At 33.7% G+C, this 288358-nt stretch overlaps 1 pseudogene; it reads left to right on the top strand.

Moving 5' to 3' along the window:
- The first annotated feature begins 139318 nt into the window (after window positions 1-139318).
- Window positions 139319-140523, top strand: LOC149541276 (receptor-like protein 4; annotated as a pseudogene).
- The last annotated feature ends 147835 nt before the right edge of the window (window positions 140524-288358 follow it).

The following is a 288358-nucleotide window of genomic DNA, read 5'->3' as shown; positions in this document are numbered from 1 at the left end:
CTGCCTTAGCAAAGTTTATTATTTTTAATTATTTGAAAAGGGGACATGGCAAGTCCTCCCCTCCCAAATATTGCTTGTACTCAAGAAATTAAGCTTGGAATTCTCAAGAATATGTGCTCCTTCCCAAGTTGCATCCTCTAGTGGTAATCCTTTCCATTTGACCAAATGCTCTATGACGCTCCTGTTTCTCAATCTTTTCTCTCTTGTATCCAAAATCTCTTCTGGTATCAAAACTAATTTCCCCTCATCATCAAGAGGTGATAATTCTATAGATACTATGGTTTTCTGGCCTAGAACCTTATTTAGGCAAGATACATGGAAAACATTATGTATTTTTTTGTCTGGTGGGAGCTCCAATTCATAAGCTACCTCTCCTACCTTCTTGATGATCTTATAAGGCCCATAGAACCTTGGCTTGAGTTTTTTTGCCCCACTCCTCTTCAAGGTTCTTTTCTTATATGGTTGCAACCTAAAAAATACCAAATCTCCCACCTCAAAAGATCTTTCAATCCTTTTTGTATCAGCATATAACTTTTGTTGGTTCTGTGCATGTTGTAGATTATCTTTGAGGGACCTTATTATGTCTTGGCTTTGCTTGATGAAATCACTTGCTGCAGGTGCTCTACTATCGGAAAGTATTAGATCAACAAAAGAAAGGGCATCATAACCATAAAGAGCACAAAAAGGAGGCATACCAATAGGCATGTGATGAGATGTATTGTAACAATACTCCCCTAGGTGTAACCATTTCACCCAAGCATGTTGTTGATTTGAAACATAGTTCCTCAAATATCTCTCTATCCATTTATTAACTATCTCTGTTTGTCCATCTGTTTGAGGGTGATAGCTAGTACTGGGAGTGAGTTCAGTTCCTGCCAAATGAAAGAGCTCCTTCCAAAAAGAGCTGAGGAATCTACTATCCCAGTCACTAACAATGTTTCTATGCAAGCTATGTAATCTAAAAATTTCCTTGAAGAACAATTCGGCCACTTGTGATGCCTTGAAATCAAATGTGATAGGAAAGAAATGTGCATACTTATTTAGTCTATCTACCACCACATATATGCAATCCTTACCTTGAACCTTGGGCAACCCAGTGATGAAGTCCATGGAAATACTTTTCCATTTTTGTTCAGGAATAGGAAGTGGCTGCAACAACCCTGCAGGAAAATTTTGCTCACTCTTGCTTTGTTGGCATACCATACATTCCTTAATGTGTTTAAGGATATCCTCCTTCATACCCTTCCATGAAAATTTCTCTCAAATTTTCCTGTATGTCTTGAAGTATCCCTGATGACCAGCCAAAGGTGTGTCATGAAAGGACCTCAATATCCTCTTGTTAGTTTTTGATCCTAGCACTAAGAAGATACTATTCTTGTAATAAATCAATTCATCAACAACCTTTTACTTATTATCATCCACTAACTTATCCAAAATCTTGGTGGCAAATGAATCTTTGGCATACTCTAAAATTATGGAGACTTTCCAATCAGCAAAGATAGATGTTGAGCAACACAAAGTGGGCTTTCTTGAGAGAGCATCAACAACCACATTATTCTTTCCTTTCATGTATTCAATATCAAAATCATAAGCTTGCAATTTGCTTACCCATTTTTGTTGATGATCATTCAAATCCCTTTGGTTCAAGAATAACTTGAGGCTATTATGGTCTGTCTTTACAATGAATCTCCCACATACCAAATATTGTCTAAACTTATGAAGTGCATGCATGATTGCTAATATTTCCTTATCATAGATGGAGTAACCTTTCTCTAATTGATTTAATTTTCTACTCTCAAATGCTATTGGATGTCCCCTTTGAGTTAGGATAGCCCCTATACCTTCTTCAGAAGCATCACATTCAACAACAAAAGGTAAAGAGAAATCTGGAATTGCAAGCATAGGGCATGAACTCATATCCTTCTTAAGCTTATCAAATGTTTTTTGTGCCTCTTCTGTCCAAAAAAAAGCTCCTTTCTTTGTCAAATCAGTCAAGGGGGCAGCAAGCTGAAAAAATCCCTTGGCAAATCTCCTATAGTAGCTACACAACCCGAAGAAACCTCTCAATTGTGTAAGATTAGTGGGTGGAGGCCAATCCAAAATTGCCTGGATTTTTTGTTGATCAACCTATACTCCTTTGGAACTTATAATATGTCCCAAATATAGGATCTCTGTCAAACCAAACTCACATTTAGATAGCTTAGCATAGAAGGATTGCTGCTCCAAGATTCCCAAAACATTGTCTATGTGCTTTAGATGCTCTTCCCATGTTTTACTGTAAATCAAGATATCATCAAAAAATACCAAAACAAATTTTTGAAGATGCTGGCTGAATAACCTATTCATACAAGATTGGAATGTTGCAGGTGCATCAGTGAGGCCAAATGGCATAACAAGAAATTCATAGTGCCCATAGTGACATCTGAAAGCAGTCTTTTCCACATCTTCACTCCTCATTCGGATTTGATGGTACCCTGATCTTAAGTCAATTTTTGAGAAGTATACAACACCATGTAACTCATCAATGAGTTCATCTATGTGTGGTATGAGATACCTATTTTTTATGGTCTTCTTGTTTAGAGCCCTGTAGTCTATACACATTCTCATTGTACCATCTTTTCTCTTGACAAGTACCATAGATGATGCAAATGGACTAGAGCTAGGCCTTATGAATCCCATGTCCAGGAGTTCTTTAATAGTTTTTTCAATTTCTTCCTTATAACCTCTTAGATGGTGGTATGGGGTTGTTATAATTAGTTTGGCACCCTATTCTAACTCTATAACATGCTCAAAACCTCTATCTGGTGGTAATCCTGGAGGCAAGTCATTGAAAACTATACTATGCTTATGAAGAATATTTTGAATTTCAAAATGGAAATTACCTTGATTCTTTGGAGAGTTTGTTGGATGTATTATGACTCTTGCTGCCCATGCTACTTGTCCTCTTCGAAAAGTCCTCTCCATCCTCTTTGCAGAGACCACCTTAGGTGCTCCATTCGATAAGCCTCTCAATATGACTTCTGTCTCATTGGAATAAAATTTAAACTCCATAGTTTGATGGTTCATGTAATAGCTTCCAATAGAGTGCAACTATTGAACACCCAATCCAAGATCTGTCTCCCCAATACCAACCACATAGAAGTCATCACATAACTCATAATCTCCTAAGGTCATCTTGAGTTGTTTCACCACCTATGTGCAAGGCATAGTGAATCCATCAGCTACAATAACATTGAATCCCTCAAAATCTTTTGCTTTAAGCCCTCTTTTCATGAAAAATCCCTCATCAATAAAATTCTGAGCTGCCCCACTATCAAGAAGAACTATCAACCTTTTCCCTGCTAGTACCCCTCAAATTCAAAAGGGATGGTATCTTGGGAATCCTGATAATGCTGCTAAAGTGCCATCCTTGCTGATTTCTTTTTCTTTCTCTTCTTCTACCTCCTCCTTAGTGTCATGAAATTCCTCATGCTCATCTGAATAAAATTCTGAAGAAAATTCAATATAGTGCACTTGACCTTTCTCTAAACATCTGTGTCCTAGAACCCATGGTTCTTTACAAGTAAAACAAAGCTTTTTCCTTCGTAATTCACTCCTAGTCTCTTCATCTACCTTCTTTTTTGCCACATTTATCACATCTTTTGGTGGTAGTGTTAGGAAAGTCTTTTTCTGAAAATTTCCCTTATGTTGCCAAAGATTTGGGGGTTTTTGATTAGTGACTGATTTCATAGGCACACAAGTTTCAAGTTGCAAGCTTCTTTTGATAGCTTCCTGTAAGGTTGAGGGTGAGAAAGCCTTAACCAAACCCTTAACAGAATCTTCTAAACCATCAAGAAAAAGATAAACAATCCTCTTTTCACTCATATCAGGTACCATAACAACCACTTTTTGAAACTCTTCTATATAATCATTAACTGATTTGGTTTGCTTCAACTTTGACAATTCTTTAAAGTACTCTTCATCATCCTTGAGGTCAAATCTATCTATCACTCTTTGACTAAAATCATCAAATGTAGTTACCTGATCATGACCTTGAGTAGTCATTCCATGATACCACCAATCATAGGCTGCATCTTCCAAGTGTAGACTTGCAAATTGAACAGCATCACTCTCCTTCATGGGGTTAAGTGTGAAGAAAGTCTGTAGTTTTTGTAGCCATGCTCTAGCTGAAATTTTATTTGTTCCATCAAAAGTAGGTGTTGTAAACTTGCTTATTTTATTTTTGAGCTCTCTTCCACTTATGTCATGCTACCTCCTATTCTCTTTCTTGGGCATCAAAGTGTTCACCATATCCACATATTTTTTAAAAGGAACCGAACTATGAAAGTCATCATCTAAGCCATTGTAAGTAGCTCTTAATGCAATCAAGTTACCTGTAACCTCTTCCATGAAATTAATGGCTGGATTTGGTACTGGTGGCTCATCTGAAGGCAAAAAAATATTTTTGGTTTATTTAGATGGTGTGGATTTCATATTTCTTGGATCCTCTGAAGTGCTCCCTTTCTCATTAATAGATGCAACTCCTTGTAGTTTTTCTGTCAATATTCACAAAGCCTCTCTAGTTTCTACCAAACTATCCACTATTTGCTTCTAAGTATTTTGGATATCTTGGAAGAATTTCTTTGCCATCTGATCTGGATCAGTCATACTTTTTCCTTCCTTGGATTTTGTACTTTTACTTTCAACTGGAGGTTTGATCAAAATTTCTTTATTCTTTTCTCACTGCAAATATCTTTTTTCTCTTTCACTTAGTTGCATGTGACCATAAATTTTGACATGCAACTAATTAGAAGCAGCATGCAACCATAAATTATGACATGCAAGATCTAGGTAGTTGTCAAAACTGACATGCAAACTTCTACAAACCCTCAGGCTGGTAAGATAATTGCTCTGATACCACTCAAATGTCCCTTTTCTGATTTTATATGTTATTTCAAGCCCATAATCAGATCTTTAAGATCAAACAACCAATCTTTCAAAGATCCACCAATTTCTCAATAAATCCTAAATCGGGTATGCCAGAAATAGTGCCAAAAACTTCACAGCTTCACATATTATTAGTAAATCTGAAAGTGGGCATTTTTATAGAAATTTCAGCATAATAAAAGCCTACAAAATGACATTTTAAGATCTGTATAACATTTACACAACAACTCCCAAACGAAGGATAAAAACAATGCTCATCGAGCTCCCAAAAATAACATAGAATAGCTCAGAAACACCACAAAAATACTAATAATCTATCATAGAAGTATAATCATAAAAAAATACATATATTCAGCTCTATTTTAACATCTAAAGTCTAAAATACAGCAGCAACCCAAACTGATATGAAATACTCAACCGGAAACACCAAACTCTTACAAAAAATACACCCGAAAAACCACAAATCTGCACTGTTCAACACAAAGGCAAACTCTACATGAGCATGCACATGGAATGGCTTCAAACTACCATACTTAGCCTTCCTAGAAACCTACAAACTCCCATTCTTGGGTCTCCTTCTCCACAGGTTTGGCAGCCTCTGAAGAATAACAAAGAAATGAGCAAAAATTAAGTTTTGGAATCAGCCCAAAATGCCTCCAAACCCCTTAAAAGAGGGCATAACCCTAACTCACGTCCAAGAGGGGTTAATAAAATATAATTTAATAATAATTTTTATTTATTAGTCCATTGATTTCCAAAGATTAGCCCCTTTTTCCAAAACTTCACCTTTTTGGAGCCTACCTACCTTAGCAAAGTTTATTATTTTTAATTATTTGAAAAGGGGACATGACAAATATGCAAGTCTTACAAATCTCACTATTATGCTATGTGATTTAAACTATTGTAGATAAACTACATTAACATGCAACTATGAAAAAATGCTATATGCTAAAATGCCATGGATGAAAGAATGTAGACAAGAAATAGAAGTTTTCCACAAAGAGCTCTCAAGAATTCAAATGGTAAACTTGTAGCATAACAATACTCAAGAGTGTGGATCCTTGAGGGGGAATGCTCTCTCCCTTTTAAAGTCATACAAATGGTAGAGATCAAGGTGAAGATGATGGATGATGAACGCTAAAGTTTGAAAAGAGGAGTAATCCATGTGCACACACAAGTCAACCAATAGAATATAAGTTGACTTCCCATATGAGACAAAAGTCACAAAGCCCTTTCTTTTAATTTGAAAATTACAAAAAGGACTTTATGTGTGCAATTTAAGTGGGTTAGAAGAATGGGGTATTTTATTTACTTAAAAGGGGAAATGTTATTTTAATTAAATTGATGTAGGAGCATCTAGTGGTATAAGAGAAATTTGGTATCACCCAAAAATATGCTTAGAGATACTTTCTACTTAATATGTTTTCATTTTTGGATATCCATTTGGGTCAAATAAAGGTTCCAACTCTCATAGTTCCACTATTAATTTTTTGGGTGAGAGTTTTAAGCACCTTGGGATATGTGTAAATGCAAAAAATTAGTTATTTTGTAATTGAGCCAAAATTATGATGAATTAGAGGGTGTAAGTTGGAGGGATGATTTGTAATTTAAAACACTCTAGAAAAAGAATTAGGTCAAAAGGCTCTACAATTAGAAAGTTATCACCATTTTAAATTTCTTGGAGACCTCCTAAGAGTGCTTGAAAGTCAGATTTGAGGCACTAAACAGCCTTGTATGGGGCTGAAAAATGGGGGATAAGAAGAGCTTGTCCATAGGGCTATAGAGTGCTTTAAGAGCTTTCTAGAAATGTAAATGATTCATCAATCAAAGTCTCAGTTCAAAAGTTATGCCTCACAGAAGTTGGACTACTATTTCTAGATTGTTCTAATTGTACACTGGCTTCTAATGTGACTTTTGGAACCTTCTATTTTGGCAATGGATGCCAACTAGCATATTCTAGAATGTATTCCTAACCCAAAACCATTTGTGTCTTATTTAAGAACACTTCTAGCATTGTAAAGGTAGTTCTTAGTGGAGTTAGAGAGAAGGTATTGTGCAGAGGACTTCTTTCTCCAAAATCATACTAATGTAAGCCCATAGGGAACTTTTCATTGATAATAATAATTCCATTTTTCTGTGTGTTCATTCTAGTCTTTGTTTGTGTCTCCGTCAAGTGGTGTCAGAGTAGGTTTTCCTAAGTGTGTAGACAGAGCACCGACTATGAGGCAGTTTGCACCAGGACTGTGCGGTTGTGGGTTTGAGACAAGAAGATGCCTCTATGAAGGAAACATGGTGGAAGGGCCAAAGTTGTTACTCCTAGGGTTAGAGCCCTCTAGAGACAAGTTCAAGCATTGTAGGAGGAGATCCACAGAGGAATTAATGTTTTTGTAGGCAACAAAAGTGAGGAAGAAAATGAAGAAGAAGAAAATATTGGACAGGAAGGGGAAGGTGATGGAAAAGTCCTAAATTAGCTAGATGAGAGGCTTTTTAGGGCCATTTCTAAGCTTGGTAAAAGACCTAAAATTAATGTGGATATGTTTTTAGGAAATCTAAACTTGGATGAGTTGATCAATTGGATCAATGAACTAGAGTATTATTTTGAGTATGAGGATATTAGGGACCTAGATAGGGTTAAGTTTGTAAAGGCCAAAATGAAAGGCCATGAAAAAATCTAGTGGAAAGAGATTCAACTGGAAAGAAATAGAAGAGGAAATGAAAAAATCACAAGATGGGATCGATGGTGGACAAACTAAAGAACCAGTTCATTCCTATTGATTATGAGCTTGATTTGTTCAAGAAAATGCAAGGATTAAAGCAAGTAGGAAAATCTATCTAGGAATATATGGAGGAATTTTATCAACTTCTTATTAGGGTTGGGCATGCAGAAGCAAATAAGGAGAAGGTTTCCTGTTACCTCAGTGGGTTATGACCTAGCATTTAGGAGGAGTTAAGTCTAGTTAGAATGACTAGCATTGAAGAGGCATACCAATTTTTCCTATAAGTGGAAGAGAAGGTAAATAAAAGGTTTAAAGGAAGGCAAAGAGTGCATAGTCAAGGAGGCCAAAATGAGACTGAAAAGAAAAATGAAGATGTGGGTACTAGCAGAAACTAGAGAAATGAGGGTTTCAACCACTCCTGTGATCAAAACTTTAGAGATTAGAGAGAAAGAGGTAAAGGATGTGGAAAAGGATCAGGAAGAGGAGGCTTCCATGGTACCTTTTATCATTGCAATGAAGAAGGTCATCATGCCTTTGAATGCCCTCAACAACAAGGAAGGATAGATAGGAGAGCTGATGGTCAAGAAAGGGTTGCTCATATGGATGAGGATGCACAATCATCACATTTAAAGGATGAAAAAAGAGGAGAGGTTCTAGTAAATGAAAGGGTCTTATTAAGTGGTGAGACTAAACCTGGACAAAGGAGAAATTTGTTTCATACCAAGTGCAAGTGTGAGGATAAGTGTTGTGATGTGATTGTTAATGGTGGAAGAATTGACAAATTGGTGTCTAAGGAGATGATCTCTAAGCTAACACTCAAGAGGGAGAAAAAACCCCCAACCCTATCAGATTGCTTGGGTGAAGGATGATCATAAGGTCTTAATTAGTGAACAATGTTTGGTGAAGTTAAATATTGGGAGTTACCATGATGAAGTTCTCTATGACATTATTCCAATGGATGTCTTCCATTTATTGTTGGGAAGACTGGCAATTCGATAGGTATGCTATACATGATGGTCATGCAAATGCATACTCTCTAACAAAGGATGGAGTTCACCACAAACTGAAGCCCTTGATAAAGGAAGGTGAAAAGGTATGTAGTAGTGCTAGGATATGTCTTGTTGATGGATGAAATTTTTTGGATGGTATGAAACATCAATGTATGTGTTATGCTTTGATTCCTAGGAAAGATAAGGAAGGTAGTAGTGAAATTTCACCTAAAGTTTCAGGCCTATTAAGTGAGTATGAAGATGTCATCTCTAATAATGTTCCAAAAGAGTTACCACCAATAAGAAAAATTAGTCATCAGATAGATTTAATCCTTGGAGCTAGTTTGCCTAACAAGGTTGCTCATAGGATGACTCCTACTAAAATTGAGGAACTAAACAGACAAGTTCAAGAGCTATTGAGGAAGGGGTTGATTTGAGAGAGCCTGAGTCCATGTGTAGTGCCTACAGTACTAGTACCAAAGAATGATGGAGAGTGGAGAATGTGCATAGACTCTCAAGCTATAAATAGAATAACCATCAAGTATCAGTTCCCTTTGCCAAGAATGGATGATCTTATGGACTACTTGAGTGTAGCTCAGTACTTCACAAAGAGAGATCTTAAGAGTGGCTATCACCAGATACAGATACAAAAGGGGGATGAGTGGAAGACTACATTCAAGACCAAGGAGGGTCCATATGAGTGGTCAGTTATGCCCTTTGGACTAACCAACACGCCAAGCACCTTCATGTGGCTTATGAATGAGGTACTAAAGAAATTTTTGATAAAATTTGTTACTGTCTCTTTGGATGATATTTTAATTTTCAGAAAGACTTTGGATGAACATTTATTGCACATTTGTAAAGTCCTTGAAAGGTTGAGGGAAGAGAAAATTTTGATTAATTTGAAGAAGTGTAGCTTTGTAAAAAAAGAGTTAGTCTACTTGGGGTTTGTTGTATCATCTGAGGGTCTAAAAATGGATCCAGAGAAGGTAAAATCCATCTTGGAATGACCTACTCCAAGGTCCACTATTGAGGTAAGATTATTTCATGGTCTGGTTAGTTTTTATAGGAAGTTCATTAAGAATTTTAGTGGCATATGTGCACCACTAACTGAAACAATGAGGGGGGTAGGAAAGAGTTCAAGTGGACTACAATAACTACAAGGAGTTTTGAATTGTTGAAGAAGAGGGTGACAAAACAACATATGTTGGCACTTCTTGATTTCAATAAAATGTTCTAGGTAGATTATGATGCTAGTGGCAGTGCTATAGGGGCTATATTGAGCCAAGAAGGTAAGCCTATTGCATATTTTAGTGAAAAATTGAATGATGCAAAGAAGAATTATTTTGTTCATGATCAAGAGTTCTATGCAATCATTCAAGCCTTAAAGAAATGGAGGCATTATTTCTTGCCAAAATAATTTGTCTTGTATATTTATCACCAGGCATTGCAATATCTAAATAGCCAAGGTAAATTGAACCAGAGACATTTGAAGTGGGTAGATTTTATACAGAGCTATACATTTATGTTGAAACATAGAAGTGGAAGGTCTAATAGGGTTGTAGATGCGTTGAGTAGGAGACAGTTGTTGTTGGTAGTAATGCAGGTTGAAGTGGTTGGGTTTGCTAAACTCAAGAATCTGTACCCTTAGGATCCTAATTTTTCTGAAGCATGGAAGGCTTGTAAACAACTTGTTACTATAGAAAGAACCAGGTGGCTAGATTATTTGATTCAAGATGGTATGTTGTTCAAGGGTAGTCAATTGTGCATTCTAAGGAGTTCCATTAGGGAAAACTTGATCAAAGAGAAGCATAGTGGGGGGATGGCAAGACACTTTGGTCGAGGTAAGACCATTTCCATTCTTAGAGAACATTATTTTTGGCCTCAAATGTTATAGGATGTGAGGAAGTTTTTGTAGAGTTGTCAAGTATGTCAAGTAGCCAAAGGATTTAGTCACAATACTAGACTCTATCAGCCATTGCCCATTCCATTCAAGTCATCGGAGGACATAAGTATGGATTTTTTTCTTGGATTTTTGAGGACACAAAGGGGTAATGACTCAGTATTTGTGGTGGTTGATAGGTTCTCCAAGATGGCACATTTCATTCCATGCCACAAGACTCATGATGTTGTACACATTACAGATTTGTTTTTCAAAGAGGTGGTGAGACTACATGGTCTCCCAAAGAGTATTGTTTCTGACAAAGAAACTAAATTTATGGGGTATTTTTGGAGGACTTTGTGGAAGAAGTTGAAGATAGAATTGAAGTTTTGTTTTGCACATCATCCATAGACTGATGGATAGACAGAAGTGGTAAATAGAAGTCTAGGCAATTTTCTAAGGTGTTTAATGGGAGATAAGCACAAGGGATGGGGTTTGATTCTACCACAAGCGGAATTTACTTAGAATAATTCTGTAAATAAGAGTACTTGTAGATCACCATTCCAAATTTTGTATGGCAGTAGCCCAAGGATTGCACCAGAATTAAGGAAGATGGAGCAAGGGGAGAGGACAAGTGTTGAGGTAGAAGAATTTGCTGAACATGTTAAAAGCCTACATGAGGAGGTCCATACACACATTACCAAGATGAATCAATAGTATAAAGCTAGGGAAAACCAAAGGAGGAGACATAAGGAATTCCATTTAGGGGATCTGGTTATGGTACACTTAAAAAAGGAACAATTTCTAGTGGGTACTTACAACAAGCTGAGGATGAAGAAATTTGGCCCCTACAAATTTTTGAAGAAACATGACTCAGGAAATGCATATGAGGTGGACTTTCTAGATGGGATTCACATTTCTCCTATCTTCAACATTGTAGACTTAATAGAATATCATGATGATGGTGTAGGTGAGAGGTTAATGCTAGAGCCATGTCCAATTCCTACTATTAAAAAGGAGGAGATAGAAAAGATTCTGGATAGTTGTGTGGGCAAGAGTACCAAAAATAGGTAGTATGAGGAGTACTTGGTGAAGTGGAAAGGATGACCAATAGAAGATTCAACTTGGATATTAGTAGGGGAATTTTTCTATTTGGGTTTTCCTCTACTAGCCATGAAGTGACAGGGTCACTTCTCAATCTACCCTGGGTGTCTGATGTAGGAGCATCTAATGGTGTAAGGGAAATCCTGTATCACCCAAAAATATGCTTAGAGATAGTTTTTCTTAATGTGTTTTCATTTTAGGATACCCATTTGGGTCAAATAAAGGTTCCAACTCTCACAATTTCACTATTAGTTTTTTAGGTTAGAGTTTTTAAGCACCTTGGGATATGTGTAAATGTAAAAAATGAGTTATTTTGTAATTGAGCCAAAATTATGATGAGTTAGAGGGTGTAAGTTGGAGGGATGATTATAATTATAATTTAAAATGCTCCAGAAAAAGAATTAGGTCAAAAGGCTCTACGGTTAGAAAGTTATCATAGTTTTAAATTTTTGAGAGACCTTCTAAGAGCACTTCAAAGTTAGATTTGAGGCACTAAACATCCTTGTACAGGGCTGAAAAATGGGGTACAAGAAAAGATATTCCATAGGGCTATAGAGTGCTTTAAGAGCTTTCCAAAAATTTAAATGGTTTTTTAATCAGACTCCCGGTTCAAAAGTTATGCCTCCCGAAAGTTGGACAAATGTTTCTAGATTCTTCTAATTTTACACTGGCTTCTAAGGTGACTTTTGGAACCTTCTATTTTGGTGGTGGATGCCAAATGGAATATTCTATAATATATTCCTAACCCTAAACCATTTGGGGCTTATTTAAGAACACTTCTAGCATTGTAAAGGTAGTTCTTAGTGGAGTTAGAGAGAAGGTACTGTGAGAAGGATTTCTTTCTCTAGAATCATACTATTGTAAGCCCATAGGGAATTTTTCATTGATAATAATATTTTCCTTTTCATGTGTTTTCATTCTGGTCTTTGGTTTTGTCTCCATCACAAATAATAAACTTAGGATAGCATAGTCAAACTATAGGTTATAATCAAATTAATTAATTATTAGCAATTTGGGCTAGGTAAATAATTAATTAAATTAGCCAAAATGCTGAGAAGGGGACTAATAGCCTAGATGACCGTTTTTAGTTGATTATAGTATTGATTAATATTATAATTTTCTATATATTCTTTTTAGCTAACCTTAGGCTGAGAAAGGTATTCAAAGTGAACAATGGTTAGGTTTGGGTACAATGCTTTTGTTTCAATGAACAATATGATACTCCTGATTATATTAAAAAAATACTTTTATAAACAATAGTCATGCCATAAAAAACCCAATGCCCAATTCTACATGAGGAAGAATGCAATTTTCTAAGAGAGAAGACCATAACTGATGAGAGATACATCTTAATACAACACAACAATTGCACAAGAACTGGCTAGTCTATTCATCGATCGTCCTTCATATTGCATGCATAATGCCTAGTAAAGATAATGAACTGATGGAAAATAAGGTATCAACATGAGCACTCAACAATTAATCAATGCCATGCCATCATAAATTCATGGTGAAGAATGAAAGAACCAACATGATTGAAGATGTGGTGTATCAGGCGAGCTCAAAAGTTAAGAACAACTATAGGTCAAATATAATTGAGATTCTATACTAAAGATAGTTGTACAAGTATTATGTTGACACAACCTAAGATTCCTTTAGTATAGAATCCATAACCCAGGGCTTCTCTTGTAAAAAATACACAACCTAAGGTTCCTCTTGTACAAAATACACAACTTGAGGTTTTTCTTCCAAATAATCCAGATCTAGTTGAAGATGTGTGGATGTATAAATTTAGCCTCATAAACATCCTATTCATGCTACCATTCCTTATCCTAGAGCCCAAAAAGATTTGAGATAGCCATGCACTTTTGTTAGTCTTCATTATGTATTTTTGAGCATGCATATTATGTTTATACTTGAGGATTCTCTTGGAAATACCTACTAGAATCATATTCCATTCTAGCTTATAAATTTCATTTACACAACTACCTATAATTGCATGCCTATCTTTCTTGCCATTATCTTTCCATTTTTACATAGTTGCACCTTTTGTCATTATTGGTTTTGTTTTTGGCATCATCTTATAAGTATTGCGAAAGAAATAATGAGATTATGTTTTTCCCCAAGCTAAATGTGAATAATGTTTCTAGCATCAATCTATGTGTATTTATGTATTGTGGAAGAAAGAATGAGATTATATTTACCCAAGCTAAATGCAAATAAGACTGGGAAACATCAAACTTATATTATCCTCTCTCTCTCTCTCTCTCTCTCTCTCTCTCTCTCTCTCTCTCTTTGTGTGTGTGTGTGTGTGTGTGTGTGTGTGTGTGTACACAAACTATGTGAACAATTGGCATAATTTTTCTCCAATTTAATTAGATTAGTATTTGATCAACTAAATATTTGAATCTTAAAATAATGTAAAATATCTTCTTTAAAAAAATAAAAAAATCTATAAACTAGAATAGCTTTTCTAATTGCTAAGTCTAAAATATAATATGGAGAACTAATTAGTTTTAAAAAACTAAAATCTTATGGAATAAAGATTTCATTTTATTAAGCTCTTTTATTAGTTTGGTTTCTTTTGAAATGTCTTTAAATTTGAATGCATCTAATAATATTGTTAAGATACAATTAGAATGTATTTATTTTAATAACACAAGATTAGTAATCTAGGCATTTAAGTTATAAGTAAATTTTAAGGGATTAAACCTAAAAGTTAAATTGTAATTTTGTTTTATATTAAAAGTATTACTTAAGATGTTTGAAAAATTTTGTATGCTACTGGTAGGCATTTAATATAATAGTTTTGTAGAATTAATGGGTATTTATTTTGCTGAGATATGTAATGTGTCTCCTCTTTATTCACATGTTACTTGTACATCACTAATTTATCTTCCAAGAAATATACTTCATCATAAAATATCTCCCACATCACTCATATTTCTGTGAAACATAAAAGAATTTTTTCATTGTTGAGTCTAAAATATAATCTATAGAACTTATTAGTTGAAAAAACCTAAAATATTATGTGTTGGTGTTTTGAAATGTCAAGGTTTCAAATTACCTTGATAAGAACAAAATACATCTAGGAGTAGCTACTTCCCATCCTCAACATATCCTTTTAGAAATTGTGCCAACTATAAGGCTAGATCCTTCTACTTTAGCCCTTTCAAAACCTAGGTAGGTTGACCTCATATTCACTTATATGGTACCAGTGTTAAAACATACACTTGAATCTAACAAAGAAAATTACAAACTTTTGTATCTTTTGTACTTATGCAAAGATCATACACATGAAATAGCTAATGATATGACCTAACAAATTGATAAGCTAAGTGAGGGCACCCTTTCATCTTTAAAAAAAAAAGGGAAATGGATGATTATAATGTTGATTTTAGCAAATTCCCAAACATGTAATAGTAAGAACAAGTTGATCCTATAGTTGATTAGTGCCTTATATATTGGGAAATTCCATGAATCACACAAATACATCTATGATACCATTGACATATTCCATACATTAATATATTAGATCTATATTATCAATTTGTGAATTGGACATTGGTGTTCATAAAAACCTCATTCTCATGAAGTATCCTTCTCAAATAACCAACAACCCTATCAAAAACATCAAGCATTTACTTGGCCCTTTGTTCTAACAACAAAACATATCAGGCATACAACCTTAAAGGGATGCAAAAGTACCTAATTTATTTGTTCCTAAACCTCAAAACATTGTAGATTATAGTGATGGGATATGAGAATCAAAATGAAACTAAGAATATTCTTGCTCATTTGTACTCATTTCTTTAAAACTATACATTTAGATGCATGTAAACAACCCATAAAACCACTAAATAGATTAGGACTATCTATATTATCTTAACTACTACTATTCATACAAGAGAAATATGCTAAAGAATGGTATCATAGTCATGAAAACATATTAAAAGCTAGAACCCTTGTCTCACAATGCTAAGAAAACTCAAGATTTGAATCCCCATGGTATTACAACAAAAACATTTTTTTCTAGAACTGGAACTCATAGTAGAAAACTAGAACCCTTATAATTAATCAGAAAGACAAAGATATAGGAAAGGAATGAAAATCCTAGATTTGATATGGAAATGACATGTGTCTACTTGAATCTTCATTCCCTATTGTTGTAAAACATCTCTCATCTTTCTATAACTGAAACCTAATATGATTTTCATCATTGTTTTGTAACAAACTTGAAATTCTCTTCTTTAATGATGAAAATCCTTGTGTTTCCAAAATATCTAAAATGCATCTAAAATGTTGATAACCCATCTATTGAACTAAATTGTAGATGACAAAATCTACTCCTAACTACATTTTTACTGCGTCTAGCATTCACCCAGTTCACCATTTCACTGGAAATCAAATCTAAACTACCCTAACTGATGGAAATTAAAAAATGGATACCTAAGACAAATTCTTGAATAACTTGAACCAATGACTTCTTGAGTAGAAAAAAAACTCTAAAAATGGAAATTTCATTCTCTCTCAATTTTGGTGACATATAATAGTGCTATACTTTCTTAGAGAAAATGCCCAAAATCACATTTTGAAAATTAAGCTCCTGAAATGGCTTTCTAGTTTGCATTTACATTTTAAATTTGATCCAAAATTTGATTAATCCTAAAGTCAAAACTTTCGATTAAATCAAAATTTAATTAAAAAATTTTCACGTTCAAAATAAGAAAATAATAAAAACTATTATTGCAGTTAGGAGATTTTGATAATCCATGAATTATGCAACTATTTTTTTGGGCCAAGATTGTGTAGAAAGTTTTTTAATCATCAATGTTTTAGATCATACTCTATGATCCATCATTAGGATGAAAGAGTGTACCAAAATATCTAAAATGTTGATGATTAAAAAACTTTGTATGCAATCTTGGCCCAGAAAAATAGTTGCATAAAAAATATTATTTTATGAAGTTGGTTTTTCTCTCTAGAATTTCCATCTGGGTCAATTAGGTTTGACCATCTTGTGACATATGTCACCACTATATTGGACCATCTGTACACAATCATCTAACACCTTCCACCAGGGTGCCATGTGTCACTATCCAATTGGTCCCTATTTTGCCACATAGTAGTCATCATGTTGCCATCCTACATAGTATAGTGCCGCATCATCTTGACATAGCAATGTTGCAACATGTGTCACCTCCTGCCACATCATCCTATCACATGACCACCTTGTCATCATTCCACATCATCCTGCCACATCACTAGTTGCCATGTTGTTGTCCACCTCAACATGGTGCCATGTCATTGTAACATAGCAACATCATGACATGTGGTACTATTTTCCATGTCAACACCTCAGGATGTGTTCCTTATCCAAAGTCCTCTACCACATGCCCATTTACAATTCATTTGGCAGATCCAATTAACTACTACGTCAACTATCCATGTTAGTGTTGTTCAAAATTTCTTAATGTCACCATCCAACTAGCTGGCAATGGGGCCCACATGAGCAATTGCTCTGCCTTCAGAGTCTTTATGCCTATAAGACACTATATGATAGTGAATAAATGTAATTAAAAAAAAGAAGAACATGGAATCTACCCAATGTAGGATTAATCACTTGAAGCCCTACTCCAAAAATCTTCCAATGTCTCCTCCTTTTTGTGTGATCTCTTCTTGTGCTAGTGATGTATGAAGGAATATGAGTTTTCTACAACCAAAAATTATTTGCAAGTGACTTATCTTATGGCACCTATGCTTTGGAATGGTGTTTAGTGTCTATGCTCTGGAATGGTGTTTGGCATATATGTTCTAGACCTCTACAATAGTGTAGTGCTACTCTCCATTGCTAGTAATTTTCCCCACTATTTAGGCTTCAATATTTGTGACTCATTTAGGATTGTAGAAGGAAATTAAATTTCACATATATGATGAAGTATGCTACCAAAGATGGGAACACTACAAGTGCCACTGGTGAAAACCCCAATATCTTCATTATGAATCATTTCTTTCAGGTTATGAGAAAACATCAATTGCCATTTTACCAACCACTCCTTCACATTAAATTTTTTAATTTTACCCAAGCTTATAGTGGTGTGAGAGTCAATCTGTTACTTCATCATTAGAAATCTATATAATAACTCAAGCTTCACTCACAAATGACTCCTTTCCTCGAACTATATCCCTATATACTCCATTTGTAAATGGCACCGAAGATTGAGAGATCAACTTGATCGAAGAGAGGGTAGAGAGACTTGAAATTAAGGAAGTTTCACCACACTTCTACCCTATTCTCTCATAGCTTCAATGAAACACTCCTGTGATCTCCCCCTTTTTTAGAATTTCCCCTAACTTTGGGGTGACACATCTGTGGGTATACACATTCTCCTCAATCTATGAGTTCCTTAGATGTGGTTGCATATTTTGAAATGTTTATTCTAAAACCTTCTTTGAATTCACTCACATTTGTATGAATTAGAAAGTCAATCTTTCAATAATCATCAATCCCCTTTTCTATAGTTTCTTGGATAGAAACATTGACCTCATTTTGGGAGGCAAGGACATGACTGTTGAAACATGTTGATATTAACTACTTCCCAACCATTCGTGAATGATTCCTTTTATTCATCTCTATTGTTCCTTTTGTAAATGAAAATGCTTTTCTATATTTCTGATCCACATTTCACAATCTTTGTATGGATGGACTGTATGATCAATATATTTATTTGAAGTTTGGTAATAAAGTTTTGATATATCTAAATAAGTGTGTCACCATCTTGTTGACCATAGACAATTTCCAAAAAAATGATGGGCGACAATAATCAAAAAGAAAACTTTATTTTTTCCTAGATTAGGGTTCCATCATGTACTACAATCATTTATATCATCTTTGGATTATGATTCTTTCATAAATCAAACTTATTCTAATCCCTTTTGATTATCCTAAAAATCCCACGACACAATTAGTCAGGCCCAAAAGTGGGTCTGACTAAAAAAAATTAGACTAAAACACCTGAATCCTTAATCTAGCCTACTGAACATTTAGCATTGATTAGAAATAAATTTGAACACTGAAATAAAACTTTAAAATCATTTTAACCTCTTTCTACAAACTACCAATTTCATGCCAAGGGGTCATCTAACTAGCCTCAAAAATTGACCAAAACACCTAACTAGGCTCTAAAAAAAAACATACTAATTCTATTCCATATTCTCTCACCCTACCAAATCTTGTGCCATGATAATTTTAGGGTAAAATGATATTGACTATCAAAGTTGCTCTCTCAGAAGTGCCTGCAAGCAAACATGTTAGAAAATCATAAATCACATTTTGTTTTGGCTTTGGAAACATGTCAAACTAACACTTAGGGCAATGAAAACTTGGGCATCAGTTCATTGTCATGAGGGGAGTATAAATCTGTGATTTGGGCTCATGACAAATAACTAGATGCATTTGGAAAGTAGTCAAAGTGGGCTACTCAAATTTGTAGAACTGGGAACAATGATAGAAAAGTGAATTTTGCAAATAGAATGGACTTGGAAAAGTGTGTACATGGATTCATCAAGACTTGTAAATTGGCATACTTAGGGAATTGTTAGAGTAGAATGCTATGGTACAATCTATTGGATCTCACCTATCATGGATTCAGAGTTATGACATCCTAAATAGGAGTATCCATCAATCTACACTTCTTAACACCAGTAAAACTTTACAAATTGCAAATGGAATTGCATTCGAAAACTAATAAAATGAATTCATCATAAGGTCAAATATGAAACATAACAATTCTTTGACCCCTAGAATGCAATGCAAAAGAAATTTTCTTATTTTAGTCAACTAGGTCAAAGTTATAACAACTCAAATAGGGTCTCCCAAAATTTTGGACAATTTACATTAGCATGACAACAATAAAAAACCAACTTTAAGAAATTCAAACCTAGTCAAAAAATGTTGAATGACTCAAAATATAAAATACAGGTTCTCTGATATGCATACTAAACAATCCCAAAGTAGCGAGTCATGAAGCATTATTGGGTGCAAGATACTCAAATGCAAACTAGGTCTCCTATTGTTGTTTGACACTTAGGTAAAAATGTAGATTTGGACATTGCTCAATACAGAGCTTCACAAAATGACTCACAATGATATTTTATCTTCATAGAATTCATGGATATGCTAAATGCAAGGTGTTGGAGACATTAAACACCTCTTAGGCCTCAAACACACAATTGGGTACACATGCATTAAATGCACTTTAAAGGGCTCTAAAGCTTGGAATGTTACTCAAATCGAGAAGGTGATTTCAAGTCACAACACTATGGATGGGAGATTTTATTTTATTAAGATCTTTTACTAGTCTAGTTCTTTTGTAAATATCCTTGAATTTGAATGCATTTAATAATATTCTTAAGATACAATTAGAATATATTTATTTGAGTAACACAAGATTAATGATCTAAGGATTCAAGTTATAAGTAAATTATAATTGATTAAAACTAAAAGAAAAATTATAATTTTCTTTTATATTAAAAAATATTACTTAAGATGTTTGGAATTTTTTTAAACGAAAATATTTTATGATGTTTGGAAAACCTTTAATAAGAAATACATTTCATCATAAAATATCCCCCATGTCACTCGTACTTTCTTGAAATTTTTTTTTGTCACAATTTTTTTTTAAAATTTGTATGTGTAGACTGGTTAAACCCACAATAGTGGGTTACACATTTTTGCCTAAACAAACTTTGAACTATACTTCTTTTTTTAAAAGTTAGTTTTGAACACAAAAATGATTTCAAAAAAGTATGAGTTATGCCAAACATCTTAATTAATACTTTCCAATATAAAATAGAATTATAGTTGATCTTTTAATTTTAATCCCTTAGAGTTTACTTGTAACTTAAATCCTTAAATGACTAATCTTATGTTATTAAAATAAATACATTCTAATCATATCTTAACAATATCATTAGATGCATTCAAATATACAAATATTTCCAAAGGAACCAAATTGATAAAAGAGGTTAATAAAATGAAATCTTTGTTCCATAGCATTTTAGTCTTTTTCGAGTAATGAGTAAGTATTACATTCTAAATAATTAAAACTAAAATATCAATTGTAATTTTGTTTTATATTGGTAAGTATTACATAAGATATTTGGATTTTTTTTGAAAAGAAGAAGAAGATATTTTATGATGTTCAGAAAATGTTTAATAAGAAATGCATTTCATCATAAAATATCCTCACATCACTCATACTTTATTGAAATTCTTTTTGTCACAAAACAACATCAAAAAATTTACATGTAGACTTATTAAACCCACAATAGTGGATTACTCTTTTTTTCCTAAATGGAAAGGTATTTTTTAGTGGCTAATATTCATAAATAGACTAATTAAAAAAAAAAATTGGCTAATCATTTAAGGTTTAACACAATCTAAATCAGCATATTTTTATAAAATTTAGCTTTAAAATATTTTAAATCGCTCAATAATTTATTTTGTTAAAAAAATTACGTTCAAAGATTTGCCATAATATTCGATATATGATTATATTTGATATACCTAAATACTATATAGTATTGGAGAAATTAAAATTAATTCACTAGTAATTATCATAATTATTAGTCACGTAAGGCATATATCACAAATATTTCATTTTCACTATTGATTTAAAATATAATGTAATGATCATCATAATAATCCATGTGTATATGAGCAATGTTAGTATGCTAATAGAAACCAAATTTAAATAAAGCTTCTACAAACTAAACAAAATTCATAAACTTCAAGATAGACTAAGATGAACTCTCAATTGAGAATATGAGCCATTAATGGACTCTCTCAATGAGAAGCTCTCTTGTTGAGTGGCTTTGTCTAAATAGATAGGATGTATGCTCAAGCTTTATGCTTCAAAAAGGGCTTCAAATGGAGTTGGAATTTGGGTGTGAGTGTATGGTTTTGATGTAAAAATGGCTTCTTAAAATGGCATTATGACTTTACTTCATGGATTATGTTCTTTTGCAAAGGGGAAGGATCCAATTTATAGGAAAGAGGCTTGAGGGATTGAGGGCTAAGATGCAAGGATGGGAAAAAGCTCATGGAGGGCTCAGATTGCATGAGAGGAGAGCACATGGATTGTGTTCCTTACAGCCAATCAGGGAGTGACACATGTCACAGGGTGAGAGGATGGAGGAAAGGGGAAGGATGAGTCAACAAAGGAGGCTCAAGGGATAAAATATTCATAAAGACCCTCATAATGGCTTGTAAGAGCAATACAAGGGCTTGGAAGAGTCATTTATGGCCTAGTGGGCTTCATAAAGTTTTATGGTTGAGATATTTTGAAGGAGATGAGAGGAATTTCAACTTGGGCTTGATTAAGAGGGTTTTAAGCTTGCTTAGGATTGTGAAAATAATTAGAGGATGGATTAGTATGGTTTAGGATTAGCCTAGGGATAGGAAAGTGGATGGCATTTAATGAGGGTGGGTGAAGGAGGAGATATTTGTTAACTTTGGCTTGGGTTAGTAAGTCTTAACCCATTTTTAGGGAATGTGACAAGGTGAGGAGGGGATTAGGATTAGGTTTAAAGACATCTTCTAGAAGAGTCTAGACTTTGGATGAGGATAAAGACTTTCTAGAATAGTCTAGAATTTCCTAGGATGAGGATGAAGACTTTCTAGAAGAGTCTAGAACTTCTTAGGATGAGGATAAATTAGATTTTTAGGAAATAAATAAAGTTTTATTTATTTCAAGGGTTTGGGTTGAAGAGATATTTATTAAAACTTTTTTAATAAACATGAGGATTAATATTTAATCTTAATTAAATATTTTGAGTTGGGATTAGGGGTAGGAAATGATGGGATTAGCCTTTAATCAAAATTAAAGAAGGGTTAGAAGATTTTGGAAGAGGTTAGTGGTCTTAAGGAAATTGGCCAAGTTTTGGGCAAAAAAATAATTTATTTATTTATTTTGGGTTTTTTGGTCAATTTATTAATTAAATATTTAATAAATAAGGAAATAATGGTTAAATAAGATTTAAACATTTTTGGGAGGGATTCTTTAATTAAATATTTTTAATTAAGATAAAGGGATTTAATGGCATAAAAATAAATAAATTAATTAAATAAATAATTAATTAATAAATGATGATGTCATCAGTAATTTTTTAAAAAATAAAAATACTTTATTTTCTAAAGTTTTCTAGGTGTCTACATTTTGCCCCTCTTTGATGTGATGCCGCAAGTGGCATGGCATCAAAGATAAGAAAATAAGATGCCCAAGGGTAGAGCAGAAGTGGAGAGAATGGACTACAAGATGCCCCCTCAAGAAGGTGGCGGGGAGAGAAAGTGAGGCTCGACGACTTCTTGAAAAGTACAAGAATTTTAGATGAGCAAGAGGACTCAGATTGGCTTAAGAGAAGAGGTTTAGTTAGCTCAAACTCTCACTACGGGAGAATGATAAAGGGAGAATTAGAGGCACAAGAGAAAGCAAGTTTAAGACTTTAGGGAAGGTGGAGGATGAAGGAGTGGAGCACTATAAAAATGAATCTAGGATAGGGAGATCGATGAGGGGATTATAAAGCTGATGCAATATGATTTCAAAGAGTCAGATTGGCAGAAGATGGGTTTCAGAGATCCCTGGGACTAGGATTATGGATCTCGAAAGATGAGGCTTGGTGGATTGATTTGGATTGGTGGATCCCTAAGACTAGGATTGTGGATCCCTAAAGCTAAAGGTGAGGAGTGATTCAAAGAGATACTGATGCATAAGCTGGGGTAGGAGAGATGGATGTTGTATATGGATGGGGGATAATGGAGATGAAGGAAAACCATTGAAGCTTTTTGAGCGGGGGGATACTTCAAAGAGAAGTACCACCATGTAGTTGAGCACTAGATTTTCTATAGGACTGTTGGTTAATTGCCAAGGTTACCAAGAACATCAAGGCCTTTTCACCAACTATCCAGAGGACTGACGAACTGACTCAAAACAAACACACAAGGATTGCCCCAGCATCACACATGATTCCTAAAGGATTGGATTGAACAAGTGGAATGGTGGGTGGGAGTTTGACAGATAATGGATGCGAAGACATAAGGCTTGTGGGTAAATGGATGAGGAAAATGGAAAGATCATCATTGGCACACACCTTGAGAGGTGATAAAGTAGTGGGAAAGATGGTTTTGAGCGAGGTTGAGGATAAAATGGAGGAAGAGAAAGATAAGAACTAAAAGTAGAGTTGGAAGATGGAGGATGGGAAATTTAGGATAAGAAGTATATGGACTAAAAGTGGATTGGGGGGATGAAGGATGCTTATATGGGGATTTGGATGAAGGATGGATGGATGAGGCTTTTTGAGTAGCATGAATGGATGCCAATTGAGATTTTTCTTTGAGATGCATTTCTTTTATGAGCATCTTAGGTATCCACATGATTTTTGATGTTTTTAGCTTGGGCTTTTGTGGCCTCTTGACTTTTTCTTTGATTGGGATTAAATGTTTCTTGTTTTGAACATCTATTTTAGAAGGGACATGTTGAGACTTGGATTTTTGTGGAGTTTTGGATTTATGCTTTTTTATTTTGGCATCCAATATGCTTCTATTAGCCATGGGATGGGAACAAGAGCATGGAGGAGATGGATGGATAATTGATGGAGTGATAGGGTTTGAAGGGTGGAAGGGATTCAAGGGTGAGTGCCTTTGATGATCTAGCTAGTGGATTTGAGGGGATGGAAGGATAGATTGGAACATAGGCTATGGATGGATATAATTGCCCAAAATGGATGGAGGGAAGGAAGGATATGGGCCCAAAATAGATGGAGATGACGAAGGTTTAGGTCCCAAAATAGATGGAGGGGATAAAGGATTCATATTAGGTATGTAAGAACCCAAAATGGATGGAAAGGATGTGGGATTTAGATAAGGGACATATGGACCCAAAATGGAGGGTTGGAGATAAGGAGTAGGATGAGGGCCCAAAATAGATGCGGAATAAGATGGATGGGAACTTTGGGGTGGAGACGGAAGGACTTGGGACCATGTAAGAATAGTGGGGATACCAACATCTAGAAATACATTTTCATTTCTTTTTTCAATATGATGTTCATTATTTGGAACACAAGATGTGAGTCCATTACTAGCTGAAGGAGTTTGAGCTTCGGATATGATAATTAGTTCTTCTTCGATGGTTCTATCATCATGGATTATGGGAGATGTATGATCATGAAGTAGAGGAGATGGGAGGATAGGATCTTGAGTTGGGTGGGTTGAGGGAAAGGGATCTTGAGATGAAGTAAGTAAGATGGTAGGATTTAGATATGGAGGGGATGGTAAAAGTGGATCATGTAGGGGAATAAGTGGGATGGCGAGATCTGCTATTCTGTCGGAGGATATTTCAACATGCTTTTGGACAAGATCTTGATAGGAATGGATGGGAGTGGATGCATGAGGTTCATTATATGGGATTTGGATAATGCTTGGAGCAGGAGATGTGGATGGGATTTGGAGCGATTCAATGGGTGGTGGGAATTTGATGCTTGCGGGAAGTGGAAGGATTTTAAGCAACTTGATGGATGGTATGGGGATGATAGCTATGGGAGATGGGGGTGATATTATAGATGGGGAAGCTTCATCACTAACTACTTCACATGGTTGGATTAGATGACATGGCTTATCAACTGTTGGACATGGCTTTTCTTGTATTTCCTCTAGGAGATTCCTTGGAGACTCATGTGTCAGAGGTGGAGGTGGTGGATTGATAGGAATAGCTGGTGTGATGAGGGTGGAAGATTGGAAGCTTGGTTGACTGGGTGATGGAGGAGAAGCTAGGATATCAGATGGCATGACTAGATAGTTTGGAATAACTCTTGGATTTTGTGGGATGCTTGGGGGAATGTTTCTAAGGCTTTCAATATACCCATCATAGTCAACAAGATTTTCATCATCATTGGAATAGGATGTGGTGGGAGCAAGGACAATATAACCGAACACATCATGATAGGTTTGGGATTTCATGTTTTGATGATGAGTCAGATGGGGATGGGGTCTTGCATATGGATGAACATGGAAGCTCATGGTTGGATTTGGATTAAGCGCAGATTTTGGATTGGCTGATGAAGGATTTCTTAGGGAGAGTCAAAGATGTATGACAGACCTAAGGAGGATTGGCTAGAGATTTTTGGATTTCCTATGGATGGAAGACTTCAAGGGCATGCTATCAAAAAGTGAGAGTTTTGCTTTCCTATGCGCTGGATTTGGTGGTGGCTATGTCAACTTTGAGGATAGACTAATGATCCTATGTGCATATGAGCAATGTTAGTATGCTAATAGAAACCAAATTTAAATAAAGCTTCTACAAACTAAACAAAATTCATAAACTTCAAGATAGACTAAGATGAGCTCTCAATTGAGAATATGAGCCATTAATGGACTCTCTCAATAAGAAGCTCTCTTGTTGAGTAGCTTTATCTAAATGGATAGGATGTATGCTCAATATTCTTCCAAAAGGCTTCAATGGATGATTGTGGATTTTTGGTGTGGATAGATGGCTTTAGTATGGATTTGGCTCTCAAAATAGCATTATAACTTTACTTTATGGATTGTGTTAAAATGGCTTGGGAGAGGATTCCTTAAATAGGCAAAGGGCTTGAGGGATCAAGGGCTAGGATGCAAGGATGGGAAAAAGCTCATGGAGGGCTTAGATTGCATGAGAGGAGAGCACATGGATTGTGCTTCCTTACAACCAATCAAGGAGTGACACATGTCACATGGTGAGAGGATGGAGGAAAGGGGAAGGATGAGTCAAAAAAGGAGGCTTAAGGGATAAAATCTTCATAAAGACCCTCATAATGACTTGTAAGAGAAATAAAAGGGCTTGTAAGAGTCATTTATGACCTAGTGGACTTCATAAAGTTTTATGGTTGAGATATTTTGAGGGTGATGAGAGCAATTTCGACTTGGACTTGATTAGGAAAGTTTTAAGCTTGTTTAGGCTTGTGCAAATGATTAGAGGATGGATTAGGATGGTTTAGGATTAGCTTAGGGATAGGCAAGTGGATGGCATTTAATGAGGGTGGGTGAAGGAGGAGATATTTGTTAACTTTGGCTTGGGTTAGTAAGTCTTAACCCATGTTTAGGGAATGTGACAAGGTTAGGAGGGGATTAGGATTAGGTTTAAAGACATATTCTAGAAGAGTCTAGATTTTGGATGAGGATAAAGACTTTCTAGAATAGTCTAGAATTTCCTAGGATGAGGATGAAGACTTTCTAGAAGAGTCTAGAACTTCTTAGGATGAGGATAAATTAGATTTTTAGGAAATAAATAAAGTTTTATTTATTTCAAGGGTTTGGGTTGAGGAGATATTTATTAAAACTTTTTTAATAAACATGAGGATTAATATTTAATTTTAATTAAATATTTTGAGTTGGGGTTAGGGGTAGGAAATGATGAGATTAGCCTTTAATCGAAATTAAAGAAGGATTAGAAGATTTTGGAAGAGGTTATTTGTCATAAGGAAATTGGCCAAGTTTGGGCAAAAAATAATTTTTTTATTTATTTTAGGATTTTTGGTCAATTTATTAATTAAATAATTAATAAATAAGGAAATAATGTTTAAATAAGATTTAAACATTTTTGGGAGGGATTCCTTAATTAAATATTTTTAATTAAGATAAAGGGATTTAATGGCATAAAAATTAATTAATTAATTAATTAATTAATTAATTAATAAATGATGATGTCATCAGGACTTTTTCAGAAAATAAAAATACTTTATTTTCTAAAGGTTTTTAGGTGTCTACACTATGGTCATGACACAAGATTGACCACTTGTGGATCCCAACCTTTAGCTCAAGGTGATGAGGGGTAACAAGTGACAAAGCTAGATTACACTAGACAAAGCTCTGTCAAAGGGATAACCTTGGTGAGGCTACTGGATTGGTCGGATTGATTGGATAGAAAATTCTAGCAGAATGACAACAACTCTCTAAAGGCTTGGGTGTGATTTTGGATTGGTTTGCTAGCTGGCTGGGGGGGATGATTTGGATGGACTTTGGATTTGGGATTGTTCTAAAGCAAGGAACTATATAGATTCGATTGCAGCGGGGGAGCTTGGATGATTTTCTGATGAGGCAGTGACTACACTAAGTATGCCTTGAGTTGGGAGATTTTTGCTTTTTTGGGATTTTGACCAAAGTTGGCAAACATTCATTCAAAAGCTATGAACAAACAAGCAGACAAAATTTTGGAGCAAGCACGTCAAAGACACCAACATCCTAGGAAGCTTTCTACAAGGATGAAATTTGTTATAGCTAGGGAGTCCTCGATATACGCAAGGTACATGAGGCCCAAATCTGTAGATGAAACCAAAAAGATGTCACATAGCTGAGAGGAGCGGTAACCCACTTCTTCTCTTTCACTTCTCAAGGGTATAAAGTTCCTTGAGGCTTAGCTCGAGTGACAAAATCTTGATTCCAAGAGAGGTGTCTTTGGATTTATCTCCCAATTTTTATACTCCACTGGAACGTTGGAGTTGAGGTTGTCCCAAGGGGTGATGAAATCCCCAAGCAGGCCTCCTAAAAAGTGTAAAACAAGACCACATACATGATCTTGGGCTTTAAAAGACATGCATTTATTCCAATTGATGATTTAGATTTTGTAAGTTATGATTGAAGACACTTACGATTATGGCATACAATGTTCATTCCAATTTGACAACATCGTCAGCATAATGAAAGTCAAGAGATCGTCAACATAAAAAATGCGAGCGTCATTGAAAATGCGTCCAAACCATGCAATGTTCATTGATTGTTAGGCATTCAAGATTGAGTGTGAGTTTGTTTTAAGCCCAAAACAAAGATGTGTGAAACTCGATTGCCAAGCACACACCCAGAGGCCCTCCATGTCAAGATTTGTCCAATTTTTATGCCCAAATGAAGTGTGAGCAAGATTAATGTGCATTCAAGGAATTTTCTAACTTAGAAAAACCACTACAGACCCAAGTGAGTGGAGTTTGATCTTTGTGGAGCACTTAATACCCTCTTAGGTAGACCCATCCCCATTGATGGCGCTGAGATTGCAACTAATGGTTAAATTGATGGGTGATTAAAGAGGGTGAGTCCAACTACAAACTTACTCAAAGCGTCTTTATTAGTTTTTATAACTTAGAAGATTTCAAAAATGTGGATTCTTTTTATGCCCCAAAAGATGATTATTTGATCTATGGCATTCAAGATTGGATTTGTTGTTTTAATCATGCATTCATAAAAAAAAATAAACTTGATTTTAATCCATGGCATTAAAGAGTCATTTTAGCAACATGCATTCAAAGACAAGTGATTAAACATTCAAGTTTTTTCCTTTGAGCATTCAAGATTGAGATTTTGTGTGTTGTTTTAAGAACTTTTAAGTGCTTTGTTTTAACCTTAGATCATTCAAGATTGTTTTGGACTCAAAAGTGAAAATGACTCTTCGGACTTTGGTTTTCATTCAAGATTTTGGGTTCTAGTTTGCATATTTTAAGCCCTAAAATGACATTCCTAGATTGTTTTGATGCATGAAAAACCTAAGAAACATTCAAGATTTTACAACAAGACATTTGTTTGGAACAAATAACAAAGCTTTTAGGACAATTTTTGGCAACCATTTAGGACTCTTAGTTTTCATGAGATTTTTAAAAGAACTTTAAAATATTTTCAAATGAGGTTCATTTTACCCTTGATTGATGCTTTCAGTTTGATTTAGATTTTAGTGTGCACTTAGTGTTGATTTTGAACCTTTTGAAATGGAAGGGATTCAAGGGTGAGTGCCTTTGATGATCTAGCTGGTGGATTTGTGGGGATGGAAAGATAGATTGGAGCATAGGATATGGATAATGCTTGGAGGAGGAGATGTGGATGGGATTTGGAGCGATTCGATGGGTGGTGGGAATTTGATGGGGATACCGAGGATACCAACATCTAGAAATACATTTTCATTTCTTTTTTCAATATGATGTTCATTATTTGGAACACAAGATGTGAGTCCATTACTAGCTGAAGGAGTTGGAGCTTTGGATATGATAATTAGTTCTTCTTCGATGGATCTATCATCATGGATTATGGGAGATGTATGATCATGAAGCAGAGGAGATGGGAGGATAGGATCTTGAGTTGGGTGGGTTGAGGGAAAGGGATCTTGAGATGGAGTAAGTAAGATGGTAGGATTTAGATATGGAGGGGATGGTAAAAGTGGATCATGTAGGGGAATAAGTGGGATGGCGAGATCTACTATTCTGTCGGAGGATATTTCAACATGCTTTTGGACAAGATCTTGATAGGAATGGATGGGAGTGGATGCATGAGGTTCATTATATGGGATTTGGATAATGCTTGGAGCAGGAGATGTGGATGGGATTTGGAGCGATTCAATGGGTGGTGGGAATTTGATGCTTGCGGGAAGTGGAAGGATTTTAAGCAACTTGATGGATGGTATGAGGATGATAGCTACGGGAGATGGGGGTGATATTATAGATGGGGAAGCTTCATCACTAACTACTTCACATGGTTGGATTAGATGACATGGCTTATCAACTGTTGGACGTGGCTTTTCTTGTATTTCCTCTAGGAGATTCCTTGGAGACTCATGTGTCGGAGGTGGAGGTGGTGGATTGATAGGAATAGCTGGTGTGATGGCGGGATCTGTTGTTTTGTCGGTGGATATTTCAACATGCTTTTGGACACGATCTTGACAAGAATGGATGGGATTGGATGCATGAGGTTCATTATATGGGATTTGGATAATGCTTGGAGGAGGAGATGTGGATGGGATTTGGAGCAATTCGATGGGTGGTGGGAATTTGATGGGTGGAAGGGATTCAAGGGTGTGTGCCTTTGATGATCTAGCTGGTGGATTTGAGGGGATGGAAGGATAGATTGGAACATAGGATATGGATAGATATAATTGCCCAAAATGGATGGAGGGAAGGAAGGATATGGGCCCAAAATAGATGGAAACGGCAAAGGTGTAGGTCCCAAAATGGATGGAAAGGGTGTGGGATTTAGATAAGGGATATATGGACCCAAAATGGAGGGTTGGAGATAAGGAGTAGGGTGATAGCCCAAAATAGATGTGGAATAAGATGGATGGGAACTTTGGGGTGAAGATGGAAGGACTTGGGACCATGCAGGAATAGCGGGGATACCAACATCTAGAAATACATTTTCATTTCTTTTTTCAATATGATGTTCATTATTTGGAACACAAGATGTGAGTCCATTACTAGCTAAAGGAGTTGGAGCTTCGGATATGATAATTAGTTCTTCTTCGATGGATCTATCATCATGAATTATGGGAGATGTATGATTATGGAGCAGAGGAGATGGGAGGATAGGATCTTGAGTTGGGTGGGTTGAGGGAAAGGTATCTTGAGATGGAGTAAGTAAGATGGTAGGATTTAGATATGGAGGGGATGGTAAAAGTGGATCATGTAGGGGAATAAGTGGGATGGCGGGATCTGCTATTCTGTCGGAGGATATTTCAACATGCTTTTGGACAAGATCTTGACAGGAATGGATGGGAGTGGATGCATGAGGTTCATTATATGGGATTTGCATAATTCTTGGAGGAGGAGATGTGGATGGGATTTGGAGCGATTCGATGGGTGGTGGGAATTTTAGTGTCCCACCAGGCATGCCAAAATGTATATGAGCAATGTTAGTATGCTAATAGAAACCAAATTTAAATAAAGCTTCTACAAACTAAACAAAATTCATAAACTTCAAGATAGACTAAGATGAACTCTCAATTGAGAATATGAGCCATTAATGGACTCTCTCAATGAGAAGCTCTCTTGTTGAGTGGCTTTGTCTAAATAGATAGGATGTATGCTCAAGCTTTATGCTTCAAAAAGGGCTTCAAATGGAGTTGGAATTTGGGTGTGAGTGTATGGTTTTGATGTAAAAATGGCTTCTTAAAATGGCATTATGACTTTACTTCATGGATTATTTTCTTTTTCAAATGGGAAGGATCCAATTTATAGGAAAGAGGCTTGAGGGATTGAGGGCTAAGATGCAAGGATGGGAAAAAGCTCATGGAGGGCTCAGATTGCATGAGAGGAGAGCACATGGATTGTGCTTCCTTACAACCAATCAGGGATTGACACATGTCACAGGGTGAGAGGATGGAGGAAAGGGGAAGGATGAGTCAACAAAGGAGGCTCAAGGGATAAAATTTTCATAAAGACCCTCATAATGGCTTGTAAGAGCAATAAAAGGGCTTGGAAGAGTCATTTATGGCCTAGTGGGCTTCATAAAGTTTTATGGTTGAGATATTTTGGAGGAGATGAGAGGAATTTTGACTTGGGCTAGATTAGGAGGGTTTTAAGCTTGATTAGGATTGTGCAAATGATTATAGGATGGATTAGGATGGTTTAGGATTAGGTTAGGGATAGGCAAGTGGATGGCATTTAATGAGGGTGGGTGAAGGAGGAGATATTTGTTAACTTTGGCTTGGGTTAGTAAGTCTTAACCCATTTTTAGGGAATGTGACAAGGTTAGGAGGCGATTAGGATTAGGTTTAAAGACATATTCTAGAAGAGTCTAGACTTTGGATGAGGATAAAGACTTTCTAGAATAGTCTAGAATTTTCTAGGATGAGGATGAAGACTTTTTAGAAGAGTCTAGAACTTCTTAGGATGAGGATAAATTAGATTTTTAGGAAATAAATAAAGTTTTATTTATTTCAAGGGTTTGGGTTGAGGAGATATTTATTAAAACTTTTTTAATAAACATGAGGATTAATATTTAATCTTAATTAAATATTTTGAGTTGGGATTAGGGGTAGGAAATGATGGGATTAGCCTTTAATCAAAATTAAAGAAGGGTTCGAAGATTTTGGGAGAGGTTAGTGGTCTTAAGGAAATTGGCCAAGTTTTGGGCAAAAAATAAATTTTTTATTTATTTTGGGTTTTTTGGTCAATTTATTAATTAAATAATTAATAAATAAGGAAATAATGTTTAAATAAGATTTAAATATTTTTGGGAGGGATTCCTTAATTAAATATTTTTAATTAAGATAAAGGGATTTAATGGCATAAAAATAAATAAATTAATTAAATAATTAATTAATTAATAAATGATGATGTCATCAGAAATTTTTCAGAAAATAAAAATACTTTATTTTCTAAAGGTTTTTAGGTGTCTACACCATGAGTTAAAAAATATTCAATTTTCATTTGTAATATTATATGGTGATTAATGAAATTTCTATTATTATTGAGATTCACCAACATTTTCTATACAAAAATTATGATTACAAAATATTCATTGATATAAATAATATTTAAAATAAAAAATTTGAAAGATTTATGAATAAAAATATTTTTGTTTTTTCAAAATAATGAAAGATTCGTCAATATTTTATATCTTTTTTAGAGGGGGTTTCTCAAGGATTACCCTGCTAAATAGACTTTAAACTATACACTTTAAAAATAAAAATAAAAAAATTCACTTTTGGACAGAAAATTGCTTTCAAAAAAGTATGACTTATACCAAATAGTTTAAATAATACTTTCTATTATGAAACAAAATTATAATTTATTTTTCAATTTTAATCCTTTAGAATTTACTTATAACTTAAATACTTAGATCACTAATCTTGTGTTTTTTATTAGATAAACAAGTTTTACAGGAACCTTGAAACCCAATAGTTAAAACATAAACAAGGTTGATAATAAGCGTTAAAAGACAAGCCAAAAAAAAACAAGTCTAAAGGCTAATGATAAGCACTAGGCCTAGCTAAACAACAAAGGACAAAGGAAAGGCCAAATTGTTAAGCAAAAATGACCAAAATAGGACAAGGCAAGGACAAAAAGCCAAAAAAAAAGGAATAGCAAGAGACAAGGAAAAGAACTGATCCTCATTCTTTCTTTCTGGCTCCTACATGACCTGGGTAGCTTTGTAGGCCATTTGGTTTTCCTTTGCCTCCTACTGACGAGTCCTCTGTGCATCTTGGTCTAGAGAAGTGTGAGTGATACCTATGGTAGTTTCATCATCAAATCTATTTTTATCCCTATCTTTACCATCCTCATCCCCTTACATACCTTTGTCTTTAAGCCAATTAGTTAATGACAGAATGTTGTCATTAATCGAGTTGAGCAGAGAGATCATCTGGCTGAATAGATTGTGATTGTAATTTTCTAGGTTGTGGATCCTCCTTTCTACTAGGCTGATTCTATCAACCTCATTTGTCCCTTTCTCAAGACCCATTAGATTCCTAGCTCCTTCCATTTGGCCCACCTTCTCCTTGATATCCTCCAGCTCATGAAAAAGCCACTTGATTGACCTAAAATTGTCAATCATGCTATTGCGGGCATTGTTCAAAGGTTCATCCTAGTTTCCCTAGTATTATCATAGATTTCCACAATCACAAGGTTAATTAGCTCTTCAAGCCACAACCCCTCCTAGTTGTCCACCAGAATCTAAGGATTCATCACTTCTCTAAAAATGCCCATTTCTTTTATCCTCACACTAAAATTCCTCCAGGCTTTCCTCCTATCTTTGGCCAACACTTCCCCCCCTCATCTCCAATACTATGTTTTATTTGCTCCTCTAGATGGATTTGAGGATGGAAAGGGGAGAGAGGCAAAAAAGAAATATCTAGTTCCTGCTGCAACCTCTCATCCTCCATTCCCACCCACTTACATTTCTTCCCACCCTAGTCTTCCTTTTTTCCCTCCTGCTTCTCCTTTTCTTCATCTTCAATCTCAATGTGTCTTCCTCTTCTTCACTATAGTCCTTCTCCTCATTCCCAAGCATCTTCTAACCATGACCCCTAAGGCTTTTTCCACTAGGGGTAATGGGAGAGAGTGACTTCTTTTCATGAGGCGTAACTTTTTTACCGAAGAAAGTTAACCCCCCTTCCTTAGAGCTAATGTTTTGAATATCATGAGTCAGAGGAGTAGCTTGAGCTTTTGATTTCCCCTTTCCTAGCCTGTGAGGGAATGTTATTTATTGTTTGAGCCTTAAAGTGCTCATAGATAAGCAATAACAACCCCTCATGCAAAGTGGGGTTAGCAGTGGGTTTCTTTTTGAAGCTATATATTGCCTTGCTCATGGAAGTCAACAAATAGAAAGGAAAAGGAACTTGTCTATCATGCCAAAAATGATTCAAAAGAATGAAATGGTGGGTGCAAACATGGTCAAACCTAGGGTCAAGAGTGATGTATTCAATGAGAGCATGTAGAACATACCTCCATAGCTACATAATGGAATCTGGATCATAGAATGTATCACTCTTTTTCAGGGTATTCAGCTCCTTTATGTTGTCAACAAAGTCCTTCACTACATTGGCCAAGAGCTTTTTGTCCCTAAAGAACTTAAATCCCTCCATTGGAATCTCAGTAATAGCCAAAATCACCTCCTTCGTAATTAGAAAAGAAATGCCATTCACCTTGACTTTACCATCCTTCCATGAGCTAACCATGTTGTCTATCACATTTTGATCAAAACCATGCATCTTTGTGATATATCTTGCAATCCTACCCTATTCCAGCTTCTCCCATACTTTGTCCCTACTTCTCCATTTTTCTATCTTTCCCACCAGTTATTTTCTACACCTTTCGCCCACCATTTTAGCACTTTGCACTCCCACAATTCTCATAAGCATAGTCCTCTGTAACTTCACCACCTGATGGGGATCTCTATGTTTAAGAAAAAAGTTGAATAAATTAACCTTACCATTGCACAGGTTGCATATGAAAAAAATGACCCATAAAGCGTGCCAAATAAATTGTAATAAATTCCACTTCTTGCACTTTCCAATACAACCTTTATGAATCATTACCTTTCCCTAAAAGCCTTTCCTAGTCATAATTGCAAATTGATCTCCTTCATACTCCCTTGGATCTTATCCAAATCGATCAAGCTCTTAACATCCACCAAAAAAATCCTTCGCAGTTGCTAGGTCATCTTTTGGTCAGATTCAACTCCTTTATTTGTGAACCAATCTGCCACTGGGTTTGCTTCCTAAAAAATGTAAGTGACATGGACTCTATCAAATTTAGCAAGATTCTCATGTGTCTCTTCAATTAGATTTGCAATCATCCACGAATAATGAGAATTTCCATTTATACATTTAATAATGTTATTTGAGTCCCCTTCAAGCCAGAGATTAGTAACTCCAACTTCAAAAGCCATTTTCACCACATGGAAAGCTACACTTGCTTTCGCAAAGTGATTAGTTTGGAAACCCAGCGGGAAAGAGAAGGCTGCTACTCCCTCCCCAAATTCATTCCTTATTATACCTCCACATCCGGAGGAGTCAGGATTCCCCTTGGAGGCCCCATCAAAATTGGCTTTATGCCATCCTTCTGGGGGGAGAAGCCACTTGGCTTCTTGTCTTTTTAACATTCTTTCTTTTTCCTTCTCAATTTTTCTACCACCCACTTTGATACCTCCCCCCTTCCTTACTAGGTAGTTTTCCTTTATATTTTAATAAATATTCTTCCCGAGTACAATGGTCAGCTCCTCTCTATCTCTAAAGATTCTATTGTTCCTCTCCTTCCATATGCTCCAACAGTAGTGAGGTAAGATCTAGGTACTTAATTCCTACAAAATAGATAGATTGAACAAATTTTTCCATTGGCTAAAAAAGTCCAAGAGATTATCTGGCATGCACTAGCTAATCTCTAAGTCTTAGGTAATGAAATCCCAAACCTCCCTTGAGTAGGAATAGTGAATGAACAAGTGGTTGCCTATTTTGATGGGGACACAACCCAAGCACAGAATGGACACAATAGGAAAGGAAAATTTTATTAACTTTGTAATTAAGCTAATACATCCAGTACAGAGAAAAATAGACTTCCAATCATGCCCTATGGGCTTACAATAGCATAAATCTAGAGATAATTTCTCCTTTTAGTACCTCCTCTCAAACTCCACTCCAAACTGCCTTTTACAATTCTAGAAATGTCCTTAAATAAACCTAGGAGGGTTAAGGACTAGAAATACATTCTACAAAGTGCTAGTTGGCATCCACTGACCAAATAGAAGGCTCCAGAAGCTGCGTTATAAGTCGACACAAATCTAGAAGAATCCAAAAATGATAACCAAACTTTCGGGAGGCATAACTTTTGAATCGTAGCTTCGATTGATGAACCGTTTACATTTCTAGAAAGCTCTCAAAGTGTTCTATAGCCTTATAGACCAGCTTCACTCGTCCCCCATTGTTCAGCCCTTTTCAAGGTCATTTAATGCCCCTAACTTGACTTTGAAGCATTCTTAGGAGGTCTCCAAAACCCAAAAAAATGTGATAACTTTCAAACCGTGGGGCCTTTTGACCTAATTCTTTTTCTGGAATGCTCTAAATTACAATTACATTCATCTAGCCAATTTACACCTCCTAGTTCACCAAAATGATGGCTCAATTACATACTCCTATTTTTTTGGCATTTACACGTATCCCAAGGTGTTCAAATACTCTATCCTAGAACACTGATAGTGGAACTGTGAGAGTTGGAACCTTTATTTGACCCAAATGGGTATCTAGAAATGAAAACACATGAAATAGAAACTAAGTCTAAGTACATTTTTTTGGGTGACACAGGATTGCCCTTATACCTCTGGATGCTCTGCATCATATTTCCAGCTAGCTCTTGCATAAAATACATCTGCTTGTCAAAATATGTCCTCTTTTTATAAGGTTATCCTCAGTGAGGATTTTATTCTATAAGGCCAGCCAATAAAATATATTAATTTTTGGTATGAGGCCAGGGAGCCAAGCTCTTGACCATGGAGGCTTCTCTTTTAACCTCCAAAGAGCCATATAACCTAAAGCAACAGAGTAGTTTCCATTGGATTTCTCCCCCTAGATCATTTCATTCCTCTTGTTGCTGAGAGCCATAGAATTTAACATTAACATGATTGGTTTTAGATCATCGGAGATTATAGATAGATCTATCCAACCCTAGTCATTTCTATAGTTGTTGACTTTCAACCCAAAAAGTTGAATACATTGATTCACCCAAACTTCATAGACAGGATTTTTCATAAGGGTCCCTAAATAAGCCAACTATCAGACTAGAACTGGATATCCTCCCCATTCTCCAATTTCCAAGAAACTTTTTCCTTAGCCAGGTCCCTGGCTTTTAAGAAACCATTCCAAATAACAGATCCTCTAAGGATGTCCTCACTAAAAAGGGTGAACTATATAGACGGCCTCTTAATATTCTTGTTAACCAAAATATCTCTCCATTCCCCTATGCTATTGAAGATATGCCATAATTGCTTTGCCAAAAGAGCCTTATTTAGATGAGTTAGCTTCCTTATGCCAAGACCTCCATATTTCTTAGAGAGATAGACTTTGTCCCAAGTAAGTAGAGGATATCTTTTTTCCTTTCAAATATAGTCCATATGAAATCCCTCTAAATTTTCTCCATCCTCTTAGAAAGTTTCACAGGAATCACAAAAAGGCTCAAAGCGTACACTAGCAAGTTCTGAAGGGTGGATTTAACCAGTTGGCATTTGTCAGCTTGACTAAGAGTAGCTCCTTTCTAGCCAACAAGCTTTTTGCTAAACCTATCCATAATACCATTCTAGAAGGAGTCTAGAGGAATCAAACACAAGGGAAGCTCAAGGTAAGTAGAGGGATACTTTCCCACTCCACAACCCAGAATCCTATGAATTTTCCTCTGTCTATCCTCTAGGTATTAATAAAGTATAAAGAGCTCTTATCCCAGTTAATAAGCTGACCTAACCCTCTAGAGTAGATATCTAGGACATCCTTCATAGCTTTTACCTCCTTCATAGAAGCCTCCCTCACCATGATAGTATTGTCCATGAAATGCTAATGTGATAAAGGATCACTTTTAGAGGAAGGTTTTATCCCTTTAATTCTACCTTCCTTCTTCTTTCTCTCTATAAGCCTTCCTATACATTTAGCTAGGATAATGAAGACAATAGGTGAAAGAGGATCCCCCTGACGAAGACCTCTTGAGGGTTTGAAAAAATTTGAAGGAGCTCCATTAACCAACACAGCAAGAGAGGAAGTAGAGACAAGATAAGATATCAACTTACAAGATTTTAAATCAAACTCGAAAGCCTTGAGCACCTTATCAAGAAAAGACTAGTCTACTCGGTCATAGGCTTTAGAGAGGTCTTGTTTAAGCAACATCTCTTCCTTTCTACTAGATTCCATGGAGTGGATCACTCCATGCATCATCATGATTAAGTCTAAAATCTATCTGCCCGAGACAAAACCCATTTGTTGTTGTGATATGATCAAAGGGAGGAGCTTGAGAAACCTAGAAGTAAGCACCTTCAAGATAATCTTGTAAAAGGAATTGCATAAACTAATAGGTCTAGACTTGTCCAAAGAGTTAGCCCTAGGCACTTAAGGAATGGCAACTAGAAAAGTGGAGTTAATCTCTTTGAGAATGATCTTGGCTCCAAAGAATTCCTAAACAACCTTCACCACATCTTCCATCACCACCTACCAATACATTTGAAAAAAGAAGGTTGGAAACCCATCTAGGCTTGGAGATTTATCTGCTGGTAAGGAAAAGAGAGCTACACAAACTTCAATAGTTGACATAATAGCTTGAAGCATTAAGTTATGGTGAGGTTGGATGATCTAAGGAATGCAAGCAACCATGTCTTCCTGGTCCACCTTAGATAGAAGAGGGTCCCAAGACAAGAGAGAGGAGAAGAAGGAAACAACTTTAGCTGATATTTCATTCTCCTTAGACAATAGATCCTACCCTTTCATGATACGAACAATTTTGTTATTAGCTCTACACTTGAGAGTGGTTATATGGAAGAAATTTGAATTCTAATCTCCATCTTTAAGCCAGTTAACCCTAGATCTTTGTCTCCAAAACTTCTCCTCTTTACTAATGATATTATGTAAGTCTGTAAGAATAGACAACTTAGCCTCCCTATTAAGCTCATCATACCTATCCTACTAAATAGAAGCTTGAATAGGAATAAGTTTTTTAGACAAGTCATCTTTCTCAAGAAAGATATGGCCAAAATTAGACTTGTTCCAAAATTTAACCATCCTCTTAACATTACTCAATTTCCTAGTAACTCTAAACATAGCAGTGCCTTCCACATCTAATCCCCACCAAAATTTAACTTTTCCAAAAGATCAAGATGAGAGGTCCACATTTTTTCAAATCTGAAAGGGGGGTTCCTTCTAGGTCCTATAGGAGCAACCGAGAGGGAGATAAGAGAATGATCAGAACCCACCCTAGGCAGAAGAGCTAACCTACAAGAGGAAGACTTTAGCCAATCAGGAGAGATTAAAGCTCTGTCCAATCTAACCTAGATACAATCCTACCCAATATATTTTTTTGACCAAGTAAAGGCACCTCCCATAAGATCCAGGTCCAAAAAAGCCAAACCATTGATGAAGGTAGAGAGGTCTTGTTTACTTTCCCAATATGAAGATAGACCACCCAACTTCTCCTCATCCACAAGAGGAGTATTGAAATCTCCCATTATGATACCTTTCTTTAAATTACTACTCTGCACCAGCTCTCCTACTTTATTCTAGTAATTTTTTCTTTCTCTTTTATTCTTAGGAGCATATAAATTCAGAAAAAAATAGTTATCATTAGATTGGATATGATTAACTTTATAGAGAAGAATATTACCCTCTTTAAAAATTGATTCAACTCTAAAATGATTGTTATTAAATAGAATTAGCAGACCACCAAAAGAACCCTCTAAATTTGAGGCCTCCCCACTCATCATGTTACTAAACTTAATTTTCCCTAGCAGATCTTTGTTCATCTTTGTTTCTTGGATCATCATAATATTAGGTGTCTAATCTTTGATCAAATTCCTAATAATTTCCTATTTGTGGGCTCCATTTAGGCCCCTCATATTCCATGAAATAATCTTCATTTTCCATTCTTGGAACACTCCTAAAGAGTTCTTTGGTGCCCATTTGCCAAACTTCTTCTAGTCTCCTCCTCTCTGGTTTGCTTCTCTGATCTTCTACCTCTTCTATCCGTTGTTCCCACATCTAGTTTACAACTACTTCTAGTCTCTACTAGAGATGCCAAAGATGGTTCTCTAATATTTTTCTTCCTAGGCTTAGGGGAAAGAGAAACTTCTCTTTCCAATACAAATTCCAATGACCTAGATACAATAAGAGCATTCTTTGGAGTACTTGGAAGATCCTCCCAATCATTGAGAGCCTTCACCAAAACATCATTCTCCACTACTCTTTTAGCTCCTACTCTAGAGGAAACAAGATTTTCCCCTGGACCTTGACAGATTATTATATCCTTCATAACTTTATCCTTTGCTTCTTCCTTGGAGGCCAAAACACACCCCCCTTTAGACTTTTCAAGGATACCTTCTGAATCAGCCTCCATAATAATCTACTAAGAAGCTTCCTTGCATACTACCATAGGATTTACCTATTGCAAATTTTTTGTCCCTTCTATGACCTAAGGTTCCTCTATCTCTTGAATGACTTCTTCATTTTCTTTAGGGACATTTTTCTTTGGCAGTTCCTTTAGTTCTATGGTTCCTTTAGCATTTAAAGATTCCTGGTCTAGCTCTAAAATCTTAGATTGGGAAACATCCTTCTTATCTTTGGTCTAAGTTAATTTAGCAGAAGATGTTTTCTTTTGATTTCCATCCTTCTTTACTTCTCCAACCTTCTGACCAACCATATTAGAGCCAGTCTTGTGGCCTGTGATGGTGGTCTTCTTCTTCAAAACTTTCTTGTCCCTATTGAGATAAGAAGAAGGAAGAATCTTCTTCTTGTCCATAATTGCTTTTGGACATTGAAAAGCTTTATGTCTAGTCTTTAAACAATGAAAGCATCCAAAAGGTACACTCTCATAGTCCAACTATTGAATATGAGTGCTAAGGTTAGACTCAAAACACACCACTTCCAACATATCATCCCCTTCCCTTACTCCTATATAGATCCTTGCATAGGTAAGTTTGCTCTTAGAAGTAGTGATAGGATCAATAGATAGAAGTTCTCCAAAAGAACTGGCCACACCCAAAAAACATCCTCATTCTAGAATTCCAAGGGTAGCTCAGGAGTCTAACCCATACTGGAGCTTACTAAAAAAGGGATTCCTTTAAGTCCAATTTTGAAGACCATTTCTGCAACACCAATGTTTCCTGTCCTATGCTCTAGGGCCCTTCACATAGTATATTAGCCATGTCCTCAGTATGGGTGAAGTCAAAGAAGAGAAACCCGTTTTCTATTGGGGTAACAATGACTTGACCTTTAAGATGCCATTTCTTCAAGGTGAAGGATTGCACCACATCAATGTTTGGTCTCTAACTGATAAAATTCCCAACCAATGTGGAGGCCATTGAAGCTATGCTATGATCAACTAATTAATCTAGAATAGCAGTCATGCATGATCCCTTTTCTAGACTAGAAAAAATCTTAATTGGAGGGGAAGATGACTTACTAGATGGTTTGACACTGAAGAGCAAGGCCCATTTCGCTAGAAGATTCCCTGGCTTTTCCACCTTAGGTTGCACTTCTGGCTTCTCCTAGACTTCACCAACAGCACATGGGTCGCCATCCCCATTATCTGCCTCTCCACACTCTACCTAGTTTCTAATTTCCTCCTCCTTGAGGATTCCTACCCAAGACCATATTTGAAATTTGAACAGTGAATCTCATCTGCTCCCTTGTCCGCTCCCTCTCTCCATCTTGTCTACAGTTTAGAAGTTGGTAAAGAACAATCTAGAAGTTACTAAAGATGTTAGTTGCGACTTATCACTAATCTTGTGTTATTAAAATAGATACATTTTAATTGTATCTTAAAAATATTATTAGATGCATTCAAATTTAAAGACATTTCCAAAATAGCCAAACTAATAAAAGAGCTTAATAAAATGAAATCTATATTCCATAGAATTTTAATTTTTTTCAACTACTAAGTTCTCTAGATGTAAAATATCATCTTTTTAAAAATAAAAATAAATTCTATCAATTAGAAAAGGTTTTCTCATTGTTGAGTCTAAAATAAAATCTAGAGAACTCATTAGTTGAAATAAATAAAAATGCTATGGAGAGATTTCAATTTATTGTAAGATAAATTAGTAGTGTAAAAGTAACACATGAATCAAGAGTAGACACATTACATACCTCAGCAAAATTAATATACATTAATTATATAAAAATATTCTATTAGATGCCTATTAGTAGCATACAAAAATTTCCAAACATCTTAAGTAACACTTTACAATATAAAACAAAATTACAATTCATCTTTTTTTTTATAGATGAATAGTCCTTTTCTAATAAAAAAAATACTAAGATTACAATTCACAAAAAAGGGGCCAGGGGATACAAAATCACCCTATGAGTGAGTTCACATGGCCATAGCTGGACTTAGAAACACGGCCTTAGCCAGAAACAACTATTCATAAAAAAAACCATATAAAGCAACCTCAAGATGCCAAAGCAATGGCAGTCGAGGGAGGAGGATCAACTTTGTCATTAAAACCCCAATCATCTTTGGGATTGGGGGTCAGGCTAGGAACACTCCAGCTATCATCAGTAGTAGCAGCAAGGGGATTAGTGGCAACCTTCACATCTTTGACCTCAAACCATGGAGGAGAAATTTCCAAATCTAGGCGCGGCCATTTCCCAAAATTTTCCCAACGAGCACTAGGAGGAGGAGCTGGGGACTAGCTAGAACCACCATGAGGTGGGGAGGCAGATTATTGCCTCCAGTTGCTAGCACCACCATTGGGAGAGTGGTGGTGGGAAGCCTGGGAGCGTGAGGTGTGCAAGAGGCAACCTAAGGATTGGCACCATTGGCAGCAGCCACGAGGTGTCAAGGTATCTACCGAGGCATCTAGAGGGATTATGGAAATAGTGCAAGGAGCATTGCCATAGTAATTGAGCAACTCCTGCAGGTGAGCAACTTCTAGTGCAACTTTGTTAGCTTGCACTTGTATATGCATAATAACATTGTTACAAATACATGCCTTAGTGTACATAGCAATGTTAACATCCAAAAAGCTATGTGTGAAAAGAATAGCATTTCTATCTTTCCACAGAGAAAAAAAAATTTCCATCCTAAAGGTATGCCAAATTTGGGAATTTCGGGGGAATCACCTAGAAGGATCATGTGCCATGAAAATGGTTTGGGCTAAAAAGGCTTGAAAAAATCATGAATCATGTGCCGGTAATTCTAAGCATGCTTACAAAACTAGAATATATGTAGAAAGGACTTAGGATGACCATAGAAGGGGCATCTGGGATTAGGAACCCTAATGTCTTGAGCCAAGGCCCTAGGGGAAGACCTTGGAAGGCAAGGCACTAAGAAAAATGGGCAATCTTGGGCTTAGTAATAGCACTCCATATGGTATCAAAATGTTTTCTCCATTGAGAGAGCAAAGACTATAAATGCCATCACTTGTTAAGCATGTCCACCATCAGAAGATGGGGCAAAACCATCGATATCCCTTATTGGGCTTGTAGTTGGCAAAAGCCATCGTTATCCCCACTTTGTGTACCAAATGCACAGGGATGGAAGAAAGTAGAAAGTTAAAAGTCTGCCGATCTGAATGGACAAGGAAATACTACACTTACATGTCTTCCCATGTCTTGAAACTCATAGTGACTCAAGAAAAGACACCTTTGGGAGTTCTGATGCCATGTTTGAAAAAATGAAGAGCACTGGCACCTTGAGTCTTGACAAGAGGATTACCCTGAATGGAAAATAGGGGAGACCACCAAATATTCTACTAATTCAAGGAGAGGCCATTGTGAAACTCATATCCAGCCTAATGAAGCCAAGGCTTAATAGCCTCCCAGGCTTTCCAAATTCTCTTGATAACAAATGAGCCTTGTATGACAACTGGCTCATGCATGGTGAGAAGGGTTTGAAAACCAATCCCCTTCCACATAGGTCTATTGATAGGGAAGTCAAAAGAGATGCAAAAAAAAACTAGAATCTTTTAAGCTTCATCTCCATAAATAGCATGAATAATCCATTTGGCACAAAGAGCAAGGCCCTATTTTTGAGTAGAGCAAGCCAAGACCACTAGACTCTTTTGGGAGGCAAAAAAAGTCCCAAGCAACTCTATGGAAACCATGATGATCAAAACTAGAAGCCCAAAGGAAATCTCTGAGCAAGCATTCTAGCTTAAGATAAGAAGCTTTGGAGGGAGCCTAGCAAGAAGAATAGTAAACATGGGTGGCCACTAGAATCTTAGAACAAATATAAAATTTACTAGCAAGAGAGAGTGGCTTGGTGATCTAGTAATCAAGCTTTTTGGTAATCTTAGCGAGCACAACATTATAAAGCTCTAGTGGAGAAGCCTGAAAGGCAAAAGGAATGCCAAGAAAATAAAAAATTTCCCCATGAGTGACCCATTTCCACTCAAACTGGTTGAACCAAGGTGGAGCTAGAAAAAATGATTAGTGGTAATAGAGTGTCTTATGCCATTGAATGGTAGAGCAGAAGGCTTGACAAAAGGTATCTAGGCAAGATAAAGCATTCTTGATGTTTTCCTCCTCTTCAAGAAGAGTAAGGAAGGAATCATTAACAAAATGACCATTGACTAACTAGGAGGAAGATTTAGGCAAGGAAATACCATGAACTAGTCCTAAGGATACATAATGAGCAAGCAAGTAACCAAAACATTTAGTAACAAGCACATAAATCATTGGAGCTAAAGGGTAACCTTGTCTGATTAAGTGAAAGAGTCTAGAAGCCTTATATTGTGAATTATTGATGGTAATGCAAGCATTAGCATCACCAAAAAGCATCTCCATGGATTGAATGAAATTGGGACCAAAACCCAGAGCCTGAAGCATAGTTAAGATGAAGGGCCATTCAATGCGGTCATAGGCTTTGGAAAATCTATCTTCAAAAAGATCGCCTTCTACTTGGACTTGTGAGCCCATTCCATCCCCTCCTAAATAGCAATGATGTTGTCAAAGATATACCTGGACTTGATGAAGCTAGTTTGCTCAGGCTGTACAATTAAAGGCAACATGTACCTAATTTTGAGGGAGAGTGCCTTGGCAATAATCTTATAAGACACATTCAGAAGGGTGATAGGCCTCCAATTTCATATATCCTCTAGATCACCAGCTTAAGGTATGAATTTGATATTTCCTTTATTTATAATGTCTCCTAAGCTTTTAGAATGATATGCTTCAAGATAGACTTTATGTAGATCAAGGCCAATTTGCTTCCAGAGGTGTTTGTAAATTTCATAGGGAAATCCATCACACCCAGGGGACTTGTCATCTGCCATGGAGAAGGCAACCTCTTTAAGGTCTCTAAGGGAAAGAAGTTGCTCATAGAAAGCATGTTGCTCAACTACTAGGCAGTTTGGAGTAACTGAGATACACTTTCAAAGAGCTTCCTCCTGAGCAACCAAATTTCCTTGTGAAGCAAAGATGTTCCCATAATGATGAACGAATGCTTGCAAGATGTCGAGGAGACTGTTAGGTTAAACCACTAATAGAAATAAAAACTATATACAAATATAATCAATAACAGAAAATAATAGATCACATAGAAATGAACACAAGGCACCAAGATTTAATGTGGTTCACCCAATCCTTGGGCTACGTCCACCAAATAGCAAGTTCGATCTTATTACAATTGAGTGATTACAACCTGATTACAATTTGTAATCCCTTATAGCTCAATACCACTGTAAGAACCAATTTTGCATCACAACATAATGAAGAAAAAAACCTAACCCTAAACCCTTTTATACAAGTATTTTATGCTATTTTAGGGTTACAACATGTCGGCCATATGTCAGCCATAACTTTAGTGGCGAATCTATGAATGGCAAATAGTACCAAAAAAATTTCTATGAATGGCGAATTGTACCAAAAAAATTTTCTATGAAGCATGTACAGTACTTTCCTGATCAGTCACCATAATCTAACAATCTCTCACTTGGGTACTGATCAAGCTCCACACTAAACAACAATCTCCCACTTGGAGACTGATACTATAGCAATACCACTACCACATGGGGCTCCCACGGCACTAGATCAAACAACCCTAGACTCTGTTGTTCTTTTATTCATGTTCAGTCGAAAAAGACCAACCGAAACTAAAGAGGAGTTCAAGTTCTCCCTTGTTACAACCTTTGTCAACATCTCTGCCAGATTATCATGTGTATGTATCTTCTCCAGCTTTAACTATCCATCCTCCAAAACTGACCGAATGAAATGGTACTGCAACTGTATGTGTTTGTTCTTAGAATACAGAGCTGAATTCTTTACAAGATGAATGGCACTTTGACTATCTATGAACAAATAATTATCCTTCTGAGGATGTCCCGATTCTTCCAAGAAGAACTAAAGCCATATCATCTCCTTGGCTGCCACTATAGCAGCAACATACTCTGCCTCTGTAGTGGATAAATCATTAATCTTCTATAACCTAGAAACCCAGCTCATGGCTGCCCCACCAACAGTAAAGACATAGCCTATAGTACTCCACCTGGTATCAATATCCCCAGCCAAATCTGAGTCAACATAGCCCTGTAAATTAGTAGTAGAGCCCCCAAAGTGTAAACACTTATTGGATGTTCCTCTCAAATATCTGAGAATCCACTTGACAGCATTCCAATGCTCAAATCTTGGATGACTCATATACCTGCTAACGACTCCCACTGCATGTGCAATATCTAGCCTAGTGCATACCATAGCATACATCAAGCTTCCTACAGCTGAAGCATAGGGTGCCTTGGACATCTTATCCTCCTCTTCCTATGTCTTAGGACACATCTCCTTAGTCAATTTCAAATGACTAGGTAAAGGTGTGCTGATAGCTTTAGCATTCTCCATAGAGAAATGTTGTAACACCTTCTCAACATAATCAGCCTGAGATAGCATCAAGGTTCTGTTCTTCCTATCTCTGCAAATCTTCATACCAAGGATTTTTTTTTCTGCCCCCAAATCCTTCATAGAAAATGCATGTGCTATCTGGCATTTTAGCCCCTTAATATGATCCATGTTAGACCCAGCTACAAGCATATCATCAACATATAAACATAAAATAATGTAGCTATCATCATCAAACCTCTTCAAATAAACACGATAATCTAAATGACACCTATTATATCCATGCTCATGCATAAAACTATCAAATTTTAGATACCATTGCCGATGTGCTTGCTTCAAGCCATATAAACTTTTCTTCAATTTGCACACTAAGTTCTCCTTACCTTTGACCTCAAAACCCTATGGCTGAGCCATATATATTTCTTCATCCAAATCACCATGAAGAAAGGCTGTTTTAACATCCAGCTGCTCTAAATGCAAATCTTCAGTAGCCACAAGACTTAAAACAGTATGAATAGAAATCATTTTAACTATAGGAGAAAATATCTCATCAAAATCAATTCCCTTTTTCTGTGCAAATCCTTTTACAACTAACCTGGCCTTAAATCTTTTCTTACCTCCTTCCTCTTCTTTCAACCTATAAACCCACTTATTTTGTAAAGCCTTTTTACCTGCAGGAAACTTGCACAAATCCCATGTCTTATTTGTCAACAAAGAGTCCATTTCATCTTTCATTGCAGACTCCCACTGAATCTTAGTATCCACCTACATAACTTCATCATAACTTTTAGGTTCACCAGCATCAGTAAGTAAAATACAATACAAAGAGGGAGAAAACCTTTGTGGAGGTCTAATTTGCCTCGTTGACCATCTAACATTCACTGGTGTGTGTGGTATTTGTTTTTGTGTTTGTTGTACATCATGAGGAATGGTTGGAACATCAGCCTTTGGAGTATCATCTAGCACTACATAATCATCTTCTTTCTTCTCATGTTGCTACAACCGATCTTTGTACAACACTTTTTCATTGAATATGACATCCCGACTTCTTATAATTTTATTATTTTCAAAATCCAAAAGCCTATAACCAAATTCATTAATGCCATATCCAACAAGGACACATTTCTTTGACTTAGCTTCTAGCTTGGTTCTATTTTCAGAGTTTATATGAGAAAAAGCTTCACAACCGAAGGTCTTGAGAAAAGAATAACTCACCTTCTTCCCAATCCATGCCTCCTTTGGAATACCGTAGCCCAAAGGAGTAGAGGGACCTCTATTAATCAAATATACTATAGTATTGACAGCCTTCGCCCACATGCGTAAGGGCAACCTAGCATGCAACCTCATGCTCCTCGCATGCTCCATTATAATCTTGTTCATGAGTTCAACCACTCCATTTTCCTGTGGAGTCCTTGGAATAGTTTTTTGTCTATGAATACCATTAGTGGAGAAATAATCTTCAAATTCATGACTACAATACTCACCACCATTATCAGATCTGAGACATTTTAATTTCTTACCAGTCTCATTTTCAACCAAGCATTCCCATTTCTTAAAAGTTTGAAATACATCAGATTTCTGTTTAAGGAAATAAACCCATACTTTTCTAGTTGCATCATCAATAAATGTAACATAATAATGAGAGCCACCAAGGGAAGATACTTGAGCTGGTCCCCATACATATGTATGCACAAGCTCTAATTTCTCCTTTTTGTTTTCCTTCCTAGTCTTTACAAAACTCACTCTCTTTTGTTTTCCATACACAAAAATTTTACAAAAATCCATATTCACACATTTTAGATCTAGTAAGACTTTCTTTGAATGAAGTACTTTCATACCTTTCTCACTCATGTACCCAAGTCTATTGTGCCACAGTGCTGTATCAGAATCTGCAATAGCTATTTGTTCTCCCTACTCAACTGCAGCAATTGTTCTTGAACATTCATTTTTCTCTGAACCAATCAAAGTAGAAGGAACAATATGACCTATACAAAGATATAAGGTGCCTACTTTCACACCTTTTTCTACTACAAGGGAACCTTTTGAAACCTTCCAATTTTTATCATTAAAAGTAACTACACAACCCTCATCACTGAGTTGCCCGGCTGAAATTAAATTTCTACTTAGCCTTGGAACATGTCTTATCTCATGTAGTAGCCAATGATTCCCATTCTGCAACTTAATCTTAATTTTTCCCTTTCCAACAATCTGACAGGGTTCATTATCCCCCAAATAAACAAGCCCAAAATGCCCTTGGACATAATCAATGAAATAACCTCTATGAGGTGTAGCATGAAATGAAGCACCAGAATCTAAAACCCATGAATCATCAACACTCTCTAAAGATAGAAGCAAAGCATCCTCTTTGGATTTGTTACTTACCACATTTGCCTCCTTGTCTCCATCTGATTTATCTCCTTCATTTTTCTTTCGATTCTAGCAATCTTTCTTTTTATGACCTAGTTTGCCATAGTACCAATAGTCGTTTGGTCCTCTCGATTGAGACCTCTTCCCCCTTTGACTTTCTTCTTGACTTCCTATGATTTCCAGAGTTACTTCCTCACTTAGTTGTTCTGCCCCTATTTTGTGCATTCAAAGCACTTCCTGATGTAGATCCACTTGAGGAGTTTCTACGAGTTTCCTCACTTAAAATAACACCAATCACATCATCATATTTTAGGGTACTAGATCTAGGAACATAATTACTCATAGCCATTACCAAGCCATTCCAGCTTTTAGGCAAAGAACACAAAATCAAGAGAGCCCTACTTTCTTCATCAAAATTGATACCCACAGAAGATAACTGACTAGTAATTAAACTCATTTAAATGATCTACAATAGATCCACCTTCTGCCATTTTCATATTAAATAAATGCTTCATGAGAAATACCTTGTTTGAAGTGGAGAGATTTTCATACAGTGTCGCTAGTGTTTTCATCAAATCTTCTATCGTCTTTGCTTTTGTAATATTAAATGCCACCGATGGTGCCAAGCATAACCGAATGCTTTTGAGTGCCTTTCTGTCCAAAAGATCCCATTCAGTCTCTGACATAGTTCCCTGATTCTTGGCTTTGCCTTCTAATGACTTCCATAAATCCTTCTGATATAGATAGTCTTCCATTTGCATCTTCCATAACTAGAAGTTCTGCCCATTAAACCTGTCAACCCTCAGCTTACCCTCATCTGCCATTGCTCCCACTCAACTGTGAGACTCCCACTTAACCGTGAGACTTTCCTGTAGAGGATAACTGAAAGGCAACCTCGCTCTAATACCACTTGTTAGGTTAAACCATGGACAAAAATAAAAACTATATGCAAATATAATCAATAACAAAAAATAATAGATAACACAAAAATGAACACAAGGCACCAAGATTTAACGTGGTTCACCCAATCCCTGGGCTACGTCCACCAAATAGCAAGTCTGGTCTTATTACATTATATTGATTACAACCTGATTACAATTCGTAATCCCTTACAGCTCAATACCACCAGAAGAACCAATTTTGCATCACAACATAATTAAAAAAATACCTAACCCTAAACCCTTTTATACAAGTATTTTATGTTGTTTTAGGGTTATAACATGTCAGCCATATGTCAGCCATAACTTTAGTGGCAAATCTATGAATGGCGAATAGTACCAAAAAAATTCTACGAATGGAAAATCGTACCAAAATTTTTTTTAGGGCAATGCCCCGAACCCCACTAATTATGAAGTATGTATAGTACTTTCTTGATTAGTCACCATAATCTAACAGAGACTAGACATAATAGTCAATTCATCTTTTAGTTTTAATTCTTTTAAATTTTCTTATAACTTAAATCTTTATATCACTAATCTTGTGTTATTAAAATAAATACATTCTGATCGTATCTTAACAATATTATTAGATACATTCAAATTTAAAGACATTTACAAACTAACCAAACTAATAAAAGAACTTATTTTACACACACACACACACGCACACACATACATATATACATACATACATACATATATGTATATATGTATATATGTATATACATATATGTATGTATGTATGTATGTATATATGTATGTGTGTGTATATATATGTCTATATATAATTGTAAATAATTTAGACAATTTGTCTTCAGTTTTATTAAATAAGTATTTGAATCTTAAAATAATGTAACATATATTATTTATAAAAAATTTTATGAAAATTTGTAAACTAAAAATGGTTTTCTCATTGTTGAGTCTGAAATAAAATCAAGAGAAGCTGTTAGTTGACAAAAAAAATGTTGTGTAACAAAGATTTTATTTTATTAAGCTCTTTTATTAGTTTGGTTTCTTTGGGAATTTCTTTAAATTTGAATGCATATAATAATATTTTTAAGATATTATTAGAATTTATTTATTTTAATAACACAATATTAGTGATCTAAGGATTTAAGTTATAACTAGATTTTAATAGATGAAAACTAAAATATCAATTGTAATTTTGTTTTATATTGGAAAGCATTAATTAAAATATTTGAAATTTTATGATGAAATATATTTTTTGGAAGATAAATTAGTGATGTATAGGTAACATGTGAATCAAGAGAAGAGACATTGCATACCTCGGCAAAATCAGCACCCATTAATTATGCCAAAATATTATATTAAATGTCTACTATCAACATACAAAAGTTTCCAAACATCTTAGGTAATACTGCCCAATATAAAATAAAATAACAATTGATTATTAAGTTTTAATCCCTTAGAATTTAGTAGATAAGTATTTAATCAACTAAAATATTTGAATCATAAAATAATGTAAAATATCTTCTTTTTAAAAATTTAAAAAAATTGTAAACTAATAAAGGTTTTCTCATTGTTAAGTTTGAAATAAGATCTTGAGAACTCTTTAGCTAGAAAAACAAAAATGTTATGGAACAAAGCTTTCATTTTATTAAGCTCTTTTATTAGTTTGGTTCCTTTGAAAATGTCTTTAAATTTGAATGTGTCTAATAATATTGTTAAGATACGATTAACATGTATTTATTTTAATAACATAAGATTTAAGGATTTATGTTAAAATAAATTCTAAGAGATTAAAACTAAAAAATCAATTATACTATTATTTTATATTGGAAAGTATTATTTAAGATGTTTGGAAATTTATGATAAAATGTATTTATTGAAAGAAAAATTAGTGATGTACAACTAACATGTGAATTAGGAGAAGACAAATTACATACCTCAGTGAAATCAATACCCATTAATTATAAAAACAATATTGTATTAAATGCCTAGTAGTAGCATACAAAAATTTCCAAACATATTAGGTAATACTTTCCAATAAAATTAAATTACAAATGATATTTTTCTTTTAATCCCTTAAAATTCATTAGATAAGTATTTGATTAGCTAAATATTCAAATCTTAAAATAATATTAAATATCTTCTTTTCCAAAATAAAAAATATTTGCAAACTATAAAATATTTGTCCATTGCTAAGTTTGAAATAAAATTTAAAGAACTCGTCAGTTGGAAAAAACTAAAATGCTATGGAACAGAGATTTCATTTTTTAAGCTCTTATTTTTTTGGCTAATTTAGAAATGTTTTTAAATTTGATGCATCTAATAATATTGTTAATATAAGATTAAAATGTATTTATTTTAATAACACAAGATTATTGATCTAAAGATTTAAGTTAAAAGAAATTTTGAAATCAGATTAATATAAAACATGTTACATGCTTTCAAAGTAATATATGTCAAAATTAGAGTTAGGCTGAATTTAAATATCAATAAAAAATAATATACTAAAGATAACCCAACTCCATGATCTTGGTATGGATGTTAAGATACTAAATTCAAAAGGATCACATTGATATCAATTATAGAAAAAAAAAAATGTGTATATAAAAAAATAGTGTCACTCTTTAAATATTTAATTTTCAACAGCATACCAATTTTTGTATGAGAATAAATAATTGAATCAAATCAATTCAATACATGTATATTCCAATGTATCTATGTGTGTGCACGTATATAGGTATCTACACAAAAAATCTTAAAAGAGTTTAATTTACATCATCTTCAAATTTTTAACCATTTAAAAATAATTTGTGTTCAAAAGTGAAGGTCTTTTAAAAAATGTATAGTTCAAAGTCCATTCAGGTAAAAAAGTGTAACCCACTATTGTGGGTTTAACTAGTGTACACATTATTTTTTTCGATGTTGTTTTGTGACAAAGAAAATTTCAAGAAAGTATGAGTGATGTGGGGATATTTTATGATGAAATGTATTTCTTGAAATATAAATTAGTGATGTACACGTAACATGTGAATCAATAGGAGAAACATTACACGCCTCAGCAAAATTAGTACCCATTAATTCTACAAAAATATCCTATTAGATGTCTACTACCAACATACAAAAATTTCCAAACATCTTAAGTAATATTTTTTAATATAAAACAAAATTAAAATTGATATTTGGTTTTAATCCATTAGAATTTACTTATAACTTAAATCCTTAGATCTCTAATATTGTTTTATTAAATAAATACATTATAATTGTATTTTTAACAATATTATTAAATGCATTCAAATCTAAAGACACTTCCAAAGCAATTAAACTGGTAAAAGAGTTTAATAAAATGAAATTTCTATTAAATAGATTTTTACTTTTTTGAACTAACGAGTTCTCCATATTTTATTTCAAACTTGGCAATGAGAAAACCTTTTCTAGTTTACAGATTTTGTTTATATTTAAAAAGAAGATATTTTTCATTACTTTAAGATTTGAATATTTAGCTGATCAAATACTTATCTAATGAAATTGAAGAGAAATTATCCCAATTGCTCACATAGTTCTCACACACACACACACACACACACACACACACACACACACACACACACACACAGAGAGAGAGAGAGAGAGAGAGAGAGAGAGAGAGAGAGAGAGAGAGAGAGAGAGAGTCCAAGTTTGATGTTTGATAGTCTTATTTGCATTTAGTTTGGCCAAATATAATCTCATTCTTTCTTTTGTAATACATATAGATTGATGCGAACAACATTATTCACATTTAGCTTGGGGCAAAATACAATCTCATTCTTTTGTCCACAAGACATACAAGCTAATGCAAACAAAAAAACCAATAATGCCAAAAGGTGCAACTATGTAAACATGGAAAGATAGTGGCAAGAAGGATATACATGCAATTATAGGAAATTGTATAAATTAAACATATAAGTCATAATTGAAGATGATCATATCAATTTTAGTAGGTATTTTCAAAAGAATCCTCAAGTATAAACATAATATAAATGCTAAAAAATACATACAAAAGATTGACAAAAGTGCACAACTATCTTGAAGCTTGTTGGTCTCTAGGATAAGGAATGTAGCATGAATAGGATGTTTGTGAGATTAAATTTCTGCGTTTACACATCTTGAGCTAGATCGAGATTATTTGCAAGAGGAACCTTAGGTTGTGGATTTTTTACAAGAGGAACCTCAAGTTGTGGATTTGGTACAAGAGGAATCATGGGTTGTGGATTTTGTATATGAGGAACCTTGGGTTGTAGATTTTGTTTGAGAGGAACCATTGGTTGTGGATTTTGTGTAGCAAGAACCCTAGGTTATCAGTTTTTGTGAAAAATAAAGTTTGGGTTGTGGATTTTGTGTTAGAGGAACCATTGGTTGTGAATTTTTTGTAAAAGGAACCTTGGGTTGTGGATTTTATGTAAGACAAACCATTGGTTGTGGAATTTGTGCAAGAGGAACCTTATGTTGTGGATTTTGTACAAGAGGAACACTGGGTTGTGGATTTTTTGCAAGAGGAAACTCCCACCAAAATGCATTTGAGTAAGATTGTTCATCATTCTTAGTGATTTACTATAAATAATAAACAAAACTACAAGTGTTAGTATAATCAATGTCAAGTTTAATAAGAAAAATTATAAATGGTATAAACAATACAAAAGAGTTATTATGGAGATATTAAAGTTTAAGTCAAAGATTTAAACTTGTTCAAAGATGAAGAGTTTATATATATGGAAATATTTAATAGTGGTAAATGATTATAAATCAGCAAATTATGGAGTAGTATATCAAATATGAATCTCTTACATAGGATTATGAAAATTATTCTATAGAATATATACTAATATAGAAATAATATAGCAAAGAAATTGAAATATAAGAGGTTCTTAGAAAGGGAGATTATTATATCAAATGAGTAGTTGCTATCTAAAATTACCATTGAAGATCAATGCATACTAAATTTGATGTTTGATTGAAAAAAGGTTGTAGACCAATACATATATGAGGCATATGTAATATTAATATTATGGAAATGAGTTCATTATACCAAATATTGATGAAGGTTGGTGTTAAAAGATAACTAAACATATCCATAGTGATAAACTGAGAAATTCTAATAATAACATTTCAGAGAATACACATGTTAATACAATCACAATGATAAAGTGAGGACTCCTAATACATATGTTGAGAAAAGAGTGCTATGGAACAAAGATTTAATTTTATTAAGCTCTTTTATTAGTTTAGTTCCTTTAGAAATGTCTTTAAATTTAAATGCATCTAATAATATTGTTAAAATACAAACACAATGTATTTATTTTAATAACACAAGATTACTAATTTAAGGATTTAAGTTATAAGTAGATTATTAATTTATCTTTCAAGAAATACATTTTATCATTAAATATCTCCCACATCACTCATACTTTATTGAATCCCTTTTGTCACAAATGAACATAAAAAAATTTACGTGTAGATTGGTAAAACCCACAATAGTGAGTTACACTTTTTTGCCTAAACAGACTTTGAACTATACATTTTTTTTTTTAAAATCACTTTTGGACACAAATTATCCTTAAATGGTTACAAAATATTTATTAGTTTGGTTCATTTGCAAATGTATTTAAATTTCAATGCATCTAATAATATTGTTAAGATAGGATTAGAATGTATTTATTTTAATAACATTAGATTTTATTTTATTAAACTTTTATAATAGTTTGGTTCCTTTGGAAATGTTTTTAAATTTGATTGCATATAATAATATTATTAAGATACGATTAGAATGTATTTATTTTAATAACACAAAATTAGCAATCCAAGGATTTAAGTTATAAGTAAGTTGTGAGGGAATTTCACATTGCGAAAGAAAGAATGAGATTATATTTTTCCCTAACCACAATAAAATAATCCACAAGCTAGATATGTCTTATTTGCATTTGGCTTAGGCAAATCTCTATAGTTTTTTACAATTGATTAATTTTTAAGAGTCTGAAATAAAATCTAGAGAAATCGTTAGTTGAATAAAACTAAGAGGAAACATTATAAATTTTTTAATGTTGTTTTGTTACAAAAATGATTTCAAGAAAGTATGAATGCTAATTTGTCTAATTTAGAGAGATTTAATTTTATTAAGCTCTTTTATTAGTTTGTTTATTTTCAAAATTTCTTTAAATTTCAAGGCATCTAATAATATTGTTAAGATACAATTCTAATGTATTTATTTTACTAACACAAGATTAGTGATCTACGGATTTAAGTTAGTGGGAATCTTTAAGGAAATTCTCAAGAACTCGTTAGTTGAAAAAAACTAAAACGCTATAGAACAAAGATTTTATTTTATTAAACTCTTTTATTTGTTTCATTATTTTGGAAATGTTTTTAAATTTAATGCATCTAACAATGTTATTATGATACAATTAAAATATATTTATTTTAATAACACAAGAATAGTGACCTAAGGATTTAAGTTATAAGTAAATTCTGAGGGATTAAAACTAAAGATCAATTATAATTTTGTTTTATATTGGGAAGTATTACTTAAGATTTTTGGAATTTTTTGTATGTTGCTAGTAGACATTTAATAGATATTTTTTGCAGAATTAATGGGTATTGATTTTATTAAGGTATGTAATGCGTCTCCTCTTGATTCACATATTACTTGTACATAACTAATTTATCTTCCAAAGAATACATTTCATCATAAAATATCCCCCACATCTCTCATACTTTTTTTGAAATTATTTGTCACAAAACAAAATCAAAACATTTACATGTATACTACTTAAACCCATAATAGTGGGTTACAATTTTTTGTCTAAATGGACTTTGAGATTTACATTTTACAAAAAAAATTCACTTTTGGACACAAATTATTATTAAATGGTTACAAATCTTTTACTAGTTTGATTCGTTTAGAAATGTCTTTAAATTTGAATGCATCTAATAATATTTTAAAGATATCATTAAAATGTATTTATTTTAATAACACAAGATTAGTGATCTAGGATTTAAGTTATAAGTAAATTCTAAGGGATTAAAACTAAAAGATCAATTATAATTTTGACCATAATGAAATAAAATCTTTGTATATTGGACAAATCAATAGTCATACTTTTTTGAAGTCATTTTTCCCACAAAACAACATCAAAAAATTTACAATAGTTACTCTTAGTTTTTTTCAACTAATGAGTTTTCTAGATTTTATTTCAGACTCTTAAAAATAAATCAATTGTTAAAAACTATAGAGATTTTCCCAAGCTAAACGTGAATAAGACTTATCTAGCCTATAAATTGTTTTAGTGTGGTTGGGGAAAAATAAAATCTTATTCTTTCTTCCAAAATACATACATGATGTCAACAACAAAATAAATAATGAAAGAAAGGTGCAATTATGTAAATGTGGAAAGATAATGGCAAAAAGGATAGGCATGCAATTATAGGCAGTTGTGTAAATGAAATGTATTAGCTAGAATTGAAAATTATCATATTAATTTTAGCTAGTATTTCTAAGAGAACTCTCAAGTACAAACATAATATGCATGCTAAAAAATATTAATGAAGATTGACAAAAGCACATGGTTGTCTCAAAGCTTGTTGGGCTCTAGGATAAGGAATGGTTGAATGGATAGGATGCTTATGAGACCAAATTTTTGCATATGCACATCTTCAGCTAAAACTAGATTATTTGTAAGAGGAACTTTGAGTTGTGGATTTTGTACAAGAAGAAGGTCCTCATTTTCTTAAGTTCTTTTATTAGTTTAGTTCCTTTGGAAATGTCTTTAAATCTACATGCATTTTATAATATTGTTAAGATACGATTAGATTGTATTTATTTTAATAACACAAGATTAGTGAACTAAGGATTTAAGTTATAAGTAAATTAATGGGTACTAATTTTGTTGAGGTATGTAATGTGTATCCTCTTGATTCACATATTAATTGTACATCACTGATTTATCTTCCAAGAAATATATTGCATCATAAAATATCCCCCACATCATTCAAACTTTCTTGAAATCCTTTTTGTCATAAAAGAACATCAAAAAATTTACATGTAGACTAGTTAAACCCACAATAGTGGGTTACACTTTTTTGCCTTAACAAAATTTGAACTATACATTTTTTTTTAAAACTTTCATTTTTGGACACAAATTATCATTAAATGGTTATAGATCATTTATTAGTCTAGTTCCTTTGGAAATATCTTTGAATTTAAATGCATCTAATTAATTTGAAAAGATAAGATTAGAATATATTTATTTTAAGAACACAAGATTAGTGATCTAAGGATTTACGTTATAAGTAAATTCTAAGGGATTAAAACTAAAAGATCAATCGTAATTTTAAGCTTAATGAAATGAAATCTTTGTAGATTAGAAAAAATGGTACTCATGCTTTTTTGAATTCCTTTTTGTCATAAAAAACATCAAAATTTTTACAATGGTTCCTCATAGTTTTTTAACTAACAAGTTCTCCAAATTTTATTTTAAGTTCTTAAAAATAAATCAATTGTAAAATACTACGGAGATTTTCCCAAGCTAAATGTGAATAAGACATGTCTACATTTTGGATTATTTTATTGTGCTTGGGAAAAAATATAATCTAATTCTTTCTTCTGTAATACATACATGATGATGTTGACAACAAAACCAATATTGACAAAAGGTGCAACTATGTAAATGTGAAAACATAAAGGCAAAAAGAATAGGCATGCAATTATAAGCAGTTGTGTAAATGAAATGTATAAGTTAGAATGGAACATAATCATTTCAATTTTAGAAGGTATTTCCATAAGAATCCTTATGTGGTTGAATGCACAAAGTTGGGTTGCAATTCTGCAGAAGTCAATTCTGTGGAATGAGACCTCTTCAGAAATGAGTACCCATTTTTTAAGAATCGAGTACCTATTATGCTTTAGGAACTTGATCTATATTCAAAAATTGGGTACCTAAACCATGATTTTAAAATTGGGTTCTTGATTTTAAACAAACCAAGTACCTAATTTTGAAAAAACATATAGGTCATTTTTTGTGAGCTTTATTCATTTTCATTCTCATTGTGAATGAGAGCCTAATTTAAGCTTGGAAACGAGAGCCCATTTTTTTATTTCTACTGACCCTTGGCTATTGCTTTTCACTCTACCTAGTATTTTACTTTTTCTTTTTCTTTTTTCTTTTAGTTGTTTTCTTTATAATTCCATCAATTCATTACTTTTTTTCACATTTAATAGTTTTGAATAGCTAAAATTATACATTTTCATTATTAATAGACTTATATTTAGATTATTGTATTTGATCATTTAAATAGTTTTGTATTTGTTCATTCAAATATTTTTTTGTAGAAGTTCATTTAAAATTATTAAAACTATAAGATCAATTATAATTTTTACCATAATGAAATAAAATCTTTGTACATTGGACAAATCAACAGTCATACCTTTTTGAAGTCATTTTTCTCACAAAACAACATCAAAAAATTTATAATGGTTACTCTTATTTTTTTTCAACTAATGAGTTCTCTAGATTTTATTTCAGATTCTTAAAAATAAATCAATTCTAAAAAAGTATAGAGATTTTCCCAAGCTAAATGTGAATAAGAATTATCTAGCCTATAAATTAGTTTAGTGTGTTTGGGGAAAAATAAAATCTCATTCTTTTTTCCACAATACATACATGATGCTGACAACAAAATAAATAATAAAAGAAAGGTACCATTTATGTAAATGTGGAAAGATAATGGCAGAAAGGATAGGCATGCAATTATAGGTAGTTGTGTAAATGAAATGTATTAGCTAGAATTGAAAATTATCATATCAATTTTAGCATGTATTTCTAAGAGAATCCTCAGGTACAAGCATAATATGCATGTTAAAAAATATTAATGAAGATTGACAAAAGCACATGATTGTCTCAAAGCTTGTTGGGCTCCGGAATAAGGAATGGTAGAATAGATAGGATGATTATGAGACCAAATTTTTGTGTATGCACATCTTAAGCTAAAACTAGATTATTTGTAAGAGGAACTTTGAGTTGTAGATTTTGTACAAGAGGAACCTCATTTTCTTAAGTTCTTTTATTAGTTTAGTTCCTTTGAAATATCTTTAAATTTGAATGCATTTTATAATATCATTAAGATACGATTAGATCGTATTTATTTTAATAACACAAGAATACTGATCTAAGAATTTAACTTATAAGTAAATTAATGAGTACTGATTTTGCTGAGGTATGTAATGTGTATCCCCTTGATTCACTTATTAATTGTACACCACTAATTTATCTTCCAAGAAATACATTGCATCATAAAATATCCCACACATCACTCAAACTTTCTTGAAATCATTTTTGTCATAAAAGAACATTAAAAAATTTACATGTAGACTAGTTAAACCCATAATAGTGGGTTACACTTTTTTTCCTAAACACAATTTGAAGTATACTTTTTTTTTAAAACTTTCAATTTTGGACACAAATTATCATTAAATGGTTATAAATCATTTATTAGTCTAGTTCCTTTGGAAATATCTTTGAATTTAAATACATCTAATCAATTTGTAAAGATAAGATTAGAATGTATTTATTTTAATAACACAAGATTAGTGATCTAAGGATTTAAGTTATAAGTAAATTCTAAGGGATTAAAACTAAAGGTTCAATTGTAATTTTGAGCTTAATGAAATGAAATCTCTATAGGTTAGATGAATTGGTACTCATACTTTTTTGAATTCCTTTTTGTCATAAAATAACATCAATATTGTTACAATGGTTCCTCTTAGTTTTTTTAACTAATGAGTTCTCGAAATTTTATTTTAAGTTCCTAAAAATAAATCAATTGTAAAAGACTATAGAGATTTTCCCAAGCTAAATGTGAATAAGACATTTCTACCTTGTGGATTATTTTATTGTGCTTGGGAAAAAATATAATCTAATTCTTTCTTCTACAATACAGACACGATGATACTGATAACAAAACCAATAATGACAAAAGGTGCAACTATGTAAACATAAAAACATAAAGGCAAAAAGAATAGGCATGCAATTATAGGCAGTTGTGTAAACGAAATGTATAAGTCAGAATGAAACATGATCATATAAATTTTAAAAGGTATTTCCATGAGAATCCTCATGCGGGTGAATGTACAAAGTTGGGTCACAATTTTTTGGAAGTCAATTCTGTAGAATGAGGCCTCTTCAAAAATGGGTACCCAATTTTTTAGAATCAGGTACCTATTATGGCTTAGGAACCCGATATGTATTCAAAAATTGGATACCTGAACCATGATTTTAAAATTGGGTTCCTAATTTTAAACAAATCGGGCACCTAATTTTGAAAAAAACATATAACTCATTTTCTGTGGACTGTATTTATTTTCATTCTCATTGTGAATGAGAGCCTGATTTAAGCTTGGAAATAAGAGCCCATTTTTTTATTTCTACTGACCCTTGGCTATTGTTTTTCACTCTACCTAGTATTTTACATTTTTTTTCTTTTTCTTTTTAGTTTTTTTCTTTATAATTCCATCAATTTATTGCTTTTTTTCATGTTTAATAGTTTTGAATACATGCAATTCTACATTTCCATTATTAATAGTTTTATATTTAAATTATTGTATCTATTCATTTAAATAGTTTTGTATTTGTTCATTCAAATATTTGTTTTGTACATGTTTATTTAAAATTATTAAAACTAAAAGATCAATTATAATTTTGACCATAATGAAATAAAATCTTTGTATATTGGACATGTTGGTGTTTGAAAATGTTACCCATTTCCAATTACCCTGATGAGAACGAAATGCATCTAGGGGCAGCTAACTCCCGTTATCAACACATCCATTCAGACACCAGTCCAACTATAAGGCATGACCCTTCTTCTACTTCAGGCTCTGCAAAACCTAGGCGGGTAGACCTGTAGATTCTTTATATGGTACCAGTTATCAAAGCATACACTGAATCTAATATGAAGCAGATAAAAACCCCTAAATCTTCTATACTCAACCAGGAATCATAAGCATGAAAAAGCTAAGAACATAACTCATGAAACTGGCAAGCTAAGTGCGGGTTAACATTGAATAGCTTTCAACATAAAAGGGAAAATTGATTTAATATGTTGATAACAGCAAGACCCAAGTATGAACAACAGAACTTAATGATCCTATCTCTGACCAATGCCTTATTTATTGGGCAATTAAATGAATCATAACCATACATCTCCTGGAAACCTCAGACGTATCTCTACATCAAGATCCTTGATCTATCTTTCACCTTGTGAATAGACATCTGCTACAGAATGAATCTCATACTCAGAACATCCTATCATGAAATCTGCAAACCCTGTGACAAATATCAAGTAATTACATGGTTCTTTGTTCCATAAGCAAGACATTTTAACCCCATACATTTCAAAATGAAATACAACCTAATTCATGCTCTTTGATCACAAATTAGAAGAATTAACAAAGCCATAATCAGGAGACAAGATTCAGACTAAACTTCAAACCTTTGCTGCTCTTTATTTGCTTTCCTTGAAACCAAATACATGAAATGTACAGGAAACAACTCATAAATCACCTAACAGACCAGAACTATCTGCATAAAACATGAATGCTGCTCAATACAAAAGAAAAATGCTGGGTGTGTGGCTTTCACAGCCTGAGCAGAGCTCAAAGAACTGGAAAAAGAAAACCAACCAACAACCTTTTTTCAGGGAAGAAGACAGAATATGTATGGAGAAGGCAATTCCTGGATTTGATTTGCAATTGACACTTGTCTATCTGAAAAACCTTCTTAACAGGTTAAAACAACTCTTTAATCTTTCCCCTCAACTGGTGAATCAAATCTTTTCATTTTACCTCTCAAGAGCCTCAAATATCTCAGCAACCTAATGATGAAATAATGTAACTGATTTTGATAAAAAAAAAAGAACTCAATGTAAAAAGTGAAAATCAGTTCACAGTGACCTCCAAAATGCAAGAAAATTGCTGAGAGTTGATTTTTCTCCATATTCAGATCCCGACAAGCTTTTAAAATTGCCCTCTAACCAATTTTGATGCTCTAGAATCAAGTTTGCTCATTCTGTCGCTAATGGCCCAAGAAACACAATTTGACCTATAACTCGAACTGGTGAGCACTTGTGCAAGAACCAACCTCAAATTTGGAAAATTCAGATCTTTCCGGTTCCGATGGTATATTGGAGTGCCCAATTTGGTTAAAAATTGCCCCAGATATTGCCTTTTGAAAATCTCAGTCTTGTTCATGACTTCCATGTAGTTTTGCAAAAATTTTAACTTTTATATAGTTTCAAACTATATGATAAGTGAAAATTTATTTAAAAAAATCTACCCCATGTGATCTTTTAAAAAAAAATTTAAATTTTTTTTTTTTTTTTTTTTTTTTGAAAATTCCACCATATGTTTCACTCGGGTCAAACTTGGTTTGACCATATCGCCATGTGTCACGTGCTGATTCGCTGATTTGACTCTTGCCGGATTCTTGAGTTTTTCGGCAACCTCGCTATATAGATTTTTTGAGATTTTCCGGCAAGCGACATAGCGACCTGCCGGATTTTTGACTTTTCCGGTCGGATTTGCTAACGTCATCCTTTTGTCGGCACGTTTTTCTTCAAAATTTTACTTGTCTCCAACCAACCACGGACCCACCTGCACTAGCTTTGGCTTTATAAAAGCCTTTGTCTTGCTGACACTAAGCATTGGTAAAGATTTGTATTTAAATAATCAAAACTTCTTTCCCACAATGAATATGGGATAAAACAGTTTCAATGTTTTTTTTTTTGCTGTAGTGAATAGCTCCCTTGTTCATACATAGATCATGTGCCATCTCTGATGGGCCTCCCCATTGTGTAAATTGTTGCACTTATCCTCACATGGCCCCTCTCAAAAACGTGCATTGCTGCATTATTTGCTGCCATGGACTTGCCTTTTAATTGTGGGGCTCCATTCAGTGTGTGAGATGCATTTTTCATGGTCCCTGTGCCAAAACGTGGAGCCTTTTGTTGTTCCTATTGCCTCGGATAGTGGCATTTCCCTTTGTAATCTTTATTCTACTCTTTGGACGCCCTGCAACATATGGATGCCCCAAAAACGTGGGTTGCTCTGTGATTTGCTCCAACACATGGAGTTCCTTGTTGGTTGTCTTATTTAAAACATGAGACTCTCAGCTGGTGCTTCCCTTCTTCCTTGCCTATGGATGAATGACTCTTTTCCTGGTGATGCCTCTATTATGGCATGAAAGCCCTCTATTTTGCTCAATGCATCTTCTTAGTTTTCTTCTTGTGTTAAAACATTATATTGTCAAAACAAATAGCCCTTCACATTTATTTGATTCTTTTATCATTGAGAAAAAGTCCAATCTCGTACATTTAGTGAACTAAGATAATGGCAATGACTATAGTGAAGCATTGTAATGATTGTATGTAAAACAATCAATTTAAAATTTCATTTTAAATCATTTCCGCACTAGTGTGAAATTTGTGTCTGAAGGCCCGCCAGGTGGCCGTAAAAACTAACTCAATCAGGTAACCAGGCCATGAAAATCGGCATGAGTGTTCAATCCTGCATACTCTATCACACTGCAAATTTTCAACCCATGATGGATTCCCAGTCAAAAGATTTTAATTGCCGAACATCCATACTTCAATTACTCTGCAGGCAAACAATGTTAAAAAACATAAACTGGGCTCGGGTTTGGCATTATAAACTGCGTTATTGATCACTTGGGGTTTTGAAAACTAGGATATAAGTTCTTTGCCATGAAGAGGATATAATTCCATGTTTTGGGCTCATGAAAAATCACAGGGCACATTTGGCGAATTTTCAAAAACAGGCATTTGGAAATTTTAACTGGCAAATGTGTCAAAAAGTGATTTTTGGCAAATGTACGGACATAAGAAAGTATGCAAATGGATTCATCATGACTTAAGAACTGGCATGCTTCAAGAATTTCTAGGACACAACACAATGGTACAATCCATTTAGGCTAGCCAATCACAAGATCAAAGTTATAACATGCCGAACAGGGGTACGGATCAATCTGGATACCTTAGCCGTAACAAAACAATGCAAACTGGGTTTTTGATCATGTTAGCAAAGTGATCAAATGGATTCGACATGATCTCAAAATTGGAACATATGAATTGTCTTACCCCTAGAACACAATGCAAAAAAAAAATTTTCATTTGGTTCAACTGGGTCGAAGATATGATTGGTCGAACAGGGCTTCCCAGAATTGTGAACAACTAGTTAAATGCACAAAACAGTAAATGACCAACTTTGCGGGGTGTAAAACCTAGTCAAACAGATTCGAAATGACTTGAAAATTGAAACATAAGTTCTCTATTATGGACACTAAACATCCCCAAAGTGACTAGTCATGACACAATCCTGGGTAAAAGATATTTAGATGCAAACTGGGCCTCTGATCGCTATTTGACACTTGGTAGAATTGCAAATTTTGACACTAGCTCAAAATGGGACTTCACAGAATGATTTGGGATGGAAAAATAACATTGTGGATCATATGCATATGTCAAATGAAAGGTGTTAAGCCACTCAAACACCATCTAGGCCTCAAGCTACCAATTGACCACATGCATAAAAGGCACTTTAGGACATGATTTTCCAAAATTTTGAAAATGTGACTAAAAAAGAAGCATGCAATTTTTAGTCCCAACAGGACAAATCAATAGTCATACTTTTTTGAAGTTATTTTTCTCACCAAAATAAAAATAAAAATTTACAATGGTTACTCTGAGTTTTTTTCAACTAACGAGTTCTCTAGATTTTATTTTAGACTCTTAAAAATAAATCAATTGTAAAAAACTACAGAGATTTTCCCAAAGCTAAATGTGAATAAGACTTATCTAGCATATAAATTATTTCAGTGTGGTTGGGGAAAAATAAAGTCTCATCCCTTCTTTCACAATACATACATGATGCTCACAACAAAATGAATAATGAAAGAGAGGTGCAATTATTGAAACGTGGAAAGATAATGGAAAAAGGGATAGGCATGAAATTATAGGTAGTTGTGTAAATGACATGTATTAGCTAGAATTGAAAATTATCATATCAATTTTAATGGGTATTTCTAAGAGAATCGTCAAGTACAAACATAATATGCATGCTAAAAAATATTAATGAATATTGACAAAAGCGCGTGGTTGTCTCAAAGCTTGTTGGGCTCCAAGATAAGGAATGGTAGAATGGATAGGATGCTTATGAGACCAATTTTTTGTGTATGCACATCTTTAGCTGAAACTAGACTATTTGTAAGAGGAGCTTTGAGTTGTGGATTTTGTACAAGAGGAACCTCATTTTCTTAAGTTCTTTTATTAGTTTAGTTCCTTTGTAAATGTCTTTAAATCTAAATGCATTTTATAATATTTTAAAGATATGATTAGATTGTATTTATTTTAATAACACAATATTAGTGATCTAAGGATTTAAGTTATAAGTAAATTAAAGGGTACCAATCTTGTTGAGGTATGTAATGTGTATCTGCTTGATTCACATATTAATTGTACATCACTAATTTATCTTCCAAGAAATACATTGCATCATAAAATATCCCCCACATCACTCAAACTTTCTTGAAATCCTTTTTTTCATAAAAGAACATCAAAAAATTTACAAGTAGACTGGTTAAACCCACAAATGTGGGTTACACTTTTTTGCCTAAATGAAATTTGAAGTATACATTTTCTTTTTTGAAACTTTTATTTTTAGACACAAATTATCATTAAATGGTTATAGATCATTTATTAGTCTAATCCCTTTGGAAATATCTTCATCTTATTAATTTGTAAAGATAAGATTAGAATGTATTTATTTTAATAACACAAGATTAGTGATCTAAGGATTTAAGTAATAAGTAAATTCTAAGGGATTAAAACTAAAAGATCAATTATAAATTTGAGCTTAATGAAATGAAATCTTTGTAGATTAGACAAATTGATACTGATACTTTTTTGAAATCCTATTTGTCATAAAACAACATCAAAATTTTTACAATGGTTCCTCTTAGTTCTTTTAACTAACAAGTTCTCCAAATTTTATTTCAAGTTCTTAAAAATAATCTGTTGTAAAAAACTACTGAGATTTTCCCAAGCTAAATGTGAATAAGACATGTCTAGCTTGTAGATTATTCTATTGTGCTTGAGAAAAATATAATATAATTCTTTCTTTTGCAATACAGACACGATGATGTCAACAACAAAACCAATAATGACAAAAGGTGCAACTATGTAAACATGAAAATATAAAGGCGAAAAGAATAGGCATGCAATTATAGACAGTTGTGTAAATGAAATGTATAAGTTAGAATGGAACAGGATCATATCAATTTTAGAAGGTATTTCCATGAGAATCTTGATCATGTAGGTGAATGCACAAAGTTGGGTCGCAATTCTGCAGATGTGAATTTTGTGGAATGAGACCTCTTTAGAAATGGTTACCCATTTTTTTAGAATCGGGTACCTATTATGGATCAGGAACCCAATCTATATTCATAAATCAAGTACCTAAACTACGATTTTAAAATTGGGTTCCTAATTTTAAAAAAATCGGGTACCTAATTTTGAAAAAACATATAACTCATTTTTTGTGGGCTTTATTCATTTTCATTCTCATTGTGAATGAGAACCTGATTTAAGCTTGGAAACAAGAGCCCATTTTTTGATTTCTACTAACCCTTGACTATTACTTTTCACTCTACCTAGTATTTTACTTTTTTTTCTTTTTCATTTTAGTTTTTTGCTTTATAATTCCATCAATTTATTGTTTTTTTCTCACGTTTAATAGTTTTGAATATGTAAAATTCTACATTTCCATTATTAATAGTTTTATATTTAGATTATTGTATATATTCATTTAAATAGTTTTGTATTTTTCCATTCAAATATTTGTTTTGTAAATGTTCATTTAAAATTATTATTTTAGATGTTTTGATGTTTTTAATAAAAGTTAAAGTGACGAATGATTAGATAGATGTTTAGATTGTTTAAACATGTAATTACATTGATTTTTTAGATTTATTTCAACTAAATAGTAATTAATTGTAAATTAGATTGTTGTACATACTAAATACATGTAGATGAAATTTATTTTTCTAACTCTATTATATTAACTTATCACCATATTTGTATCAATAATTCAACTATATAATCCAAATCTTAAGTAATTATAATTCTTAGAATTGAGCTATAATCCTAATTTGAATGCTAACCATGTAGTTCAAGTTTAACTAGAGCCTATTGGAATGTCTTAATGGGAAGAATGCTTCTGAGGGCGGGGGGGTTTGAATTAGAAGTACTGGCCTTTTAACCAGTTTTAAACCCTTAATAACATATAACTGAAATTAACATGCATGCATATAAACATTAAACAATCATGAGAAACAAACATGCATCACCACATAACACTTGAGATTTTGGTAACCTAGAAACCCTCTAGGAATAAGAAGGTAAAACTGGGGTGGGGATGATACCTACAAAATTATTGCAGCAATTGATTTCAACCACTTCTGATGGTTTGCCCTGTTAAAGGCTTGCCCTGTTAAAGGATACAACACACTATTAAATGTGACCCTGTTAAAGGATTTCTACACCCTATTAGGAGTGTGCCTTGTTAGAGACTTAAGAACATTCAACTTAGAATGTCACCCTGTAAAAGGATTTACATAAGGTTTTTAAACCTACCTAACTCAATAGGATTTCCAAATTCCTAATACAATTGTGAGAGAGTATTAGAATAATACACCTGAACTAATGCAATCTCTGATGCTGATCTCAGGTACTTGTTCTGCTCTTACTATTAACTGATCTCTGCTAGATCTGATCTAGTGATTGTATTCCTTGTTCTGTTCTGATCAACTAGATGTGTAAATATTGTCCTTTCCTCTAAATCTTTGACACCAATGTTTTGTGACAACCTTAATAGGCTCTGCTTTTCCTTCTTCAGATGATTCCTCTCTTTTCTCTTACTCTCACATTGTTCAATGGTGTCAAGACTCCCTTATAAAGATTAGTGGTCTGTCATGCATCCTTGTTTACAATGTTCTTGCTCAAACCCTTAAAACTCACCCATTGGCTGCATGCAATTTCCAATTTTCTGATTGGTTGCATGAGGATCGCATAGGTGATTGTGAGGATTTGATCTTATCCTTTTATCCTATCAATGAGTCATGCATAACCATTTTACATCTTGGCCTACGATTGCACAAAATTTTATGCTAATCCTACATTGCTCGGCACATGAAGTAATATTGATGCTCGACACCATCTATTTTGGATTGCTTGGCATCTACTGATTCCTGAATTACTCAGCTTGTATAGGATTACTGTGTCACTTAGAACCTATTGAATTCCTACTTTTCTCAACACCTGTTGGATCTTGAGTCACTCGGCATCTACTGTAATGTGTTGTGCTCGACAACAACTGTAGTTTTCTCGACACTATCTATTACTCGACACATAAGAAAATTTTAGCTCGGCTTCCATTGTATACTCGGCATGTATAGTGAAGATGATTAAGTGTGTTGACACTCATTTGTCAATCTTACTTATAGATCAATAGATTCATAGTAACATTGACCTTAATTTATGTACATCCTAACTAAACCCTATGTAATGCAGATTTGAAACCCTTATTTCAATCATACATCTAACTCTAAACCTTAAATGCCTAGCACTAGATAATAAGTTAAGTTTCAAACCATATATTCCTAACCCTACCATATAGACACTAAATTCTAAATATAAATGTAAACCATGTGCTATTAGCTACCCATATTCATAACCTAACACTAAACCTAACCAAGTTTAATGAACTCATACCCTAAAATATTATTTCTACAACTTAACCATGTAACCCTAATCTTGTAGTTTAAGGTGATGTATGTATGTTTGAATTGAATGTAAGTTTAATATTTTATGTAGATGTATTAAATTTATAAAATTAGCAAGTATTGTAGCCTCTCAATTATTCACATATGTTCACATGCATGAATTTATAGTTCATTATATGAAAAAATCAAGTTAGAATTTATTTCAATTTTTAAATAATAAATAATAAATTTTTATGTATTAAAATAAACTCTAAATTCAATAAATCAAATAATAGACAATTTAAGTAATTTACCTTTGTATCAAATGATCTAGAGTTATCTTCATGTATATATGAATGTAATTGTAATCCTAACCTAAACTCTAATCCTAACATTAACTAAAGCTCTAATTCTAAACAATCATAACCCAATGCTTAATACAACCTTAGCCCTAATTATGACATAAACCCTGAGTAGATCTTAAATTCTATTTGTGATTTTCAATAAGTTTTGTTTCCCTTCCAAATCAAATGTAAAATTAAATATAAATTTGATATTTATATTTGAAAAAAAAGTGATATTGCAATAAATATAATTAATTCAAATTCAAATTTAAATCTAATTTTGATATAAATATCTACTAAATAAAAATAAAAATTTAAAAGCTTTATCATAAATATAAATGAATTAAAATTTAAATTTAACATATTTCATATAAATATTAATTAATATAAAATAAATTCAATATAATTGAAATCATAAAATATTGATTCATTAATGTAAAATTTTAACTCTAAACCCTAGATTCATGAATGTAACTCTAATCCTAAGCCCAACTCTAATCGTAACATTAACTAAAACCCTAATCCTAAATAATCATAACCAAATCCTTAACACAACCTTAGTCCTAATTATAACATAAACCTAGAATCTCTTTTAAATTCAATTTGTTATTTTCAATAAGTCATGTTTCCCTTCCAAATTATATATAAATTTGATATTTATATATATTTTTAAAAGTGATATTGCAATAAATATACTTTTAAATATATAATTAATTTAAATTTAAATTTAAATCTAATTTTGATATAAATATATACTAAATAAAAATAAAAATTTAAAACCTTTATCATAAATCCAAGTTAATTAAAATTTAAAATTTAATATATTTGATATAAATATTAATTAATAAAAAATAAATTCAATACAATTGAAATTGTAAAATATTGATTCATGAATGTAACTCTAATCATTAGTTGATCTCTAATCCTAACATTAACTAAAACCCTTATCCTAAACAATCATAACCAAATCCTTAACACAACCTTAGCCCTAATTATGACATAAACCTAGACTAGATCTTAAATTCTATCTGTACTTTTCAATAAGTTATGTTTCCCTTCCAAATAAAATGTAAAATTAAATATAAATTTGATATTTATACTTCAAAAACAAAAGTGATATTGCAATAAATATAATTTTAAATATGATTAATTCAAATTCGAACTTAAATTTTAATTTTGATATAGATATCTACTATAAATAAATAAAAAATTAAAACCTTTATCATAAATAAAAATTTAATATATTTGATATAAATATTAATTAATAAAAAATAAATTCAATACTATTGAAATTATAAAATATTGATTCATGAATGTAACTCTAATCCTAAGCCCAACTCTAATCATAACATTAACTAAAACCCTAATCCTAAACAATCATAACCAAATCTTTAACACAACCTTGGCCCTAATTATGACATAAACCTAGAATCTCTTTTAAATTCTATTTTTTATTTTCAATAAGCTGTCTTTCCTTTCCAAATGAAATGTAAAATTAAATATAAATTTGATATTTATATTTGAAAAAATGTGATATTGCAATAAATATAATTTTAAATATATAATTAATTAAAATTAAATTTAAAACCTAATTTTGATATAAATATCTATTAAATAAAAATAAAAATTTAAAACCTTTATCACAAATACAAATTAATTGAAATTTAAAATTTAATATATTTTTTATATTAATTAATAAAAAATAAATTCAATACAATTGAAATTGTAAAATATTGATTCATGAATCTAACTCTAATCCTAAGTCCAACTCTAAAATACTGATTCATGAATGTAACTCTAATCCTAAGCCAAACTCTAATCCTAACATTAACTAAAACCTTAATCCTAAACAACCATAACCAAATCCTTAACACAACCTTAGCCCTAATTATGACATAAACCTAGACTAGATCTTAAATTCTATTTATGTTTTTCAATAAGTTATGTTTCCCTTCCAAATCAAATGTAAAATTAAATATAAATTTAATATTGTGAAATCATGGATTAAATGACTCTGCAGGTGGATGCAAGCGAAAATTCGCAGTCACAAGCCACTCATTTGGGGTTTTATCTACCTCTGCTAGTGTCTCAGAAAGCTACTTGTTCGAGTGGATCTTTGCATGGTGGGCGTCAAAATGGTTCGCAACTTGGTGATCATTCTTCTTTTGGTGAGCTGTAGTTTGGTGGTCATTCTTCTTTTGGCAGGAATGCTCATAGGTCTAGATCTTGACATAAAAATCTTAATGGACGGTTGGTATCTCAAGGTAAAATGTGCTTCTTTCAAACTCGCTCTAGTGGTAGGAAATTTTTTCCTGCTACTCCCCTGCCTCCTAGCGTGGCTAATGGAATTTGCCCCAATTCATCCCTTCCACCCTCTTATGTTTCCTGGCCTAATTCACTTCCACTTTTCCCTCTAGCATTCATTTTTGTGCCTAATAATATTCCCATTAGTTCCCATAAGGCCTCCTCTCGTTCAGGCCCTAATTCACAAAAAGGCATTTTGGGTGCTGCTCCGGTTCCATCTTCCTCTAAACTGAACTTGCAGGCTTCTTCTTCCCTTATACTAGATACTCCTGATATGGGCCATACAGAACCCCTGTTGGTCTTGAATGATGGTTTTCTTCACCCTCAAATTTCACTTATGATGGATATCGCGTTGATTGGTAAGATTTGGTCCTTTCTCCCTATCTTGGAATTTTGTTCATGGGCTTCCTCCAATTGGACAAGTTTGTCTGATCTCTTCTACATGGATCATTCATCTAATTTATTTATTGCAATCTTCTATTCTATGTCAGATATGGAAAGGGTTCTTAATAATGCTTACTAGTTTTGTTCTGGTTTGGGTATTTCGGTTGTTAATTGGACTCCTAATTTTCTTATGAATGACCCTTCTTGTGCTTGGATTTCTTTTTGGTTGGATTTTCCCTCCCTTCCGCTTGAATATAGAGACATGGATATTATGGAGGCAATTGCTAATAAGCTAGGGTCTTTTATTCACCATGATCTTCCTCGATTTGAGCAACTGCATCGATCAATTCAATTTTGTCTCTTGTTGGACACCTCTAAGCCACTTCCTAATTTCATTACCCTTCAGTCTAATTAGGGGTCTTGGAAGAAAAACATTTTTATTCAAGATACCCATACTATTTTGCTCTATTCCAAGCTCTTAGGCCACTTTACCAACCAATGTAGGGATCCCAGCTCCTCCACATTGATGGTTTGTTCGGATCACACTTCTTTCCCTACACAATGTTCTTTGGTAGCTCAAACTAGTCATTCTATTCCTCTACAAATGACTCCCCCTTCATCCCCCCCTACTCCTCAGGTTCACAACCTGCCTTTCATTTCTTTGCCATAATGTGATGAGGTATCTCTGATAGTTAGGAACATTCCTTCTAGTATCAACACTCAATTGATCCCTAAGGATTAGAGTCTTCACTTTTCTTTCCTAGCTATTTCCTCTTTTGTTGGTATGCTGAAGTTTTTCTTACCTGCTATTATTTTGATCCTTCAGGGTGTTGAATTTTCTAGTGCCGCTCTCTCTCCATCTTTATCTAAGGATGTTAGGTCTCTTGTAAAAGATTCAATTGTTAAAAAATTAATGTTCTCTAATGATCCATTTCAGTTTGGTTGTATGACTTCTCAGCATATTAATCTTTTGGCTGAAGAAATATCCTCTGCTACTCAATCACTTTTTTCAAATGATTTTTCTCCTCTTGAGAACCCCATGGATGATACAGTTTATTCTCCCAATTCTAGCCCATTGGTTTTTCCTAATGGGCGTTTGGTCTCAACTATTATTTCTGATCATTGTGTCCCCGATTAGACTGATTTCCTATCCCCTACCTTTGATAAGGTAATTCCTTAGGGATCCAAGTCTATGCTAGATTCTTTCCCTAGTTTGATGCCTGCACCTTTGGATCTTGTATCTAGGAAGCTTGATAAAGATGCTATTGTCCAAACTCCTTTATCACCTAAACTCAAAAATCCTGCTCCCAAACCTAGAGGTAGGAAGTCCAAAGCAACTAAGGCCTTAGAGGAAATTGTGGCTAGGGTTCAATCCACTTTGGATGCTAACTTTTCCATTTCCAAGAGATGTTTGTGGAATGTTAGAGGCCTTAATGCCTCTAACAAGTATTCTTGGATCAAGCTTAGGCTTGATTCTTCTCCTTGGGATAATTTCCTCCTCCAAGAAACAAAATTATCCTTTGATAACTTTTCTTCTATGTTGGGTAAGTGGATTGCCTAGCAGCATTCATTTCTTCCTTCCAATGGTGCCTCTGGTGGTCTTGCTACCCTTTGGAAAGACAAATCTGTGTCTATTTTTCCACTCCAATATAGGACTAATTGGCAACTCCTCGATGTGAAGCATTTCTCTTTGAATTTTGTTCTCATTAATTTGTATGGATCTACTTCTTTTCCTACCAAGTTCCAACTTTGGAAATCTTTAACAAATGTTATTCAACAATTCTCGAAATCCAAATTCCTTCTTGCTGGTGACTGTAATGCTACTTTGGGATCAAATGATAAGATTGGAGGTATATCTCCTCCTCTTATTTTTATCTCCAACTTTAGTAACTTCATCCATGATAATGATCTTTATGACATCTTACCCACTAATGGTTCATTCACTTGGACTAACCGTAGATTGAGTTTCTTGCAAATTTTTGTTAGACTTGATAGATTCCTTGCCTCTCATAATTGGAAACTTTTGAATGCCTCGTTGTCCCTATCTATCCTTCCATTTTTTTATTCTAATTATTTTCCTATCTCTTTAGTGATTGATCTGCCTCACTCTTCTACCCCCATTCCCCGTAAATCTTCATTCAAATTTGAATCAGTCTGGTTTAGGCATCTATTGTTCCACTCCCTCCTTAAGCATTGGTGGCTTACTACACCTTCAGTGGATGGCACTAAGATGCTAAATTTCTTTTAAAAACTACAATATATCAAGACTCTGATTAAGGCCTAGAATGTTAATGTTTTTAAAAATATCTTTGAACAAAAGTCTCAACTTGAAAGGGATTTTTCTGTTGTCAGTCAACACATTATTTCTTCTAGGTTAGACCCTCAATCATATGCTTCTAAAAAATGCTTGCAAAATGAATGGGCTGAGCTTTGTGCTCATGAATAGGAATATTGGTGTCATAAATCTTGGGAGTATTGGCTTTAGTTGGGTGATCAGAATACCAAGATTTTCAATGCTTTTGCTATGCATAAAGCAACTATAAAAACAATTTTTCCATTAAGGATTCTTCTAGAAATATTCTCACTAATCCTCAGGATATTAGGAATCAAGGTGTTAAGTTTTCTCATATCTATTGGCCTCTCCTTCTTCTCCTCAACCTTCTGATGCTCTTATGGACCCATTTTTGGTTGTTATTCCCACCTCTATATTGGATCAAGATAATCATAGTTTAATGGCTCCTTTTACCTTGACTGAGGTTCGAAATGTTGTTTTCTCCATGGCTCTTGATAAAGCTCCTGGGCCTAATGGATTTACTCCCCTTTTCTTTCAAAAAGCTTTGGATGTCATTTTCTTTGATCTTTTGAATTTTATTGAAGAGTCAAAATGAAACTCTACCATGCTAAAGTCTTTTAATTCAATGAATATTGTCCTCATTCCCAAATTTGATGATCCCCAATCATTTGCTAATTTTAGACCTATATCTCTCTGTAATACCATTTACAAAATTATCACTAAGGCTATTTATATCCATCTTCAACATATTATCCCTAGAATTGTCTCCATAGAACATGGAGGTTTTGTTCCTCGTAGGGATACTTTGGATGGGGCTATCCTTGCACATGAGACCCTCCACTCCATTCAAACTCATTCGGTTCCATCTTTTATAGTTAAACTTGATGTGATGAAGGCTTATGATAGGTTAAGTTGACCTTTCCTACTAAAGGTCTTATTGAAATTTGATTTCTCCAAAAAAATTGTGCAAGTGGGTTATGGCTTGTGTTACCAGTGCCCATTTCTCTGTCTTAATAAATGGTTTAGCCTTAGGGTATTTCTTTGCAACCCAGGGTGTTAGGCAAGGTGATCCTCTCTCTCCAATTCTTTTCATCATTATAGCTGAAGCTTTGAGTTGTGCTATCACTGCTTCTCATTTGGCCAAGTTATGGATTGGTGTCTCTATTCCAACTACATCAGTTGTGGTTACCCATTCTTTGTTTGCTGATGATACCCTTCTTTTTCATAGGGCTTCTCTTCTTGAGGCTGGTCACATTCACAAACTACTTGATTCTTATTGTTTGGTATCTGGCCAAAAGATCAATCCTTTGAAAGCTAAAATCTACATTTTTGATACTGAATTTTCCCTTACTTCTCAGATTAAGGGGATCCTTGGTTTTTCTTCTGATGAGCTTCCTTTGGCCTATTTGGCTATTCCTCTTTTTGTTGGGTCCAATAAAGCCATTTATTGGTAGTCTGTTGTTAATCAAATTAAGTCTAAGGTTTTGGCTTGGAAGGCTAGATGGCTCTCCCTTTCAAGTCAAATTTTACTTATAAAAACTATCTTATTTGCCATTCCTAAGTATTACTTCTCAGTTTTTCTTGCCCCTAAATCTATTCTAGTTCAAATTGAGAAATTAATTAGGGACTTTCATTGGAATGCTAATATGATAGGTGAAAAGAAGCTTCCTCTTATTTCTCTTTCTGAAATGGCTACTTCCCCATCGATTGGGGGTGTAGGTCTTCATCATTTGCATGCTCATAACTTAGCTTTTGGTGTTAAGCTTGTTTGGAAACTCTTTTCTCAACCTCATATTAAGTGCTGTAGGTTGATGCAAGAAAAATATCTTGATATTTTGGATCCTTCTAGAATTCTATCAGTTTTGGATCCCCCTAAAGGTTCAGCTATTTGGAACTTCATCCTTAAGCCTCATCATATCATCACATCTTCCATTTCTTAGGAAGTTCATGATGGTGAATCAGTTGATTTTTGGTTGGATTTATGAATGGTTTACCTCCACTTTCTTCTATTCATCCCTTCCTCCATATTTGGGAGATTTCTCATTCTCATTGGGGTTCCAAGTTGGTCAACTATGTCTCAATAGTTTCTATGTATTCTGGCTTATTTCTTTGACTTGATTTCTCTCTTCTTCCTACTGACCCTCAATCTACATCTTCTACTAATTCATTCTTAACCCAATAATCTATTTTTTTCTCCCATTCACCTAATTAACTTTTTTGGTGTCCCTCTCCTGATAGTAACTATTCGGTTAAGTTGGGTTATGACTTGGTCAATTCCAACCAACTTGCTAAATCCAAACAATGAGATTATTCTCTTTGTTGGCATAGTTCTGTCCTTCTAAAAGCTTGCTTTTTTTCATGGTTTGTTTTGACGAATCAGGTTCTTACTAGTGATAGATTATCAAGACTTAATATTACTAATGATTTTTTGTGTGTCTTGTGTAACCAGGCTCTTGAAATAGTTGACCACCTTTTCCTTAATTGTCCTTTTGCTCAAGATTGTTGGACATTTGTGCTTGGTAGGCTTGATTACTCCATGCCACTTCCTCTAAAGATCTGGGACCATTTTCAAGCCTGGCCAACTTTGTACCCCAAATCTATGTTTGCATGTATATGGATATGCTCTCCATCTTTAGTTTTATGGGCTATTTGGTGGGAATGGAACAAACGTATTTTTTGGAATTCTCCCTCTTCTCTGGATTTAGTCCTTAATAAACTTCTCCATTCCATTGTTGAAGTGACAAATGCATATACATGCAAATTCAAGGGGGATCATCGATTCTCCTCTTGGGATAATGTTGTTTCTAAAAATTGGGAAGGCTTAAAATTCCCTTCCTTGCTATTTCCTCTCTATCCTAAGGATGGACTTCAGGCTAGGGCCTCTATTAAATGGTCCCTTCCTCAGCATGGATTTGTCAAAATTAATTTTGATGGCTCCTCCAAAGGTAACCTAGGTAATTTGGGGATTGGTTATGTCCTTCGTGATCATCATGGCACTAGCTTATTTTTTGAGGCTCACCCTATTGCTCCTGCTACTAGCAACTTTGCTAAAGCCTTTGCTCTTCTTTAGGGTCTCTCTGCAACAAAAAAGTTTTAGTTCTATCATATTCATGTTGAAGGAGATTCTTATGTTATCATTAATGCCTATGTTAGGCAGTCTTCCTTTGCATGACATATCCACTATGTTCTTCTTCAAATATGGTCTCTTCTTGATTCATTTGATGAGGTTTTTCTTACTCATGTTTTTTGTGAAGGTAACTCTAGTGCTGATTTACTTGCAAATTATAGTTTGGATAGCTGCTCTATTTTCTATCCATCTGATAATGTCACTTTGGACACATACTTATCAATTTTTTGCTTGATTCAATCTAAATCATCTTAATTACATTGGCATCGTACTAGCAACAGTTCTCACTTTTGGCTTTACGACATGTTTCCACTTGGCATTATTCTCATCCTTTCTAACTTTGATTGGATCTTGCCATATCTTTTGCTGCATTTTTTGTACGTCATCTTACTCTCCTTCTGCCCTTGGATAATTTCTTTACTTGGTTCCCTCTTGATGCTGTGGTTTAGCGAAAGGCCTTTGCACATACACATGCTATTCTCAGGATGATTTCTCACTCCAATAATGATTTTGCATGCTCGGATACTGCACTTGGGTCTTTTCTTGCTAGGCCTAGGAGTCCCCCTTCTAATGTTTCCTCCTCATCCTCCTCTGTTATCCCTCCCACTTCCCATACTGCTATTGATCCCGTCTTAGAGTAGGCTGACCAATTATGGAGCTTTCTATTCTTTTCTCCACCATCTTAGTTTAGTCTTGGAGGGTGATCTACTATATCTATTGCTTCTTTTTCTCTATGATGTTTGGGTTTTTGTCTCCTAACATGCAGGTTTTGGTTCACCTTCTACTGCTAGTTCGATATGCAGCTTGGTGTTTCTTAGCTATTTTTGGACATGTTGATTATTAGTTTGTTTATTATTATGATCCCTTTGGGATTTCATGTATCACTTGGCATTTTGTATAATTATCATGTAAATCGGGTTTTTGGTGCTTATTATTTCTCTCATGCCATCCTTGGCACATATATTGCAATTGAGTTTGGCCCTCCAACTCTCTTCTTGGGTAGCTCTAGGTATACTATATTTTTTTGTAATGGGTTATGAACAGAGTTTTCTTTCCTGGTTCTTTCTCTAGGAGCCCCTTTTGAACTAGTTGATTATATTAATATAAATACAAAGTTTTGACAAAATATATGTATATATATTTCAAAATAAAAAGTGATATTGCAATAAATATCATTTTAAATATAAATTAATTAAAATTAAAAATTTAATATATTTGATACAAATATTAATTAATAAAAAATAAATTCAATATGATTGAAATTATAAAACATTAATTCATGAATGTAACTCCAATCCTAAGCCCAACTCTAATCCTAACATTATGTTGAGATTCTAGGATCTACTACAATTGTAATGGCATTGCCTTGTAATAAGGTATATGATTTCCATATGCAACATCCTCTCATTTATATTAGGCATAGGTCAATGAATAGACATGTCTATTCAATAAACATATAATTAATAATACAAACTTAATTATTTTATATATATAAATATATCAAATAATAAGCTTATATCTCACATACTATTATATTTCATATATAATTTTATATGAATAACCATAAAGTTATCCAATAGAAGCTACCAAACATTAACACTCCCTCTTAGCAAGGGAGGATAAATACAATACAAATATTACACCATTGGTAATATTAAAGATGTCTCAGAAGTTTTCAACCATTTAATATAGCATACAATATCAAGAGTACTGATCTCTAGAATATCAACATATGATATTCATCAATTTCTCAAACTAGGGTATGATATCACATTTGATATCAAGAGTCTTGATCTCCTAGAATATCGACATCTAATATTCATCAAGTACTCAAAAAACAAGGTTTGATATCACATTTGATATCAAGAGTATTGGCCTCCCAGAATATTAATGATATTCACCACTTACTCAAAACGTTTTAGATATCACATTTGATATCAAGAGTATTGGCCTCCTAGAATATCAATGATATTCACCACTTACTCAAAACATTTTTAGATACCACATTTGATATCAAGAGTAGTGGCCTCCCATAATATCAATGATATTCACCAAGTACTCTAAGAGTAATGGCCTCCTAGAATGTTGAGATGCAAGATATTCACCATTTACTCAATTTATTTCACCTCATTATACAAGTTCATTGTAAGATCATCACCTTACAAAAACTTCTTCCAAATACAAGTGATGATCATTTAGAATTGTCACTTCCTCATGATTTACATAGGGGTAGGCTCATTGTCACAAATTATGAACCACAGTCCTCATGATTGTCACAATTTATAGATCACTAGGAAATTCATATCAATATGGATTACTCCCTCTCAATATGACCAAGATAATAGAGGTTAACTAAATATCATCCACATTCTTCTCCCTCTCTTTCCAAGGTTGCTTCTAATAAACAATCAGGCTCCCTCTGAATCTTAATCTCACTCTTCCTGCATAAAACATTCTTAGAAGAAAAGATCAAGGTAAATGCTCATAAGAAGGAGACTACTATTATACTCAAGAATAATTTTGCATAATGATATAAGATTATTTCATTGTAATAAAGGTAAAGATCTAATATTAATATATACTTTGAACATATATACATATATATTCAATCTTCTAAGTATATATATTTATTTTAATATCAAATATAATTATATTTTTCATATTTTAAATACCTATCATTAACATATTGATAGTGCAAGGGAGCTACAATATGCAAATATAAAAGGTATAGTATATTACCAACTTACCTTCACTTACCTTAAAGGTGGGTCCCTTCACGTCTCATTTATTTAGATATTTAATAATCACTTTGTTCTTCAAAATGGCATCTCTACCATAATGCAGATATAGATGAAAGTGGTCCCTAGATGCATCCGGACCTGGCACAATTTTCTTATAATTAAGATCTTCTAACATTGTATGAATTTCTCAAGAGATTTATCTTCCTTTGATGTTTCTCCTTCTAATCTTGGTTAATATTCTCAAGAAAAATTATTCCACAATAATTTGCACTTTCTTGGTCTCCAGTGGTATGTAATGAGAACATATTCCTAGGTACCTTGTTGAGTTCCATATGCACCTGAACTAGATGGATGTCCTCCAAGTTTGAATAATCAGCCACCCAATCACATTCACTATTGCACTTGGTAATATTCTTTGTGCGTAGAGTCATTGAGAGCTTCTTTCTATGTGGGGTCTAACAAAAACTTATTGCAAGTCACTACAGTCAATTCAATAACAAGTTCGTGCATAGAAGAAAATAATTCTCCTAAAGTGCTTGGTCAATTGATCACTATCGACTGAAGTTGTATTGTTTTGCATCCCTGTTTATATGAGGCTTCTTCTCCCTTGTATTCTAGATAATCTTCAGACAAAAGTTAGAATCGTGTCTTTTTGCTGAGTCTTGAGAGGCTATCCCTAGAATGATCTTACTTTTCATGGGCTCAAATGGAGTGGAATGCCAATCCTCTTCTTCAAGACTCATATTGCTCCCCAACTTTCCCATTTCCACCATTGAAAAATTTATGAAGGCCTTCTCTCAACTCAAGTTAGAACAAGATGCTTCTGAGAATGCCACTAAAACACTAGCAGCAGAGCCCACCATGTCCTCATCCAACCTCCATCGTGGTGCAAAATGCAGATCCAAGAAAACCAAGATGCCCATCAATTAGAGCCTCAACATAAATGCACAAGTTTTAGGTGGAAATTGTTAAGTTTTAATCATCTGATTCACCATAGGTCTCCTTTCCTAAATGCTGACTGGATACATAAAACACTACCTTCAATAGTGAATTCCAATACATTCCACCCAACTGAAAACTTCCTACCGTTGTGGCTATCTAAAAAAACTAATCTCTCATAACATTTGCAATCTACAAAACCTGGCTCTGATACCATGTTGAGATTCTAGGATCTATTGCAAATGTAATGGCATTGCCTTGTAATAAGGTATATGTTTTCCATATGCAACATCCTCTCATTTATATTAGGCATAGGTCAATGAATAGACATGTCTATTCAATAAACATATAATTAATAATACAAACTTAATTATGTTATATATATAAATATATCAAATAATAAGCTTATATCTCACATACTATTATATTTCATATATAATTTTATATGAATAACCATAAAGTTATCCGACAAAAGCTACCAAACATTAACACATTAACTAAAACTCTAATCCTAAACAATCATAACCAAATCCTTAACACAACCTTAGCCCTAATTATGACATAAACCTAGACTCTCTTTTAAATTCTATTTATTATTTTCAAAAACTTATTTTTCCCTTCAATTGTAAAATTAAATATAAATTTGATTTTTATATTTAAAAAAATTGATATTGCAATAAATATACTTTTAAATATATAATTAAATAAAATTAAAATTAAAATCTAATTTCAATATAAATATCTACTATATAAAAATCAAAATTTAAAACCTTTATCATAAATACAAATTAGTTAAAATTTAAAATTCAATATATTTGATATAAATATTAAATTATTAAAAATAAATTCAATACAATTAAAATTGTAAAATATTGATTCATGAATTCCTCCCTCCCTCCCTCCCCACCTCCCTCCCTCCCCTTCTTGAGATCTATCTCATCTCCCCCCTCCCTATTCTCTGTCTTCATCTCATCTCTTCCCCGCCGCCTCTTATCCCACTTCTCCCTTTCTACCCACTTTCACCTCTTCATTATTATCTATCTTTTTGGATTATTATTTTTTTTTTTTAAAGTTACCATTCATATTGTCTTAGATTTTAGTTTGATTTGTGGTAATGATTCAATTTATTTTATTATTTAGTCATTTTTAGAATTCACATTTAAGTTGATTTATTAATAGTTTTTCGGAGCATTATTTTATGATTAGGCTTAAATTTGGTATAATGTTTAATTAGCCTTTAGATTAAAGTTTACTTAAGTGTTTAAATTTATTTTAGTGTTAGTGTCATGGTTCTATTTGGTGTAGATTAAGACTAAATTAAATTTATTATTAGAGCTTGATTTTACATTAAATTAGATTCTAAGAAAGGACATTTAGCATTCATTTTTATTGAGTCTTCATTTTCATATTATTTAAGATAATATTTAATTTCATTAATTTGTTAAAGTAGGTTTTGTCTACTATACTTTGTACAATATTGTATGTTTATGATGTCCACATTGTTTCTTTAATCCAAATATATCCTCTTGACTTTTTGTTATATTAAAGTAGTGAAAGATGTATTAGATGTAAATTGATATCATTTTAAAATGTACATTTATATAATTGAGATTTTAGATTTATTTTATTAAATATTAATTTTGTGAATTTTTATGTTGTTTACATATATGTAGATTATATTTGATGGACCCACCCCCAACCCCACCCCACCCCCACCCCCTCCATCTCCACCTCCACCTCCACCCCCACCTCCATGACCACCTAGTCCTCCTCCACCACCTACTACAAAGGATCTAAGGGAGAGCATGAGGGGAAACCTTCATTACCTCATGTGAGATATTAAAACCATTAGGCATGAGACCCCCTCCCCCCCCCCCCCCACCTACTTCACCTTGTAGATAGTATACAAGGTGTTGCACACTGTATTAATAATTTAGATAGTGGCATCGATAGCTTTAGACTATGGAGGAAAAACATACATGCCTTCTATTTTGTTGGCCTATCTTATAAAGAAGTCCATCAACTCAAATTAAATAAATAACATTATAAAAGATATTTTGTAAAACCTAAGATGATTCTTGAGATAGGCAAGAAGAGGCCTCACATATCTATTAGATGGTGCATGCATCCTCATATATCAATGCACTTTTGGGAGTGGTGGTGGATGGTATTTGACCATCCACCACACGTAAATAATGAGGTGCCTAGCTACTTTCTTGAGAAACTGTGGGTTGAGTTTGAATTGGGTTTGAAACTCAGTTATTTTAATATTAGAGCATTTCAAGGGCTTGGAGGAGGGATGCCTCAAGATAGGCCTAGGGAAAAACTTAGCGATAATATGAGCAATGCAAACATCCTTGGCCTCTTGTACCACTTCCTACATCCCAATGCCTCTCCATCATCAAGTAGTGCCATCTTCTCTTACTTCAATGAGTGCCCTTTAGGGAAATTTAGCAAAGCAATGGATGTAGGTGGTACATATTTGTCCACTTGGACATGTTTGTACCAGTTGTGAGGGTATATGTAGAGGCTCACAAGGTAATGATGATGCAACACATGATGACCATGATGCTGAGGGCACTAGTTTTGATGATGAGGCATGCATTGCTCATGGTGGTGGTAGTGATGAGATTGATGTTGAGTCATTTGTTGATCTTCTTTGTGGAGAGGGAGAGAGTTGGGAGTAGTACATAAAAAATTAATTTTAAAATTTATAAAGTACATAATTATTTACTTTCTACATATATGCATAATTGTATTAACCACATTAATATATATTGATTTTCACTTAATAGAGGATGGATGATACTATTCCTCCTAGGAGGCAGTATAGTCTTTTTTTGAGACCTTTAGACATTGGCATCCCTCAGATGGTATGGACTTTGAATTACATAGTAAATAATGTGTATTGAAACTCATAATTTATAAGATGTTCTCATATATTCTTTATATCTTGTTTTGTAGGGATCGTCATCTATTACACCATCTGATGCTTGTATAGGTCTTGATCCATCAACCATTGAGGCACAACCTTAAATACCTATGGTATGAACTAAGTTTGAAGAGAAATAATTTGTACTATTTTTATGTACACATTGTTACTAACTTATCTTCAATATTGATTCATGTGGGTGAATGTACGAAGTAGTGTCACCCTCTATGATATCATGTAAGGTCACTCCTCGTATGTACCTATCAAATATGAATTCTCTATTAAAACCATTATAGGAGATTTAAATAGATTTGAAGTAATATTTTATGTTGTGAATGTCCTAATAAAAGTTTAGATTAGTTGATACATCCATATTTTAATACTCAGTGATTTGAGAACTACTACATTATCTCAAGTGTTTAAACATTAAAATTTCACTAACAATGATATGAGGTGTTTTTACCTAATGATGAGGATGTTGATTATTGGTACCATAATGATTAATTTATATGTATTGAGATGGTTCATTATGCCCTATTGGTGATGTTATGATGTTTAGGTATATGCATGCCTAACGATGATTATTCTAGTACTTAATCTGAATTAATGAATAAGTTATATGTTATATTGATTATGTAATTACTGATGATTAAATGTGTTTAGAAATGAGAAAGGATTACTTAAATAAAATATTTATGTTTTAAATTATGTGATTTTTCTAATAAGTTATACATATATGCATGTGATTTTCTTGAGCTATTGATGTGGACAATGAGTGTGTAGGATATATTAGCCAATAAATCTAATGAAGATATAGAACTGAACCCTATGCACCATTTGTGGAAACTAGGTTTAAATCTGATGAAAGATGCAAACCCTGTTGTTCGTGTTTTATTTATATCGTGGTTTGAATGAATGCATCATTTTGTAATCTTTAAAGGTTAATGTTTCATAATAGTGATTTTATAGTGTCACTTGACACTCATGAATTGTATATGCATTCTAGAATGATAGTTAAGGTCAACTGAGTAACCTAAAGATCTAAGTCAGACTAGGTTAGTGACGTTTTTGCTAATCGGTTAGTAATTGAGGTTAATTACCCTAATTAGGATTAGTGTATAATTTGCATGTTGAAGGTTGTTAGAAAGTCCTAAATTTTTTCTAACTTTTGATAGGTCCCTAATTACTCCTAAATGCCTAAAATCATGAAATCTAAGTACCCAAGGGGTATGGGTATGGGTTTGGGGCATTTTCCACCCCCCTAGCCCCTTTTGTTGATTTTTATGGTCACTCAAAAATCCCATTTTTGCTTTATTATGAAAATTCATTGATTTCATCATGGATTGGATAAATTTAACTCCACCTTGAGATTATCCTTAGGTCTATTTGAGTTAGAAGCCTCTAGAAATTTTAGGCAAGTGGGGGAGTTATTTCTTTTAGAGGTGGTTGAGTTTAGGATCTTGTTTAGAGGCAATTTTGAGAGGGTTTTGAGTGTTCACCCAACCTCTAGTTTTAGAGTGTAATTTAGGATTGAAGGAGAAGGAGAAGGAAGGGAATGCTCATCTCAAATTTTTTCATTTGCCATAACCTAATTTTTGAAGGTAAGAATTCTTCACCTCATTTGGTTCATGTTGTGTTTCATGTTTCAGTTTTATTACATTTGTATGTATGTGTGTGTTGCGAGTGTCTTGGGAGGGATGGGAAACTAGTTTTCTTAAATGTCTTTCCTTTGTGTTTGTTTGAATTTTTGAAGGGATTGTATGGGAGTATTGGCATTACTCACCCTCGAATAGGGTAGAAGTGGCCATGTATAGGGGAAGGTCTATAGTTGGACTCCAACAGTGTAGAGTCTCTTCTCAAGACAAGAAGAGGGAGAGAGGGTAGGGTGTTATGGCCCCCTACTCATTAGCACAAACCACTTATGATTTTTGGAATGTAAGAATGGAAGAACAAAAGTTCTTGAGTTTATAGCCCAGAAAGGGCACCTATTTTGGTGTTGTGCCTAATGTCTCTACTTGGAAAAATCTACCTTCTCCCTGATCTATTTCAATGTCGAGCTTGTTGTGCAAACTTAGATGGGAGTGAATGTTTGAACTTGTCTTCTTGTTATGTTTGGTTGTCTCTTGGTCAGTTTTTGTTCTCTCCATGATCATCATGATGTGTTGTAGAAATTGATAAGGGTTTCCCTTGTTGTGGAGCCAAGAAGGAAATTCATAATTGTTATTGAAATTCAGTCATGTTGGGAGTTTTCTCCTTGAGATATTATTCCTATTAAAAAATGTTACATTTAAACTTATTATTGAAATGGAAATGATGTCGGGTTTTCTTCCTGGTTCTTTCCTAGCGAAGCCCTTGAATCAAGTGGTTTAATAAAATGAATGAGAAATGACTGAACCTCATTTGTTCGTAAAAATTGAGTAATATTCCTGCTTATGATATTTCTAGTATTTTAGTTTATGCATATGTTTTCTTGAAATTAGATGTAATGATGTTTTACTTTCCTGTAGTATTTTTATAGTTCAAAATCATATTCATTGAATTGAGGTTAATTAGATAACATGGTAATATATATTAAGTTTTCCAATTTTAGTTTAAAATATGTTAAAAAAATTCACATTTGATTTGTACTTAAATTTCGTAATTATACATGAGTATGAGGAAGTTAAGTAATTCTATTTGAATACGTATGTATCACATTTAATCCTATTTTCACTTTAAAAGAAAAATAAAATAAAAGTTTGTTGGTGTGTTTTTGCCTGTATTTTGGGCATGACATATCAAAGAGGGTTACGATCAAAATAATTGCAGCCATAACAATTTTGGCTGAACATACATGGAAATTCTATGTGCCCATATGGCCTATATAGTTTTGGTCATAACGCTTTTAGCCAAAATTGTTCTGGCTGAAAGCGCATAGTTTTATAAAACCACCGAAAACACTTTGTGGCTACCATTTTCACTGTAGCAGTTTCTAGATTTCTTGGAGATCGATCTAGGTGTTTCAGTCGCGATGGGTTAGTGGCTTTTTCTTCTCTTTTTAAAAATTTTTGAACGTATTTTTTGATGAATAAATGTTAATGGTAGTCAAATTAATTGTTTTTTACATGTTTTATGAGTGCATTATTTAGATTTGTTAATCTTTTAATATATTTAAATTATTTTTTAGATTTTTTAGTAAATTATTTAAAACATAAACAAGAATGTAGGCAATGGTGCGTCCAAAACTTTTGGTTATGCTGAGAGGTACACAGATGGTTGCTATAGACCAAAGTGTTCCTGATGACACAATTAGGACACAAATTTATTCGAGCATCGCCATCATTGCCACACAATTGCAGGAGATTTCTTCTGATTGGTGTGGTAGATATATATTATGGACTTGAGGTATTGGTGCAGCCACATCATCTAGCATAGGTGTTGATGATACATATGGGGTAGTAGTTATACCTTCTCCACTAGATGTTTTTGTAGTCTCAAATTTGGATGCATTGCATCATTTGGGATCCTGTTTAGTATCTGATCTTTTGGACTCATATTGAGAATTATCTACAATCACAAGGATTCCACTTCATGACATCATCTCTTAGATTAGTCATATTCTATCATGTACAACATGATCAGAGGGTTCACAGAGGTAGGAGGACATTCCTGCACCTTCCACTGCTCCTACTACTACACAGGTCCCTACAACACTAGCCCCAGCTACTCAGGACCCTAAAACATCCCCCCTTAGTTAGGATTTCACAGCTAGATAGCTTGGTCTATTTACCTCTATGCTTTTATATGGCACTATCAACCTGGATGCTGATAATGTTTTATCATTACATGATTCAGATATCAATCAGATCAGCAAAGCATTACATAATGATATGATATTTATATGTCTATATGTTTAACTTTATTTTAATTATGGTAAATATGTCTATATGTTTAAATTTATATGTGTGTGTGTGTTTGCGTATGTGTTATAGGGTCTGAGTGATAGTATGTTATGTTTTGGTGATCTCTAGACATTGACAGATCCTACACATCCTGAGTCTCAGGTATGTTACAATTTAAATATATATTTTATTTATATGTATGATATAATTTGTTTACAATTACATAATTTGACACTATCATTTGACACAGGGTTCAGACACAACTAATAGACACTTTTGGGGACATCTAGGATCAAGAGGGGGATGCAGCAGATTAGATCATGGCCTTTTATTTTATACATGTTATTTTGGAGATATTTGATATAGTATTTTGGATTTACATGTTTATATGGACACCTTGATGTTTTATGTGTTATTTCTAGATACATGTTTATATGGAGACTTTGATGTTTTATATATGTTATTTGGAGGCATTTGATACATGATATTTTTATACATTTGATATGGGTACATTATTCTCCAGATATATTTTATTATATATATGTATATGTCTCAGATGTTATTTCATAGATGTATATGTACATATGTTCATGTTGAATGTGCATGCATGGTTTCAGTATTCATATTTTTATTAATGTTTATGTACATGTTATTGATCTTTTAATTTCTTAATCTTTTATGTTTATGTATGTGATATTCATGTTTCTGTATATGTTATTCATCTTAATGCCTTATTCATGTTTTCAATATTCAACTTTACATGTATATGTTATTCATTTTAATTCCTTAATCTAAGTGTAATTAACTATATTTAATGACATGTCTTAAGGGGAGATCCTAAATTATACATAAGAATGTAGATTAATTTAATGTATTTTTTATTTCATAGATGTATGTATATATGTTCATGTTAAAAGTAGACATGTATGTTTTCAATATTCACATTTTTATGTATATGTTATTGATTTTAATGTCTTTATCTAAGTGTAATTGACTATATTTAATGACATGTCTTAAGGAGAGATTCTAAATTATACATAAGAATGTAGATTAATGTATATTTTATTTCATAGATGTATGTAAATATGTTCATGTTAAATGTAGAGTACATGTATGTTATCAATATTCATGTTTATGTATATGTTATTATTTTTAATGCCTTAATCTAAGTATAATTAACTATGTTTAATGACATTTCTTAAGGGGAGATCCTAAATTTAATATGTTATAAGAATATAGATTAGTGCATAGGTAAGAATATAACATATACATGTATATAAGAACATATAAAGAGTATGACCTAAAGAATGCATGTTACAACATTTAATTAATAAAAGTTAATACATATAAGAACATAACTTAGATTATATACAAACATAAAGAATGTATATTTTATTTCATGGATGTATGTAAATATGTTCATGTTAAATGTAACATGTATGTTTTCAATATTCATGTTTATGTACATATGTTATTGTTTTTAATGCCTTAATCTAAGTATAATTAACTATATTTAATGACATGTCTTAAGGGGAGATCCTAAATTAAATATGTTATAAGAATGCAGATTAATGCATAGGTAAGAATATAACATATACATGTACATAAGAACATATAAAGAGTATGACCTAAAGAATGCATGTTACAAAATTTAATTAATAAAAGTTAATACATATAAGAACAAAAAGATTATATACATAAACACATAAGAGCATTAACAATCAATAAGAAAACATAAACAATGTATATAAATACATACAAATTTACTAAAGGGGTTGTCTTAAGGAGAGGTCCTAAAAGGTGGTACTAAGGGGATGTCCTAATAGGTGGTCTTAAGGGGAGGTTAGGTAATAGGTAGTCCTAAGGGGAGGTCTTAAGAGGTTTTCTTAAGGGGAGGTCCTAAGAGGTTGTCTTAAATGAGATATCCATGTCTAATTTAAACAAAAATAACAAAACATGTCTAATTTCACATATCCACTTGATAAATGATCCAATGTATACAAATTTATTTTTAAAAAATCATGTCAACATTAAATGTGAAAGTATTATAGTCTAGCTATATAGACATAGCTAAACTAGAGCTCTAGAATAAGTACATAGGTAAACTAGAGCTCTACAAACATTGTATTGCTAGGATCCTCTCTAGTTTTTATTATCTCTAGAATTTTTTCATGTTCGGGTTAACCTGCTTTCCTAGTTTTGATCGAAACTAGGTGGATAGTTTCGATCAGAACTAGGAAAGCGGTTTGCTAACTGCGTGGTTAAGCTGCCAATAGTTTCGATAGAAACTAAGAAATTTTGTTTCTATAGAAAGTTTGTAAAATAATTTCGATAGAAACTAAGTTTCTATCGAAACTAGCTAGTTAGAAGCCCCCATTAATAGTTTGAAGTTTTTTCAATGATTTCCTTTCTTCGGAGCTGAATTACCAGGTTCAAATGGAGCACTAAAGACCTGAAATTGTACATGATTGAAGTACTCTGAACTAGCTTTCTAATGACTATGAATTTGGTGCTTTTCAAATTTTTTAGGTATATATTTTTTAACATGAACTAAATATAGGTTTATTGTAAAAAATAAACTAAGATATTCAACGCTCATGGAAAAATAGTAAATATAAAAATTAAAAATTTTGAAAAATAAGTACGGTGTCCATATTTGAGTCACCTTTCAATCAAATTTTACTTTTTAAAAATTGGGTAAATATATAATAAGTTACATGTGTCAAAAGCCATGTATGTCTAAATTAGTGTTATGCCAACTTTAAACTACAATAAAATATGAAATACTAATGATAAAGATATAAGACCAACTATGGTTTAGGTATGGATGTTAACAAACTAAATTCAAAAGAATCACATTGATATCTATTGTAGAAAAAAAGTTATGTGTGTCAAAAAGAGTGTCACTCTTTAAAAATCAGGTTTTTGATATCATACCAATTTTCGTAGGAGAAAAAATAATTCAATAAAATAATTTTTTTTTCAAAAAAAAAAAATAGATTTAGAATCTAGACACAAAATCCTAAAAGACTCTAGTTTACTTCATCTTCAAATTCCTAACTGTTAAACATGAATTTGCATTTGAAAGTGAACGTTTTCTTAAAAATTCAGAGTTCAGTGTCAGTTTAGGCAAAAAAGTGTAACCCACTATTGTGGGTTCACTCTTCAATGGATAGTTTCCACTTTTGATTTCCACGACATCCTCTTCTTTGTATTTCTTCAAATTATAACTTTGTTGCTATAACATAGTTGTTGTAATGTAAAACTTTTTTTCCAGGCTTGTATTCAATAAATTCAATACCACTATCAATTACCCTTTTTTTTTGATAATATGTTCCTTCAATAAAAACTAATCCAATTGGATATGATTTTCCATCAACATCTATAGTTCCTTCTAGCAACTTGTGTTTTTCTTTTGTGCATCTTAAAAGATAATAATCCACATTTTTTGCATTATCTAGTAAGGCTTGAACTACAAAAATATCTCCTACATTTATATAAAAATAAAATAAAATTAATTTTAAAATGAATATATACATATATAATAATTTATATATATGTATATATGCACATAAACCTACTATAACTAAATCAGAAATGTGCTCATAATCAGTTGAATATATAGGATCATGAATGTCAATTTCAATGTCAACATCTTCAAAAGAAGGCTTTCTAAATATCTCCTTCAAATTCCAATTTGAAACATATCCATTCACAATATTTTCGCATACACTCACTAGATTGTCCTTAATGCAGTCATCACAAAAACATGTTCTCTCTTACTTTAATTACTAGAGGTTTATGGTTTCCTGTAGTCATCACTTGATGTAAACTTCTAATACCAAGAAAAAACTCAAGAATTTGAAAAATACATTAAAATTAAATATAACTTAGTTCATCTTTCACTTCCCAAAAGTAACACTTATTGTATTCAGTATCTCGAGTAGCAAAATGAACTTTGCACCATTCAACAATTTGATTTGCCCTCTCTATCATATTCCTTGTATGTACATACAACATGCATATATGTAATTAAAAATATATGCTACTAGTATTAAACATGCACATTAAATGCATATTTACTTGCAAGTTCAAGTTGTCAAAGCGCACACTTTATACATGATCCTGCTCCATCATGCTCCCCTTTTCCATGTCCACTTTCAAAGAAATTCTATAAAAACCTAACATTGGGTCTAGCATGTTGCATTGCTAACCAATTAAATGGTTTTGTAGATTTGAATTGTCCTATGAACATGAAACATGATAAGTAGAAACAATTATCTATGTACATTTATCAAATCAAAATAGGCATGTCCAAATAAATATAAGTTAAAATAAAGTTAAATAAATGTGTAAGTTTGTGTATACTAACTTGCACATGCATCAGACCAAATTCAGTGCTCTAAAACATTTATTACATGATTCCTAAGATCTTTAGATAATATTGCAAAAAAATGAGCCACATAACTCATATCATGAACTCTATTATCACTAATATAGAAATGAACCTCTTTGATGATGATGCATTCATTTTCATCCAACCTTTCTATCTCATCCTCCTCAAATTGTGCATGTCTATAGGTCACTTGCAAAAATATTACAACTTATTCAAAATGATAATATTTCCCTTGAAGCTCTATTTGAGGTGCAAATGTCTAATTCTCAGAAAAATCTAAAACTAAAAGTATACAACCATATGGAAAACAATTTTTGGAATCACAAAACTGTTTAGCTTTCCATCGTGCACCATGACAATGTCGGATATGTGGATATATCAATAGACAAAACTTGGTCATAAACTCATCATAATGCAATTCACTCTCCTTCAATACAATTTTTTTGGATTCATCTCCGATCTTATTTTGGTAAGTCTCATATTTATATCTCATCCATGAAACTGGAGTCGATTCATTAATATTCTCAATTTGCATTTCAGAAAATTTGCATAAATCTCCACAATATTTACACTAATTCTTTATGCATTGCACTTTGAACTCATCTAAATCTTCTAATTTATCACATAGTATGGACTTCACAAATTGTGTTGTACTTCTAGGGATGACCAAATTAGGATCAAGTATTGCCATAACTTTTTTATATGATTGCAAGTCTAGACCAAATTCAACATGCTTTCGACAATAAGAAGTTTTATGAATCTTATTTATGCATACAAAAGAAGGATGCAAACTCTCAAACATTCTTTGACATATTTTGACATTTGAAAATTTTTGCTTGAATGTTTGAAATAATTCACTTTGAGTTATATCTATGAAATGTTTTGGATGTTCAATTTTGACCCTTGTCTCTTGATCTTTAATTTGTATAGTATCACATATGTTGGAAGAAACATGAGAATGTGTGGTCCAAAATTCAATAACTTGTCTTTTCACATCTTCATAAATTTTATCTTTTCGAGAAACTCTACAAATATTCACCTAGTTATTCTCAATGTTATCATCTAGTATATTTCTTCTCTTGATGTATCTCTAAACAGTTCTTCTAGATATATGTAGTATATCAAAAATTGCACGTACCTATTTTCTATGTGTCAATTTTCTACCAGATATAGTAGTCATCAATGCTCTACGTGCATTACTCAAATCACCTCCTTGAGTTGTGTTGTCAATTTTGTTATAATCATTTTGCAAGTTTTCAACTATTATTTTATTAATATTATGTGCACAATTTTTCCTATTATCAACACCCAATAACTCCAAAATAGGTCTCATATCTTTTCTCCTAAATAACTTGACAAATAATTGTGCCTATCCAAATATACTTTTATCTTTGAAATATTCATCCCACATGTTCTGATAATGCTTTCTAATAGTGTTATCATTTGTCATATCTTTAGATGGAATTTGGTTAAAAATTAGTTCCTCCTCCAAATCCATCAAATTTGTTATGCCTTCTAATTTATTTCTATCAGTAGAACTGCCAATTTCTTCATCTTCATTACTTTCATTCTCCTCATGAATCTCATCCTATTCAAGAATTTCAGTAGGTTGGTTTTGGTTATGTTTTGTATGACTTTTCATTTTGTCATCTCTTTTCCTGTCATATTTCCTTGATCTTTTCTTTTTACTTCCCATTGAATACTTCAATCTATAGAAACAAAAAAATTAATTTAGATTTTAAACACTAAATACTAGCTAATGCTTTAATTTAGAATACATTAAAATAAAAGTAAGTAGATAGGAAAAAACACCTTAACAATATTCAATCCTTTGTAATTTTGAATAAATTGATGAAATAGTTGCTGAAAATGGCTTCAAAAATTGTTGTCTTCCAAAAACGCTCTTCTATTTTTTTCTATTTTCTATATTTATTAAAAAAAGAAAACAAAAATCTTATTTTATACATGAAATAGTCAAACTAACCGCTAGTGCTTTGTTGGGCCGACAGGTGTTTCAACCGAAACACTTTTAGCTAAAAGCGTTATGATCAAAAGTGTTTCGATCGTAACTATCTATGTGGCATCCTAGGTGGAAACCACATAAGAAAAATTAAGAACTTCTGCAAACATCTTACTTTGAAGGCCAATTTTACCTAATAAATTTTATTTTATTTTAAAATTATAATATACTTTTGTAGGTCTCAAAGTCAAGATTATGACCATATTAATTTTTTATTATTTGATTATGGATAATATGTTATAATTTGAAAATATTACAACTAGGTATTTTAAGATTCAGGAAGACGTCTATTCAAAAATAGGAAAAAAAATAGTAAATCATGTTCAAAAATAATTAATTTTTAATGTTGCACTAGAGGAGAGAGTCTTTTTCAAGAATATGTAATTTGTTTTAAAATATATAGATTTGATGAAAAAGGTTTGACAGGAGAAAAAAACTATCAATTTCTAATAACTTTGACTTTGATTAGTTATAACTTGAATAATATTAGTCGAATTTCAATTTTTATTTTTTGGTGCACTAGATATACGTGTCAACTCTAACATATTCCATAATTAGACCAAAATATAAAAATTTGCATATATTTGTTTGGTGGGAAAATAACTCTATATTTTCAACATTTTAAAAAAATTAAAAAATAGACTTTATAAATTCAAAAATAAATAAATTTTTCACACAATTTTTTTTCAAAAAATTACAAACATAAACTTCATTCAATTTTACACATTTCATTAGTTTACATCATCTTCAAATTCTAAACACAAATGCCACTTTTATGTCATTAAAGTTGAAGAGTTTAAATTCTGATATCACTTTTCCTTTATAAAAGGTGACATAAGTTTGTGCTTTTACCCATGTACAATAATGTTTTTTGGTTTTATGAATAGGAGATAGATTGTAATTATCCATATAGGGCTCAATATAGTCTATTTTTGACTCCATCTTTTGACCATTTCAGACATGTCAATGATCATCATGGTAGCTATCTCTAGACACATCTGTGATACTGGCTACTACTCAGGTATGATATATAGGTTTTAATTTAAAAAAATTGTATTGTAAATTATGTACTTTTTAATTTATGTACTTTGTAATTCATGTATATATAATTTTGTCTCAAGGTTTATGTATCCATGATTTTAGGACTATGTTGCCATGAGTGTTCCTAAGACTACAAGACTAAGCCAGATGGAGATACAAACATCATCCTTTCAGGTCAGTATTGTGATTTATATGTACATAATTCATTATGATCTTTCTAAAATTTTAAAAATTAATGTATTCTAAATTAAATGACCTCACCACTACCACATTTGGTAGCTTTAATAGTGTAACTCCTCCTATTATAGAGGGACACCTATCTCATGTGGTTTTATTTTTAATAAGTTCTAAATATTTAATTTATTTGCAAGCTAGATTTTGAAACCCATTTCAATTAAGCATGTACAAATTGTCTTCTTAGGATGTGACATGCAATGCCCCATAGAATATCCCACATGATGAGACACATCATGTTACATAGCATGATCCATCTTAGTTCTCTTCATGTGGAGTAAAGAGGACTATAGATAAGATAGATTAGGTCTTTTGGCATCTTTAGATTATGTTTTTATGACACATATTGTTTATTCTGATAGACTTTATATTAGGATAGTTTACTATATTATATGTATTTTTGGACTTCATAGATCATGTTATGACAAGTTAGACCATGTTCTATATTTTTATGACTTCTTATCATGCTAGTGTATGCAATATAGATTATTATGTTATCATGTTGTAATTAAGAACCATTTTTTTTATTATGACATATTTTATTCATGTTATGATTCATTTTATTAGTATATGTTACATGAACAATAATTTTAATAATTTTAATTAAATATAGGAATGTTAATTTAAACATATTTGAATGTAAAAGTAAAGGAAAAATATAAGAGGTCATTACTTGAATTGACAAAGAATTTTAATATCAAGTGCACACCTTTAACTTTCAAATAAAAGTGAACTTCTCAATTTTACACAATTAAAATCATATAAATTTTTAAAAATTGAAGTCATATATATGTAACACAATGTGAAGGACATAAATAAATGTGAAGGACATAAATAAAAGTGCACTCCTATTTTAAAATGTTTACAATATGTTTTGATTTTAAAATAAAAAAATCGGTTCAACACATTTCTTCAAATGATGTCCTACAAAATAGATTTTTAAAATAAAAACATGTGTTAATAAAAGAATAAATTAATAAGAGTTATTTGTATTATGTAAATATGTGTAATGTATGGACTCACTATGTGTAATTGCACAAGGTGTTGATGTTTGATCCACCTTAAATATTTAAATTTGCATAAATTGTAATTGAGACCTAAATAAGAGGTATATATAAGTTCTCTAATTTTCTATTGACAATGCATACATACATTTAAATTATATAACTACATATATATAAGAAGAGCAAAATAAAGAAAAAAAAATTACATGTGTTTGATTTAAATGTACTCATCCCACTATACCATTTGCATCCTCTCTCTTTTGCAATGCATCTATACATTGATATGAGATTATGTTGAAGTGAAGAACATGTAATGTTTCAATCATTATTTTGTCACTGATGTCAAACCTACTACTTGCTGGTAACAAAAAAGCTTAGATTATTTAAGTACTATCATTTGATTGATTGATGAGGAAGTTTTGATTAAATAAGATAACAAGAGCACCTAGAGGAAAGTTTGATTTATGATATGTAAAAGAAGTACAAATATCAATTAAGATAGTGATAACATAGTGTATTTATTATCTACTTGAGGCTGCAAAGGATGAATACACTAAATAATTCTAGAAGAACAAGTAAGAAGAATTGAGTCCACCAAGCTTGACCAAGTGGATAGTAGGTTCCAAGAAAAGTTAGTGCAAGTTGAGCTAAAAATTAGTTGGAGCTGAGTAAAGTTAAGTTTTAGTGTATATTGACATACACTTAAACTTCACTTTACTTGAGTGCACTTGTAAACTTTAGTGTTTCTTGAGTTATCTAGTGGATGAGGAGTGGAAGAATGGTATAGAAATCGAGTAACAATATATTGATGTCAAGTGCTAGTATTAATGTTAAATCATAGATTTTATGAATGTGAACTGACTATTTTGTTTTGTTGAATTCTATGAAGCATATGGAAGATAACTATGATGAACTGGTGGCACAGAATTCAAAGTAAACCATTTTGAGGCAAATTCAAAGAGGATTACGAGAGAAGTTTCCAAAGGAACCAAATGAAAAAGTGGGTAGATTCATCGTATCCTACATAATCATACCTAACCATAAAATGGACAATTGGGGCTGAAAAAAAAAAGATATTAAATCTCTATTTATAGAGAGAGTTATTCAAAAGCAAAGATTTTCATGTATGAGAACCAAAGGAAGACAAGGAGTTTAGGGTATTGCTTTATTCAATGGTTGAACATAAGAGACTGCTATTGGAAAGAAAAGCAAGAAGGCTTAATAGTATGAATGCTTAAAGGGTGAGCAAGCTATCAAAGTTGAACTATGTGAATGCCAAGCAGAATAAAGGATTGAAACAAAGATCTATAATCTACAAGTGATTTTTTTATTAAATCAAGCCTTTTTTCTAATCATTGTATTAGTCTAGGGTAAATCCTTTGGATTAAGGTTTTCCTAATAGTAATTTGTAAGTTCTTTAATTGGATTACATTCCAAGTGAATTATTTAAATTCCTCTAACAAAGTTCACTCCTAATAGGGTGATTGAAATCCTATCACTAGGTCACATTTAACAGTGTGTATTGTAACCTTTAAGAAGGTTGGTCTTTCATAGGGAATCACTTCAAAAGAGTGAGAATTAGTAGCATGTTATTGATGGTTTTTTCCAAATTGTATTTCTACATAAAATCCATGTGTCAAATGTGTTATTAAATCTATTATGTTTCATGTTTAAATTTCTACACAGATGTTTTGACCTAGGATAGTAACCTACAAGACTAAGCATTGTATGATGATGAAGAGTCCTTCCCTTAATACCATAAACTCATAACATGAACAAAGAAATAAAAAAAAATGTGAGAACAAAATATGGACTTCTTATTATCACCACAAATGCAAAATTATAGAATTCAAAATTACAATATGCTAATCCAAATAGGCACTTCATTATAGTAAATCTACAAGACAAAGTTGCAAACTACTACCCATCTTTGTCCTAGACAATGTTTAGGCCTTTCTTAAATAAGAAATTTTATGCCACCCAAGAAGGTTTTAGAAAATGAAATTTAATACCTAGGGTCGACAGACCCTAACAATACATATAGAGTCAGCCAAATATATCTTTGACAATTATTTTAGATATTTTGGGTAGCCCAACTTTTGAAGGCTATAATTCTCAAACCATTACTCTAATTGGCTATTATAATGACTATTTGAAAATGAAACTCCTAATCTATAGGCTCAAAAAAATGCTAGTGCCCTTCTATTGAGTTTTTAGACCTCATTTGGGCACTCTAAGGCCTCCAACAGTGAGCCTAATGATTTATTTGAAAATGTTTCCATTGAAAATCCATAATAATTTTTATGATACTTAAGTTGGAGAAACAAGATTTTTATGGTAGGCTTATAACTCTAAAATGAACCTTCATATAGAAAATGAGAACATTCTAAGCTCATATGACAAACTTACTAAAAATAGAAAGTTTCCAAAAATAGTAACCACCTTGTCTACCAGTCCTTATTAAAATAGAAGAGACTGAAAAGCAAATATTTTTGGATGATGCAAGATTGCTCTTACACCCAAGATGCTCATGCATCAGATACCCAACACAATTTTAGAAGTGACTCTGTCACATCTTAGGTGTTTAGAGGAAAACAAAGATAGTTACCTCCTCCCTTGCTAGCCATGATGAATCCTCTACTAGCCTTCCTTTCCATTTGACTAGGTATTCCTCATAAGTTTTGTTCCTTGTACTTTTTCCAACATGACTATATAGTATCTCCTCAATCTCCTTTATAATATGCCATCAAATCTAAAATATCAAATATTAGTGAAATATTCAATTCAGTAGGCAACTCCACTTCATAAGCATTTCTAAAATCATGACTTTTCATTATCTTGTATGCTCCAAACTTCTTAATCTTCAACATAATATATGTACCCACTATGATAGAGGGCCACACCACCCTTACCCACTCACAATCAAGAAAGCAACAATATGGAGACCAATAAAAAAAATGCTTCACAAGAAATTTTATTATACTTGAAGATCCTTACAACACCCACAAGATGATATCAAGCTTCTCCTTGAGCTTCCACTCCTCAAGCTTCTCCTTGAGCTTCTACTCCTCAAGCTTCCCCCTTGAGCTTCCACTCCTCAAGCTTCTCCTTGAGCTTCTACTCCTCAAGCTTCCCCCTTGAGCTTCTACTCCTCAAGCTTCCCCCTTGAGCTTGATTACAAATGATAATAAGCCTTGCTTAAATAGGCAATTCTAACCCAAGACATTACAAACACAACCAATGTGGGATAAAAGGTAAATACAACTACCTTTAAATAAATATTAAATTCCCACCCAAATACAACTAAGCACCCAACAAATACTAAATACATGATTTATCCAAAACCTTCTAGAATTTCCACCTACACACCTCGATTAATGGAATGACAACTATTTTTCTTATTTTTCTATTTATGCCACCTATGCACCTCGAAAATAAAAATCCTCTTTTCCTTTCTTTTCTCCTTTTTATTTTTTAAATTTTTTTATTATTTCTCCTCTAATTTTCGTCACTTTTCTCTCTCCAAAAAAAAAAAAAAAATTTTTTTTTTTTTTTTCCCAATAATTTTTCATGCAAGATGCTCCTGCATCAGACTCCCTCAGTAGATAGAAAAGTGTGTCCCACACTTTGACGCCAAAAGAAAGATCTACCGCCATCTTCATCTTCACCAAAGGCTTCCACCTCAACGGGGACAACAAAACCACCATGCAAATCTTCCACATCTGCATTACTCTATCAAACACTAGAATCTCAACCATCCAATCAACATGTTCATTCCTAGGAACAAACTAAAAATAATGCTTTATTAGCAAACTCCCATTCACATCAACAACTAGTGAATCCACACCAGCAGCAACAAACCCCGCATTAACAACAACAAACTTCATATCAGCACCAACATGTAGATCTCCATCAATACATGCCAAACTCTCAACACTAGAAACCTCATTGCTCACAACAAGATGCTCTGCAATACATAACTCACCTCCAACAACTGGATCATCCACCTCCAAGTGCTCCATAATCTCCATGTCAGATTCAACCAATTGATCATGAAAACCAACCTCCATCCCAACATTAGCAAGGTTAGGAATATCCTCAGCAACAACCTCTATTTGCTCTATAGGTTCTGCATCAGACTCCACAGACTGATCAGCAAAACCAACCTCTTCCACCTCAACCTTGCGATGCCATCTTCTCTCACGAACCTCCTTAACTTGATCAGCCAATCTATCATCCAACCGAGAAATCATCTTAGAAAAAATCCTCTCCACTATATCATGGATTTTGGCAATCATCTTAGGGTCCAATCCTCTTGGAGCCATCTTCCAAGATCTTTGTAAACCCTCTGCAACAAATCCTTCCTATGCTCCTTGTGACAACCAAATTGTTTGCAAGTCAGATTGCAACCTGCCACCTTGCACGAACAATTAGGAACCACATCACAAGTCTAGGACAACAGATTTGTAGTCCACCAGCTCTGATAAACTTTTCTCAACCAAGGTCCTAGTACAAACTGCCTCACACTTTGGCGATCTGCTTGTACACTCAGGATCTCCTGCTCTGATACCACTTGATAGAGGCCCACACCACCCTTACCCACTCACAATCAAGAAAGCAACAATATGGAGACCAATAAAAAAATGCTTCACAAGAAATTTTATTATACTTGAAGATCCTTACAACACCCACAAGATGATATCAAGCTTCTCCTTGAGCTTCCACTCCTCGAGCTTCTCCTTGAGCTTCTATTCCTCAAGCTTCCCCCTTGAGCTTCTACTCCTCAAGCTTCCCCCTTGACCTTGATTACAAATGATAATAAGCCTTGCTTAAATAGGCACTTCTAACCCAAGACATTACAAACACAACCAATGTGGGATAAAAGGTAAATACAACTACCTTTAAATAAATATTAAATTCCCACTCAAATACAACTAAGCACCCAACAAATACTAAATACATGATTTATCCAAAACTTTCTAGAATTTCCACCTACACACCTCGATTAATGGAATGACAACCATTTTTCTTATTTTTCTATTTATGCCACCTATGCACCTCAAAAAAAAAAATCCTCTTTTCCTTTCTTTTCTCCTTTTTATTATTTTTTATTTTTTTTTTATTTCTCCTCTAATTTTCATCACTTTTCTCTCTCCAAAAAAAAAAAAAAAACCGATTTTTTTTTTTTTTTTTATCCCAATAATTTTTCATGCAAGATGCTCTTGCATCACACTAGAAATTCTCATTTCTCCAATGAACTATGACTTCATCTCCAACTTGAAATTGTTTATAACTCCTTTTCACATCTACCTTAGCCTTGTATAGTGTATTTATCTTTATGATGTGCTTCCTCACCTCCTCATGGATGTTCTTCAAATGTTCACCAAATTCTTGTGCTTTAGCACTACTAATCTCTCCTTTATCTAACTACCTCAATTCAAAAGCATTCCTAGGACTACTTCCATATACAATTTGGAATGACGATTTATCAATACTCCTATTGATAGAATTATTATATGCAAATTTTGCCTATGGAAAAATAATATCCTATCCTTTTGGCTTGTCTCCAACCAAACATCTCAATAAATTTCTCAAACTATGATTCATAACTTCTATCTATCCATCAGTCTATGGAATGATGTGATGAACTGAACTTCAACTCTATCTTCAACTTCTTCCACATTGTACATAAAAAATACACAACAAATTTGGTATCTTGATGTAAAACTATGCTCTTTGGTAGAAAATGTAGTCTCACAACTTCTCTGAAAAAAATCTACTACATGAACAACATCACTACTCTTCTTGCAAGGAATAAAATGTGTCATCTTTGAAAACCGATCAACCACCACACAAATAAAATTATGTCCTCACTATGTCCTTAGTAATCCATGTTGACATCCTCCCGTGGCTTCTCTAGTATAGGTAATGGCTAATATGTATCCTACTTCACTCCTTTTCCAACTAACATACTCCACAACTATGTACAAACTTCTTCACATCTTGCTGCAATTGTGGCTAGTAATAATTCTCAACAATCAAAGCTATGATTTTATCTTTTCCAAAATGTCTATCCAATCCTCCACTATGCTTCTCCTTGATGATATTGTCTCTTATTGAACTTCTAGGAATACATAACTGGCTTCTTTTAAACAACATACTATCTTGGATCATGAAATCCAACCACTTTGACATGTCAAGTGTAATAAGTTCTTTACAAGCCTTCCATGCTTCACCAAAATCAAGATTAACTAAATAAAAAGTACTGAGTTCCTTGAACCCAACCACCTCTATCTACATTTCTATTACAAAAAGTTGTCTTCTAATAAGAGCATCTGCAACACTATTAACCTTCACTCTCTTGTATTTCAAAAAAATGTATAACTCTACGAAAAATCAACCCACATCAAATACCTTTGGTTCAATTTTCTTTGACTATTTAAATAATAAAAAGCTTGATGATTAGTCTACTAAACAAACTCCTTAGGAAGAAGATGGTGTCTTCACTTCTTCAATGCTTGAACTATAGCATAAAATTCTTGATCATAGAAAAAATATTTTCTTTTTGCATCATTCAATTTCTCACTAAAATAGGTAACATGTCTACCTTCTTGGCTCAAAATAGGTCCTATTGTAGAACCACTAGCATCATAGTCTACTTGAAACACCTTGTTAAAATCAAAAAGTGCTAAAACTAGCTGCTTAGTAACCTTTTGTTTCAATAGATTAAAACTCTTATCTAATCCTATAGTCCACTTAAATTCTTTCCTATCCCCTCTCATTGTTCTAGTTAAGGGTCCACAAATACTACTAATACCTCTTATGAATTTCTATAAAACTAGCCAATCCATGTAAAGATCTTACTTCTATCACATTCCTTGGAGCAAGACATTCAAGGATAGCCTTCACTTTCTCCAAGTCCATTTTTAGACCTTCTACTGAGATGACAAATCCCAGGTACACCAACTCCTTTATAAAACTACACTTGTCCAGGTTTATCAACAACTTTTCTTCCCTCAACTTATCAAACAACTTGGAAATATGGATCAAATGCTCCTCCAATGTCTTACTAAAGATTAAAATATCATCTAGGTAAAAATGAAAAACTTACCTAGAAACTCCTTCAGTACCTCATTCATGAGCCTCATGAGAGTGCTTGGTGCATTAGTTAGCCCAAAAGGAATGGCTAACCACTTGCACAGTCCTTCTTTTGTCTTAAAAGTAGTCTCCCACTCGTCACCTTCTATGATACAAATATGCTAGTACCCACCCTTTAGATCTATCTTTGTGAAATACTTAGCTCCACTCAAACAATCTATAATATCATCCATCCTTGGCAATGGAGTACTATACTTGACTGTGATATTTTTTATAGTGTGAGAATTTGTGCACATCCTCCATTGTCCATTCTTCTTTGGTGCTAATATTTCTAGTACAACACATGGACTCAGACTCTCTCAAATCAATCCCTTCTACAACAACTCATGAATTTGTCTATTTAACTCTTCACTTTTTGCTAGTGTTATTCTATGTGCTGCCTTGTTTAGAAAACTAGCTCTTGGAACCAAATCCATCTAGTGACTAATCTTCTTCATTGGGGGCAATCCATCAGGTACATTATCTAATACAATATCAAAAAACTCTCCCAGCATATGCAACTTCTATAGGCACCTCCTCTACTTGTTCTTTACTATATTTTGAAATTATAGAAAAGCACGTATTCTCACACTCCATACCTTTGAGAAACTCATTTCCATCAAAAAAACATATTATGGAAGCACTACATACCTTTTCATATTTATCCTTCAATGACTTCAACTTATGTTTGACTCCATCCTTGGTCAAAGTGTAGTTATTTTATCACCCATCATGTACAACATGCCTATAAAACTACCATGGCTTACCCAAAAACATATGACATATGTCCATAGGCATGATATCACAAAGTACATCATCCTAGTAGCTTCCAACCCTGACCTTTACTAGGCACTACTCATTGACCATGACCTTGTTGTCATCTTACACCAAAGAAATATGATATGGATGTGGGTGTTTCTATCTCTTTAGCTTCAACTTTGTGATCATCATTTATGACATTAAATTTTTAGTACTTTCACCATTAATGATCACATCACAACACTTATCTTCACATCTCCACCTTGTGTGAAACAAGCTCCTTCCTTGATCAAGTTCATTCTCACCAATTAGTAGGATTATTTTGTTAACTAGGGCTTCTCTCCTTTCAACATCTTTAGAATGTGATGATCTAGCATCTTCATCAACATGTGAAACTCTAGCCTAGCCTTCTACTCTTTGGTCTATCCTTCCTTGGTGCTAGGAACATTTAAATGCTCTATGTCCTTCTTCTCTATAGTGAAAACATTTTCCATAGAAACCTCATCTTCCATATCCTTGTCCTCTACCTCTTCTTCTCTGATCTCTATTGTTCTAATGATAGAAATGATTGGAATTATTTTCACTCTAGTTCTAACTCCTACTTCTAGCCTCATCCTAATTATTTTGATAATCATTATGGCCTCCATAACATCATCCACTAGATCTTCTAGCATGACCTCTTCCACTATTCTTGTTATCAAATTTTTTTCTTAGTTTCTCCTCAACCCTTAGGGAAAATTGATATGCCTCCTCAATACTGGTCACTCAAACAAGACTCATCTCATCCTAAATGCTTTTTCATAATCCAATATGATAAGAAACTTTCTCCTTATTAGCTTCTACATGGCTAGTTCTAATGAGAATTGGTAGAGTTCTTCAATATACTCTTGAACAGATTTTACCGCTTGCTTGAACTCTTGCATTTTCTTCAATAGATCAAGCTCATAATCCATGGGAATGAATTGTCACTTCATTTTAGCTACCATATAATCCCATCTAGTATTTTTTCCTTTCCTCTTCTAATTTGATCCAACTAGATCTCCTACCACTAGATCTTTGCATGACCCATCAGTTTGGCTTTCGCAAACTTGACCCTATCTGGATCTTCAATATCTCTATATTCAAAGTACTCTTCCAATTCATTGATCTAGGTGATCAAATCCTCTAGGTTGAGATTCCAAAAATGTGAGAACATAAAACTTAGGTCTTTTTCCAATACTTGAAATGACCCTAAAAATCTTCACCTCATTTGGGTTAAGAAATTCTACTGCATCAAGGTCTGTGTTTCCTTCTTCCTCTTCATTTTCATCCTCACTTTCATCATCTCCTTTGAAAATATTTATTCCTCTATGATTATGTTCTTGCATAACTTACATATGCCTCTGGAGGATTCTAAAATCCTCAAGTGTAACACCATCGACTCTTCCACCACTCTCTCTTCATGGAGGCATTTTTCCTCTTCCACTAAAACCCTAGTACAAATTACTTCACAATTAGAAATCTATCTATATGCTCAATGCAAACCACAGTTCTAGTGAAAACTGCCTCACAGTCGGTGATTTGTCCACACACTCAAGAACCTAGCTCTGATACCATTTGATGAAGGGTGCTTCCCTTAATACTATAAACTCATAACAAGACCAAAGAAACAATAGCAAATGAAAGAACAAAAATATGGAGTTCTTATTATTGTCAAAAATGCAAAATTACAAAATTCACAATTACAATATGCTAATCCAAATGGGCACCTTCATTACAATAATCTACAAGACAAAGTTGTGAACTACTACCTAGAGCCATCCTAGACAATGTTTGGGCCTTTCTTAAATCGGTAATTTTATGCCACTTGGGAAGGTTCTAGATAATAAAATTTAATACTTAGGGCCAACATGTTGGAAATATAATTTAAAAGCTCATTGTTGTTGAAGATCAAAGAGGGAGATTGTTGTACAAGAATGTTTTCAATCATTGTTTTTTCGTTGATGTCAAATCTACTATTTGTAGGGACCATATTTGCTTATAAGATCTAAGTATTATCACTTAGTTGACTGATGAAGAGGATTTGATCAACAATTACATTGAATTTTTTGAATGAGTTGGAAGATAAGGAAGATGAGTTGTTGGCATAGAATCCTATGTAAACCATTTTTGGGCAAATTCTAAATGATTATTCAAGAATTTTATAGAGGAAAAAAAATATGGGTTAGATACAATGAATCCTACCTAATCCATGCAAATTGAAATTGAAAAATGGAAGAATAAAGTGGGAAAAGGTACTCCAAGACTTCTATTTAAGAAGTCATAGACCAAGAAGCAAAGGGTTTCTGATATTGCTGATGTTGAAGAGCCAAATCTATGAAGTGGTTAGAAGGGTGTCAAGGAGGAGACATCTAGGAGAAGGAAGAGCATAGAGGCTCTGCTTCTATGAGTGGTCATGATGAGATGATTGCACTGATACATTGAGCATAGAGACTCAAGAGGACTAAGCTTGAAAGGAGGACAAGTTATTAAGAGTTGTAGAGATTGAAGGCCAGGCAAGGGTATGAGCTAAGAAGTGATCTAAGATCTGTAAGATAAGTTGCATGTTGTAGTTAGGTAAAGATTTTCTAATACTCTCTAACAATTGTATTAGATCTAAAAATCCTATGGACTTAGGTTAGGCTAATAGCCATTTGTAAATTCTTTAATAGGGTGGCATTCAAAGCGAACGTTGTAAAGTCCTTTAACTAGGTCTACTTCTAATAGGGTCGTTAAATCCTCTAACAAGGTCACATTTGATAGTGTGTTGTAAGCCTTTAACATGGTAGGTCTTTCACAGGGCATCACTTCAGAAGAGTGAGAATTGAGTAGCATGTTACTGGTGATTTTTTCCAAATTGGGTTTCCACATAAATCACTATGTTATGTGTTGATTTCTTATGTATTATGCTTGCATGTTGATTTATAGTAACTTGCTGATTAGATAAGTTAAAGCTTGGATAAATGAATGGTTGAATGTGTTCACTACACTTAGTGGAAAGTTTGAATAAGACATTTGGACCTTGAATAACTGATTCACCCCACCACCCCCCCCCCCCCCCCCCCCGCCCCCACCCCTGTCCCCCTCTCAATTATTTTAAAGCATTTATAATAATTGGTATCAGAGCCACATGTTGATTTAGTTTCAAGGTACTAGAAGTAGAAAGATCAAGATGTCCAGGAGAGAAGTTCCCAAACTCAACAAAGACAACTTTGTTGCATGGTAAAGTTTGATGAAATTGCACCCTAGATCAATAGGTGACTATGGACAAAACTCAATTGGAACAAAACATGTAACTCTATCAAGACCTCTTATTGCAGATGATTTGAATAAAAAAGAGCATAATCAAGCAATTTTGGAGATTTCCTCTACACTCAGCTATACAGAATATGATGGCATCAAAGACTATGACATTGCATTCAAGATGTGGAAAACCTTATCAAAAATATATGGAGGGGATTAGAATGTCTAGAGAGAAAAGAGAGAAAGCCTAATTATTTTTTTATTGATGTCAAATATACTATTTGTAGGGATGCTATTTTCTTATAAGATCCAAGTACTATTACTTAGTTGATTGATGAAGAGTATTTGATCAACAAGATGTAATAAGAGCACCTAAGGGAAAGGTTGAGTAATGATGTTGTAATGAAGTGCAAGGATTAGTTAAGACAATGGTTAATTAATGTATTGATGACATACTCAAAGATATAGAGGTTGGTCACACTTAAAATTATTGGAGGAAGAAGTTGTAACAAGATTGACTGCAAAGCTTAAACTAAGATCATAAGTGGGTATCGAGAAATTTAGTTAAAGCTAAGAAAATTCTCAATAGAAGCTAAGTAACAGACAATTCTAGTAACACAATATGAGTTGGGCACCAATTTTTTAATAGTGTTGAGCTACTACATTATTTCAAAAGATGAAGATTTTCCAAATCTAAGCCAACATAGTGGCTACATTGAATTTTGTGAACAAGTTGGAAGATAAAGATGATAAGTTGTTGGCACAAAATCCTATGTAAACCATTTTTGGGTGAATTCTAAAGGATTATTCAAGAAGTTTTTACAGGAAATAGAATATGGGTTAGATGCAATGAATCCTACCTAATCCATGCAAATTGGAATTGAAAAATGGAAGAATCAAGCAGAAAAAAGTACTCCAAGACTTCTATTTAAGAAGTGATAGACCAAGAAGCAAAGGACTACTAATACTATTTCTGTTGAAGAGCCAAATCTGTGAAGTGGTTAGAAGGGTGTCAAGGAGGAGACATCTAGGAGAAGGAAGATCATAGAGGCTCTACTTCTATGTGTGGTCATGAAGAGATGATTGCAGTAGTGCATTGAGCATGGAGACTCAAGAGAACTAATCTTGAAAGGAGGACAAGCTATTAAGAGTTGCAGAGATTGAAGGCTAGACAAGGGTATGAGCTGAGAAGTGATGTAAGATCTACAAGATTAGTTACATGTTGTAGTCAGGTCAAGATTTTCTAATACTCTCTAGCAATTGTATTAGATTTTAAAATCCTATGGACTTAGGTTGGCTTAACAACCATTTGTAAATCCTTTAATAGGGTGGCATTCCAAGTGAAAGTTCTAAAGTCTTTTAACCAGGCCCACTTCTAATAGGGTGGTTAAATCCTCTAACAAGGTCACATTTGATAGTGTGTTATAAGCCTTTAATAGGGTAGGCTTTTCATAGGGCATCATTTTAGAAGAGTGAGAATTAAGTAGCTTGTTATTGGTGGTTTTACCCAAATTGGGTTTCCACATAAATCACTATGTTATATGTTGATTTCTTATGTGTTATGCTTGCATGTTGATTTATAGTAACTTGCTGATTAGATAAGTTAAAGCTTGGATGAATGAATGGTTGAATGGGTTCACTACACTTAATGATAAGTTTGAATAAGACATTTGGACCTTGAATAATTGATTCACCCCCCCTCGTCTCAATTATTCTGAAGCATTTCTAACAATTGGTATCAGAGCCATTTGCTAATTTAGTTTCAAAGTACTAGAAGAAGAAAGATCAAGATGTCCAAGAGAGAAGTTCCCAAGCTCAACAAAGACAACTTTTCTGCATGGCAGAGTATGATGAAATTAAACCTTAGATCAATAGGTGACTATGCACAAACCTCAATTGGAATAGAACATGTAACTCTAGTAGGACCTCTTACTATAGATGATTTGAATAAAAAGGAGCATAACTAAGCAATGTTGGAGATTTCCTCTACACTCAGCTATGTAGAATATGATGACATCAAAGACTATGGTCCACTGTATTCAAGATGTGGAAAAATTTATTAGAAATCTATGGAGGGCATCAGAATGTCCAAAATGCAAAGAGAGAAAGCCTAAGAGGAAAGTTTGATGACATGAAGATGGAGGAAGGTGAAAATGCTACTTAGTACACTACACGAATGAAAGAAGTGGTGAGTGAAAGAAGAGATAGCTATCAGTAAATACTTCAGAACTCTACTACCTATCTATGCTATAAGAGTTTTAGCCATCCAAGAGCTAAGGTGTGTATAAGGGAACACACTAACCTTTGAAGGAATAGTGGGAAGACTTACTACATTTGAGCTATCCAATTTTGACAACTACAAACTTGAGAACTTTGAATCTAGTTTCAAGGCCAAGATGACAATAAAAGATACTAAGGAGGACACATCAAGCAAGAAAAGAAGAAAAGGAAAACATGCATCCAATGATAGCAACATAGATGAGGAATGTGGAAGAGTTAGAAGCACTACTAGCTAGGAGATTTCATAGAGGTAAAGGAAAATTCAAAGGTAATCTCCCTATCATATGTTTCAATTGCAATGAAGTAGGTCATATAGCTACAAGATGTCCATAGAAGAAGAACTATAAAGAAGGAAACAAGTACAAGAACAAAAGAGAAGATGACAGCAAAGATTACAAGGAGAAAGGTAAGAGATGCTCCATTGTTGAAGAAGATTTTGTTGGAGTTGATGAAATCCAACTTTGAAGACACCCAAGATCACCTACATGTGAAAACCTATCAAAGGAAAGCCAAGGAAAGAAGAGCATGGAGCAAGGGAAAAACCCTAAATGGACATGAGAGAAAAAATATTGCAAAGACAAGAAAATATGTATTTACAATATGCTAAAATGTCTTGTTATACAATGAGGAGAGACCTATTATAAAGGCCTCAAAAAATATCCTAGAACAAGCTAGAAGATGCTGGGAGATAAGTGTGACAACTAAGAATACATTCACATGAGGTGGAAAGTCTTCAAACAAGGTGAGAGGATAAGTATGAATTAGGAGAGAACAAACTCTCATATTGTCAACAACTTATAACAGACTCTTGGACTACAACTAATAAATGAAATGCATTTACCTAAGTAAGCTTAAGTAAGTAGAATAAATAATTAGTAAATTAATTATTTACTCTAACACCCCCCCTTAAGTGCAACTTAGAGAAATGCCTTAAGCTCACAAAACTAAGAAATGTAGAATGGGTCCTAGCAATGAGGCCATGTTAGGTACCCATGTACAATGCAAAGAGATGCAACCTCTGAAAATGGAGAAAGAGAGAAAATCACATGGGAAAAACCCTCCCCCAAAAAGAAGTAACCTAGTGAAAAACTGAAGAAGCCTCCAAATAGGGGAATGTCTCCTAAAATAGGAACAAGGAGTGATCATGAAGAGCATCATCGAAGCATGAAGAAGTCGCAAAATTTGTCATTAGAAAGAGAATTTCTAATCTGAAGAACCTCCATAGAAGAAGATGGCACAAATTGAGTGTGTCTATATGGTATATGATCCATCTCACTGAAATGCATAGGTAGCTAGCTAATACAATCGCCTTGTGTATAGGATCAACCACTGAATACATAGCTCACACTAATGAAACATCAAACCAAGGATGCATTAGAACAACAATACAACCCCCCTTAATGTAGATGGAGTGAGATGATAGGAAACTAAGAAGGTGGGCCAAAATCTCATGCAAACGAACCAAGAACAACAAGAGAGGAAGAGGTACAGACACCTATAAAGACACGATCACACTGACGCTACATGGGGCTAATGTCATGGAAGGAACACTCACTTGACAAAGGAAGAATGCCTAAAATAGCAAACAACTATCCCCCCCATGGTGCTTTATGAAAATAGTGCAAGTACAACTGACTCAAAAATAGTGTTCATGAACCCGAAATGCAAAAGTGACACTTTATCTTAGTGCGATACATAAAAGTGCTTACAAATGATGTCTAAAATAATCAAAATTGAAAACAAGCTGCAACAAAACATAGTACAACCCAAAACAAAGGAAACCATGCCAGAAAAATGATTCTCGGACATAAAACACTCAAGATATCCACCATAGAGAAAAAATGCCAAAAATATGATAGAAAGAGCACGGGCTAAAATCTAAAGAAAAGGACTATATTTCTGAAAAGGTGACAAAACCAGCTTTCCAAAAATATAAAGTTTTCAAAAAATTGACATGGGACACAAAAGATATATATGCCGAAGTTAAAAATAAAACTTTGTACTTCAACTAAAAAAATGGGCAATAAAAATACATCAAAACCTTAAAATACCTGCACCAATGTCTTCATCTTGGAACTAGCTTTTCAACACTTCTTTTAGATAGGAAAAATACCTCTGTATGCTCAAGTTATGGCCAAAAAACTCAAGGTAGGTCCAAAATGACCCTGGAGATGTGCAAGCAAGGTATGCTAATGTAGTCTTGATGTCATGCTGACATCAACATTTCAAGGCAAAAAATTTGACAGTGAAGGGGCCATCATAGCAAAAAAGACTACCACATGGCAGTGCCACATGGCATCCACGTGGAAGAGCAGGCCCAAAATGGTGATGTGGTAGGGTCCAAATGTCAAAGTGCCATGTGGCACCCATGCCACATGTCATCTTGACACATTTCCAAGTGTTGCTGACTGTGCAAAAAATCTTCCAATGTAGCTGCTAAGTAAGAAAAGGGAGTACAGGTCTGATAGGGTAACAAAGAGGTAGAAATCGCTGGCAGAGGTTGAGGAAGGTGGAGGTGCCTGACTGTAGTCGCTGTTGGGTGGCCCACCAGTGGTGGCCGAGCTGTAATGCTACCATGGTGGCACGACCACTACAAGTTGCATACTGATGGGGCTTTGGTGCCATAGTGGTGGCCACCTAGTGGTTGTTGGGTAGTGCACTTGAAAAGTATTTTTTAAAATTTTATTTTTTAAAGTTGCGACCATACGATTCATATGGAGAAGCCCTCGAACCAAAATTTTTTTCCTCCCAGAGCCCTGTAGCCAAAATTAGAAAATTTTATATGAATCCTGATTGCAAATGACCTTCCAAATCCAATGGTAGCATTCGTTTGGGCCCAAATTGCTCCAAAAAATTATTGTTCTCTTGATTTGAAGAAAAAATGCACAAACAAACTAGGATTTGTGACTTCAAATCACAGCTTCAAAAATCCTTCAACCAAGAAACAATAGGGAGGCTTTGGTACCATATTGGAGTTGATGAAATCCAACTTCAAAGATACCCAAGATCACCTGCATGTAAAAACCTATCAAATAGAAGCCAAGGAAAGAAGAGCATGGACCGAGGGAAAAATCCTAAATGGACATGAGAGAGAAAATATTGCAAACACAAGAAAATACGTATTTACAATATGCTAAAATTTCTTGTTATACAATGAGAGAGAGACCTCTTATGAAGGCCTCAAGGAATATCCTAGAACAAGCTAGAAGATGCTAGGAGATAAGTGTGACAACTAAGCATACATCCACATGAGGTGAAAAGTCCTTGAACAAGGTCAGAGGATAAGTATGACTTAGGAGAGAATAAATTCCTGTATTGTCAACAACTTATAACACACTCCTAGACTACAACTAATAAATAAAATGCATTTACCTAAGTAAGCTTAAGTAAATAGAATAAATAATTAGTAAATTAATTATTTACTCTAACAAATTCTGATGAGAATGATGATGAAGTAGTCTATGTAGACATGAAGGATGAATTAGACAAAGATGAAGATGAAGCAACAACATTGGTTACTTGTGTGAACAAGAATGACAAGTGCATCATAGATAGTGGATGCTCACATCACATGATAGGAGATAAAAGTAAGTTCATTACCTTTACTCAATATGATTGAAATAGTGTTAGATTTGGTAATGATGCCCCATGTCAAATCAAAAGAAAAGGCTCTATCAAACTTAGAGAGAAAATTTCATGTGATAATGCATACTATGTTGAGGGATTGAAGTACAACTTGTTGAGTGTATCACAGTTAGGAAATGTGGGTTGCAAAGTTGAATTTGGAAACAAAACTACCAAGATCTATGACACTGATGGAGATCTAATAGGAAAAGGTGAACAAACTAGGAGTAATCTACTTTACTTAGATATGGAAGATGCAACATGTCTTATTGTTAGACTTGATGATGTGTGGTTATGGCATAAAAGGTTGTTTCATGTTAACTTTGATAATCTGATTACCATCAGCAAGAAAAAGAAAGTTAGAGGGTTGCCCAAGCTAAAGAAACCTGAAAACACAATGTGTAAACAATGTCAGCTAGGGAAAATGACTAAGAATAGTTTCAAAAGCAAAACATACACTTCCAATGAAGTACTAGAGTTAGTCCATACAGACTTATGTGGCCCAATAGAAGTGCAAAGCTACTTAGGAGATAGATACATAATGTTATTTGTAGATGATTATTCTAGATGATGACTACTATGTTCTTAAAGTAAAAATCTAATGCATTCCAATAGTTCAAGTGATATTTAGCTAGACTCAAGAAGGAATTAGGATATAACTTGAAATGCCTAAGGTCAGATAGAGGAGGTGAGTTCACATCAAGAGAGTTTGAAATATTCTTCAATAACAAAGGTATTAAAAGGAAAAGATTAGCACCAAGAACTCCACCATAGAATGATATTTCTTAAAGGAGGAATAGGTCAATGATTGACTATGCTAGAACCTTGATTATGGATAAAAATGTCGCACTAAAGAACTAGAGAGAAGTTGTAAGTATTGTAGTCTATACACTAAATAGGTTTTAAGTTAAGAAAGGTACAAATGCAACACCTTTTGAATTATGGTATGGTTATTCACCTAATGTTAAAAATTTCAAAGTATTTGGTTGTAAATTCTATATTCCAAAAGATATTAAAAATGGAAAGTTTGATACAAAAAGTGATGAAGGCATATTACTTGTATACTCCACTAGAAGTAAGGCATATAAGTGTTTGAATACTAACATGAACAAAGTTGTGGAGAATGAAAATGTAAATTTTGTTGAGCATGTAGAAGTTCAAGTTGATAAGTCAAAAAAAATAGAGGATTATAGATCCTTTGTATACTTCTATGAAGGTATGACAGTTGAAGACAATACTATGAATCAAGTTGGGAATCACCAACAAACTTCAGCTTCTACCAAGTCACAACCAGTGAATGTTGAGCTACATTCAGAAGCCAAGCTATAGAATGCAGAAAATGTGCATTCTTATTCTAAAAATAGTATGCAAAAAAGGAATGATGAAATGCCAGATGAAGAAAAATGAAGTGACTCTGAAGCTGAAGGATCAAACTTGGAAAGAAGGACTGAACCCAAATTAGCCAAGTATCTAAGAAAACATCACCCTATAGATCAAATCATTGGTGACAAGGATGTCAGACCAATGACAAGGAATAGGCTTAAAAGTGAATCATTTTTGTTGAGCAAGGTTGAACCCAAAATAGTGAAAGATGCACTACAAGATGATGACTGGTATAAAGCCATGGAAGAAGAGATAGATCAGATTGAGAAAAAAAAAAAAAAACTAGAGGGATTTGTTGATGAGAAGAACAAGGACATGGTTTGCAAGCTACACAAAGCACTTTATGGATTGAAGCAAGCACCTAGAGCATGGTATGAAAGGTTGCAAAAATATCTTGTGAAGATAGGATTTGAAAGAACATATGACAACAACAACTTGTACATCAAAGATGAGGAAGGTAAAGATATTTTGATATCAAAAATCTTTGTTGATGATATAATATTTGGAGGAAAAGATGTTTTATACAAAGATTTTGTTGATCAAATGAAGCATGAATTTGAGATGTCAATGTTTGGAGAAATTAAATTCTTTGTTAGATTATAAGTACATCAATTGAAGCATGGCATAGTTGTAACCCAATCCAAATACATTAAGGAAGTACTCAAAACATTTGGGCTAGAAGACTCAAAATCAGCCAACACACCAATGGCAACAAGCCATAAACTATCCAAGAATGATGAATGTACTAAAGTAAATTAGACATTGTATAGGTCAATGATTGGAAAGCTACAATATGTTGTACATAGTAGACCAGATATTGCATTAGCTATTGGAATAGTAGCAAGATTTATTACCAATCCTAGAGAAAATAATTTAATGGCAGTAAAGAGAATATTAAGATACATGAAAGGAACTAATGACTTTGGTTTATACTACAAGAGGAATGAGAAGCTTGAACTGAAAGCCTACACTGATGCAAATTGGGGAGGTAACATTGATGATAAAAAAAGATCCAGTGGAGGAGCACTTTTCTTAGAAAAAAGGTTGATTATTTGGACCAGCAAAAAGAAAAGTTGCACCTCACAGTCCACTACTGAAGTTGAATATGTGGCAGCTGCTATAAACTGCACCAATATTGTATGGATCTAACATTTGCTACAAGGTATTAAAGAAGAAGTAAATGAGCCTATGACAATATATTGTGATAATACAAGTTCCATTAATATATCAAAAAATCTAGTAATGCATGCTAAAACTAAGCATATTGCAATCAAGTATCACTATGTAAGAGAGCTGGTGGAAGACAAACAAGTGAAGATGGAATATGTTAGCTCAAAGGAACAAATTTTTGATATCTTCACAAAAGCACTACCAAAAGATTCTTTTGAGTATCTTAGAGGTAAGTTAGGGGTGATACCCTAGCTAAGACTACTTGAACCAAAAAGAAAGTATGCCCTGCATCAAATAAGCTAAATGTTGCAGATTTTATACTTTGATGTAGAGGATGTTCACTTTGGGATCCATGCCTAAAGTAGTAGAAGTGCTAAAATTTCAAATTAATCACAAGCAAGGTGATAGAGGGAGACATTGAATAAACCTGTAAAAGCTATATTTGCATATTAAGATGCTAATATGTCTTTGGCATTGTTGTCAAAGAGGGAGAAGTAGACAATTGATCAACAACTATTGAAGATAAAGAATCAAAAAAGAGGGAGAAGATATTTAAAAACTAATCAAACAAGATAGAAGGAGAAGTTGTAAGACGTTGATCAGAATAGTAGGAGTTAAGCAATACTAAGGGAGAAAGACAAAGAACAAGGACATAGCAGCAAAGAGGGAGAAGCTGAAATGAAGCAATCAAAATAGTAGAAGGAAATGTGATGTTAGAATTTACTTTTTGGCATTTGACTCATTGTTCTAACCTAGCTAGCATTTGGTTGAATAGTTTAGTTTGATGGTTGATCAGTTTGGTTTGCCATCAATGCCAAAGAGGGAGATTGTTGGAAATCTGATTGAAAAGCTTATTGTTGTTGAAGATCAAAGAGAGAGATTGTTGTAAAAGAATGTTTTCAATCATTATTTTGTCATTGATGTCAAATCTACTATTTTTAGGGGTGATATTTTCTTATAAGATCCAAGTACTATCACTTAGTTGATTGATGAAGAGGATTTAAACAAAAAGATGTAACAAGAACACCTAAGGGAAAGGTTGAGTTATGATGTTGTAATGAAGTGTAAGGATCAGTTAAGACAATAGTTAAGTAATGTATTGATGACATACTCAAAGATACATAGGTTGGTCACACTTAGAATTATTGGAGGAAGAAGTTGTTACAAGATTGACTACAAAGCTTAAACTAAGATCATAAGTGGGTGCCAAGAAAGTTAGTTGAAGCTGAGAAAATTCTCAATAGAAGCCAAGTAATAGACAATTCTAGTGTGTGCCAAGTGAAGATCAGGTACCGAGCATCATAAAATTTTTTGTTGGTGCCGAGTGATCTTCAAGTGTCGAGCATCAAGAAAAACACAGTTGAAGTCGAGTAACATAGTATGTGCCAAGCACCAATTTTTCAATAGTGCCAAGCTACTACATTATTTCAAAAGATGGAGATTTTCCAAATCTAAGTTGACATAGTTGTTACATTAAATTTTGTGAATAAGTTGAATGATAAGGATGATGAGTTGTTGACACAAAATCCTATGTAAACTATTTTTGGGTGAATTCTAAAAGAAATAGAATATGGGTTAAATGCAATGAATCCTACCTAATCCATGCAAATTGAAATTAAAAAATGGAAGAATTGAGTAGGAAAAGGTACTCCAAGACTTCTATTTAAGAAGTCATAGACCAAGAATCAAAGGGGTGCTGATACTATTTTTGTTGAAGAACCAAATCTACAAAGTGATTAGAATGGTGTCAAGGAGGAGACATCTAGGAGAAGGAACAACATAGAGGCTTTACTTCTATGAGTGGTAATGAAGAGATGATTGTACTGGTACATTGAGCATGGAGACTCAAGAGGACTAAGCTTGAAAGGAGGAAAAGCTATTAAGAGTTGTAGAGATTGAAGGCCAGGCAAGGGTATGAGCTGAGAAGTGATCTGAGATCTACAAGATAAGTTGCATGTTCTTGTCAAGTCAAGATTTTCTAATGCTCTCTAGCAATTGTATTAGATCTGAAAATCATATGAACTTAGCTTGGCCTAATAGCCATTTGTAAATCCTTTAACAAGGTGACATTCCAAGTGAATGTTCTAAAGTCCTTTAACCAGGCCCACTTCTAATAGGGTGGTTAAATCCTCTAACAAGGTCACATTTGATAGTGTGTTGTAAGCCTTTAAAAGGGCAAGCCTTTCATGGGGCATCACTTCAGAAGAGTGAGAATTGAGTAGCATATTACTGGTGGTTTTTTTCAAATTGGGTTTTCATGTAAATCACTATGTTATGTGTTGATTTCTTATGTATTATGCTTGCATGTTGATTTACAATAACTTGTTGATTAGATAAGTTAAAGCTTGGATAAATGAATGGTTGAATGGGTTCACTACACTTAGTGAAAAATTTCAATAAGACATTTGGACCTTGAATAAATGATTTAGCCCCCTCCCCCCTCTTAGTTATTCTAAAGCATTTCTAACACAATAGACCTTAACAATACATATAGAGTCAACCAAATACATCTTTAACAATTATTTTAGATATTTCAAGTAGTGCAACTTCAGAAGGCCATAACTCTTGAACCATTTCTTTGATTGGCTATTAGAACCACTTTTAGGAAATTCCAGCTCTTGATCTATAAGCTTGGAATAGTGCTAGCACCCTTCCATCGAATTTTCAAACCTCATCCAGGCACTCTAAGGCCTCCAATGATGAGCTTGAATATTTTTTACGATTTTTTTCACTAAAAAATATGCAATAACTTCTTTGATACTTAAGATGGAGAAATAAGATTTTTATGGTAGGCTTATAACTCTAAAATGAACCTTCATATAGAAAATGAGAACATTCCAAGCTTGTATGACAAACTTACTAAAAATAGCAAGTTCCCATAAATAGTAACCACCCTATCTACTAGTCCTTATTAAAATAGAAATGACTAAAAATAAAATATTTTTGGGTGATGTAATATTGCTCTTACACCCAAGATGCTCTTCATCAAATGATCTAATGGATGCATACATATTAATTTTTTATGGATACGGGTTTACTAAGCTATGAAAAAATTTATTTGTACATGTGGACCTTGGATAATTGATTCAACCCCACTCTTAGTTATTCTAAAGAATTTCAACAATTGGAATCAAAGTCATCTGCTTAAGAGGACTAGTTTGAAGGTACTAGAAGCAAAAGATCAAGATTTCAAAAAGAGAGGTACCCATGCTTAACAAGGACAAGTTCCCTACTTATAAAAGTTTTATGAAGCTACACCTAGGAGGTCTTGGAAATCATGCACAATCTACCATTATCATAGAGGATGTCAATCTTGCTAGAGCCCTAACTATTGAAGATTTTAAAAATAAGAAAGAACACAATTAGGTAATGTTAGAGACTGTCTTTTCCCTAAGTTATATTGATTTCGATGATATCAAGAGTTTTGACAGTGGAAAGAAGATGAAGGATGCTCTTCACACCATTTATGGAGGAGAAAAAATATTCTAAGAGCCAAATCTGAAAATCTTAGAGGTAAGTTCAATAATATGAGAATGGAAGAGGGTGAGAATGTTGCTCAATATTGTTCTAGAATAAAAGATGTTGTTAATGCTATAAAAGGAGCTACTAGTATTATTGATGATGATATTGTATTGAGTAAAGTATTGAGAACATTGCTACCCATCTAAGCTATTAGAGTTTTTTCCATATAAAAGTTGAGATGTATATTGGGTTCTAACCTGACTCTTGAAGGTTTGGTAGGTAGGCTCTCTACCTTTGATCTTTCTAATTTGGATAATTTCAAACCTGACAATGTTGAATCTACTTTTAAAGCTAAGATGTCATTGAAAGAACTTAAAGTGAAGAAGGAAAAGGTCAAATATGTTTCTAGTGATAGTGATGTTAGTTTGTGGTAATTGATCAGAGAAGTACTATACATACTTCATAAATTTGTGTTGGCTATTAATCACCAATTGGCTATTATTCTTCAATTTATGGCCGACATGTTGTAACTAGTTTTAACCCTAAAGCAGAAAAAATACTTGTATAAAAGAGATTAGGGTTAGGGATTCTCATAAGGTGTGATCTAAAAATTTCTTTTTGCAGTGGTATTAAGCTATATGGGGTTAGATATTGTAATTAGGTTGTAATCACTAGATTGTAATAATATTGGACTTGCTATTTGATGGATGTAGCCTAGGGATTGGATTAACCATGTTAAATCTTGATATCTTGTGTTCTCTTCTATGTGATCTATATTTTTTTAATATTGTTATAATTTGCATGTAATTTTTATTTCTATCCATGGTTTTATCCCAAAAAGTGATATAGATAAGGAGAATGTAGATTACCTTAAAGCTCTGCTAAGAAGGAGATTTCGCAAAGGTAAAGTAAATTCAAAGGTAAGTTACTTATCATGTGTTTGAATTGCAATGAGGTTTCTCATATTTTTGCTAGATGTCCAAAGAAGAACAATAGAAGTGGTGACAAATACAAAGGTAGAATAAATGAGGAAAAAAATGATTACAAATATAAAGGCAAGAAGTCTTGCTACATTGTTGAAGAGGAAACCAAAGATGGATTAGATGATCATGATGATGAAGGGGTATATGTTGCAATGAAGGATGAATGTAATGAGGATGAAGAAACTACAATGGTGTCTTGTGTGAACAAAAAATGACAGCTAGATCATGGGCAGTGGGTGTTCACATCACATGACTGGAGATAAAAGTAAGTTCATTACCCTAAATTATTATAATAGAAATAGTGTCAGATTTTGTAATGATTCACCTTGTTCAATAAAAGGATAAGGATCTATCAAACTCATAAAAAGTATTTTATGTTACAATTCTTATTATGTTTAAGGACTCGACTATAATTTTTTGAGTGTGTCACAACTGAAAAGTCCAAGCTCTAAGGTTGTTTTTGAAAATAAGATAGCTAAGATATATGACACTAATGGGAAACTAATTGGGAAAGGTGATCAAAATAGAGGTGATCTATTTTATCTTGATATGGATGATGCTACTTATCTTGTTTTAGAATTTGATGATGTGTGGTTATGGAACAAGAGGTTATGTCATGTTAATTTTGATAACTTGGTTAGTATCAATAATATGAGAAGAGTCACAGGTCTACCTAAATTAGAGAAACTAAACAATATAAGTTGCAAATAATGTTAGTTAGGCAAGATCATAAAATCTAGTTTTAAGAATAAGACTCACACCTCTAAATGAATTTTGTAGATTTTTCATACTAAATTGTGTGGACCAATTAATGTGCAAAGATACAAAGGTGACAAGTACATTATGCTATTTATTAATGATTATTCTAGAATGATGACGAATATGTTTTTGAGATAGAAATTTGATGCTTTCCAAATGTTTAAGTGGTACTTATCAAGAGTTGAGAAGGAAATAAGTAAAATCATGGAATGTCTGAGATTTGACGAAGGAGAATTTACATCAAATGAGTTCGAGATGTTCTATAATGATAGAGGAATCAAAAGAAAAACATATGCACCTAGGGCCCCTCCACAAAATGGAATTGTTGAAAGGAGGAATAGATCTATAATGAACTATTCTAGGACACTCATGATGGAAAAGAGTGTAGCTTTGATATATTGAGAGAGGATGTAAGTACAGATGTCTATACCTTGAACCATGTGCAAGTCAAGAAAGGTACTCATTCAACACCTTTTAGGTTATGGTATGGATATTCACCTAATGTAAAATATTTTAAGGTATTTGGAAGCAAGTGCTATATTCTTGAATATTTCAAGAATGGTAAATTAGATGCTAAAAGTGAAGAAGGTATATTCCTTAGCTATTCCACAAGAAGTAAAGATTATAAGTGTTTAAATACTAACACTAAAAAAGTTGTGGAAAGTGCAAATGTGAAATTTGATGAATATACAAAGGTACATGAGGCTGAACCTATGAAGGAACTAGAGGAATACAAATATTCTGTATACTTTTATGAATGTATGCCTGCTAATGAAGATTTTGTAAATCAATTTTCAAATAAAAAACAAGTTTCAGTGACTAATGAGTCACATACAATGAATGTCAAGTTTTATTCAGGAACCAAGCTAGAATCTAGTGTCAAGTTATAGAATATAGCTAAGACACATTATGTTTCTAAGATTAGTGTGCATGAAAGAAATGATGAATTATCTAATAGCGAAGTACATATTTATTCAAAAGTTCATAGACTTAATAAGGAAAGAAGAGTAGGACCAATATTGTCAAAGTATGTCAAGAGACACCACCCTACTTAACAAATTATTGGAGATAGAAATGCTAGACAAATGGCATGGAATAAGCTAAGAAATGATACATATTTACTGAGCATGCATGAACCTAAAATAATGAAATATTTCTTAGACGATGTGGACTAGTATAAAGCCATGAAAGAAGAGATTGAATGGATTAAGAAGAACAAGACATGGACTCTAGTTCCTAGACCAAAAAAAAAGAATGTGATTGGAACCAAGTGGGTGTATAGAAATAAGATAGATGAGAATAGTGAAGTCATAAGAAATAAGGCAATATTAGTTTTCAAAGTGATGTAGGAGCATCCTAGGTGTAAGAGCAATCTTACATCACCCAAAAAAATATTTTCTTTTAGTATTTTCTATTTTAATAAAGACTAGTAGACAGGGGGTTGCATTTTATAGGAACTTGCTATTTTTAGTAAGTTTGTCATACAAGCTCCAAATGTTCTCATTCTTTACATAAAGATTCATTTTAGAACTATAAGCCTACCATAAAAATTTTATTGCTCTCACTTAAGTATCAAAGAACTTATTACATATTTTTGATGAAAAATTTAGGAGAAAAATATTCATGCTCACCATTGGAGGCCTTTGAGTGTTCGGATGAGGTCTATAAACTCAATGGAAGGGTGCTTATGGAGTTATGTTCCTATAGATCAATAGTTAGTGTTTTTGAAAAGTGTTTATAATAGCCAATCAGAGAAATGGTTTGAGAGTTATGGCATTTCAAAGTTGGGCTACCCAAAATTTCTAAAATTATTGTCAAAGTTGTATTTGGATGACTCCGTATATATTGTTAGGGTCTTCTGGCCCTAGGTATTAAGTTTCAATGTCTAGAACCTTCTCAAACAACATAAAATTGCATATTTAAGAAAGACTTGAACATTATCTAAAACTACTCTACTTGTAGATTACTGTAATGAAGGTGTCCTTGTGGGTTAGCATATTATACTTGTGAATTATCTAATTCCACATTTGTGTTGATAATAAGAAGTCCATATTTTTTTTTTGCATTTCTTTTTGTTTCTTCATTTATGTTATGAGTTTATGGTGTTAAGGGGAGCACCCTTCATCAAATGGTATCAGAGCTAGAGTTCTTGAGTGTGTGGATAGATCATCGACTATGAAGCAATTCACACTAGGACTATATTTTGGGCTGAGTGTGTATATAGATCACTAATTATGGGGAAATTTTCACTAGGGTTTCAATGAAAGCATTAAAATGCCTCTACAAAGAAAGCATGGTTGAAGAGTTGTAGGTGTTACACTTAAGAGTTTTAGAGCCCTCCAAAGACAAATGAAAGCATTGGAAGAATAAATGTGTAGATGCATAAATTTTCCCATAAGAGATGAAAGTGAGAATAAGGATAAAGTAGAAGAAAATTTCAAAGTAGAGGTAGTTCTAAACCTAGAGGAAGATAGGATTTTTAGGGCCATCTCCAAGATTGGAAAAAACCCTAAGTTTTAGGTTCCAACATTTTCAAGAAATCTTTAGCCAAAGGAGTTGATCTATTGGATCAATGAATTAAAAGAGTACTTTGAGTATGATAATATTGAGGATCTTGATAGGGTCAATTTTGCATAGATGAAATTGAAGGGATATGCAAAGCTCTGGTGGTAGGAGGTTTAGTTGTTGTTAAATAGAAAGAGAAAGGGAAAAATCACTAGATGGGATTAAATGATAGCTAAACTAAATCAATAATTCATTCCCATGGATAATGAGCTTGATATGTTGAAAAAAATGCAAGGGTTGAAGTAAGTGGGAAAATCTATTCAAGAGTATACTAAAGAGTTCTACTGAGTTCTCATTAGAATTGACCATGCAAAAGATGATAAGGAGAAAGTGGGATATTATCTTAATGGGTTAAGGCTAAGTATTTAGGAAAAGTTAAGTCTTCTTTGAATGAACAATATAGAGGAGGCATACCAATTTTCCCTAAGAGTTGAGGAGAAACTGAGCAAGAAGTTTGACAATAAGAATAATGGAAGAGGTCCCAGTGGAAGATGAAGTGAACGTTCTTATGTAGGCTATAATGATGATCAAAAGAAAAAGGATGAGGCTAGAAGAAGTAGTCACAACTAGAGGGGAAAAAATTCCAATTATTTCCAAGATTAGAAAAATAGAGATCAGAGAGGAAGAGTTAGAGAAAAAGGATCTAGAAGAGGAGGCTTTCATGTGAAATGCTTTCACTATAGAGAAGAAGGGCATAGAGAATTTGAATGTTCCAAAAAACAAGGAAGGATAGATTGAATAATACAAGGCCAAGCTAGAGTTTCACATGTTTATGAAGATGCCAGATCCTCACATTCTAGATATGTTGAAAGAGGAGAAGTCCTAATTAATAGAAGAGTCCCACTAAGTGGTGAGAATGAACCTAATCAAAGAAGGAGCTTATTTCACACAAGGTGTAGATGTGAAGATGAGTGTTGTGATGTGATCATTGATGGTGGAAGTACTAACAATTTGGTGTTAGAAATGGTGGTCACAAAGATGAAGTTAAAGAGGTAGAAACACCCACATCTATATCATATTACTTAGGTGCAAGATGACCAAAAGGTCATGGTCAATGAGAAGTGTTTAGTGAAGTTCAAGATTGGAACCTACCAAGATGAGGTACTTTGTGATATCATACCTATGGAAATATGTCATATGTTGTTGGGTAGACTATGGTGGTTTAATAGGCATGTTGTACAAAATGGGCAAGCAAATACCTCCACTCTGAGCAAGGATGGAGTAGAGCATAAGTTGAAGCCATTGAAAGAGAAAGAAGAAAAGGTATGTAGTGCTACAAGAATATATTTTATTGATGGAAAAGAGTTTCTCAAAGGTATGAAGCATGAGCATATGCATTTTTCTATAATTCCAAAAGATAGTAAAGGAGAAGTAGAGGAGGTGCTTGTAGAAGTTGCAAATATGTTGGGAGTGTTTTTTGATATTGTATCAGATAATGTACCTAATGGATTGCCCTTAGTGAGGAATATTAGTCACCAAATGGATTTGGTTCTAGAAGCCAGTTCACTAAACAAGGCAATGCATAGAATGATACCAACAGAAAGTAAAGAGTTGAACAAACAAGTTCATGAGTTGTTGTAGAAGGGGTTGATTCAAGAGAGTCTTAGTCCATGTGTTGTACTAGTCGTATTAGCACCAAAGAAGAATGGAGAATGGAGGATGTGCATAGATTATCATGCTATGAGCAAGATCACAATCAAGTACAAATTTCCATTGCCAAAGATGGATGATATTATGGACTATTTGAGTGGAGGTGAGTATTATACAATGATAGATCTAAAGAGTGGGTACCATCAAATTTTTATTAGAGAAGGTGATGAGTGGAAGTCTTGTTTCAAGACAAAAGAAAGATTCTATGAGTGGTTAGTCATTCCTATTGAGCTAACCAATGCATGGAGCACTTTTATGTGGCTCATGAATGAGGTAATCAAGGAGTTTCTAGGTAAGTTTGTCATTGTTTACCTAGATGATATTTTGATCTTTAGTAAGACGTTGGGGCAGCATTTGATTCATATTCACAAGGTGTTTGATGATTTGAGGGAAGAAAAGTTGCTAATAAACTTGAAGAAGTATAGTTTTGTAAAGAAGTAGTTGGTGTACCTAGGATTTGTAGTTTTAGCAGAAAGTTTGAAAATAGACCCAAAGAAAGTAAAGGCTATCTTTCAATGGCCCACTCAAAAGAGTGCAATTGAGGTAACATATTTTCATGGACTGGCTAGTTTTTATAGAAAGTTCATAAGAGGTTTTAGCAATATTTGTGGACCCTTGACTTAAACAAATGAGAGGGTGTAGGAAATAATTTAAGTGGACTATAGGAGGATATTAGAGTTTTAATTAGTTGAAACAAAAAGTTACTAAGAAAACTATTTTAGCACTTCTTAATTTTAACAAGGTGTTTTAGTAGACTGTAATAGTAGTGGTACTACAATAGGAGCTATTTTTAGCTAAGAAGGTAGCCCTATTGTTTATTTTAGTGAGAAGTTAAATGATACAAAAATAAAATATTCTATTTATGATCAAGAATTTTATGCTATAGTTCAAGCATTGAAGAAATGGAGACACTATCTTCTTCCTAAGGAGTTTATTTTATATACTAGTCATCAAGATTTGCAATATTCCAATAGTTAAGGAAAATTAAACCAAAATAATTTGAAGTGGGTTCATTTTTTGTAGAGTTATACATTTCTTTTGAAACAAAGGAGTGGGAAATCTAATAGAGTTGTAGATGCTCTTAGTAGAAGACAACTTTTTCTAATAGTAACCTAAATAGAAGTGGTTGGGTTCAAGGAACTCAATACTTTGTATGTAGATAATCCTAATTCTAGTGAAGTGGGGAAGGCTTGTACAAAACCTTTTACACTTGTCAAGACAAAGTGGTCATATTTCATGATCTAAGATAGTATGTTGTTCAGAGGAAGTTAGTTGTGCATTCCTAGAAGTTCAATGAGAGAGAATCTGATCAAAGAGAAGCATAGTGGAGGATTGACTGGGAATTTTGGAAAAGATAAAACTATAGCTTTGGTTTTTGAGAATTATTATTGGCCATAGTTGCAATAAGATGTGAAGAAACTTTTACACAATTGCAGAGTATGTTAGATGGTGAAAGCAGTAAAGTAGAATACAAGATTATATCAGTCATTACCTATACTAGAGAAGCCATAGGAGGATATTAGTATGGATTTGGTTCTTGGATTATCGAAGACTTAGCAAGGGCATGACTCTATTTTTGTGGTGGTTGATAGGTTTTTAAAGATGGTATATTTTATTCCTTGCAAGAAGGCTAGTGATGTTGTTGATGTGGCAAAATTATTTTTTAGAGAAGTAGTGAGACTACATGGTCTTCCAAAGATTATAGTTTCAAATCGGGATACCAAATTTGTTGGATATTTTTTGCATACATTGTGGAAGAAATTGAAGATAGAGTTGAAGTTTATTTCATCATATCATCCATAGACTGATGACAAAGAAAATTTGTGAATAGGAGTTTGGAAAATTTACTAAGATGTTTGGTTGGAGACAAACCAAAAGGATGGTATCTAATTTTATCTAAGGAAATATTTTCATATAATAATTCTATCAATAGAAGTATTGGTAAATCACCATTCCAAATTGTATCTGGGAGTAGTCCTAGAAATGCTTCTAAATTGAGGTAGTTGGATAAAGGAGAGATAAGTAATTCTAAAGCAAAAGATTTTGCTAAACATTTGAAGAACATCAATGAGGAGGTGAGGAAGCACATCATAAAGATGAATAAATAGTATAAAGCTAAGGTAGATGTGAAAAGGAGGTTTAAAGAATTTTATATTAGAGATGAAGTCATGGTCCATTTGAGAAAGTAGCATATTCTAGTGGGTACATATAATAAACTAAAGATGAATAAGTTTGGACCATGTAAGATAGTGAAAAGGCATGATTATAGAAATGCCTATGAAGTGGAGTTTCCTATTGAATTGAATATTTCACCACTATTTAGCATTTTAGATTTGATAGAGTATTATGGAGGTGATGGAGATGAAGTTATATAAGGGAAGTGGAGTATTTTGATAGCTAGTTCAACTACAAAGGAGACTAAGGAGATACTAGATAGTCATGTTGGAAAAACTATAGGGAATAAAACTTATGAGGAATACCTAGTCAAATGTAAAGGGAGCCTAGTAGAGGATTCATCCTAGTTTTCCTCTAAACACATGAGAAGTGATGGAGTCACTTATCAAAATACCCCAAGTGTCTAATGTAGGAGCATTTTGGATGTAAGAACAATCTTGCATCACCCAAAAAAAATTATTTTCTTTCAATCTTTTTTATTTTTATAAGTTCCAGTAGACAGGGGGTTTCTTTTTTTGGGAACTTTCTATTTTAGTAAGTTTATCATAGGAGCTTGGAATATTCTCATTTTCTACATGAAGGTTCATTTAGAATTATAAGCCTACCATAAAATTTTCATTTTTCTAGCTTAAGTATCAGAGAAGTTATTGTGACTTTTTTTTGGAAAATTTAGGAGAAAAATCTTTAGGCTCACTATTGGAGGTCTTAGAGTATCCATATGAGGTTTGAAAGCTTAAAAAAAGGGCTCTTGTACTATTCCAAGCCTATAGATCAAGAGCTAGCATTTCTAAAAAGTTATTATAATAGCCAATCAAAGTAACTATTTGAGAGTTATGGCCTTCCAAAATTGGGTTACCCAAAAATTCTAAAATAAGTGTCAAAGATATATTTGGCAGACTCTATATGTATTGTTAGGGTCTATCAATACTAGGTATTAATTTTCAATGTCTAGAATGTTTCTAGGTGGCATAAAATTACTTATTTAAGAAAGCCACAAACATTGTCTAGAACAACTTTAGGTGGTAGTTTGTAGCTTAGTCTTGCATATTACTATAATGAAGGCACCCATGTGGGTTAGCATATTGTACTTGTGAATTCTGTAATTCTACATTTATAGTGATAATAAGTAGTTAATATTTTGTTCTCACATTTGTTGTTGAAATCTTGTAGCTGTTGCAAGATTGGAAGGATTGAGAACTCTTCTTACTTACTCTACATACAAAGGTTTCAAATTTTATCAAATGGATGTGAAATCTACATTTTTGAATGGCATATTAGAAGAAGAGGTCTACTTCCTTAGTATTGTTAAATATCAAAATGTCATCTAGATGTACAATCACAAATTTACTCAAGAATATTTTTTCAAAACATCATTCATTAATCTCATAAGAGTACTAGCTAAATTAGTTAAACCAAAGGGTATAACAACCACTCATATAAACATTCATTAGTTTTAAAGGAGTTTTTCATTCATCCCCTTCTCTAATTTTGATATGGTGATAGTGACTTTTCAAGCCAATCTTGGTAAAATACTTCATCTACTCAAAATATCCATTATGTCATCCATCATATCACTACTATATTTGGGCATGAATCATGATGGTAGGCTATTGCAATTACAATGGCCACCCATCGCCTAAGTGATAGTACCATGAATTGGATCCCATCAGATGGGCATCAAACTTTTTTTATCACAAATTGTGATGGCAAGGGGTTCCATCACAATTGTAATAGATAAAACTATCATAACTTGGAAGAAGGAAAGGGCAATAGTTTATCTTCATGCCATCCCAATTGCAATAGTAGACCATCACAATTATGACAAATCAATCTTCTAGTCAATTTTTGCAATTGTGATAGTTTTGCAATAGTTGTGTTGTGGGAGTGATGACTATCCATTGGAACAAGCTATTGCAAGTGTGATGGGTTTGCGACAGTTATGATGTGGGAGTGATTACTATCTATTGGAACAAGTTGTCGTAATTGCAATGGGTAGCTAAATTATTTAAAATAAAATTGTTGCTTATCCAATGAGGTCCTTTTACTACTTTTGGTTTCTCTATCAATTTTGAAGGATATGCGAGTCCTTTTACTACCATTGAATCTAAAATACCAAGAGATTGACTCATTTTTTGTAGATTTTAGTCTTTGCTTCTGTGGAGTTTCTTTTTTAAAGCAATGAAGATTGAATGGCTCCTTATGAAATCTAAAAATGTTTTCTACCATGAGGTGGCATCATTGTCTACGTTGACACTATAGAAAACTAGTCATATTTTCTCCATCACTCTCCTTGTAACTCAAATGAATTTTCCATGTACTTTATAACTCTAAACCTATTTTTACATATTCCTTTAGCATATCTATTTCTTGTAACTTAGACAAATTTCCCACGTACCTTGCAACCATTTACAACTTCTAGAAAGCACTTTGTATTCAAAAACTATGCCCTTTTTAAAATTTTATTACCATTTATTATTATACCAATTTTAGCCACTAGTACATTTGACCTCATTTTTTGATGAATATTGATTGAAATTTGTACCAATCAATTGGTCAAAAATTTTATTTTTAAAATTTTGACCAACTTATTGGTTGGTAGAAATTTTGACCAATATGTTGGTCAAAAACTTTTAAAATTGTTGGCACAATTTTTGTTAAGCATTGGTCAAAATTTTGACCAATGCTAGTAGAAAACTACAAAGCATTGGTCAAATTTTTGACTAATGCTTGGTGGAAAATTGCCAAGAATTGGTGGAAATTTCCACCAATGCTTGGTGGAAATTTCCACCAATGCTTGGTGGAAAACTGTCAAGCGTTGGTTGAAATTTCCACCAATGTTTGGTCAAATTTTGTTTGAGGCATTCCATAAAATAGTTCACATGCCTTGCCTATGATTTGACATTTTACATGCATCCTACACTCTCTCATTTGGTTGATGGATTACAGAGAGTGATCTGAAACAATGATGCTAAAAAATACACAATCAAATTCAAAATGAACTTGCATTACAAATGGATTGTGGAAATCTGATATTGCTAATTTTTCATGCATGTCTACCAGAACAATCAAAACTTAAACATATATATAATAGATCAATCTATTATATATATGTTTAAGTTGTGATTGTCCTGGTAGACATGCATGCAAAATTAGCAATATCAAATTTCCACAATCCATTTGTAATGCAAGTTCATTTTGGATTTAATTATGTGTTTTTTTTAGAATGATTGTTTCATATCACTCTGTATAATCCATCATCAACTGGATGAGAGAATGCAAGATGCATGCAAAATGTCAAATCATAGGTAAGACATGTGAACTGTTTTATAGAATGCCTCAAAGAATTGTCATAAACTATATATAGAACTCACTCTAATTATAGTCATAAACTATATTGAGAAAATAAAAATAAATAGAATAAATGCATCATATGAATTATGAATAGCAAAGGAAATGAATCTATTTAGTTATTGTCAAACTTCATAGCCTAAGTAAGGATTCACAAAAAAAATCCTTACCTGTACGTTTGAATTATGGTTGTTTCTATGCTACAAAAAAACAAACTAGATCAATCTAATCTTGAAACAAATCTTACATACAAATTTGAAATTTAGCATTAACTGTGGTGGGGGGGGGATATCTCAAAATTGATTAGAAAATAAACCCTGATAATACTCCCAAAAAAGTCTATGCATTAATATTTAAAAATTAAAATCCTAAACAATGAGCCTATTTTAATATGACATAGATGAAATGTTTAACTTCAAGTGCAAAATTTCTCCAATGACATTGCTAAACACAATGGATAGTTAACAACTATTTAACAAGAAAAGGCTTATGTTAAAACAGTGCACAATGAAACATAGAAAAACATGATTTACAAATATACTACTCACATTTTGCATTGTTGCAATGCTCCCACTCCTTGTCATCACTAGCCTCATTGATCTTGTGTGAAGTGATGAATGAGGAAAAATGTAATGTAAATCTAAACCCATACCCCAAAATTTTCATACAAAGCTTGAACCTAAAGCAAGGCAATACAAAGATCAAGCTTTGCATTTCTCTTTAAAGGTGTAGATATCAAAATCCTAGTAATCGCAACATTGGAGATAAGGATGGAGAATACAACTATAACATCATGAAAAGTAAGGGCATTCCATCTAGTCATCCAAAGTACACAAGAATACAGTAAATTTATGTGAAAAAAAATCAATGTACTTTAATACAATAGATGAACCGCTTTCTTTTGATAGATAAAGGCACCTTAGAAAATTTTCTTTAGAAGGTAGAAGAAGCTATGAAAATAGAGTATGATTCAACCCACAAAGTGAATAGCTCATTACATCAGTGAGAAAAGTAATCCTAATCACGAACACATGAAGAAGGAAAAAGGATGGAAGCTACGATGAAAACTATAAACGTAACAAAATAAAATATGCAAAAAATAAAAATAAAAACATTTATTTAAAAATGAAAAAAAGACTACATAGGTAGACAGCTCAATCACAACAAGTATCTAAGTAAACAAAGATGCCACAAATTACTACTCTAGGTAGACCAATAATTTGCATTTTTGGTCAACTATAAGATTTTCAAATAGCTAATGCATAGAATCAATAATATTTCAATCTAGTGGATTTCAGCAATCAACCGTAAACAAGAAGAATGCATCATATCTATTTTGAGAAACCTTGCTGAAATGTAAAAACAAATTCAAAATTTTTACCAAGTTTAAGGTCACAATGGAAATATCCATTATGATGAATATAAGAAAGAGCTTGGAACACTTGGAAGCATCAATACATACAAATCGTATTCCTATCTAGCAAATATAAAATAATGGGGTCCTTACCAAATATCTATTATGTTCTATAAAAAGTTGCATTTCTTTGGAGCTATAGTTAACAAGTGTGAAATGATATGGAAAACAAAGTATTAAAATAGCTAAACCCACCATATACTTGAAGACAAAATATAAGTGATTATCTTGTCTTATAGCCTCCTTGAGCTTTACAATATTGGCATGATTTAACTTGCACAAAGACTGCATCTAAAGAATAATTAATACCACTTGACTAACATAATTATGCTTAATAAAAATTGACTAGGACAAATAACAATGACTTCAAAGAGTGAAGAAAAACATGCTTTCACTTCTCTAAGATTCATACATTCATCCCAAGAGTAATATTTTCTCTTTATTTTTTTAATAGCAACCTAAGACAACAAATACCATCTTTTACAATCCAAGAAAATGCCCTATGAAAACAAATACTAGAATCAAACTAGTTGTATTGTATGTTCCCAAGATACCATCAAAATTGATGCCACATACTACTTACCATTTCATCAGTCTGCCTATCAACAACCTTCCAAAAATTTCCATATGTTCCATCACCCAATAGCTTGATTGCCTTATACCTGCACCATAAAAATTTAGATGTCAATATTTATCAAGTTCATATTTAAATAATATGAATTTATCTAGTTTGTATTTAAATAATAAATAAGTGTTCAATCCAATATCTTCACTAGTTGTAGAATGAAATTCATGAACAAATTAGAATGATCCACCTTAAAGCTTCTTTGAATAAATAGGAACTTATATATCATCTTGATGATTACTCACCACTCCATTTTGTTGTTGCAAGATGAGAAAATGTTAATGGAACTCAAAAGTGGATGTAAAAAAAATTATTATTCAGTTGAAGATTATTCATAAAGGAAGCAAGATGATCCAAACAATACAATCCTATGGCTCTCCATTCCTGAAATGTGCACAATCCTGATAGCCATACTACTAAAAAAGCAACTTGGCATTCACCAAAAGGCTAGAAACTAGCAACCATTAACATGAAACCCACATAGGCTTGTGTGCATAATAGTATTTATGTAAAGAGATTACAAATATACCTTGGGAGACATGCTTGCAAAATGGAAGCATAGATAAGTAATGTGAACTATTTGATAGGATACCTAAAAATAATGTGATCATCAAAAGCCATGGTTTTTGGATATGCAAAAAGTAGATATATTGAGAGAATATATTTGTTTAAGTTGCAACTACCCTGGTAGACATGCATGCCAAATGTGGAATCATAGGTAAGGCATTTGAACTATTTTACTGATTGCCTCCATGAAATGTCATCTGATGGCAAGCCAATATTGTAGGATATGTACATTTATTTGTTGAATATATCTACACACACACACACACACACACACACACATGTATGCACATATGCGTGTGTATATTTATATCAGAGAAAAAGAGTTAAGTATATGTACTTTGCCAACATCTCTCATATGTGCCAAAACAGAACCTTTGAAATGGGTTATAGACATTTGTCAAACTATTGTTGGATGTTGTTTCCATTAGCTTGGTAGAAATGCATGCAAAATTTGGAATCATAGTCTACCTTTGCATAGTATAGCTTGGTATAGTTAGTATTGTTACTACTACTACTACTACTACCACTAGTACTGACTGACCTAGCCTCCTGTTGTTCCTACTGGCAACTAAAGTATTATATGTAAGACACTTCTACCATACACTGTATACAAGATCCTTCCTTTTCCTTTTCCCTTTCTTCCTTCTCCATTGAAAAAGACCACTACAGAAACATAGATCACAAGGGCATAGCAAAAGACAAATTATATATCCACTCTTGAATCATAAATGAATGAATGAAGGGAAAAACTAGGTGGAAACATAATTTATAACACAAACAATCAAAATTTAATGACTTTTAATTCCTATTCCATTCCCCCAACTCAACAAAAGCTTCCATTTTGTAGCCCCCTAGTTTCTCTTTATCATTGATTTGTGTATATGCAGAAAGGAGAGATAGAAGAGCCTACGGTTAGAACAACGCATCAAATCCATGTATAGCAATGAACTACACTATGTAGTGCCTAGTCATTCATGACTTTATATTCTTACCCAACATGGAAAAATCCCAGCTATTTCTCATCAAATCCCACCTATCTTTATACATCAAAACCTCACAAACTAGGAAAACAAAAAACATAATCAGTGTTAACAAATATATTAAATGAATATATGAATGCCATGGGCATGTTGTATAGTTGGGGCAGGGGGTTGCAATTATGTTGCAACTTAGTGCTAATAGGAAGTCAATACCAAAAATATTGGTGCCACAAATTGTGTTGCTCAAATGCGACAAGGGTTACAACATTCTTAGGGTGTAATTCATGGTGTTTTTGCATATATTTTTTACAATTTCAAGCAATTACATTTTTGAATCACATAAACTTAAAGCAGAACACATCCTTACCTAGGTAGTGTAGATCATATGTGGCCTTGCAGTGTTGATATTGTTGGTAGACATTGTGGAATTTAGCTTCACATAAACTAGAAGAATGTTGGCAGAGATTGTGGAATTAAGCTTCACATCTACCAATTGTATTTGTTTGAATATAATTATAAACACAAAAATACTATATATATATATATATATATATATCTGTGTGTGTGTGTGTGTGCGTGCACGCACGTGTGCATACATATACATATATATTTATGTGTGTGTGTATGCACATATGTATACATAGATGCAATACACTTGCCCATATAAACCTACATACATACATGTGTTTGTAGTGCATGCATGTATCCATATATGTATCCCAATTCGCGCATATCCTACAATTATGGAATGCCATAAAACCACATTTCTTTGAGGCATTTCATTAAAAATGGTATAAATCCATGTATACACATAGCTATATACATACATATAGATATTATATGTGTACATACGTAAAAAAGCATGCATACATACACACACACACATACATGCCATGTGTATTCTTCCACAACTTGCATACATGTCCACCAGGCTAGTGGTAGCTGCAACATGCAGCAACATCTTTATTATTTATGCTTTGAGGGACATCCATACTCAAACTAAAGCTCACATTTTGGCACAAATAGCAAGGATTTTGGTAGATATTATGAAATATTTAGACCTCCCAACTCATTTTCTCCAATATAAATCTAATTTGGTTGCATGGGTACGCATACCCAAGTACTGGGTACATGTACCCCAAGTACCAAGTACTCATTGGAGAGCATTGTAGCTAAGGACCTTAATTAAGATTTTTTATTTTGTTTCAATTTCTTGTTTTCACATTAGCTTATTTTTTATCAAGCTTAATTCAATGTGTAATCAGTTTGAAACTTTGATACAATACCGATTAATAGAAAATTCTACCACTCATAGAACTTGTAGAGTGCAAATACCCGAGTATCTATACACAAGTACCGAGTACAAGTACCCCAAGTACCAAGTACTCATAGGAGAGTATCATATCTGAGGACCTTGATTAAGATTTCTAATTTTGTTTCAATTTTTTGTTTTCACATCAGCCTATTGTTTATCCAACTTAATTCAATATGTAATCAGTTTGAAACATTGATACAATACTAATTAATAGTAAACTTTATCACTTGTAGAGCTCATAGAGTGTGAGGTGGTCTACAAGTGTCATTTTAAAATATTTATTGTTCATACCATTTTCATGAATGCATGTTTGCCAATATATATCCATCTCTTTTGAGGCATTTTGTTAAATGTTATATGCATATATTTACAAGTACATATATAAATACACATATGCATACACACATCAATAAGTACATATGTATATATGCATGCATGCATGCATGCATGCATGCATGCATACATACATATACATATATGCTTACATACATGCATTATATGTGTGTGTACATACTACATACATATATTAATTCCAAAAAAAATGTCACTAAAAACATGGCAAGTGGTACACAAACTCTGTCATGCTATCAACAAAGCCGATGAGAAAATAATGGCTAGACTTTGGACTATCACATAAGTTCATAACCCTACAAAAGAAAAAATATTTTTAAAATGAGATGAACCAAAGCCTATCTGTCTAGAGTTTCTACTCAAATCTATTTCCAATAAATGAGAAGTAGATCTAAAAATATTGGGGTTCTAGAGCTACTAGATTCTTGAGCTCAAGAGACAATTTTTGCATCCTCTAAATGAAAATATGGATGTCAGTTAAAAAAAATTTCAGGCCAGAGGTTAAGATTGTTACACACTGACAGAAAGTTGTTTGCCCTAGTATGTGAAATATAATAAGGTATTAGTTACTATTAAAATATTGTTAAAAAATGTGATGCCATTTTGGGTTTCTTGTCATGGAGGATGGTATTAAGCAATGTGATAGTAGTAGCAGTAATATTAAATATTGTGAAATATATATTCCAATATTATGAACCTAATCATATGAAAAATTAAAAAATAGAACATAAAGCTATGCTTTTGATTCGTAAAATGAAAAAGAAGGTGACTACTGATACAAATTATGGATGTCAAAGAAGAGGAATTCGTTAAGATAATGTCAAACTTCATAATCGAAGTAAGGATTCACAAAACAATCCTTACATGTCACTTAGGAGCACTATGCTAGCTATACTCTTTCAAAGTTAAGAGAACCACAAAGCTCTATGCTAAGTACCTAGATCAGTCACTCCTTGGGCTGCTTTGCTAAGTATTTAAGAGAACCACAAAGCTCTAGTAGAAAGTATCCTCTATTTATAATGGTCAACCGTGGACTACTAGCTATTTTCTCTGTAACCAAGATCATTGATTTAGTTTTCTTTGAAACATGAGACCAATTTGGTCAGCATTCTCCTTGGGTAGACTAAAATGGGAACTACATTTTCAAAGATTAGATTTTCTGAAAACACTTCAAAAACTTTCAAGAAAATTAAATTGATATTATAAAGCCAAATTATGCAACCTTTGTTGGCATCTTCCCTCCCTATTCCAAAATGGGAGCTCTAGAGTAGGTAAAATGGTGAAATGGTGAAATGCCAAAATGGGAGCTCAATCCCCTATGGTAAAATGGCACCTTGGGAACATGGTATGGACATCAAGCAAAGCATAGAGCTTAATGGTGGAAGTCTCCCTCTCCATCTAGCAAAATCTTATCAAATCTACAACTATGCATCAAGATGGTCTAGAATGGGAAGATCTCTATAGAAATTTGGTGCATAAATAACCTATAGTTATAGTATGCCTATATAGCATTGCTACATATGCCCCTATTGTTGGGTCATTTGAAATTATTATGTAACTTCATTTTCTTATGCTTCACCCTTCATTGTTAAGCATGTAATCTTGGTGAATTGTTGTCACCTGACATGTGGCTCTTGGTCCTGGCTTTAAGAATGATATAGATAATTCTAGGTGTGCTTGGAAATTGAACATCAATGGTGTTAATTGCCTCAATAGAAGCAAGGTATTGTCAATCCAAAATCTAATAAAGAGTACAAATCAAGCTCGTGACTATTTCTCTACTCAATTGTATCAAACTCCTCTTACATTGACTTCTAATGTAGACTATGAGTATGTTGATACAAGGTTGCACTACAAGCTTTGGTTTCTCATCTTGCTAAAATTGATTTAGATATTACTACTATTGGGAAGCAAGTGTTTGACATTATTTTCAATGGCATCAATTTACATTAGATAGATATCTTCAAGGGAGTAGGAAGCTTCACTACATTTCATTGGCATCAGATTGCTCACAACTTTACCAAACCAACAATGAGTATAATGTTAGCACCTCTTACTGGAACTCCAATAATCAGTGGCCTTGAGAACTATGCATTGATTCAAATGGATTTTACAACTAAAACATTAGAATTTTTAACTATGAAAGCATTGAAAGAATCTTTTCAAAATCTTGATTGAATGTGATTTAATGGAGATCCATGTGCTCCTTCTACATGAAATGTATGGCACTAATAAAGATAGCTCCGCTCTTGTTATAATGTGCTTTAATCTTTGGAGTCAAGGTTTAAAGATTTAGATTTTCATTAGTGAGAAAATCACCACTTTCTCAACATTAATAAGCCTAAACTTGAGCTCTTACAATTTGAAAGTTAGTATTTTTTTGGAGCTTGTACATGTATCTCTTAGAAAAGGGTATTTTTTGAATAAACACAGGCATTATTCTAAATAGTCTAGGCTTTTGACAACTTCAATTGGTATTACTTAATGGTAATGAGATGGAAGGAGAAAGAGAAAGAAGTTTTGGGAATTAGATAGAGGTCATTAGGGAGATGGGTTGTTGAGATTAAAGGTACCATTCAAAAGATCAAACTCTGGTTGGGCATCTTTGACACAATAGAGGATGTTGCCTAACCCTATGATGAAGCTGCCTATATTTTGAGAGGGAAAAATACAGGAACAAATTTCTAGCCACCTCCTTCCACTAAAGCCCATGGAACCTCAATGTTGCCTTGAAGGACTACAAGGATGCTACAACTCAAACTCTAGGAATTCAAAGACATAAACAACAATGACAGTATGATATATGACATCAATTCTTCAATACATCATAGTCTTTGTAATCAATTTATGCACTCAAAACTTAATCTTGAAGCTGAAATGCCAAGCTTGGAGGAGGAAAATTTATCTAAAACTAAAACATCCCAAATCCATAGCTTAACCCTAGGGATGTTAAGCATGGATGGAATTTTACATTCTATAGTGCTCAACAAGCCTCATGTTGCTACTAATGATTCAAATGAAGAGAAATATCTTGAAGATCGAGATGGATTTTTAAATCCTAGTCTACCCATTGAGCCAAACATTAGAACAAGCCAGAGAGATACCAACTTCCCAATTGGTCTAGACAATCCCTAAAAGGGCCTTGCCTCAATTTATCCAAAAACCCATTTTAAACCCTGGAGTGGTTCACACAAATCCTAATAAGGATGATACAAAAAGGTTACTTTAAAGTGATATAACCAGAAAACAAAAAATTAGATGCACAATCACTTGTGAAATTGTAGCTAGGTCACACATGAGATTCAAAAGCTTCTCAATGGCTTCTTTTATCTACAAGGCAAACAAGCTCTCAATATTTTTAAAAACACAAAATCAATGCCAAAATATTTATATAAATGACTAAAAATCCATCTATTTGCATCTCCATACAAGCACATACAATATTTGTAAAACTTTATGCATTGTAGTGCCTACCCTCACTCACATTTTTTTGGACATATTGTTGCTATTATTATCAGACTATGTTAGACTAGTTTAATGTTGATAGTTAGTAGCATTGTTTCGAGACTATCAGATATTATGTTATGGATTCAGTTGATGTATGATGAGATTATTTAGACTCTACACGTCATGTATGCATGATGATTATTACATTGCTTTTAGTTATTGATGATGATTAGTTGGATGGTTTATTATCACATGTGTTTTATTATGGATACTTACCCCATACTTGCATGTGTATGGTGTGTGTGTTTGTTCTTATGTATGGCATTTTTGATGTGGTTAAGGAAGGGAGTTATAGTCACCTGCTAGTTAGATTCTACACGATGCACCACTTCCTGCCATTGCCTATTTAGCTTAGCATATATATATATATATATATATATATATATATATATAATATGTACATGCATGGTTTTTATGCAGGTTGCAGGTACCAGGTATCGACTTCCTTGAATTGCCAAGATGAGCGTACCCTATCACACTGTCTCAATGGTAAGAGAAGGGAGATAAATTCTCAAGTCCAAATCCTAAACCCCTAAACCATTTGTCCTAATGAGGTAGGAAAAGTATCTGGATATTTTACCTTTCGAATGTGTCAGATGACATAATTCATGATTTTAACCCTTTAGACTGATTTTGTATGATTGTTCTATGGTGGGTTTTCATATCTTATCTTGGTGGTCTATGGTGAATTTTTTATTAATTAAGTCTTAAATAAATAGATTTGATTAAAAAATTAATTATTTGGGAAAAATTAATATAATATCATGATCTTTGATATTTTGATTATAATTAATTAAATGAGAATTAATTGAGAAAATGATTAAATAAAAGAAATTAGAAAATTAAAATTAATAATAATTGATAATAATAAAAATAATAATAAAAATAATAATAAAGTAATAAATTAATAATAATAATAAAAGTAATAAAAGAATTAAAATTAAAGTTATAAGCTTGCCTAGGAGTAAACACACCTCTTGATTGCACATATGTCAACAACATAGGAGTTAGTGCACAAATTAAGCACATTGTGTCTACAACCTAATGACTCATCTAGAAGGTTGAAAAATGCTCTTGCTCAGTTGTCAACACCTTCTGGTTGTTTATAGAGACATTCTAGGTGCTTCCTGAGAGTTCTTTATATTCAGGCACTCCTAGAAGCTTAGGGAGAGTGTTTGGAGAGCGCGTTTGGAGGACCCGAGAATTTTGGAGAAGGAAGGAGCTTGCTCTGTGAAATTTTGAGGAGAAGTGATTCAGCATCAGTGTCCAAGTAGACACTCGTGATTTTTGCATATGCCATTTTCACTTCTTGCACTTCTTGTCTTCTTCGTGTCTTCTAAATACTTTCTGAAGATTCTATGTGTGAATGTCCCAGTTGTTTTAATCTTGTTATGGATATATAATTCTTTATGTGAGAAAACCCCACATGCGTAGATCTGAGAATTCTATGGACTAGGGTTAAAGATTTATAGTCAAAACCTATTAGAAGGATTAATGGGTAAAATTGGGAGAACAATTATTTTAAAAGTAAATTCTTAAGAATTAAAAGCCCCTTTTTTTCTTAAAAACTTTGTATTTGTTCTCTTTTTAAATCATGCAAATTTGCATATATATATATATATATGTATGTATGTATGTATGTATGTATGTATGTATGTATATATATAATTGTAGTCAAAATTATAAAAAAAACAAATCGCAATTTCCATTTAAGGAAAAGCAATTTTAATATATATATATATGTTTTGACCCATACCCCAACTGCCGGTGGTGTACCTATGCGAGTCACAAAGTACCCACATGTTCACAGGGTACCTGCGACCCGCAGGCCGAACAGCCTACCTTTTTTCATAACTCATGGCACATATATTAATACATACCTGTGACCACTATTACTACTGTGGGTGTATGTTATGAATCGGACCCTGCTCTCCACCGACTTTGATGTCAGTACATATTAATGGGTTGCAGGGTACTTGAATAAGTAGTGTACCCACGACAGTATTGGTATCAATTTTTATATTTTGCAAATGTTTTAATAACAATTACATTATATATATATATATATATATATATATATATATATATATGTATATGTATGTATATATATATGGGTATATGTATATATATATTAATAATTGTTATATATTAATTATTATTCTATATATATATATATATATGTATATATATACATACATATATGTGTGTGTGTGTGTGTGTGTGTGAAATGTTAATAAAATTTAAAATATTTAAGATTTAAAATAAATAATGTAGTTTTAAATTAATCAATTTACTTAATTAGAATTTAATCTAATTAAGGTTAATTGAAAGTTATAATATTTAAGTTATCAAATATTTAGTTCTTTTCAAAATAGTAAATTGAGTTGTTGCAAAATGGAAACTCATTATCAAAATAAGTATAATGTATATTGAATTCTAAGAGTTAGAGGGAAAAGCTTAAGTCCATCAAAACAATACATGTTATTGTGATTATCAGGGATACCTTCAGTTGCCAATAGAGAACTATTGTGGTCATGATTATCTATGGATGCTTTTCTTTTGCTCATGGAGATTTGATGATTATATTGTGAATTATCTTTTGGTATTTTGTGATTTATGATTCCATGAGCTTGGGGTAGGATATCTACTTGTAGTGATAGGAAGTGGCTTGCAATGGGGGTCGAGGCCCTAAGAGGCTACCAGGGTAACTCATTATAAGTTGTCTTAATCAGTGAAAACATTCACACCTAATATTGACTTAATGAACCTAAAAAGGTAATTGTTTGTTCTTGCCCATGCCTTGAGTGCTAGTACATACTAGGATGGGAGTAGAGAGAATGCTTGGTTGCAACCTTGCATTCCATATTATGCCTCGTCAGTATGAGAGGATACTAGTGGCTGCATAGGGATCACTTGGGGACTGGGGTCTATTGGGAGACTACCAGGGTAACTCTAGCATGATCCGTGCAATGACACTTTCCCGCTTGCATAGTAGGTTTCCTACATGTCTTTATTGTGCCTCTAGGATTAGATATTGGTTTTGTGATTGGAATCTTTGAGTTAGTATACTTTTAGGATTCCTAGACTTAGAGAGTATTTTTTCTATGTGATTTGAAAACCTATTTGGGACTTGAGATTATCTCCTCAGCATGGTGGGAGTGGACCACTTAGGTGCCACATAGTCGGGTGGTAGTGCTTTTCCACTCTTATCATTTGAGATCTGTTTGAGACATCGTGGCTGATGCATTCTTTGTTTATGATGGTGAATACATATCCTTACATTGACGATTTGCATATGTTAGATGATGTTATCTTATGCTTTATCTTGCATGTTAGAATTCTTTTCTGCATATGATGTAGTATGTTTAGGAGTGACATTCCTACTATGTTAATACTGCTGATCTCTTCGATAATTTTGGAATGTTATGCACGAAGGGATGGCTAGGACCCATGATGATCTAATGATGCTATTAATGATTGGGAGGAACCATGCACTTAGTTAATTATGTTGTGATAAATGGTTATCTTTTAAGATGGATGTTATACCTTTTATGATGATGTATCATGTATATTCTTTTAAGCCTTTCATACCCTGTGACATGTACAGTGGATGATTGAGTAATCTAAAATGTAATCACTTAAAGGACACATGTATATTGTTTAAGTACGTTGGATGTATCATTATTATTTCATGAGGATGTGATGTTAGATGATTAGTTAATTTAGATGTAATTTAATGTTAAGGGATCCATGAAGAATGTAACTTGTTATGTATGCTATGTTTACTTTCACTTGTACTATTGTTATTGCTTCCATTACTATGTATAAGTTGTATATGGTTTTAATTTCATGTTTAAAAAAAAAAAAAAGCTACCAAACTTAGTGAAACTTTAGGTTAATTCTTTGGATCCCTTGGTGGGGTGTTACATGCATAGAAGGTATATAGAACATTTTATTAAAAAAATTTCTAGACAATATATGTAAAATTCAATGCATAGCAAGTACTTCAAACATTTTACTAAAAAAATCTCTATGCTTATGTAGGGCGAGACCTATGGATTCAAACTCATCTCTCTTAACTTTGATTTGGTGGTCACCTAGGAACTAGTCCTTGGACCTCATCTTAAAGGAAATTCAATCCTCTTGTGGGTGCATGAAAATCAATGTTTCCTTGTGCAATAATGAATGCAAATGTCAAGGTGATCTTTTGCCTTGAATAATCCACCATATTGTATCAATACCTTTCATAGGAAAACTTCTAGATTAGGCATTCCATAGAGACATCAATACACAACAAGAAATGAAAAGTTCAAGAAAAGTACTTCCAGCATGAAGGTTCAAGTTTACTATTGTAAGAAGACTAAGGTTATGTATAAGATAGTCACTACCAACTATTTTCAAATGTTTTCAATGGTGTTGACAAACCAAGGTGGTCTCCACTTTAGCTAGAAACCTTTCCAAATTGAACTGAGCCACATTCTATTATTTAAAACCTTGGTCTATCCTAGTCTAACTAAACTAGTTTGCTACAATCCATTTAGAAATGTCAAATTAGGATAGGTTAAGCTATGGATACAAGAGGTTTACTCCACAAACCATGATAGAGGAGGAAATATTAAAGAGAAAATAGAAATGCCCAAATATCCTTTAAAATAGGGGTAACACAGTGTTGTCATGTAACATGCTTGGATAGATGAACAAGTTTTCCATAATGCCAGCACTTAGTTTAGTTGATTTTGCTTTAGTTGGTCCAAAAAACCCTTATAATCCTTAGAGAGGTCTAGAGAAACCCTAATGAGGACTTGCCTCAACTATTAGAAGATAAAGATGAGTCTTTGAATCCTAGCTCACCCACTATAAATAGGAGAATGGGCTAGAGAGACCTTAGTAATGGGGCTTTCAAAATGATTGAGACAAACCCTAATAAGGAGCTACCTCAACTACTATAGAAAGGCTATTGTAGTGTGAAAGGATGCGAGGAACAAGGTAATTTGAGTTCTTCTTTAATCTAATTTGAGTAATAGTCATGGCTCAGTTTCAAAACTTGATATGTAGAAAGGAAGGTATCAATTCATGAGAAGGAAGAGATCTCAATTGCTCAAAATGGGCCCCAAAATGTTCAATTTTTTAGTAGAATACAAAAAGAAATCAATTGTGAGGACTTGCAAGAGAAATGCCAAGACAAACTTACCTATTATAATGATGGACTAAATCAAATAAATGAAAGGAATTTCAACCAAATAATAATGAAAACTATATGCTATATTCCATTCCACCTTCAATCCATGGAATGATTAAAAAACCCTAAGAAAAATAGATAGAACAATAATGTCTAGTATAGCCACAAAAATTGGTGTTGAAACAACCAAAAGAGGTCCTAGCACTAACAAAGAAAACCATCATCTCTATGGCTCATCCAAAATGACCATACATATCAGATTCCCAAGTCTTGAGCATCCCTCATATTTTTGTACAAGTTTAACTCATAACAATGAAATAGGGAAATCGACCTTTTTAATTTTAACATATAAATCTCATGTTGGTCAAAATTTTGACCAACATGGGCATGTATTTTAAAAAAAAGATATTTTTCCTTGCATATTCCAACCAATCTAAAACATTTTAATAGATGGTCAAAAATTTTGGTCTAAAAATGGGGTCAAATGTACTAGTGAGCATATACATTGTATCCATTGTTTCAAATCATTTAATCTACCAAGAGATTGGTTGCATTTCTTAATGTTAAAAGATATTAATATTTGGGTGCTCAAATTTAAAGTGGATGTCTAGCTTCCCTACCCATTTAATTTCTCTTCACACCATGGATACAATTAAAAAAAGGGGCTAGTTTCAATTGTTATGCATCCTTAATTCATCTTGTCACATGGCAATCAATAGTAAGAGAAGCATTTAGAAGATCACCTATCAACTCTACCCCACATTTGTTATATTAATTATTTGACACAGTAGCACTTATTGTATGTCATGGATGATGCCAAGCTCATGCAACTTCTAAGAACACAAGGACTAATAACCCTAATTTTTGTTTCACTCAATATTGCCCTAGAAACCTTTTGGACTATGTTTAACATAGCATGCCTTTTCAAAATAAAAATGCACAAAAAAAATCTTTCAAATTCCCCTTTTTATTCCCAGGTACCTTTTAAAAGATTGTTTGTATTGTTCATAATTATTGTAAGTTCCCAAAATATTTTTAATCTAATTTAAATATTCTATAGGTTTATGTATTTATTTGAAAAATTTATTGAGTAATGATAATCCTTGATCTTCCTTAAGATTGAGGGTTGTAATTTTTCCAAAGAAAACTACATGCTATTTGTTCAAGGTAAAATAGTGACCAAGATGTACTTATTTGTGAGACCTAGTCATGAAGGAATGAAGTTTTTCTATGTCAAAAAATAGTGACATAGCTACCAAGAAGTATAGTGGCCTCTATGTCACCAAGGGAAGCCACGCAATTTTTACCCTTGGTGACATAGCGATAGCCAGCCACATGGATATGTGGTGGGACCAATCCTTGAGGAAAGCATAGTGAAAATCCATGTCATCAATAGGTTGTCAGGTTATCAGGATGTTAAACTATCAAATGCCATGAATGACTCACTCTGGAGGATAGAAACCTAAAGGAAATTCAGGGTATTCACTAGATCTTCTCAAGAATAATGGTGGTCAATTTATCACTAATAGGAGTTGCAAGAACTTTGTCCTTGGTGACATAGAAACCTAAAGGAAATACCACAAGTCCCACTTTGTGTATAATGTAGTTATCATGAGCTCTATCATCCAATGCAAGGTTGATCAACTATGATCACTATGTCACCTATGGGAGTTGTTCAACTTTTACCCTTGGTGACATAGCAAGAACCTAACAAGTGTCTAGAGGCATAAGTGGGACCAAAGTAAGTTGCCTATAGTGAAAGAAAAGGCTCACATGGAAGGAATAAATTGAGTTGACTACCAACTAGGAAGGTTGAAGCTAAGCCATAAAATGTTTTATTCCTAAATCATTAGATTTTTCAAAAATTGATGGCCTATTTTCAAATTTGAAGGGTAATGCCACTCTATTTCTCTATGATCCATTAATGAGAATTAAAGCTCCTTGTGTGAGATAAAAAAAGGAATATAGTGTAGAAAGTCGAGGATTTTCTTCATGCAAATGTATCTTTGATATTTTGGAGCTTGAATCTATTGAAGATCTTGTTTTCTCACTTGGTTGAATCATGAAAAACAACCTCTATTAGTGATTCCTTGCAACATTCAGAGAATAAAACAGAGAGCCAAGTAAGTATCTTAGTCCATATACAATTCAAAGAATTCTAATTTTTATTTGTTATTGTCCAACATGCCTCCAAAAAAGGCTTTCTCTAGGAAAGTAGAATATTCTAGTAGAAATATCCATGATGTTTTTCTATAAAAATTGAGTGAATCAACCCAAATAAACATAATAGTTCTTGTAAATCCTAGACTTTGAATTGAAGACAGTTTATTTGATAAGGGTAATTGGACTAGGGATGCCATAGCTTCCAAAATAGGGCTCCAATTGTTTAAGAAATGGTTCTCAAAAAGGAAATTATTTGCCCCCAATGAAAATGTATTGAATTTTGACTTAGGTAAGTTAGTAGTTCCTAGGCTTTTCATGGATTCAAACCTTCTCACGTCTATAGCCTAAAATTATGACCTAGTAGCTAGAATGGTGAGGAGGATAGATGGGGAATGTTTAATGAGAATTATTGTAGAAGAAATTCAAGAGGTTTTTGGAATGGAGCCAACCATAGACTATCATGAGGTCATTGATTTTCAAGGATTAGAGGAGTATTTGTCTTGTAAAGATTAATTTAGATAAGGTGCATTGGGAGGACGCTTGGCTATAATTGGTAATTTGACTTTTGTTACAACATCAACTAAAGAGTCTTTCATGAAAAAAAATTTCAATACCAAGGCCATAGATATCTGCATGACTTTTTGTAGGGTTTTTGGTGAAGATGAATAAGATTTTGTGCTAATAAAGTTTATGTATATGATGACACAGATCTCTTCCTTTGATGTGGATATTATTTTTGATCTTGCATCCTATTTAGCAAAAGAAATTCACATAGGTCTAATTAGAATTGCAAAGGGAAAAATTGAGAAAACATTTGGCCACTATTCTTTGTTGATGCATATGTTTTTATATAAGGGAGTTACTTTATTTGAAACAAAAATGGTGTTGAACATAGAATGTGAGGGGGAAACTCTACCAGTTCAATTATGAAGTGTAGATATGACTTAGGATGTAGAGGAGGCTAATTTTGTGAGATTTGATAGATACTTCACATCTAGGTTGAGGAGCATATTGTTAAAGGATAATCCTAGGATACCTAAAGCATTACTAGACTTCATCATGCTTATAGATAATCCTACTAGTTTGAAGGTTTCCCATAATTGGGAAAATATCATTCCCTACCCTATGTCAATAGTGTTTAGAGTATATGGATTCCAAGGGACTCTCCATGTAATTCCATACCAAGTAACCATGAAGATGGGAGTACCTGAAATGCTATGGTAGATAGGTGGATTAGAAGAAGCACAGCTGATTGGTCATTCTGGGGATTCTATTTTCTCATCTTGTATAGTGGCCCACAAATTCATAATTACAAAAGGTGGTTGGTTGTTTTTGTATAAATTCTTAGACCCATATGAAATGGTTGTTTCCAATGATCATTTCAATGACAATGAAGGATTTTTTGATATATTTAGATAGAGGGTTAAGACTGGTGCCAAAAAACATCAACCATACTTCCTTGAAGATTGAAAAAGAAATAAATTCTCTCTCCAAGAAAAAGAGATCAAAAAGGAGAAATGGAGAGTTTCCAAGGTTTCAAAGTTTATTTAAATTTTTAACAAATATTATAAGCCTATGAAAGATGCCAAGATAGAGGTAGATAAGATAAATAAATTGATGATTGCTTTTCTAGAGATCATGGAGGCCATGAATGAAAAGAAAATATTTTTCATCAATTCTTATCTTGACAAGGCTTGAGAAATAATGAAGAAATTATATATATATATATATATATATATATATATATATATATATATATATATATATATTTGATAAGATAAACAGGTTTTACAGGGACCCTAACACCCAAAAGTAGCTACATAATCAAGGCTAATAATAAGCAAAAGAAGCCCAGCCAAAATAAAACAAGTCTAATGGCTGATAATAAGCACGAGGCCCAACCAACAATAGAGGCCAACAAAAAGGCTAGTACAAACTATCTTTAAAACAAAACTTAGCAAAAGACAGAACAAAAGGCCAAAAGAGAAACAACAAAAACATAAAAAGAAAAAACAAGAGGGCTACTCTTCATTCTTCTTCTCAAGATCTTGCATGGTTTGGACAACGTCATAAATCTTCTAGTGCTCCTCAGACATATGGTCATAGACTTTCTCTATTTCCTAATGTAGATTGGTAAAGGTGATATTAGTGTCCATATCATCATCAGCCCTCGCTCTAGCTCTATCCTTTTTGTCCTTGCCTACCAACAGACCTTAGTCTCTCAACACACCAATTAAGGAGAGAATGTTTTCATTGATCAAATTGAGGAGAGACATCATCTAACTAGCCAAATTATGGTTGTAATTTTTGAGATTCTTAATTCTCCTCTCAACCAGACTAGCTCTATCATCCCGATCCTCTAGATTCTTATATTTTGTCTTCTTCTTGTTGACCTCCAACTGACTAACCTTCTCTCTAACCTCTTCCAGCTCATGGCATAGTGACTTGATTGATCTAAAATTATTAATCATGCTATTACAAGTGTTGTTCAAAAGGTTCATACCCATCTCCCTAGCATTTTCATTAATGGCTAAAATAGCAAGGTCATTATCTATTTCAATAAACTCTTCTCTTAAAGAATCATAAAACATTTGAACTTTAACAACTTCTTTAGTTGTATTGGCCCATCATGCATGTCCCTTTTCATTTATGGCCCTATTCATCCTGAGACATAATAGATCATCCAATTCCTGGGCCCATTAAAAAGTTTCTACTCTTATACTTTGCAAGATAGTTTATGATTCTCTTATATAATACAATTCTCTTATTATCAAACTTAGAGAGATCATTAGTCAAGTCAAAAGTCTTTTCTATCTATCCATAAGTCAAAATAATAATTGAAAAACACAAGAGAGTGATATCCTTGTCCCTGTTATTCCATTTATTAATAATTGGCTTCAAGACCTCCTCATTTTCTTTCAACTCATTCCATATGTTTATTACCTTTTCAAATTATTCATAGAATGTAGGCCAACCAATTTTATCTACTAAATACATAATTTCTTTCCTCAACTTATCCTCATATTGGATATCTAATTCCACATGTAATGCCCATAGTTTTCTATTTTCTTCTTCAAAATCCTTTGTAGTATAATATTGAGGTCTATGTGGTGTGTCTAGAATTTCTATAGGTGGAATGGACTTAAAAGTCTCCACTAGTGGATGAGTATAAATAATTCTAGGCCTCCTAGACTATCCTTGGTGCCTCATAACCTTATTCTCAAGCTCTATTCTCTTTTGTACTTATTTATTATAAGCAGCTAGAACTTGTTCATACTTTTCTTGTAATTCTAATTTTTCTTTATTCTCCCTTAAGGCTATGTCTAGGGTAAGGTTGGTTGTTTCAACATTTAGCTTTGTAGCTTCCTCATTTGGAGTATCCTCTACCCTTTTTACAATTAAATTTCCAATCATGCCAGTATCATTAGGCTAGGAGGAACTACTCTAGGTCCTCTTCTCATAGACCAAATAACTAATGCAACATGATCTTCACCAAATTTGGCACCTCTCAGCTCCTTTTTCACCTTTTCATTTGCATTTAATTTCTTGGTAATAGAGTTAAAAACCATTGCATCTACAATGTCCCAATTTGGAAAGAGCAAAACCCTAGATGATCTTATCATTTTACTCCCTTCTTTAGTGGTCAAGCTTTTAAATTCTTGCAACATCTCATCCTTTATCTGATCATGTATGGATGCCTCTTCCATCTTAGGATGCTCTTCCTTCCTCTTATTGCACTCCTCCTCAAACTATTCATTGTTAGTTCTCCATGCAAAATAATAAAAGGCTCTTGATTTAACAAAGTTGTCATCAAAAAGAAATTCATGACTAACTTTTTCTACTATAGGGTCTAATTCCCTTCCTCTATAATCAATAAAATTTGATTCTAGGCTAGGCATGGGAGGCTCTTGAGGATTTCCTTCTTCTAATTCTCAAATAGTAATAAAAACTCCCCCTTGGGATCTTGATTGCTCCATTTTCTCCTTAGTGAGTTGTTCATCTACTATATGCTAGGGATTGAGTGGGTGAGTATTCCTCTATTTGGGGTACCTAATTCTCTTCTATCTTTTGCCTTTGGGCTTTGGCTCATCAACCCTCTCTTCCATAATAGTACTTATTGAACTAGCTATCTATTTACCCTTTTCAACTGAAGGCTCTTTATTCTTAATGATATTATAACTAGACCTCCTCTAAATAACTAATTTCCCCGATCCTACTATAGTAGGTCATGAATTTCTTTCTGATGAAAACTTTCCTAAATCCATAGCCTTTTATCATTTTGCATGGAGAACTAACATTGAATAGTTTGAGGAGTGCAATAAGAGGAAGTGTTGGAGTCTTTAACAAAATACTAAAACTACTAAGTGAAAAAATGCTTAATACCAAAATGATAGTACATACACAATATAAAGACCAGCCTATTCTTATTAACAATGGCATATGTAAGGTATTTGGACCCAACTTCAACAAAACCACAAATGGTTTTCTACTCTTTTGGCTCTGCAAAACCAGGGAGGATGTACCCAGGGATGTTTCAAAACTGAAACAACTGTATGAGGATTATTCTTAGTTTCATTTTGATTCTCATTTCAAGATCCTCAAACATATACATAATTCTTACTAACTTGATAAACACATCCCATAAAGAGATATGGCCAAGAAATCTTCTATAGATCTACAGATTTTTTCAAAAACAATGGCTAAATGAAGCTAAAACATTCCATGCAGACAAGTACTGGCCAACTTTGAAGATCTACAGGAAATAAAAGTAAAATTTGATTTGATGATGCATTTGAAAAACCATTTGTAAGATATTTCTCCTTCATCTGAAATCACTTGATCAGTGCCTAATCCATTGGGGTTCAGAGTCTATAGCAAATTTTTAGATCTAATTTGTTGCCTTACAAAAAAATTCTATTAGCAATTCTTATCAGAACTTATCATTCAAAAATCCTTTTCAATACTTAAGGAATCTTATCGCATTCATCAAAGCCTTTACTTAATCCATTGAATTAACAGAAATGATAAATGGATATACAACCTAACTAGATTGCATTCAATTGCACAAGCTTTTACTCATACAACATCAAGGTAGCTAAGTATTTAAAAGGAGACAAAATTTAGAAAGAACTGATATGGGGACAGTTCATAAGTTGTATTCATTTCCTTTGAAAATGGTATATCCTTTACAATAGACTCAGAATGGCCTTCAAAAAGAAACACAGCTCATTCAATATTCATGTACTCTTAGAGAATTTGCAAAAAAATACATTACAAACTTGCTTTCAAAATTTGGACCAAAAACCAGACTAAGCACAATACTTAGAAGAAATAGAATTCAGACCATTCTTTAGCCTTGGAATCTCACTTAAATAATGTGAGATGCAACAAGATTTGGGCTAAAGAGAGTGACATGTGTCCCCTAAAAGATACTGACAAATGTCTGTAGTAAAAGACAAAAAACAAATAACAGAAAAGCTAACACATCAAACCATCCTGGGTGGGTCCCTTTCTGTTATACTTCTCATTTGTTTTAACAAGAAGATAGGATCTGATTCTCCAATTATTCTTCATCCTCAGAGTAAGTAGCCATGAGGTTTGAAAGTGATGTATCGTCTTCAGTTACCTGTAAATTTACTTCAACCTAGGGATTTTCCATGTCCTCATTATTAACTTCGGGGGTGACTTTTACTTTTACATTTTCCTCGTCCTCATCTTCTAACATTTGTTCTAGAAACTAATTTTTCCATTTATTAAAAGCATCATCATCTGGCCAATCAAAGCTCAGAGCTTCTCTTTGTATCATTATTAAAGAATTTGCATTTTCTTCTAAAACATCAAATTCTTTCCTCATAGCAGTATAAAATAACTGTAGTTTTACTAGCTCTTCATTTGTCTTTGCCCAAAACCAGTGGCTAGTTTCACTTATGATGTTTATTATTCTTTCATTTAATAACTCATCCATCTCCATTTTCCACTTTTCCTTTTCTTTTATTGTATCAACAGATTCTAAAGCAGAAGGAAATAGGGTGAATTTTTCAGCAATATATTGGGAAAAATAGAGTGTTAATCTTCTCTGTAAAGAATCTCTTTCATCATCAAAATTCTCTAGCTTATTTAATAAATCAAAAATCTTCTCAACTTGATGATAAGGCATTTGGACTTAGATATACATATGATTGTAATATCATTATTTCTCTCCCTCCATTTCTGTGCAAGAAGAGTTAGTTTATCCTTATCCCTATTAAACTCATCCATGAGGGCTGCAATTCTTGTCAACTGATCAAAAAAATTTGACCATTGTATTTTATCCCTTAGATATATTACACCATGCTTTAATTTTTCTTCATATTGATTTCTCAATTCTATCTGCAACTCATGCAATTATTTTTTTCTTCTTCAAATTCTTCTGTAGTATAGAATTGGGGCCTTTCAGGGGTGTCAGGTATTTCAATAATAGGGGTTGATCTAGATCCAACCAATGGCTATGAAGGGTATGCAATTGTAGGTGCACTAGATTCTCCAATTTTTCTTTTCCCCAGTATCCTCTCCATTTGAGAATTTTTTTTTCCAATGATTGTATCCGTATACCCCTTTCCTCATATGCCTTCAAAACTTCTTCCAACCTAGCATTGAGTTGGGCAAACTTATCTTCTTCTTGTCCAGATACGACACCACCCATTTTAGCATTTTTGAAGCCATTCCCATTACTAGTTTACTACTTACCTCACCAGCCCTGTATACTATCAATGTACCAGTATGTTCTGTAGTGGGAAACTCATTCATCCTGGTACTTTCTCTCTTATCTATGGACCACAAAACAAGGGCTTGGTGGTCATCACTAAATTTGATCCCTCTACGAGCCTGTAAGACTTCTTTAGTAGTTGTTAGTTGAACATCCTTCTGTTTCCTTATTGAATAAAAAATAATAGCATTCACTATATACCATTCTGGTAGAAGGAGGACTCCTAATTGTCTAACTATTTGCCTTCCAACTTCAGGAGTGAACCAGGAAAAATCACTCAAAAACTTTGATTTTGCCTCTTTCTTGATAACCGGGTCAGATTTATTTGGTTGCTCAGCTTTGATCTTCTCACAGGCTTTCTCAAAATTCTTTATATTTAATCTCCATAAAAGCTGAGCAAAAGCCCTACATCTTTCAAAATTTTCATCATTAATAAATCTTTCAGAAGCCTGGGCAACAATTGGGTCAATTTCCTTACCTTGGTAATCAGCAATGGTTAGGTCCAAGGAAGGTGTAGGAGGTTCTTGTGGCTCTCCAACATTCAGGTCTGTAGAAGTGACAATCACATCCCCATCTCCTCCCATTTGTCTAAGCTATTCCTTTAGAGATGCCTCATCATCTATTTTGATTGGAGACATGCTTGGGGAGTATTGTTCTTTTTGAGAAGAAGAAGACCCCTGCTCCAATTTTTGTCTTTTTGGAGAGCTGGTTGCAGATGGACTTATTGGCCTTGGCTTCTCATGAGTGGGTACCTGTTGCACACTCTGAACCATGACATAACCTGCCCTTTTCTACAATGTATATTGGCCAAGAGTTACTACATTTCTACCACTCATTCTTCTTTGTATTTCTGCTGCCTTATCTGGGTGTGCCTTAATAAATATATCTTTCTTTTCATTCATAGCCTGAATTATTATAGCAAAATTATTCATTAATGCCTGCATTTTATCTCCCTAGTATTTCTTATCTTTCAATGGGTCGTATTGGGGGTCAAAAGCATTAATGAATTCTAGGTTTTTACTGAAAACTATCCATTTCTCTTTCCTTAATTCTTGCTCCTACAATGTGAAAATATTTCTGATTATATCCTCCGGATAGTAAACTCGATGTACCATATGGGAAGCTCTCACCCTTTCTGTTAATAGATCATAGAATCCTTCAAGGTCATTGAATCTGGCATGAGATTCTGCCATGTTATATTTATTCAAAAACAAATTTAAATGCTTCCACCCATTTTTAACAAAAACAAAATCATGCACTACAGTAACCATTGGTAAGAAAGTGCCCTTCTTGACCAATTCCCTCTCATCTATAGTACCTATCTGCCATAAGAGCTCGGCTATCCCTATCTTCAAAGGTACATGAAAAGGTAACACATGATGTTTTCCTAAGAAACCATAAACTCTTATTATTGTTGAAACATTGTAGGGAATTATATCCCCCCAGTTGTGACTGATAAGTAACCCTTTAGCATGGTCCTTGGGTCTGATCAATTCTAATAATGCTTGTGGGATTCTAGGGCTATCTCCTCTTAAAAGCAGTCTAAGCTTTGATGCAAAATACCTATCAAATCTTACATAACTAGCATCAGTGGCCTCTGAAGTCATATCCACACTCCATAATTGCACTGGGTTTCTTTCTCCATCCTTTGTGGTTTCTAACTCCATACCTTTGGAGAAGAAAGTATATCCTTTGTAAAAACATACATGCATCATCAATGAATACGAATAGAATGGTTTGTTTACTTTCCCCTTTGCTATTCCAACCAGCTCATTGTGAATCTCTTTTGCTAGGAAAGTGGCAAAATCTAGAATGGTACTCATTCCAAATTGAAGGGTTTGAGCAATTATAAGGACCACAAAACTTGGAATTTGATCACCCTCATCTATCCCCAAGATCTTACAAAGAGAAAAATATAGTGCTTGAGCTCTCAGATTGAAATTTCTTCTTAACAATGGCTCTGGAGTACTGGCTGTGATCACAGGAAAATTTCCAACCCTAGCAGCATGCTCCTGTAGTGGCCCTGTTCTTAGGTACACTCGTTGTGCATCATATCTAGCTTGCAAATCATCTAGATCAATGATTTCATGCACAACGTGGTTAGGGTTTAGGTTGAAAACTTCACTGAACAATTCAGGGAAAACCCTAAAAAGGTTGACCCCTAAATGATTTTTTACCCACCCTATGATAGGATCATACCTCTTTGCTAGGTCCATCAATAAATCACTATCAAAGAAAACACTGGGGACTACTAATTTTCCAATGTCAAATTCCCATACATTGCTCATAGGAGTGTCCAATTTTTGCTCTGAATACCATTTCTTAAACAACTCCAAACCTCCCATGGAAACTTGGGCATCCCTTATCCAATTAGCTTTGTCATAAAATCCTTCTTCCACAACCAATCTAGGGTTTTTTGGAATGAGCTCCCTTCCCTTTGTTATTTCATGCACTGATAAAGGGAATTGTTCAAGAAAATCATCATGCACTGAACATTTTAGATAATCATTTTGTCCAGTAAACTCTTTTCGGGGCGGCATTTTTAATGAAACTTTGGAAAATTCACAACAGCAGATGCTTCAAATTTTACTCAGAAAGTCACAGAGCACTTACCCGCTAGAAATCGCACTTCTACACTATATGATGTCTTCTGCAATTTTATTGGAGTATTAATCGAGAAATTTCGTGCCTTAGCTCTGAAATCTTGAATGCCCTTTTCTTTCTGTACTTTGGTGATTGATTAATGGTGAAATCGTGGGCTCTTTTTATGAATTAAAATCGCATGCACCAGGTCTAGATCACATTTACTCTCAGTAACCGTTGCCTGCAATTTGCACTCAAATTTGAATCCCATCCGTAGATTTTATCAGATCGCACAGTCCTGATTTAAAAATAACAAGGCTTTACAGTATTTTTTGAAAAATGCTACGTGTCATCATTGCGCTTCCTCGCATTACTTAAAAACTTGCATCTTTATTATGTGAGGATGTGTCAACCGTTGATTAAGACAAGATCGATGATCGAAATAATCCATTTCGTATTACCGACCAACTAGCTGTACTAACCAATAAGAAATTGCCATATTAGCTTATACTGTCTAACAAAACTTCATGCCAGCAGATACCATATCTTCTTTTGAGCAAGCAAGTGTTTAACGTCAGCACGGACACGTTTCACCACTGCACTTCCCCGCATTACTTAAAAACTTGCATCTTTATTATGTGGGGATGCACCAACCATTGATCAAGACAGGATCAACGGTGATACTGCTTCTCATTCATTAAGCAACCAACAACCTTCTGTGCATACCTAGCATTACACATCATCAGTTGTTTGTAGTGTAGCATACTGAAATACAAATATCTGACCTCATGTTGCCATGCATCATCATTGTGCTTCCCTGCATTACTTAAAAACTTGCATCTTTATTATGCGAGGATGCATCAACCGTTGATCAAGATAGGATCAACGGTGATACAGCTTGGTAAGTAATCTTCATAGCTCTGCCAATGATATCACAAAAAAAGAAAACATGTGCAAAAGTACTAAAAAATCTGACATACAGGAGCTTTTACAGCGTACTGGATCTCATAAAACATTAGGGGCTATGTGTCATCATTGCACCTCCCCTCATTATTTAAAAACCTACAACTCTATAATGCAGGGATGCGCTGACCCTTGATCTCTGATAGATCAACAGTGATTGAAAAACACTTCAACTTGGCATCCTTTCAAACAAAATATTGCAATTAAAGGTACACAAAGGGTTTTTGAAAGGCATTCTGATGTAAATAAAATATTTAGGATAAAAACCCTGCTAGAATATTTGAAGAAAATACCTTTTTTAAAAATTTGAAAATGAGGGCACCACAAAACAAAGACATAACTGATTTTTTACCCAAATACCAAAAATTTTCCTATACTATGAAAAATCACACCAACAGTGGCTCTATCTGGGGATGATAGACTACCTGAGTCTATACAACAATTCAGAATCTCTGGGAGAGTAGACCACATATTTGGTAAGATGACAACTTCTTCAGAGAGCACAAAGCAACACACAAAAACAAGGAACCAAATTGCACAAGGATATTTACAAGGATTTACAGAAAGTGCAAAATCCACAAAACAATAGGAAACCCTAAAACTACTATTCATGGAAGAAAATAAATATTTTTCAAGAAAAATACCTCTTCAAGAACTATCCATGAATTGGAAATTCAAGAATATTGTCAAATATATCTTTGAGTATATAAGAATCTTCACCCCAAGTATTTTCAATGAGATATGGGCCTAACCAAATAGGATCAAATTTGCCATGTTTTCCTTTATCTTCAATTCTGGCATTCCACATTAAGACTAAATCTCCACTTTCAAATTTTTTGCTTATAGTTCTTTTATCATAGAGTGTCTTGACTTGCAATTGCAACTTTTGGTTCCTTCAAGATGCTTCTCTTCTGGTTTCGGTCAGTCCTACCAATTCATCCATTCTTTCTTGCATTTCATCTGTAGTATCTTTATCATATAACTGGATGTAATTGTATAGTCCCATCAAGTTATTCTGAGGCATTCTTGCTTGAATCCCATACACTAAATCAAATGGAGCTACACCAATTGCTTTCTTTACAGTTACTCTGTCAGCCCATATTGCCAACTATAACTTGGAATCCCATGCCTTTTTATTATCATCCAAGGTTCTCTTAATGACCTTCAACAGGCTCTTATTTGTGGACTCAGCTTGTCCATTCCCTTGTAGATGATATGGAGCAGATGATGACCTTGTCATTCCATATTTGTCACAAAACTTGATGAACTCCTCAGATCTGAAGCACATAGCATTATCTGTGACAATTCTCTATGGACATCCAAATCTAGAAATAATATTATTCAACAGAAAATTATTTACCACCTTACTTGTTACATTTCTTGTGGGGATAGTCTCTACCCATTTTGTAAAGTAGTCAGTGGCAACTAGAATCCAAGAATAGCCAGTGCTAGACTTGGGGAAAATCTCTCCTATGAAGTCCAGACCCCATTGTTGAAAAGGTGCTTGAATTTCAACTAGCTTCAATGGAGTATTTCCTGAGAATTTCAGCTTTCCAGCAAACCTCTGACAAGGATCACATTTCCTAACCATAACTTGAGCATCCTTGAATAGAGAAGGCCACCAGAATCTAGCTCTCATTATCTTATGTGCAGTAGTTTTGGCCATGTAGTGTTACCCACATACTCCAGCATGCATTTCTTTCAAAACCTCTTTTGCCTTTTCTTTATCAACACACTTCAATAGAATTCCCTCAAAATTTCTCCACCATAGGTTATTTTGGACAATTACATACCTAATGGCTTGCAATTTAGTATTCCTGTTTTCATTGTCAGGCAGATGGGGAGGAGCTTCCATATCTTGCAAATAATATATGACATTGGTGTACCAATCACATTGGTCCATGTCACATAAGTCAGTTCTGAGATCGTCATTTACCAGATTTATCTGATTAGCCTCTAGATTAGTTTCAGCCATGAGTTTGGCCAAACCTTGACCTCTTACTAACTTTGTTATTTGTATATCAATGTTAAATTCCTAGATTCTATTAATCCATCTACACCTCCTGCCTGATACTTCCTGTTGAGAGAATATATCCTTGACTGCAACACTAGGTACAAAAGCGATAACAGTAGCACCTACCAAGTAACTTCTAAAAGCTTTTACAACTTTTACCAAAGCATATGCTTGTTTTTCATTTATTTCACACTTCAGTTCAGCAACCTATAGTGACTTTCTGAAAAAGGAAATAGGCTACTCATATCCTTCTTGATTTTTCTGTAATAAGACTATAGCTACAATATGGAATGATGTAAAAGAGAAAAGATGCATGGGCTTTGCATAATCTGGGGTCCTCAATACTGGAGCATTCTTTATTACAATTTTTATATCTTGGAATGCTTGTGAAGGTTCACCATTCCAATCTATAACGGCCCCTTTCTTAAGCATCTTTGAGATGGGTCTACTGATTTCAACAAAATTGGTAACAAATCTCCTCAGAAAATTGACTTGGCCAAAAAAGGACTGAATTCCTTTCACATTTTTTGGTTTGGGGACTTTGTCAATAGCTACTACCCTTTCAGGATCTATTTTTACCCCATCCTTAGACACTATGTGTCCTAATAATTTTCCTTCTCTGACCTCGAATGTGCATTTCTTTGGGTTTAAAGATACTCCATATTCCAGGGCTTTTATAAAGATTTTTTTCCAAATGTTTGCAGTGATCTTCAGCCTTACTAGAATACGTTGTGAGATCATCCTGATACACAACCATAAATTTGTCAATATACTCATGAAATGCTACATTCATGGCTCTTTGGAAGGTAGCTCCTACATTAATCAAGCCAAAAGGCATCCTCACAAACACATATGTTTCCCAAGGGGTTGTGAAGGCTGTCTTGAACTGTTCACTTTCTTTTACTAGAACTTGATTATATCCAGAAAAACCATCCATCATTGACATCAATTCAGAGCCAGTCACTTTTTGTAACATGGCTTCCATATTAGGTAAGCCATAATTGTCTTTCAGAGATGCAATGTTTAAATTTCTCAAATCAACACAAAGCCTAATATCTCCATTCTTCTTCCTGACAGGAACCAAGTTTGAAACCCAGGTGGAATGCCTAATTGGTTTGATTGTCCCACCATCTCTTAGTTTTGTCAGTTCTTCTTGCATTTTTGGGGCAAGGGTAGGATTGATTGGTCTCTATTTTTGCCTAAAAGGTCTTACATTTTCCTTCAATGGTATGACATGTTGGAAAAGATCCTCCCTGTAAGCCTTAAGGTCATCATATGACCAAGCAAAAACATGTCTGTATTTTGTAAGTAGGTCAATCAATGTTTTCCTGATTTCAACAGGCAGATGTTGGCCAATATAAACCCTTTTAGGAACTTCATCAGTACCCAAGTTTATTTCTTCTAACTCTTGGGGTTTGGGGTCATTAACTCCTAATTTTACTCTGTCTTGGCTATCAAAAAAAATTTCCAAGATTACTAACCCCTTCGGCATCTTATTTGTTTTCAATTGCATTATTTCTTGACAAAAAATGGTTTCCTTCCCATTTATGGTTTCAATCAGTCCACTGCAGTCCATCTCCTAACCATGATACTTGTCTTCATTTAACAAAAAATTTGTAATATCTTTGTCATCTTCAAAAACCTGCCAATTTTCAATGTTGTCAGGTATGGAAGGCCTATTTTGCACCTCAATCTGGGAGATTCCTTCAAATGATATTTCTTTTGGCTTGATGGCTACATTTGCCAACAGATCAACCATCTTATTTTGGGTCCTATCTCTCCATGAGATCCCAAATGCATCAAAGAATTCTATCTGATCCCAGACTGCATTTCTATATTGTTTCAATCTCCTATTTTTGGATGAGTAGGTTCCTTTGATCTGAGAGATAATTAGTTTAGAATCCCCTATGACACATAATTTCTTAATTTTATGATGTATGGTAACTTTGAGTCCTAGCAGAAATGCTTCATATTCTGCAATATTATTAGTGCAAGCAAACTTCAAGGTGAATGAATACCTAAAAGTGTTATTTTCAGGGGACACAAAGACTACACCTGCCCCTACACCCTCTTTAGAACTATCCCCATCAAAGAACATTGTCCATAATTTTGGTGAATTCATGCAACATTCAACTTCATTTTCGATGATAGCAGGTAAATTTTCAACTTCCTGAATAATTAATTCAACCCTGAAAGCATTAATCCTAGTATCTAGGAAACACGTGGTATATTTGTCAATTTCTTCACCTAAGATGTGGTTAACCCTTGGTTCCTTATTTACCCTGACAACTTTGTCCCCTATATGAAAGGTGGCATAAGTAAGATCACATTGTAGGCTTCCCCCCATGGCAGCACTCCATTTTCTGGAGAGTAACATTCCGTAGTGTGGAGGTATATCTACCACAAGGACAGACATGGTCAATTCTACTTAAGGATATGCAACCAGTTTGAATGGTAGGGCATTTATAGTACCTATGATTGGGACTTATCTAGCATCCATCCCTCTGCATCTGCCTTGCTTGGTATCTACCTTCAATCCTAAGGCTTCCATTACCTTGAAAGGCATTATAGTGTTGGAAGCTCCTAGGTCTATCACATGCAATTTTTTAAGGTCTTCCCCTTTATGATTAGACTGAGGAAAAAAGGATCAATATCTTCTATGAATGCCACTAAGGAATCATCTAGAAACATTTGAGGAATCTGGGATATGATACCACTGTCCTCTATTACTAATGGGTCTGTTGTGACATAGTTTGATCTACAATAATATTATTGTTTGCTATTCCACCCAACCATGACAAAGCCTTATTCTTATGCTCTTCAATTCTAAAAAGTTCAAACAAGGGCACTTTTACAATAATTTGAGATAATATGGATATCATATCAATAGGTTCAACCACAGTAGGTTTTACAATAGTACCTGGAATCAGAGTCTTTTGAGTAGTAGGCACCACATTTTTCTTGATAACATCCGGTTCTGACTTCTTTGGTTGCACAACTGGTTTTGTTGCTTCACTTATATGAAATTGAACCTTCTTCTTTGGTTCCCATTTCTTACCCTTGTTCTCCTTGATTTTAGGCACATCTACACTAACTTTCTTGTCTTGATCATTCATCTTATGAATGATGTCTTTGATGAATACACTAGATGGCCTTCCTGCATCATTATTTATTGCTCTATTTCTCAAATTATAATTACTATGGACTTGTGAAATCATTTCGGCTGTAATTCTGTCAATTTCCTCCTTGGAGGGCATTCTTAAACTTGTGAGACCTATATCAAAAAATGTACTACATACCTTATCTGTATCATACCCTTCATCATCTGAAAGTACTTGCTGATGATGTAGCTAGTAAGCAATTCTCTGGCTAGTAACATCATTTTCAGGCTCTTCTGAATCAGAATCTATCAAATCATCACACATACTCACCATATTGTAGCTTATATCATCATGGCTTTTCTCTTCGATTTCTTCTTCAGCTTGTACCCCTTGGGCTTAGGAAAATGACTGAGCAACAACACAATAATCAACAGAATGAGGTGATTGGCATATAATGCACCATGGTACATCATCATTCATATTTACAGTGTTCCTTTGCAGGGGGTCTAGAGTACCCTTATCCTTCACATTTTGGGTCTGGTTGGGAACTGGTTTACCATCTTTCTACTGAGTGGTATAAGGGTAATTCTACATCCTAGGCTACCTATTGAAATTGTTGTTATTTACAGGGGGTCTTTCAGCAACATTTAGCTTATTGAAACTAGTGGAATTCATCTTCTTGAGCATTTCTAAAACTTGGCCTATAGTAGGTTCTTCGGGCTTTTTTCCTATAGGAATTTTGTCACCCTCCCTTTTATTACTATTCTTAGGATTAAAAAGCTTAGGATCATCCCTCCTACCTAGTTTTCCAGATGCCTTTCTATTATTCTCTATATTTACTCCAACTCTATAGGCATCTCTCAAAGTTTTAGGATCTTTATCCCTTAGTTGATAAGCCATTTTGCTATCAAAAGCATTGAAGTAGGTTGTGAGATAGACGTCTTCATTTAACCTCATGAATTGAAAAATTTTGTACATACCTTTTTGGAATCTCACATTGAAATCAAATGTGGACTCATTTGGATTCTTCTTGATATTGTTGAACTCGTTCAACATGAATCCTGCATTGGTATTATCCCCATATTTCTCTTTGAACAACTTCTCCAAATCACTCCATGAGGTAATACTGTCATCAGGCAACCTCCTGAACCAATCCCTTGCATCCTCTGTTAGTGAATGCACAAACAATTTCATTACCATGTCTTCGTGTTCAACTTCATAATCATTCAACATGCCAATGAAAATCCTCAAATGCTCTTCACCAGTAACAACATTATTTCCAAAAAACTTAACCACTTTATCCCTTAAATCAAATGATATGGGATGGGGGGCACCAGGAATACCAGCAAAGGATATCTGTCTATACTTTTCCAAGTATATAGGTTTCTTCTGGAAACCAAGAACATTTGAGGTACTAGCTATATTAGCTTGACTTAGTGGAGAGGCTTGGGACTGTTGTGGTGGGACAAATGGGACTTGGGTGCCAATATTGGAAGATGAGGTAGGAGCAGATTGGGGTATTCCCTAAGTTGAAATTGTGGGAGCACTAACTGTTGCAGGATTTGTAGGTGGGATAGACAAATTGGGCCATGAAGCCAATGTAGAATTAGACTTTATGAATTGGATTTTCCTTCTAGTTTCTGCAGCTTGAGCTTCATTCTCAACTTTCTCAAGCTCTTTTGCAAGATCTTCCCTCTCTTTTCGAGCCTTCTCAAGATCTAGATCTAACTTCGACATGGAGGGTTGTATAGGTTTGCTTGGTATAGCTTGAGGCTCATTTATTTGGATTCCTATAGCCTTGCCTTTCCCTTTATCTAGAGCTTTTTCAGTGGGCTCTATAGGGTCAACTTGGACAGGTTTATAGGCTTGAACTTCAGCAATAACTGGTTCTTACCTTTGATTTAGGCGTTTCTCCTGTTCTTGAACTTTAGCTCTCAGATTATCAACATCTCCAAAAACATCCTTATGGAGAGTTGTGGTATTCTCTTCTAATTTTTTATTTTACTCTTTCAAAGTAGCCATCCTTCTTAGTAGAGCATCTCTTTCTATTATGGCATCTAAGGTGGCTTGCTCCTTCTCTTTTTCAAGATGAATGCGTTTAACTTCTTCCTCAGCAATCCATTTCTTCAAAAAAATTATCTTTGAGTGCACTTCTTTAGGATCTACAGAAGTTGCCTCGGAATCAATAGGGTCATCCAAATCTATAAGGTTTGGTTCTACATATGGGGCTACTTTGGGATTAAAAGGATTATCAGATGAACTTCTAAATCCTAGCCTATAATTCATATCTGCTACAGGATCTGGTCGTAATGAAGAAATTCCCATAGTAGACATGTCCTTGTCTTGAAAAACTCTCTCATCTGGTAATGGGGTACTGAAAATGCCTCTTAAGAGTCTTGTAGTTTTGGATTTAGAGCTAAGCGAAGAAGACTCTCTTCCTATTACTGGTTGATAATGGGAATTGACAGATGCATTACCTCTAGGTTTCCAAGTGGGATTTGGATCTGTCTTTTTCTTATTTTGGTTCTTCCTACCACCTTGGGGTAAATCAGTATACATTGATACATCGGGATTGGCTCTCATGTAAGCTCTTGTGTTTTTTCTCTTGTCAGCCATATTCACCTTTTGTTACAATAAGCACTAGCTTCAAAACCTTCACTGAGTCACCACCCTATTTCAGGAAAAAATATAATGACACTTTAGCTGACCAAAGGAAAGTAATACACAAGTAGGAACAAAAATAAATGGCATAGACAAACTAATCACTGATGTAGTAAGAATGCAACTCTTGCTTGTTAGATAAGACACTTGGATAGGCTGGGTACGTCAGTGTGTAGCAATGGTACTTAGGCTCTATCTTCTTTAAATTATCAAGGTTTTACACTAAGAGATTCCCTTAGAACCACAGGAAAAACATAGATCACATGACACACACATACACAGCAGGACCAAAGAAACTACAGTACTTTTCACAGATGTATTGGACAACTCCCCAGTAGAGTCGCCATTTTGTTGGAGTCTTTAACAAAATACTAAAACTACTAAGCGAAAAAATGCTTAATACCAAAATGATAGTACATACACAATCTAAAGACTAGCCTATTCTTATTAACAATGGCATATGTAAGGTATTTGGACCCAACTTCAACAAAACCACAAATGGTTTTCTACTCTTTTGGCTCTGCAAAACCAAGGTGGGTGTACCCAGGGATGGTTCAAAACTGAAACAACTATATGAGGATTATTCTTAGTTTCATTTTGATTCTCATTTCAAGATCCTCAAACATATACATAATTCTTACTAACTTGATAGACACATCCCATAAACAGATATGGCCAAGAAGTCTTCTATAGATCTGCAGATGTTTTCAACAACAATGGCTAAATGAAACTAAAACATTCCATGAAGACAAGTACTAGCCAACTTTGAAGATCTACAGGAAATAAAAGTAAAATTTGATTTGATGATGCATTTTAAAAACTACTTGTAAGATATTTCTCCTTCATCTGAAATCACTTGATCAGTGCCTAATCCATTGGGGTTCAGAGTCTATAGAAAATTTTTAAATCTAATTTGTTGCCTTACAAAAAATTCTATCAGCAATTCTTATCAGAACTTATCATTCAAAAATCCTTTTCAATACTTAAGGAATCTTATCACATTCATCAAAGCCTTTATTTAATCCATTGAATTAACAGAAATGATAAATGGATATACAACCTAACTAGATTGCATTCAATTGCACAAGCTTTTACTCATACAACATCAAGGTAGCTAAGTATTTAAAAGGAGACAAAATTCAGAAAGAACTGATATGGGGATAGTTCATAAGTTGTATTCATTTCCTTTGAAAATGGTATATCCTTTACAGTAGACTCAGAATGGCCTTCAAAAAGAAACACAGCTCATTCAATATTCATGTACTCTCAGAGAATTTGCAGAAAATTACATTACAAACTTGCTTTCAAAATTTGGACCAAAAACCAGACTAAGCACAATACTTAGAAGAAATAGAATTCAGACCATTCTTTAGCCTTGGAATCTCACTTAAATAATGTGAGATGCAACAAGCTTTGGGCTAAAGAGAGTGACATGTGTCCCCTAAAAGATACTGACGAATGTTTGTAGTAAAAGACAAAAAACAAATAATAGAAAAGTTAACACATCAAACCATCCTGGGTGGGTCCCTTTCTGTTATACTTCTCATTTGTTTTAACAAGAAGATAGGATCTGATTCTCCAATTATTCTTCATCCTCAGAGTAAGTAGCCATGAGGTTTGAAAGTGATGTATCGTCTTTAATTACCTGTAAATTTACTTCAACCTGGGGATTTTCCATGTCCTCATTATTAACTTCGGGGGTGACTTTTACTTTTATATTTTCCTCCTCATCATCTTCTGACATTTGTTCTAGAAACTAATTTTTCCATTTACTAAGGCCAATCAAAGCTCAGAGCTTCTCTTTGTATCATTATTAAAGAATTTGCATTTTCTTCAAAAACATCAAATTATTTCCTCATAGCAGTATAAAATAACTGTATTTTTACTAGCTCTTCATTTGTCTTTGCCTAGAACCAATGGCTAGTTTCACTTATGATGTTTATTATTCTTTCATTTAATAACTCATCCATCTCCCTTTTCAACTTTTCTTTTTCTTTTATTGTATCAACAGATTCTAAAGCACAAGGAAATAGGGTGAATTATTTAGTAATATATTGGGAAAAACACAGTGTTAATCTTCTCTGTAAAGAATCTCTTTCATCATCAAAATTCTCTAGCTTATTTAATAAATCAAAAATCTTCTCAACTTGATGATAAGGCATTTGGATTGTAGATATACATATGATTGTAATATCATTATTTCTCTCCCTCCATTTCTATGCAAGAAGAGTCAGTTTATCCTTATCCCTGTTCAACTCATCCACGAGGGCTGCAATTCTTGTCAACTAATCAAAAAAGGTTGACCATTGTATTTTATCCCTCAGATATATTACACCCTACTTTAATTTTTCTTCATATTGATTTCTCAATTCTATCTACAACTCATGCAATTTTGTTTTTTTTTCTTCAAATTCTTCTATAGTATAGAATTGGGGCCTTTCAGGGGTGTCAGGTATTTCAATAATAGGGGTTGATCCAGATCCAACCAATGGCTATGAAGGGTATGCAATTGTAGGTGCTCTAGATTCTCCCATTTTTCTTTTCCCCAGTATCCTCTCCATTTGAGACATTTTGTTTTCCAATGATTGTATCCGTATACCCCTTTCCTCACATGCCTTAAAAAATTCTTCAAACCTAGCACTAAGTTGGGCAAACTTATCTTCTTCTTGTCCAGATACAAAACCACCCAATTTTAGCATTTTTGAAGCCATTCCTATTACTTGTTTACTACTAACCTCACCAGCCCTATATACTGTCAATGTACCAGTATGTTCTGCAATGGGAAATTGATGCATCTTGGTACTTTCTCTCTTATCTATGGACCACAAAACAAGGGCTTGGTGGTCATCAACTAATTTGATCCCTCTATGAGCCTGTAAGACTTCTTCAGCAGTTGTCAGTTGAAGATCCTTCTGCTTCCTTATTGAATCAAAAACAATAGCATTCACTATATCCCATTCTGGCAGAAGGAGGACTCTTGATTGTCTAACTATTTGCCTTCCAGCTTCAGGAGTGAACCAGGCAAAATCACTCAAAAACTTTAATTTTACCTCTTCCTTGATAACCGAGTCAGATTTATTTGGTTGCTCAGCTTTGATCTTCTCACAGGCTTTCTCAAAAATCTTTATATTTAATCTCCATAAAAATTGAGAAAAGCCCTACATCTTACAAAATTTTCATCATTAATAAATCTTTCAGAAGCCTGGGCAACAATTAGGTCAATTTCCTTACCTTGGTAATCAGCAATGGTTAGGTCCAAGGAAGGTGTAGGAGGTTCTTTTGGCTCTCCAACATTCAGGTTTGTAGAAGTGACAATCACATCCCCATCTCCTCCCTTTTGTCTAAGATGTTCCTTTAGAGATGCCTCATCATCTATTTGGATTGGAGACTGGCTTGGGGAGTATTGTTCTTTTTGAGAAGAAGAAGACCCCTGCTCCAATTTTCATCTTTTTGGAGAGCTAGCTGCATATGGACTTCTTGGCCTTGGCTTCTCATGAGTGGGTACCTCTTGCACACTCTGAACCATGACATAACCTGCCCTTTTCTGTAATGTATATTGGCTAGGAGTTACTACATTTCTACCACTCATTCTTCTTTTTTTTTTTGCTGCCTTGTTTGGGTGTACCTTAATAAATATATCTTTCTTTTCATTCATAGCCTAAATTATTATTGCAAAATTATTCATTAATGCCTGCATTTTATCTCCCCTGTATTTCTTATCTTTCAATGGGTCGTATTGGGGGTCAAAAGCATTAATGAATTCTAGGTTTTTACTGAAAACTATCCATTTCTCTTTCCTTAATTCTTGCTCCTGCAATGTGAAAACATTTCTGATTATATCCTCCAGATAGTAAACCCGTTGTACCATATGGGAAGCTCTCACCCTTTCTCTTGATAGATCATAGAATCCTTCAGGGTCAATGAATCTGGCATGAGATTCTGCCATGTTATATTTATTCAAAAACAAATTTAAATGCTTCCACCTCTTTTTAACAAAAACAAAATCATGCACTACAGTAACCATTGGAAATAAAGTGCCCTTCTTGACCAATTCCCTCTCATCTATAGTACCTATCTTCCATAAGAGCTCGGCTATCCCTATCTTCAAAGGTACATGAAAAGGTAACACATGAGGTTTTCCTAAGAAACCATAAACTCTTATTACTGTTGAAACATTGTAGGGAATTATATCCCCCCAATTGTGACTGAAAAGTAACCCTTTAGCATGGTCCTTGGGTCTGATCAATTGTAATAATGCTTGTGGGATTCTAGGGCTATCTCCTCTTAAAAGCAGTCTAAGCTTTGATGCAAAATACCTATCAAATCTTACATAACTAGCATCAGTGACCTCTGAAGTCATATCCACACTCCATAATTGCACTGGATTTCTTTCTCCATCCTTTGTGGTTTCTAACTCCATACCTTTGGAGAAGAAAGTATATCCTTTGTATAAACATACAGGCATCATCAATGAATACCAACAACATGGTTTGTTTACTTTCCCCTTTGCTATTCCAACCAGCCTGTTGTGAATCTCTTTTGCTAGGAAAGTTGTAAAATCTAGAATGGTACTCATTCAAAATTGAAAGGTTTGAGCAATTATAAGGACCACAGAACCTGGAATTTGATCACCCTCATCTATCCCCAAGATCTTGCTAAGAGAAAAATATAGTGCTTGAGCTGTCAGATTGAAATGTCTTCTTAACAATGGCTCTGGAGTACTGGTTATGATCACAGGCAAATTTCCAACCCTAGCAGCATGCTCCTATAGTGGCCCTGTTCTCAGGTACACTCATTGTGCATCATATCTAGCTTGCAAATCATCCAAATCAATGATTTCATGCACAACATGGTTAGGGTTTAGTTTGAAAACCTCACTAAACAATTCAGGGAAAACCCTAAAAAAATTGACCCCTAAATGATTTTTTACCCACCCTGTGATAGGATCATACCACTTTTCCAGGTCCATCAATAAATCACTATCAAAGAAAACACTGGGGACTACTAATTTTCCAATGTCAAATTCCCATACATTGCTCATAGGAGTGTCCAGTTTTTGCTCTGAAAAAAATTTCTTAAACAACTCCAAACCTCCCATGGAAACCTGGGCATCCCTTATCCAATTAGCTTTATCATAAAATCCTTCTGCCACAACCAATCTAGGGTTTTTTGGAATGAGCTCCCTTCCCTTTGTTATTTCATGCACTGATAAAGGGAATTGTTTAAGAAAATCATCATGCACTGAACATTTTAGATAATCTTTTTGTCCAGTAAACTCTTTTTGGGGCAGCATTTTTAATGAAACTTTGGAAAATTCACAAGAGCAAATTCTTCAAATTTTACTCAGAAAGTCACAGAGCACTTACCCACCAGAAATCGCACTTCTGCACTATATGATGTCTGCTACAATTTTATTGGAGTATTAACCGAGAAATTCCATGCCTTAGCTCTGAAATCTTGAATGCCCTTTTCTTTCTGTACTTTGGTGATTGATTAATGGTGAAATCGTGGGCTCTTTTTATGAATTAAAACCACACGCACCAGGTCTGGATCACATTTACTCTTAGTAACCATTGCCTGTAATTTGCACTCAAATTTGAATCCCATCCATAGATTTTATCAGATCGCACGGTCGTGATTTAAAAAGAATAATGCTTTACAGTCTTTTTTGAAAAATGCTACATGTCATCATTGCGCTTCCCCGCATTACTTAAAAACTTTCATCTTTATTATGCGGGGATGCGTCAACCATAGATTAAGACAAGATCGATGATCGAAATAATCCATTTCATATTAACGACCAGCTAGCTATACTGACCAATAGGAAATTTCCATATTAGCTTATACTGTCTGACAACACTTTATGCCAGCAGACACCATATCTTCTTTTGAGCCAGCAAGTGTTTGACATCATCACAAACACGTGTCACCACTACACTTCCTCGCATTACTTAAAAACCTACATCTTTATTATGCAGGGATGCGTCAACCGTTGATCAAGATAGGATCAATGGTGATACTGCTTCTCATTCATTAAGCAACCAAAAACCTTTTGTGCATACCTAGCATTACACGTCATCAGTTGTTTGTGGTGTAGCATACTAAAATACAAATATCTAACCCCACCTTGCCACGCATCATCATTGCGCTTCCTCGCATTACTTAAAGACCTGCATCTTTATTATGCGGGGATGCGTCAACTGTTGATCAAGACAGGATCAATGGTTGATACGGCTTGGTAAGTAATCTTCATAGCTCTGCCAATGAATCTACCAATGATATCACAAAAAAATAAAACGTGTACAAAAGTACTAACAAATTTGACATACAGGAGCTTTTGCAGCGTACTGGATCTCATAAAACATCAGGGGCTACATGTCATCATCGCGCCTCCCCACATTATTTAAAAACCTACAACTCTATAATGCGGGGATGCGCTGACCCTTGATCTCTGATAGATCAATGGTGATTGAAAAACACTTCAACTTGGCATCCTTTCAAATGGAATATCACAATTAAAGGTACACAAAGGGTTTTCGAAAGGCATTCTGACATAAATAAAATATTTAGGATAAAAACCCCACTAGAATATTTGAAGAAAATACCTTTTTTTAAAATTTGAAAATGAGGGCACCACAAAAGAAAGACATAACTGATTTTTCACCCAAATACCAAAAATTTTCCTATACTATGAAAAATCACACCAACAGGAAGGAAGAGCATCCTAAGATGGAAGAGGCATCCATACATGATCAAATAAAGGATGAGATGATCCAAGAGTTTAAAAGCTTGATTACTAAAGAAGGGAGAAAAATGATAAGATCATCAAGGGTAATTGGGACATTGTAGATGCAATGGTTTTAACTGTAATACCAAGAAATTAAATGTAGATGAAAAGGTGGAAAAGGAGCTAAGAGGTGCCAAATTTGGTGAAGATCATGTTGCATTAGTTATTTGGTCTATGAGAAGAGGATCTAGAGCTAGTTCCTTCTAGCCTAATGATACTAGCATGATTGGAAACCTAATTGTAAAAAGGGTAGAGGATACTCCAAATGAGGAAGCCACAAAGCTAAATGTTGAAACAACCAACCTCACCCTAGCCATAGCCTTGAGGGAGAATAAAGAAAAATTAGAATTACAAGAAAAGTATGAACAAGTTTTGGCCGCTTATAATAAATAAGTACAAAAGAGAATAGAGCTTGAGAATAAGGTTATAAGGCACCAAGGATAGTTTAGGAGGCCTAGAATTATTTATCCCCATCCACTAGTGGAGTCTTTTAAGTCCATTCCTCTTATAAAAATTCTAGACACACCACATAGACCTCAATATTATACTACAAAGGATTTTGAAAAAGAAAAGAGAAAACTATGGGCATTGCATGTGGAATTAGATATCCAATATTAGGATAAGTTAAGGAAAGAAATTATGTATTTAGTAGATAAAAAATTGGTTGGCCTACATTCTATGAATAATTGGAAAAGGTAATAAACATATGGAATGAGTTGAAAGAAAATGAGGAGGTCTTGAAGTCAATTGTTAATAAATGGAATAACAGGGATAAGGATGTCACTCTCTTGTGTTTTTCAATTATTAGTTTGAATTATGGATAGATAGAAAAGAATTTTGACTTGACTAATGATCTCTTTGAGTTTGATAATAAGAGAATTGTATTATACAAGAGAAACATAAACTATCTTGCAAAGTATAAGAGTAGAAACTTTTAAATGGGCCTAGGAATTGGATAATCGATTATGTCTTTGGATGAATAGGGCCATAAATAAAAAGGGACATGCATGGTGGGCCAATACAAGTAAAGAAGCTATTAAAATTCAAATATTTTATGATTATTTAAGAGAAGATTTTATTTAAATAGACAAACTAGGAGAATATATATTGAAAAAACAACATGAGATTCTAAGTTTCAATTGGTCACATGACACACTTTTTGACAATTGGATCACATATTTTTTACATGAAAAGTAGTTGGAACTTGGTGAAATTGATGATGGTAAGATGGAACAAGATGAGTTGCAAGTAACTAATACCTTAGTAAAAGAAAAAGAAGACAAAGATAAATAACCAATTGCATTCACAATCATAGAGGCCCAAATTAATGACTTAGCAATAGGAAAATCAAGTGTGAATGTTAGTTTTTTAGTACAAGATGATGTGGATGGAGAAGCTCGAGTTCAACTCAATTTTCAAATATCATAATAGGGTCCATTTCAAGAAAGTCCAATGACCACATGCTCTGAGGAGTGATTCTTATGACAAAGCCAATCATAAACTCCTCAACAACAAAGAAGTTCACTAGAAGTGGTCCCACAATAGAATATTCATGATGTAAATCATTCTATTGGACAAATTTTTGTCTTTTATGATAGTAACTTTTGTAAATATCTTTTTATCTTAAGGACAATTATCAATACTCTCTATGTCTAAAGCTTGTTGCATCTCACACTATACAAATGAGATTTCAATGCTAGAGAAAGGGCCCGAACCATTGTACTACTTTTAGTTTTGCTAGTTTTATTCAATCCAGTGTCCTTGATGCAAATGTTGTGATGTATTTTCTTTGGAAGTTTGAGAATACATTAATTTTCTAGGATCATGGTGTCTTGTCTTAAGTTTTTTTGAGTATTATCCTAATATTATATAATTTTCAAAGAGAATTAACGCAAATATGAATCACCATCATAATCTTCTTTCTCTAAATCTTGTCTCCATTGTTATTGACTAGCTGTTTTGAGGTTATATGGACAAGTCTTGTCTAACTTAATGCAACTATGATAGGTTGTATATTAGTTCACTATTTCTTTTAATTCAATTAATTAACTAAATTTTTTAGTTATATGATATGATTTCCAGGTAGTAAGAAGGATATGCATAAGAATGAGTTTTAGAGAAAATTGCTAATAATATTGATTGTAATGCAATTAATTAGATCATAGTAGTTGGGTAGACTCTAAACTCCAATGGATGAGGCACTAATCAATTATTTTTAGTTTGCATATGAAAAGATCATAGATAAGGATAAAGAAGAATCTTAAAATCAAAATCAATTTTACTTTAACTGTATGAAGAGTATCATAGCTAGTCAATAGTTGTCTATATGTAATCTTTGTGTTTTAGTTAGCTATTTTTACCCAGAATTACTTGTAAATCTTAGAAGAATTATGACCAAACAAATGCTATAGAGATGAGTATTGTAATAGGATGTCATTGAAAAAATGAAAATGTGAAGATAGTATCAAGTTTTGAATCTTTTATCCCTGAGGTGCTCCTACCTTGGTTTTGTAGAGCCTAAAGAGTAGAAAATCTTTATGATTTTTTTGAAGTTGGGTCTAGATCTAAAGACTAATTTCTCTTCACTATCTTGGTATCAGGTATTTTATTTCTTGGTAGTGTAAAGACACCAATGGGAAGCATGAATCTTTAGCAAAGGGTCAACTACTAATTATAAAAATAAAAATAAACTTAACCAAAACTAGCCCAAATCTTGAATCTATATCACCAAAAAATAATTTTCTTCTCATTTTCTTTTTTTGCATCTTTTGTATAGGTTGTGATTTCAAGAACATCTACAGTAGAAAGGCATTTGATATGAAGCAACATAACACACATTTTGAGAGAAGACTATATTTTTATTTCATTATTTTTGAAGGAATTTTAGAGGTCATATTATGGGAAATGAAAGAGAAAATTTTTGTTTCTATTTGTCTCAGAAATATTTTAACTTCTATTAAATGTAGTCTTCCATGGTGTTAAGAAGCAACAACCAATGGAAAAAAGGTTGGAGAGATAAATTGCATATTTATTTAGTTAGTTTCATAAGTAATAGTGTAGGAAATCAACTTGTGATGAGAAGAGAAATAAAAGAAGAAAAAATATTGTGTAGGTGTATTACAGATGTTCAAGATAGCCACAATGTAATTTTTTAAGATCAGGAGCTTCTAGATTCACCACTAGATTCGGTTTATACACTTTTCACTATAGAAAGGTTTAATTTGGATGATCAAACCATCATAAGATTAAGAAGTTCAGATCTTATTAAAAACATATCAAGAAATGTAAAATCTCTCTCCAATTCTAATCTACAAAAAGTAGTGTTATCAATTCATTGCAAAATGATGAAAAGTAAAGAACCTAAAAAATGTTTGTTGAAGGCTTTCACATATATTGCCCTTTTTATGATTCTCAACTTTCACAACTTGATGTAGAAACTTGGCACAAAAATTAGACATAACTTTACCTACACAATAACTCATGTCAAAATAAAGTTCTTCCAAGCAATCTAAATAAAGCCTAGTGAGGAAACAATTTTAAAAAAGAAGAAAATTTACAAACAATTTTGATATATAGAAGCAACATAATTTTGAAATAAGAATCAAAATTCTTGTTTATGATTCAAGAAAATTTTCCCTAAAATAATAGATTTCTTGATTTTAAAAACATTGTGGAATTTATTAATTGTAATAAGAAAGACCTAAAATCCTCTTAATGTTGAGGTAACACATTGAGGAAACTAATTTGAGGATTGATTATGCAACAAAAGAATACACATATGCACAAGATTCTCAAAATAGTTGTAAATTTTTAAATAGTTTACATATATACATAAGAACACAAATCTGTAAAATAATTTACTTGTCAAATAGATCACTAAATTTGAGGGAATCCCATAGAAAACCATTCTTCTGAATACTTCATACACTGCAACAAAATTTCATAGATCAATGAGTTTAACTTTTAAAAGTACACATGAATTCTAATAGTAATATCATAGTTTGACACATTTCAAAGAATATCACCTATTTATCATGAATCTATCAATTAAAACTCTACAAAACACCTTACAATTAACTAAACTTGCTAATGCAAAATTATAGATGATGACATTATAATTGATTTGATAAACTTGCGAATGCCACTCTGAATCAAGAATGCACATGCAACTATATTCTATATGCATGGATAATAAGTGGAGCTGAAAAAAACCACCACATTTACATTTATTTAATAGGTCTATTATGGTTTTAAAATTATAGACCATCATGAACATTAGAACTCTAGTGGCTATGGAGTAGAAAATTTCCTCAGCAAGCCAACACATACAAAAGTCTTGATTTGCTTGCATGCTGAGGATGTTACTCTTTCCTATAAGAGTTAAAGTTACAATATTCGTGATGGTCTATAACTTAAAATTGCTAATTAAAGACCTCTAACAAAAAAGAAAACCTGTTGGGTTTTTCCAACTCCACTTGATGTTGTATGCATATGAATTGAGATTGCATATTGAACTATGGCATCCTGAAGTATCTCTTGAAACCAAGAGATTCAAATAGTTAGTTTTCATACAATTAGAGGTTATTATTGAGCTTCACTTGGTTTCAAGAATAGTATAATATTATCTACTAATTAGGGCCAACCACATAAAGGTTGAAACATCTAAATTCCCTATTAACATTTAAAATTCATTCATTTTACTAATAAAATGTAACATTCATGAATTATCACATGATAACATTCATTAACACTTAAGTTTCATTAGAACATTCATATTAACATTGAAACATAAGTTTCATTAAAATATTCACATGAATATTCAATAGAACATAAATATACCATTTAGACATAAACATCAGTCATTATCAAATAAGTTACATAAGTTTACATGAATCGTTTATTTTTTATTTTTTTATTTTTTTGTCCTTCCTTATATTGTTATAGAGGCATATCCATGTCATTATCAATATTTCTTCTCACAAGTGGACATGATCTTGGTGTCCTTTGCAAAGATGTGTAATCTACAATAACAAATAAAATGGTTGAATTTTAAAAAAATTGAGACTTTAAAGATTTTAAAGAATATTCTAGCACTCTATACCTTGTCCAACCACATCATCTTTCCCATTAGCTTGCTCCTCAACACACTCACTAGGAACAATCTTTGCATCCCCTCCAACTAGAATACAAGATGTTTTCTTAATCCCAACACATATTATAGTTAACTTTGTATTACTACACCAAATTCAATTAAAAAATTTTACTTGTATTAATAATTCAAAAATAAAAAATTGAATAGAAAATATATACCTTTAGTACGACAATCCACATTCGAATTGACACCTCCATGGTACTTGGCTAATGTATTTGGATTGGCAAGCTAAAATCCAATGTAAATAATTAGTGCATTTATCAATAATATATACATATAAATACAAGACAAATACTGATAAATATTAATCATTCATTTTAATACATATAAATATATTCATTTTAATTTTTTAAACAAATATATAATCATTGTTTCCTTAATAAAAACAAATATAGTTTGACTTATATTTTTAGAACTTAGTATCAAATATAGTAATTACTAAAGTAATCAATTTGAAATAAAATCAATTGACTTATTTACCTCATTGATAGATCCAATAGAAGAACCTTGCACATTCATTTCTCAAAGTCATTTAGCCATGGTTGTATAGCCTCATCTATAGGCTAATTTCTTGTCCTCTTCATAAGTTATTTTTTAAGACTCTATGGCCTACATTTTTGCTTCATATCATGAATTTTTTGTTATAATCAACTTCATCAAGACCAAATTGTTTACAATTTATAAATATTTTCATATAATTTTTCATTTACTTATAATTTGTGTGGTAAGTTTTGAATATCCACCCGAGTCAAGATTGTGATGCCTCTGCTTTTGTTTCTTGCTCTAGTTGCCTTTGATGTGTCAAAAAACCTATGTGAAGTTTGAAATATCTTATATCACATAAGTATCTAAAGTAATTATTACATAATTTCATTATTGATATTATGACATACCTTCTTGACTTGGGTTGTGTAATGCCCCACCAAGGGATCCAAAAGAATTAACCTAAAGTTTCACTAAGTTTGGTAGCATTTGTTTCTTTTTTTTTGAAACATGAAAGTTAAACTATTCACAACATACACATAGTAGCAGAAGCAATAACAACATTCCACTGAAAGTATACATAAAACATACATAACATGTTACATTCTTCAAGGATCCCTTCACATTGAATCACAATTAAATCAACTAATGTTGATTCCATCTAATACCACATCCACATGAAATAATAATGAAAATTCCAACGTTCTTAAATAATATACTTTGGTTCCAAATGTCCCTTGGTAAATTACATTTCAGAATGCTCAATCATCCACTGTACATGCCATAGGGTATGAAAGGCTTAAAAGAATATACATGTGCTAAATAAAGTACATCATCCTATTTTAATCCATGATGCAAGTGGAATAAAGTAAATGAAACCAAATACCATACATGAACATCATCATAGGAAATATAAACATCCATCGTAAAGTATAACCATACATCACAAACATAACTAACTAAGTACATGGTTCCTCCCAACAATAAATAGCATCATTAGATCATCGCAGGCCCTAGCCATCCCTCTGTGTGTAACATCCCAAATCACTGAAGAGATCGTCGGTATTATCATAGTAGGAATGTCACTCCTAAAACATAATACATCATATGTAGAAATAAATCTAACATGCAAGATAAAGCATAAGATAAGTAAATAACATCATCTATCATATGTTAATAATCAATATAAGGATACATGTCCACCATCATAATCCATGAAGATAGACGCCAACAAAAAATGCATCAGCCAGGGTGTCTCAGATGGATCTCAAATGGTAAGAGTGAAAAAGCACTACCACTCGACCATGTGGAACCTAAATGGTCCACTCCCACCATGCTAAGGAGATAATCTCAAGTCCCAAATAGGCTATCAATCACATAGCACAAATAATCTCTAAGAATCCTTAAAGTATACTAACTCAAAGGTTCCAACAAAAACTGACATCTAATCCCAGAGGCACAACAATGACATGTAGAAAACCTACTATGTAAGTGAGAAAGTGTCATCGCATGAATCATGCTAGAGTTACCCTAGTAGTCTCTCAAGAGACTCCGGCCCCCTAGTGATCCCTATGCAACCACTAGTATCCTCTCATACAGACAAGGCATACTACAGAATGGAAGGTTGCAACCAAGTGTTCTCTCTACTCCCATCCTAGTTTGTACTAGCACTCGAGGCATCGGCGAGAACAAACAATTATCTTGTTAGGTTCATTCAAGTCAGTATTAGGTGTAATGTTTTCACTTATTAAACAACTTACAATGAGTTACCCTGGTAGCCACTTGGGGACCCGACCCCCATTGCAAGCCACTTCTTGACACTACAAGTAGATAACCTACCCTAGGCTCATGGAATCATAAATCACAAAATCACCACAATCCTATACAAAGTGACTGGAAAAATACCAAAAGATAATTCATAATAAGAGCATCAAATCTCCATGAGCAACTGAAAAGCATCCATTGATAATCATGACCACAACAGTTCTCTATTGGCAACTGAAGGTATCAAAGAAAATCACAATATCCATTGGTTCTCAATAAACAACCAAAAAGTATCTCAAAGTAATACTGATCGAAGACTCCAAAATGGTCAAGTCAAAACATGTTAGAACATGACATCATCAAGATCAGATAAACAATTCAATCCATTCAAGGTGATTGGAAAATAATCTAAATACAATTGATCGATACTCATAAATGGTTACATATGTCATAGCTTACACAAGAAGACTAGAAACAATATCAATCAGTAAACCACACACACACCATAGAGCATGCCATATCATAACCATGGTAGGGTTTAAAAAGTTCGAGAAAAAAAGACATCATCATGACATCACAATCACAATCATAACCCCCAAGCCTCTGGTAGATGTCTTATAATTGGTCAACCAACTAATCAACCCAAACCCAAAACAAGAAGCATAGAGAAAGCACAAAATACAAGCACATGTTTTGGTTCACTAAAATTGCATAGATGAATTGAGTATGAAGGAACATTGTTCATCCTCCTTATAACTAACCCATGTATTAGTTTTAATAAGTTAAAGATTTTCCCATGACTCTTAGAATTCAATTTTCTAACGTGCTTATAGGATAAATACGTATTTGGACAATATTCCTCCATCGAGTTCAATGACTACAGTTTATCCTCATAATAATCTATCCTTCACAACTAGATTCAATTAAACAATTAAATTAAATTAATATTATTAGACTAAAATATTACAAAATGATTAATTATTAAAAGAAGTAATCTATTAATAAATTTTTTATTTATAATAAATATATTAATTAATATTATATAATAAATATATAATAATTAATATTTAAAAAGTTACTACATTTAATAATTTTAATAACAACATAATATTAAAATCAAATCACATATATCAAATTAAAAAAAACCAAAACATAACACATATTTATTAAACCGTTGTTGCGGTATGCAAGTCCCTGTTGTTGCAGGGCCTGTGGCGACAACGGGTGCATCGTAGCCCCTATCATCATAGTACCTGTGATGATAGGTACCCTGCAATGATAGTGAGCATGGGGCATAGGTTCGTCTCCCCCATAAATTCAATTTAATTTTTTTTAAATAACATTTTTTCAAAACATTTTTCGAATCGCGCATTTAAAATGATTTCAATTAAAGTGTTTTTCCACTATGATATTTATAAGCAATGTTCTTAATAAATATATGTATATATGTATATATATATATATATATATGTGTGTGTGTATATATGTATATATATATACATACATATATATATATATATACATACATATATATATATACATACATATATATATATATACATACATATATATATATATACATACATATATATATATATATATATACATACATATATATATATATATATATATATACATACATATATATATATATATATACAGACTAATAATAAGCATTACATCATTTTTTTTTTAAATGCAGATTTGTAAACATATATATATGTGTGTGTGTGTGTGTGTATGTGTGTGTGTGTGTGTGCACACTTTAAAAAGAAACATTTACAATAACACATGTGAGCATAGCTTTTTAAAAAAAAGGGCTTTCCAATTCTATAAATTAAGAATTTCCCTTTAATAATTGTTCTCTAAATTTACCTATTAATCCTTCTAATTGGTTTGTCCATAAGCATCTGAAAACCCTAGCCCCATAGATTCCTCAGATCTATGCACATGGGATTTCCTCATATAGAAATTTAAATATCCATGAGAAGAATGCATGCAACCAAGATATTCAACACATGAAATCATTCAGAAGACATGAAGAAGATAGGAAGTGCATGAAGCGAAATATCATATGCAAAAATCACAAGTGTCTACCTGGACACTAATGCTAAATCACTTCTCCTCAGAATCTACAGAGCAAGCTCCTTCCTTCTCCAACATTCTCGGGTCCTCCAAACACGCTCCTCGAGCTTCTAGGAGTGTCTGAATATAAAGAAATCTCAAGAAGCACCTAAAATGTCTCTAGAAACAACCAAAAGATGAGATAAGTGTTGACAACCAAGCATGAGCTTTCTCCAACCTTCCAAATGAGTCACAAGGTTGTAGACACAATGTGCTTAATTTGTGCACAAACTCCTGTGTTGTAGACATATGTGCATAACAAATGTGCACTTACTCCTAGGTAGACTTATAACTTTTATTTTAATTCTTTTATTATTAGTATTATTATTATTTATTTATTATTTTATTATTATGATTAATTTTAATTTCTTTTATTTAATTCTTTTTCTCAATTAATTCACATTTAATTAATTAAAATCAAAATATCATAATATCATAACATTATATTAATTTTCCCCAAAATAAGTAAATTATTAATTAAATATTTTAATTTTAGACTTAATTAATAGAGAATTCACCATAGACCTCCAAGATAAATTATGAAAACCCATTATAGAGCAATCCACACAAAACCAGTCTAAGGGGTTAAAATCATGAATTACATCATCTGATGCATTCGAAAGGTAAAACATCTCAGATACTTGTCCTACCCTTTCTAGGACAAATGGTTTAAGGGTTTAGGATTTGGACTTGAGAATTTATCTCCCCTCTCTTACCATTGAGATAGTGCGATAGGGTACACTCATCCTGGAAATTTAGGGAAGTCAATACCCGATACCTATAACCTGCATAAAATCCATGCATGTACATAAAATATTTATTTATGCTAAGATAAATAGGTAATGGAAGGAAGTGGTGCATCGTGTAGATCCTGACTAGCAAGAGACTACGACTCCCTTCCTTAACCACATCAAAAATGCCATACATAAAGAGAAAAAACAAGCACACCATACATATGCAAGTATGGGGTAAGTATCAAGTATCCATAAGAAAACTCACACATATAATAATCCATCTAACTAATCATCATCAATAACCGAAAATAATGCAATAATCATCATGCATACATGAAATGCAGAGTCTAAGTAATCTCATCATATATCACTGAATCCATAGCACAATATCTGATAGTCTCAAAGCAATGCTACTAACCATTAACATAAAATTGGCCTAATAGAGTTTGGCCATGATAGTAACAATGTATCTAGAGAAATGTAAATGAGGGCAAGCACTACAGGTTGTACCATTTCTCCACCATGTATTGTTTTTCTCTTAGTGGCATCCTTTTTAAGATTCTCCCACTCAATAATAGGAATATAGGGGAGCTACTCATAACAAGGTTTGTTTTTCATTTGGGTCTTGTAATTGTACCTAATATACTTCAAATCTTGGCCCGCTTCCTCAAGGAGCCTAAGTTTTTGAAAGCTATTGGGTTCAAAAAGTATTGTCATGGCATCAATAAGAATATCATTTAACTCTTTAGTTTGCAAATTTCACCTTTTAAGAAAAGAAAAAAACTATTAGATTCATATATGAATTGAAGCTACATTTTAATTTAATTGAAGAAATTTATCAAATGAAACATGATCTAGCAATGAATTCAAAATATGAAACCCTATGCATATGGTTGGCCCAAATATATGCAAACATTCATCATTAAGTTTTTCATAAAATAGATTATTCCCTACAAAATAATAATTGGATTCATAGTTATTGAAATAGATTGCATGAGAGGTTAGTGCATTTGATTATGAGTATACAATTTTATAGTAAAATAAAGGATCAATCATTAAAGTACTTGGAAGTTGGGCTACTCTCAGGGGAAGACAATCTTCATTTCTAATGAGCAATTGATCACAATTCTTTTGTATTCCCATACATATAACATGGGAACTCCCATGAATATTCTCATCATCTCCTACATAAAATGAATCCAATATTAAAAAATGTCCCCTAAAAAAAAATAGTTCAAGTAAAATAAACACATGAAAAATATAGAGAAAAAGAGGAATCTACTTACCAATAGGTGTTGCCACTACATCTATCACCATGCTATGTGTTGTTGAATTGTTAGTCAACATTATGTCTTCAATTCTACTCCTTGTAGTAGGTGGCATAGTGAACGTAGGATCAATGGTAGGAGCTGACAAATGATATTGTTAGAGCACAATAAAACAAGATTGTTAGAGATCAAAAAAAAAATTGTTTGAGAAAAACAAAAGTGTAAGATAGAATATGCAATGTACTTGAACCACCTAAAGTATCATCCTTTAGGGCATCACCATTGAACCTCTTCAAAATCCTCTATTAAAATAACACATGCATTTTATTCAATGACATAAATAAAAGAGTATACTATAAAAACCTTTATTGAACTTTTGTTATAATTAAAGACTACATTGATACTTATTGTCTATGTCTCAACAAGGTTCATCAACTTATCCTCCATCTATTGTAGTTTAGGAGTCTGAGGCCAAGTTGATGAAAATTGCATTAACCTTCTTCATATATAAAAAATAAACTTTTACACTAAAGCCACAAGATCAGTAGCTGGCGCAAAATCAATCATGAATTCATGCAACTCATTGTGTGGCTCCTTATGGACTTCATTTTCCTTTCCCTTTTCCTAATCAACACTCATTTGTGAGAATAATATTATTATAGTTATATTTAAAATCAATCCAAAATAGTAGTGAATAATATACATATTAAAAAATATGCATTAACGTATTTCTTGTATCTAATTTGTACAATAATGAGTATTACTTATTGGGAAGAAGAAGTCCCTTGAGAACCATCATTTTTGTGTGTTTCCCATGGCTGTTGATCCATATTGTAGCATTGTATTTCAAAACAAAATCATTGAGATATGTTAAAACACATGTTATTATTCTAAGTTAGCAAAACAAATATAAAAATTTAATGATGTGTCGAATTGATTGATTGGAGTTGATTTTAAATGTGCATAATATGTACCACCTCTCCCATGATAGTGGCTTTGTTTATATCTATATGATTCAAATTTTAATCAATAAGAAGCTCTTCACTTTCACATATTGATTTTATTGCACATACAAATATGTGATTTCCCTCACACACTTCAAATATTCAATTGGGTCACTTCTTAGTTGATGTAGGTTGTGTACTATTCATAAAAAATGCAATATTCCCAAATGCTTTTTTCCTTCTTTAAATGTATATAGATATTATTTTACTTTGTTTACTAACTTTTTATTGTATATAATTTTTTGTGAGTGTGTACCTACACATACTTTTTTTAATCTAACAATCTTCATCCAACTACTATAATCATAGCAAGGTCTAACATACTCCATTAATTTAACAACCTTCTTGTAAGATACCTTTATGCCATGCATGAAAAATAGGCCCAAACCATGTAATGAGGATGGTGTTATGCAATATATCCTCTCTCTAACAAAAAAATTAGTGTTTATTGGAGGAAGTTCATCATGGACCCATTATTTTTGTAGATTTTTATACCTAAAGGGAACATTAGAGTCACCTTCACTCTCATCATCATAAGAACATGACCCTCTTGAGCAAGTAAATTTTTTATGTTCTTATTGAATTTATTTATGATATTTTGACCTCAAGTCAATCTCCTTGATTTAGACATACTAAATGTCTCACTTTCTTCTTCCATTCCTACATTTTCCTCACTTGAGGAAGAGAAATATGGAAAATATCTATTTTCTAGTACCTACACTCCATGAAATAAGATATATGTTGAAATAAGAGAGATATTTTACAAAAAGTGCTTGATAGGAGAGGTCTACAAGTGAGGGTGTTGACCAATCTTAAAAACTTGAATTCTGAAATGAAAATTATTGAGGATTAAACACCTATGCCAAAGTTACTACACAATGTGAAGTTGACTTTAGATATGGTAGAGAAAGATATTTAAATTTTTTATCAAAATTTAAGGCATGAGAGAGAGTTAGTGGCAATATACTAGAAGGAGGAGTGGCTTTAGAAAGAAAGTGCATGGTGAAAACAATAGTTAGACAACATAGAGTATATTATGGGAGCACTGGATAGAATCTAGGAAAGTGTTGTGGTACATACGATGACATTATAATTACTTGCAAGTGTCTTTGAGAATTTATAGTACAAATATCAAGAGGACTACAAGTTGTGCAATTTGTTATGTATTGCATCTCCATTTTCTTTTCCATTTCTTATAAGAGTGTTTCAAGGTTGGGAACCACTTCAACATCCTTTTCATAGTTTAGAGATAATGTCATTGTGGTAGAGACTTCTACAAGGGAATGAGCCTCGTAATTATGGCATTTAATACACAGAAGCAAAACTTGCTTCTTCAACTCTTTACACTAAACTCTTCACTAAATTTATTCTTCCAACAAGAATGCAAATATTCAAATAATTTTAGTGAGAATGCAAATGTGCATTAAAGAAAGATAAGTGGGGATGTTTATTTGGTATGAAAGAGATGTTTCCACCCCCTTTTTACAATAGAAAGAAAGATGCCTTAGAAGGATCAAGTTAAAATCAAGTGCTAAATGAAACAATTTTATGATTAGGTATGAAATGGATTTGGGGAATTTAAAATAATAATGCAAGCTAAATGATTCAAATAAGCTTAATTAAGTAGTTTTGGAAAGTACACACTAACAAAAATAAACAAAAAATTGTAATCACCATAAATAAAAAGTTTAAAGTATTAACCTTACACTAAATTTGAGGTTTTTCTAAGTGTACAAAAATGCCTTACACATTCTATTTTAGGCAACAAAATGGGCTACTCATTTTTTTTCTTGGGGAATTTACCCAAAAAAAATGACTAGTTACAATCTTGCAAGTCTAACCTTTATGAATTTGTTATGAGATTTACACCAAGACATAAAAATATGGAAAAGATGGGGGAATGGAACCCCTATCTAGGAATCAACCTTGGAAATGAAATTAGATTGCATAAAGAAAACCAAATGCAAAAGTAAATGTTAGATCTACCTTGCTAACTCCTAATGGCTTGGGCTATTATTATTTGTCCCAATCACATTCACTTTGATAGCCATGTTAAGGAGGTGATATTAACTAGCTCATCCTCATGACTTTGAATTCCTTAGACATAATCTTGGGTGCTCAAATTAATGTCCAAAATATTTTCACGTTGGGGCCCTATTTGATCATCATTTGAAAGAGCCTCAATGTTGACCACAAAATGTTTCTCAATATGTTATTCTTTACTTTAATTAGAGAGGGGATCCATCTCTTTCTTACTTAAAGATAAGGGTGAGTATCCTAAACTTAAAATTCTTGTTGTCTCTAATTCAGTCACAACTTGTGAAGCCATCTTTCCTTTTGACCTTTGCTTCTTTTAAGGTGGCCCCTTGTCCTCTATCCCCTTCCTCTTTTTTCCTCTTGTTTTTTACTCCTTTTCACTCCCTCCATTCTTTTTCTTTTTTTGGCCTTCTTGTTTTCTTGAACATTCAGAGAGTTGTTCACATGATTCCTCATTTGGTTCTTCTACATCCTTCATTAGTTCATATTTCAATGGAATACTTTTTTCCTTCAACTTATCCATCTATTGGTTTATCCATGTGCAAGTGAATGGTGTTAAACACGAATAATTATTGTGTCAAAACTTCATCTTTGTTTGACCAATCTATAGTAGGAATTACATTCTTTCTTGTTATGTCATGATTACCTTGGAAATAGCTTCCATCCTCCTCAAACAACTCTAGAATAAGTTATAACCTATTTAATATCAAATCCATTGATCTTTAAAGGTATATACCTTATAGTAAAAAATCTTGTTAGTCCAATGATCTTCAATGTGAGCTATATATGTTTATAGTTGACATTATATGCCCTCTGAAGTTGATGATGTAGATTGAAGTTGGGTTGAGTTTTGTGTTGGCTCCTAATTTAAGAGTGATTATTATTACTAGTAGAAAAATTTGTTTATTATACGTAGAGGTAACCAATGCTCATGGTTAGTACAATAAACTATGTCTCTTGGCCAATGACACAAAGGACAATGCTTCCTATGCATCTGGCTCTGGAAAACCAAGGTAGGATTACCTTAGGGATTCATTTAACTTCTTGAATCTTACCCTTAATCCCTAGAAACAATAGATATGGTCCAATTTCTTTGATATATGTGAAACAAAGATGAGCTACAATAGTTAGCAATAACTCATAATTTCCACAGATAGATAATGACCACCCTTATACAATTGATACAATATTTGATTGATTTAGAATTGAGTATAAATTTGATACATGTGGTAGAATTTACCTAAATTTGTCTCTGATTTATATGATTAGTGCCTTATCCATTGCTAAACAGATTCAACTATTAGTAGGGGATCTAATTAAAATAACTTGTAAATGAATTTTATGAATTGTAATTACCAATTCCCATTCTTATGAAATATCCCTTTTATAAACTCACAAACCCTATTAATTCATTGAAGCACTTCCTTTGACTCCTTGAATTAAAAGCAACAATAGAATCAATATCAAAACCTATCTAGAGTGCATTCAATCAATTAAACCTTATTTAACAAATCATAAAGTAAACAAACTCATATAATAAAGATAGAGATTGATAACATAGATGTAGTGTGAGTACCCTTTTTGTATTATCCTTTGAAAAGATTGATACAATAACTAATAGAACTCAATTAAACTAATAATATCTTGTTGATTCTATCATTGATATGAAAACATCAAAAATTTGCATAGCTTGAAAGTAAACTAAATAAACTACAAATAAAAAAGGATCGACCACACTTTTGAACAAGATAAAATTACAAAATTCTTGGACCTTTTGTTTAAGCTTGAGATCTCACTTATATAGGGTGAGATGAAACAAGCTTTAGGTATAAAGAACTAATAGTTTTCCTTAAGACAAAAAATATCTATGTTGTTATTGTCACAAAAAATAAAAAATGGTGCAACAGAATGTCTTCATCATGAATATTCTTTAGTGGGACCACCTTCTATTGTGTCCTTTTACTGCTAAGGATTTCATGATTGGCCTTGATGTTGTTGCAAATCCTTAGAGGATGTAACCAACAAACCTACACATGATAGATCTAATTCATATGTTTGTAGAGTGACTTCAACTCGAGAATTTTCATCCATGTTTCACATACTGCCAAAATTACAGTTACATCTAATTATTTTGTTGTTGTGTTATTAGTTTGAATTTTTGTGCTTGAAACTACAATTGGTTTCTTACCTTTGCCCTCTTCTTCTTTTATTGATGTGTCAATAATTTGTACTTCATCCTGTTCCATATCTTCATCATCAATTTCAACATGCTCTAACTATTTTGCATCAACAAGTTCTACCATCCACTTGTCAAAAAGTGTGTCATCTGGCCAATCAAATTGTAGAATGTCATGCTTCTTTTTCATCACATATTCTCCCAATTTATCTATTTCAATAAATTCTTGCCTTAAAAAATCAAAGAATAACTAAACTTTCACAACTTCCATAGTTGTGGCTACCCACCATGTGTTTCCCTTTTCATTTATGACCTTATTCATCCTTAGGAAAAATAGGTCATCTAGTTCCTAGGCCCATTCCTCCTTATTTTTAAATTTATTCTTTTTATCTAAAGAATATGGGAACAATTCAAATTTAGCACTCTTATATTTGTCTAGATAACTGACAATTCTCCTTTGTAGCTCAACTCTTTTATCATCAAATACTAAGAGATCATTGGAAATATCATAATTATTTTCTATATGTTCATATGATAAAATGATGATAGAAAAACATAAAAGAGTAACCTCTTTACTCCTTTTACTCCATTTTTTGATAATTGGGTTCAAGGATTCATCATTTTCCTTTATCTCATCACATATATTTATTGTCTTGATTAGTTGCTCATAAAATGATGGCCAATAAATTTTATTAACTAAATACGTGAGAGCTTTCCTTAGCTTATCCTCATATTGTAAATCCAGTTCCACATGCAATGCCCATAATTTTCTTTTTTCTTCTTCAAATTCTTCTATAGTATAATACTATTGATGCAAGAGCATCCTAGGTTGCAATGTTATCCTGCATGTTTTTTAGTTTTTATCTTACTGCTAAAACTGGGTTCTTCTAAAACTATATTTTCTGGTTTTGGGGTGCCTATTGCAGAATGTGAAACTAATTTTTCATAGAGAATGAAGGGATATGAAATTTAGAAATTCAAGACAGCCTAGATTAATATCTATTTTTCAAAGTTCAAGTTCTAACTCCTTATAGTTTGAGAGATATGGTGATTCTCCCAGAACATCAATTTCTAGCAGTTTTGCGCAATAGTTTTCTAGTGCTCAACTTTCGGAATGGATGCAAACTTTTCCTTGATGAATCAAACTTTGTAAAAATAAGGGCTTGTATAGGGCCTAAATATATAACCATAGTTTGAAGAATGAGTTCTAACTCAATCAGAGCTAGGAGATATCATGATTTTTCTTAGACATCAATTTCTAGACACATAATTGTTGATACAAGCTGACTTGTGTATTAAATGTTAGGTTTATTTTATTTAATATTTTTTGATAGCTAAAATGTGGATTATAAATTTTCTAGGATGATCTATAAGCTATTTTGGCTAGTATAAAGAGATTATTTAGCCCTAGAGCTACGATAGTTTTTAGGAGTGAAGAGTTTTTAGGCAATTTTAAAGAGGATTGCAGAGCAAGACTAGAAAGTGCAAATTTGTTGTCGATCGATGTATTTTGCATTTGGTCATAACCTAAAAGGCCTTATAGCTAGGAAAGTATGAAGATATTTTGATAAATCAATAAAATTATTTCACACATCTTCCTCCTTTGGTTGTTGTTCTTTTTGTTTGCTTCTATTGTGTTAATTCTTGTAGGGTGGTTCAAAGAGTTGGGTATGCCATTGGCCCTAGTTTTCCTCATCCTGATGCAGGAGCATCTAGAGGTATAAGGGAAATCCTATGTCACCCAAAAAAAATGTACTTGGACTTAGTTTTTGTTTCATTACATTTTTGGATACCCATTTGGGTCAAATAAAGGTTCCAACTCTGACAGTTACACTATCAGTGTGTTTAAAAATCCTAAAAAAATAGGAGCATGCAATTTGACCATCATTTTGGTGACCTAGAAGGTGTGAATTGGCCAGATGAATGTAATTGTGATTTAGAGCATTCTAGAAAAAGAATCAGGTCAAAAGGACCCACGGTTTGAAAGTTATTGCAGTTTTTTGAGTTTTGGAGACCTCCTAAGAATGCTTCAAAGCCAAGTTTGGGGCATTAAATGACCTCAAAAAGGGTCTAAAAATGGGGGACGAGAAAATCTGTTCCATAGGGCTATAGAGCACTTCAAGAGCTTTCCGAAAATGTAAAAGGTTTGTCAATCGGAGCTACGGTTCAAAAGTTATGCCTCCCGAAAGTTCGGTTACCATTTCTGGATTCTTCTAGATTTGCACTGACTTCTAACATAGCTTCTGAAACCTTCTACTTTGTCGGTGGATGCCTACTAGTACTTTCTAGAATGTACTCCTAGTCCTTAACCCTCCGGGGTCTATTTAAGGAGATTTCTGGCATTGTAAAAGGTAGTTCAGAGTGGAGTTTGAGAGGAGGTACCCTAAGGAGAAGTTATCTCTAGATTTATGCTATTGTAAGCCCTTAGGGCATGTTTTGAAGTTTATTTCCCTGTACTGGTTGTACTAGCTTATTTTCTCAGTTAATATAATTTCCCTTTTTTGTTGTTTCCATTTTGTTCTTGGGTTGTGTCCCCATTACATCCTTTCTTGTGTTAAGTGGTATAAGAGCTTGAGGTCCATCCTTGTGGAGATTGTATCATATATAACCCTACTTTGGATTTGGTTGTAGGGTGCTAGGTCTATAGATTTTACCTATAACTTGCAGAGGGTTATGATCTTGTAGGAACTTGATTTGTAAAGATGGTTCGTGGTATATGAAATAATGTTGATAATTTTATATTGGATTAATTGAGACAAATTGTAGGCAAATTAGATGTTGTGGAGATATGAAAGAAACAAATAGATAGAGCAAGGAACAAAAACAATCCAAGTAAGCTAAGTGTGAAACAATGTTACCATGAGATAAGCAAAATCCAAGAGCATACACCAAGATGGTTCAACAATGGAGACAAGGATTTATAAGGGGAAAGCAAAGAAAACCCCTTGTGAGTATTATGAATGAAGGAAAATGCCTAGAGAAGAGAGAGAGTGTGTTAGGGAAAAATAGCTCAATACAATAACATCAAATTGATGTGTGTAAAGAAGAAAGAAAGAGGAGCATCTCTTTTAAAGAGATGAGAAAGGAGTAGCATGTGTTCACATGTGTAACTCCCATTTCTATGAATGCCACATTCATAATAGGTGTGTGCGAAGTGTCACAATCCTCTTAAGGAGGATAAACTAAATTTTTTAATAAAGGAATTATAAAAATGATTTGTCCTCACATGTGGAATAAAGGACAAATAATGACATGTCCTCCACATGTGTACAATAAGACAAACTACATTTAGGGATCCTTGGAATATCCCAATTAAATACATCCAAGGGAAGATTAACCTTTCTAACATCCCCCCTTAATCTTTACATGGGGAGTTTACATCAAAGGGTTGCAAACCCAATTTTTTACAATGAAATTGAAATCTCTCTTTAGAAAGTGGTTTTGTCAAAATATTAGCCACTTGATGTTCACCTTTACAATAAAGATGAGTAACTTGCTTGTCTTCAACTTGTTCTCAAATGAAGTGATGTTGAAGTGAAATATGTTTGGTCCTTGCATGAAAAACTGGATTCTTTGCCAAGGCAATAGCACTTTGATTTTCACAATGTAGAGGGGTAGGTGCTTATTGAGGTAGACCCAAATTGTCAAGAAGTCTTCTAATCCATAAAGCTTCCTTAGCTGCATTGGTACAACCTTTGTATTTAGCTTCAGTTGAGCAAAGGGAAATAGAGTGTTCTTTTTTACTTTTTCAAGAAATTGCACCTGAACCAACAAAGAAACAATAGCCACAAGTGGATTTCCCATCATTGGGATCTCCACCTAGATCAAAATCAGTATAGCCATGTAAAAAAAATTTAGAATTGGCATCATAAAATAATCCCATATTAATAGTTCCTTTAATGTACCTTAAGATTCTTTTTGCAACTTTAAAATGTGTTTGTTGGGGTTTAGACATAAATCTAGAAACTAAACCAACACTATAAGCAATATCAGGTCTAGTAAGAGTTAAATAATTTAAACTTCCTACCAATTGCCTATACAAAGTTTCATCAAAAAAAGGAGTATTCTTATCAGCCATTAATTTAGTTCCTAATTCACATGGAATTGAAACATGGTTAGAATCATTCATCTTAAATTTTTCTAAAAGTTCATGAGCATAGTTTCTTTGAGAAAGAAAGATACCCTTAGGAGTTTGGAAAATTTGCATACCTAAGAAGTAATGTAAAATACCTAAATTAGTCATCTGAAATTTCTATTTAAGTTGAAACTTAATATCAGAAATCAAAGCATCTGAACTAGAAGTGAGAATTAGATCATCCACATAAACAATAACAATGATAATATCATTTTCAGTATGTTTAATATACAAATTAGGATAATTCTTACTTCTAGAAAAGCCTTGAGAAATAAAGAAAGAATTAATTTTAGAATACCATTCTCTAGGTGATTGTTTAAGACCATAAATAGATTTTTTCAATTTGCAAACTAGATTTTCACTACCTTGCTTAACAAATACAGGAGGTTGAGCCATATGGATTTCTTCATGTAAATCACCATTTGAGAAGGCACTTTTAAGATCCATTTGGTGAATAGGCCAATTCATTTTAAATGCTAAAGCAAGAGCTAATTTAATTGTAGGCATTTTAGCAACAGGAGAAAAGGTTTCATTATAATCTAATCCTTCTATTTGTGAAAAACCTCTAGCAACTAATCTAGCCTTAAATTTACTAATTTCATTATTATCATTCAATTTTGTTTTGTATAACCATTTACATGAAATTATATTCTTGCCATGAGGTAACTTGACTAAGTCCCAAGTTTGATTAGCAATTAAAGAGTCATATTCCTCTTGCATGGCCTTTTGCCAATGAGGTTGAGAGTTCGCTTGATCAAAAGACTTAGGATCATTAGAATTCATAATAGTAGTCATCAAAGCATAATTACAATAATTAATTCTTCTATGTTTAATTCTACCAAATCTAGAAATGTAGTCATCACTTTCATTGATTAAGTTTTGAGCCCATTTGGGTTTACATTTAGTAGTAATAGAATCATCACTAGAAGAAGAATCATTATCAATAAAAGCATCATTAGTAGCTACTTGAATATCATTACTAGTAGAAGCAGAAATAATAGGTGGTGCTTGAGTCATAGGGTTAAGAGGAGTAGGGTTAAGAGAATGAGGTTGGTCCTCCACGAGCACAATTTTAATGCCACTAAATTTTGCATCATGTGTAGTAGAGCAGTCATGGACACCATTTTTTGCAATGCAAACATCTCTAGCAACTTGAACTTTGTCAGTAGTGGAATCATAAACACGATAATACTTAGTGTTTTCATCATAACCAACAAACATATAAGGAGAAGACTTAGCATCTAATTTATGCCTTTTCTATTTAGGAGTATGAACATAAGCAACAAATCCAAAAATCCACAAATGATGTAAATCAGGTTTCCTACCAAACCAAGCCCCTTTTGGAGTAATATCCTTGAGAGCTTTGGTAGGAGTCCTATTAAGAATATGAGTTGCACAAAACATGGCTTCAGCCCAAAATTTATAATGCAGATTCTTAGCATGTAACATGCATCTAGCCATTTCAACAATGGTTCGATGCTTTCTTTCTGCCACACCATTTTGCTATGGTGTACAAGGAATAGTAAGCTCATGTTTAATTCCACACGATTTCAAATAAGAATGAAAAGCATTATTCACATATTCCTTTCCATTATCAGTTCTAAGAATTTTAAGTTTAAAACTTGATTATCTTTCAACATATAACTGAAATTCAATGAATATATCAAGAACTTGATCCTTGCTATGCAAAAAAATAGATCCAAGTTCATCTAGAAAAATTATCAACAAAGGTAAGTGCATACCGAGAACCTTGGATGGAGTTATTCTCCATGGGGCCCAAAAGGTCACTATGGACAAGATGCAACTTATGAGTTGTCCGCCATGATTTTCCACTTGGAAAGGGCTCCCTATGCATCTTACCACTCATACAACCAGTACAAGAAATCTTAGAAGGAATAATATGAGGCAAACCATCAACCATATTGCTTTTGTGCATTAAAGTAATATAATCCAAATTTAAATGGCCAAGTCTTTCATGCCATATATTGAAATCAATGGAAGTATGTAAAGAATATCGTGAACTAGAAAATTCATGGAATTTAAATAAGTTGTCATTATCCATTTTAGCATGATCAATCACCTATTTAGTTTGAGGATCTATGACATAACATGTATCTTTATAGAATTCAACTTTATAGTCCTGACATAACTGTGAAACAGAAAGCAAATTAGTTTTCAGATCAGGTACATACAATACATCATGCAATTTACCATTAGGAATAGTTACATCACCTAAACCTTCAACTTTACAAGTCTAATTATTAGCTAACTGAATAGGAATGTTAGCAATATCAGGTTGCAAAGAATCAAAAATATCTTTATGAGAAGTTACATGTTATGATGCACCACTGTCAACAATCCATTCTAAAGGTCTACAAACATTAAAGCTACAAGTAAAAACATGACAAGAATTGGAACCAGTAAAGTTACCTTTTTATGATTTGATTTTTTATTATGGTTACTGTTGTTCATAGGTTTTTTATCATTTTTATATTTAAAACAATTATTGACAATATGACCATCTTTGCCACAATAAGAACAATGAGGTTTGGAATTTGAATGATTCCTTTGATTATTATTATTACGATTATTATTATGATGATTGTTATGGTTATTGTTATTATTGTTATATTTGGCATGAGATTTATTATTGAAATTACTAGAATTATTAGTATAGTGTTTGTTATTATGATTATTATTATTATTGGAACAAAAATTATTATTATTTGAATTTTGAGACATAAATGCATGTTCAATTGATTTAAGGGTACCAAACTGAATTAGCTTAGCTTCTTCCTGTCTTAATAAAGTTTGAAAAATAACATAAGTTAACTGAGTAGTTAATGTAGGAATAGTAAGCTATGCATGAACATTAGTTATAAACTGTTGAAACTTTCTAGGAAGACACTTTTTAAGAATAATATGAATAAAATGATTGTCATCTAACTAAACACCTAAGGCAATAATTTGGCTTTTAATAGAATCAAATTTTAACAAAAATTCATCCATAGTCTTAAAATCTGTATACCTAAGATCTTCAAGTTGATCCTGCAACTGTATTTTGCAATATTCATCTCCACTATCATACTTGGTTTGCAAAATTGACCAGGCATCATGAGCTTTAGAACAGTGTACAATTAACACATATAAATCTGGAATAATGGAAATACCAATTAATCCTAAAGATTCTTCATTTTTAAGTTTTCAAGTATCTTTTTCATCTTGAGTAGCCATTGAACCAGGTTCAATAGAAGGATCAACGGCTATCTCGAAGAGGTGTTTAAAATGAAAAATGAACAAAATGTGAGTTTTCCAGGAATGATAATTAGTATGATTAAGTTTTATTTCTGGAATTAAGGTTGACATATTTATGAAAAAAAATGGCCCCCCTAATAGAAATATGACTTAAAAAATTAACTGGAAGGGAAACGAAAAAAAAACTTGCAAAAGAAACTATGATTAAGTTTCTGAAGAATAATAATAATAATACAACCCTGCAGAGAAACATTAGAAAAAAATGATTAGTCTGAAACAAGAAAAATACAGATGCGTTATATAATGATTAAAAAGAATTGCTTAAAAAAGAATCTAATGAGTTATAATAATGATTAGAACTTTATGCTTATCTTGCTAAAGGTGAAAAAAAACTTAAGAGATGAAAACTTAATAACCCTTAATACATTTTTTTTTAAATAGTAACATTTTTCCTTAAAAAATAGAAACAACAGCATGCAAACATTTTAATATGCAAGAACTAAAAAAAAAAAATTGCTTTTATCCCAAAAGCTAGAAAAGAAGGATGCAACACACTTTATTAAACTTATTAAACTTTTATCTCTTCACATGCGATTGAAAAATACAATAATTAAGACTACATGTATTTTAAAACAATGTACACATGCATTTTAAAACCACCCCGCAAGCATTCAAAGAAAATGTAAATAACTTATAGCAAAACGTAAACCAATATGGATGAGGCTGCCGCCAACAAGAAATTTAAAGTGAAAAGAAACGAGAAGAAATGAGCAGCCCAGCACGGGACTATAGAAAGATTAAAAAAATGTCAACAATAATTGCTGCAGAGAAATGACGAGAAAATAAAGAAAACTGCCTCTGACAAAGCTGGATAGCCCAAAAAAAAATTCCTTTAAAAAAATGTCTGAAGTGAAAATGATTGCAAAAATAAATGTCTATTCGATTTAATGTACTAGCAGGATGTTATTCACTAGAGCTTTGTGCGAGTGAGAGCAGCTATTAACTAAAGCAAGGAACACAAAAAAATAACAAAGAAACAAGCAGTGGATATATGCTTCCACTAAGAAAGTATTGTCTGCAAGGTTTTGGTTTTGAAGTACTCAAAATTGAATGCCAATGAACCCTATTTGAAGGTCTCTCTCCTCAAATATATGTGGTAGAATATCGATCCCAATCTATATATCAGTGAAAATAGTGCAGATCAGATGGGTTGGAGAAAAATGGAAAGATCTAAAAAAACTAAAGAGAACTGATAAAGAGAAATGGAAAGTTCTAAAAAAAAATTAAAGAGAACTAGTTCAACAAAAAAAAGATAAAAAAAAATTAAAATCTCATAGATTAAGGAAATATCAATTTTTTTTTAAAATAGATATATTTGAAATTCAAGTGAGGTATAGATTATATAAAAAAAAATTAAATTCAAAAATGAAATAGATTAAATTTTTTTAAAAATATGACTAGACTAAGATATGAATTTGAAAAAGATAGGAATATTTTAAATTTCAAAATTTTTTAAAAGAATAATTTTATTGAGATTATTAAGTTTTTTTTTCTAATAATAATCTCACATAGGAATTTTTTTTTTTAAAAGACACAATTTATAATAAATAAGTGCTATTGAATAAATGCTTCTTGTTTTGGCAGCACACCTTCCAAAATAAGAGCAAAAAAAATAATTGAAATTTTGATAGGAAAACCCTTTGGTGGCAAGCCTTCCAAAGAGGGTTAGTAAAATAATAAAACCTGCACACACAAGATGTTAGAATGAGCAAACAACCACAACACAAACTTCTTCTCTCAATGACGTATCCAAATAAGGTGTGCTCCAATGAATGGAAACCTTCAACACAAAACTTAAAACGAGGATTAGTAACCAAGCTCTGATACCATGAAAGAAACAAATAGATAGAGAAAGGAATGAAAACAATCCAAGTAAGCTAAGTGTGAAACAATGTTACCATGAGATAAACAAAATCCAAGAGCATACACCAAGATGGTTCAACGATGGAGACAAGGATTTATAAGGAGAAAGCAAAGAAAACCCCTTGTGAGTATTATGAATGAAGGAAAATGCCTAGAGAAGAGAGAGAGAGTGTGTGTGTTAGAGAAAAATAGCTCACTACAATAACATCAAATTGATGTGTGTAAAGAAGAAAGAAAGAGGAGCATCTCTTTTAAAGAGATGAGAAAGGAATTGCATGTGTTCGCATGTGTAACTCCCATTTCTATGAATGCCACATTCATAATAGGTGTTTGCAAAGTGTCACAATCTTCTTAAGGAGGATAAACTAAATTCCTTAATAAAGGAATTATAAAAATGAGTTGTCCTCACATGTGGAGTAAAGGACAAATAATGACATGTCCTCCACATGTGTACAGTAGGAAAAACTACATTTAGGGATCCTTGGAATATCTCAATTAAATACATCCAAGGGAAGATTAACCTTTCTAACAAGATAGCCCAGAGGAGAGGAGCACATCTTGATGATGTAAGTGATGATGAAGTAGCAGCACCAAACCATAATCTAGAACTTGAGAAAGATCAAGATGAGAAAAGATTATTATGAGTGTTGTCTAGGGAAAATTCAAAGCCTATTGTAGAAGTTGTTCCTTATGATGAAAAAATGGATACCAATTCTATGTTAGATTAGATCTTAGATACAGATAAGTTCTTTGAGTATGAAAATACTCTTGATAATAAGAAAGTGAATATTTTCGTTACTAGGTTGAAAGGACATGCATCACTATGGTGGGAGCACTTGCAAACTAATACACTAAGGAGAGGAAAGGAGAAGATCAGAACTTGGCTAAAGATGGTGAAAAAGGTAAAGAAAAAATTCTTCCTACTGATTACCAAGTTAACTTGTTGAGAAAGATGCAAAATTTGAGACAAAAAGATATGACTGTAAAAGAGTATATTGAGGAATTCTATAGATTGAACATCAAATCTGGACATGTGGATGATAATTTTGAGAAAATTGCAAGGTACATAAATGGATTGAGATCTAAAATTCAAGATGAAATATGTTTTGTCAAGTTGGTAAGTGTGGAAGAAGCATATCAATATGCCTTGAAAGCTTAGGAAATCTTGACAAAGAAGCATGAACAAAGACAAAGAGGTAGTGGTGGTAGACTCCAAAGAGGTAGAGGTAGATCTTATGGAGAAGGTGGTAGATCTAATAGTTCTATGCATGATAAAGAAAAATCAGAGTGGAAGAATGATGACAAAGGCAAGGTTGAATGGAAAAGTGGTATTTCTTACTAAGAAGGTATTAATTCTTACTAAGGAAGAGGTAATTCTTATTCTACAGGTGGATTTCATAGTATTTTTTTTAGATGTGGTAAAGAGGGACACAAATATTTTGAATGTAGATCCTCTAAAAGTGGGAAAAGTAATAAAAATGTTTTGGTTCAAGGAGATGATGAGGGTTCACCAAGTGGACCTGAGGATGGAGAAAATCTAAGGGAGAGAAGAACCTTATGTAATAAGGGAAGTGATGAGGAACCTATTCTAAGGAGAAGTCTTTTCAAGAAAAGATGTCAAATGGCTGGAAAATGTTGCAAGGTGATCATTGATTGTGGAAGTTCTACAAATTTTCCATCAGAAGAGCTAGTTACAAAGTTGTAGTTGTAGAGGCTGAAACATGTCAAACCTTATCATGTTTCATGGATCAGAGATGAGCATAAGATATTGGTAAGTGAGCAATGCCTTGTGTCAAGTTCAAAATTGGACATTACTTTGATGAAGTCTTGTGTGATATTATGCCTATGGATTATTCTCATATTTTGTTGGGTAGACCTTGGCAATATGATAGATATGCTATGCATGATGGAAGATTGAATCAATATACTTTTTAGGTAAATGGGAAGAAACAAACATTGTTGCCTTTGATTGAAAGTCTAGATGAGGTCAATTGTACTACAATAAAAGTTTGCATGGTTAATGGAAATCAATTTTAAAAGGAAGTAAAGAATAATAAAGTTTGTTTTGCTATAGTTCCTAGAGGATTGAGTGTTAGTAGTAATGACCAAGCTATAAAAGTTGGTAATGATAGAATGACATCAAAAATTACAAAATTGCTGAATGAATATAAAGATATTGTTTCTAATGATATTACTAATGGTTTACCTCTAGTAAGAAGTATAAGTCATTGTATGGATCTGATTCCTAGAGCTAGTTTTCCAAACAAAGCACCATATAGATTGACACCTATAGAGAATAAAGAACTTAACAAACAATTACATGAATTGTTGCAAAAACATTTGATCAAACAAAGTTTGAGTCCATGTGTTGTATCTATTGTATTACCACCTAAAAATAATGGAGAATCAAGAATGTATATTGATTCCAAAGCTATTAAAAGAATCATAGTGAAATATAGGTTTCCTATACTAAAGATGGATGACATAGTGGATTGTTTAAGTAGAGAAAAGTATTTTACCAAGATTTATTTGAAGAGTGGCTATCATCAAATCAAAATTATAAAAGGTGATGAATGAAAGATTAATTTCAAGAAAAAAGATGGTTTGTATGAATGGTTGGTTATGCCTTTTGGTTTGACTAATTCACCTAGTACTTTTATGAGGTTGATGAATGAAGTTCTAAAAAGATTCTTGAGTAAGTTTGTTATTTTAGATGATATTCTTGTTGGATACAATTGTATAATTATGTTTTGTCCTTGATGTTAAAAAAATGTCATATCAGTTGTCTGTCAGTGCTTACTAATCTCACTTGGTCAGCTAGATAGATTTCTTTGTCTACCAAGCATTCCTGAAGATTACTCTGTGAAGACAGTAACTACCAAGCTCACTTGGGCATCAAAGGAATTCTAGTAGGAATCAATGTTAATTGAGTTCTCATGGTTAACAAAAGAAATTGGACAAAGTCAAAATTCACTGAGTTCACTCAGTTGCCAAAAGATTTTTCAAGTTCATAGAGTTAACCAAGCTTCTGTTGGTTAACACTAGAAGTCATCTCAAAACTAGTGTTTACCAAACAAGGTCAGCCAATGAAGGATTTTTTTGTTTTGGCATAAGAAGCTTAATTATTTTAAGTATTGTTTCTATCCAACAATGGTGATGATAATTGGTTATTGTAATTTGTAACTGGGCCGACTTGACAATCTAGATGATATAAATGAAAGGTCAAGTTGAGATTTTTAGTGTGTGTGCAATGAGTTGATTGAATTAAGAAGGAAAGAGTTTGTGCAAACTTGAAGGATAAGTAGGTATCCTTGTGTAGCAAAAAAGTGTTATTCGATTAGGAAGGATCAAGTATGAAGCAGAATAGAGATCTGTAATTGGAAATTTATTTGGATCACAATTAGGTAATTTCATTGTTACTTTCTTACCATTGTAGTAGTAATCTAAAATCTTTTAACAGAGTTGGTTTAAGAGCCAATTGTATATCCTTGAACAAGGTGAAAGTTACATTGAATTTTTTTAAGACCTCTTGCAAGGCCACTCCTTACAGGGTGATTAAATATTCTAAAATTGTCACACCTGATAATGTGTTTTGTAACCTTTAACCAGGCTAGCTCCTAACAGGGCTCACTTTAGAAGAGTGAAAATAGTAACTAGTTGCATTGGTGGTTTTTCCCATATTGGGTTTCCATGTTAAATCCTAGTATCTCATGTGTTCATATTATTTCTCTTATATTTGCAAATTAATCATTGTGAATGTTTAAGATCAACTAGAAGTAAATCACTCTACATTTACTAAGTTACAATATTTTTTGTGTATACTAAATAAAAATAGCAATCAATTTCATTGCTAACATCCAAGGGATTTGGGATTTATTTTAGTGGTAACTGATTCACCCCCCTCATAGTTACTCCTATATTTCCAACAATTTGTATCAAAGTTTTTGGTGCTTGCAGGAAAGGTTTCAAGGACCTAAGTTAAAGATTAAGATGTCTTACAAGAGAGAGATTCCAAAGCTTAATAGAGACAACTTTTCAGCATGACAGGGACTCATGAGACTTTATCTAGCTTTTATTAGTGATTCAGCTTGAAATATCTTGATGAAGAATGCACAACTCCTACTAGTACATTATCTATTGGAGACATTGCTAAGAAAAAAGAACCATAACACCATGATGATTGATATTGCATCTACTCTTAGCTATGATGAATTTGATGATATCGAGGATAGAAAAACTACATTTGATATGTCGAACAAGTTAAAGGACATCTATGGTGGTGATGACAATGTGAGGAGAGCCAAATGAAAAATCTTTAGAGGATAGTTTGATCAAATGAGAATGAGAGAAGATGAAAATGTTGCCAAGTATGTGGAAAGAATCAAATCTAGCATCAGTGAAATCAAAGCATCTTGAAGAGAAATCAAGGATGAAACTATTGTCAGTAATATTCTCAGAACATTACTTCCTATCTATGCAATTAGAGTATTTGCTATTCAAGAAAGGAGGTGTGAGAAAAATCATAAGACAACTTTGGATACCTTAGTAGGAAGATTGATAGCTTTTGAGCTAGACAACTATAACAATTATGTTCTAGCTTCCAGGAATATTGAATCTGAATTTGAGGCCAAACTTTCACTTAAGGAGAAAGGCAAGAAAATAAAGGACATTTAGTCAGAAAGTGAAGAAGAATCAAAGAATTTTTTTGATAGTGATCTTGAAGTTGTTGAAGGTTTACTTGCAAGGAAATATTCTAGAGGTAGAGGAAAATAAAAAGGTAAAGTTCCCCTAATCTATTTTTCATGTGAAGAAATTGGTCATATTGCTCCCAGGTGCCCAAACAAAGAAAACAAGGATGAGAAGAAAAGTCACAAATGCAATGGCAAGAAGGAATTCAAAAATCACAAATCATTCAATGACAAAGGTAAGAAGAATTATTTTATGGCTAAATATTTTGATAACAGTAAAGATGAAATAGTATAAATTATTGTGAAAGATGAATCTGATGAAGAAGAAGAAAAGATGACACTTATCTCTCATGTTAGTAAGAATGACAGATGGATCATAGACAATGGATGTTCACATCATATGACTAGAGAAAAAATAAATTTTGAACACTTTGAAGACTATGATGGTGGTAGTGTAAGGTTTGGAAACAATGAACCTTGTTGCATAAAAGGGAAACGCTGAATCTCATTAACTAAAGAACTTGTATGTGACAATGACTATTAGGTTGAAGGACTAAAACATAACTTTCTAAGTGTGGCACAATTGATAAACATTGGATTCAAGGTGGAATTCATGCATGGCAAGGAAAGACTGCTAGATGACAAAGGCAATATGATTGGATCAAGCAAACAAACAAGAGATAACCTATTTTATCTTAATCTTCATGATTGTTGATGTTTTATTACTCAAATAGAAGAAAGTTGGTTATGGCACAAAAGATTATGTCATTTAAACATTGACAATATGGTCAAGATAAGAAAATTCAAAAAAGTGAGAGGTATTCCTAGTTTGAAGAAATTGGATGTTGGTTTATGCAAAAATTATCAAATTGGCGAAATGGGAAAGACTAGTTTTAAAAGAAAAAACTATCTGTCTAAATATGTCTTGGAAATTGTGCATACTAACCTATGTGGACCCATTGGAATAGAAAGCTATGGTGGAAAAAAATTCTTTATTCTTTTTGTTGATGACTATTCAAAAATGATGGCTATTATGTATCTTAGAGAGAAGTCAGAAGCATTTGAGAAATTCAAATGGTATCTAGCAAGAATAGAAAAGGAAACAGGGAAAAGATTGAAATGGTTAAGATCAGACAGAGTTGGTGAATTCATTTCCAATGAATTCAATAAATTTTGCATTGAAAGAGGAATTAAAAGATAGGTAGCAGTGCCTAGTACTCCTAAGAAGAATGGAATAGCTGAAAGAAGAAATAGATCTATCCTGGATTGTGCAAGGAATCTAATGATTGAAAAGAATGTTGCTATGAAATACTGGAAGGAAACTATCCACACTGTAGTTCATACTTTGAACTAAGTACAATTGTAGAAGGACTCATATAAAACTCCATATGAATTATGATATGGCTATAAACCCAATGTAAGTTACCTGAAATTATTCAAAAGTAAATGTTATATCTTGAAAGAATATAGAAAAGGCAAGTTTGATGTGAAAGGTGATAAAGGTATATTCTTAGGATATCATTACAGAAGTAAGGCATATATATGTTTGAATTTGTCTACTCATAAAATCATAGAAAGTGCACATGTGAAAATTGATGAGTTTATAGAAAGGATTGAAGAAGAAAGCAAAAGGGAATTGGAAGATTATAGGAAATTTGTTTACATCGAACTTGATACATTGCCAAACACATCTATAAATAATGAGACTTCTACTCCTGAGTCTTCCTTAGTTACCAAGTTACAAGAAGTTTAAATCGAGTCACAAGGACTCGAGTCACATTCTAAAGCTACCAAGCCAATACTTATTGAGTCTAAGAAACTAGAGCCAAAAGTTGAAATTCAAAATGAAGATAGTGCAATTCATTCAAAAGGAAAAGAACTTGTATTGGCCAAGTATGTCAGAAGACATCATGCACTTGATCAGATTATTGGAAATAAATTAGAAGGTACTATGACAAGAAATAAGCTAAAAGGTACATATTTAATTCTTGATTTTGAACCTAGAAATGTTAAAGATGCATTTGAAAATGAAATTTGGATTGAGGCTATGAATGAAGAAATAGAACAAATAGAGAAGAAAAAAACTTGGACTCTTGTTCCCAGGCCTAAAGATAAAAATATGATTGGAACAAAATGGGTATTTAGAAATAAGCTAAATGAAGATGGAAAAGTATCAAGAAACAAAGCAAAATTGGTGTGTAAATAATATTCTCAAGAAGAAGGAATTTATTATGGTGAGACTTTTGCTCCTATTGCAAGATTAGAAGGTTTTAGCAATCTACTTTCCTATGCTGCTCATAGAGGATTCAAGGTATACAAGATGGATGTTAAATCAACATTTCTCAATGGTATTTTTTATGAAGAAGTCTACATTGAGCATCCAGAAGGTTTTGTTGATCCTGACAAAAGGGACATGGTCTAAAACAAGCCCCTAGAGCATGGTATGGGAGGTTGCACGAATACCTTTTATAGTTTGGCTTTCAAAGAACTAATGTAATAGTAGTTTGCACATCAAGCAAGGACCAAATGACAAGATTGTATTAGTAGTGATATTTGTGGATGAGATTCCATTTATAGGAAATGATGATATATCCAAGGAATTTTCAGAATAAATGAAAAAAGAGTTTAAAATGTCCATGTTTGGTGAGATAAAATTCTTTGTTGAACTTTAGATATAGAAAAGCAAGAGTGGTATCTCTCCCTCCCTTCCTCCCCTATATCTTTGGAGTCAGTCCCAATCTGCAACTCACTTTTTTTTAAACTCTTGCTCTCTCATCTTGATGATGAATCATGTAGTGTGATTCAAAACATTGATGGTTAAAAATTCAACACAATCTAATCTAGAAGCAATAACTAAAAAATCTAATGGATTGTGGAAATCTGATCTCTCTAAAAGAATGGTATCTACATTACTCAATCTAAGTATATCAAAGAGATACTCAAGAAATTTGGAATAGACGATTCAAAAATAATTGGAATGTAATATCCCCTCTTTAGTTCGACATGACATTGATCATGGATTTTGCCTATTCCAGACTCTCGTAGGCAAATGGTGTGGAGAGAGAGTCAATTCTGCGGATCAGATGGTCATATCTTGCTCTTGAAGAAGTGTTAAGAGGTTATATTTTATTATTATGTGTTATTGGGGCCTATATGTTATAATTTTAAGTTGAGTTGCACTTTTTATTTTATAAAATTACTTTATTATAAAAAGTGCATTATAATGAGATTTTATAAAGGATGTTTCTAGAAGTTCTAGAAAAAGTGCATTATAATGAGATTTTATAAAGGATGTTTCTAGAAGTTCTAGCAACTTCTTAGAAAAGTGAATAAATAGAGGGTTGGGCCTCTCATTTTGGACATGCTTGGATTTGAGATTTCTTCTACTTCTTCCATTGCGGAGCAAATTTTTAGTCTCTTGGGTCTGCAAATTATTTGATCTTTGGGAATGACTCACTCCCTTGGATTGGCGACTTTGAGGGTGTGAAATATCACCTGAATTGTTGCATTTGAGGAGTTGGTAATTCAGCCATCTCATTTGGACTTCATTGAGATTCAGTTATAAGGGTTTACTTTGGTTGAAATAAGGGTTTTAGTTGTGCCCTAGCATTTGTGGATTGATTAACAAGGTTTGTAGACACAGTTGTGCATTATTTTCAGACTGCCAGTCTAGGGTTTGGACCCACGTTTTTGCTCATAACTCCTAATTGGCTTGACGGATGAATTTCATATTTTAGTGAGTTATTCAAAAACCCTAGGTGCCCAAATTTATTGCTTTTGGAGTGACAAAAAATGCTGTAATATTTTTATCTAGCAACCATACCAGGCCGTACCTGTACGGCCCTGTCAGTTAGGCAGTAGCAGCAATTTTGTGAGTTGGTTTGGGGCAGATTGTGAGGTCTTTGTGTGGCATTAATTCAGCATTCATATCCGGCAAAATTGGAGCTATTCCAGGTGCACAAACTGAAGTTTTGATTGCCAAAATATTGCATGTTCTAGATTAGAACAGTCAGCACTGTCATTGTATAAATAGTTATTTCCAGTCATTAATAACTGTTGTAAAAGTTTCGTCATTTGCATTCCAAATCTGAACTGGGTTATTGTTCATGTCATAACATTGCATTTTCAAGAGCTTGATGTGTTAGAAGTGCATAGTTGTGACAGTCTCTCATTGTAATCAGTTTTATTTGCTGTCATAAAATCAGAATTGCATTGGACTTCATATTTGAGTTTCATATTGTCATCTATCTCTTAGATTGGTAGTGTTATAATCTGGAATTGTTGTTCATACATTATTGGCATCATATATTGAGGTTTTTTTGTACAACAATTAGTAATATTGCAGCCTTATTCGGTTACATGCCAACTGTTTAACAAAATTCCTAAGTCCAGTTTGAGGGTTTCAGTGGCCTTTATAGTAAGGGTCATTACAGTGGTATCAGAGCTATAAGTCCTGCCATCCTGTAGAGGTCTTATAGGGAATTTGGAACAGTTGGATAGAAGGGAAAGTGTTTGACGAAATGTCAAAACACTAAAATCAGAACATTTATGTTTGAGCATACGACAGAGGCTTTATAATTTCCACAATACCAAAGCAAGACAAGATAGGATTTCAGACCTACAGAGCAAACAGTCTAGCTCATCTGTACAGGTGGATATAGAATCCAGTCATACAGACACAAGGGAGGTATTCTTTGATCAAGACTATGACTACAATATGGATAGAGATGGGAATGCCGGTCCAGATCAGCAAGAGGAAAGATTTTTACAGTTATTAGACACCTTGGCACAGGGATAGCGATTAGCCGAACAAAGAGCACAGGAACAGAATCAGAGAATGGAGCTTATGATGCAGATGATGGCTCGTCAAATGTGGTTGAACACTAACATAGGTGGAGGAAATAATTAGAATGGTAACAATCAAAATGGGAATAATCAGGATAGGATACATAATGGAGGTGAACAAATTGGGAACAATTTCGGTCATGCACCCCAGCAAGCGAGGACAGTGAGTTTGAGACCTATGATTTCCACGTTCCTTCCTAGAGCTCCAGAGCAACCAGTACTAGAACCCCAGATCACTGACATACAGGATCAGCTGAGGAGATATTGGGAAGTAGGAGGTCCATATTTTATAGCTGCAATCACCTTTAGAGAGTATATGGATGTGCGGATGAAGCATATGCCCCGTGGACATGACAGGACTCAGAGCTATGAGCTATGAAAGAAAGTAGGGAAACTTTAGTTACCATATTATGATGGCTCGGGGAAGTCTACAGCAAGAGCTTGTGTTCAAAAACTTGACACATACTTTCAATTGAACCCTATGTTGGAGGAAGAAGCTATTAAGTATGCAATAATTCACCTGGATGGGTTAGCACACGAGTGGTGGCATCACAGTATGATCACTATGGGTCATGCACACATTACCTCATATGTGGAGTTTACGGAGAGACTGATTGAATGTTTTGATAAGAAGGATCCAGAACTCCATTTCAAGGAGTTAGCTCAGCTTAAACAATGGGGATCATTGGAAACATACATTTCAGAGTTTCAAAAACTTGTAGTGTTAGTAACAGATGTATCTGAATGGAGGCTATTGGTTTTATTTATGGATGGGCTAGTTGATCCGTTGAGAGGGTGGATTAAAGCTCTCAACCCTCCCACTTTGTAGGAAGCCATTAAGAAAGCTCATGACATGGATTCCTCTTCAGCTTCTAAAAATAAATTCCAGGCAAAGAGTTTCCCTTCAGGAAAAGATAGGGACAGTAAACCCTTTCATAGAGAGGCACAGCTACCTAAGGAGGAAAGTAAGAGGTTGGATAAGGAGACACTTAATGACTTGCATAGGAAGAAGCTATGCTTCTATTGCAAAGGCCCGTATGAGTATGGCCATGGCTGTCCTATGAGGCCAAAAGGGAAGACCAACCGAGCAATGTGGGCTTATTACGAAGGCTTAGATTCAGATAGTTCAGAACATCATGATGAGGATCCTAATGAAGCAGAGGGAGAGCAGGAGATAGACAGTGTAGGGAAACAGTAGGGAACAGAGCTACATTTACAGGAAGAATGACTGTCTAGTATCCAGAGAGAGGGATCTTTCAGACTTCGGGGAGTTTTGGCTAGGTGAAAGGTTATTACATTATTGGACATAGGTGCTAAACATAATTTTATTGATGCACGATTCATGGAGAAGCGTGGACTCATTACTGAGGAGTTCATGGGACTAAGAGTCAAGGTAGCTGATGGATACACTCTTCGTTGTGACAGGATGGTACGAGACCTAACTTTACGCCTAAACAACTATGAGTTTAAGGCAGACTATCATGTGGTCAACATGGGTGACATGGATATAGTACTTGGAATGTAGTGGCTACATTCATTGAAGGTGGTTACCCTGAGACTAGAGGATATGGAGATACAATTCGAAGTGAATGGCAGGACTCATGTGCTTAAGGCTATCCGTAATGGAGACATCAGGACTATCTCATTTAGGTGGCTAGAGAGATTAACTAGGCATAATGATATAGAGTGGGTAGCAGTTTGTACTTTGACACCTACACGGGAGGAGCAACATAAGACAGAATATCATCCTGATATTCAAAAATTGAGGATTAAGTACGAAAAGGTATTCAGTGAGATTCCACCAGGCAGGCCATCGGACAGAGGCATTGAGCATGTTATTGAGTTGGAGGAAGGTGCTAAGCCTATCATGATCACACCATATCAACACCCAAAGTGACTCAAGGATGAGATCGAAAGGACCATTGAGGAGTTGCTAGCTATGGGGCACATCCGACCAAGTAAGTCACCTTTTTCATCTTCTGTTGTTTTGGTAAAAAAGAAGGATGGAACTCTTCGGATGTGTGTTGATTATAGGGAATTAAATAAGAGAACCATTAAGAACAGGTATCCCATTCCTTGCATTGATGAGTTGATAGATGAATTGCATGGGGCTTGTTATTTTACAAAAATTGATTTGAGAACAGGATATCACCAGATCAGAGTCCGTGAACAGGATATTGAGAAAACTACTTTCAGATGTCATTGTGGGCACTTTGAGTTTGTAGTCATGCCTTTTGGTCTGACCAATGCACCTGTCACTTTCCAGTCCACTATGAATAGAGTTTTCCACCATCAGTTGAGGAAATTTGTGCTGGTGTTTTTTGATGACATTTTGATCTATAGCCGATCATGGTAGGAGCATCTAGAGCATTTGGAGACAGTTTTGAGCATTTTACAGAAGGAGTCCTTGTATGCAAAAGAATCCAAATGTGACTTAGGGATGACTGAGTTGTTATATTTGGGACACATTATTAGTGCAGATGGAGTGCAGATGGATCCTGAAAAGATTCGCGCTATTTTTGATTGGCCTCCACCAGAGAACCTTACACAGTTGAGGGGGTTCCTTGATTTATGTGGTTTCTATCATAGGTTTATCAGTGGCTACTCATGACATGTAGCTCCCATGACAGATCTACTAAAAAAAGGGGAATTTGTGTGGACTCAGAAGGCACAGGACTATTTTATGAGATTTAAGGAGATAATGACTACGTGCCTAGTTCTAGCATTACCTGATTTCACGAAGCCATTTGAGCTTCAATGTGATGCATCTGGAGAGGGAGTAGGTGCTATACTTATGTAGAATAAGCACCCCATAGCTTATGAGAGCAGGAAGCTCAGAGGCCTCGAGCGTTCATTCAGTATATATGATAAGGAGATGTTGGCCATCATGCATGCTTTGGCCAAATTCAGACAATATCTTGTGGGTAGCAAGTTTTGTATTAAAACTGATCATAATAGTTTGAGGCATTTCTTGGGACAGCGGGACCTGAATGATCACCAGCAAAAGTGGGTAAGTAAGTTGTAGGCATATGATTTTGACATCTCATATGTCAAGGGAACTCAGAATGTTGTTGCAGATGCTCTTTCTCGAAGGCCACACCTCACTCTTATGGTTCAGATATTAGAGGATTGGCGACACTTGATTATAGCAGAGTATGCCAGGGATACATTGGCCTCCAATATAGTGGAGGGAACAGTGATTGATACCAGATACACACTTGTAGATGATTTAATCATTTACAAGAACAAGATTTACCTAGTCCCAGGATCGAAGGTTAAGCAACTGATTTTGAGAGCATTTCATGACTCACCGACAGCAGGCCATCTCGGGTACTTCAAGACTTACAGGTCAGTTCGAGAGCAGTTCACTTGGAAGGGGCTAAAATTTGATGTTTTGCAGTACGTTCGAGAGTGTCTTGTTTGCTAGCAAAACAAACAAGCATACACCTATCCGGCAGGGTTCCTACAGCCGCTTCCGATCCCTGACAGGAAGTGGGAGTGCATCTCCATGGACTTTATCATAGGTTTGCCCAAGGTACAAGGACAGGATTGTATTTATGTGGTGGTAGATAGATTAAAAAAATATGCTCATTTCTTTCCTATCACCACTACCCACTCAGCAGCTCAGGTGGTAGAGGTTTTCTTTCGGGAGGTTTTTAGATTGCATGGATTGCCTCGGAACATTGTGAGTGACAGGGATAGCCATTTCATGAGTCATTTTTGGTAGGAGGTATTTCAGTTATTTGGCACGAAGCTTACACCCAGCACTAGCTATCACCCACAAACCGATGGTCAGACAGAGATTGTGATCAAATGGGTGGAAGGGTATTTAAGGAATTATGTGGCAGCTCAGCAGCGAGCTTGGGTTAGATGGATATATCTCTGTGAGTATTGTTACAATACTACATATCACATCACTATACAGATGACACCCTTGATGGCACTTTACAGTTATGAAGCACCTAGTTTCTTGGATTTTTTGTTGGGCGACAGCCGGGTACCCAGTGTAGGAGAATTATTATAGGAGAGTAAGGATATAGTTGCTACTCTCAAAGATAATATTGCGAGAGCTTAGAACCAGCATAAGCAGTATGCAGACCAAAAAAGGACTGAGCGTAGTTTTGAGGTGGATGATATGGTTTACCTCATGTTGTAGCCATACAGGCAATCTACTCTTAAGAAGAGTGGTGCAGAGAAACTCAAGCCACGCTATTATGGACCATTCAGGGTTATCAGGCAAATTGGTGAGGTGGCCTATGAGTTGGAGCTTCCGGCAGACAGCAGGTTGCATAATGTGTTTCATGTGTCCCGCCTCAAGAAGGCGTTGGGTCATAATGTGGTGCCTTCCGCAGTATTACCTCCTTTAGACGATGAGGGAAAATTGATTTTAGTGCCAAAATCCATCCTAGAGAGTAGAGAAAAGTAGCTTCACAGAAGAGTGATCAGAGAATACTTGGTTAAGTGGAAAGATCTACCTGTTGAGGATGCTACTTGGGAGGGGGAAGCTATTTTGCAGCACCCAGTGTTGAGATTGCTTGAGGCCAAGCAATTTCGGGAGGGGCGGACTGTAATGTCCCCTCTTTAGTTCGACATGACATTGATCATGGATTTTGCCTATTCCAGACTCTCGTAGGCAAATGGTGTAGAGAGAGAGTCAATTCTGTGGATCAGATGGTCATATCTTGCTCTTGAAGAAGTGTTAAGAGGTTATATTTTATTATTATGTGTTATTGGGGCCTACATGTTATAATTTTAAGTTGAGTTGCACTTTTTATTTTATAAAATTACTTTATTATAAAAAGTGCATTATAATGAGATTTTATAAAGGATGTTTCTAGAAGTTCTAGAAAAAGTGCATTATAATGAGATTTTATAAAGGATGTTTCTAGAAGTTCTAGCAACTTCTTAGAAAAGTGAATAAATAGAGGGCTGGGCCTCTCATTGTGGACATGCTTGGATTTGAGATTTCTTCTACTTCTTCCATTGTGGAGAAAATTTTTAGTCTCTTGGGTCTGCAAATTATTTGATCTTTGGGAACGAATCACTCCCTTGGATTGGCGACTTTGAGGGTGTGAAATATCACCTGAATTGTTGCATTTGAGGAGTTGGTAATTCAGCCATCTCATTTGGACTTCATTGAGATTCAGTTATAAGGGTTTACTTTGGTTGGAATAAGGGTTTCAGTTGTGCCCTAGCATTTGTGGATTGATTAACAGGGTTTGTAGACACAGTTGTGCATTATTTTCAGACTGCCAGTTCAGGGTTTGGACCCACGTTTTTGCTCATAACTCCTAATTGGCTTGACGGATGGATTTCATATTTTAGGGGGTTATTCAGCAACCCTAGGTGCCTAGATTTATTTCTTTTGGAGTGACAAAAAATGCTGTAATATTTTTATCTAGCAGTCGTACCAGGCCATACCTGTACGGCCCTGTCAGTTAGGCAGCAGCAGCAATTTTGTGAGTTGGTTTGGGGCAGATTGTGAGGTCTTCATGTGGCATTAATTCAGCATTCATATCCAGTAAAATTGGAGCTATTCCAAGTGCCCAAAATGAAGTTTTTATTGCCAAAATATTGCATGTTCTGGATTAGAACAGTCAGCACTGTCATTACATAAATAGTTATTTCCAGTCATTAATAACTCTTGTAAAAGTTTCGTCATTTGCATTCCAAATCTGAACTGGGTTATTGTTCATGTCATAACATTGCATTGTCAAGAGCTTGATGTGTTAGAAGTGCATAGTTGTGACAGTCTCTCATTGTAATCAGTTCTATTTGCTGTCATAAAATCAGAATTGCATTGGACTTCATATTTGAGTTTCATATTGTCATCTATCTCTTAGATTGGTAGTGTTATAATCTAGAATTGTTTTTCATACATTATTGGCATCATATATTAAAGTTTTTTTGTACAAAAATTAGTAATATTGCAGCCTTATTCGGTTACATGCCAACTGTTTGACAAAATTCCTAAGTCCAGTTTGAGGGTTTCAATGGCCTTTATAGTAAGGGTCATTACATGGAACCCACAATGTATACTAGACTAAAGATTACCAAAGAGGATGATTCAAAAGAGGTAGATCAGACCTTATATAGATCAATGATTGGAAAATTATAGTATGTAGTTCATACAAGGCTTGATATTGCTTTAGCAGTTGAGATAGTGGCAAGATTCTCAGTTAAACCTAGAGAAAATCATATGATGCCAATCAAAATAATTTTGAGATATCTAAAAGGTACCAAAGATTATGGCTTATGGTACAAACTTGGAGGAAACTTAGACCTAAAAGTATTCACTCATATTGATTAGGTAGAAAATCGTGATGACAGAAAGAGTATAAGTGATAGAGTATTCTTTCCGGGTATAAGATTGGTATCTTGGACAAGCAAAAATCAAAACTACACATCCCAATCTATAACAAAAGTAGAATATATTGTAGCAATAGTAAATTGTTCTAGTATTGTTTGGTTTAAATAGTTGTTGGAAGGCATGAAGGTTGTGATCAAAGAACTAGTTGTCATGTATTGTGATAAGACCAGCATAATTAACATATCAAAGAACCGAGTGATGCATTTCAAAACTAAGCACATTGCTATAAAATATCATTTTGTTAGAGAATTGGTGCAAGATAAAGAAATTAGATTGGAATATGTTCACATAAAGGAACAGATTGCAAACATATTCACCAAGCCATTACCTAAGGATGCATTCCTCTATCTAAGAGGTAAGTTGGGGGTAATTCCTCTATCTGAAGCTCACTAAATAAAGTTTTAGTGATGCATCAATAGGAATCAAGTTGAAGATTAATTAGTTGATGCAACATAATCAAAGGGAATATTGCATATGAAGCAGTACTTAAGGTACATTGACACTAATTTGGTATGAGTTTTCTTTGGCATGTGTTGTCAAAGAGGGAGAAGATTACTATCATATCTTTCTAAAATTGGTTATATCTTTTGAGAAAAGAAGTATACTATCTTAGAAGTTATGTAATTCCTTCATAGAGGGAGATTACTGCATGAAAATGAAGAAGTTTATGGTAAAAATCTAAGAGGGAGAAAACTTTCTATCAAAGGAAGTCTTATTCTCAAATTTCATTGTACTATGATATGTTGTGTTGCCATCAATGCCAAAGAGGGAGATTGTTAGATACAATTGTCTAATTGTGTGTTGTCTTTGATGTTAAACATACATCATATCAATTGTTAGTCGGTGCTTACCAAGCTTACTTGGTCAGCTAGATAGATTTTTTTGTCTACCAAACGTTCCTGAAGATTACTCCATGAAGACAGTATCTACCAAGCTGACTTAGGCATCAAAGGAATTCTTGCAGGAATTAGTGTTAACCAAATTATCATGGTTAGCAAAGGAAATTGGATAGAGTCAGTGTTCACCAAGTTCACTCAGTTTCCAAAGGATTTTGCAAGTTTATAGTATTAACGAAACTTTTGTTGGTTAACACAAGAAATCATCTCAGAACCAATGTTTATCGAATAGGGTCAGCCAATGAAAGATTTTGTTGTTTTGACACAAGAAGATTAATTATTTTAAGTACTATTTCAAGCCAAATATGGTGATGATTATTGGTTATTGTAATTTATAATTAGACTGACTTGATAATTTGGATGATATAAATAAAAGGTCAAGTTGAGATTTTTAGTGTGTGTGTAATAAGTTGATTGAATTAAGAAGGAAAGAGTTTGTGCAAACTTGAAGGATAAGGAGGTATCCTTGTGGAGTAGAAAAGTGTTATTCAATCAGGAAGGATCAAGTATGAAGTGGAATAGGGATCTATAATCAATAATTTAGTTGCATCGCAATCAAATCATTTCATTGTTACTTTCTTACCATTGTAGCAGTGATCTAAAATCTCTTAATAGAGTTAGTTTAATAGCCAATTGTAAATCCTCTAACAAGGAAATAGTACCATTGAATTGTTTTAATACCTCTTGCAAGGCCACTCCTTATAGGGTGATTAAATCCTCTAACAAGGTCACACCTAATAGTGTGTTTTGTAACCTTTAACCAGGTTGGCTCCTAACAAGGCTCACTTTAGAAGAGTGAAAATAGTAACTAGTTACATTGGTGGTTTTTCCCATATTGGGTTTCCATGTTAAATTCTGGTGTCTCATGTGTTAATATTGTTTCTCTTATGTTTACAAATTAACCACTATGAATACTTAAAATCAACTAAAAGTAAATCACTCTACATTTACCAAGTTACAACATTTTTGTGTATACCGAATAACAATAGCAATAAATTTTATTACTAACATCCAAGGGATCTTGGATTTATTTTAGAGGTAACTGATTCACCCCCCTCTTAGTTACTCCTTCTATATTTCTAAAAATTTTGATATTCAGTAGGACCAAGGAAGAACATCTTGGGCATATTAGACAAGTATTGCAGAGGTTGAAAGAGGAAAATTTGTTGATTAATCATAAAAATTGTTCTTTTATGTAAGAGGAGATTATGTATTTGGGATTTGTGATTTCAATTGATGGATTGAAAATTGATACTAAGAAGGTTAAAGAAATTTTGGAGTGGCCTACACCTGAGAATGTGGGTGAGGTAAGATCATTTAATGGTTTGGCTAGTTTTTACAGAAAGTTTATAAACAATTTCAATTTTGTTTGCAATGTTATGACTTAGACAATGAGGGGAGATAAAAAGGAATTCAAGTGCATACATGGAGCTGATAAGAGTTTTGAAACTTTGAAACAAAAGGTTGTTGAATTACCTATATTGGCTTTGCCTAATTTCAACAAAGTATTTCAAATTGAATGTGATGAAAGTGCTAATACAATAGGAGCTATATTAAGTCAAGAAGTTAGGCCTATTGCTTTCTTTAGTGAGAAGTTGAATGATGCTAAAAGGAAGTATTCTATGTATGATTAAGAGTTTTATGTTATTGTTCAAGCTTTGAAAAAGTGGAGACATTATTTGATTCCTAAGGAGTTTGTGTTGTATACTGATTATAAAGCTTTACAATACTTAGGAAGTCAATATAAATTGAATTAGAGACATATGAAGTGGGTTGAGTATTTGCAAAATTTTACATTTGTAATTAAGCAAAAGAGTGGAGTTACTAACAAATTTGTTGATGCATTGAGTAGAAGATGTTCCTTGTTGATAGAAATAAAGGTTGAAGTTCTCGGTTTTGATGAAATAAAAGAGTTTTATGATACTAATCTTGATTTTTCTAAGGTGTGGAGAGAGTGCAGAGAACCAAATATGAAAAATCATGTAAGAATGATGCATATTTCATTCAAGAAAGTATTTTGTTCAAAGGTATTCAGTTGCGTATTCCTAAAATTTTTATGAGGTTGAATCTAATTAAGAAAAAACATAATGGTGGATTGGTTGGACATTTTGGAATTGATAAGACATTGAATTTGTTGAAAGAGAAGTATTATTGGACACAAATGTATAAGGATGTTCAAAAATTTGTAAAGAACTACGGAGTTTGTCAAGTTGCAAAAAGAGTGAGTCAAAATATTGGTTTGTATACACCTATTACTGTTTCTTAGAAACCTTGGAGTGACATCAGTATGGATTTTGTTCTTGGATTACCTAAGATAGTGAAGGGGTATGATTCCATATTTGTTGTAGTGGATAGATTTTCCAAAATGACCCATTTTATACCATGTAAGAAGACATCAGATGCTAAGCATGTTGTTGACTTTTGTTTAAAGAGATTATGAGATTGCACAAAGAAGCATTATTTCTAACAAAGATAGTAAGTTTGTTGGTTATTTTTGGAAGATTTTTTGGAAGAAGATGGGTACTAAATTGAAGTTTAGTTCTACATTCCATCCACAAACAGATGGATAGATAGAGGTGGTGAATAGAAGCTTGGATAACTTGTTGAGATTCTTATTTGGGAATAAGCCAAGTAATTGGGAGATGGTATTGGCACAAGTTGTATTTGAATATAATAATTCTGTGAATAGAAGAATAGGAAAGTCACCCTTTGAGATTATTACTAGAATGAAGCCTAGTGAAGTATCAGATTTGAGAGATATTGCTAGTGAAGAAAAGGGAAGTTTTGAAGGAGAAGAATTTGTTGATTACATGGAGTCTTTACATAAGGAAGTGAGGTTGAGGATAGAACAAAGTAATCAAAAGTATAAGGAGAATTTTGATCAGTCTAGTAGACATCATAATTTTTAAGTTAGTGATGAAGTCATGGTTCATTTGAAGAAAGGAAGATTTCCAATTGGAACATACAGTAAGTTAAAGATGAAGAAGTTTGGACCTTGTACGATCTTCAAAAATTTTGATAGTGGAAATGCTTATGAAGTTGAGTTACCTATGTTGGATACAATTGTTCAATTGGATGTTGTCTTTGATGTCACACAAATGTCATATCAATCATCAGACAGTGTCTATCGAACTCAGAAGGTCAGCAAAGCAAAGGACAGTGCCTACCAAGCTTAAAAGGTCAGTAAGGCAATAGACAATGTCTACCAAGCCCAAAAGGTTTGTAAAGATAGCTTGCATTATCTAATGAGTAGATGGTTGGTTACTGAGCCTTCAAGGTAATCAAATAAATTTAGTTCTTACCGAGCTCACTTAGTAATCAAAGAAAATATGAAAAAAGCAGTTCTTACCAAGCTCACTCAGTAATCGAAGAAAATATGATAGAAACAGTTCTTACCAAGTTCACTCAGTCATCAAAGATAATTTGGTAAAATTAGTTCTTACCAAGTAAACTTGGCAGCCAAAGAATTTTAAGATATTGTAATGTTAGCCGAGTCAAGAAGGTTAACTCTAGAAATTCTTGGAAGTGGTATTTACCAAGCAAGGTCAGCTAGTAAAGGACATTTATTTGTTTAAGAATAATATCTATAGCCAACTATTGAATGGTTTATTGGTAAATGTAACATGTAAATGAGCCAACTTGACAATCTGAATGATATAAGTAAGAAGTCAAGTTGCGAATTCAAAGTAGCATGAGGTGGAAGAATGTGGAATTAATATGATATGTAGACTAATTGTTGTGGAAGAAAATTCAAAGGATGATCAGAGATCATTGAGAAGCAAAAAAGCCATATTTGATCAAGGAGGATCTAATGATGCTAAACAGAGACCTGTACCCAAAAAATTTAGTTGCATCTTGTTCAGGTTAGTTCATTGTTGCTTTCTAACCATTGTAGCAGTGATTTTAAATCTCTTAATAGAGTTCGTTTAATAGTCATTTTGTAAATCCTCTAACAAGGTGACAGTTTAGTTGAATTGTACTAAAGACCTCTAGCAAAGCCACTCCTAGTAGGGTGATTAAATCCTCTAACAGGGTCACACCTAACAATGTGTATTGTAACCTGTTGGTGTTTGAAAATGTTAAAACGGTGCTAAAACTACTAAGCGACAAAAGGCTTAATACCTAGATATCAGTACATACACAACCTAAAGAATAGCCAATTCTCATTGTCACTTGCCTATGCAAAGTACTAGGACCCAACTTCAACAAAACCTCAGACGATTTTATACTCTTTTGGCTCTGTAAAAACCAGGGCGGGTGTACCTGGGGATGGTTCAAAAATGGAACAATTGTATGAGAATTATTCTTAGTTTCATTTTGATTCTCATTTCTAAATCATCAAACATATATGTAACTCTTACCAAATTGGTAAACACATCCCTTGAACAGATATGGCCAAGAAATCTTCTATAGATCTGCAGATGTTTTCAACAGCAATGGCTAAATGAAGCTAAAACATTCCATGCAGGCAAGTGCTGGCCAACTTTGAATATCTTACAGGAAATAAAAGTAAAATTTCATTTTATGATGTATTTGAAAAAACCAGTCATAATATACTTCTCTTTTGGCTGAAATACTTTTGATCAGTGCCTAATCCATTGGGGTTCAGAGTCTATAGTAAATTCTTAGATCTAATTTATTGCTTTGCAACAAATTCTTATCAGCAATTCTTATCAGAATTTATCATTCAAAAATCCTTTTCAATACCTAAGCAATCTCATCACATTCATCAGAGCCCTTATTTAATCCATTGAATTAAAAAAAAATAACAAATGGATGTACAACCCTACTAGATTGCAATCAATTGCATAAGCTTTTACTCACACAACATCAAGGTAGCTAAGTATTTTAAAAGGAGACAAAATTCAGAAAGAACTGATATGGGGACAGTTCATAATTTGTATTCATTTCCTTTGAAAATGGTATATCCTTTACAATAGACCCAGAAAGACCTTCATAAAAGAAGCACAGTTCTTTCTACATTCATGTATTCTCAAAAATTTTGACAGAAAAGTATACTACAAACTTGCTTTCCAAATGTTTGGACCAAAAATGGGACTAAGCACAATACTTAGTAAAAACAGAATTCAGACCTTTCTTTAGCCTTGGGATCTCACTTAAATAGTGTGAGATGCAACAAGCTTCAGGCTAAAGAAGGTGACAGGTGTCCTTTCAAAAGAAAGACAAAAACAAAATAACAGAAAGATTAACAACATTTCTTGGCGGGTCCCTTTCTGTTATGCTTCTGAATTGTTGAGACAAGAGCACGATTTGACCTTGCAGTCATTCTTCACTTTCGGAGTACATACCCATGAGGTCTGTAAGTGATGTATCATCTTTTGTTACCTACAAACTCACTTTAACCTGGGAATTTTCCATGTCATCATTGCTGATTACAAGGGTAACTATTACTTTTGCATCTTCTTCCTCATTGTCTCCTAACATCTGTTCACTAAACTGATTTTTCCACTTATTAAAAGTATCATCATCTGGTCAATCAAAACTTAGAGTTTCTCTTTGTATCATTATTAAAGAATTTTCATTTTCCTCTAAATCATCAAATTCTTTTCTCATAGCAGTATAATACAATTGTACTTTTACCAGCTCCTCGTTTGTCTTTGCCCAAAACTAATGGCCAGTCTCACTGATGATGTTTATTATTCTGTTATCGAATAATTCATCCATTTCCTTTTTCCACTTTTCTTTTTCCTTTACTGTATCAACAGATTCTAAAGCACAAGGAAATAGGGTGAATTTTTCAGCAAGATAATTTGAAAAACAGAGTATCAATCTTCTCTGTAAAGAATCTCTTTCATTTTCAATATTTTCTAACTTATTCAATAAATCAAAAATCTTTTCAACTTGATGATAAGGCATTTGGACTGTAGATATACATATAACTGTAACATCATTATTCTCTGTCTCCATTTCTGTGCAAGAGAATCTAGTCCATCCTTTTCTTTATTCAACTCATCCATGAGGGTTACAATCCTTGTCAACTGATCATAAAAAGTTGACCATTGTATTTTATCCCTCAAATATGTCACACCCTGCTTCCATTTTTCTTCCTGCTGATTTCTAAATTCTATCTGCCACTCATGTAATTTGGTTTTTTCTGCTTCAAATTCCTCTGCAGTATAGAATTGGGGTCTTTTAGGGGTGTTAAGTATTTCAAAGATAGGGGTTAATCCAATAGATGATTGTGGAGGATATGCAATTCTCAGTGTATTGGATTCTCCCACTTTCCTTTTTCCAAGTATCTTCTCCAATTGAGATACCCTATTTTCCAGCTCAATTCTCCTTTTTACCTCTTGATTATAAGCATTCACCACTATTTCATATTTACTGTGCATATCAATCATTTCCTTCTCTTCTCTTTCTGCAGTGGCCAAGGAAAATTTAGAATAATCCACATTCATGTGGGCTGCCTATACATTTGAAGTATCAGCAACTCTCCTTACAATGATACTCCTTGTTAGTCCTGAATCATCAGGATGTGATGAAGTAGTCCTAGATCCCCTTCTTAGGGACCACATAACAAGGGCAGCTTGATCATTTTTGAATGTTGTACCCAAGAATTCCTCTTTATTTGGATCCTATAGTCCTAAATTATTTGATACAAAATTAAAAATTAATGCATCAGCAATATCCCAATTGGGCAATAATAAAACATTTGCATTTTTTACCATCTGTCTACCCTCATTAGGGGTTATATTCTGGAACTCTTGCATCATTTTTCCTTTATTTGATTTTGAACGGAGGCCTCATCCATTTCTGGATGTTCTATTTTCATATTCTTACACCTTTGCTCAAAAATGTGCATGTTTACCCTCCATGCAAACTGATGGAAAGCCCTAGATCTTACAAAACTGTTATCAGACAAAAAATGTTGATTGGCTTGTTCCAAAACAAGGTCCAACTCCCTTCCTCTGAAATCTGCTATAGTTAATTCAAAACTTGGCATAGGAGGTTCCTGGGGGTTCCTTCATCAATTTCTGCTTGTGTAACAAAAATTTCTCCTTGTGACCCCATTTGTTCAAATTGCTCATTGGTGAGCTACTCTTCCTCAATTCTCATTGGAGTTTGAGAAGGTGAGTAACCTTCATCAGGGGATTCTTCTTCCCTTATTATTTTTCTTCTTTTGGGAGAAGGCTCAGGGGGTCTTTCTTCCAGGATAGTACTGGTAGATTCAACTACCTATTTTTCTTTGTGTACAATGGGCATCTGTTGCTGAACAATAGTATATCCTGTCTTCTTTCGTACCACCAGTGGACCCATTCCAATGTTGGGGGTGAAACCCAATTTTCTGATAACCTCTCTAGCTTTATCTGGAAAAGAATCAATAAAATGTTGTTTCTTCTCATTCATTACTTCCATTATCTCAAAGAAAGTACTCATGAGCTTATTTATCTTATCTGCATTGGTTGCAGCATTACTAAGAGGACTGTAATCTTTGTCAAAACAATTAATAAACTCCAAAACTTTTGAATAGACTCTCCATTTTTCTTTCTTTATTTCTTGCTCATGGAGAGAATATTCATTTCTTATTATATCTTCACGAAAATAGAATTCATGCTGAACTGGACGAAGCTTGATTCTAAGTCTAAGAGCAGAGTTAAAGAAACCTTCTGTATCACAAAAATGAGCATGAGACATTGCCATCTTATATTGATCCAAAATTTTGTGGAGAAAGATCCACCCTTCTTTAGTTATCACAAATTGGTGGGCTATAGTGCAAGTAGGAAAAATTGATCCTGTTCCCCTTTTGTGCAAAAAGGCCTCCTCCACTCCTCCCAACTGCCACATAAATTCAGCTGTCCCTACCTTTAAAGGTACCTAATAGGGTAGTACATGGGGTGTTCCTTTGAATCCATAGACCCTAATGACATTTGAGATTGAATATGGGATAATATCTCCCCAATTATGTGAAACTTTTAGACTATGGGGTTTGTCCATAGGCCTAACAAGATGCATTAGTGCTTTAGGAATTTTTGGATTATCACTCAATATGAGGCATCTTAGTTTGGAGGCAAAGTGCTTATCAAATCTAACAAAGCTAGCATTTTCTACTTCCCAAGTAATGTCTGCACTCCATAATTGGACTGGCAGTGCCTCCCCCTCTTGTTCCCTATTTAAAACCATTTCTTTACCAAAATAAGTGGCCCCTTTAAAAAGAAACATATGCATCAGTAGGGAGTACTAACCCCAAACCTTTTCCACCTTGCCCTTTGCAATCCCAACCAATCACTGGTGAATCTCATTAGCCAAGTAAGATGCAAAATCAAAAATTATTTCCACACCAAAAGAGGAGATTTGGGTGATCATATACATGAAGCTCACCGGAATAAAATCTTCTTCGCCCTCTCTGAAGACTCTGCACAGGGTCCTATATATCTCTACTGCCCTGGCATTAAAGCATGATTTCTTGAATGGTTCTTTAGAAGACGATGTTATGGTTGGGAGGCCTCCAATCCGGCCTATGTGGGCTTTCAATGCACCTTGTCTAACTAAATCCCTTTTGGATATATATTCTTTTTCTAACTCTATCAAATTAATGGGCACATGATACATAGTGAGAGGTCCCAGACTGAAAACCTTCCTAATCTCCTCGGGACTGATGGTAACTAAAGCCTCACCATCCATTCTTCTCACTACCTTAGTGGCTTGGTCATAATTTTTTGCTATAGCTTCAAGCAGGTCAAAATCCATAAACACACTGGGGACAACAAGCTTTCCAAGATCAAAATTCCATATATTGGCATGAGGGGCATATAACTTCCTTTCTACAAACCATTTTTAAAATAAACTCAAACTAGTTTGAGAAGTTGTAGCATCCTGAACCCAATTACCCTTATCATACAATCCATCAGCTATCCTTAGCCTAGGGTTCAGTGAGGTTAACCTCTTAACTTGCACTATTTCTATAGTAGACTCAGGAAGCAACTCAAGCAAATCATCATGGACATTTCTATCCAAGTAGTTTATTGCACCTGAAAATCCCTTCTTCGGAGGCATCTTGGGCTATCTTTTTAGAACTTAAAAACTATGAAGATTATGGTAGTATTACTTACTTGAATTTTGTCTCTGTTTTCCTCTGTATTCTTGCAAATTTTCAGCGAACAGACAACTTGACAATTTTTATCAGACCTTGGCACGCTTTTCTTTCAGTAATGGCTTCTGTATAAGAATGGCTCCAAATCTTTGCTCGCGTGAGATGAAACTGATGAAATCTCTCTCTATATTATACTCTATTTTTCCTTACGAAAAAAGCTTTCTTGTCTAATTAATACAGAGAGTGGCACTACATTTTTCATTTAAAACTGCATCATCGATCTTCAAAGATCCTACGATCATGTGGTGCAGAGAGAACAACTAGGAGTTGTATTTGCCATGTCAGTTATTTTACCCAATGAGAACTTGCCACGTATAGAATTCTTTCTTTGATGGCGCTTATATTTGGACCCACTGACAACTGAGAACACGTGTTAGCACATTGTTACTTCGTTATGCATAAAAAATGAGCACCTTGCCATAGCGAAGCGGCGACAATCGTTGATCTGATCCGAAAATGATCGAAAGATATGCTACAGGGCTTCTTAAGAAGGAAGGCGATGGGCCCAACTTGCTGTGTCGCTATAATTATCTCCCTTGCAACTCTTCATAGTGAGGAGACGACAGCCATTGATCACTTACCAAATCAAAGGTGAGGAAAAGCACAGGATCTCCTGATTTATATTTGCTATGTCGCATGGCTTAAAGAGCATGCAACTTGTCATAGCGAGCTCCGTTGATCCACTTCAAGCTGACGTTCAGGATTTTTTGTACATTCAGTCAGATAGGCATTAATGAGAATTGGATCTCTGCATAGTTGGCACATGTCAAAATATACCATAGTCATTTATCATCCCACGTCACCAAAGATCTTAAAAATCTTTTACCATTTTACAGGGCCTCGCTAACGGTGAAGCACTTGAATTTTCCGATAGCGAGGTAGCGATCTCTGACACTTAAAAGGATTCCGTGCCAGAAAATGCAAGGGTTACCCAGTAATCACTTCTATCAATTAAAACTAATTCTGACAATGGTATTTATGACTGGTCATGACACCTGGTGTAATTATTATACAAGCAAGATGCAATGTCATCATCTTTAGATTTTCACGTGGCCTCGCTACTTCGCTAATGGTGAAGTGCCTAATTTTTCTGATAGCAAGGTGGCGGAACATCCGGTAAAACCATCATTCCAGCTCTAATGTCAGATATTCTAGTGGGTCCCTATCCTTTTTGGACGGTAACTTGCAAAGTGTACCTGCACAATAAATCATTTAATAAGCAAATCTCTGATCACCGTATCTTCACTTTAACAGAAAACTTCTACTACACAAAAAGTCAGACCAATAGTGGCTCTGTCTGGGGATGATAGACTACTTAAGTCTATGCAAGAAATCAGAATCTATGGGAGAGCAGACCACACATCTGGTAAGGTGACAACTTATTCAGAGAGCACAAGGCAACACACAAAAACAAAGACCCAGATTGTACAAGGATTTACAGAAAACAAGACGATAGGAAACCCTAAAACTACTGTTCATGGAAGAAAATAAGTATTTTTTCAAGAAAAATACCTCTTCAAGAACTGTCCATGAACTGGAAATTCAAGAATATTATCAAATATATCTTTGATTATGTAAGAATCTTCACCCCAAGCATTCTCAATGAGATATGGGCCTAACCAAATGGGATCAAATTTGCCATGTTTTCCTTTATCTTCAATTCTAGCATTCCACATTAAGACTAGGTCTCTATTTTCAAATTTCTTGTTTATAGTTCTTTTATCATAGAGTGTTTTGACTTGCAACTACAACTTTTGGTTCCTCAGAGATGCTTCTCTTCTAGCTTCGGTCAATCCTACCAATTCATCCATTCTTTCTTTCATTTCATCAGTAGTATCTTCATCATATGACTGGATGTAATTGTATAGTCCCATCAAGTTGTTCTGGGGCATTCTAGCTTGAATTCCATACACTAAATCAAATGGAGCTACCCCAATTGCCTTCTTTACAGTTACTCTGTCAGCCCATATTGCCAACTGTAACTTGGAATCTCATGCCCTTTTATTATCATCCAAGGTTCTCTTAATGATTTTCAATAGACTTTTATTTGTAGACTCAGCTTGTCCATTCCCTTGTGGATGATAAGGAGCAGATGATGATCTTGTCATTCCATATTTATCACAAAATTTGATGAACTCCTCAAACCTAAAACACATAGCATTATCTGTGACAATTTTCTATGGACATCCAAATCTAGAAATAATATTATTCAATAGGAAATTATTTACCACTTTACTTGTTGCATTCCTGGTAGGGATAGCCTCTACCCATTTTGTAAAGTAGTCAGTAGCAACCAGAATCCAAGAATAGCCAGTGTTAGACTTGGGGAAAATTTCTCCTATGAAGTCTAGACCCCATTGTTGAAAAGGTGCTTGAGTTTCAACTGGCTTCAATGGAGTATTTCCTGAGAATTTCAGCTTTCCAGCAAACCTCTGACAAGGATCACATTTCTTAACCATAACTTGAGCATCTTTGAACAAAGAAGGCCACCAGAATCCAGCCCTCATTATCTTATGCGCAGTAGTTTTTGCCATGTAATGTCCTCCACATACTCCAACATGCATTTCTTTCAAAATCTCTTTTGCCCTTTCTTTGTCAACACATTTCAATAGAACTCCCTCAAAGTTTCTCCACCATAAGTTATTTTGAGCAATTACATACCTAATGGCTTGCAATTTAGTATTCCTTTTTTCATTATCAGGTAGATGGGGAGGAACTTCCATATGTTGCAAGTAATGTATAACATTGATGTACCAGTCACACTGGTCCATGTCGCAGAAGTTAGCTCTGAGATCATCATTTACTAGGTTTATCTGATTAGTTTCTAGGTTAGTTTTGGCCATGAGTTTGGCCAAACCTTGACCTCTTACTAACTTAGTTATCTGCATATCAATGTTAAATTCTTGGATTCTACTGATCCATCTACATCTCCTTCCTGACACTTCCTGCTGAGAGAATATATCCTTAACTGTAGCACTAGGTATAAAAGAAATAATAGTAGCACCTACCAAATAACTTCTGAATGCTTTTATAGCCTTTACCAAAGCATATGCTTGTTTTTCATTTATTTCATACTTCAGCTCAGCATGCTGAAGGGATTTTTTGAAAAAGGCAATAGGCTGCTCATATCCTTCTTGATTTTTCTATAATAAAACTGCAGCTACAGTATGGAATGATGCAAAAGAAAAAATATGCATGGGTTTTGCATAATCTGGGGTCCTCAACACTGGAGCATTCTTTATTGTAGTTTTTATATCCTGGAATGCCTGTGAAGGTTCACCATTCCAATCTATGACAGCTCCTTTCTTGAGCATTTTTGAAATGGGTCTACTAATTTCAACGAAATTGGTCACAAACCTCCTCATAAAATTAACCTGGCCAAAAAAGGACTGTATACCTTTCACATTTTTAGGTTTGGGGATTTTATCAATAGCTATTACCCTTTCTGGGTCTATTTTTACCCCATCCTTAGACACTATGTGTCCTAATAACTTTCCTTCTGTGACCCCAAATGAGAATTTCTTTGGGTTTAAAGATACCCCATATTCCAGGGCTTTTATAAAAAAAAATTTCAAGTGTTTGCAGTGATCTTTAGCCTTGTTAGAATACGCTGTAAGATCATCCTGGTACACAACCATAAATTTGTCAATATACTCATGAAATGCTACATCCATGGCTCTTTGGAAAGTAGCTCCTGCATTAATCAAGCCAAAAGGCATCCTCACATACACATATGTTCCCCAAGGGGTTGTGAAGGCTGTTTTGAACTATTCACTTTCTTTTACCAGAACTTGATTATATCCAAAAAAGCCATCCATCATTGACATCAATTCAGAGCCGGTCACTTGTTGTAACATGGCTTCCATATTAGGTAAGCCATAATTATCTTTTAGAGATGCAATGTTTAGATTTCTAAAATCAACACAAAGCCTAATATCTCCATTCTTTATTCTCACAGGAACCAGGTTTGAAACCCAAGTGGAATGCCTAATTGGTTTGATTATTCCACCATCTCTCAGTTTTGTCAGTTCTTCCTGCATTTTTGGGGCAAGGGTAGGATTGATTGGCCTTTGTTTTTTCCTAAAAGGTCTTACATTTTCCTTCAATGGTATGACATGCTGGAAAAGATCCTCCCTATAAACCTTAAGGTCATCATATGACCAAGCAAAAACATGCTTATACTTTCTAAATAGGTCAATCAATGCTTTTCTGATTTCAACAGGCAGATCTTGGCCAATGTAAACCCTTTTAGGAACTTCATCCGTACCCAAATTTATTTCTTCTAGCTCCTGGGGTTTGGGGTCATTTACTCCTGATTTTACTCTGTCTTGGCTATCAAAAATATTTTCCAAGACTACCAACCCCTTCGGCATCTTATTTGTTTTTAATTGCATTATTTCTTGACCAAAAATGATTTCTTTCCCATTTATGGTTTCAATCAGTCCATTGCAGTCCATCTCCTGACGATGGTACTTGTCTTCATTTAGCAAAAAATTTGTAATATCTTTTTCATCTTCAAACACCTGCCAATTTTCAATGTTGTCAGGTATAGAAGGTTTGTTTTGGACCTCAATCTGGGAGATTCCTGCAAATGATATTTCTTTTGGTTTGATGGCTACATTTGCCAGAAGATCAGCCATCTTATTCTGGGTCCTATCTCTCCATGAGATTCCAAGTGCATCAAAGAATTCTATTTGATCCCAGACTACATTTCTATATTGCTTTAATCTCCTATTTTTTGAGGAGTAGGTTCCTTTGATCTGAGAGATGATCAGTTCAGAATCTCCTATGACACACAATTTCTTAATTTTGTGGTGTGTGGCCACTTTGAGTCCTAGCAGCAATGCTTCATATTCAGTGATGTTATTAGTGCGTGCAAACTTCAAGGTGAATGAATACCTGAAGGTGTGATTTTTAGGGGACACAAAGACTACACCTACCCCTACACCCTCTTTAGAACTAGCCCCATCAAAGAACAATGTCCATAATTTTGGTGAATTGATGCAACATTCAACCTCATTTTCAATGATAGCAGGCAAGTTTTCCACTTCTTGAATAATTAATTCAGCCCTGAAATCATTAATCCCAGTGTCTAGGAAACCAGTGGTATCTTTGTCAATTTCTTCACCTAAGATGTGGTTAACCCTTTGTTCCCTATTTACCCTGACAGCTTTGTCCCCTATATGGAAGGTGGCATAAGTAAGGTCACATTGTAGGCTCCCCCCCATGGCAGCACTCCATTTTCTAGAGAGTAGCATCCTGTAGTGTGGAGGTATATCTACCACAAGGACAAACATGGTTAATTCTACCTCAGGAAATGCAACTAGTTTGAATGGTAAGGCATTTATAGTACCTATTATTGGAACCTCTCTAGCATCCATCCCTCGACATCTGCCTTGCTTAGTATCCACCTTCAATCCTAGGGCTTCCATTACTTTGAAAGGCATTATAGTGTTGGAAGCTCCAGAGTCTATCATACAATTTTTTAAGGTTTTCCCTTTTATGATTAGACTAAAGAAAAAAGGATCAATATCTTCTATGAATGCAACTGATGAATCATCTAAAAACATCTGAGAAATCTGGGATATAATACCACTGTCCTCTATTATTAATGGGGTCTGTTGGGCTACAGCTTGATTATCAATAATATTGTTGTTTGCTATTCCACCCAACCATGAAAAAGCCTTATTCTTATGCTCTTCAATTCTAAAAAGCTCAGACAAGGGCACTTTTACAATAATTTGAGATAACATGGAAATCATATCAACAGGTTCAACCACAGTAGGTTTTACAATAGTACCTGGAATCGAAGTCTTTTGAGTAGTAAGCACCACTTTTTGCATGATAACATCCGGTTTTGATTTCTCTGGTTGCACTACTATTTTTGTTGCATCACCTATCTGAAATTGAAACTTCTTCTTTGGTTCCCATTTCTGACCCTTGTTCTCCTTGATCTTAGGCACATCTATATTGACTTTCTTGTGTTGATCATTCATCTTATGAGTGGTGTCTTTGATGAACACACTAGATGGCCTTCCTGCATCATTACTTATTGCTCTATTTCTCAAATTATAATTACTATGGACTTGTGAAATCATTTCGGCTGTAATTCTATCAATTTCCTCCTTGGAGGGGATTCTTAAATTTGTGAGACCTATGTCAGAAAATGTATTGCATACCTTATTTGTATCATTCTCTTCATCATCTAAAAATATTTGCTGATGATGTAACTGGTAAGCAATTCTCTGGCTAGTAACATCATTCTCAGGTTCTTCTGAATCAGAATCTATCAAATCATTACATGTGTTCAACATATTGCAGCTTATATCATCATGTTTTTTCTCTTCAGTTTCTTCTTCTACTTGCACTCCTTGAGCTTGGGCGAACGACTGGGCAACAACACAATAATTAGCAGAATGAGGTGATTGGCATATAATGGACCATGGTACATCATCATTCATATTTACAGTGTTCCTTTGCAGGGGGTCTGGAGTACCCTTATCTTTCATATTTTGGGTCTGGTTGGGAACTGGTTTACCATCTTTCCATTGAGTGGTGTAAGGGTAATTCTGCATCCTAGGCTGTCTATTGAAATTGTTGTTATTTACAGGGGTTCTCTCAGTAGCATTTGGCTAATTGAAAATAGTGAGATTCATCTTCTTGAGCATTTCTAAAACATGGCCTATAGTAGGTTCTTCAGGCTTTTTTCCTATGGGAGTTTTGTCGCCCTCCCTTTTATTATTATTCTTAAGATTAAAAATCTTAGGATCATCCCTCCTCCCTAGTTTTCTAGATGCCTTTCTATTATTTTCTATATTCATTGCAACTCTATAGGCATCTCTTAAAGTTTTAGGATCTTTATCTCTTAGTTGATAGGCCATTTTTCTATCAAAAGCATTGAAATAGGTTGTGAGACAGGCGTCTTCATTTAACCTCATAAACTGAAAAAGTTTGTACATCCCCTTTTGAAATCTCACATTGAAATCAAATGTGGATTCATTTGGATTCTTCTTGATATCGTTGAACTCATTCAACATGAATCCTACATTAGTATTGTCCCCATATTGCTCTTTGAACAATTTCTCCAAATCACTCCATGAAGTAATACTATCATCAGGCAACCTCTTGAACCAATCCATTGCATCCTCTATTAGTGAATGCACAAATAATTTCATCACCATGTCCTCATGTTCAACTTCATAATCATTTAGCATGTCAATGAAAATCCTCAAATGTTCTTCTCCAGTAATAGCATTATTTCCAGAAAACTTAACCACTTTATCCCTTAAATCAAAAGATATGGGATGGGGGGCACCAGGAATACTGGAAAATGATATTTGTCTATATTTTTTAAGGTATATAGGTTTCTTCTAGAAACCAGGAATATTGGAAGTACTAGTTGTATTAGCTTGACTCAGGGGAGCAGCTTGGGACAGCTGTGGTGGGACAAATGGGACTTGAGTGCCAATATTGGAAGATGAGGTAGGAGCAGATTGGGGTACTTTCTGAGTCAGGATTATGGGACCACTAACTGGTGTAGGATTTGTAGGTGGGATAGACAAACTAGGCCATGAATTCAATGCAGAATTAGACTTTATGAATTGGATTTTCCTTCTGGTTTCTGTAGCCTGAGCTTCATTCTCAACCTTCTCAAGTTCTTTAGCAAGGTCTTCCCTCTCTTTTCGAGCCTTCTCTAGATCTAGATCTAATTTAGATATGGAGGGTTGTATAGGTTTGCTCGGTATAGCTTGAGGCTCATTTATTTGGATTCCTATAGCCTTGCCTTTCCCTTTATCTAGAACTGTTCCAGTGGGCTCTACAGGATCAACTTGAATGGGTTTATAAGCTTGAACTTGAGAAATAATTGGTTCTTGCCTCTGATTTAGGCATTTCTCTTGTTTTTGAACTTTAGCTCTTAGATTATCAACATCTCCAAAGACATCCTTATGGAGAGTTGTGGTATTCTCTTCTAATTTTTTATTTTGCTCTTTCAAAGCAGCCATCCTTCTTAGCAGAGTATCTCTTTCTATTATTGCATCCAAAGTGGCTCGTTCCCTCTTCTTTTCAAGACGAATGCGTTTAGCTTCTTCCTCAGCAATCCATTTCTTCAAAAATCCTATTTCAGATTGCACTTCTATAGAGTCTATAGAGGTTGCCTCGAAATCAGCAGGGTCATCTAGATCTATAAGGTTTGGTTCCATACAAGGGGCTACTCTGGGATTAAAAGGATTATCTGATGAACTCCTAAATCCTAGCCTACAATTTATATCTGCTACAGGCTCTGGTCTTAATGAAGCAATTCCCATAGTAGATACGTCATTGTCTTGAAAAAATCTCTCATCTGGTAATGGGGTACTGAAAATACCTCTTAAGAGTCTTGTAGTTTCAGATTCAGAGCTAAGAGAAGATGACTCTCTTCCTATTACTGGTTGATAATGGGAATTTACAGAGGCATTACCTCTAGGCTTCCAAGTAGGATTTGGATCTATTCTTTTCTTATTTTGGTTCTTCCTACTACCTTGGGGTAGATCAGTATACATTGATACATCGGGATTGGCTCTCATGTAAGCCCTTGTGTTTTTTCTCTTATCAGCCATATTCTTCTTTTGTTACAATAAGCACTAGCTTCAAAACCTTGACTAAGTCACCACCCTCTGTTGGGAAAAAATATAATAACACTTTTATTGACAGAAAGAAAACAATACACAAGTAGGAACAAAAATACGGCACAGACAGACCAATCACTGATGTTGTAAGACTGCAACTCTTGCTTGTTAGATAAGACACTTGGATAAGTTGGATGCGTCAGTGTGTAGCAATGGTACTTGGGTTATATCTTCTTTAAATCCTCAAGGTTTGACACTAAAGATTCCCTTATAGCCACGGGAAAAATAAAAAACACACGACACACACGTAAACAGTAAGACTAAAGACAACTGCAGTACTTTTTAAATATGTGTTAGATAATCCCCAGCAGAGTCGCCATTTTGTTGGTTTTTAAACAGTGCTAAAACTACTAAGCGACAAAAGGCTTAATACCTAGATATCAGTACATACACAACCTAAAGAATAGTCAATTCTCATTGTCACTTGCCTATGCAAAGTACTAGGACCCAACTTCAACAAAACCTCAGATGGTTTTCTACTCTTTTGGCTCTGTAAAAACCAGGGCAGGTGTACCAGGGGATGGTTCAAAAATGGAACAATTGTATGAGAATTATTCTTAGTTTCATTTTGATTCTCATTTCTAAATCCTCAAACATATATGTAACTCTTACCAAATTGGTAAACACATCCCTTGAACAGATATGGCCAAGAAATCTTCTATAGATCTGCAGATGTTTTCAACAGCAATGGCTAAATGAAGCTAAAACATTCCATGCAGGCAAGTGCTAGCCAACTTTGAATATCTTACAGGAAATAAAAGTAAAATTTCATTTTATGATGTATTTGAAAAAACCAGTCATAATATACTTCTCTTTTGGCTGAAATACTTTCGATCAGTGCCTAATCCATTGGGGTTCAGAGTCTATAGTAAATTCTTAGATCTAATTTATTGCTTTGCAACAAATTCTTATCAGCAATTCTTATCAGAATTTATCATTCAAAAATCCTTTTCAATACCTAAGTAATCTCATCACATTCATCAGAGCCCTTATTTAATCCATTGAATTAACAACAATAACAAATGGATGTACAACCCTACTAGATTGCAATCAATTGCATAAGCTTTTACTCACACAACATCAAGGTAGCTAAGTATTTTAAAAGGAGACAAAATTCAGAAAGAACTGATATGGGGACAGTTCATAATTTGTATTCATTTCCTTTGAAAATGGTATATCCTTTACAATAGACCCAGAAAGACCTTCATAAAAGAAGCACAGTTCTTTCTACATTCATGTATTCTCAGAAATTTTGACAGAAAAGTATACTACAAACTTGCTTTCCAAATGTTTGGACCAAAAACAGGACTAAGCACAATACTTAGTAAAAATAGAATTTGGACCTTTCTTTAGCCTTGGGATCTCACTTAAATAGTGTGAGATGCAACAAGCTTCAGGCTAAAGAAGGTGACAGGTGTCCTTTCAAAAGAAAGACAAAAACAAAATAACAGAAAGATTAACAACATTTCTTGGCAGGTCCCTTTCTGTTATGCTTCTGAATTGTTGAGACAAGACCACGATCTGACCTTGCAGTTATTCTTCACTTTCGGAGTACATACCCATGAAGTCTGTAAGTGATGTATCATCTTTTGTTACTTACAAACTCACTTTAACCTGGGGATTTTCCATGTCATCATTGCTGATTACAAGGGTAACTATTACTTTTGCATCTTCTTCCTCATTGTCTCCTAACATCTGTTCACTAAACTGATTTTTCCACTTATTAAAAGTATCATCATCTGGCCAATCAAAACTTAGAGTTTCTCTTTGTATCTTTATTAAAGAATTTTCATTTTCCTCTAAATCATCAAATTCTTTTCTCATAGCAGTATAATACAATTGTACTTTTACCAGCTCCTCGTTTGTCTTTGCCCAAAACCAATGGCCAGTCTCACTAATGATGTTTATTATTCTGTTATCGAATAATTCATCCATTTCCTTTTTCCACTTTTCTTTTTCCTTTACTGTATCAACAGATTCTAAAGCACAAGGAAATAGGGTGAATTTTTCAGCAAGATAATTTGAAAAATAGAGTATCAATCTTCTCTATAAAGAATCTCTTTCATTTTCAAAATTTTCTAACTTATTCAATAAATCAAAAATCTTTTCAACTTGATGATAAGGCATTTGGACTACAGATATACATATAATTGTAACATCATTATTTCTCTGTCTCCATTTCTGTGCAAGAGAATCTAGTCCATCCTTTTCTTTATTCAACTCATCCATGAGGGTTACAATCCTTGTCAACTGATCATAAAAAGTTGACCATTGTATTTTATCCCTCAAATATGTCACACCCTGCTTCCATTTTTCTTCTTGCTGATTTCTAAATTCTATCTACCACTCATGTAATTTGGTTTTTTTTGCTTCAAATTCCTCTGCAGTATAGAATTGGGGTCTTTTAGGGGTGTCAGGTATTTCAATGATAGGGGTTAATCAAACAGATGACTGTGGAGGATATGCAATTCTCAGTGTACTGGATTCTCCCACTTTCCTTTTTCCAAGTATCTTCTCCAATTGAGATACCCTATTTTCCAGATCAATTCTCCTTTTTATCTCTTGATTATAAGCATCCACCACTATTTCATATTTACTGTGCATATCAATCATTTCCTTCTCTTCTCTTTTTGCAGTGGCCAAGGAAAATTTAGAATAATCCACATTCATGTGGGCTGCCTGTACATTTGAAGTATCAGCAACTCTCCTTACAATGATACTCCATGTTAGTCCTGAATCATCAGGCTATGATGAAGTAGTCCTAGATCCTCTTCTCAGGGACCACATAACAAGGGCAGCTTGATCATTGCTGAATGCTGTACCCAAGAATTCCTCTTTATTTGGATCCTGTAGTCCTAAATTATTTGATACAGAATTAAAAATTAATGCATCAGCAATATCCCAATTGGGAAATAATAAAACATTTGCATTTTTTACCATCTGTCTACCCTCATCAGGGGTTATATTCTGGAACTCTTGCGTCATTTGTTCCTTTATTTAATTTTGAATGGAGGCCTCATCCATTTCTAGATGTTTTGTTTTCATATTCTTACACCTGTGCTCAAAAATGTGCATGTTTACCCTCCATGCAAACTGATGGAAAGCCCTAGATCTTACAAAACTGTTATCAGACAAAAAATGCTGACTGGCTTGTTCCAAAATAGAGTCCAATTCCCTTCCTCTAAAATCTACTATAGTTAATTCAAAACTTGGCACAGGAGGTTCCTGGGGGTTCCCTTCATCAATTTCTCCTTGTGACCCCATTTGTTCAAATTGCTCATTGGTGAGCTACTCTTCCTCAATTCTTATTGGAGTTTGAGAAGGTGAGTAACCTTCATCAGTGGATTCTTCTTCCCTTATTATTTTTCTTCTTTTGGGAGAAGGCTCAGGGGGTCTTTCTTCCAGGATAGTACTGGTAGATTCAACTACCTATTTTTCTTTGTGTACAATGGGCATCTGTTGCTGAACAATAGTATATCCTGTCTTCTTTCGTACCACCAGTGGACCCATTCCAATGTTGGGGGTGAAACCCAATTTTCTGATAACCTCTCTAGCTTTATCTGGAAAAGAATCAATAAAATGTTGTTTCTTCTCATTCATTACTTCCATTATCTCAAAGAAAGTACTCATGAGCTTATTTATCTTATCTGCATTGGTTGCAGCATTACTAAGAGGACTGTAATCTTTGTCAAAACAATTAATAAACTCCAAAACTTTTGAATAGACTCTCCATTTTTCTTTCTTTATTTCTTGCTCATGGAGAGAATATTCATTTCTTATTATATCTTCAGGAAAATAGAATTCATGCTGAACTGGACGAAGCTTGATTCTAAGTCTAAGAGCAGAGTTAAAGAAACCTTCTGTATCACAAAAATGAGCATGAGACATTGCCATCTTATATTGATCCAAAATTTTGTGGAGAAAGATCCACCCTTCTTTAGTTATCACAAATTGGTGGGCTATAATGCAAGTAGGAAAAGTTGATCCTGTTCCCCTTTTGTGCAAAAAGGCCTCCTCCACTCCTCCCAACTGCCACATAAATTCAGCTGTCCCTACCTTTAAAGGTACCTAATAGGGTAGTACATGGGGTGTTCCTTTGAATCCATAGACCCTAATGACATTTGAGATTGAATATGGGATAATATCTCCCCAATTATGTGAAACTTTTAGACTATGGGGTTTGTCCATAGGCCTAACAAGATGCATTAGTGCTTTAGGAATTTTTGGATTATCACTCAATATGAGGCATCTTAGTTTGGAGGCAAAGTGCTTATCAAATCTAACAAAGCTAGCATTTTCTACTTCCCAAGTCATGTCTGCACTCCATAATTGGACTGGCAGTGCCTCCCCCTCTTGTTCCCTATTTAAAACCATTTCTTTACCAAAATAAGTGGCCCCTTTAAAAAGAAACATATGCATCAGTAGGGAGTACTGACCCCAAACCTTTTCCACCTTGCCCTTTGCAATCCCCACCAATCCTTGGTGAATCTCATTAGCCAAGTAAGATGTAAAATCAAAAATTATTTCCACACCAAAAGAGGAGATTTGGGTGATCATATACATGAAGCTCATCGGAATAAAATCTTCTTCGCCCTCTCCGAAGACTCTGCACAGGGTCCTATATATCTCTACTGCCCTGGCATTAAAGCATGATTTCTTGAATGGTTCTTTAAAAGATGATGTTATGGTTGAAAGGCCTCCAATTCGGCCTATGTGGGCTTTCAGTGCACCTTTCTAACTACATCCCTTTTGGATATATATTCTTTTTCTAACTCTATCAAATTAATAGGTACATGATACATAGTGAGAAGTCTCAGACTGAAAACCTTCCTAATCTCCTCAGGTCTGATGGTAACTAAAGCTTCGCCATCCATTCTTCTCACTACCTTAGTGGCTTGGTCATAATTTTTTGCTATAGCTTCAAGCAGGTCAAAATCCATAAACACACTAGGGACAACAAGCTTTCCAAGATCAAAATTCCATATATTGGCGTGAGGGGCATATAACTTCCTTTCTGCAATCCATTTTTTAAATAAACTCAAACCAATTTGAGAAGTTTGAGCATCCTGAACCCAATTACCTTTATCATACAATCCATCAGCTATCCTTAGCCTAGGGTTCAGTGAGGTTAACCTCTTAACTTGCACTGTTTCTATAGTAGACTCAGGAAGCAACTCAAGCAAATCATCATGGACATTTCTATCCAAATAGTTTATTGCACCTGAAAATTCCTTCTTCGGAGGCATCTTGGGCTATCTTTTTAGAACTTAAAAACTATGAAGATTATGGTAGTATTACTTGAATTTTGTCTCTATTTTCCTGTGTATTCCTGCAAATTTTCAGCGAACAAACAACTTGACAATTTTTATCAGACCCTGGCACGCTTTTCTTTCAGTAATGGCTTCTGTACAAGAATGGCTCCAAATCTTTGCTCGCGTGAGATGAAATTGATGAAATCTCTCTATATTATACTCTGTTTTTCCTTATGGACAAAGCTTTCTTGTTTAATTAATACAGAGAGTGGCACTACATTTTTCATTTAAAACTGCATCGTCGATCTTCAAAGATCCTACGATCATGTGGTGCAGAGAGAAAAACTAGGAGTTGTATTTGCCATGTCAGTTATTTTACCCAATGAGAACTTGCCACATACAGAATTCTTTCTTTGATGGCGCTTATATTTGGACCCACTGACGACTAAGAACACGTGTCAGCACATCGCTACTTTGTTATGCATAAAAAATGAGCACCTTGCCATAGCGAAGCGGCAACAATCGTTGATCTGATCCAAAAATGATCGAAAGATATGCTACAGGGCTTCTTAAGAAGGAAGGCGATGGGCCCAACTCGCTATGTCACTATAATTATCTCCCTTGCAACTCTTCATAGCAAGGAGATGACAGCCATTGATCACTTACCAAATCAAAGGTGAGGAAAAAGCACAGGATCTCCTGATTTATATTTGCTATGTCGCATGGCTTAACAAGCATGCAACTTGTCATAGCGAGCTTCGTTGATCCACTTCAAGCTGACGTTCAGGATTTTTTGTACATTCAGTCAGATAGGCATTAATGAGAATCGGATCTCTGCATAGTTGGCACATGTCAAAATTTACCATAGTCATTTATCATTCCATGTCACCAAAGATCTTGCTGATCTTTTACCATTTTACGGGGCCTCGCTAAGTCGCTAACGATGAAGCACTTGAATTTTCTGATAGCGAGGTAGCGAGCTCCAACACTTAAAAGGATTCCGTGCCAAAAAATGCAAGGGTTACTCAGTAATCACTTCTATCAATTAAAAATGATTCTGACAACAGTATTTATGACTAGTCATGCCACCTAGTGTAATTATGATACAAGCAAGATGCAATGTCATCATCTTTAGATTATCACGTGGCCTCGCTACTTCGCTAACGACGAAGTGCCTAATTTTTCCAATAGTGAGGTGGTAGAATGTCCGGTAAAACCATCATTCTGGCTCTGATGTCAGATATTCTAGTGGGTCCCTATCCTTTTTGGACAGTAACTTGCAAAGTGTACCTGCACAATAAATCATTTAATAAGCAAATCTCTGATCGTCGTATCTTCACTTTACGGTCCCGCCTCTCGCCATACTTAATAAGTATGCAACTTTTCATAGCGAGGTAATGACAATGGTAGATCTAGTCAGATCTAACGGTTGGGACAAATAGGAAGAAAAGGTAACCCGGGAGGAAAGGAAAAGGAATATGACAGCATATTCGTCTCTTTTGAAAATTCAAAATTTTGCGCCCGAAAATTTATGAATAGAGATGATATAGGGTTTACATGATGATTATTTCTTATGGATGATTTATCCAAAACCCTATGCTTCACTTAGGAATAGAACATTTGACTTTTCTATGATTTAACAGAAAACTTCTACTACACAAAAAGTCAGACCAACATAACCTTCAACAAGGTTGGCTCCTAACAGGACTCACTTCAGAAGAGTGAAAAATTGGTGACTAGTTACTTGGTGGTTTTTTCCCATATTGGATTTCCACATTAAATCTGGTGTCTCTTGTGTTCACTTTATTTTTAGTTACATGCATGAATTCTTGAAATGAAAGTAATAGTTTAATTTATCAAGTTACAACAGTTGTTTACCGAGTAAAAGTAGTATCTAAATCATTAAGACATCTAAGGGATTTGTGGATTAATTTTTGTGAGTAACTAATTCACCCCCCTCTCAGTTACACTATCTTTAATTCCAACAATTGGTATCAGAGCTTTTGGTGCTTATAGGAAAAGATTTCAAAGATCTAAGCTAAAGATCAGGATGTCTTACAAAAGAAAAATTTCAAGACTTAACATGGACAACTTCTCAGCATCGAAAGGATTGATGAGGCTTCATCTGGCTTCCATTGGTGATACAGGGTTGTAGTACCTTGATGAAAAATATGAAGAACCTTTTGGTACATTGTCTGTCAATGATATTGCTAAAAAGAAAACTCACAATAACATGATGATAGATATAGCATCTGCTTTGAGTTATGAAAAATTTGATGACATCAAGGATTGCAAAATTGTCTTTGAAATGTGGAACAAGCTGAAAGAAATCTATGGAGGAGATGATAATGTGAGAAGAGCCAAAGCAAAAAGTTTGAGAGGACAATTTGACCAAATGAGGATGAAAATATTACAAAGTATGTTGAAAGAGTTAAAGCATGTGTTAGTGCAATCAAAGCATCTAGAGGAGATATCAGTGAGGAGACAGTTATAAGTAAAGTACTTAGAACCCTACTTCCTATTTATGCAATCAGAGTATCTACAATTCAAGAAAGGAGATGTGAGGCAAATTATAAAATAAATTTAGAAGCCATAGTTGGAAGATTGACTACATTTGAGCTAGACAACTATGACAACTATGTTCTAGAAGCCAAGAATGTTGAATTAGCATTTAAATCCAAGCTTTCACTCAAATAAAAAGGGAAAAAGATGAAGGAACCACAATCAAAAAGTGATGAAGAATCAGAACAAAGTTCAGACAGTAATCTTGAAGTGGTTGAAGCTCTACTAGCAAGAAAATATTCAAGAGGCAAAGGAAAATACAAAGGTAAAGTTTCTTTAATTTGTTTCTCTTGTGAAGAAATTGGATATATTGTTGCTAGGTGCCCAAATAAGTAGAACAAGGATAAAAAGAAAGGTCACAAGTACAATGGAAAGAAAGACTTCAAATCATTCAAGGATAAAAGTAAGAAGACATGTTTTATGGAAAAAGATTCTAATAATTCTGATGATGAAGAAGATGATGAAATTGTCTACATTGTTCTAAAAGATGAATTTGATAATGATGAGGAAATGGCACTAATTTCTCATATGAGAAAAAATGATACATGGATCATAGATAGTGGTTGTTCTCATCACATGACTGGTGATAAAACTAAGTGAGAATATTTTAAAGACTATGATGGTGGTAGTGTAAGATTTGGTAACAATAAACCTTTTTGTATAAGAGTAAAAGGAAGAATCTCTCTAACCAAGGAACTTGTGTGTGATAATGCATATTAGGTAGAAGAACTAAAGCACAATTTGTTGAGTGTTGCATAACTACTCAATAATGGATTCAAGGTAGAATTCATGCATGGAAAAGAAAGATTTCTAGATGGCAAAGGAAAGCTGATTGGATCTGGTACTCAAACAAAAGGTAACTTATTTTATCTTGAACTTGGTGAATGTTCATGTTTCATTGCTCAAATTGAAGAAATTTGGTTATGGCATAGGAAGTTGTGTCATGTAAACTTTGATAACTTAATAAAAATTAGTAAATTCAAGAAAGTAAGATGTATTCCTGACATAAAGAAACCTTAGGTTGGTCTATGCAAAAATTGTCAAATTGGTAAAATGGGAAAGACTAGTTTTAAAAGCAAGAACTATCAGACTAAAGAAGTTCTAGAAATTGTGCATGCTAATTTGTGTGGACCTATTGGCATTGAAAGTTATACTGGTGAAAAATTCTTCATTCTATTTGTTGATGATTATTCAAGAATGATGACCCTTATGTACCTTAGGGAGAAATTAGAGGCATTTAAAAAGTTCAAATGGTATTTGGCTAGAGTAGAAAAAGAAACTGGCAAAAGATTGAAATGCCTAAGGTCTGACAGATGTGGTGAATTCATTTCACATGAGTTCAATAACTTTTGCATTAAAAGAGGAATCAAAAGATAGGTTGCAGCACCTAGAACTCCTGAACAAGATGGAATAGCAAAAAGAAGGAATAGATCTATCATGGATTGTGCAAGAACCTTAATGATTGAGAAAGGCATTGCTATCAAATACTAGAAGGAAGCTATCAGCACTGTAGTTCATACCTTGAACCGAGTATAGCTGAAAAAGAACTCATTCAAAACACCCTATGAGTTGTGGTATGGCTACAAACTCAATGTAAGTTATCTAAAGGTATTTGGAAGAAAATGTTACATTTTGAAAGAATCTAGGAAAGGTAAATTTGATGTAAAAAGTGATGAAGGAATATTTTTTTGGATACTCTTGCAAAAGCAAAGCATATAGATGTTTGAACTTATCTATTCACAAAGTTATAGAAAGTGCACATGTGAAAGTTGATGAGTTTGTAGAAAGAAGAGAAGAAGAAAGAAAAAAGGAACCTAAAGACTACAGAAGATTTGTTTACATTTAACCTGACATAATACTAAGTATACCTATCAATTAGGAATCCTCAACTCCAAAGTCTTCATTAATTGGGTTACAAGAAGTTCAAACCAATTTTGTATCTACCAAGCTGCAAGAACCCGAGTTGCAAACAAAAGCTACTGAGTTAGCATCTATCGAGCCTGAGTAACCTAAATCAGAACCAAAATTTGAGAGATAGAAGGATAACAATGCAAGTCATTCAAAAGGCAAGGAGCCTGTGTTAGCCAAATATGTCAAAAAGCATCATGCACTAGATCAGATCATTGGTGATAAATCAAAAGGAACAATGACAAGAAGTAAGTTGAAAGGAACTTGTTTACTTGCTAATTTTGAACCTAGAAATGTCAAAGATGCACTAGACAATGAAAGTTGGATTGAAGCTATGAATGAATAGATAGAATAGATAGAGAAAAATAGAACATGGACTCTTGTACCTAGACCCAAAGACAAGAATATGATTGGAACAAAGTGGGTATTCAAAAACAAACTAAACGAAGATGATAAGGTATCAAGGAATAAAGCTAGACTAGTATGCAAAGGATGTTCACAAGAAGCAGGTGTAGACTATGGAGAAACTTTTGCTCTTGTTGCAAGATTGGAAGGTGTCAAAACCTTACTTGCATATGTTGCATTCAAAGGATACAAAGTTTATCAGATGGATGTCAAGTCAACATTTCTCAATGGCATATTGAAGGAAGAGATTTAAATTGAGCAGCCTGAAGGTTTTTTTGATCCAGACAAGAAGGAAATGGTCTACAAGTTGCATAAAGTATTATATGGCCTGAAACAAGCCCCTAGAGCATGGTATGAAAGATTGCATAACTATCTTATTCAGATTGGTTTTTAAAGAACTAATGACAGTAGTTGTTTGTACATAAAGGAAGGACTAGATAATAAGATTGTTTTGGCAAAAATATTTGTCGATGATACTTTGTTCATAGGAAATGATGATCTTTGAAAAGAATTTTTGGAACAAATGAATAAGAAATTTGAAATATCAATGTTTGGTGAGATAAAATTATTTGTTGGTCTTCAAATTTAGTAGAATAAGAATGGCATTTACATCACTCAATCTAAATACATCAAGGAGATACTGAAAAAGTTTGGTATGGAGGACTGCAAACCAGTTGGGACTCCTATGTGTACTAGATTAAAACTCACCAAGGATGATGAATCAAAGGAAGTGGATCAGACATTGTATAGATCTATGATTGGAAAGTTGCAATATATAGTGCACACAAGACCAGATATTGCCCTTGCAGTAGGAATTGTAGCAAGATTCTCAACAAAACCAAAAGAAAATCACATGATGGTAATCAAAAGGATCATGAGATACTTAAAAGGAACTGAAGAATATGGATTATGGTATAAAATTGGAGGAAAATTAGATTTAAAGGTGTTCACTAATGCAGATTGGACTAAAAAAATTGATGACAGGAAGAGCACAAGTGGAGGTGCTTTCTTTCTTGGAAAAAGGTTGGTTTCTTGGACAAGAAAAAAGCACAATTGTACATCTCAATCCATAGTAGAAGCTGAATATGTTGTATTAGTAGTGAATTATTTAAATATTATGTGGTTTAAACAACTATTGGAAGGTATGAAGCAAGAAATCAAAGAACCAATTGTTATGTTTTGTGATAACAAAAGTGCAATTAACATCTCCAAAAATCTAGTGATGCATTCAAAAACCAAGCAAATTTCCATAAAGTATCACTTTGTTAGAGAATTGGTGCAAGGAAATGAAATAAGATTGGAATATGTGCATATAAAGGAACAAATTGCTGACATATTCACAAAGACTTTACCTAAGGATGCATTCTTGTATCTAAGAGGTAAGTTAGGGGTCATTCCCCTATCTGAAGCTCACTAAAATACATTTTAGTGATGTATCAATAGGAACAGAATTGAAGATCTATCAATTGATGCAACAAACCAATGAAGATATTGCATATGAATCAGTACATCAGGTACAATGTTATTCAATTGTTTTGAGTTATCTTTGGCATGTGTTGTCAAAGAGGGAGAATATATATTGTCATATCTTTCTGAAATTTGCAAATAATAAGAGTTTGTGTAAGAGGGAGAGATTATATGTAAGAGGGAGTTTTGTATTCTATCATTAAAGAACTTGTTTTCAAATTTCATTCTGCTATGGCATGTTTTGTTGCCATCAATGCCAAAGAGGGAGATTGTTGAATATAATTGTTCAATTGTGTGTTGTCTTTGATATCACACAAATTTCATATCAATCATCAGATAGTGTCTACCAAAATTAGAAGGTCAACAAAGCAAAGGACAGTGTCTACTAAGCTCAGAGGTTAGCAAGGCAATAGACAGTGTCTACCGAGCCCAAAAGGTTAGTAAAGATAGTTTGCAGTGTCTACTAAGTAGAAAATTGGTTACCGAGCCTTCAAGGTAATCAAAAAAATTTAGTTCTTACTGACCTCACTCAGTAATCGAAGAAAATATGACAAAATCAGTTCTTACTGAGCTCACTCGATAATCGAAGAAAATATGAAAAAAATAGTTCTTACCGAGTTCACTCGATCATCAAAGGTAATTTGGTAAAAGCAGTTCTTACCAAGTAAAATTGGCAGCCAAAGGATTTTAAGATATTGTAATGTTAACGGAGTCAAGAAGGTTAACTCTAGAAATTCTTGGGAGCAGTATTTACCAAGCAGGGTCACCCAGTAAAGGACATTTATTTGTTTAAGAATAATATCTGTAGCCAATTGTTGAATGGTTTATTGATAAATGCAACATGTAAATGAGCCAACTTGACAACTTGAATGATATAAGTAATAAGTCAAGTTGTGAATTAAAAGTAGCATGAGGTGGAAGAATGTGGAATTAATATGATATGAAGACTGATTGTTGTGGAAGTAGATTCGAAGGATGATCAGAGATCATTGAGAAGCAACAAAGCCATATTTGATCAAGGAGGATCTAATGATGCTGAACAGAGACTTGTATCTAAAAACTTTAGTTGCATCTTGTTCAGGTCAATTCATTGTTGCTTTCTAACCATTGTAGTAGTGATTTCAAATCTCTTAATAGAGTTTGTTTAACAACCATTTTGTAAATCCTCTAACAAGGTGACAGTTTAGTTGAATTATTCTAAAGACCTCTAGCAAAGCCACTCCTAATAGGGTGATTAAATCTTCTACTAGGGTCACACCTAATAATGTGTATTGTAACCTTTAATAGGGTTGGCTCCTAACAAGGCTCACTTCAGAAGAGTGAAAAATTGGTGACTAGTAACTTGGCGGTTTTTTCCCATATTGGGTTTCCACGTAAAATCTGGTGTCTCTTGTGTTTACTTTATTTTCAGTTACATGCATGAATGCTTGAAAATAAAGTAATAGTTTAATTTACCAAGTTACAACAGTTGTTTGCTGAGTAAAAGTAGTAACTAAATCATTAAGACATCTAAGGGATTTGTGGATTAATTTTTATGAGTAACTAATTCACCCCCCTCTCAGTTACACTATCTTTAATTCCAACAACTGGATGACATGGATATATCTCCTATATTCAATGTTATTGATTTATACAAGTATCAGGAGTTAGATGATGAAGTTATTGTATCAAAGGGCTATCCTAAGAAGCATATTTAAGTAGTTGAATAGGTATTGGATTAGATAATTCGTAAGAGCACAAGAAGAAAAGGTTATTATAAATATATAGTGAAGTGGAAGAACAAACCTATGGAAGATGCTTCATGGATTTCTCAATCTAAGTTGGATTCAACTCAAGTTGAGACATCTCATTGATTTAGGAGACTCATTTCACCAAACCCTATTTTTCTAATGCAAGAGCATCTCGAGTTGCACTACTATCCTGCATGTTTCTTAGTTATTGTCTTGCTGTTGAAACTGGGTTTTGTTGAAATTGTGTTTTCTAGTTTCTAGGTGCCTATTGTAGAATATGTAACTAATTTTTCATAATTAATGAAGGTTTGTGAACTTCAAGGATTGAGGAGGGCCTAGATTAATATATATGTTCCAGAGTGAAACTTCTAACTCCTTATAGTTTGAGCGATATGGTGATTCTCCCAGAACATCAATTTCTAGTATTTTTGTGTGATAGTTTTTTATGATCAACTTTTAGAATGGATGTGAAATTTTTGTTGATGAATAAAACTTTGTTCACTTAAGAGGTTGTAGAGATCCTAAATATATACCCACAATTTGAAGCATGAGTTCTAAGTCAATTAGAGCTAGGAGATATCATGATTTTTCTTGGACATCAATTTCTAAACACAAAATTATTGATGTAGGCAACTTATGTATTTAATGTTAGGTTTATTTTATTTAATATTTGTTGAGAGCTAACTTGTGGCTTTTCCATGTTGTAGAATGATCTATAAGCCATTTTGGCTAGTATAAATAGAATGTTTAGGCTTAGAGCTAGGATATTTTTTAGGAGTGAAGAGTTTTTAGGTAGTTTTGAAGAGGATTGCAGAGCAAGACTGGAAAGTGTGAATTTTTTGTTGATCTATATATTTTTTATTTGGCCATATTCTAGATGTCCTTACAGGTTGGCATGTATGAAGATATTTTGATAAATTAATAAAATTATTTCACTCTTCTTCCTCCTTTGGTTGTTGTTCTTTGTGTTTGGTTTCATTGTTTTCACTCTTGTAAGGTGGTTTAGAGAGTTGGGTTTGCCATTGGCCCTAGTTTTCCCTATCCTTCCTTGCATCACCTATGGCCTTTATGGTGTGTCTAGGATTTCAATAAGAGGAGTGCATTTAAAAGGCTCCACTAGTGCATGAGGATAGGTGATTCTTGACTTGGTGGATTTCCCTTGGTGTCCCATTAGTTTATTATCTAGTTCAATTATTTTTTGAACTTCTACATTGTATGCAGCTAAAAGTTTTTCATACTTTTCTTGTAGCTCTAATATTTCTCTCTTGTCTCTTTGAGTTATGGCTAAGGTGAGGTTGGCTGATCCAGCACCTAGCTCAACTAATTCTTCAATGATATTTTATTTAACTCTTTATAAAATTAGTTTCCCATCAAGCTAATATAATTAGACTAGGAAGATGATGTAGGAGCATCCTAGGTTGTACTGCTATTCTACATGTTTTCAATTTTTATCTTGCTGTCAAAACTGGGTTCTGTTGAAGTTGTATTTTTTGGTTTCTAGGTGCATGTTACAAACTCTATAACTAATTTTACATAATGAATAAAGGGCTGTAAGCTTTAAGGATTGAAGGGGGCCTAGATTGATATCTATTTTGTAGAGCACAAGTTCTAACTCCTTATAGGTTGGGAGCTATGGCAATTCTCCCAAAATATCAATTTATGGTAGTTTTGCATGACAATTTTTTGTGCTCAACTTTCATAATGGATGCACACTTTTTCTTGATAAATAAAAATTTGTACACTTTATGGGTTGTATAGGACCTATATATCTACCCACATTTTGAAGCATGAGTTCTATCACAATCGAATCTAGGAGATATCACATTTTTTCTTAGACTTCAATTTTAGGACAGTTAATTGTTGATGTAGGCTAACTTGTGTATTTAATTTTGGTTTATTTTCATTTAATATTTGATAAGAGCTAACTTTTTGTTTCTCCATGATTCTAGAATGATCTGTAAGCTATTTTAGCTAGTATAACTAGAGTGTTTAGGCTAAGAGCTAGGAAAGGGAAGAGTTTTTAGGTAGTTTTGAAGATGATTGCAAAGCAAAACAGGAAAGTGCAAATTTGTTGTTGGATCCTTGAATGTGAATGTAAGAAGGCCCTTATAACTACACATGTATGAAGATATATTGATGAATCAATGAAATTTTTACACTCTTCTTACTCCTTTGGTTATTGGTCTTTATGTTTTCTTCCATTGTGTAAACTCTTGTAAGGTGATTCAGAGAGCTAGGTGTGTCATTGGCCCTAGTTTTACCTATCCTTCCTTGTGTTAGGTGGTACTAGAGCATAAGGTTCATCCTTGTGGAGATTGGATCATGTAGAACTCTAATTTGGATTTGGTTGTAGGGTTACAGATCTATGGACTTGGCCTATAACTTGCAGAGGGTTACAATCTTGTAGGAACCTTATTTGTAAAGATGGTTTGTGGTAGAGAAATGCTAATAATACTATATTGGATCAGATGAGACAAATTTCAGCTAGATTAGATGTTGTGCAAACAACCAAGAGGAGAGGAGCACATATTGATGATGCAAGTGATAATGAAGTAGTAGCACCAAACCATAATCCAAAAATTGAAGAAGATCAAGATGAGGAAAGATTGTTGTGAGTGTTGTCTAGGGAAAATTCAAAGCCTATTGTAGAAGTTGTTCCTTATGATGGAAAATTGGATACCAATGTTTTGTTAGATTGGAACTCAGATATGGAGAAGTTCTTTGATTATGATAACACTCTTGATAATAAGAAGGTGAAGATTGTAGTTACTAGGCTAAAAGGTCATGTTTTGCTATGTGGAAACATTTGCAAACTAATAGACAAAGGAGAGGAAAGGAGAAGATTAGAACTTGTCAAAGATGCTGAACAAGGTAAAGAACAAATTCCTTCTTGCTGATTACCAAGTTATCTTGTTGAGAAAGATGCAAAATTTGAAATAAAAGGACATGATTGTGAAAGAGTATACTAAGGAATTCTATAGTTTGAACATTAGATCTAGACATGTGGATGATGATGTTGAGAAAATTGCAATGTACATAAATGGATTGAGATCTAGAATTCAAGATGAATTAAGTTTTATGAAGTTGGAAAGTGTAGCAGAAGCATATCAATATACCTTAAAAGCTAAGGAGATCTTAGCAAAGAAGCAAGAACAAAGACAAATAGGTAGAGGTGGTAGATTCCAAAGAGGTAGAGGTATATCTTATGGTGAAGGTGGCAGATCTCAAAGTTTTGTGTAGGATAAAGGAAAATCTGAATGGAAGAATGATGACAAAGACAAGATTGAGTTGAAAGGTGGTAGCTCATACCAAGGAGGTGCTTGATTTTACCAAGGAAGAGGTAATTCTTATCCTAGAGGTGGTTTACATGGTAATTGTTTCAGATGTGGTAAAGAAGGGCATAGATCTTTTGAATGTAGATCTTCTAAAAGTGGGCAGAATAATATATATGTTGTGATTCAAGAAAACATTTAGAGTTCACCAAGTGGACCTAAGGCTAGAGAAAATTTTATGGTGAAAATAACCTTATGTAATAAGGGAAATGATGAGGAACCTAAAAGTTTTTTCAAGACAAGATGTAAGATGAATGGAAAATATTGCAAGGTGATCATTGATAGTCAAAGTTCTACAAATTTGGCATCAGAAGAGTTGGTTACAAAGTTGTAGTTGTAGAGGTTGAAACATCCCAAACCTTATCATGTTTCATGGATCAAAGATGAGCATAAAATATTCAAGATTGGAATTTACTTTGATGAAGTGTTGTGTGATATTATGCCTATTGATTGTTGTCATATTTTGTTGGGTAGACCTTGGCAATATGATAGAAATGTTGTACATGATGGAAGATTGAATCAATATACTCTTTGGGTAAATGGGAAGAAAAAAATATTATTGCATTTGATTGAGAGTCCAGATGAGGTTAGTTGTATTACAATAAAATTTTACATGGTTAATGGAAATCAATTTGAAAAGGAAGTAAAGAGGAATCAAGTTTGTTTTGTTATAGTTCCTAGATAACTGAGTGTTGGTAGTAATGACCAAGCAATAGAAGTTGGTGATGACAGAGTGATAGCATAAATTATAGAATTGTTGAATGAATATAAATATATGATTGTTGATGATATTCCTGATGGTTTACCTCCAGTAAGAAGCATAAGTCATTGTATGGATCTGATTCCTAGAGCTAGTTTGTCAAACAAAGCATCATATAGATTGACACTTACAAAGAATGAAGAACTTAATGGACAAGTACATGAATTGTTGTAGAAAGGTTTGATTAGAGATATTTTGAGTCTATGTGTTTTACCTATTGAATTAGTACCTAAAAGGAATGGAGAATGGAGAATGTGTATTGATTCTAGAGCTATTAACAAAATCATAGTGAAATATAGGTTTCCTATGCCGAGAATGGATGACATAATGGATTGTTTGAGTGGAGAAAAGTATTTTATTAAGATTTATTTGAAGAGTGGCTATCATTATATTAGAATTACAGAAGATGATGAATGGAAGACTACTTTCAAGATAAAAGATGGTTTGTATGAATGGTTGGTTATGCCTTTTGGTTTGACCAATGCACCTAGTATTTTCATGAGGTTGATGAATGAAGTTCTAAAAAGATTCTTGGATAATTCTGTGATTATTTATTTGGATGATATTCTACTATTCAAAAAGACTAAGAACATCTCGAACATACTAGAAAAGTAATGTAGAGGTTGAAAGATGGATTGAAGATGGATCTTGAGAAGGTTAAAATAATTTTGGAGTGGCCTACACCTAAGAATGTGGGTGAGATAAGATAATTTCATAGTTTGGCTAGTTTTTACAAAAAATTTATAAAGAATTTCAACTCTGTTTGTAATTTTATGACTAAGACAATGAGGGGAGATAAAAAGGAATTCAATTGGACATATGGAGCTGATAAGAGTTTTGAGACTTTGAAACAAAAGGTTTCTAAAGTACCTATATTGGTTTTTTCTAATTTCAACAAAGTATTTTAAGTCGAATGTGATGCAAGTGGTAATCCAATAGGAGCTATATTAAGTCAAGAAGGTAAGCCTATTGCTTTCTTTAGTGAGAAGTTGAATGATGCTACAAGGAAGTATTATGTGTATGATCAAGAGTTTTATGTTATTGTTCAAGTTCTAAAGAAGTGGAGACATTATTTGATTCCTAAGGAGTTTTTGTTGTATACTGATCATAAAACTTTATAATACTTAGAAATTCAACATAAATTGAATCAGAGACATATGAAGTGGGTTGAGTACTTGAAAATTTTTACATTTTTCATTAAGCATAAGAGTAGAGTTACTAATAGAGGTGTTGATGTATTGAGTAGAAGACATTCTTTGTTGACTAAAATGAAGGTTGAAGTTATTGGTTTTGATGAAATGAAAGAGTTGTATGATGCTGATCCTAATTTTTTTGAGGTGTGGATAGATTATAGAGCACCAAATCTAACCAATCACATAAGTAAGTATGATAAGTATTTCATTCAAGAAGGTATGTTGTTCAAAGGTATTCAGTTTTGTATTCCTAGAAGTTCTATAAGGCTGAATTTGATTAAGGAAAAGTATAATGGTGGATTAACTGAACATTTTGGAATTGATAATACATTGAGTTTGTTGAAAGAGAAGTATTATTGGCTGCAAATGTATAAGGATGTTCAAATTTTTTTAAAGAGTTGTGGAGTTTATCAATTTGTAAAAGGAGTGAGTCAAAATACTGGTTTGTATACACCTATTACTATTCTTGAGAAACCTTGGAGTGACATTAGTATGGATTTTGTTCTTGGATTACCTAACATAGTAAAGGGGTATGATTCCATATTTGTTCTTGAGAACATTTTTTCTAAGATGGCTCACTTCATACCATGTAAGAAGATATCAAATGCTAAGCATGTTGCTGAACTTTTCTTTAAAGAGATTATGAGATTGCATGGATTACCAAGAAGTATTATTTCTGACAGAGATAGCAAGTTTGTTGCTTATTTTTGGAAGACTTTGTGGAAGAAGATGGGTGCTAATTTGAAATTTGTTTCTACATTCCATCGACAAGTAGATGGACAAATAGAGGTTATGAATAGAATCTTTTGTAACTTGTTGAGATGTTTAGTTGGGAATAAGCCAAGTAATTGGCAGATGGTATTGGCATGAGCTAAATTTACATATAATAATTTTGTGAATAGAAGTACAGGGAAGACAACTTTTGATATTGTTACTAGAATGAAGCCTAGAGGAGTATCAGATTGCAAAGATATTACTAGTGAAGAAAAGAGAAGTGTTGCAGGATAAGAATTTTCTAATTTTACGGAGTCTTTACATAAGGAAGTAAAGTTTAGGATAGCACAAAGTAATCAAAAATATAAGGAGAATGTTGATTAGTCTAGGAGACATCATGATTTTCAAGTTGGCGATGAAGTGATGGTTCATTAAAGAAAGGAATATTTTTAGTTGGAACATATAGTAAGTTGAAGATGATGAAGTTTGGACCTTGTAACATCTTGAAGAAATTTGATAGTGGAAATGCTTATGAAGTTGAGTTACCTGATGACATGGATATATCAACTATATTTAATGTTGCCAATTTATACAAGTATCATGAGTTAGATGATTAAGTTACCAACTATCCTAAGAAGTAGAAAAAATTTTGGATTAGAGAATTGGTAAGAGCACAAGAGGAAAAGATTATTATGAATATTTGGTGAAGTGGAAGAACAGATCTATGGAAGATGCTTCATGGATTTCTCAATCTAAGTTAGATTCAGCTTAGGTTGTGACATCTCAATGATTCAATAGAATCATTTCATCCAACCTTGGTTGTATGATGCAAGAGCATCCTGGGTTGCACTGCTATCCTACATGTTTTTAGTTTTTATCTTGCTGTTGAAACTGGATTCTGTTGAAGTTGTATTTTCTGATTTTTAAGTGCCTATTGTAGACCTTGTAACTAATTTTTTAATGAATGAAGGGTGATGAAATTCAAGGATTGAAGAGGGCCTAGATTAATATCTATGTTCTAGAGCACAAGTTCTAACTCCTTATAGGTTGGAAATTATGACAATTCTCCCAAAACATCAATTTTTGGTAGTTCTGCATGATAGTTTTCTATACTCAGCTTTCAAAATGGATGCATAATTTTCTTTGGTGAATAATGCTTTGCACACTTAAGAGGTTTTAGAGGACTTGGATATCTTCCCAAAATTTGAAGTGTGAGTTCTAACTCAATTAAATCTAGGAGATATCACAATTTTGCTCAGACATTAATTTTAGGATAGTTAATTGCTGATCCAGACCAACTTGTGTATTTAATTTTGGTTTATTTTCATTTAATATTTTCTAAGAGCTGACTTGTGGATTTTCTATGATTCTAGAATGATCTATTAGCCATTTTAGCCAGTATAAATAGAGTGTTTAAGCTAGGAGCTAGGAAACAGAAGAGTTTTTAAGTAGTTTTGAAGAAGATTACAAAGTAGAATTGGAAAGTATGAAATTATTGTTGGATCCTTGAATGTGAATGTAAGAAGGCCTTACATGTGGTCATGTATGAAGATATTTTGATGAATCAATGAAAGAATTTTAATCTTCTTCCTCCTTTGGTTGTTTTTCTTTGTGTTTTATTTCATTGTGTAAACCCTTACAAGGTGGTTTAGAGAGCTAGGTGTGCCATTGGCCCTAGTTTTCCATGTCCTTCCTTGCATTAGAAGAAGCAGTCTTGAATCTTTTTCTCATTGACCAAATGACCAATGTATCATGGTCCTTAGTGAATTTTTCACCTTGTATTTATGTATTTCCCTTTTCCTCTACACTCAATTTGTTTGTAACAGAATTGAAAAATATGGCTTTTGTAATATCCCAATTAGGTAGTAGAAAAACCCTAGATGCTTTTATCATTTGCATTCCTTCTTCAGGAGTTAAAATTTTGAATTCTTGCATCATCTCTTCTTTGATTTGGTTTTGCACATTAGTCTCTTCCATTTCTGGATGCTTTTTTTTCAATTTGTTGCATCTTTCCCAAAACATTCCAATGTTTCTTCTCCAAGAAAATTGGTAAAAGGCTCTAGATTTGATAAAATTGTCATTAGACATAAATTCATGGTTGGTGAGTTCTATCATGGGGTCCAAATATTTTTGTTTGTAATCTACAATAGTTAACTCAAGGCTAGGCATAGGGGGTTCCTACGGATTCCCTTCCTCCAATTTTATTATAGTAATAAAAACTCCCTCTTGCAACCCCAACTATTCCACCTACTCCCTAGTAAGTTCTTCATCTTCTATGTGCAATGGGAATTGGGTTGGTGGATACTTCTTTATTTGAGGTATTTTTTTTTTCTCTATCCTTTACCTCTTGGGTGTGAGCTCATCTGGTCTCTCTTCCAACACAACACTAGTTGACCCCATTATTTTCTTTCCTTTGTCTAATGTAGCCTTTTTATTCTAAATTATATTATAGCCAGGCCTTTTTTAAACAACTACTTGCCTTGATCTTACTATAGGAGTAAAAGATAATCTCCTCATAACTTCTCTGGCCTTTTTAGGAAAATAATTAATAAAGAATAGTTTTTCCTCATTCATGACCTCCATAATTTCAACAAAAGTGGTCATTAGTTTATTCAATTTGTCTACCTCTATTTTTGCATCCTTTAGAGGCTTATAGTCCTTATGAAAATAATTAATAAATTCCAAAACTCTAGAGTAAACTCTCCACTTTTCCTTCTTGATCTCTTGCTCTTGTAAAGAGAATTTGTTCCTTATAATATCATCAAGGAAATAGAATTAGTGGTCCCTTGCACCAACTTTAGCCCTTTTTCTAAACACATAAAAAAATCCATCCATATCACAAAAGTAGGGGTGATATATAGCCATCTTGTATTGGTTTAAGAATTTATAAAAAAACACCCAACCACCCTTATTGATAACAAAATGGTGAGCCATAGTACAAGTGGGGAAAATTAAGCCTCTAGATCTTCCAACCAATTGTGCTTCCTCCAGTCCCCCCATTTTCCATAGCATCTCAGCTATCCCTACCTTCAAAGGCACTTGGTAGGGTAGCACATGGGGACTCCCTTGCAAACTATAAACCCTAAAAACTATTGAAATTGGGTATGGTATGATATCTACCCAATTATGGGAAAATCTCAACCCATAAGGGTTGTCCATGGGCCTAATGAAATCCAACAATGCCTTGGGGATTCTAGGATTATCCCTTAATATGAGGTTTCTCAACCTTGATGCAAAATACCTATCAAAATTGATGAAGCTAGCCTCCTCTACATCCCAATTCATATTTACGCTCCACAACTAGACTAGCAGAATCTTTCCTTCATTTTCTTGATTCAAAATCATCTCTTTCTCAAAATATGTAACCCCCTTAAACAAGAACATGTGCATTAGCAATGAATAATGGCCAAAAGTTTTTTCTAATTTTCCTTTTGCAATTCCAACTAACCCTATATGGATCTCTTATGCTATATAAAATGCAAAATAAAAAATAATATCAACACAAAAGAGGAGATTTGAGTCATCATATACATGCATTTTATTGGCATAAAATTCTGCTCATCTTCACAAAAAACCCTACATAAAGTCATGTATATTTCTATTGTCCTGGCAGTGAAGAATTCCCTTTTGAAAGGTTCTTTAGTTGATGCTATAACCAATGGAAAATTTCCAACTAAGCCCAAGTGTGCCCTTAATGTACCTTGCTTGACCCTATCTCTCTTAGATAAGTATTCCTTTTCTAGTATTGGCAAGTCAATGGTTACATGATAATCTAAAAGTGGTTCTAGAACAAAAACTTCTAAAATTTCTTTAGCATTTATATTTATTAGGCAATCCAAATCTATTCTTCTTACTATCCTAATTCCTAGGTCATAATTTTGGAAATGGCTATGAGTAGGTTAGCGTCCATGAAAACACCATGGACCACTAGTTTTCCTAAATCAAAATTATAGATATTTCCATATGGAGCAAATAATTTTCTTTCTGAAAACCACTTCCTAAAAAGATAGAGCCCTTTTTTAGAAGTAGTAGCATCCCTAACCCAATTCCCTTTTTCATACAAGCCATATGCAATTTTGAGCCTAAGGTTCACAGGAAATAATTTTTTGACTTGGGCTGACTTAGTCATAGATTTAGGTAGTTGTTCAAGAAAGTCATTATGAATATTTCTACTTGCATAATCTACCTTTCTTGAAAAGAATTTCTTTGGAGGCATGCTTAATAATGATCCAAAATAATAGAATTATTTATTGTGAAATGGATTTGGATACTTACTTGGCTATCTATTACTCTTTCATTGAAATTTTACAACATAAGGTGGAAACTAGAAATTCTTTCACACGTTAATCACTTGAGAAATATTTCAATAGGATCTAAGCTCTCTAAGAATTTGAAATTTGTTTATGTAGAGAAAAATTGGTGAAATCTTTTCAATATATCCCTAGTTCCACTTCACACAAGGAGCCTCAATTTTTATAAATGGGCTATAAGGAAAACAGGGTGGCATCACCTTCTAAATTTGAAAACAAGTTGTCAATTTCAAAAAATTGGATGATCTAGGAATAAGATTATTAATGACTTAGATTAAATTATTCAAGCTTGCAATCAAACCAATCAAAATTCTCCATATAATCCTTTCTTTCCACTACTGGCAAGTTTTACTGGACCCACTTGCACCTTTGGACACATGCCACACTCTCACTATGTCACTATGTATAAACATCGAGCAATTCTTGCATGTGACATAATGACCTTCGTTGACGCAACTTTAATCAAATGATGCATATCTCATGATTATTTTATTTCAACTATGGTGGGTCCTTTCTAAATTTCCTTTGGTCACCATGTCACATGTACTAAAGGTCATTCAAGTTTTTATAGTGACAAGGCACCCACTATCTTACTTCTTAGATATAGAAATGCATCCTTAGGTAATGGTTTGGTGAATATGTCTACAATTTGTTCTTTTGTGTTCACATATTCCAATCTAACTTGTTTATCTTGCACCAATTCTCTTTAGAAGTAATATTTTATAGTACTATGATTATTTTGGTATGCATCACTGGATTCTTTGATATATTGATTGCACTAGTGTTATCACAATATATGACTATTGGACCCTTGATCTCTACCTTCATACCTATCATCAGTTCTTTGAACCAAACAATGTTAGAAAAATTAACTGTTGCTTCCACATATTCTGCCTCTATTGTGGATTGAGAGATACAATTTTTTTTCTTGCTTGTCCAAGACAGTAGTCTTTTACCAAGAAAGAATGCTCCTTCACTATTTCTTTTTCTTTCATCAGTACTTCCTACCCAATCAACATTAGTAAATACCTTTAAGTCTAGATTTACTCCTATTTTATACCACAAGCCATAGTCTTCACTACTTTTTAGATATCTCATGATTTTTTTGACTTCCATCAAATGATTTTCTTTGGGATTTTAAAATATTTCCACCATACCAACTACTAATGCAATATCAGGCCTTGTGTGCACTACATACTATAACTTTCTAGTCATTGATCTATATGTGGTTTGATCTATCTCTTTGAAATCATCATTTTTAGAAATCTTATGTCTAGTAGACATAAGGGTTCCAACTAGTCTTGAATCTTCCATTCCAAATTTCTTTAGTATTTCCTTTATATATTTAGATTGAGTGATGTAGATACTTCTACTAAATTTGTAATCTAACAAAGAAATTTATTTCTCCAAACATAGACATCTCAAGTTCTTTACTCACTTCTTCTAAAAATGCTTTGTGCTAGTCATCATTTCTTATAAATAAGGTAACATCAACAAATATTTCTTCCAACAGAATCCTTTTATATGGTCCTTCTTTCATATATAGACTACAATTATCATTTTTTCTTTCAAAGCCAATATGTATCAATTAATTATAAATTCTTTCATACCAAGCTCTAGGAACTTTCTTGAGTCCATATAATGCCTTGTGTACTTTGCAGACCATGTCCCTTTTGTTAGGATCTACAAAACCTTCTAGCTATTCAATGTAGACTTCCTCATCAAGAATTCCACTTAAGAATGTAGATTTTACATCTATATGATATACTTTAAATCCTTTGTGAGTTTCATATGCTAGTAGAGTTCTAACACCTTCTAATCTTGCAATAGCAGAAAAATTTTCACCATAATCAATACCTTCTTCTTGAGAATATCCTTTAAACATCAACCTTGCTTTGTTTCTAGATACTTTTTCCATCTTCATTCATCTTTTTTCTAAATACCCACTTTGTGCCAATTACATTTTTATCCTTGGGTCTAGGAACAAGACTCCATATTTTTTTCTTCTCTATTTGTTCTATTTCTTCACTCATTTCTTCAATCCAAATTTCATTTTCTAATGGATTTTTAACACTTCTAAGTTCAAATTTAGTAAGTAAACATGTACATTTTAATTTTCTTCTTATCATTGGTCCATTAGATTTGTCTCCAATGATCTGATCAGGTGCATGATGCCTTTTGAAATATCTTTCTAACATAGTTTCTTTGGATTTGGAATGAGTTTCATTGATTTCATCATGAACTTTAGTATCAAGCTTAGGTCCCACTATTTATGACTTAGGTCCTTTAGACTCAGTTTTCTCTAGCTTGGTACCTTTTGGCTCGAGTCCTTTACATGGTGACATGGGTTGTACTACCTAGAACTTAGTCATTATTGGAGATTTTGGGGACTCAAGAGGTGGAGCTTACTTTCTTTTAGATAGATTTTTCAAGGTATCAAGTTAATAGTAAACAAATCTTTTGTAATCTTCTAGCTCTTTGTTACGTTCTTCACTCTTTTCTACAAATTCATCAATTCTCACATATGCAGTTTCTATGATTTTATGAGTAGACAAATTCAAACATTTTTTTGTGGTTACACAATGTATGAGCCATTTCAATTAGAAATGGGGACCCCCCCCCCCCCCACCTTTTTTTTTTGGTTAATCGAAACCCTTGTCCAGGGATCCGATCCTTTTAGGTTTTATTCTAGTGTTTTGGGTCATGTTTAAGTCCCGATCTATGGACTTTGATCCTAAAATATAGTTTAGAGGAGAAAAGATCCTTTTTCAATAATAAAAAAAGGGCACAATATTGCACCTAAATAGGTGTGCTAATGTGCCAAATTGTTGGGGAAGAATATTTTACCACAACTACTTAGCTATAGACCACCATGGCATTTAGAGACATAGGCACCTATAAGAGCCCCCCCTTTTTTTCCCATCCTTACCTTTGCTCTCATCTTTGCACCCTTAATATCAAATGCCATATCTTTGCACAAGATTAGGTGTGCTTTTCCCATAGCATTGATTCTATACCCTCTGAGCATAAGACCACACCAGATGAGGTGTGGCTCCTTTTTGCCTTGCATCCTACAAAAACACAAATAAACAAAGTTAAAAACCCCAAGTTGGGTGTGCATAAGTTCACCTTCTTAGGTATGCTAATGTGAACCCAACCTCCTTCACAATACAAAGAAACCTTAAAATCATAATGAATACACCTTCTAATAGGTGTGCATTAGCACACCTATCTAGGTGCACTAATGTGCACCTATTTTTAGGTCTAAAATCTTGAAAAGGAAGAGTCACACACAAAAATACAAAGAAAAAGAACATAAGTCAAAAAATATGGGTTGTACATAAATGCACCCCATGAGGTGTAATGATGCACAGCACATAATAAAATGTGCAAACAAAAAATAGCACAGTAGGCATATCTATTTGGTGTGCCTGATGTGCTCATTTTTTTATAATTTAGGGATAATTTGGGTTCTCATGTGTTTTAAAGAAATCCAATTTTTAGGGTTTTAATTGTGTCATTAATAAGGTCTCATTAATTTATTTTTTTCCCCAAATTTGGACTAATGGAAGTTACTTTGTGCAGATATTATAGCATCTTCATCAAGCTCCCTACACAATAAAATGGCAACAAAACCTATGGTATTTAATTTTTGAGGAATTCTAATGAAAACCCACTTTCAAGATGACAACTCAGAGATTAGAGACATAAATTTGGGACACACTAATTTGGGAGAATTTCTAAAGATATGCAACAAACCTACTAAGAGGTCATAAATGACTTTTATGCTCATAAAATCAGCACTTATCAATGCAGCTTCACACCCAATGTCAATACAATCTTCAAAACTTGTTATGACACTGGTGGAACACTTTGTCCTTAACGAGAGGGCTGTGAAGAGAATCATAGGAGAAATTATTCTTGATCTACAACCAAAGAATGTTGAGAAAGTATTTCATCTCCCATGAGTAGATCAATTCATCAAGCTTACCTATGAGCAGGAAAAAATGTGGTATAGGGAACATATCAAGGAGGCCTCTAAAATCATTCAATCATTATACCTCATAGAGAAGACTCACTTGGGAAAGAAGATTGGCAAGGTTGATATGACTAGAGGATATGTGATAGAACACATCAGATACTCCATCATACTTTTGAGTAGAGTCATGTGTTTACTTGTAGTTGGACACCTAAATATCTTCATGGTGCTCTTCATCAAAATGATAAAAAAAAGTAGAGATGTCATTAGATTGGGGTTCTACTCTTAGTTAGAATTTATGTGAGTAGTTGGTGGCAACTAAGACCAGCAAGAAGTTTTATATGACTTCATATTTGGTATACTTGTTGGCCACAAGAGCAACAGATTATCCAAGGCTTTATAGGAAGGGCAACATGCAAGATCCAAATGCATGGCCATATATCATCTATCCCTAGTTGGTAAAGAAGAGGCTTTCAGAGTAGAGAAAATAATATATAATTGTTAATGATGCCTTCATAATTTCTATAATCTAATTCATAGAAGGGGATTATGCAAAGAGATTATTAGATGATGTGTGGCATAGATATTAGTACCTAGAGCATACTATATCTAGTTTAGGACATTTATATATCTAAGGGTAGCTGGTACAACCACTAACCCAAAAAAGCTCCTATGGTATCCTTGTGATAGACTTGTTCTCTTACAGATCTCACAAAAAATCTTTTTTGCCTATGATAGACTTAGAAGGCAACATAAAAAATGTTGGACTTGGCTGTTGACTATAGGACCTTTTTGGGTAGATCAGAGATAAGATATCCTCTCTTTCAAATGTGAATGAGATCAATATCCCTTGGAAGAATACAATTCTCCTAGGCTATATTTTGATAATATCAAGAGAGTACAATATTTGACTAGTAAGACATTCTAGCATGAAGGGGCTATTGAGGGTCATTGGATGAACACAACAAGTGACTATGATATTTGAATAAGGGATTATTGTAGGATAAATTTGTACCTAGTAGAGAAGGCCCTTAAAATAAAGATTCCATTGAAGATATTATAGAAAGACTCAAAGAAGTTGCTTGATCCTCTATTCAATAGGGACAAGATTGGTGATAGGCCCATTATGAATGCTAAGGTTGATAAGGAGAAATTTTTTGATATCAATCATAGGGCAAGGCATGTCATTAAAATGACACAAGATTGGATTAAGAAACCATTTAAGCTTGATTCAATTCCTAAAATGGTGATCTTTCATGCACAAGCCCACCCAACCAAAGGTAGAGGGAAGAAAGTCACCATCCCTATCTTTCCACATCAATCACCAGTAAGGCCAGAAATGGTACACCAACTTGATAGACTAGTTGAATATTATCAATCTCAAAGGGGTGGAGGAGGGGGCAAGAGGAAAATAACTTCTCATCTAAGAGTTTCACTAGAAGAGGGTGAAATCTTAGCACACCTCCATAGCAAGGGGAAGGAAATGTACAAGGGTCAAAAGATACTAGAACTCCACAAGTCCAGATTGATTCTCAAGTGCCACTAGCTACACTGAGCTAGATAGAGATAGGAGTTGAGGTTCAAGAGGTCTCCCCTTCCTATCAAGTAGAATGAGCATCCCCTTTTGTTCCTTAAAATAGAAGAAAGATCAAGGCTCTAGTCAAAAAGAGGCAAAGGGTGATCAGGAAAGTAGTTCCTATCCCATTAATCCCTAAAACTATTCTTGAACAAGATGAAGAAGTGAATGATGAGGATCATGTAACTTTGAATAGGAGGACCTAACTTGCTAGAGACATAGAAGAAGAACAACAAAGAAGCTTGAAAATCACATCGCCACTCATTCTTGAGTAGGTTATTCAACCCACAACATTAGAGGATGAAATGCAACAATGGATTGATGAGCAAGATGTTGAAGGGATTGATGTCTTTAAGATGATAGATTTTGATTTCATGCCTATTGATACTGAATTGGTCAGAGATAAGATCAGAGATACCCCAACTAATCAACCTCAACAAGAGGATTGGAATCAAATGCCACTAGTGTCACAAGGTCTTGAAATTACTCCTTTATCCCAAGTACAAGTCATAGTCTTTGTAGATAAAGGTTCTACTACTCCTCTACCACCAAACATGGAAAAAGAATAGGTTCAAGAAGAACAAGAGAAAGATCCACAACAGGTATCAATCGATGAAGTGTCTAAAGAAGGAAAAATGGTTGAATATCCTTAGTAGACTTCCCATAACACCAAGGTGAGGACTGTAGATTCTAGTGATACAAAATCTCCTAGTATAGATTCATCATAGAAGGAAAAGACTCCAAAAAGGAATTATAAGGGAAAGATGATAGCTAAAATAACTCCTTCATCCTCAAAAGGCAAGACTTTATTAGAATGGATACCAAGATGGTTGCAAAAAGAAATAATAAGAAATAAGAAGTAACAATTCAATGTAGATGAGGAGGATATGATAGAATTAATTGAGGTTCTTAGGAAACCTAAGTCTCCATCAAAGGATGCAAGAGTATTAGCTTTTATTAATAGTGACCAGAACCAAGATTTATTTGCACAAGTGGTTATCCCTCTTCCTAATACAAAAATAGAAGATTTGACTCCACATGACTATCAAATTATAGAGGTTATGCTTGCAAAGCCTACATTGGACATAGCTAAGTTGATGGTCACAATGGGAATGAAGGAAGTGTTTAAAAGTTTAGAATAGGAAGGGACAAAATTGGTAACACTTCAAAGAAAAAATAAAACCCTAAAGGGATATTTAATCAAAGTTATTGGTCCCTTAGATTCTAAACACCTTGAAGAGACTTAAAATGCAGCAACTGAAAGGAGAGATAGGGGGCGGTGAGATTGGATCCATTTTTGAATGCCTATCAACAATGGTGGGAAAGTTTTGACGAGAAAGGTGTACTTATTATTCAAGGGAATCTTAGGCTACTACATGTTATGTAGGAGAATGTAGATAAAATGGTAGCAATTTTGAATCAAGATTTTGGTCTTATTGATGAGGTACATACCTAGGGAAAGGATTTACGAGTATTGCAAACAATAAAAGGCCAAAGATATATGATGCTTATGGATGTATATACAGTAGAGGAGTTAGACTTAATAGATGATTGGATTGAGAAGATAGTGGATAGAAATAAAGTAAAGGAATAATTACATGTGGAGATCCACCAACTCAAGGACCAAGCCCAAGAGCAAATTTTGGAAGCTCAGAAACATTATATTGATGCATGTCTAGACATTTTTGAAGATAATGCATGGGAAAAGTTGATAGCTATAGAAGTGCTAGTCTAGATATTTAGGAAGATTTTTGATGAAGTTTTTAATGATGAAGATATTTGGTAGGTGTTTCGGACTGAAGAAGCTTTTCTAGAGTTGGTTACTAAACTCAAAGATTTTGTTGATACCTATATAGAGGTAGATAATTATAGGTAGAAGGTCAAGGATAAATATAATGCCTTAGATTTACTGGATGTAGCAAAGGTCACTAAAATAATAGATAAATTCAAGGGCAAGCACCTAGACATAGCTTTGGTATGAAGTGGGACAAAACCCAAAAGCCAAAATTTCATTTTTGACACTTGCTGAAATTTTGTAACTTTAGACCCTAGAGGTGCACTGTTGCACTAGTGCACCAAGTGTGTTGGTGCACTTTTTGCAACAAAGTGTTGGAAGAAATTTCAAGAAAATAGAGGTGCATAGGTGCACTAGGTATTTTTTTTCTTGGGTGCACTTTTTCGAAAGGTATGTCGACAGTTAACTGCTAGTTCTGAAATTAGAGCTTTCCATGCACTAGAAACACATTTTTATAGCAATTTAACTTTGACAAACACCTAGTAAAGGTTGGACTTCTATTTTTGACACTTATAAACACTTCTACATCAACTAAAGGCTCTCTTCTTCTTATTCTTTCATGATTTCTTTGTTTTATGACATGTAAAGGCTCATGAATCCAATTAATGATATAAAAATGGATAGAGTACTATTAAGCACTAGTTAGATAGTTTGTATATAATTAGTTTGTTTTATTAAATTAGAAGCACATGTTTGCATAAATATATCTCTCACTCTCAACACAAATTGATGAGATGATTTCTTATAAATAAGGGATTGATATATGTAATCAAGGCTACAATTATTTTTCAATAATATATGTTTTTGGTGCTTGCACTTGGAGTGTAGTGATTCTTGCCTAAATGTGTATGCTTTAATTTGTAGGAGTATCCTATAAATATGCCTTCATCACCTTTGACATTAAATTTTTCTTTTATAGATTCTTTCAAGATATAACATTTGCTACCGAATACTTTCAAGTAACTTACATTGGGTTTGTAGCCATACCATATTTCATAAGGAGTTTGATTTGAGTCTTTATTAAGTTTTACTCTATTCAAGGTATGAACTGTAGTGTTGATAGATTCCTTCTAGTATTTGATTGCAACACTTTTTTCTATCATCAATGTTCTTGCACAATCCATGATGGATTTGTTTCTTCTTTCAGCTATGTCATTTTGCTAAGGTGTACCAAGCACTGATACTTGTCTTTTAATTCCTTTTTCAATGCAAAATTCATTGGAGATGAATTCACCACCTCTCTCTGGCCTCAAACATTTCAATTTCTTTCTAGATTCTCTTTTTATTCTTGCCATGTACCACTTAAATTTTTGAAAAGTTTCTAATTTTTCTTTTAGATACATTATAGCTATCATTCTCAAATAATCATCAACAAAAAGAATGAAAAATTTTCTCCACTATAACTCTCTATTCTAATAGGTCCACATAAGTTTTTGTGGACAAGCTTTAAGACTTCTTCTAAATGATAGTTCTTTCTTTTGAAACTAGTCTTTCCCATTTTACCAATTTGGCAATTTTTGCATAGACCCATATCGGGTTTCTTCAAACTAGGAATACTTCTTACTCTTTTATGTTTTCTTATCTTTAATAAAATTATCAAATTTTATGTGACATAATCTTTTGTTCCATAACCTACTTTCTTCTACATGAGTAATAAAACATGAACTTTCACTGAGATCAAGATAAAATAGATTACCTTTTTTTTTGCTTGCTAGATCCAACTAGATTTCATTCTCCATCTATTAGTTGGGTCTTCCCATCCATGAATTCTACCATAAATACAATGTTATTTAACTATGCCACACTCAATAGATTATTCTTTAATCCTTCAAACTAGTAAGCATTATCACATGCAAGCTCTTTAGTTAAACAAATATGTCCTTTTCCTTTTATGTTACAAGGTTCATTGTTTCTGAATCTCACACTACCACCATCATAATATTCCATTTGCTCAAATTTTGTAGCATCTCCAATCATATGATTTAAACAACCACTATCAATAATTCATGTATCATTTTTACTAACATGAGAGATAAGTGTCATTTTATCTCCTTCATCATCAGACTAATCTTTTACAGGAATATATACCATTTCATCTTCAATATTATTAGAATCTTTGGTCATAAAACAAAATCTCTTACCTTTTTCTTTGTAGTTCTTGTAGGTCCTTGAAATCCTTCTTTCCCTTGTGCTTATTGCTTTTCTTTTCATCTTTTTTTTCTTTGTTTAGACGCCTTTCAGCAATGTGACCAACTTCTTCACAAAAAAAATATATCAAAGGAATGTTACCTTTGTACTTTTCTCTACATTTGGAATACTTTCTTGCAAGTAGGGCTTCAACAACTTCAAGATCACTATTAGAGGATTTAATCACCCTATTAGGAGTGGCCTTGCTAGAGGTCTTTATAAAATTCAATAGAACTACCACCTTGCTAGAGGATTTACAAATAGCTATTTAGCCGACTCTATTAAGAGATTTATATCACTGCTACAATGGTTAGAGAGTAACAATGACATGACCTAATTTGGATGCAACTAAATTGTAGATTACAAATCTCAATTCTAGCTTGTATACTTGATCCTTCCTAATCAAATATATCTTTTTAGCTCCACAAGGAAATTATTCTTATCCTTCTAATTCACTACTCTTTTCATAATAAAATATTCAATACATTCACATATCCATCTTCTTACTTCTAATCCTCAACTCGACCTTTTAATTATGTCTTTCATATTATCAAGTTAGCTCAAATACAACTTGCAATAACTAATATTCATCTTCTCAGTTGGCTAGAACAAACAATCAAATCAATTGAACTCAATATGCCAAAACAAGAAAATCCTTCGTTAGTCAACTCTACTTGGTAGACACTAACCTCGAAATGATTTTTTTGTGTTAACTAAGTGAACTCATTTAACACTACATACTTGTACAGATCCTTTGGTAACCGAGTGAACTCGATTAGCACTGGTTCCATCCAACATTTTATTCATTAATTGAGTGAGCTTAGTTAACACTCATCTTCCACAAACTTTCCTTAGACACACAAGTGAACTCAATAGACATTTCCTTTTGAACTAGACAAACTCTAGAATGCTTGGTAGATACAAAAAACTATCTTCACTACTTGAGTGAGCTTAGCATACACTAACTAATAATGATATGACATTTTGTGTAACATCAAAGACAATGCACAATTAATCAATTGTATTCAATAGTATGTACAGTACTTCCTTGATCAGTCACCACAAACTAGCAATCTTCCACTTGTAGACTGATCAGACTCCACATTAGACAACAATCTCCCACTTGGAGACTAATCTAATAGCTATGCTACTACTCTAGAAGGCTCTCACTGGATCAAACTACCTTGGATCATGTTGTTTTTTTATTCTATTTAGTCTAGAAGACCAATCAAAGCTAAAGAGGAATTCAGATTCTCCCTTATCACTACCTTTTTAAACATATCCACTGTATTTTCATTTGTATGTATCTTGTCTAGCTTTAACTATCGATCATCCAAAACTGACCAAATGAAATGGTACCATAACTAGAAGTGTTTTGTCTTTGAATGCAGAGCATAGTTATTTGCAAGATGAATGACACTTTGAATATCTATAAACAAATAATTATCCTTCGAGGGATGTCCCAATTCTTCTAGGAACAATTAAAGCATTATCATCTCCTTGGCTTCCTCTGTAGTAGCTACATACTCTGCCTCTATAGTGGATAAAATGTTAACCTTTTGCAATTGAAAAACCCAACTCATGGCTACCCCCCCAAAGTGTAAACACTTGTTGGATGTTCCTCTCAAATATCTAAGAATCTATTTGACTACATTCCAATGCTCAATTCTTGGATGACTTATATACCTGCTAATAACTCCCATAGCATGTGCAATATTTGGCCTTGTACATACCATAGCATACAACAAGTTTCTTATATCTAAAGCATAGAGTACCTTGTAGGGATTACTTTAGCATAGAATCTTCACCTTTTGGCAATCCCGTCTAATCGGTCAATCATCATTTGGTGAATATTTATCATATTTGGGTTCAACCGCATTGTCAAATATTTATCATATTTGGGTCCAATGCCCAGGGTGGTCGCCCATTAGTTATCACATGATTGGTCAAAAATATCAGTGCAATCACCAATGGAATATATAGTTTGGATATATTTATTTTAAACATATCGCCAGCCTTTGCATGTTATTTCTTATTGGCTAATGTTATTTCACCATTACTACAACCATATAAATTTTCCCTTGGGTTGGGTGTCACCAACCATTTTACCGATGTGTGTCAATCACCCGCCCCATTTAGCCAATTATTTTCTACTATGGGCTTCCATTAGAAGGTTCATTTTTCCTGCATTTGACATTCTCTCTTGTTAATCCCGCCTAATTCACCAACCTAGATTAGACTATAAGAAATTATTATTCTACACAATTCACTATTTTTTGGTCTGCAGATTAACATTTCTTATTGCTGCTAAACTTTTAGAGTGCTGAGTGCATTGGCCTTTGACTTGTGGACCCTAATTTTTGTAAAAAGAAAGTGATTTTTTAATTATTTTGTAAGTGGTACTAGTTATTTTTTTAGTTTCACTGTCTAGTGTCCATTGGTGACTGGACATCTCACATGCTAAGATAGCTTATAAGTATTAGGTTTGAAAATTATATTGGGTAGTAATATAGACTATAGTAGTATAGTAATAGTACACTTTTTTGAGAATGAATCATATTATTGTTATTATATGTAGTCTAAGTAGTTAAGTCTTTTGTTCAACAACTAAGTTGATATTTTTGTGCAGCCTTTATTAGTTTGTCATATCAAACAAGAGGGGTCCAATCCCTAAAATCTAAGAGAGGCCACCATTACCAAAATGTAGAACCATAGTGGCATATTTTGGTAGTGGAAATGTTGGCAATCTACAAGATTTACAAGTTAGATCTCCAATGGTTACTGAAAAGGAGATTCATCACAAGTTGGACCCTCAGACTGTATTGGAGTTCAAGTTGGTTAACCTAATATCTTAGTCGAGGATGAACTTGAACAAGATCTAGAGGAACTTCCCCTTGTATACACTAGTCTAATATGATAAAAACACTAATTTAATAAAAATAAAAGCATTTACACATTAAACTACTATAACATATAAGAGAGACTAAGACAAACCCTCAATTAAGAATATGAACCATTAAGAGGTTTTCTCAATGAGGCCTTTCTTGTTTTAGGGATGAGTCTATTTGATAGATTTAGGATGTATGCTCAAGGTAATTAAACTAGCTTCAATGGATTCTTGGAATTTGGGTGTGGATGTATGCAAAAGCTATGGAGTTTGTTCTCAAAATGGCATGGTAACTTTAGCTTAAAGATTGTGTTAAAATGGCTTGGGAGGGGATCCAATTTATAGGCTAAGGGCTTGAGGGTTTGAGGGCTAAGATGTAAGGATGGGAAAAAGCTTATGGAGGGCTCAGATTGCATGAGAGGAGAGCACATGGATTGTGCTTTTTTTAGCCAATCAGGGAGTGACACATGTCACAGGGTCATTGGTTAGAGCAAGAGGGGTTGAGGGGTCAACAAAAGAGGCTCAAAGCTCATAAAGACCTTCATAATGGCTTGTAAGAATAATGAATGGTCTTGTAAGAGTCATTTATGGCTTTGTAAGAGAATTTATGGCTTGGTGGTTGGGATATTTTGAGGGAAGACTTTGGCTTGGCTTAGGAAAGTCTTAAGCTTATTTAGGATTGTGCAAATGATTAAGGGTAGGATTAGAGGTGGTTTAGGATTAGATTAGGGATGTTAGAGATGGGAAAGTTGATGGCATTTAATGAGGGTGGGTGAATTAGTAGTTAAACTTGATTAGTATGAGTGGATGGGGTGGATTAGGCTAAATGGAGGATTAGAGATAGGCTTAGAATGAGGATGAAGACCTTCTAGAAGAGTGTAGAACTTCCTAGGATGAGGATAAATAAAGTTTATTTATCTCAAAGGTTTGGGTTGAGGAGATATTTATTAAAACATTTTTAATGAACACGAGGATTAATATTTAATCTATAGGGGTAGGAAATGATGGGATTAGCATTTAATCAAAATTAAAGAAGGATTAGAAGATTTTGGAAGAGGTTAGTGATCTTAAGGAAATTGACCAAATTTTGGGCAAAAACTAAATAAATTATTTATTTTGGAATTTTTGGTCAATTTATTAATTAAATAATTAATAAATAAGGAAATAATGTTTAAATAAGATTTAAACATTTTTGGGAGGGATTCCTTAATCAAATATTTTAAATTAAGATAAAAGGATTTAATGGTATAAAAATTAATTAATTAATAAATGATGATGTCATCAGGGACTTTTCAAAAAGTAAAAATACTTTATTTTCTAAGGGATTTTAGGTGTCTACACCCCTAAGTAGGGAGTCACAAACTAAGATTATAGAGTTGGAGTCAGCCCCAGACCAGTCGATTGACAAAACCAAAATTGATTCCATAAATCAGGTTCATGCACAAAAGGGAAAAAGAAAGTTGGAATCGAAGAAAAATGATCACATTAGGATCTGTCCAAAAGGAAATTTCAGTTAGAATGGGTGGAAAAGTACTAGTTCATTGAATTAGTGCCCAATCCAAATGATGGTAAGCCTCTTGTAGAATGCTGATGTAAGATTTGCACAGAGATAACAAAGAAGGAGAAGAGGCTGTAGCTTAAAATTGATACCATAGAAAAGCATGTCGGTAAAGTTTACAAGAAGGATATTATAGATGGAGTCAAAAAATCTATGCTAACTTGGAAAACAAAGGAGAACTGTTTGCATATTAGGAATGTTGATATATACAAGTTACACCAGCAAATACGGTAGAAGCATTCTGCAGTAAAAGGTTCCATTGAAGATTTTATTGGGAAAGAAATCAAAGTGAAAAATATGGGAAAAGTAGTTCAATTAGGTGTGTTCTTTCATATACTGAGTAGAGGATGCCCTATGATAGACTACCCTACAATGACTACATTATTGCATTTTCTAAAAACTTGAAACTATCCTAACAGTCACTGGTCAATAAAGAACGAGTGGAAATGGGCTAAATTTCTTGCACAAATTGAAATAGAAGATATGAAGGAATCTATAAAAAAATTAGATTTCATTGCATTGTCTCTAGATGAAGTTACATCAATTGATAATACTTCCTAGGTGTGCATGCATGTTTATACTGTAAACAATCTTTGTCATCAACCATTTCTACTATCTGTTGCTAAATTGAATCATAGTGTGATAGCTAAAAACTTATATGAATTATTAAAGACTACTCTAATTGAATCTAGAGGTTTGGATAGCATGGAGATTGCCAAAAAGTTGGTGTGTGTTGGAGCGGATGGTGCTTCGGTTATGCAAGGTCATAAAGGTGGTCTTTGCAAAAAGATCAAGAATGATTTGGCACCCTATGCTATTCTCATTCATTGCATGGCCCATCGAATGAATCTAGATTTTGAAATTGTCAGCAATTTTGGTTATGTAAGTAAAGTGGAATCTTTGATCAAAGAGATTTACCACTGCTTCTGTTGAGGTCCAAAATGAGTCCAAGAATTTCAACACTTTGCTACAAGACTTACTAATGGGAGGAAGCTTCTTAAAAGTAATGATACCAGATGGATCTCATTGTTTGAAATGATTGAAAAGATAACGAGGAAAGTTGTTGGAATGATCATATGGAACTGGTAAAGAATGTTCTCAATCATTGTTTTGTCATTGATGTCAAACTTGCTACTTGCAGGAATGACAATAGCTTTAGTGATCCAAATACTATCAATTAGTTGATTTACAAGGAGGAGGTAATCAATAAGATGTAACTAGAACACCTAGAGAAAGGTTGAAGTTATGATGTTGTAATGAAGTACAAGAATCAGCTAAACCATTGATGAAAAAGTGTATTTGATGACATACTATAAGACACAGAGAATGGGCACACTAAAACATATCAAAGATGTAAGGTTTTAGCTAAGTCTTTTGTAAAACCCAATTAAGTTCATTAGAGAGAGGGGGCCGAGCAAGCTAGTAGGTGCTGAATAGATTCCTAGTTGAAGCCAAGTAGAGTAAACTTCATATGCCGAGTAAACTTCAGATGCCAAGTGATACAAATTTTATCAAGTGTCGAGAAAATACAAGTGTCAAGAAAATACAAGTGCCAAGCAAATACAAGTGTCGAGTAACACAGAGGTGTCGAGCACTAGTAAACCAATAGTGTTGAGTAACACAGAGGTGCCGAGCATTAGTAAACCAATAATGCCGAGTTGCTGCATTATTTTAAAAATTGAAGATTTTCCAGATCTAAGCTGACAAGGTTGTTATCTAGAAGTTTGTGAATTAAATGGAAGATAAGAATGATGAGCTAGTGGCATAGAACACCATGTAGAACATTTTTAAAGATACAACTGATGAAGTTTCTAGATAAGAGCAAGATATGGAGTAGATACATTGTATCCTACCTAACCCATTCGAAACCCTAAAATTGGAGAGGGAGAATTGAGTGGTAAAGGAAAATTAGATTTCTATTTAAGGAGTCATAAGTTCATGAAGAAAATAGAGAGAGAGAGAGAGAGAGAGAGAGAGAGAGGTGGTCAACCATGAAAGCATAAAATGCTGAAGGAGGTACTAAGGAGAAAAGGGAGAATAGTTACTATGTTTCAATAAGAAGACCCTAGATATGGATGTATTGGTATGATGAGTAAGAAGACTCAAAGAGACAAAGCTTGAGAGGAAGACAAGCAGTCAGAGCTAAAGTGAATAAAGCCAAGCAAAAGGATTGAACTGAAAGTGTGATCTAAAATTTGCAAAGTATGTTGTAAGTTATATCAGATCAAAAAGCCATTATCGTTACTCTCTAGCAATTGTAACAGTTAGTTTAAATCCTATGGACTTAGGTTGGTTTAATAGCCATGAGATAAATCCTTTAACAGGGTGACATTCCAAGTGAATGTTCTAAAGTCTTTTAACCAGGTCCATTCCTGACAGTTTGTTGAAATCCTCTAACAAGGTCACATTTAACAGTCTGTTGTAAGCCTTTAACAGGGCAAGCTTTTAATAGGGCATCACTTGAGAAGAGTGAGAATCAAGTAGCATGTTACTGGTGGTTTTTTCCTAATTGGATTTCACGTAAATCACTGTGTCATGTGTTGATCTTGTATGTTTTATCTCTACATGTTGATTTACTGTAACTTGCTAATATGGTTGATTTAAGTTTGGATGGATGAAAAGTGTATGGATTCATTAAAAGTAGTGAAAATTTATTATTAGGGCATTTGGACCTTGAATAACTAATACACCCCCCCTCTCAGTTATTCTAAATAATTCTAACAATTGGTATCAAAGCAAGACTATTGATTCAGTTTAAAGGGACTATAAGCAGAAAAAATCAAAATGCCTAAGAGAGAAGTTCCCAAGCTCAACAAAGACAACTTTGTTGCATGGAAAAGTTTGATGAAGCTACATCTTGGATCTTTAGGAGATTATGCCCAAAATTCAATTGTCACTGAACATGTAGATCGAACTGGTACTCTTACTATAGAAGACATGAAAAACAAACAGGAACACAATCAGACAATGCTGGAGATTGCCTCTACACTCAACTATGCTGAATTTGATGATATCAAAGGATGTGACACTACATTCAAAATGTGGAAAGCCCTATTAGACATCTATGGAGGAGATTAGAATGTATAAAGAGCAAAAAGAGAAAGTCTCAGAGGAAATTTTGATGATATAAAAATGGAGAAAAATGAGAATGCTTCTCAGTATGGCACAAGAATAAAAGAAGTGGTAAGTGCAATAAGATGCTTGAGTGGTCAATTGGATGAAGATACTGTTAATAGTAAGTTCTTAAGAACCTTTCTCCCTATCTATGCTATTAGAGTATCAGCAATACAAGAACTAAGATGTGTGCCAGGAAATAATCTAAGTTTTGAAGGTATAATAGGTAGACTCACTGCATTTGAGTTATCTAATTTTGACAACTATAGACTAGAGAATGTTGAATCTGCTTTTAAGGCCAAGCTATCACTGAAAGATGCTAAACAAGTGAAATCAAAGAAAAGAAAAAAAATGAAATATGTATCCAGTGACAGTAGCACTGATGAGGAAGATGTGGAACAATTGGAAGCATTGCTTGCTACAAGATTTCATAGAGGTAAAGAAAAATTCAAAGGTAAGATGCCTATCATTTGTTTCAATTGAAATGAAGTAGGTCATATTGCTGCCAGGTGTACACAGAAAATGGATTACAAGAAAGGAAACAAAAACAAATTCAGAAGAGATGATGACAAAAGAGATTACAAAGAAAAAGGCAAGAAGTGTTATATTGTTGAAGAAAATTTTGATGATAATGATGATGAAGTTGTTTATGTAACCATGAAGGATCAATCTAATGAAGAAGAGCCTACAACACTAGTAACATGTATGAACAAGAATGACAAGTGGATCATAGACAGTGGATGCTCACATCACATGACAGGAGACAAAAGTAAGTTTGTTAACTTTACTCTGTATGATGGAAATAGTGTTAGATTTGGTAATGATGCTCCATGTCAAATCAAAGGAAAAGGTTCCATTAAGCTCACAGAGAAAATTTCATGTGATAATGCATACTATGTTGAAGGATTAAACTACAATTTGTTGAGTGTCTCACAGTTAGGCAATATAGGATGCAAAGTAGAGTTTGGAAACAAAACTGCAAAAATCTATGATACTCATGGTAAACTAATAGGAAAAGGAGACCAAACAAGGAGTAATCTATTTTACCTTGATATGGATGATGTTTCTTATTTTATTGCAAAATTTGATGATGAATGGTTATGGCATAGAATATTATGTCATGTCAACTTTGACAATCTGGTCAACATCAATAAAATGAAGAAAGTTGGAGGTTTACCAAAATTGAAGAAGCCTGATAATATCATGTGCAAACAATGTCAACTAGGAAAGATGACAAAGTCAAGCTTCAAAAGCAAAAACTATACATCTAAAGAAGTACTTGGGTTAGTTCATACTGATTTATGTGGTCCAATGGAAGTACAAAGCTATAGAGGAGATAAATACATAATGTTGTTCGTTGATGACTATTCCAGGATGATGACTGTTATGTTCTTAAAATAAAAATTTGATGCTTTTCAAATGTTTAAGTGGTATGTGGCTAGAGTTGAAAAAGAAATAGGAAAGAGCTTGAAATGCCTAAGATCAGACAAAGGTGGTGAATTCACATCAAATGAATTCGAGATATTTTGTAATGATAAAGGAATCAAAAGACAAACATTAGCTCTTAGAACTCCCCCACAGAATGGAATTACTGAAAGAAGAAATAGATCTATGATTGACTGTGCCAGAACATTAATGATGGAAAAGACTGTTGCTCTAAAATATCAGAGAGAAGCTGTAAGTGTAGCTATTCATACACTAAACTAAGTACAAGACAAGATAGGTATAAATACAACACCTTTTGAATTATGGTATGGTCACTCACCCAATGTAAAACATTCCAAAGTGTTTGGTTGCAAATGCTTTATCCTTAAAGATGCTAGAAATAGAAAATTTGATGCAAAAAGTGATGAAGACATATTTCTTGGTTACTCCACTAGAAGTAAGGCATACAAGTGTTTGAATATTAACACTAACAAAATTGTGGAAAGTGCAAATGTAAACTTTGATGAGCACACAGAAGTTCAAGCTGAAGAACCAAAGAAAATGAAAGAGTACAGAACCTTTTTGTATTCTTATGAAGGAATGCATGTTGATGAGGATAATGTCAATCAAATTGATACTCAACAACAAATTTTAGTCTTAGCTGACTCCCAACCAGTGAATGTCGAGTTGCATTCAGAAGTCAAGTTATAGAATGAAGGAAATGGACAATCTGATTCTGAAGATAGTACACATGAAATAAATGAAGAACATCCTGACAATGAAGTGCATACTGATCCTAAATTTGAAAAATCAATCATGGAAACAAGGACAAAGCCAAGATTACCCAAATATATAAAAAGACATCTCCCTGTTGAACAGATAATTAGTGACAAAGATGCCAGACCAATAACAAGGAAAAGACTGAGACATGAATCATGTCTGATCAACAAATCTAAACCTAAGATAGTATATGGTGCATTACAAGATGATGACTGGTATAAAGCTATGGAAGAAGAGATTGATCAAATAAAAAAAAACAAAACCTGGAGTTTGGTTCCCAGACTAGTTGACAAGAATGTGATTGGCACCAAGTGGGTATTCAGAAACAAGCTAGATCAGAATGGTGAGATTACCAAAAATAAAGCTAGACTAGTATGCAAGGGTTATGCTCAAGAAGAAGGACTAGACTATGGGAAAAAATTTTCCCCTATTGCTTGAATGGAAGGAGTAACAACTTTAATTGCATATGCTGCATATAAAATTTTTTAAGTCTATCAGACAGATGTAAAGTCTATTTTTTTAAATGGTATACTAGAAGAAGAAGTCTACATTGAACAAACAGAAAGATGTGTTGATGAGAATAATAGGGATATGGTTTGTAAGCTACATAAAGTACTCTATGGTTTGAAACAAGAACCTAGAGCGTGGTATGAGAGACTTCACAAATATCTAGTGCAAATAGGATTTGAAAGAACTGATGATAATAGAAACATGTATATCAAAGTATAAGAAGGAAAGGATATTATTGTATCTAAAATCTTTGTGGATGACATAGTGTTTGGAGGAAAGGAAGTGCTTTGCAAAGGCTTTCCTGACAAAATGAAACATGAATTTGAGATGTCTATGTTTGGTGAGATCAAATTTTTTGTTATATTGCAAGTACATCAACTAAAACATGGTATTTTTGTGACACAATCAAAGTACATCAAAGAGATTCTTAAAACATTTGATTGGAGGAGTCCAAACTAGTCAGCACACCAATGGCAATAGGAAATAAGCTATCCAAAAATGATGAATCAGCTGAAGTCAATCAAACAATGTATAGATCTATGATTGGAAAACTAAAATATGTTGTACATAGTAGACCAGACATAGCATTAGCAGTTGGAATAGTGGCTAGATTCTCTGCTAATCTTAAAGAAAATCATCTCATAGCAGTAAAAAGAATAATGAGATATCTTAAAGGAACTGATAACTTTGGTCTATACTACAAAAGGAATGGAAAAATTGAGCTCAATGCATATACAGATGCAGATTGGGGAGGCAACATTGATGATAGAAAAAGCACAAGTGGAGGTGCATTATTTTTAGGCAAAAGGCTTGTTACTTGGACTAGCAAGAAACAAACATGCACATCCCAGTCCACTGTAGAGTCAGAATATGTAGCAGCAGTAGTCAATTGCACAAACATTGTGTGGCTCACACATCTATTCAAAGGAATGAAAGAAGAGGTAAAAAAACTTGTGATATTGTATTGTGATAACAAAAGTGCTATAAACATATCCAAAAATCCAGTAATGCATGCAAAAACAAAGCACATTGCAATAAAATATCACTATGTTAGAGAATTGGTAGAAGAAAAACAAGTGAAGTTGGAATACATTTACACAAAAGAAAAAACTGCAGATATCTTCACCAAACCATTGCCCAAGGATACTTATGAATATCTTAGAGGAAATTTGGGGGTAATACCCCTAACTCAAGCAGTTTAAAAGAAACAAGGAAGCTGCCCTACATCACCAACAATAAATCATTGAAATATCAGAAGAATGATACAGAGGATAACAGTAGGAGTAGAAACTCCAAATTAGTCACAAGCATGGTGACAGAGGGAGAAAACAACAAGAAGCCAAAGCTTATATTTTGCATGATAAAGATGCTACATATTTGGCATTTATGTCAAAGAGGCAGAAATATGCAAAAACCTGATCAATACAAAGCAAGAGGGAGATATATATGAAAGAGGGAGATATATGAGATCAATAGTAAAGATGCAATAGCTAAGAAAAGTAGCAAACAATGTATACAATCTTGGTGTTAACTAAGTTGATCAATTGATCAGTTTGGTTTTCCATCAATGCCAAAGAGGGAGATTGTTGGAAATGATTGAAAAGATCATGAAGAAAGTTGTTGGAATGATCATATGAAACTGGTAAAGAATGTTCTCAATCATTGTTTTGCCATTGATGTCAAACTTGCTACTTGTGGGAATGACAATTTCTTTAGTGATCCAAATACTATCAATTAGTTGATTGACAAGCAGGAGGCAATCAATAAGATGTAACTAGAACACCTAGAGAAATGTTGAAGTTATGATGTTGTAATGAAGTACAAGGATCAGCTAAACCATTGATGAAAAAGTGTATTTGATGACATCCTATAAGACACAGAGAATGGGCACACTAAAACATATCAAAGATGTAAGATTTTAGCTAAGTCTTTTGTAAAGCCCAATTAAGTTCATTAGAGAGAGGGAGCTAAGCAAGCTAGTAGGTTCCGAACAGATTCCTAGTTGAAGCTTAGCAGAGTAAACTTCAGATGTCGAGTAAACTTTAGATGCCGAGTGATACAAAGTTTATCAAGTGCTTAGAAAATACAAGTGCCGAGCAGATAAAAGTGCCAAGTAACACAGAGGTGCTGAGCACCAGTAAACCAATAGTGCTGAGTAACACAGAGGTGTCGAGCATTAGTAAACCAATAATGCCAAGTTGCTACATTATTTTGAAAATCAAAGATTCACCAGATCTAAGCCAACAAGTTTGTTATCTAGAAGTTTGTGAATTAAATGAAAGATAAGAATGATGAGTTGGTGGCACAAAACACCATGTAGAACATTTTTTAAGATACAACTGATGAAGTTTCTAGATAAGAGAAAGATATGGGGTAGATACATTGTATCCTACCTAACCCATTCAAAACCCTAAAATTGGAGAGGGAGAATCGAGCAGCAAAGGAAAATCAGATTTCTATTTAAGGAGTCATAAGTTCATGAAGAAAAAATAGAGAGAGAGAGAGAGAGAGAGGCAATCAACCACAAAAGCATAAAATGCTAAAGGAGATACTAAGGATAAAAGAGAGCATAGTTACTCTGTTTCAATAAGAAGACCCCAGATATGGATGCATTGGTATGATGAGTAAGAAGACTCAAAGAGACAAAGCTTGAGAGGAAGACAAGCAGTCAGAGCTAAAGTGAATAAAGCCAAGCAAAAGGATTGAACTGAAAGTGTGATCTGAAATCTGCAAAGTATGTTGTAAGTTATATTAGATCAAAAAGCCATTATCGTTACTCTCTAAAAATTGTAACAGTTAATTTAAATCCTATGGACTCAGGTTGGTTTAATAGCCATGAGATAAATCCTTTAACAGGGTGACATTCCAAGTGAATGTTCTAAAGTCCTTTAACCAGGCCCATTCCTAACAGTTTGGTGAAATCTTCTAACAAGGTCACATTTAATAGTGTGTTGTAAGCCTTTAATAGGGTAGGATTTTAATAGGGCATCACTTTAGAAGAGTGAGAATCAAGTAGCATGTTACTGATGGTTTTTCTCTAATTGGGTTTTCACATAAATCATTGTGTCATGTGTTGATCTTGCATGTTTTATCTCTACATGTTGATTTACTGCAACTTGCTAATATGGTTGATTTAAGTTTGGATGGATGAAAAGTTTATGGATTCATTAAAAGTAGTGAAAAAGTATTATTAGGGCATTTGGACCTTGAATAACTGATTCACCCCCCACCCCTCTCAGTTATTCTAAAGAATTCTAACACTCTTTGGATGGACTAGTGCATCGAGTAATATCTGAATACCCATCATTTCTTCGACTAATCCACTCTGTGCAAGATAGATTCCCTCGGCTATATTAAAGCCTAACTAATGTTAAGGTACTCTTAACTTTAGTAGCTATTCTCCCCATGCTACAGGACATGAGAAATATTATAAAAAAAGGTTCAACAAAGAGCTATGTACATTGCAAAATATAATATGCTACGTAAAATGACATGTAGTAGCCTGGATACTTTGTACCGATTATTACAATTAGATGAAACAAAGTTTGCAAAGTGGTTAGAAATCTCAGATTTGAACAATCCTAAAAACTTTTTAAATATTGGTGCAAATGATGAGGTATATGCCAAGGTACATGGAGTTGACATACCAATGCAATACTATGCTCGCGTCAACCCCAACTCCAACCCCAACGAAGCAAGAAGTGAAGTTGAATTAGAACCAAAGAAGGTACTTTCATGTGTTACAAGTGATGCCTTCAAGAAGATCAAAGAATTTGTGCTTGACTTTGTCAAGCGAGTTTGCTACAATCTGTCATCAAAAAAAAGATTCAAATTCTCTCCAAAGGAATTGTTGCAAGCAATGTCAATTGTTTTTCCACAGTAATGATCTCTAAATAGTCCAACTAATTTTCAAAGAAGGATGATGACTCTGATTTAGGACTTTTGCACACCTAAAGTAATCAATGGAGTCACCATAAATGAAATTTTAGATGAAACTCAACTAAGAGATCAATCATACTCTTTTACAAACATAATAAGGGAACAATATGCTATTATGGACAACCCAAATGAAGAGGGAGGGGTAACAAAGCTTTGAAAAAACTTTGGTGAGAGCAATTAGTTGAGAGAGGCAATACTAGAATATTTCAAGCTTACCAATTTATGTTTGACAATGATATTGAGTTTAGTGGAGGATGAGAGAGTTTTCAGTATTTTGGGTTTCCTTAAGTCAAAGGTTAGAAAAAAATTAGACAAAAATTTGGATAATTGTCTAAGGCTCTATAATTCTAGGTATGAGATAGAAAGTTTCCCTTATGACAAGGCTATCGACATTTGGAGAAAGTGATGTCAAAGAAGAGGGATTGCCAAAATTTCAAACACAAGTGGTAGTGGTAGTGGCAGTGGCAGTGGCGATGGCAGTGGTTCATATTGTGAAATTGAAAATCAAAGCAATGAAGATGATGTTGAATTTGGCATGCATAGTGAGTCTGACGCTGACAGTGAATCTAAAGAAAACACAACAAACAATAAAATGTTATATGCAATAAATGAGGAGGATTCTAATTATAGTGATGCTAAGCCGATCCAGGTAGAATGACAACTATAGTAGCTTCTCAACCTTTTGTGTGAGTCAAGTAGTAGGCTAGCAGCTCTGATCTAAGACTCTACCTACTAATTAATTATGTAACATGTTTGTAGAAGTTAATTTATAGCCTCCATTCACTATCCCTTTATAGATGCTTAATTTTATTTATTTATTTTTGGACATGTTGATGTTACAAACTTAGTACTTACATGTGGAGATTTTCATTGATTGTATTTTTTAACATGTTAAGATTTTCATTGATTCTAGTTTCTTAAAGAAATTGTAACATAATGAATTTAATAGAATAAGCTCCATTTTAAAAAAATTGTATTATAATTTATAATTACAAATCAGCCTGTAACATAATACATTTAACGATTGTCAATTACAAATAATTACAACCCTTTGCAAATGACTCAATGTCAAATTACAATGACCATGAATTCCCTTTTGTAGAGACAAGGGAGCAACAATAGCTATAGGTTGGTTTGTAATTGTATATATGATCAGATATGTTGGTTCTTGATTCCTGATATGCCATAGCATGCTAGTGCTTGGCTGCCCAATTATCCTAATATGCTAGCTCTTGATTCCTATAACAATTAACATTAAACAAAGTTGAAATTAAATCCAAAATTTGAAATTAAAGAGAAAAAAGTAACAAAACAAGTATAGTTCTATCACTTACTAAGTTTTTATAGTGTTTCTACTTAGTGCTATCAGCTATGACTACCACTGATAGCAATAGTAACAATTTGAGAAGATGACCTAGCTTCACTGAATTTTTTTAGGGCGCTCCATTCTACATCATTTGGAAGCCCCATTTTTTTGAGGTTGTAGCTAAGTAGTTGTAGTCTCATCAACAAAAAATAATTTTAAGAGATAGAATCATATGATAGGAGGAATCTATCTATAGCATCACTCATTATTGATAGTGGTTTGATGCAACTTGTAATTCCCTCCAGAGTAAATTCCTCAGGCAATTTCCCTAAATCAGAATTCATCCTGCCTTGCAACTTTTTCATGTAATTTTTGTTTCCAATGAATGTGCTTTCTAAGTTAGCTGAATTTGGTAATCCAACATTCAACAAGTTCACTATGGTGTTATTCATCTTCATCAACTCTTTGGAAGTAGAATTGAGTGATTCACCAATTCGCGTTACTTCTTCACAATGTTGAGAGACATTAATGGCCATTACATAGGCATCCAAGTAGTTTTTTATTCCATGGTTTGCCAAATCCCTGTCACTAGATCTCTTTATTTTATTAAGAACTTGGTCAGAAAGATCTTTTAAGGAACTGGCAAAGATTTGTCTTTTAGCCTAAAAATCATTTTTAACATTTTCAAAGACAACTTTGAGATTGCTATTCAAATCAAGCCATTCAACCAAACTATCATTGATCATCATTATTTTGTCCCAAATTTCTTGTTTGATAAGCTTAACTATGTTTATTATAGTATCCTTCACATGATGGTCTTCGAAAGAGGTTGTTCTATTTTCTGCCATTACATTCTCCACCTTTTTCTTCATTTCATACATCTCTTTTTCACTCTTTTTCTGCATTTCCTCTAGTTTCCTTTTCCAATCAGTTGCTCTCTTCCTCTCATCATCTAATTTCTTCTTCAAATCTTGGATTTTATTTGTAGTAGTTACCTCTTTTTTCTTCTTTTCCTCGAGTTCCCTTTTCAAATCATGGATTGTCTTTGAAGTGGACTCCTCCTTTTTCTTCACACTATCCAATTCCTTCTTCAAATCATGGAGACTTTGAGTAGACTCCTCTTTCTTCATGCTCTCCAATTCCTTTCTCAAATTGAGGTTTTGCTTTGTAGCTGACTCCTCTTTTTTCTTTGCATTCTCCAATTCCCTCCTCAATTTGTGGATTGTGTTAGTGCTTGTAGTAACACTAGACTCTATTTTCTTTGCATTTTCCAATTCCTCCTTCAAATCATTGATAGTTTTTGTAGTTGACAACTCTTTTTGTTTCATATTCTCCAATTGTTTATTCAAATTGTAGATTGTGTCTATAGTAGACTCCTATTTTTTCTTCTCATTCCCCAATTCTTTTTGCAAATTAAAAATTATACTTTCCCTAGACTCCATTTTTTTCCTTCTCCCATTCATCCTTCAAAATTTTTATTTTCCTTGACAGCTGATTCTAGCTTAGTTTTCAATTGATTGATGACATGTGCACTACTCTCTATAGACTTGAATAACTATGTAGTAGACGCTTGTTCATTCTTAAGTCTTTTTTGGCACTCATCCAATTCTTTAGTCAAATGTTGCACTTATTCATTCATCTTTTCTTGCTGGAAAATTGCCTCTATAGGAGAAGATTTATTTATCCTATTTTGAAATTCTTTGAACCTATTGCTGCTTTCTCCTTCGCCTTCACATTATCAAGATTTTCCTGTAACTTTTCTATTTCCTTTGTAAATCTTTTGTTTTCGCTCTCCTCTTTCAGAAGTGTAGAGAAGACCATTTTGTTGCTCTCTTTTGATATATTGATTTTGTCAATATTTTTTACTTTTGACAAATCCATTTGAAGACTGGTAACTTGTATATTGTTACAATTTATTATATTTTGTGGTGGATTATTATCTCTACCCAGGGGCATAACAACCATGAAGTTCATCATTTCATTGTTTGGATCATATTTTGGAAATATTCTATTAGTAGATCCCTGACATTCGGCAATTGCATCACTTTTTAAAGTCTTCATAATTTGCCTATTTTTTTCACTTGTCTGTTCAAACTTTGATGCAAACTTGTCAAACTAAAATCTATATTTTCTGACACAATTGAGTGTTTGAAAGGTGAATTATCAATTGTATCATTGAATGCTAATGCTCCTCCATATCTAGCTAAACTTACTCTACCTGCACTTGTATTTTGAGGATTGCCAACATACTGAAGATGGCCCATTCCAAATCCTAGCATTTTAGGACTATTTTCAGGATTTTGTACAGAAGCCACTAGTGCATACATTGTTGAAGTAACCACTAACATTTTTTGCAGTGTAATTTTCATAAGTTTTTTCTTTTTTGCACAAGGTTCATCCATGCTAGTGCTAGTGGGATCAACTACAACTGTATTTGAAGATTTAACAAATAATGTGTTGGGATGACCTTTAGAAGTAGAAGTATAATGTTTTTTGCCCTTTTTAGATGAATCATCTTCAATCTTGGAGCTTCTAATTATTGGTTTACTTCCTCTTTTGGGTGGGTCTGGTACTAGAACTGGATTCCAAATCCCATCACCACTCGTACCAATGGGCCCTATACCTGCATAACCCATTTTTTGTATCATAGTTGCTCCTTTACCATATGCTTGTTTAGTAGAATCACTCATTTGAAGTTTAATAATATCTCTACCCCCGGTTGACCCAAAATCCTTAATACCTTGAATGTTAGCATCAGACTGGAGGTCCTCTTGTCTTTGAATATCAATCTTGGTTTGACACCACATTTTAGATACGCATGCCTCTATAATTGCTTTCGCCATAGACTTCTTAGAAGGTTCAAATGCTTTCTTGTATAAATTTAGGTATGTCAAAGGCCCTAATTTGTGTGATTCTGATATGTACAATGTTGTAATTTGGGATGACAGTTGTTGCATTGAAATAGTATTCTCTGCTGCATGTTTCTCCATCTCTTTCTTAACCTCATCCCACGAATCCTTGTTTTTTAATTTTTCTATCAATGGCATCTCCTGGTGTTGATATTTTCTCATGGAGTTCCCATTGGCAATAAGTCTTATTTTTATTATGTTCAGTGGATCATAATTCTAGTGACTAAAAAAATGAAAGCCAAAAAAAGTTACCAATTCATTTGCCACTTTGAAAGCCTTTCTCTCAAATGTAAGGCCTCCAATTGCGAAAGGCAAGGAAGGAAATATCATTTTCTTTTGTTGTACACTAAAAATTTCATCTACGCTCTCCATCTACCTTACATATTCCAATGCAAAAACTCTTTCTATAATATGCATTGGAAGTTTGCAGGGTTCAACTGCTGAACTGTAAAACCTTAAGACAGTGTACTCTTCTATGAAGAACTAGTCAGCCACTTGAATCTGACTTCCCAATTGAATGCAATCTTTACAAAACATAGTCAATCTAGGCATTGTAGTGCCTATGATTTTTTGGTTAATAGGTGCCAAAAAAATGTCTACAAAATGGTTGTAGTTTTTATTGTTAGTGGTCATCCTCATCTTATGTGTCCACTCATATATTGGACTTGGTGTCTTTGATTTCTTTTCAGTTTTCTCATCAAACTTATAGACCTCAATATCAAGCTTGTTGTTCTCTGTCTCAAATATTGGGAAATACTTTGCTAAAAGAAGGTAGCACAAGTAACTTGTGAACCTAAATGTCTTCGTCTTTCCTGTAGTTGTACTTTGTTTAATCATTAGTAATTATTGTTGCATAGATTCAACAATGTACCAAGCAAAATCATATCTTATTGCTACATTGTCAACTGACTAACCTCGACAATGGATATTATAGATCATTTCAAGAATATTGGCCCCCACTTCCTTGTTACTATCCAATCCTAAGAAAAATGATAACAAAGAAATAGTATTCTAAACCCATGACACAAAAATATCATACTGATAAGGAGGCGTATGGTCTTTGTCCAGTGTAACAGTAACACTAGTAGTGGACTCTGAGGGTATTAAACCCTTAATATATGAATCTTGAAAACTTCTTTCCAGCTTGTCATAAGCCTGAGCTAGTTCATCCAAGTCAATGCACTCCTTAGAGCTTTCTATTTTAAACCCTAACCCTAGGTCTAACAGAGTGAAAAATTCACTCTCAGTTATTGATAAAATTTCCTCCTAAGTGTTTTGGTTTACAATTGCCTTTCTATTTTCATCATAATTCTAAGTGCATAGCATTACAATTTCAAGGCAAGGGAATACTTTGGGTACAACGAGGTTTCTAATGTAGTAACCAGAGCAGCTAGTTTATTTATATATGCACCAATACTGTTGTTATATTTGTAATAAATTCCCCTCTTCTGGAGATCTTTCCACTTACTAAACAATGAATGTCTAATTGCCATGATTCTAGAATCGCCATGGATAACAGGATAAAAAATATCATGACATTCATCAGTGAAACTTGGGGTTTGTAGCACTTGTCTGAGTTGTATAATGGTGTTCTTTTCCTTTATAGGTACACTCATTTGGGAGGTTTTTGACTTTGTTTTGCCCATGCCTAGCTGCTACTGGTTATTAGACTTCAGACCCTATTCAAAATAATTATAAAGTGTAAACCTGAGATAATTAAAATCAAGATTTCTATTGCTACAAATTACAATGGAATTTTTTTGAAAAAAATTAAATACCTGGAATTAAGATTGGATAATTGGTGTTGTCGTCTAATACCCAAGTTTCACACTTTCAATCTTTAGAAATTAGAACACAAAATAGAATTTGACTAGTCTTTGAAAATTTAAAATTTGAAAACCCTATGGCTATTGTATCGCACTCTCATCTTACAGTTCCGGAACTCTCAACTTACATACTCTAAAAAGGTAATACTTGAAGTGTAATAGTTAAAATGAAAGTAATAAGTAATTAATGGTTTTAACTTTTATGTACAATGTACATCTAACCATAATAAATTATCAAGACTCAAAGTCAATATTAAATAATGTAGTGATGTAAATAAGTTACACGTGTCACGATCCCTGATGAATCTTAGCAGATGGGAAAGCATTCCCCAAATCGACCTGAAATTCATCTTGGGCCATCGATCTATAGACTATCAAATGGTTACTAAATTTATTATTGTTATTATATTATATTATTTAATATTATTTATATACTATTATATATAATACTATTTATATAATATTATATATAATATTATATTAAATAATATAATATAATAATAATAATGACTATCTCAATCTGATAGATTGAGATTCATCTCAGGCTATCGATGACTCGATGATCATCATCATTATTATTATTATATTATATTATATGGTTATGATT

The sequence above is a fragment of the Cupressus sempervirens genome, chromosome 8, assembly GCF_028749045.1.
Source record: "Cupressus sempervirens isolate cs-2001-9-10 chromosome 8, ASM2874904v1, whole genome shotgun sequence".
NCBI classification, from domain to species: Eukaryota; Viridiplantae; Streptophyta; class Pinopsida; order Cupressales; family Cupressaceae; genus Cupressus; species Cupressus sempervirens.
This window is presented reverse-complemented; position numbering and strand designations above follow the sequence as displayed.